Here is a 205,587-nt window from a genome sequence, read left to right on the forward strand (position 1 = left end):
CAACTTGACAAATTCTAGAAATTAAGGAACCACTTAATGAGAGTCACAAAATCCAAGGCACAGAAGAAAATTACAAAAAGTCAAGTCAAAACGTTAATAAATAGTTAAAGAAAACTTCACAATCTAAGTCAAGAATTAATTAACATTTTAAAAAGAGACAATACTCAATTTATTTCTCGTTATTGATAATTATTTTAAGCAATTTATTAAATATTCTTCAATCACCGATATGAATATTATGGTTCAGTGATTAAAGCATCTAATTGATTTTTTTTATGGTCGAGAATTCAAATCTCCACCTCCATATTTATTGTACTAAAAAAAATTCATCATCCTATTATCTAGATGGAGGAGAAAATGTTGTCAAAGGAATTGAGAAATCTTGTAATTTCTTCTTTTACGAGGCCAAGTGTGTAATTTCCTTCTTAGTTAGGAGAAATCTTATGTTCCATATTAAATCATTGGGTTCAACTTTTTGTTTCTTTATTAGTCTCTCTCTCCTTTCAAAAATAGATTCTCATCCCTTTTGTAGGAAAAAGGAAAAAATAAATGATTTATTTAGAGAGAATTGAGTTACTTAATTTATTAAATTAAAAACTCATTAACAGTAGTATAATTTTAAAATGCATTAAAAAATTTATTAGGATTATATAAACTTGCAACAATGGACAAAGAAATTACATTAAAAAGTCGTCAAAGTAAACATAGCTCAATAATTGGCATATATCTCAAACCAAGAGGTTGTGAGTTCGATACCCACGTAACTCCTTACTAAAAGAACAAAAAAACAAAAAAAATTACATTAAAAATCATATTATTTTCGAAGATATAAAAAAGGGTGCAGAAGATAATCAGTTATATTTCTTACCTAATCAAGAAAATAATGCAGACTAATATTTAACAATATATGAATGAGAACTACTTAGAAAATTAATACTACATATGCAAATGATAAAAAAAAAAAAATCGACATTCTACCTTTTAATATATTAACTATTTAATATTACTTTTTATTTTTTGTTAGCTGGCCACATTATCAATTTGATCAATATATTAGGGTTAGTGTTTCTTAAATATTTATGTATTTAATCTTATCATAGGCATACTAGGTTAGTATTCCATTAATGATATTGATCTTAAAATACTAATTAAATATAATTATAATGCATGTAATCGGAAGTTCTTTGTATAAAAACACTAGAAAAAAGCCAATAAAAGCATAGAAGTCGATTAGGGGCATTTTGCTCCTTCATTAGAGGTCCGATGTTCAATCTCTTATTACCACACATTTTTTTTGTACTTTAAAAAAGAAAAGAAAGAAAGAAAACACAAGGAAAAAAAAATCTCTCAACAAAATTTTTTTAATTAAAGAAAATCCGTATATATAGGGTTAATATGTAAAACATATTTTAAAAATAAATCTTATAAAAAACACACCCAAACAACTCTACAATATAAAAATATACAATATATGCTTCAAGTCTTGAATAACACTTTGAGTTGTTATATGACAAAATTTTTTTTTTTTTTGAGTGCTAAATTATTTTAAATTCACAGTATAAAACTATATTATTAAGTTAAAAAAATTGGATTATTATGACAAGTTGTGTGTTGAGGCATTTTTGTGCAACAATCTTCTAAATTGGCTGCATGCTTTGCCTTTTCCCCCTTCCTAAAAAAGCCATCTTTTCAAAAAGGCACTTGAAATTTTGTCTTATATTTAGGTTTATAAACATATTTTAATCCAAAAAGTTGACAAAAACCTAACAAAATCAATAATACTAAGATCATAATGTGCATGCTTATTGGTCTAATTCAATAGTTGAGATAATGATTACCTTCCACACATTCATGATTAAGCCAACGAAACTTTGCATATTTTATTCAAGAGATATATGCTTTCTGGGGGGAAATTTTTGGACTACTTGCCACGTTAGAATTGCATTGAAAATGATGTCGGATCACTAACATTAAGAAGATATTTAGAAAAGTAAAATTATAGTATTAATAAAGGAAGTATGGTACTTTCGTAGTACTGAAAATAATTTTCTTATATTTTTAGGTGTTTGAGTTTCTTTCTATACTTTTAAATTTGTCATTTTATCCTAAACTTTTAATTTGTTAAAGAATTCATTTAGGGGTTTATTAAAATGTCTAAAGATTGAGGTAAAATTAAAACTTTTAAAAAGTTAAAAAGCAAAAATAAAAACCTAATTAAAGAATTCATTTTGTGGTTGGTTTCAGTTTTTGCTTTTAACATTTTTAAATTTTCAGACCTACTCCCAACTAAACAAGAAGGTAGAAGAATTGATAATCATGTATGTATTTTCTAACCAAGAAGGGAAAAAAAATATTAAAAATATCCCATCAATATTTTAACATGAAAACCACCTTTTTTTTTTTTTTCCATTTTTCATTTAGAGTATAATGACTTTTTCACACCCAATCCTTATTTTATTTTATTATTGAGATTGTATTTAATTAAAAATTAGAAGGTAGACGCTTACAAACTAACATTCATATTCATTGAAACATTAATGAAAAATGGAGGGAAATATTGGAATTTAATGAATTAAGCGAAATTTTTTTGCCCATACAAATTGAATATAAAAAAGTAACTTTTTAATTGATATTGATTTTATTTATTTATTTTAAAAAATAAGCTTCCTGATAATTAAGATTTTAATTGTCGATGTTGATGCAAATGTTGAGATCTCAATTTTATTGAAATATCGATAAAATGTCAATTTAAGAGTTAAAAGAAATTAAAAAATCATGAAAAATATTTAAATGAACAAATACACATTTTTATATTTTTAAATACGTTTAAAAATGATTAATATTAATATTATGTATATATTATTGACATTTTGTTGATATTTTTCAAATTTTATCGATTTTTTTGTAATATAATCGAAATGTTGATTTACCCCATATGTTGATGTCGAATCCATGGATATATAGAAATGTCACATGAGCAAAAAAACAAAAAGCACCTAGAAAATTCATTTTATTCTTTATAATTTTGCAATATTGAAAATGCTCTATTATTCGATGGCGTTTCTTTTCTTTTTGAAAACGTTTTGAAAGTAAAAGTCGAATAAATTATCAAATAGGGTTGAATTTTTTTTATTAATAAACATCTTATAATATATATTTGTAAAATCAAAACCATCATCATTGTTTTGATTAGAAAAGTTTGTGTTATATGGCAAATTATTTTGGGTTGGTAAGAAATTAAGTTTGATATAATGGGGACAAAAAAGACCTAACTTTTTATGGTGAAAAGTAATTGCACGTATTTGTGTCCAAACACTGCCTTATCAAAACGCAGTATAGCCCACAAACACAACCCCCCATTTACTTTTGTGGATAATTCTTACGCATGCATGCACTAACATGGCCAAATTCTTTTTCCTCCCACAAAATCTAAAAAATAAATAAATAAATAAAAAGGCCTAAAAATACTATTTTGTTTCCGGTATTTTTAACTTTAGTTCATGTACTCTTGAAACGTCTATTTTAGTCGAACTGTGGTTTCAACTCTGGTTCATTTTAACTTATGCACTTTCAAAATGTTCATTTTTAAATTTGTACGCCACGTCGACCATCAAATACGACTTTCTCAAAGATTTGATGAAGTGATCAATTTGGTTCCTTTATTTTTATTTTTATCTTATTTCTTTCTATCATAATTTTAGCTGACACAAAATTTACTAATTTTCTTGAAGTGTAGCTATAAATTTGTATCAAAGAGTTTATATTGTGTATAAAATTTTACAAATAGGGAATGATTAATTGGTCCATCTTTAAAAGTACAAGACAAAAAAAGACGTTTTGAAAGTATGAAGAGCTAAAATAAACAAAATTTTGAAAATACGGGGACTAAAATAAATGTTTTGGAAGTACAGAGGACTAAAATGACTTAGAGTCAAAATTACAAGGACCAAAATAATATTTAAACCTAATAATAGAAAATGTTTAAACTTTTTTTTTAGTTAAACATTAGGGTGAGGGATCAAGCTCACAAACTCTTGGTGGGAGATTGTTTTGGTTCGTGGACTTTCTTATTTTTATTGTTTTGGTTTATAGAGTCTGGCTGTTGGTGTTTATGTTCTTTTGATTCTTGTTCCTTATTGTACTATTTGTTTTTAAGAAACAAAGTAATTATGTACTTGAAAACGGTTGCTTAAACAAAATAATTGTTTGAATTTCGAGATGTATGGCAAAGAAATAATTGTTTAAAATAAAATATTAAAAAATTACGTTATATTTATTTTTAAAATATTTATTATGCATTTTATAAGTAAAGAAATAAAAGTAAGACATTTATTTATATGTTTGAAAATTTGTATAGTGTTCCATGTTTCTTAAAAATGGGAAACAAGACCCAACATTTGTGTGTGTTAAAAATTAAAAATAAGAAATGAAAAAATGAGAAACCTTTCAACTTTTAAATATTTTATTTTAATTCTTAAACTTATTTTAATATTTCATTGATTATTTAACAAAATACCTTAGAAAGTGGGTTTCAAAGAGTTTTTCATATAGACATATATTTGATGACGCAGACAAAATATGTGCACATATTATATATCCGTTAAATATTTTTGAAAGTGTAAAAATTTCTTAAAAAAAAAAAGTCATTTTCCTTGCTTCTTTTAATTTTATTTTAAAAAATGCATATTTTAGGGTTAATTTATCACTTTGCTTCTCTCTTCTTCTTATTTACTTATTATTGCATTATGTTTGCTTATACGAGTCAGATCCCATTAAGTTCTTTTTGCTTCCCAAAAGACAAAAAAAAAAAAAAAAAATGTCATTGTCCTGACCGAACTTAATATAGAATCATCATGGAGAAGAATTTTACATTATAGAAAACAAGAATTGACCTATTTTTCTGTTCAATATTAGAGCAGAGGCACTTGCCAAAATTTCAATTGGTTTTTGATTGATTCTGTGGAAAAACGAAGACAAAAAGAAGTTAAAACAGAGGTTCAACCAAAGATGCTGTTTCCATCTTCTAACTTGTGAAAAGAGGGTTAAAAAATACCCATCAAAATTCAGATAAGTTTTAACCCATTTGAATGAGAGAGTGGCTCATGGAAAAAATGGTTATGACAGATGAGAAACGTTAATGATTAAAAAAAATAAAAACGATTCACTTAAAAAAGTTACGATGTTTACCTGAATTCTTTAAAGTTTGACAGAGAGAACTAGCAATACAACATTTAAAAGAAAAAAAAACTGAAGTTCGTTTTGTTGTTGCAATTTGCCTAGAGAGAATTTTTCACTTGAAATTCGAGTCTCTATCTATTTTTACCTCTTAAAAAGAGGGAGATCAAATACCTCTATGTAAAAATCAATACAAGTATGGTAAAGTTTTACCCTTGCAAATATTTATATATTGATTCTTAAAATATAGCTAGCTACCACTAGCAATTGACCTTTAGAAAGATCCCTTTCAAATTGCATCATATAGATTAGATCCCAATGAAATTGGGTCACCATACTTTAACATATATAACAAATTTTAATGGTCAAAAGAACGTCAAACCAAACCTTGCACGCAATGAACTAAAACTCGAAATACGCATGAAATATTGTTCGAAAGCTCGAGATTTAAAAACAAAATCCTTGTTTGTGGGTACAGCAACAGTGTGAAGCATTATATAGGAAAGAAAAACACACACACACACACACATATATATATATATATATTTTGGGTGAAAAAGATCTTCATTAGTAGCTTCTTAATTATCAAAAAAGAACAATGAATGATGAAGCTTTTTTTGATGGTAGACAATAGACCTTTCAATTCCTCATAGTTGGAGGAAACAAGCATAATACATGATTGTCCCCATTGGGATAAATATATTTCTTTTCAGTTAGGTCATTCCACAAATTATAAGCCTACTTTGGCAGCTATCTCTTGCTAGATATGTTTGGTACTCTTGGCCATGACTTTTGTTTTCCATATCTTTTCCCCATAATACATGCTTCACCATATATTTTTTGAGTAGCCCAATATCGAACCGACACCTATATTTTGAAAGTTTATTTAAAGTAGAAAATTTTTTATTTTTAACTACTCTATCTCAAAATCAACTGACAATTAGAGAGCTGATTCTTAACCAACTCCTGAAGAATATGGTATAGCTGTTCACCAATCTTGACCGCCAGATCTCATTTTTAGACTGGATGCTTGTTTGAGCGTGTTGGACTTTGATTCCATATCAAGATTCATATAGTTTCATCTCAAAACTAACTGATTATGAGAGCATGTATCTTATAAATCTAATCTAACCTCTCACAAAAGTCACAAGTAGTTCCCAATTAAATTATATAAAATTATCATTATCGGTATATTTAAATTTTATATTTTTGATAATTTTCGACATTTCACTGATGATGTTCTATGCTAAATTTCAAGAAGGAAATATATTATTAACCAGTCATATCATTATCAAATCTTTTATCGATGAAGAATTTACTCGATGATCATGACATAACATCGATGACCAATTACACGACGAATGCAATATAACACGATATTAATTCGGATACAAATTCCCAACCATAGGATTAAAAAACACATAGAAAAGGACAGTTGCTTTGTAGTATATATTAGGGTGAATATCATAAATTAAATGATGCAATATCAAAAGTAGTGGAAGGACCTACTTTTATTTATTCATTTTCTTTTTTCTTTTTATTCTCCAAATTGTCAACATTTGTTGAGGTAAGAGGATGAAGCTGTTCATTTCAAATGAGCTTTCTTTTCATTGAGTTAGGTCATCCCACAAAACATCATATTTAATTTCTTTCTAAAGTTTTTTAAATCACATGTGTGTGTGATGTGTGTCTGTCCTATATACTCCTAATAATGTAAATTCCATCATTAGTCTTTTCAAAGTCGTCACAAGAGCGCAAATCATATGATATAAAAGATGAACGCTTTGTGTGTGATTATCAATTTGAGTATGTATAATTAACCATAATACCGTATTACCATAATATTACTTCATATATATATGTGTATATATATATATATATATATTTCTTTTTATCGTTTAGATGTATTTTTAGTAGAGCATCTTTTTAGAACTATATTTTATAAAGACGTATTAAAAAAAAAGAAAAATCTTATATCATTTATAGGTTACTACATTTATTTATAATATTTATGACATTGTTTTTAAGTTGTTTGAATTTTAAGAGCTTCTAAAGATTGCGTTGAAAACTATTTGAGATTGAAAATAAATACGCAAGGTAGCTTTTTGAGGTTTAAATTTTTAGTTAATCTTATATTTCAAAAAATGACATTTAACTGTAAATGCTAAAGAGCTAAGAAAATATAAGTAATTAATTGGGATGATGTGAAATTAATAATAAAAAAATTTGTAGTTTCATATGATCATAGCTTACAACAAACTACCAAAACAAGCATAGTTCAACAACAATTGACATATATCTCAAACCAAGAGATGTATTGTGACACAACCCTATCCATCCTAAGACATGACGTGGTGACAATGAATTCCAACTAAACTCTGTAATTCATAGCCGGTGATATAAACTCATCTAGCATTTTGGAAAAAAAAAATCAAATCCGGTAATAAATTTTTCCTGATAAAAAATCAAAAAATTTTCGACAGAATTTCCTTTAAAAAAATGGTTAAAACACACCTAAGAAAGTAAGCATTTACACTCCAAAGATTTAATCAACAATGACAACAGGGTGTGCCTCACCACACACTATTAGAAACTATTTCATGCATTAAAACCACATAAAATTTTAAAATAAGTTACACCATTTGAAAGAATGCTAGCCATGCTAGTGCATAGACAAAACTATTTTGGTATGTAATATGTGATATGCAACCTATCGGGAAGGTGACAGATCTCGACCTAGTAGGCTTGTTGGAGACTCAAGTGCTATCTGGTAGAAGAATTAAGAAGAAATAGTGAGCTGACACGCTCGGTGAGAGACATAAATTGAAAAATAATGTTAAGGAAATTATTAACATACTCAACAAGAAACTATAACTTGTCATTTTCGAAAATATGTATATATATAATTTGTAAGACTGTGATGAAGTACACAAAGAAATAAATAACTTGAAATACGTAACGGTAAGAGTCCTTTCAAAATCATATTTAAATTAAAACATAGTCCTGGCTAAGAATCTATACTTAAAACTGGCCATGCTGGCGCACAATGATCTCAATAAGCACAGTAGTGTAAACTGGTCATATTATGCATAGACTATACTTCCACCTATATAGCAGAGCAACTGGTCATACTATGCATTGAGTAATTTCGAGATGCATAGTAGAGCAAAACTGGTCATATTATACATCGAATAATCTCTAGATGAATGACACAGCAGATATGATCATACTACGTATCGAGTAAGTTCAAAGATATGTAGACGATTAATCCTGATCTTGTTATGTATTGAGTAATCTAAATACACATAGCAGAACAATCATGGTCATACTACGTATTGAGTAACCTCAAGACACATAGCAGAGCAAACTAGTCGTACTACATATCGAATAAACACAAGATGTATAACAGAGTAAAGCTGATCATACGTACACTATGGAAACACACATTCACGTACTTGCTTTAGGAAATCACCATGGATATACGATCTAGTAGTTGGAAATTAATTTCTAGAATAGCTTGGATAGTGTTCAAACTACGATGAATCATAATCATTATAAATTGGCGTCTCATGATCTTTTAATCATAATTCCTAATTCGCCATCACAAGTATCCATAATTCGGATAAATTAGTTCTGAAACTCGTATACCAACTGAAACCATGGTTTGAGAATTATAACACATTTCCAATTTCTTAAATCACCATAGCTTGACTAGAATAACTTGGATGTCATCAAATAAATTGAGATCATTAAAAAAACCTTAAAATTTCATCGGTCATATCATTAGCTTAATTAGGAGGCTTAATCAAATATAACTCGCAAAACTTCACAAATTCTCAACTAATCCATTTCCATGAAACATAAATCATTCTCGAATTCCAATATTCAAGTTCAACCATTACTAAGTAGGTCAAAACAAACATAGTTCAGCAGTAATTGACATATATCTCCAACAAAGAGTTCAAGAGTTTTGAGGTTGTAGGTCATCCCAAACTATACGATTGACGTAGTTTAAATGATAATATAAGTAAATCCTTAATCACAAATTAAGAAACAATATTTATTTACGAGTAAAAATAGATATAGCCATTTAAAATAGATAATTTCAAAATGTGGCAAAAAAACTTTAGCTTTTCAATAATAACCCACTTAAAAGTAAGAACATGTGTACTAATGTTTTAGGGACGGAATTACTCTTTTCTAAAATGAGTTTGTTATTTTTACTTTTTCATATGAGAATCTACCTAACCATTAGGATAATTCAAATATTTTTAGAATCCTACCTATATTTTTCAAAAATTAAGTTTCCCAACCAATTTTAGAGAGAATTATACTAACAAATCTAAGAAAAGAATAATATTTAATAAACATTAATAAACAAAATGTAATTAGAAATATAAATACTCAAGCTAGAACAAATGGATGAAAAAAACAACAAATATGGTGAACAAAGAAACAAAAATACAACAAAAATACGATAAACAACAAATATGGTGAACATACAAACAAAAATACAACAAATACAGACAACAAATATGGTGAACAGACAAACAAAAGTATAACAAAAACGGTGAACACAAAAATACAAGAATAACAAATACAAATACGGTGAAGAAAAGAACAAATACGGTGAAGAGAGGTGTATTCTTGTGAACAAATAATACAAAAATAACTAAAAATAAGGAGAGAGTAACAAATACAATGAACAAGATCAACTAAAGAAATAAAAAAATAGTGTGAAGAAATAAGATATATTTTTGTGAATAATTAATACAAAAATACAAATTATGGAAACTCAACATATAGGCCTCCCTCTCTTTTACCCTCCACCCGCCGCCGCCGCCCCACTTGCAACTCATTTCTATCATTGCCCCACCGTTGTTCCCTACTCGATTCCATCAATTTGTTGCATCTTCTCCCTTTTGGCTTTGTCAACTATAGATTCCCTCTCTGATCTGGGATGTCTCCTTATAATTGACTAATTTTATCTCCATATATATCTAGGAGAGATAAAATATAGGAGTGATAATGGAAGTTAGGATATTTTGATTTTAAAACTAATAACTAAATAGAATGATAAAAGTGTCAAATATAAAACTTGCAAAACAGTTAGAATAATATAAATGTACATTTGATCATTCTGCAATTTTTCAATATTTCGACAAATAGAGACACCTACCGTAAATTCTTAGTAAAAAATCTCAACTCGTTCTTCTAAATCTCTCTGGTTAACACTAAGGGGATGTTTGGCCCGAGGGTTTGGCTTGGGATGAGTTTGACATCCTAAGCCAGCCCTATGTTTGGCCCATGAATTTGGAACCCATGGGCTTACATAAAAAACAAGTATTTTCTTTTTCTTAATATATTTTATTTTTTTATTTTTTTTCTTTTTAAATATCTTCCTTACCAATGTTTGAAATGTTGAAGATGAAATACCGACATCGACTGATATTTCAAGAAGAAACTTGTAAATTATGGAAATTAATATAAATTATTTAAGTTAGTAAATGAGAGTTTAATGGTATAATTAGGTTATAATTGACAATTTTTAACCATCATTTCTTAACATATCAGTAATATTTATAATGAAATATCGATGTCAATACAAAATTCCATAAATAATCATAGAGACGTGAAAATTGGTGAAAATTGGTGAAAATTGTCTTAATTGAGAGTTTAATCGTAATCTAATTATGTTATTAATTAAGTTATAATAAAACATATTTAAACAAGATTTAAAATGTTGATATCGAGGGAAATGTCGAACTTCTAATTTTAGAGAGTACATATTGATGTTGGAAATTTTGAGAACATTTGTGGAAATCACGAAAACTTGTAGAAATTATTTAGTTAAAAATGAGGTTCTAATTGTAGTTTAGTTAGACTAAAATTCAAACCTTTCAATCTCCAAATTTACAAATTTAAGTAATGTTGTTATTTTTTAAATTATTAAAAAAATGAAATAATTTTAGAAATATTTGAATATCTATTATAGTAATTAAAGAAAGAGAAATTAAAAAATTTGAAAGAATTTTTTTAAATTATTATTTTTTAAACAACAAATAATGTAAAAAGTAAAATCGAGAAATAAAAAAATAAAAAATAATGAGAATGTTGAGGGAGGGAGGATAGAGTCAATTGGGGATAATCCCACCTCGCCCACCTCGGCCCATAGGTATGAGAGTGCATAAATTCAAATTATAGTTGAAAAATATATAAATTAAGAAATGCAAATTTCAAAATAGATAGATTAATTGTCTTCTTAACAAATTGTCTAAAATTTTAATTACATTATATCTCATATTTAATCTTTTGCTAAAAAAACAAATAAAAAAAAATGAAAAACTTAGATTACCCAACCCTGCACCCCAAATTGAGGCTATTAAAACCCAGACTACACAACACTCTAACATCAAATCCTCAAACTTAACAAATCCAGGCTATTGATTCCGACTCCGTGGGCCAAACGCCTCCTAAGCCTCAAGGTACAAGCTCAAATCCATAGTTTATTTAAAGTCATTTACTCTCAAAGACTCCAACAAACTCAAAATAAATTTCATCCACAAACTCACAAATGATAAAAAAAAGAAAAAAGAAAACTGTTTTTAAAACCTAATGCAAAATACAATCCCTCTTACTCAAGTTTTTTTTCATCAAAATAAATATTTGTACTTTCTTTATTTTCTATTTCTTTATTCTTTTATCCTCCTTTTTTTTTCCCATGAATCCACCCATTTTTCCTTTCTCCTCCTTTCCACTTCTCTTCTTTAGGAAAATTACTTCACTTGTATCTATTTATTCTCTTCACTAACTCAAGACCTATAATTTCCTCCATATCTTTCTAATTTTTCTAATTCCTCTTTCAACCCGAACTTCAAAGCCAAAAGCTAACAACAAAAATGATCAAGAACAAAAATGGAGAAACCAATGGGTGTTCTATTCAACCCCAACCCCAAATGAGAGTATTCTAGAAACCCACAAAAATTCTTGAAAAATTTAAGGAAAAGAGACCCATGAGATAAATCTTCTATATTTCCTCTCATTTTCCTTAAAACAAGGCTGAACCTAACTGACCGAATCATAGCTTCAATCCACGTATTTGGTTGTAATCAACTTAAAAACAAGGCCTCTATTTTGATAAATATTTAAATATTAGAATTTTTAAAAATTTATGTAATTAGATGCCTAAAAATGGTCTAGTTGCATTGTTATCCCTCAAAATAACCTCAAACTCTTTTTTTTTTTTTGAAACTACATAAAATGCAATTAAAGTTAATAAAAATGTACTTTAGACAATTAATATGATATTATCTATATGTAACGACACCATATAAATTAAAAACAAAATTGAGCATTGGAATTATTAGCAACAATTAGACCATAAAGGTCCCACCAACTTATATATTATTTTCTTTTGTTAAAAAAAATTATCATATTTATATACAAAATTTGCAATCTCTCTTTTTCTCATTTTTTTAAAAAAAAATTGACATAGTCTATGATTTTTTGTTTTCTTTAAAAATAAAATTAATGTTAATTTTTCCTCTTACGGAAAAACTGAATAGAAAACATTATGTAACAATCACGAATTACGAAAAAAATCATGAATTATGGAAAAAAAATACTAAAATAAAAGCGTGGAGGTGCAGGTTCGAACAAAGGCACGGAGGGATAATGGGGAGTAGGAATTAAAAAAAAAAACGAATTACAAAAGAGAAAAAAAAAAAGAAAAAACAAAAGCACAAAACTAGGAGAGGTAAGTATAAATTTGATAATTGTTGATAGATATTTTATAAATCAATTATATAGTTTCAAAAATTTTAAGGTGAGCGGACAGCCCAAGGCACATTTGCCTTAAAATGGATGCATTTCTTTTTATTCATGGAGTGCTAATCTAATACTGCAGAAATTTTTGTCATTGTTAATGTAGAGACATGAAAATAAAAGCGGAGAGAAAAGTTCAACCTGTAAATGTTAGAGAAAAAAATAAAAAGAAAGGGAAGAAAAGTTATAGTAAAAGAAAATTGAAGAAAAACAAAATAGATAGAGAAAAGTTATATATTTTCTAGAGCACAAATAAATTAAAAAAAATTATAAAATGCGAAATTTGAGTGAGAAAAGTTTAGAAAAATATTATAATATTTTAGAGGAATAAAAATGATTATGATATTGTTAGAAAAATAAAGAAATGAATAATATATATAGAGATAAAAATTTTAGAACATAGATATAATAACCTAAAAATTTAGAGAGAGAGATTTTTATTTGAGACAGAAATTTCAGGAAGAAAAAATTTTGAATGAAAAAGAAATTAGTTGAATAGAATATGTCAAACAAGGAAAAAGTCGAGCCTTACCGGAAAATGAGATTTTGAAAAAAAACTATTTTTTTTTAAATTTACATAAAATTTTAAATTTTTTTTAAAAAAATTGAAAACAGAAAATTGAATTGATTATCAAACAAATTTTTTTAAAAAAATCAAAGAATGAAATGGTTATCAGATGTGCTCTAAATTTAATGTATTTCTATTTTTAATTAGTTATGTATTCTAATTTTGTTATATTTAATTACTTCCTTTGATGTGTTATTTTTTAATTATGTAAATAAAGTTGAAGAAGAAAGAAGAAGAAAACAACAAATTATATTTGATTTTTTTCCTTCTTTCTGAAAGAAAAATCTATTATAATTTGGGATGTTAGAACTTTTCTTGTTTGCCAATAATAAAATATTGTTTTTTTGTACTTTAATTAGTTGGCAATCCCTTGATGAAGAAAATTGGCCGTCTTTTAACTTTAATTTAATGCAAATTGGATGAGAGATTCAACCCCAACGCAATTATTTCCAAAAACAAAAAGATATATAAATATAAATATAATATATAAATTAGTTTACTAGAAAATGTCTATTGAAATTTTGATTATTGAATAGCAGCAAGGCATGAGAAGCAAAGCTGTGAGATAAATCAATGGAGTTCATATAATTGGTTGCTGCTGATTCTTGGAGTCTTTGTTTTTTGTTTGGGGTTTTGAAGATTAAATGGTTGGTATTATGCAGTCAAGTTGGAGAAAATGGGCCGAGCTTCCCTGGTGATCTCTTGATTGGCCACTTCTCGGTTCCACTTTGTCCTTCATCAAGTATTTCACTATCGGTCCACCTGAAAATTTCATTCGCACATTTCCATTCCACCAGGTCTCTCCCTTTATTAGATCTTTTCTCGAATTCATCATGGATATCATGTTTATATTCTATTTGATCATAATTTGATACTATATCTTCTCCCTTTTGAAAAGCCTTTAGAAAGGGCTTTGTTGATCCAGTGCGTTTAGTCTTGCTTAGTTATAAACGACATGATTAAACAACTAGAGAGAGTTGACTTAAAAGGTTGTCTAACAATGTAATTATTAAAAGTTTTAAAATTTTTTTTTCCTGAATTTATTAGTTAAAATCGAAGAAACGTATTTAAAAGATAAACTAAGCTTTCTTTTTGTTTAGAAAATTATGAGATCATAAACATATGATTATGGTTCAATTGCCAAGGTAGCTTAAACAATGTGATTATGGTTTAATTGTGATAGAAGTTAGCTACTTTGAGAAACTACCAAAAAAAAAGATCAATAGAGATTCAAATCATGGTTTTTTTAAAGACATATCCTAAAGCTTTAAAAGCGTCAGCCTAAAATTCAAAATGGCGTTGTGTTGGTATTTTATCGACTTTTCCAGCGCTTTTAATAAAGCATCGGAAAAAATTTTGTGTTTTTATTTTAATTTTTATTTTCGATGTTTTATCAAAATTGTTGGAAAAAATCGATCATACCTATAACTTTTGCATGCGTAAAAAAAAATCGGTATCCCCTGCCATATCTGCATCTACATATCCCTGCAGTTTAAAATCTGATCTTTTAAAGTGCAGAGCATAATCAGCGTCTTCCTCAAGTATCTGAATATCCACTTCACAACCTCCAAATGTTGCTTTCCTAGATTACTCATATACCTGCTGACAACTCCCACTTCATGTGCAATATTAGGTCTTGTACAAACCATGAAATACATCAAGCTTCCTATAGCCGAAGCATAAGGCACTTTAGCCATATAATCTCTTTCCTGCTCAGTAGTCGGTGAATGCTCATTAGATAATTTAAAATGTAGCTAAAGGAGTACTCACAAGTTTTGCATTTCTCATATTAAACTTTTTCAGTACTTTATTAACATACTCTTTCTGTGACAATATCAAAATACCATCTTTTCTCTCTATCCTCATCCCTAGGATTTGTTTGGCAACTCTCAAATCTTTCATGTCAAATTCTTTAGATAATCCAGCCTTTATCTTCAGAATTTCTTCTTTGTTTGGTCATGCTATCAACATGTCATCAACATATAGCAATAAAATGATGAATGAGTTACCCTAAGTTCTTATATAACAACAATGAGCTGTCTAACACCTCTGAAAATCCACTGCTGCACACAAAATTGTCAAACTTCTTATACCATTGTCTGGGCGCCTGTTTGAGACCATACAGGCTTCTCTGAAGTTTGCATACCATTTTCTCTTGTCCCTGTATTGTAAATCCCTATGACTGCACCATGTAAATTTCTTCTTCCAAATCACCATGAAAAAAGCTGTTTTTACATCCATTTGTTCTAGGAACAAATCTTCTTCTGCCACTATCGATAGAACAGTCCTAATGGTAGTTAGTTTAATTACAGGAGAGAAAATCTCATTAAAGTCAATACCTTCCTTTTGTTGAAAGCCTTTGATTACAAGCCTTGCCTTGTATCTTTTGCTACCGTCGGGCTCCTGTTTGATTCTATATACCCATTTATTCTGCAAAGCTTTCTTACCTCTTTGTAACTCAGCAAGTTGCCATGTTTGATTGATCATTAGACAACTCATTTCATCTTTCATTGCTAACTCCCACTTAATAGAGTCTTCCAGCTGACCGCCTTTTCATAACATTCAGGTTCACCTCTGTCAGTCAGTAAAATGTAATTCAATGTAGGGGAAATACCTCTGTGGTGGTATGATTGTTTTGCTAGATCTTCTAACTGTTGGTGGTGGTGTTCTCTGAACCTGATTAGTTTCCACAACTAGTTTATCAAATTCTACAACCTATTCATCAGATTCCACAACTGTTTCTTCAGGAGTAATTGTATTATGATCTTCAATCTCTGTTGTTTTAGTCTCAACCTCAGGAGGACTTATATACTGAGTCTTCTCTATGCTTCCATCTAACTCTGTCTTTCCTGAATCAACTTTATTTCTGTCTTTGTATAAGACTTTCTCATTGAAGATCACGTTCTTGCTTCTGATAATCTTCTTGGTTTATTCATCCCAAAATCTATAACCTATCTCAGCTCCACCATACCCAATAAAGAACATTTCTTGGATCTGGCATCCAATTTACTCATGTCTACAGCATCAATGTGAAGGTAAGATACTCAACCAAAAACCTTTAGATGAGAAAGTTTATATGTTTACCAGTCTAGACTTTTTTAGGCAATTTGAAGTCTAGTGATGTGGTCGGGCTCCTATTGATCAGATAGGTCGCACAATTGATTGCCTCTCCCAAAACATCTTAGCCATTTCTGCATGTATTCTCATGCTTCTAGCACGCTCATTCAACGTCATATTCATTCTCTCCGCCACACCGTTCTGCTGTGGTGTCACTGGAAGAGTGTTTACTATCACAATTACACTGTCTTCACAACATTTCTTGAATTCCCTACTAACATACTCACTACCATTATCTGACCTCAAGCTTTTGATTTTTAGGCTGTCTCATTCTCTACCATAGTCTTCCATGTTTTGAAAACAGAAAACACATCAGACTTATATTTAATAAAATAAGTCCATACTTCCTAGCTGCTTGAGTCGTCTATGAAAGTTACATAGTATCTGGAACCTCCAATGGAAGAAACTTCAAGGGCCCCACACATCGGTGTGAACCAACTTCAATTTTGTAGACTTTGGCATTAAACCTGTCTTTGAGAAACTGACACGACTCTGTTTTCCAAATATGCATCATTCGCATAACTTGTGTTCCATTGCCTTAAGTCTTTCTAGCTTCCCTGTAGAGTGAAGAAGTTTCATACATTTTTCACTCATATGTCCTAGCCTACTGTGCCATAATTGGGTCTGACTCGAATGTTCTACAACAACTATCATATCTTGTCGTTGTCGTTGACATACAAAGTTCCTAACTTTCTTCCTCGAGTGATCACCGTGGAACCCTTTGTAACTTTCCAGTTTCCTTGACTGAAGGATATTTCACATCCTTCATTATCTAGCTGCCCCATGGAAATCAGATTCTTCATCATATTCTGAACGTGACGTACCTTGCGAATCTTCCAGACTGAACCGTTCGCCATTTTTAAATTAACATCACCAATCCCAATGATGTCTAAAGGCTCTCCATCAGCAAGATACACCTTTCCCTGATTTCCTGCAACATAATTCTCAAGAATGTCATGTTGTCCTATTGTATGAAAAGACGCACCTGAATCGACCGCCCATATGTTATGAGCGCCCTCAACTGCAAGAACTAGAAACATCATGTATTATTCAACAACAATATTTGCACCAGCTTTTTTCCTCTCAGCTTTCTTTGAGGCTTTGCAGTTCCTCCTCAGATGTCCTGTCTTACCCAATTCCAACATTCTAGTCTGCTGTTTTTAGACTTGCTTCTGTTGTTTCTTGACTTTCCATGTTTTCCGTGGTCTTTGTTATTATTTCTTCCTCTATCCACATTCAATGCTATATCAGAAGCAAATGCAATACCATATCCTTTCTGCGAATATCCTCTCCAAGAGCTGCACCTCTGATATCTGCGAATTTCAATTTCTCTTTTCCATAAGAATTTGATATAGCTGCCTTCATAGGCTCCCAACTGTCAGGTAAGGATCTCAACAACAAGATAGCATTTAATCATCCGTAAATGTTAAATGCACAACAATCAGTTTGTTAATCAACGTATCAAATTCATTTATATGGGCAGCCATAGATGTATCTTCATCCATCTTCAAATTAAAAATTTAGTTGCGAGATACGCCTTATTATTTACCGAGGGCCTCTTATATATGTTGGACAATGCATTCATTAGCCTCATTGGTGGTAGTCTCCTTAGCTACACTGCTCTGCACATTTTTGTTAATGTTAGGCGAATCGTACCCACACCTTCATGTCCAACTTTTTCCATTTGAATTCTTCCATGTCGTTTGACTTGTCTAATGGCAATTACAATTCCTTGGAATGTAGATAATCTACTATCTGATCCTTCCAGTATGAAAAATCAGTTCCATAAAAAATAACCAATTTATCTTCTCCAGTCATCGTTCTTTAACCTTGGGCTCTGATACCAATTCTTGTGAAAAATGCAGCCTACACTTAAAAGGATTAGATAAAATAATCTAAAATTGCTAAGTAACAAGAACGATAAATAAAGATTAGGGAGAAGAAAATTAAACGCCAGATTTATACTGGTTCACTCAGTGTGGGCTACGTCCAGTTCTACTACCGTTGCAGGTGTTGGGTGTGTTGCCCTAAACTCATAGTTTGTATTTTGTGTAAAAACAAATGTATATTCAATGAAGTTTTATTCAATAAATTTGTTGTTGAATTCATAGCATTGAATTGTCCAAAATCCAATAAACTAAACATCCGAGGTTATTTTAGTGTAACCGGGACAATATATGTACTGAGTATATATTTGATATACTGGGTATATATTTGATATACTCCTAATATACGAGGTATATATATTTGATATACCCCTGATATACGAAGTATATATATTTGATATACCTTGATATACAAGTGGATAATGTCTCGTGAATAACCTAAAGGGTCTATAGTATATGGATAAGGCTGGGTACCTTATCCTGACAACACTATGGATATGGCCCACTCTGTAAAGGTTACAGACGACTCGATCCAGGTCGTTCGTGTGGAGACATGCGAGTGGAGGTATCCTATACAATGAGTTTGTATAAGACCGGACCACGAAATAGCCAATCTTTTGATGTAACACCGTTAACTAATAGATTGCTGTTTCTTAGGACGACCAGACAACTCATTCTCAATCTTGAGTGAGTTATGGACTCCTGCCCGTGAGGGCTCGTCCTTTGATCTGTATGAGTGAGAGTGGCCCAAGTTGCCGACTCAATATTCCTACCATTTTGGGGACGAGACCGAGTGGGGAGCTGGGAACGTAACTCCACAAGATGGAATTCACTCCTCTCCGACTTTAAGGGAGTATATGAGTGTTCCCTTAAATGCTGACTCCGGGACTTGAACAAGGGGCCCCATCCTCTCATTGGCCCGAGAGGGACTTCCGGTTATTGGTCGGACCATAACCGGGTTGTTCACTAGAGGAGCAGTGGTATTTAAGGAGTAAGATGTAACTCAGGGGTAAAACGATAATTTGACCCAACTTGAGTTACAAGCACTCGTGAAGGATTGACTCGTCATTAATGGTCGTATATCCATGGACACGAAAACATTCTGCAGTGAGAAGAGTGCAATTACGAGGCTTTAGTGGAATGACCCGTAGTTAACGAATGTTGATTAACTCAGTCAATGAGTTTGACCGATTAATCTCGTATCGTTGGAGCTTCGGATCTGTAGGTCCATTAGGTCCCCTTGCTAGCTCATAGCGGGTAAAACGAGGATCAAATTTTTGGAAGAATTTGAATTGTTCAAATTTCTTAAGGGATTATATGTATATTGATACATTATAATATATAGTTAATTCTAAATTAAAACTATATATTATGAGAGAAATTATTTGAATGAGATTCAAATAAAATTAATATGAATATGATTCATATTAAAACTATAAGTTAAAAATAATGTGCATAAGATGTACATTACAACTATATGTTATGCGAGAGAAATGTTTTAGAATATGATTCGAATTTATAATAAATAATTAAATTTATTTGATTTATATATATTTATTAATTAATTATTAATTGGATTAATAATTAACTCCCATTTGCAGGGGAGTGGGCCTTAATATCCACTTAGAACAATCTTCAAGGACTAAAGGTAGTTAACATTTTCTTGAAAGTAAGATGGCAAGATATCATATCAATATCCTTGAGTTCCATCTCAAAACCAATTAACAATGAAAGGAGTAACACATGTCTATTATAAACTATTGTAAAGTCTCTTTTCTTTTCAATGTGAGATTCTTAACACTTCTGTCATATATTGTATCATTACTATTTTGAGAGATTTATAATTTTGCGATACTAAACTAATATTATTATACTATATTTTAGCAGTCAAAGTAAGCTTCGGTGTTATTAACGTATCATATTAATATCGAGAAACCTACATAAATATATAGGCTCGAAAAAGATTGGTCGAAATACTTCAATCAATCATCAATAAAAAGAGATCGGTGAAGAAAAGCAAAGCGGAAAGTTGGGAGGCAAAAGATATGATGGATTTGCTGATAGATTTGAAAGATGAAGATGGTGATGAAGAGTTGGATGATGATGAACCATTGTAGATTTGATTTTTGGTAAGTTATTTGCAGGCCATGAAACTTCAGCTTACACTACAATGTGGGCAGTCTTGTTTCTAATGATCATCCACATATATTCAAGAAAGCGAAGGTCAGCTTTGTTTCCTAATTTGTTAAGAGATCCAATTTTTTTGTTATGTTTCTAGCTATTTCTTATTTCTTGTTTTATGTTTTATTGAGGGATTACATAACTACATTTGGGAACAGGGAACAGGAATAAGGAAGAAAAAAAAAGAAAAAGATAAAAAGAAACTTTATTTTGTTGCTTTCAAGATTTCTAAACAATTTTAAAAATGGTTAAACATGACAAAGGAGAAATAAGGAAAAGTTGCGCATCAAACAGACATTTCACAAAAAGCTAAAAATGAAAAAAAAAAGGGAACATTGTCAATTGACTATAAATAAGCCAAAGGGAACATTACCATGTCTTCGATGTTGATAGAATGTTCAAGTCTCAGTTTTGATAAAATGTTGACGTTGCAGGAATTAAATTGAAAAAAAAAATCATTAATATTATATTATGGCCATATAAGTGATATTTTGTTAATATTTATATATTTTGTCATATTTTTTTCTTGCAATAATATGGTGTCAATTCACCTCTCGTTAATAGATATCAAACTCATCCTTAAAAATGTTGACATGTGGATGAAAATTAAATACTCTATTTGGATTTTAGTTTTGTGTATGGGTCGATATTCAAATGTGTTCTTACAATAAAAAGGAAAAAAGTTGTTCAAATTATGTCAATCCTTTTCAAGAGGTTTGTGAAATTTAAGATATTACAACAAAATGGTTAAGTAGTTTTTATTATTTGAATGGTCATTTTTTTAAGATTCATTTGTTTTAGGAAGAACAAGAGGACATCATCAGACGAAGACCCTCAACGCAAAAGGGAATAAATCTCTCAGAGGTTAAACAAATGAAATTTCTTTCTCAGGTATGTATTTAAATTGCCATTTATATGTTCTAAATCAAAAGCTTTTACTTTAGTTTCATTTCTAGTTTAAAATCAAGCATTAAATGATATGAGTAAAAACATTAGCTTTGGAATTTTATGATTTTAAATAGGTTAAAAAATACATTTGATCCATGTATTTACATTAATGAATGATTCAGTTGCTTCATTTTGAAATTGGTAACAAGTCTACAATTTAGTTCCTCAAGTTTAGTATGTAATAGTTCCGTCCCTGTACCTTAAATTTTGTAACGATTTAATCCATACTTTTGAAAATTTTCATCAAAATTAAGTATCGATTTTTCTAATATAATGCTTTAGTCTTTGTAATTTATAAACACATTTGGTTCAAACTACATATATAAAAAACCTTATTAAATATCAACAAAAATTTTCAAAATAAAGACTAATTATCACACAAATTATTACAAACTTTAAACCACAAGGACTAAATTGTTATTTAATACTAAAAGACTAAATTGTTATTAATTTAAAAGTACAAGAACTAAATTGTTACACACTAAAGTTTAGGGACTAATTCGTTATTTTTTGTAGAAGTACAGCAATCAAAAGTGTTTTTTTAACCTTTTAAATATAATATAGTAATGATTTATAACCATTGGATCACAATTTTATTTTATTTTTATTTTTTGTCTTTAGATAGTAAAAGAAAGAGTTGGTGTTGATTAGAATTATTTTATTTTAAAATTTGGCTAATATTTCAAATTATTTTTACAATCGCTATTACAAAACCAAAAATACAAATTGTCAATAAATTCTGTTATTTAAAAAATAATAGTAAAGATAAAATTATTATCAAACGTAGGTTTAAATAAATAGCTATCGGTTGAAAAAGAGACATTATTGATGAGATTTAATATATTTGTATTATCCCAGGTGATAGATGAGACACTTCGTCTTAGTGGCATCACATTTGTCCTTTTTCGAGAGGCAATAGTCGATGTTGAAATTAATGGTCAGTAATTCATTTTCTTCCCTAAGAACTACTAAATTAGCGATGTATCTTCATCGTAAAACCTTCAAATTACTTCCATAAAATGTGAGAATCAAAATATATAACTTCTTATTGTTGAGCTCTTATTTAGGATTTGTGATATAACTTGTGTTTTCCTTTTATTTTGTTTAAGGTAAAATTATACCAAAAGGATGGAAAGTCATACCTTGGCTTAGGGAGCTTTACATGGATGCAAATTTACATCCTTCCCCACAAGAATTCAATCCTTCAAGATGGGATGTAAGTGATTATTCATATTTTTATATCACAACTATGAAGGGTCAATTAGGTGATTTACAATCATATTAAAATAAGAAGTCGATGACTATTTAAATATGTTATTGCAATATCATTCTCTCAACTAATCCATATATTAGCTAAATTTCGTGAATGAAAATTAATATAAGGGCCTTGGATATTATAATTTATCATGAATATCTTAAACTCATATGATATATATTTTTTTAATTCTATTTAAAATGTCATATTATTAGAGATATCGTCTTTGTTCTACCAATACATAATCTCTTTCACTTGTAAATCGATATAAGAAAGTTTAAACTTTTGAAATTCATAATGTCATGTATGTGTTGTTGAGATACTCATAAATGAATTAAAGCTATTGAGTTGAGTGGTGGTTTATTCATCTTTAGCTTGGGATCAATGCAGGAGGTCCTGTGTTTAAACCCTTGTATTGTTGCTTAAGCCTTTCGTTTTTTTTAATAGTATTCATGACATTCTTTTATTTGCTTTTTTTTTTATAGAATTTTATAGCCCAACCTGGAGCTTTTACTCCGTTCGGATTAGGAAATCGGCTGTGCCCTGGAAGAGATCTTGCGAAGCTCGAGATCTCAATTTTCCTTCACTATTTTCTCCTCCATTACAAGTGAGTTTGCTACAATTTTCATTTGATAAACTTTTAAGCAATTAAATTAGAGACCTCTCTCATAATATACCATCAATATTTGCATTTGTAATTCAGGGTGGAACGGCTTAATCCAAAATGCCAATTGACTTTCTTGCCACTCCCTCATCCCAAAGATAAATGCTTGGCAAGAGTTCTCAAAGTGGCATGACAATGTCTACAAATTATGCCTCTCAAAATCTTCCTTGGTTCGACAAGATAAACCTTGGATTATATTAATTAAGCATCTAATATTTGATATATACAGTGTGTATATATGTGTATGGATGGATGAATCAAATATTAATATAATAAATTCCTTATTATTGTCAAGAAAATTATTATTTTTATACTAACAATAAAAATATATTTAAGAAACAAAAAAAAATGCTGGAACGGAAATCAAATTCAAGTCACTCATGCTGTTTCATGTTTTCCCAGTGGATTTAGTTTGCATTCTGTAGAGCATCCCATTCCACCACAAATCCACTACACCACCAACCGCCGGCCAATAATGATAGATTAACTGTATTGTTAATTAGTTATGTATTATAATTTCATTATATTTACAATTAATTTTTTAGTTGTCATTTTTTAATTATGTAAATTATATGTTGAAGAAGAAAGAAGAAGAAAACGACACCTTATATTTGACTTTTTTTTTCCCTTCTTAAAGAAAGGTCTATTATAATTTAGGATGTAAGAACTTTTCTTGTTTGCCAATAATAAAATATTGTTTGTTCTGTACTTTAATTAGTTGGTAATCCCTTGATGAAGAAAATTGGCAGTCTCTTAACTTTAATTAATACAAATTGGATGAGAGATTCAACCCCAGGGCAATTATTTCCAAAACAAAAAGATATATAAATATAAATATAAAATATAGTTTGACTAGAAAATGTCAGAGCTGAGCATGGAGATTTTTTATTATTGATAAGCAAAGGGATGAGAAGCAAAGCTGTGAGATAAATCAATGGAGTTCATAAATTGGTTGCTGCTGATTCTTGGAGTCTTTGTTTTTGTTTTTGGGGTTTTGAAGAGATTAAATGGTTGGTATTATGCAGTCAAGTTGGGGAAGATATGGCCAAGCTTCCTCCCAGTGATCTTGATTGGCCGGTTCTACTTTGTCCTTCATCAAGTGCTTCACTATTGGTTCACCTGAAAATTTCATTCGCGCACTTTCTACCAGGTCTGTATCTTTGTATCCATCATCGTACTTTCTATACATTTTACACTGTCTTTATTAGATTTTTTCTCGAGTTCATGCATTGATCATAACTCGATACTACACTTTTTTTTCCTTCCAAAAAGCCTTTCGAAAAGGCTTTTTTGATCTAGAGCATAGCTATAAATGATATGGTTAAATGATTGGAGAGTTGACTTCGAAAAGTTTTCTTAAATGTAATTATTAAAGTTGACCGGAGCATAACTCGGAGGTTCATTTGAGTTCTTAGGGTCTGATACGATATTAATATCTATGAATTTCATCTTAAAATCAACTTGCAATGAGAAAAGTAACCCATATCAATTATGAACTTGGTTAAGTCCCTTATATTTTTAACGTGTATCCTTAACACTAAACTCTCATCCCACATGTACTAATTTTTTTTTTTTTTGATAGAAGCTAGCTACTTTGAGAAGCTACTGGAATAGACTAGAGATTCAAATCACTATAAATGCAAGAGAAAAATCTGTGGGCTGTAAATATATCCTTACAAGCCTATTTCATGATATATACCATAGCCATATAATCAAAAAAATAAAAAATAAAAAATAAAAAACACCATAGCCATATAATTTCACAACATAGTAAACTCAATCCATGTTAGACACAAAATTAAATATCTAGAGATCTATTAGGATTATTTATTATTATTATTCTTAATTCGTGAGTGTCTGGATCAGCATGCGCACCTCGACTAATCTCACGGGACAATCGTCTGACCCTACAACATTTGGTGTCAGAAAATACATAAGAATTACTAATTCGGAAGGTAGGTGGCCATCATGAATATATTAGGAAAATTTAACCACGAAAATAAGATAAATACAAAATAAATCTTCAAGGATTTACTAAAAATTGTTTCGTATAAAGACTAATTAACGGACACAACCTTGAAAATTCGAAAACCAAACTGATAATCTGACATTTGTTTCTTCGGATGGGAGGAGTAGATATGGAAAAGTTGACATGTATAAGACTCACATACTCGGGGGAGCAACAACCCTTGTCTGCACACCTGAAATTTGTCGTCAAGTGTTAACCGATGAACCAAATTCGCACCAAGTTATCCCATGAATATAGAAACCTTATTCGGGAGAAAGTCACTTCTCCGAGTCTCGAAGGCGGAGCACCGGCTGTTCGGCGGCTGACAACGGCACCGATCAGCGGCCATAGGGCACTGGAGATGTACATCAATCATATTGAAGAGACAGTGATTAGTGGGTTGGAAGAGTGGGCGAGCATGCAGCGGCCAATGGAGCTGTTGACTGAGATAAAGGAGCTGACATCCAAAATTATTTGGAACATTTTTACGGGTTCAACTTCTATGGACTCTTCCATGAAAGCAATGGAGGCTTTGTTTTATGATATCTCACTTGGCTTCTTCTCTTTGCCCATCAACCTTCCTGGCTTCTACTTTCATAAATCCCTCAAGGTAAGCACAAATCATTTCTGTAAATTAATGTGTATACGTTATTATAAAAACAAAGCTTAAGTATACTGTGCTATTTCCAAAATCTTCGTTGTGTTGTGTCTAATAGGTTTAAACATTCGACCCAATGTGTTGGTCTAAAGTATGCTCACATGTCGCAATTCTAATAGGTCTTTATCCTACCAAACATCTAAACCCTTGCTACCAAAAATTAACTTATCATATATTCTTTGAAAGATACCGTTAATTTGTCATGGAAGCATTAAACTGACGAGAGTTAGCAACAATAACTTATTAGACGAAAGATTAAGAGTTTAGAAAACATTCGTTCATTGTTCTAGATCTAGAACAAACAAGCTTCTTTCGTTAGTTTGAGATCTAAAATAAAACCCCTCCTCATCTTATCTGTTAGAGCGATGAGTGACGAAAAACAATGAATGGTTAGTGACGGATGTTGGACAACTATGACAATGTGTCTTTTGGAGAATAAGGGAAGAAAGAAAGAGGAGGAAAGAGAAGAAGAAAAAGGAATGATAGAGAAGGGAAGCAAATGGCTACGTTATTAGTCCGATCAATAAAAATAATATAAAACTAATATTTTTTGCCATTTAATTTGAAATTGTCGGTCATCACAGTCTAATCAACGCGTTTGGAAACCGTTTAGAACAATTTCTAGGGCTGAGTGTCTCTTTTGAAACCTTAAAGATTAAATAAACACCAAACTCAAATTTCAGAGACTAGTTTTTTAAATAATGCATGTTTTACCTCTCATTATAATTTAACATTACTTTTTTGAGCCATTTATAATTTTGCGACACTAGACTATTATTATGCTATATTTTAGCAATCAACTCTTCGTGTTATTGTATCATATTAATCTCGATAAACCTATAAATATATACGCTCGAGAAAGATTGGTCAAAAAAACTTCATTCAATCATCAATAGAAAGAGGTTGGTGAAGAAAAGCAAAGGAGAAAGTTGGGAGGCAAAAGATATGATGGATTTGCTGATGGATTTGAAAGATGAAAATGGTGAAGAAGAGTTTGGATGATGAAACTTGATATTTGGTAAGTTATTTGCAGATGATATATCTTCCATTTCTCTAAATTTAAGAGCTTTTTTATAGTCTCCTATAGTCTCCTCTTTTGTTGTATGTTTTTCGTATGCCTCAAAAAAAAATCTACACAATTTTATAAATGTTTTTAAAGTGAGAATTGAGAAACGAGAGACCAGGAAAGTTAACAAACACTTATATTTCTAAAAAAATCGAGGACATTACTAGATGGACCCTAAGAAATTAATTTCTCTGTCTCTAAACAAATGTATTTTTTTTTTCTGTTTCTGTTTCTTTTTCTTGTTGCTACGTATTAAACTTTGCCTTGGTTGTATATGTGATTTTAAATGTGTGTATGCGCCACCTCGGGTATGTTTATCACATGCCCTTAAAAAAAATCTACTTATTGAATAAAACTTTTATGAAATGTAAAAGCCAGAACGGCAAGAAATTACTTTCTTGGAAATGAATAATTGAATAAAACTTATATATTAATATAATTTACCTACCTACATTTAATAATGATTTTATCTATTTATTTATTTTATATTTTTAACAATTATTTTGTGTGTGTATGGTGAACAACATTAGAGAAATAATAAAGCATATGGATTCAATGTTTTAAATGTTAATGTCAAATTTCAAGATCTTATTTTTATGAAAAGTTAATATTGATCTTGGTGAATATTTCTAAAATATTATAAAAAGAAAAAAATCTATAACAAATAAACATTTAATTCTTTTCCAATAAATATTTAAAATTTATTAAGAATTATTTTATTTACTTTGATATTTTGGTAATATTTTTTATATTTTGTCAATTTTATGCGGTATATCATAGCCATGATTTACTTCTCATATCGATTTCGAACTCATAAACATACGAAAATATCGATGAAAATTAAATGCTCTGTTTGGATTTGATATTCAAATTATGCCCATCTATTTCATTTTTTATTATTTGGATGGTCAATTTTTTTTATATTCTTTTGTTTTAGGAAGAACAAGAGGATATCATTAGAGGAAGACCCTCAACACAGAAGGGAATAAATCTGTCAGAGGTTAAACAAATGAAATTTCTTTCTCAGGTATATATTAATTGCCATTTATATGTTCTAACTCAGAAGCTTTTATTATTTAGTTTCATTTCTAGTTTGAAACTAAGCATTAAATAATATGAGTAAAAAGATTAAATGTAGAATTTTATGATTTTAAATATAGTGATGATTTGCAACTAGCTAGTTGGATCACAATTTTATTTCTGGAGAGTAAAATAAAGAGTTGGTTGATTAACATTATTTTTATTTTAAATTTTGGCTAATATTTCAAAATATTTTTACAATCTCTATAACAAAACCAAACAATACTGCCAAAGCGAACATAACTAAGCGGTAATTGACATGAATCTCCAACCACAAGGTTGTGAGTTCCATCCCCCATCCTTACATGTTGTATTCAAAACTAAATAATAATAATAATAATAGTACAGATAAAATTATTGTCAAATTTAGGTTTAAATAACTAGTTATGAGTTGAAAAAACTATACCTTTTAAGACACTATTGATGATGAGATTTCATATATTTGTAATATCCAGATGATAGATGAGACACTTCGTCTTAGCGATATCCCATTTGTCATTTTTCGTGAAGCAATAGTCGATGTTAAAATTAACGGTTAGTCATTCATTTTCTTAGCATTCTATCTTCCTTGTAAAAGTTTCAAATTACTTCCATCAAATGAGAGAATCAAAATAATTTTCTTAACTTTGGGCTTATTGTGGGATTTGTAATAACTTGCGTTTTCCTTTCTTATTTTTCTAAAATAATATTATAGGTAAAATTATACCAAAAGGATGGAAAGTCGCACCTTGACTTGGGAGCTTTGCATGGATGCAAAATTACATCCTTCCCCACAAGAGTTCAATCCTTTAAGATGGGATGTAAGCAATTATTCATATTTGCATATAACAACTAAAGCCTTAAGAATCAAAATAAGAAGTCTATGACTATTTTTAAATATGTTCTTGCAATATAATTCCTCTCTCCCTCCTATATTGATTACATAAACTTTTCACATATTAATTAAATTTCGTAAATAAAAAATTAGTATCACAGCTCAAAATATATCCATCCTATATGTCAAAATGTTGTTGGCTCCATACTTTGGTCTTTTTGGCTCAAGAGAAACAAGCGAACGTTCATGGATTCTGCCTCTTCATCTACCATCCTTTGGAAAGATATTAAAGTTATTGCTTCCTCTTGGTCCATAAAATCTTCCATTTTTGTAATTGTGACATATATCTACCATCTGTCTCCGTTTTTTTATTTCTTTTATGTTTCTCACCTACCTTTAATGAAATGATCCACTTTTTTCAAAAGAAAAAAAAATGTTAGCATAGTGAACCATGATATAATTCACTATAAATCTTAAACTCACATGACTTTTTAAGAAATTCTATTTAAAATGTTATATTATGGGAGATATTGCCTTTGTTTTTGTAAAGATACCTTCAATATAAGAATTTTGGTAATTTTGGTTTTGCCCTCTAACAATATCTAAGATCCCATTTTTGGGTCGGATGATCGTTTGAATTTTTTTGACTCTATTCATGGGGTTTCATCTCAAAATCAATTGGTAATGTGAGGAGTAATGTAGATCTATTATAAACTATTGTTAGGTGTCTCTCTTTTCAATGTAGGTTCCTTAACAAACCATGATAAAAAGTTTAAGCTTTCTTAAATTCAGTCTTTTTTTTTTTCCCTTTTCCTTTCTAATGGTATTCATGATAAATTTTGCTTTGCTTTTTGAATAGAATTTTGTAGGCCAACCCGGAGCTTTTACTCCCTTTGGATTAGGAAACAGGTTGTGCCCCGGAAGAGAACTTGCCAAGCTTGAGATTTCAATTTTCCTTCATTATTTTCTCCTCCATTACAAGTGAGAGATTGCTTCAACTTTTTCCTTTGATGATCTTTTAAGCAACTAAATTATTGACTTCTCCCATAGTGTGTATATCATATAAGCATCAATATATGAATTTTGTAATGCAGGGTGGAACGACTTAATCCAAAATGCAAATTGACTTACTTACCAGCCCCTCATCCAAAAGACAAATGCTTGACAAAAGTGCTCAAAGTGGCATGAAAATGTCTACAAAACCTTGATCATATTATGGTTATTATAATATTTGATATATATTGTGTGTATATGTGCGGATGGATGAATCAAATCTTAATAATAAATTTTTGGATTTTAATGGGAAAAGAAAGTGGAATTTAAAGAAATTTATTCAAATGTAAAGTTGTGAATATTATTTTATGTTTATTAATCATTTATTTATTTCTTTAGTAGTTTTTTTCTTCTTTATTTTATTAAACTTGAAATTATTTCTTTAAATGAAAAGTTAGTTTCTTTATTTTGTTAAAGTTACCTATATAAAAAATTTATATGTGTTAAGGATACTTAATTTTTGTATAAGGTGAGTTGTTGTCTTAATTTTAAATTAAGATATACAAGCATTTCTCATTTAAGAACTTTTGAATGGAAATTTTAAAGAATCCATTTTATTTTTAAAAGATTTAGTTTATAAAACTCTTATTATTGTTATTTTTAACTTACAAAACTTTAATGCAAAATCTTTTATTTAGATGAAATTAACTTTTTGTTAATTTATTTAAAAATTATTTTATTTTACTTTTGAAAAAAAATTATCTACATTATTTTTCAAAACTTATTTTAAAAAGTTTATTTTCTTTAAAAGGAAAATTTTATTTTTTTGTTAAAAATAAACTTTTTTTTTTATTTATTAAAAGAAATGTAGGGGTATACTGTGCAAAGATTTTTACCACGGATGTCGTTCGTCGTGTTAGAGTGGGTCGCTGGACTCTTGGTCGTCGTCAGTCAATCACCGGAGGATGGTCTCAAGGCAGCAATGGAGGTCGTGAGGTGTGCACCAGAGTCTTGTTGTGTGTTGGTTCTATTGAACCGCCTTAAGAGACTAAAAGGGAAAAAATAAAAAAATTTCTTTACCCAAATCATTCTTCTGTGTGCTCTCCGTTTTTTTTCCCTTGTGTGTCCTTTAAATATACCAAAAAAATAACAGTAACATGCGTGAGTCAAGAAAAACCAGAGAAAAAGACGGAAGGGAAAACGTTCGGTTTTGACGAAGGAAAAACGGGAGGAAAAACAAAATGTTTATTTTTAACCAAAACAGAATTTAAATTTATTTAAAACAAAATTATATAAATCAAATCAAATCTTTTTATTTCTTTTATTTTAATATTAAATCAAATTCTTTAAAACAAAATTTATTTTTTTTAATGTAATTTAAACTTTAGCTTATAACCAATAATAAAGTAATCCTATAGTATTTAATAAAATAAAAATTAAATAATTAAAACTAAAACTAAAATAAAGCCGGACCAAATACGGTATCTACATAGACAACTTGGATATTTTTTAAAATATTAAAGAGACGACTTGGTCCAACGAGAATGACCTTGTGAGATGGCAGCCACCAGAATTCTTTTTTTTAAATACATAGTCACGACATATAGTATTTTTTTTTTCTAAGATGTTTTTATTTTTATTTTTATTGGGAGTTGACTTCCCCTCCAAAATAAGAAGAAATCACTGCAACGATGGAGACTTTTGATGTTGTTGGAGGAAGGGCCAAGCAAGGTGGACAACGAGTGGGAGAAATGGAGGTTTGGACTCGAGTCATTTATAAACAATGTAAGTTGATTAAATGATGTCGGTTTAATGTGTAAGCGCATGGGTCTTCAAAAACTTTTTTATAAAGTCCGTTCAAAGATAGAAAACTAATTTTAGGTTAGAACTCTCATCATAGTAAAAGGACACTACTGTTGATGAGCATTATTTTTATTTTAAAATTTGGATTTTCAAAAATATTTTTACAATCTCTATCACAAAACCAAAAATACAAATGGTCAATAAACTATGTTATTTAAAAAATAATAGTAAAGATAAAATTATTATCAAATGCAGGTTTAAACAACTAGCTACTGGTTGAAAAGGACATTACTGATGATGAGATTTCATATATTTGTAATATTTATGTGATAGATGAGACACTTCGTTCTAGTAGTATGACATTTGTCATTTTTCATGAAGCAGTAGTCGATGTTAAAATTAATGGTTAGTAATTAATTTTCTTTTTTCCTAAGAACTACTAAATTAGCACGGTATCTTCATCATAAAACTTTCAAATTACTTCCATCAAATGAGAGAATCAAAATATATAATTTCTTATTGTCGAACTCTTATTCAGGATTTGTGATGTAACTTCTTGTTAGGGATCAAGGAACCTCACACTCACAAAACCAATTTCAGGGAACAATTAACAGAGGAGAGAAATGGAGAAGGAGAAGAAGACACAATTTTATAGTGGTTCAGCCAATTTGGCTTACATCCACTATGAGGCAGCTTTCTTTCTCTATTATCTTGGAGGTGAAAAACATAGAAACAACTTCACCCCTTCTATCCTAGAGAAAGGTATTTATAGATGATCTCTCCTTTATCCTTTCTTTTTACAAAAATAGAATGTTTTGAGATTACCCAACTTATAGTTGGTTTTACTGCTATAAAGCATTTTACAATTCTCCACCTTAAAATAAACCGTAAGAGAAAGACCATCTACCCTAATTTGCAATGTAACCTTTTTCATATGGCTGCATGCTAGCCAATTTCAGGCAATATTCAAATTTGGCTTGATTTATTGTCTTTGTTAGCATATCAGCAGCATTATCAGAGGTACGCACTTTTACTACTTCAATCATGCCGTTGTCAATTTGTTCTCTGACAAAATGATACTTGATGTCTATATGCTTTGTCCGGCTGTGAAATTGTTGGTTTTTGGACAAGTGAATAGTACTTTGGTTATCAAAGTAGATTTTTACCTTTGACTGATCAAAACCAAAGTCCTTCAAAGTCCCTTCAGCCATAATGCTTCTTTTACTGCTTCTGAGAGTGCTATGAACTCTGCTTCTGTTGTTGAAAAAGCTACTACGGATTGTAATGTAGCCTTCCAACTGATCACATTTTCACCCACTAGAAATAAGTAGCTTGAAAGTGACATTCTTTTATCTAGGTCACAAGCATAATCTGAATCTACGTATCCATAAAGCTATAGTTTTTGTTCAGTAGCCCTTTTATAAGTAAGACCTAGGTTTTCAGTCCCTTTAAGGTATCTTAGGACATATTTTGCTGCTTCCCAGTGTCTTTTTCCAGGGTTCGACATGTATCTGCTTATTATACTAGATGAATAGGCCAAATCTGGTCTTGTGCATATCATTAGATACATTAGGCTCCCTACAACACTGGAATATGTGACAGAATTTATATACTTGATATGCTCAGTCATTTTCTGCAGGGCAGTTTTCTGATGACAGTTTGAAATGTTGTGCTATAGGGATTTTTACTGCTTTAACCTCATTCATGCCAAATTTCGATAGGATTCTTCTGATATAGGGACCCTGATTTATTTTAAGAAGGCCTCCTCTTTTCTTCCTTGTTATCTCCATTCCTAGGATTTTTCTTGCTTCCCCTAAATCCTTCATATCAAATTCGGTTTTTAGGCTTTCTTTAACATACTTCAAGTCTTCCTTTCTTTTACCAGCCAACAACATGTCGTCTACATATAGTAGAAGGAAGATTGATTCTTGTTTTGAGGTTGATTTAACATAAAAACAACTGTCATATGCACTTCGGTTGAAACCAATTTTTGTGACAAATTCATCAAACTTGTAGTACCAACACCTTGGTGATTGTTTTAATCCATAAAGAGCTTTGTTTAGTAAACATACCTGTTTTTCTTAGCCCTTTTCAAGGTATCCTTCAGGTTGCTTCATGAATATAGTCTCTGTCAAGTGCCCATGTAAGAATGCAGTCTTTACATCTAGTTGTTCAAGTTCTAACTCTTCTTGAGTCACCAATGATAAAAGCATTCTTATGATGTATGCTTAACCACAGGAGAAAAAACTTCCGTGTAATCAATGCCTTCTCTCTGTGTATATCCCTTTGCAATGAAAAAAAGTTTTTTTTTTTTTGACTTCACCAATGAGAAAAAGTTTAAACTTCTTGAAATTCATAATGTCATATATATATATATATATATTATAGCCCAACCCAGAGCTTTTACTCCCTTTGGATTAGGAAATCGACTGTGCCCGGGAAGAGATCTTGCCAAGCTCGAAATCTCAATTTTTCTTCACTACTTTCTCCTCAATTACAAGTGAGATTGCTACAAATTTCCTTTGATAAACTTTTAAGCAACTAAATTAGAGATTTCTCTCATAATAATATATATAACCATCAATATTGAATTTTGTAATGCAGGGTGGAACGACTTAATCCAAAATGCCAATTGACCTTCTTACCACTCCCTCATCCCAAAGATAAATGCTTGACAAGAGTTCTCAGGGTGTGTTTGAGAGTGATAGTAGTAGAAGTGATTTTGAAGAAAGAGGTTTAAGAATAATTTATTTTCCAAAATCACCACTCAAGTAATATCTTAAAAATCAATTTTAAGTGATTTTATATTTTCACAAAATCAATTTTTTAATTTTTCAGATATGATCAATGAAAATGGAAGTGATTTTGGCAATGACGAAAGTGATTTTGATAATGACAAAAGTGATTTTGCCATGCAAAAATCACTCTCAAACACACCTCAAAGTGGCATGATAATATCTATAAATGCCTCTCAATCTTTTCCTTGGCTCAACAAGATAAACCTTGGATTATATTAATATTGCGTCTCTACTTAATAGCTCGAGAGTAAGTGCAAGTGTACACTGTCACAAGTAATACTAGAAAATTTTCCAAGTTCGTCTCCATAGGGACTAGTTTTCTTTTGAAATTGATTTTGTAAATTGCTTAAAGGAGCAATCGGGTTTGGGATAAAAAGTAGTGAAATTGTTGGACACGATTTAAATACACAAACATTGAAAAGTCAACCCCCTACTAAGATTTAGTTCTAAAAGATGAATTACACCTATCAAATGTGTCCGTAATTATGCTCAATTTATGCAGGCTGGTTCAACTCCTATTTCATACAGCTTTTGGTTTGTTTAGAAGCTTAGGTTGACGTTTACATATGTCTATGAAACTCAAAAATCCTAAATAAATCAAATTCCAACTACATTTAATGGGTAAGATAGCCTATGTCTAGGATCTTGTTTTAGTTCTTATTTCTAAGTAACTTCTCGTTCTACCTTGATGAAATCTGTTTGACTCTAACATTTTCATAATTAAATTCAAACTAATGTGATTTAACAAGTGACTAACAAGAAAATCAACTAGATAAATTATATTAATCAAGATAAGCAAAAAGAGCGTGATACGCCGTGCTCACTGATAAATAGATGAACTAAACCATTCGTAAAAGGGTTGAGGAAATAATTTAGCTACTCATTGAAGTAAAAGAAATGAAATAACAAGTGAAGATAACAAAATAATGAATTTTCATTGAAGTTGGAAAGAAAGTACATAATTAGAACAAATGGAATTGTAATAAAATAAACAAAGAATAATTCAGAAAAATAGTTGAAGAACAAAACTTAAATGCTAGAAAAGAAACTCAAAAAACTAAGGTGGATAACAAAGTAGAAAGGAAGAACAAAATGTTGAGAATTTCATGGGAAGTTGGTAACCACTGGTTGTTGTAGAAATCTAATGAAATGAGACCAAATATTGGACCAATTACTTGGTCAAAAGTTATTAGTCCCATTTTGATAATCTAGTCATCGAATGTAGCTGAAGCATTGTAAAGCTCGATGTTTCAAGTAATGGTACGCTGGGAAATTTGGGAGTGTGATGCGTCTGACGCATTGTGATCACCAATCTTCACTTTTCCCTAAAAAACAAACATATTGACACCAATTAACCTTTATTTACCAATAATTGAATGCACAAATCCTTAATCATAAAACATGCACATTTTTGCTAAGATAGATGCATGATCATACACTTTTCATCTTAAATAACTCTCAACTAAGCATGTAAATCTATTCTTTTTATCCTTTAATCAAAGCTTATCAATTAATTAAGTTTCTAATATTTGATATATATTGTGTGTATATATGTATGGATGGATGAATCAAATCTTAATAATAAATATCAAGATTCATGAGATTTCATCTCAAAATTAATTGGCAATGAGACAAGTAACTCATATATCTTATAGATATTGTTATGTCTCTTTATATGGAAAATATTTGGCTCCTCACTAGTAATGAGGAACCTTGCCCCTACGATCCTTAAATATTTGACATCTAAGATAGAGAAATGGAAAAACAAAAAACTTTTTTGAAAAATAATGAGTTGTCAAATATTTAATTGGGGTAAGGACAAAGTTCCTCCTTACTATTTAGGAGCTATTTTCCCCTTGATATTTCAATGTGAAATCCTTAACATGCCCCTTCAAGATGATGGCTCATTTGGACGCTAGTACTATATTATCGTATCAAGATTCATTAGCTTAAGCTTTTTGGTTGAGTGGTGGTATATTCATCATTAACATGATATTATTACATACCTATTGTAAGTATATCAGACATTCATATAAGTGCTATTTTGCTAATTTTACTCAATATTTTTGCGATATTTGCAACTGCCCATAGAGTTTTTAGACAATTATAACAATTTAATATAAAAGAAATATGACTTAAAGAGGGAAAAAAAGATACCAATACAAGAATTTATAGAAAAAATATTACCCCTATATGTAACGATAACATAAACATAAAAAAGTGTCTTGAAATTGTCAGCAAGTAGACCATAAAGTCCCACCAACTTATATAAATTAATATTATCTCTTTAGAAAATAAATTGTCAACAATTAGACCATAAATATCCCACCAACTTATACATTATCTCTCTAAAAAAATAAATTGATATATTTGTATAGAAAATTTGCAATTTCTCATTTTTTTTAAAATTGACATAATCTATGATTTATTTTTCTTCTTTGAAAATAAAATTAACGAAAATTCTTTCCTTTAAAAAAACTAATGAAAAACCCGAATATGAAAAATTATGGAAAAATCATGAATTATGGAAAAATAAAAAATACAAATTACATAAAAAAGAAATAAAAGCGCGGAGGTTTAGGGTCAAACACACGAAAAAATAAATGAAAGCACAAGTTTGATGTTTAAGATATATTTGCTACAGAAAAGATAAATTATAAGGAGAAAAAGTTATAAAATGCGAAATTTGAAGGAGAACATTTAAGAAAATATTAATTTTTTTAGAGACAAAAATAAGAATGATATGTTAGAAAAAAATAAAGAAATAAAAATATATAGAGATAAAAATTTTAGAGACAGATAATAATAAAAATGAAAAATTTAGACAGAATTATTTTAGAGAGAAATTTCGAAAAAATTTAGAGGGAGAAAAAAATCAGTGTTAGAAAAAAAAAGAATGAGATTCGAAAAAACAAAAATCTATTTTTAAAAACCGTTTTTATTTAAATTTAGAGAGAATTTCAAAAACACTTTTAAAAATCAGAAAATGGATGAAACCTGTTTTTCAAAAATCAAAAACCAAAAATTAAAAATAAAAAGTGAAATTGTTATTAAATGGACTCTAAATCTACTGTATTTTCATTTTTAATTAGTTATGTATTCTAATTGTGTTATATTTATTTAGTTGTCATTTTTTTTAATTATATAAATTACGAAGAAGAAAACGACACCTTATATATATATATTTTTTTGGCCCTCTTCTTAAAGAAAAATATATTATAATTTGCGATGTTAGAACTTTTCTTATTTGCCAATAATAAAATATGGTTTGTTTAATTTTTTTTAGTTGTCGTTTTTTTAATTATATAAATTAGGAAGAAGAGAACGACACCTTATATTTCATTTTTTTTTCGCCTTCTTCTTAAAGAAAAATATATTATAATTTGGGATGTTAGAACTTTTCTTATTTGCCAATAATAAAATATGGTTTGTTTAATACTTTAATTAGTTGGCAATTCCTTGATTGAAGAAAATTGGCCGTATTTTAACTTTAATTTAATGCAAATTGGATGAGAGATTCAACCCCAACGCAATTATTTCCAAAACAAAAAGATATATAAATATAAATTAGTTTGACTAGAAAATGTCTATTGAAATTTTGATTATTGATAAGCAAAGGGATGAGAAGCAAAGCTGTGAGATAAATCAATGGAGTTCATAAATTGGTTGCTGCTGATTCTTGGAGTCTTTGTTTTTGTTTTTGGGGTTTTGAAGAGATTAAATGGTTGGTATTATGCAGTCAAGTTGGGGAAGACATGGGCCGAGCTTCCTCCTGGTGATCTTGATTGGCCACTTCTCGGTTCCACTTTGTCCTTCATCAAGTATTTCACTATCGGTCCACCTGAAAATTTCATTCGCACATTTCCACCAGGTCTCTCCCTTTATTAGATCTTTTCTCGAATTCATCATGGATCATGTTTATATTCTATTTGATCATAATTTGATACTATATCTTCTCCCTTTTGAAAAGCCTTTAGAAAGGGCTTTGTTGATCCAGTGCGTTTAGTCTTGCTTAGTTATAAACGACATGATTAAACAACTAGAGAGAGTTGACTTAAAAGGTTGTCTAACAATGTAATTATTAAAAGTTTTAAAATTTTTTTTTTCCTGAATTTATTAGTTAAAATCGAAGAAACGTATTTAAAAGATAAACTAAGCTTTCTTTTTGTTTAGAAAATTATGAGATCATAAACAATATGATTATGGTTCAATTGCCAAGGTAGCTTAAACAATGTGATTATGGTTTAATTGTGATAGAAGTTAGCTACTTTGAGAAACTACAAAAAAAAAGATCAATAGAGATTCAAATCATGGTTTTTTTAAGACATATCCTAAAGCTTTAAAAGCGTCAGCCTAAAATTCAAAATGGCGTTGTGTTGGTATTTTATCGACTTTTCCAGCGCTTTTAATAAAGCATCGGAAAAAATTTGTGTTTTTATTTTAATTTTTATTTTCGATGTTTTATCAAAATTGTTGGAAAAAATCGATCATACCTATAACTTTTGCATGCGTAAAAAAAAATCGGTATCCCCTGCCATATCTGCATCTACATATCCCTGCAGTTTAAAATCTGATCTTTTAAAGTGCAGAGCATAATCAGCGTCTTCCTCAAGTATCTGAATATCCACTTCACAACCTCCAAATGTTGCTTTCCTAGATTACTCATATACCTGACAACAACTCCCACTTCATGTGCAATATTAGGTCTTGTACAAACCATGAAATACATCAAGCTTCCTATAGCCGAAGCATAAGGCACTTTAGCCATATAATCTCTTTCCTGCTCAGTAGTCGGTGAATGCTCATTAGATAATTTAAAATGTAGCTAAAGGAGTACTCACAAGTTTTTGCATTTCTCATATTAAACTTTTTCAGTACTTTATTAACATACTCTTTCTGTGACAATATCAAAATACCATCTTTTCTCTCTATCCTCATCCCTAGGATTTTTTGGCAACTCTCAAATCTTCATGTCAAATTCTTTAGATAATCCAGCCTTTATCTTCAGAATTTCTTCTTTGTTTGGTCATGCTATCAACATGTCATCACATATAGCAATAAAATGATGAATGAGTTACCCTAAGTTCTTATATAACAACAATGAGCTGTCTAACACCTCTGAAAATCCACTGCTGCACACAAAATTGTCAAACTTCTTATACCATTGTCTGGGCGCCTGTTTGAGACCATACAGGCTTCTCTGAAGTTTGCATACCATTTTCTCTTGTCCCTGTATTGTAAATCCCTATGACTGCACCATGTAAATTTCTTCTTCCAAATCACCATGAAAAAAGCTGTTTTTACATCCATTTGTTCTAGGAACAAATCTTCTTCTGCCACTATCGATAGAACAGTCCTAATGGTAGTTAGTTTAATTACAGGAGAGAAAATCTCATTAAAGTCAATACCTTCCTTTTGTTGAAAGCCTTTGATTACAAGCCTTGCCTTGTATCTTTTGCTACCGTCGGGCTCCTGTTTGATTCTATATACCCATTTATTCTGCAAAGCTTTCTTACCTCTTTGTAACTCAGCAAGTTGCCATGTTTGATTGATCATTAGACAACTCATTTCATCTTTCATTGCTAACTCCCACTTAATAGAGTCTTCCAGCTGAACCGCCTTTTCATAACATTCAGGTTCACCTCTGTCAGTCAGTAAAATGTAATTCAATGTAGGGGAATACCTCTGTGGTGGTATGATTGTTTTGCTAGATCTTCTAACTGTTGGTGGTGGTGTTCTCTGAACCTGATTAGTTTCCACAACTAGTTTATCAAATTCTACAACCTATTCATCAGATTCCACAACTGTTTCTTCAGGAGTAATTGTATTATGATCTTCAATCTCTGTTGTTTTAGTCTCAACCTCAGGAGGACTTATATACTGAGTCTTCTCTATGCTTCCATCTAACTCTGTCTTTCCTGAATCAACTTTATTTCTGTCTTTGTATAAGACTTTCTCATTGAAGATCACGTTCTTGCTTCTGATAATCTTCTTGGTTTATTCATCCCAAAATCTATAACCTATCTCAGCTCCACCATACCCAATAAAGAAACATTTCTTGGATCTGGCATCCAATTTACTCATGTCTACAGCATCAATGTGAAGGTAAGATACTCAACCAAAAACCTTTAGATGAGAAAGGTTTATATGTTTACCAGTCTAGACTTTTTTAGGCAATTTGAAGTCTAGTGATGTGGTCGGGCTCCTATTGATCAGATAGGTCGCACAATTGATTGCCTCTCCCAAAACATCTTAGCCATTTCTGCATGTATTCTCATGCTTCTAGCAGCGCTCATTCAACGTCATATTCATTCTCTCCGCCACACACCTGCGTTCTGCTGTGGTGTCACTGGAAGAGTGTTTACTATCACAATTACACTGTCTTCACAACATTTCTTGAATTCCCTACTAACATACTCACTACCATTATCTGACCTCAAGCTTTTGATTTTTAGGCCTGTCTCATTCTCTACCATAGTCTTCCATGTTTTGAAAACAGAAAACACATCAGACTTATATTTAATAAAATAAGTCCATACCTTCCTAGCTGCTTGAGTCGTCTATGAAAGTTACATAGTATCTGGAACCTCCAATGGAAGAAACTTCATAAGGCCCCCACACATCGGTGTGAACCAACTTCAATTTTGTAGACTTTGGCATTAAACCTGTCTTTGAGAAACTGACACGACTCTGTTTCCCAAATATGCATCATTCGCATAACTTGTGTTCCATTGCCTTAAGTCTTTCTAGCTTCCCTGTAGAGTGAAGAAGTTTCATACATTTTTCACTCATATGTCCTAGCCTACTGTGCCATAATTGGGTCTGACTCGAATGTTCTACAACAACTATCATATCTTTGTCGTTGTCGTTGACATACAAAGTTCCTAACTTTCTTCCTCGAGTGATCACCGTGGAACCCTTTGTAACTTTCCAGTTTCCTTGACTGAAGGATATTTCACATCCTTCATTATCTAGCTGCCCCATGGAAATCAGATTCTTCATCATATTCTGAACGTGACGTACCTTGCGAATCTTCCAGACTGAACCGTTCGCCATTTTTAAATTAACATCACCAATCCCAATGATGTCTAAAGGCTCTCCATCAGCAAGATACACCTTTCCCTGATTTCCTGCAACATAATTCTCAAGAATGTCATGTTGTCCTATTGTATGAAAAGACGCACCTGAATCGACCGCCCATATGTTATGAGCGCCCTCAACTGCAAGAACTAGAACATCATGTATTTATTCAACAACAATATTTGCACCAGCTTTTTTCCTCTCAGCTTTCTTTGAGGCTTTGCAGTTCCTCCTCAGATGTCCTGTCTTACCACAATTCCAACATTCTAGTCTGCTGTTTTTAGACTTGCTTCTGTTGTTTCTTGACTTTCCATGTTTTCCGTGGTCTTTGTTATTATTTCTTCCTCTATCCACATTCAATGCTATATCAGAAGCAAATGCAATACCATAATCCTTTCTGCGAATATCCTCTCCAAGAGCTGCACCTCTGATATCTGCGAATTTCAATTTCTCTTTTCCATAAGAATTTGATATAGCTGCCTTCATAGGCTCCCAACTGTCAGGTAAGGATCTCAACAACAAGATAGCATTTAATTCATCCGTAAATGTTAAATGCACAACAATCAGTTTGTTAATCAACGTATCAAATTCATTTATATGGGCAGCCATAGATGTATCTTCATCCATCTTCAAATTAAAAAATTTAGTTGCGAGATACGCCTTATTATTTACCGAGGGCCTCTTATATATGTTGGACAATGCATTCATTAGCCTCATTGTGGTAGTCTCCTTAGCTACACTGCTCTGCACATTTTTTTGTTAATGTTAGGCGAATCGTACCCAACACCTTCATGTCCAACTTTTTCCATTTGAATTCTTTCATGTCGTTTGACTTGTCTAATGGCAATTACAATTCCTTGGAATGTAGATAATCTACTATCTGATCCTTCCAGTATGAAAAATCAGTTCCATAAAAAATAACCAATTTATCTTCTCCAGTCATCGTTCTTTAACCTTGGGCTCTGATACCAATTCTTGTGAAAAATGCAGCCTACACTTAAAAGGATTAGATAAAATAATCTAAAATTGCTAAGTAACAAGAACGATAAATAAAGATTAGGGAGAAGAAAATTAAACGCCAGATTTATACTGGTTCACTCAGTGTGGGCTACGTCCAGTTCTACTACCGTTGCAGGTGTTGGGTGTGTTGCCCTAAACTCATAGTTTGTATTTTGTGTAAAACAAATGTATATTCAATGAAGTTTTATTCAATAAATTTGTTGTTGAATTCATAGCATTGAATTGTCCAAAATCCAATAAACTAAACATCCGAGGTTATTTTAGTGTAACCGGGACAATATATGTACTGAGTATATTGATATACTGGGTATATATTTGATATACTCCTAAATACGAGTATATATATTTGATATACCCCTGATATACGAAGTATATATATTTGATATACCTTGATATACAAGTGGATAATGTCTCGTGAATAACCTAAAGGGTCTATAGTATATGGATAAGGCTGGGTACCTTATCCTGACAACACTATGGATATGGCCCACTCTGTAAAGGTTACAGACGACTCGATCCAGGTCGTTCGTGTGGAGACATGCGAGTGGAGGTATCCTATACAATTTTGTATAAGACCGGACCACGAAATAGCCAATCTTTTGATGTAACACACCGTTAACTAATAGATTGCTGTTTCTTAGGACGACCAGACAACTCATTCTCATCTTGAGTGAGTTATGGACTCCTGCCCGTGAGGGCTCGTCCTTTGATCTGTATGAGTGAGAGTGGCCCAAGTTGCCGACTCAATATTCCTACCATTTTGGGGACGAGACCGAGTGGGGAGCTGGGAACGTAACTCCACAAGATGGAATTCACTCCTCTCCGACTTTAAGGGAGTATATGAGTGTTCCCTTAAATGCTGACTCCGGGACTTGAACAAGGGGCCCCATCCTCTCATTGGCCCGAGAGGGACTTCCGGTTATTGGTCGGACCATAACCGGGTTGTTCACTAGAGAGCAGTGGTATTTAAGGAGTAAGATGTAACTCAGGGGTAAAACGATAATTTGACCCAACTTGAGTTACAAGCACTCGTGAAGGATTGACTCGTCATTAATGGTCGTATATCCATGGACACGAAAACATTCTGCAGTGAGAAGAGTGCAATTACGAGGCTTTAGTGGAATGACCCGTAGTTAACGAATGTTGATTAACTCAGTCAATGAGTTTGACCGATTAATCTCGTATCGTTGGAGCTTCGGATCTGTAGGTCCATTAGGTCCCCTTGCTAGCTCATAGCGGGTAAAACGAGGATCAAATTTTTGGAAGAATTTGAATTGTTCAAATTTCTTAAGGGATTATATGTATATTGATACATTATAATATATAGTTAATTCTAAATTAAAACTATATATTATGAGAGAAATTATTTGAATGAGATTCAAATAAAATTATATGAATATGATTCATATTAAAACTATAAGTTAAAAATAATGTGCATAAGATGTACATTACAACTATATGTTATGCGAGAGAAATGTTTTAGAATATGATTCGAATTTATAATAAATAATTAAATTTATTATTTATATATATTTATTAATTAATTATTAATTGGATTAATAATTAACTCCCATTTGCAGGGAGTGGGGCCTTAATATCCACTTAGAACAATCTTCAAGGACTAAAGGTAGTTAACATTTTCTTGAAAGTAAGATGGCAAGATATCATATCAATATCCTTGAGTTCCATCTCAAAACCAATTAACAATGAAAGGAGTAACACATGTCTATTATAAACTATTGTAAAGTCTCTTTTCTTTTCAATGTGAGATTCTTAACACTTCTGTCATATATTGTATCATTACTATTTTGAGAGATTTATAATTTTGCGATACTAAACTAATATTATTATATATATTTTAGCAGTCAAAGTAAGCTTCGGTGTTATTAACGTATCATATTAATATCGAGAAACCTACATAAATATATAGGCTCGAAAAAGATTGGTCGAAATACTTCAATCAATCATCAATAAAAAGAGATCGGTGAAGAAAAGCAAAGCGGAAAGTTGGGAGGCAAAAGATATGATGGATTTGCTGATAGATTTGAAAGATGAAGATGGTGATGAAGAGTTGGATGATGAAACCATTGTAGATTTGATTTTTGGTAAGTTATTTGCAGGCCATGAAACTTCAGCTTACACTACAATGTGGGCAGTCTTGTTTCTAATGGATCATCCACATATATTCAAGAAAGCGAAGGTCAGCTTTGTTTCCTAATTTGTTAAGAGATCCAATTTTTTGTTATGTTTCTAGCTATTTCTTATTTCTTGTTTTATGTTTTATTGAGGGATTACATAACTACATTTGGGAACAGGGAACAGGAATAAGGAAGAAAAAAAAAGAAAAAGATAAAAAGAAACTTTATTTTGTTGCTTTCAAGATTTCTAAACAATTTTAAAAATGGTTAAACATGACAAAGGAGAAATAAGGAAAAGTTGCGCATCAAACAGTTACATTTCACAAAAAGCTAAAAATGAAAAAAAAAAGGGAACATTGTCAAATTGACTATAAATAAGCCAAAGGGAACATTACCATGTCTTCGATGTTGATAGAAATGTTCAAGTCTCAGTTTTGATAAAATGTTGACGTTGCAGGAATTATAAATTGAAAAAAAAATCATTAATATTATATTATGGCCATATAAGTGATATTTTGTTAATATTTTATATATTTTGTCATATTTTTTTCTTGAAATAATATGGTGTCAATTCACCTCTCGTTAATAGATATCAAACTCATCCTTAAAAATGTTGACATGTGGATGAAAATTAAATACTCTGTTTGGATTTTAGTTTTGTGTATGGGTCGATATTCAAATGTGTTCTTACAACAAATATGGTGAACAAAGAAACAAAAATACAACAAAAATACGATAAACAACAAATATGGTGAACATACAAACAAAAATACAACAAATACAGACAACAAATATGGTGAACAGAGAAACAAAAGTATAACAAAAACGGTGAACACAAAAATACAAGAATAACAAATACAAATACGGTGAAGAAAAGAACAAATACAGTGAAGAGAGGTGTATTCTTGTGAACAAATAATACAAAAATATAAAAATAAGGAGAGAGTAACAAATACAATGAACAAGATCAACTAAAGAAATTAAAAAATAGTGTGAAGAAATAAGATATATTTTTGTGAATAATTAATACAAAAATACAAATTATGGAAACTCAACATATAGGCCTCCCTCTCTTTTACCCTCCACCCGCCGCCGCCGCCCCACTTGCAACTCATTTCTATCGTTGCCCCACCGTTGTTCCCTACTCGATTCCATCAATTTGTTGCATCTTCTCCCTTTGGCTTTGTCAACTATAGATTCCCTCTCTGATCTGGGATGTCTCCTTATAATTGACTAATTTTATCTCCATATATATCTAGGAGAGATAAAATATAGGAGTGATAATGGAAGTTAGGATATTTTGATTTTAAAACTAATAACTAAATAGAATGATAAAAGTGTCAAATATAAAACTTGCAAAACAGTTAGAATAATATAAATCTACATTTGATCATTCTGCAATTTTTCAATATTTCGACAAAGAGACACCTACCGTAAATTCTTAGTAAAAAATCTCAACTCGTCTTCTAAATCTCTCTGGTTAACACTAAGGGGATGTTTGGCCCGAGGGTTTGGCTTGGGATGAGTTTGACATCCTAAGCCAGCCCTATGTTTGGCCCATGAATTTGGAACCCAGGGCTTACATAAAAAAAAAGTATTTCTTTTTCTTAATATATTTTATTTTTTTATTTTTTTTTTTTTTTTAAATATCTTCCTTACAATGTTTGAAATGTTGAAGATGAAATACCGACATCGACTGATATTTCAAGAGAAAACTTGTAAATTATGGAAATTAATATAAATTATTTAAGTTAGTAAATGAGAGTTTAATGGTATAATTAGGTTATAATGACAATTTTTAACCATCATTTCTTAACATATCAGTAATATTTAATAATGAAATATCGATTGTCAATACAAAATTCCATAAATAATCATAGAGACGTGAAAATTGGTGAAAATTGGTGAAAATTGTCTTAATTGAGAGTTAATCGTAATCTAATTATGTTATTAATTAAGTTATAATAAAACATATTTAAACAAGATTTAAAATGTTGATATCGAGGGAAATGTCGAACTTCTAATTTTAGAGAGTACATATTGATGTTGGAATTTTGAGAACATTTGTGGAAATCACGAAAAATGTAGAAATTATTTAGTTAAAAATGAGGTTCTAATGGTAGTTTAGTTAGACTAAAATTCAAATCAATCTCCAAATTTACAAATTTAAGTAATGTTGTTATTTTTTAAATTATTAAAAAAATGAAATAATTTTAGAAATATTTGAATATCTATTATAGTAATAAAGAAGAGAAAAAGAAATTAAAAAATTTGAAAGAATTTTTTAAATTATTATTTTTTAAACAACAAAATAATGTAAAAAGTAAAATCGAGAAATAAAAAAAAAAAAAATAATGAGAATGTTGAGGGAGGGAGGATAGAGTCAATTGGGGATAATCCCACCTCGCCCACCTCGGCCCATAGGTATGAGAGTGCATAAATTCAAATTATAGTTGAAAAATAATAAATTAAGAAATGCAAATTTCAAAATAGATAGATTAATTGTCTTCTTGACAAATTGTCTAAAATTTTAATTACATTATATCTCATATTTAATCTTTTGCTAAAAAAACAAATAAAAAAAATTGAAAAACTTAGATTACCCAACCCTGCACCCCAAATTGAGGCTATTAAAACCCAGGGACACAACACTCTAACATCAAATCCTCAAACTTAACAAATCCAGGCTATTGATTCCGACTCCGTGGGCCAAACGCCTCCTAAGCCTCAAGGTACAAGCTCAAATCCATAGTTTATTTAAAGTCATTTACTCTCAAAGACTCCAACAAACTCAAAATAAATTTCATCCACAAACTCACAAATGATAAAAAAAAAAAAAAAGAAAACTGTTTTTAAAACCTAATGCAAAATACAATCCCTCTTACTCAAGTTTTTTTTCATCAAAATAAATATTTGTACTTTATTATTTTTCTATTCTTTATTCTTTTATCCTCCTTTTTTTTCCCATGAATCCACCCATTTTTCCTTTCTCCTCCTTTCCACTTCTCTTCTTTAGGAAAATTACTTCACTTGTATCTATTTATTCTCTTCACTAACTCAAGACCTATAATTTCCTCCATATCTTTCTAATTTTTCTAATTCCTCTTTCAACCCGAACTTCAAAGCCAAAAGCTAACAACAAAAATGATCAAGAACAAAAATGGAGAAACCAATGGGTGTTCTATTCAACCCCAACCCCAACCCCAAATGAGAGTATTCTAGAAACCCACAAAAATTCTTGAAAATTTAAGGAAAAGAGACCCATGGAAATAACTTCATATTTGAATAACTCCATAGCTCCATTTTCAACTTAAAACAAGGCTGAACCTAACTATGACCGAATCATAGCTTCAATCCACGTATTTGTTGTCATCAATTAAAAAAGGCCTCAATTTTGATAATATTTTTAAATATTAGAATTTTTAAAAATTATGTATTAGATGCCTAAAAATGGTCTAGTTGCATTGTTATCCCTCAAAATACCTCAAACTTTTTTTTTTTTTTTGAAACTACATAAAATGCAATTAAAGTTAATAAAAATGTACTTTAGACAATTAATATGATATATCTATATGTAACGACACCATATAAATAAAAACAAAATTGAGCATTGGAATATTAGCAACAATTAGACCATAAAGGTCCCACCAACTTATATATTATTTTCTTTTGTTAAAAAAAATTATCATATTTATATACAAAATTTGCAATCTCTCTTTTCTCATTTTTTTAAAAAAAATGACATAGTCTATGATTTTTTGTTTTCTTTAAAAATAAAATTAATGTAATTTTTCCTCTTACGGAAAAACTGAATAGAAAACATTATGTAACAATCACGAATTACGAAAAAAATCATGAATTATGGAAAAAAAATACTAAAATAAAAGCGTGGAGGTGCAGGTTCGAACAAAGGCACGGAGGGATAATGGGGAGTAGGAATTAAAAAAAAAAACGAATTACAAAAGAGAAAAAAAAAAAAAGAAAAAACAAAAGCACAAAACTAGGAGAGGTAAGTATAAATTTGATAATTGTTGATAGATATTTTATAAATCAATTATATAGTTTCAAAAATTTTAAGGTGAGCGGACAGCCCAAGGCACATTTGCCTTAAAATGGATGCATTTCTTTTTATTCATGGAGTGCTAATCTAATACTGCAGAAATTTTTGTCATTGTTAATGTAGAGACATGAAAATAAAAAGCGGAGAGAAAAGTTCAACCTGTAAATGTTAGAGAAAAAAATAAAAAGAAAGGGAAGAAAAGTTATAATAAAAGAAAATTGAAGAAAAACAAAATAGATAGAGAAAAGTTATATATTTTCTAGAGCACAAATAAATTAAAAAAAATTATAAAATGCGAAATTTGAGTGAGAAAAGTTTAGAAAAAATATTAAATTTTTAGAGGAAAAAAATGATTATGATATGTTAGAAAAATAAAGAAATTAAAATATATAGAGATAAAAATTTTAGAGACATAATAATAAACCTAAAAAATTTAGAGAGAGAATTTTTTAGAGACAGAAATTTCAGGAAGAAAAAATTTTGAATGAAAAAGAAATTAGTTGAATAGAATATGTCAAACAAAGAAAAAGTCGAGCCTTACCGGAAAATGAGATTTTGAAAAAAAACTATTTTTTTTTAAATTTACATAAAATTTTAAATTTTTTTTAAAAAAATTGAAAACAGAAAATTGAATTGATTATCAAACAAATTTTTTTAAAAAAATCAAAGAATGAAATGGTTATCAGATGTGCTCTAAATTTAATGTATTTCTATTTTTAATTAGTTATGTATTCTAATTTTGTTATATTTATAATTACTTCCTTTGAGTTGTTATTTTTTAATTATGTAAATTAAGTTGAAGAAGAAAGAAGAAGAAAACAACAAATTATATTTGATTTTTTTCCTTCTTTCTGAAAGAAAAATCTATTATAATTTGGGATGTTAGAACTTTTCTTGTTTGCCAATAATAAAATATTGTTTTTTTGTACTTTAATTAGTTGGCAATCCCTTGATGAAGAAAATTGGCCGTCTTTTAACTTTAATTTAATGCAAATTGGATGAGAGATTCAACCCCAACGCAATTATTTCCAAAAACAAAAAGATATATAAATATAAATATAAATATAAATTAGTTTGACTAGAAAATGTCTATTGAAATTTTGATTATTGATAAGCCAAGGGATGCATGAGAAGCAAAGCTGTGAGATAAATCAATGGAGTTCATAAATTGGTTGCTGCTGATTCTTGGAGTCTTTGTTTTTGTTTTTGGGGTTTTGAAGAGATTAAATGGTTGGTATTATGCAGTCAAGTTGGGGAAGATATGGGCCAAGCTTCCTCCTGGTGATCTTGATTGGCCACTTTTCGGTTCTACTTTGTCCTTCATCAAGTGTTTCACTATCGGTTCACCTGAAAATTTCATTCGCACATTTTCTACCAGGTCTGTCTCTTTTTTATCCATCGTCTTACTTGTAAATAATAATTTCAAATAGATTTTATTCTGCGCATGCCCTCCCAAAAAGCCTTTGGAAAGGGCTTTGTTGATCTAGTGCATTTAGTCTTGTATAGTTATAACGATATGATTAAACGATCGGAGAGAGTTGACTTTAAAGGATTATGGCCGTGAGCATTCGAATTGTTAATACACATATGTTTCATCTCAAAATCAATTGATAGTGAGAGGAGTAACTCATATCTATTATAAATCTTTTTTAAGTCTTTTATTTTTTCATCCTAACACGAATCTCTCGTCCCACGTATTGTACTAGAAAAAATAAATCGTCATAGAAGCTAGCTACTTTGAGAAACTATATAAGAGAATAGAGATTCAAATCACTGTAAATGCAAGAGAATTTGTGGGTGGTTGATTATATCCCCACGAGCTATATATTTAAAAAGATAAATTAGGATGTGTTTGAGAATGATGGTAGAAATTATTAATTTTGAAAAACGAGATTTAAGTATAATAATTTTTCCAAAATCGTCATCCAGGTGATACCATAAAAATCAATATAAAGTGATTTTAAATTTTCCTAAAATTAATTTCTTAATTTGTCAGACATGGCCAACGGAAAAAGAAGTAATTTTGACAATGACAAAAGTGGTTTTGATGTGTTAAAATCACTCCAAACAAATTCTTATATTCCTACGCTAGAATAACAGCCTAGTCCTACAATTTCACAACATGAAAAACCTCTATAAATTTGATCTATATAAGATACAAAATTAGATTTATTAGAAAATTTTTAAACTATTAGAACAAGATCATAGATACAAAATAAAAGTTCAAGGATCTACTAAAAACCATCATCTACAAAGACTTAGTACTTGAAAACTCGAAAACCAAACTTGTAATCTAATCTTTTCTATTTTATTATTATTATTTTTTCTGGATGAGAGGAGCAGATATGGAAAAGTTGACATGTACAAAACAAACATATTCGGTAGAGCAACAATACTTGTCTGCACACCTAAAAATTAGTCGTCAAGTATTAACCGATGAAACTAAATTCGTACCGAGTTTTCCCACGACAATGAAAACCTTATTTGGGAGAAAGTCATTAATGCGAGTCTCGAAGGCGGAGCACCGGCGGCTCCGGAGGCTGACGACAGCGCCGGTTAGCGGCCATAGGGCACTGGAGATGTACATCAATCATATTGAAGAGACAGTGATTGATGGGTTGGAGGAGTGGGCAAGCATGCAGCGGCCAATGGAGCTGTTGACTGAGATAAAGGAGCTGACATTCAAAGTTATTTGGAATATTTTTATGGGTTCAACTTCTATAGGCTCTTGCATGAGAGAAATGGAGGCTTTATTTTATGATATCTCACTTGGCTTCTTCTCTTTGCCCATCAACTTTCCTGGCTTCCACTTCCATAAATCCCTCAAGGTATGCACAAATCATTTGTAAATTAATGTGTGTATGTGTTTTTATATAGACAAGGTGCTAAGTATACTGTTTAAGTGGCAAATATTATCGGTTCGTGTCTAATAGGTCTGAATCTCCGACTTTTGTGGAGATAAGTAATGTGTTGATAAAAAACATGTGCATGTTGGTGATTCTAATAGATCATAGTTCTTAACGCTTTTGCTACCAAACATATGAAATCCTAGCTACCCATAATTAGCTTGTCATTGGAACCTTGAAAAAATAGAGTTAGCATGTCATGGGGAAGCATTAAACTGAAGAAATTAATGTTAGGAATATGACCCAAGTCATACATTAGTTAGATGAGACCAGAGAAGATCATGAGTATATAAGTAAGAGACAATATCTCAATTGGTATGAGGTATTTTGTAATAAAAGAATCAATGGACCAACAAGACAATTTTAGTAGAATTCTCTATCCTTCTGATCTTGATCCATGGTGATTATATACATTACGAAATACCGCTCGAAGGGGTTCTTCAATAAAGGAAAGAAAGTACAAATAGTGCAAGATTTTAGCTGGCCCTAATAGTCAGCAATCTCAACGGTAAGAATTGCATTTACATAATGATTTGGTGGGCTGATCACTTTCCATTGTTTAGAAACATTCCAATTTAGAGTTCTTGTATAAGGGAACTGTGAGCTGCTGTATAAGGCTAATATACCACCTGCTATGTATGGTAATTATAATTGCTTTGTTGCCTTGTTAATGTCAATTAGTGGGCTTCCGTGGGAATCATCTTTGTGTGTATATTCTCATCATGCTGGAGGTGATTGGTTTGCTGAGGTGGATTGTGCTGATATGTCATCATCATCTAAGTTTTCATTTTGGTGAAACCAAAAGTAAATCCATGAGAAGCTTATGCCCATAATAGATAATATCATACAATTGTGGAAATGTTGGGGATTCCTATTATTCCTTAACAAGTGGTATTAGAGACATGTCACTGACTTTAACCATGTCGGTAGAATTATTCAAGAAACATTCTATTAAGGTCAACTAAACTGTTAGGTGATCTCATAAACTATTTAAACCATTTGATATGAAACCCTAGAAAATTGCACATAACAACCCTTCTATTTAAGGAGGATCCCTAACTCTCAGTACCTAAAACCCTAAATCGAATATCATAGTCCCAAGAGAAATATTAAACGAAGGATTACCTTGATTATCAAAGACAAAGAGGTAAGGAGAACTGGTTCCCTGCTCCAGGTTGAACACTCCATAAGAAGGTTGATCAAAACCTAGCTTGAATGTGTTCCGAGCTTGTAACCTAGATCAAGAATTGCAAAATTGATAGATCCTTAGTCATCACGCTAAAACACTCAAATTTATTCCATAAAAATTGATTATTCATTTCACGAGATCAAATCATTGATCTCAAAAGAAAACTAAAAGACTATACTACTCCCAATTAAAGTGACATAGTTAAATTTAAAAATAAACACTTAAAATTAATAATTCAATGCCACGTCACTAACTGAAAATATAAAAGCCTAAAATAAGAGAAAAAATAATTTTAAAATAATAAGATTTATTAATAGAAAGTTTCTCCATCTTCTTCTTGTGTCTTCATTTGACACAATGAATGAAGTTTCTTTCCATCTTTACCCTCATGATGTCGATTAGTGGAACTCACTACTCTTTGGATATGATAATAATCCAACGTTAACTGTAACTGTTTGGTCCTTGAACGAGTGATTGGTCTTGGGAGTAAGACTAAAGCATCTTGGCTCATATCACCATTTCCCAACTCCAGGGACTCTTTTGAAACCTTATAGACTTATAGATAGACCAAACTCAAATTTCAAAGACTAAAAGTCATGTCCAGCAACTTTATAATTAATGGGCGTGTTTTTTCTTTCCTTGTCATATTTACCATTACTTTTTTGAGCTATGCCGTTTATAATTTTGCGACATTAGACTATTATTATTATGCTATATTTTAGCAATCAGTTATTGGTGTTATTGTATCACATATTAATCACAAGAAACCTACAAATATATAGGCTCGAAAAAGATTGCTCGAAATACTTCAATCTATTGTGAGCAAGAAGAGATTTGTGAAGAAAAACAATGGGAAAAATTGGGAAGCAAAAGATATGATGGATTTGATGATAGAAGTTAGAGATGAAGATGGTGAAGAGCTAGATGATGAGACCATTATAGATTTGATTTTTGGTAAGTTATTTGCAGGCCATGAGACTTCAGCTGACACTGCAATGTGGGCAGTTTTGTTTCTAACAGATCATCCACATATATTCCAAAAAGCCAAGGTCAGCTTTGTTTCCTAACTTGATAAATAATTGCATTTCTTCGTCTCTACCAAATATATTTTTTCCTTTTTTTTTTCTTTTCCTTTCTTGTTGCTACACATTAAATTTCATGTACAAAGGGTGTTTGATCTAGAGTTAATCCAAATCGAGTTTATAGTTATTAATATTCATGGGGTTCAATCTCAAAATCAATTGACAATGAGAGGAGTAGTCTAGTTATAGTATAAACCTTTATTAGGTTTTCGATAAGGGATCTAATATGCCCCCCTAAAGATCGTTGTTGAGATTTTTTGGGCTCTGATATCATATTAATATTCACGGGTTTCATCTCAAAACCAATTGACAATGAGAGGAATAACCCACTTATACTTTAAACCCTTGTTTAATAGGTCTCTTGACTTATTAGTCGTTTTTTACATTTATGAACTCATTTGGCACAAAATTACGTCCAAGAATTTAAAAAAATAAAGAATAGGTCAAGAACATATTAAACACAAAACTAAAACAACTTTAACCATGTTCTCTTGTTTTAAAAACAAGGAACTAAAAATGTTTTCAAATAACTATAGCTTTTTTTAATTAGAAATTTATATAGTATGTTTGAAATGTAAAAACCAAACTAATACATTATCAGCAAGCAATTACTATTTACTTGTCGAATAAAATTTATAAATTAAAATAATTTACCTATCCTCATTAATTAATGATTTTTTTTCCTATTTTCTGTTTTAAAAAATTATTTTGTGTGCAGGTTGAACAACATTAAACGTATAAATACGTATGGATTTTGAGTATTTTTTTTTTCCTTTTTTCTTCTCTCTCTCTTTGAGTTTAACATTGGTTACGTGTCAGAGACTCAACCATTACATTTGTGATAATATTAAGGTACCTTATCTATTCGAACGAATCCACTTTGAAATTTAAATCGTTATTGGAACCATATTAAAATATTTTATCCATTTGAATTATACTTAATGTCAATCCCTTTAAAGAATAAGGTATTACAACAAAATAAATGGTAAACTAGTTTTTATTATTTCAATGCTCAATCTTTTTATATTCATTTGTTTTAGGAAGAACAAGAGGAGATCATTAGACGAAGACCCTCAACACAGAAGGGAGTAAATCTGTCAGAGTTTAAAGAAATGAAATTTCTTTCTCAGGTATATATTTAAATTGCGATTTATATGTTCTAACTCAGAAGCTTTTGTTTTAGTTTCATTTCTAGTTTAAAACTAAGGATTAAATTAAATGATATTAGTAAAAATATTAACTTTAGAATTTAATGATGGTTGGAAAAATCAATTACCAAGAATATTTTACCTGTTCTTCGGTGAAAACCAAGTCAATCACACAATAATAGAAATATAGGGAAAGCGCAATATATAAACGACACAAGAGATTTATACTAGTTCACTCTAACTATGGGCTACGTCCAGTTTTCCGTGACAACGTGTTTTACTATGATTTTGAGATAGTACAATAGGTAAATACAATAATTTCTTAAATCTAAAAACCTCGAGAAAAGCCACCTGACTTCTAAGAACTATAACAATAGAATCTTACAAAACAAAAATGAAAAACCTCACTAAATACCCACGAAAATAGGTTGTCGACAATGCTCTACAACCCCAGGATCTCGCCACTTAAACTCTGCTAAATATTATAGTCGTTGCCCTTTGAAAATTCGTGCACCTACATATTCAGCCGTCACTTTGACGTGCAAGAACAAATAAACAAAATCTAAACAAAAGGTTCTAATATTTATAGGAAAAATAATCATTTTCTTCGTTGGAATTTCTTGTTATGGTTCCATTATCCCTACAATGATCTTAAATACAGTGATGATTTGCAGTTAGGTTAGATCACAATTTATTTTATTTTTTATTTTTAGAGAGTAATATAAAGAGTTGCTTGATTACTATTATTTTTATTTTAAAATTTGGTTAGTATTTCAAAAATATTTTTACAATCTCTATTATCACAAAACCAAACATACAAATTGATAAACTTTGTTACTATAGTAAAGATAAAATTATTATCAAATGCAGGTTTAAATAACTAGTTATAAGTTGACAAAATAGACTTTTAAGACCCTGTTGATTGATGTGATGATGAGATTTCATATATATATGTAATATTCAGGTGATAAATGAGACGCTTCGTCTTACTTGTATGACATTTGTTCTTTTTCGTGAAGCAATAGTCGATGTTGAAATTAACGGTTAGTTATTCATTTTCTTAACCTTGTATCTTCATCATAAAAAGTTTCAAATTACTTGCATCCCATGAGAGAACCAAAATAATTTTCTTAATGTTGGGCTTATTGAGGGATTTCTAATAACATGTGGTTTCCTTTGTTTTTTAGGTAAAATTATACCAAAAGGATGGAAAGTCCTACCTTGGCTTAGGGAGTTTTACATGGATGAAAAACTACATCCTTCCCCACAAGAGTTCAATCCTTCAAGATGGGATGTAAGCAATTATTCATATTTCTATATATAATTACAACTAAATTAGACTAAAGAATCAATGAGATGATTTAACATAATTTCAAAATCAAATGTCTATGATTATTTAAATATGTTCTTGCAATATCATTCCTCTCTCTCTTCTATATTGGTTATATAAACTTTTCCTATTTATTAAATTTCGTAAATAAAATTTAATATGCAGCTCAATATGTTAGAACAATGAACTTGGGATATTATTATTCACTATAAATCTTAAACTAACATGATTTTTAAAAAAATTCTATCAAACGTGCCATATTATTGGAGATATCATCTTTCTCGGTTTATGGATACCTTTGATATAGGAATTTTGGTTTTACCTTTCGAACAATGAGAAAAAATTTAAACAAAGTCCCACGTTGGCTAAACAAGGAATGATTCATGATATATAAATGATGACAATTATTTTCATTGATATGAGACCTTTTGGGTGATACCAAAAGTAAAGTCGTGAGAGTTATGTCCGAGCGAACAATATTATACTATCCTAGAGATACTTAGGGGTATTGGGTACGCACGTTGTCCTTTTAACATATATAGGTATATATATATTTGTCTTTATAATGGTATTCATGATATTTTTTTGCTTTGTTTTTGTAATAGAATTTTAAAGCCCAACCCGGAGCTTTCACTCCCTTTGGATTAGGAAACAGGTTGTGCCCAGGGAGAGATCTTGCCAAGCTCGAGATCTCAATTTTTCTTCACTATTTTCTCCTCCATTACAAGTGAGTTTGCTAAAACTTTTTAGAATTAAATGAGAGATTTCTTTCGTAATATAACCATAAATATATGAATTTTGTAATGCAGGGTGGAACGAATTAATCCAAAATGCAAATTGAATTACTTACCAATCCCTCATCCCAAAGACAAATGCTTGGCACAAGTGCTCAAAGTGGCATGAAATGTCTACAAATGCCTCTCACTCTTCCTAGCTTGCCTTAACAAGATAAACCTTGGATTATTAAATTAAGCTTCTAATATTTGATATATATTGCGCTATATCGTGTGTATATATGGATCGATGAATCAAATCTTAATAATAAATGGTTAGATTTTAATGTGGGAAAGAAAGTGAAATTTAAAGAAATTTATTCACGGGTACGTTGGGAATGTTATTTTATGTTTATCAATCTTTTATTTATTTCTTTAGTAGTTTCTTTTTTCTTTATGTTATTAAACTTGAAATTATGTCTTTAAATGAAATATTGTTTACGTATTTTGTTAAAGTTACGTATATAATTTTTTTTTTTACAACATGAGGAGGTAGGGAATCGAACTCACAACCTCTTTATTGAAATATATGTTAATTACTGTTGAGTTATACTAGCCTTGACACATATATAAAAAATTTACATATGTGTTAAAAGATACTTATTTTTTTGTGCGAGGGGAGTTGTTTTTTTCATTTGAGATACATCCAAATATCTCATTTGAGTTTCTCTTCCTCCCACAAGAATTCTGAGTAGTTTGAAGTTAGTGTTCTACTAGGAGTTTTGTCTCCTACTGAGATGACTCCTATTGTTTGTCAGCAATTTGTGCAGAGCAAATATTTGTCTTGAGGTCTGCCTCGACTCAATTTATTAAGTTTTGGTGTTCATCGAGTTGTCAAATTCTGTAATTGTTTAGAGCCAATTACGTTGCAATTTGTTTGTCAGTATTATATAGTTTATATATACAGTATATATTTACCCAACATAAATATGAAGATTCATGAGATTTATCAAAATCAATTGACAACTAGATGAGTATTTTATATATGGTATAAATCTTGTTAGGTTCTTTGATCTCTTTGACGTGGAATCCTTAACATGCTTTCTTAAGATGGTAGCTCTTTTCTATTCATTTATTTTAGTTGGATTTAATTTTTTGACCGAATGCTTGTTTGAGTTTGCTGGGCTCTAATACCATATCACTGTATCAAGATTTTTGAGTCCCCTCTTTTGATGCTTGGACAGTCAGTGTATTTGTGGTTATCTGAATGCTTGAATGTTTTTGTCGATTTGTTTTGGCAAGTATCTTGGTATGAAGTTATTCAGAGAGAAAATTATCTCGAGTTGACCACTTACCCTGTTGTGCCAAAAGGAACTATATATAATCGGAATCAGCTGCTAATCTACTAGCCATTTACTAGTATTTCCTCTACTGCTTCTATTTTTGGGTTTTTATGTGATGTGTACTTTCTGTCGTTGAAGAAATGGAGAAGGCTAGTTTAGAAGTCACATTAAAATCCTGATTTTCTTTTTTTTTTCTTTTTTAAATTGGGAATTGACTTCTCCTTCGAAATATTGGGAAGAAAAAGCGAAGAAGAAATAAGTATCTTCAAGAGATAATATGTGTTTCTAGGTAAAGAGGTCGTACCTATCAGGGAAAAAAATGCATTCTTTTTAAAATTAGTTTGGGAAGTGTTATATTTAAAAAAATAGTTTTATTTTTTAAAATATTTTTAAAAATCATAGAATATTGTTGACAAACTAAACTAGTCAATCTAAGCCAACTCAAACCGTGAATTATTTCTTGAGTAAATTCTCGTTAGTTTTACCACCCACCCAAAAGTTTCCCTCGATTCGGTGATATAAAGTTCAAGTTGGAGAAGGCTTGGACTGAGGTTTCTCTCAATGATATAAGCTCAAGCTATAGATCATGGTAAAATTAATTACTTATTCATATTTTCAACCCTCCATCTCACAATGGCTAACTTACTCAAAAAATTAATTGCTTATTCATATGTTAATTGTGATGTGCAATTAATATATATATATAATCAGTTGAAATATATATATATGTGTCAAACTTAGTATAGCTCGCGGTTAAGACACCTATTTCACTTTGACTAAATATATGATATTGTTGGTTTGGAGATATTTATGTTTTGGGACTTACTTGTAGTTATAATTCCAACGGAGAAATTTAAATTAGGATTTATTTTTTTGTGAGTTATAGAAGATCTCAGCTCCAATCCCCACAAAATCTGCCACGTAAATAAATATCTTGGCAGATTCCACACTAAATGCCTAAAATAAAGCAATCGTAACCAACTTCAAAGCAAGCAAAAATAGTGTTGATCAACTTGTCCATTGTTTAAGGTACTAGTTACTCTATTTTGGTTGGATGTTCCTTTTTATCAGATAAATGAGATTTGAGTGTACAAGTATTAAGTTTGGACATTTTTTTAGCTATTTGATTTTGTAGCTATGTCGAATTGAATGGATAATTTCTTTTTCTTCTAATTTTTCGAAATCGATGTCGTGTGGTTTATGAAGACTTAAAAGACCCTTGTTACTGTAACATTTAGAGAGACGTGGAATTTGATGGATAGTAAAAATATATTTAATAACTCACAGAACTATTGCATCAAGAAGTTCGATTTTTTAACCATTATTTTTGTGGTTGGTTTTTGTCATTTTTAAACCCTCAATCCCAAATTCTTGAACAAGAAGAACGAACCATATGAAAAGTTTGATAGGAGGCCAGAATAATGTAGCTGATATTATTTTTTTACACATTTCAATGTATGAGAGGGAAATTATAAAGTGTATTTCAAATATTAAACGTTATTCAAATTTCAAATATACATCAATATTTATAAGAGACAATATATCACATTGTGACGCTACTTCTGATTTGAGACCTAACACTTTAAAATTTTCTCTTTAAAAAAAATGCTCATGTTCTCACCTGTCTCTTCTGCTTTTTACCATTAAATTTTGGATAAATAAGATAGACAGATAAATAAAAAGGTAGAGATTTTTTTTTTAAATGAACCGTCAAATTTTAAAAGATGGTGAAAATATAAATAAATTCAATTTACTTTTTCATTTATTACCCAATCTTTTTTTAGAAAAATTCTGCGACTAACAGACAAAGAGGGAAGGGAAGGATGGCAACATAAAATATTACGAATTTCATCTCTCTTTGAGAAGGTCTTAAATGAATGATTTCAAAATAGCTTCCACAATTTTCATCCCTTCCACACCTCATTCCTAAATTCCTCTCTTCTTCCCCCAAGTATTTAATAGTCTTGATTTTGACCACAATGTTCCTCCACCATTGAACAACTTTCAAATAAAGCTTCCATTTTTGGTCAAAAGATGAGTGTGCCACCACAATATCAATAGAGACTTCTATTAGTTCTAGACCAAAGGGATCAAATCAAGCTGAAGAAATCAACAATGGAGTTCAAGAGTTGGTTGGTATTGATTCTTGGAGCCTTTGTTTTTGTTTTCGGAGTTTTGAATAGATTGAATGGTTGGTACTATGGGGCCAAGCTGGGGAAAATATGGGCCCAGCTTCCTCCCGGTGACATGAGCTGGCCTCTCTTCGGTTCTACTCTATCTCTCGTCAAGGATTCAGTAATGCTCGACCTCAAAATTTCATTCGTACCTTTTCCAACCGGTCTTTCTCATCCATATTCAATTGATTGAAAATAATAAAATACTTTCTAAAATATTCTTGACACTTGGTGATCGGAGTTTGTTTTTCTTTCCTTTTCTTGGTTCAACAACATGTCGCATCTAGATTCGAACCAGTTCCAAAACTTTTTAATCTAGGATTATATATCTTAATAAATTGAGCTAGGCTCTGATTATTAACAGAGTTGTAGTTCTTTGAGAACATTGTTCACAATTACAATATAAAAACATTAAATATATCATAACTCATCAATTTAAGTTTTTAGATTTTAGTGGTAGTCTCCGAGTACGAGATTCTGTGTTCAAACCCGTCATTTTCTTATTGATTAATATTTTTCATAGATATGGAAAAGCTGATATGTACAAGACTCGCATACTTGGAAGAGCAAGTGTAATCGTGTGCACGCCTGAACTCTACCGTCAAGTTTTAGGAGATGAAGAAAAATTCGTCCCTAGTTTACCCGTAAACATAAGATTGTTATCGGGTAGAAAGTCATTGATGCAAGTTTCGAAGGCAGAGCACCGACGGCTCCGGCGACTGATGACAGCACGGATCAGCGGCCACGCGGCGCTGGAGATGTACATCAGCCATATCGAAGAGACAGTGGTGGGTGGGTTGGAGGAGTGGGCCAGTATGCAGAGGCCAATAGAACTGTTGACAGAGATAAAAAAGCTAACTTTCAAAGTCATTTGGAACATTTTCATGGGTTCAACCACCATAGACTCTTCTATTGAAGAAATGGAGGCTCTGTTTTATGATGTTCCATTAGGGTTTATGTCTTTCCCCATCAACTTTCCTGGCTTCCCCTTCTATAAATCAGTCCAGGTAAGCCACTCACATTTAACGATCAATTATACCCTTTTCATCGGTGAATGTTAAAATGAGGCTAATAAAAGATTGATTGGACTTGATATCTTGTGAGAGCTGAAGAGAAATCTTTAGGAGAGGAATTAGAATTTTCCACTACATGCTAGAATATGATGTATTATAGGTGTGGGCGTCGTGTGCAGCCACATGTTATTGACTGCATGTTAGTAGTCATTATATATCATTAGGTCATGTTACTAGTCAAGGATCTAATGAACACAAAAAAGTTCAAAGACGTTATTACACAGTTTTTAAAGTTCAATAATCTATTAGACAGGATTTGAAAACTTCGTGGATTAATTAAACTTTCCCTTTTAACTTTATCTTTTATTTAGTAACTTGACCGATGACACTATGTATATTATATATAAATATAGGCTCGAAGACACTTGTCAAAAATACTACAATCAGTCATCAATGAAAAGAGATTGGTGAAGAAAATGAAAGGGGAAAATTGGGAGGCCAAAGATATGATGGATTTGCTTATAGATTTGAAAGATGCAGATGGTGAAGAGTTAGATGATGAGAGCATAATAGACTTGATTTTTGGTAAGTTATTTGCAGGCCATGAAACTTCAGCTTATACTGCAATGTGGGCAGTTTTGTTTCTCACAAATCATCCGCACGTATTTGATAAGGCCAAGGTTAAGTGTTATTTCCTCTCAACTCTTTGTTTCATTTCTTTTTTGTTCAATCATAATGTCTTATATTTGGCTGACTTTTTTGTACCATCATAGATTATTTGAGATATATAGGTAAAAACACATTTGGTCTTTGAACTTTCACTGAAGTAACGATTTAGTCTCCGAACTTTAGTTTGTAACGATTTAATCTCTGTATTTTCACTAAAATAACGATTTAGTCTCTAAATTTTAGTTTGTAACGATTTAGTTTAGTTTAAAATTTGTAACAGTTTAGTCAACCATCGTCAAAATTTTTTTAAAAACTTCACAATAAGGACTAAATCTTTACAAACTTTAAATTACATTGATGAAATTGAATTCGATGACTAAATTGTTACCAATTTGAAAGTACAGGGACTAAATTGATATAAAGTAAAGTTTAGGGACTAAATCGTTACTTGAGCAAAATTACAGGGACTAAAAGTCTTTTTTAACCTATCATATGCATACACACATATATATATGGTAGAATAGGAAGCTTGGGATGTACACTTTTGATTTTCTAAAATTTTTCTATGATCTTATAGAGGATGTTTAGCTGACAGATTAAACTTATATATATACAATTGGAGTTTAAGAGCTTAGGTAATTTATGTTTGATATGGGAATACTTAATCTCAAGTTAATTTTATTAACCTCAATTTATCTTTGTCTATTTTTTTGATTAATTAACTTGTGTTTTTCTAAATCAGGCATATATGAATGTTAAAAAATTTAAAATTGGACAAGAAAAAGTACTATAATATATATTTCTAATAAGATATTATTGTTTTAGGAAGAACAAGAGGACCTCATTAGAAGAAGACCCTCAACTCAAAAGGGTATAATGTTCTCAGAAGTTAAACAAATGAAATATCTTTCACAGGTATATGCAATTAAGTTATGCATAAATTAACATGAAATTTAGTGTTATAAAACTAGTATTTTTTATTTTTTTTTTATTATTAGTTGAGACATCTTTGGTGGCAAGTTGGCCCATTAGAAATAAATGTGGATAATAAGGGTATTATTGTCATATACAGGTCATAGATGAGACTCTTCGAATTTGTGGTATCACATTTATACTTTTTCGTGAAGCAATAGTTGATGTCAAAATTAATGGTTAGTGATTAATTTTCGTATATTTGTTTCTTTATTTCACTGTAGCAGCTACTCAATTGCATCTTTTTCATAAAACCTTCAAATTACATCAAACGAGATGAAAAATATTTAGGTATTTACCGATCAACATCTTCTTTTGCTAACTACTCTTAAATTTTTAAACAACTAAGCAAGAGAAATGTAATAAATTATATATATTTTTTCTATTCTTTAAAACGATTAAAAAATTATCAAATTTTTATTATGTATGTTGATCGATAAATATCCAAATATTGTTAAAATGAGAGAGTTGTTATTCTATTATCTTCCCATTTCCTCACACTTGTATTTTTTTTTTCCTTTGATTTGATTTAGGTAAAGTTATACCAAAAGGATGGAAAGTCATAGCTTGGTTTGGGGAAAATTACATGGATCCCAAACTATTTCCTTCACCACAAGAATTCAATCCTTCAAGATGGGATGTAAGTAAAATTGTCCATATAATTTGCAAAGCCTTTCTTTTCTATTCCAAGTTGTTCAATTTATCACTTTTTGCATGAGAAATCATTTTTCAAAAGTTATCCTATAAAGATCCGATATATATTTTTAGTCCCTAATATAATTTGAGCTTTTTTTTCCAATTTGGTCTCCTCTGTTTTAACATTTTTAAATTATATCACTATTCATGGTGGGTAGATGTTAAAATTGGCGGATGATAAACTTAGATGAAATAATACCCAGTGATTTCACTTAAATTCACTTAAATTTAGAGAATGAATTAGGTATGTTAAAACATAAGAGACCAAAGTGTCAAACTTTTTAATCAATACGGATCAAATGGAAAAAAACACAGTATGCTATGGACTAAAACATATATTTAACCTAACAACTCATCATTGATTTTACGTGATAACAGAGGAAATAATAAAAAATAAGCTCCACAAAAATATCATTTCCTCTCCGTTTCAAATTAATAAAACCTCAACATATTGAAATACTACCCACCTTATTTCATTATTGAAATGATATTGTCTATTTTGAGCCTATGTTTTATTTTATTATTTTTTTTATCTGAACCATCATTATCTCGTATTAATAATATAGATGTTCTCTTTAATTTATAAATCCATAGTCTTCTTCATCCATCAATTTGCAAAATTTGAAGGATAATCTTTAAGTTTTTCATATCTATAGCGCAGCGGTAATTGGCACATATCTCCAAACAAAAGGTTGTGAGTTCGATTCCCCGCTCCCACGTGTACTAAAAAAGAAAAGTTTTTCGATGAAGTTGATTTTACTTCTTTCTCACTTGTAATGGTATTAATGACATTTAGTTTGATTTTCTTGAAAAGAATTTTGTAGCCACACCAGGAGCTTTCATTCCCTTTGGATTAGGAAGCAGATTATGCCCTGGAATGGATCTTGCCAGGCTCGAAATCTCAATTTTCCTTCACTATTTTCTCCTCAATTACAAGTGAGTTTGCCTTTTAACTTTCCTTCCATCAAATTTATTATTAAATCCAATCAAACTTTTTTCACAACACACAATAATCAATATTTGTGTTTTGCAATGCAGGGTAGAACAACTTAATCCAAAATCTCAGTTGACTTGGTTGCCATTTCCTCACCCCAAAGATAAATGTTTGGCAAGAGTGCTCAAAGTTTCATGACACAACTATGCTCGGATTAGCAACCGCTCGCAAACTCTCGCTATATATGCAAATCTCCTTCTGTATTTTTTTTTCGATTTAGCATTTTTATCGCTATAGCGAAGGTATTGTAAATTCTCATCGACGTTCTATATGCTCATGGGTTGGATTGTAGTCGTAACGCAAGTATACCAAATATCAACAAAATATCACTAATAAGAACATGATATAAATAATAAGAATTTTTAACTTATTTAAAATGGTGAGTGCCTATTTATTAATTTAAATACTTGACCTTTTTTTTATTCTTTATAAATATTCATCGATATTTTCATGAAAGTAAAATCTAACGGTTATCATCAACCTTTAAAATCTTGAGGATACTATATATCAACTCCTTGTGATATTTGTCTTTAATTTACTGATCATCTTGTAAATTTTCTTTTTTTAATCCTTGCGTTCGTTTTGTTTAAAAGGCCAAGTATATCTGTAGCTGTACTGTATGATTCAAAGAATGAGTGACATTTTTGCTCAAAACTTCTTAGGCCTATTTTTATACATGGTTGAAACAGTATTTTGCATGTCTTCATCCATTTTTTTAATCATGCTTTTAAAATCTAATCCAAATTTTTAAAATAAAAAAAATTAAATTTTTAAAAATATAAAAATTAGTTAAGAATTCGAGTGTTTTTTTTCATATCTCGATTTATTCACCCTTTTTCATTTCTTAAAACAAATCAAATGAGTTTTGATTTTTATATTTGTTAGCTTTAGGGAATGATTGGCATGGCGTTTTAGAAAAGCCTTTTAAAAAAAAAATTAAAAAAACAAAAAAACTTTCAAGGTTCGAGGTGTCAAGGAATATCCTTGAAATCTTAAATTCAAGCGTTTGTACGAACATGGATATTTTTCTCAATCAACTACTTATGGTTGGCAGCAAGGGTTTGGGAGGTTTCGTCGCTAGTAGGAGGTAAATTAGGGGCTACGAACTTTTGATGCCCCGAGAGGAGGAGCGGGTGTTTATAATTTATGAGGTTATATTATATTATAGTCAGTCGGTTGGTCAATTTTATATAGGTTCATAGTGACCAAACGGCCAACAATCGATTTCATGGGTAGACGAAGTAGGTATTAATATAGACCAACCACCGTCAATTCGACTGATTTCAGTTGGTCGGGTCGATTTTTTGGCCATGGCTATACACCCCTATATCCTGAGCATATTTGAGAATACTTTTAAAATGTCCAAAATCATTTTTTTCACGTTGAAAATTACCTCTATTTAAAAATTGTGATGTCTAAAAATAGTGGATAAGTAATTTTTGAGAAAATATTTTTTATCAATCACTTGAGAAGTACTTTCCAAGTGATTTAGGGGAATTTATTTTTAAAATGAATATTATCTTAAATTTAAAAATATCCTCCGATCTACCTTTATTTTGTCTTAAGATTTTGGAAAATTTTCATTCTTTTCCATTCTGCAATTGTTGTCTCTCTTCTAACTATTTTTATCCCGAATTGTTTTCTCCCAGATTTTTATTATATCGCTTTATTTTTCTTTAAAATTTTTGTCCCTCTCACTTTTTTTCTCTCCCAAGATTTTTAGCTCATTCTAACATTTTGTAGGTATAAAAATTTTGTCTCTCCCTAAATTTTTTTCTCTCTCCTTCTCCTTTTTTTTTCCTACTTTCTGTGACTTTTTACGTACAAATTAATTTTGAAATATATCTGTAAGTTTGGGAGAAAATTTAGTGAGTCATGTTATATAGAATACATATCGGATCATCAATTTAAACAACATAGTATATATTGTGAATTATATATACAATCAGGTGCGTATCATATATTCTGGTTAAAAGATATATACAAAAATATATACCTAAGTTAATCATACATCATGACATGTATATATATCTATAACATATCAAGGTATAATTTCGAAAAGATAAGCTATAGTAAAAGTCTTGGATACATACACATCCTCTTTATGGCTATTGAATTAAAATGAAACATAGGACATAGGTATATATAAAGGTTGAAACAGAAGTGATACCATGAAACAAAATTTACAAATACATTGATTAATATTATTTAATGTTAATAATAAGGAAACATACACTTGATGTATGGAAAATAATAAAACTGTGTGATTATAAATTTTGGGGAAAAAAATATTGATAAGATAAGGAATCTAACCAGTGTTTATAATAGACATGAGTTACTCCTCTCTGCCAATTGGTTTTGAGATGGAACTCCATGAATATTAATATGGTATTAGAGCCCAAAACGCTCAAGCGAGCAATCGGTCCAAAAATGGGATCCGACCAAGATCGCTCCTCTCATGGCCAATTGGTTTTGAGATGGATCCCTAATTTTTATGCGTAGTAAGGAAGTTATAGCACAATTTGTGAGCTACATTTCATGAGATTTATATTGAAATTATTTGTTAGTTTTCGTTTCTTCATGACAAATTTAAGCACATAAGATATATTTTGCAGGAATAAAGTATCGAGAGGAAACGAGACTTATTTAGATCAAAATGAGAGAAAAATCGGAATCAAAGTGACCAAGATGGAATAACAACAAGATTTGAAGCAAAATACCCGAGAAGATAGCGCCATGGCGCTGGCCTAGATCGTCGCGGCGCTCCGAAGTTTAAATTTCCCGTTTTGTGAATAGTGTAGCGTCATGGCCTTGTGTGTAGCGCCATGGCGCTACTGTGACAACTTTTTATAGAAAAAAGGGTTGTGCAGCCGCGGATATGGGGGAGTTTTGGAGAGGTTTTTTGGCGGTTTGTCTTTTTGGCCAATTTGGAGGGCAAGGAGACCATTTGAGAGCTTAGAAAAGTGATTTTCAAGGCTCGGGATCGTGGACGTCGCTTCAGGGACGGACGATTGACATGCCGAACATAGTTTCTTCTCCTTTCCCTTGATTTTTCTAGTTTTGTTATGAACTTCTCATTGTGATTTTATTGTTTTACATTGAATATGAGAAGCTAAACCTCTTATCTTGGGGATTGATGTAGTCATTGAACTTTATGCCTTAATTGTTTAGTTTTCTTGATTGAATGTTTATGAATATTTTATTTATGTTTCTCTGCGTGCTTAATGCCTTGAATCTACTGGCCATAGAATGATTGATTTTAGACTTGAAATCTTACGCTCGGGAGAGGTGGTTTAGAATTAGAACTGGGATGCATAACTAAAGGGGTTTTAAGATCGGGAGATTTAGAAGTCTTTTAGAGGTTGTTAGAAAACTTGATCAATAAAGCCTTTACTTGTTATAGAAACTAGATAGGGATATTGGTTTCTTAATTCGTAAGGAGAATTAGTTTGCGCTCAGGAGAGGCAGTTGAGATTTGAGAGTTCTTGGCCTATAGAATTAATAATTCGTTCAATCTTGAATAATTAAGTAGTTGGTTCATAGATTCAATAGGTGAAATCAATTCCCTAGGACCTTTCTTCCCATTGTTTTTATGTTTATTATTGCATGTTTATTTTTTTTATTATATTCTCTCATTTGATTTTGATTCTCTAAATAAAATTGAGCAATGGTATCTGTGGTACTTGAGTGATCTAGAAACCTAATCCAGATGACGATATCGATATAATTGACTTACCACTTTATTAAAACTTGACCCATATACTTGTGGTAAGCAATTTCTGCTACAGGAAGCTACTGCCACCTATCTGATAACTTTGGCAGCTTTGTCCGTTGCTTTGTCTATTTAATTTTATGGTCATGTCCAATTATTTTTGTGGTTGGTTTTGAGCATTTTTCTCTATGGATAGTAAAAGTATTTCGAAAATAATCACTTACAAAATATTCAACAATGAATTCGATTTTTAAGGTCTTTATATGGCTTAATGCGAAAAAATAACTTGTCCATAAGATACGGTTAATTGTCACAACTTAAAACACAATATTTATTAGAAAATTTCTAAAATATTTATCCTATTAACAAATATATTTATAAATATGGCAACAACTTTTTTGAGTTAGTTTGCAAAAATGATTTTCGAATTTTTGTTATTTCAAATTTATCCTATTTATAATTCTTTTAAGCTAACCTTGATGTATTTTCTTGGAGGTTAAAAGTAAGAGCTTTTATTAGATAACCGTCTAATTAATTAAATGTACCAGCAATGGTAGATTACATCTCTTCATTCCAAATGATTAAAAAACAATGTCCAAAGAGTCATTATTTGAAAATTTTCATTTGGGTAAGGGAAAGAGTTTATATCATGTTACCTAAAACTTAAATTTGGAGTAAAATTGAACTTTTTTTTTTTTAGTAAAACATTATCAACATTCAAGTAAATCCTTGGTAGCATTCATATCAAGTATATCAGCATTAAAATCAAGTATATCAATAGTATATCAAATCATTGATATATCAAATCAGGTATATCAATGTATATAAAATCAATCAAATCAAGTATATCAATGATACATGAGCACACGTATAATAAGGTATATCAATGATATATCAGAAGCTCAATATTATATCAATGGTATATTAGGATACATATATATCAGTAATTAAATAAGGTATATCAGTAATAAATTAAAAACTAAATGGTCTGACTTTGAGGTATATCAATGATATATAAAAGACGACTAAATCATATGAATATAAGGTATATCAATGGTATATCAAAAATTAAATGGTATGACTACGAGGTATGTCAAAATGAGAGACACGTCAAAGCTTGTCCCTTAGGAGTTGGTCGTGAATGACCTTAAGAGCTCTTCCTATATGAGCTTATGAGCTCTTCTGTAAATGAGCTTAGGAGCTCTTCCGTAGATGAGCTTGGAGCTCGGACGTAGATGAGCTTGGAGCTCGGACGTAGATGAGCTTAAGAACTCTTCCTAGATGGGCTTATGATATTTTCCGTAAATGAGCTTAAGAGCTCTTCCTAGCTGACCTTAGGATATTTTCCATAGATGAGCTTAGGAGCTCTTTCGTAAATGAGCTTAAGAGCTCTTCTATAGATAAGCTAAAGATCTTTTCCTGGACGGACTTAGGATATCTTCAGTAGATGAGTTTAAAAGCTCTTCCTAGATGAGTTTAGGACATCTTCCGTAGATGAACTTAGGAACTCGGCCATAGATGAGCTGATGAGGTCGGTCGTAGATGATCTCGCTATGTGGTAGGTCATATTTTTGCCCCCAACAATATTAGTAATATATTAGGTTTTGTTTCTTAGTTATGATTTGGAATTATATAGTATCAATAAGCTATTAGGTTTGTATCTAAATGTCATCCATTTCAATGAAATTATATTTGTTATTTTCTCTATTTTTCTAGAATCAACCCGGGAAGAAGGATAAAGAAGTGAGAGAGATAAAAGGAGTGAAAGAGATAAAACGACTATGAGAAAAAGGAGACCAAAGTGGGGAGAGAAGAAAAAACGAGAGAGAGGGAAGAAGTGGGAGAAAAAAAGAGGGAGAAAGATGAGACCAAAGTGGGGGAGAGAAGAAAAACCGAAGAGAGAGAGGAAAAGTGGGAGAAAAAAAAGGATAATACTTTTAAATAGGCCATTTCAAAAAATGACTAGACAATTTCGAGTTTTGAGGAATGGCCAACTAAAAATATAGAAACATATTTTCTCACTTTTTAAGGACTAAATTACTCTTTCCTAACCTCATTTTAAAAGAAATCTGAGTATTATTCTTCTTTTTTATAGGAGAATCCAGCCATATTTTTCTCCACCCATATTTATCCGACAATCATAATACTTTGTTAACGTATTTTTAGTATATTTATACTTCAAAAAATATAAAGGAAAAAATTGAAAGAATATATAATATAAAATATAATTATAAATACAAATACGGTGTATTTTTGTGTTGATACATAATAAACAAATACAATATGTTTTTATATACACCTCTGGATTATCGATCAGAGGAAGAAATTCAAACGTATACCTCTCTAGTGCAACACCACAACAGTCAAGTGTTTGAAATTTCTTTTGAAAGAAAAATAGAAAATAGAAGACTAACTTTTTAATTCAAATTAATAATACATTTAAGAGAAAAGTGAAACAAATCTGTATTTAAAAGAAGATGAAATTTGTTTTTAGAGGAAACATCAAAGATGGAAGACTAACTTTTTAAATCAAATTAATAATACATTAGGGAAAAAAAAAGTAGGTCAATTAAACCAGTAAACGCATCACTCTTCCTCCTTCCTCCATGTCTCATGTCTCTGAATCTCTCTGTCGGCATCCCTCCATCGATTTCGCACGCTGCCCATTGACAATCCCTTTGTCGACATCGTCTCTCTCCCAGCCTCCACCACTGGCCACCATGTCTGCATGGCTAATTCGTGTCTCCCTCGATACGTCGTCCCCTCTGTGAGTTACGTTTATATATACACACATATATTTGTTATTAGAATTTAGGATAGAAAACGTAGCAATATCAGATATAGAGTAGCAATTTCTTTTTTTTTAATTTAGGAGAGAGAGTAATATTTTGATTTGAAAAATAATAACTAAATAGTAAGGGTAAAATGGTCAAAATAAAACATGTGAAATAATTTGAAAAATACAAATGAACAAAATTGTTTGGCAATCTTTCAAAAATTGGATAACGAATATAGACACGTATTATAAATTCTCTATTAAAAAGAAAAGAAAAAGGAAAGATTCATATGGATCATAAATGCATTAATGGACGTAGTTTATTGATTCTAGCCGATTTTAGTTGGATTAATTGATGGGTCACCTTAGATAATTTTTCCTTTTTTCCAAGCTTCACAATATTTTTCCCCCAATTTTTTTTTTTTTTTTAATCTCATGCGAGCTCTCTACCATCATTAATTAATCTTTGTGTCTATAATTAATTTCGTGACTTCTTTTCTAGAATTTCATCTCTCTTTCAAATTGATTCCACCACTCACCCCTTCCACACCTCATTCATCAATTCCTCTCTCTTCAAAATTATGCTTTAATTTGGTCAAAAGATCATGAGTGTGCCACCAGAATATCAATAGAGTTTTGCATTAATTTTAGACCAAAGGGATCAGATCAAGCTGAAGAAATCAACAATGGAGTTCAAGAATTGGTTGGTATTGATTCTTGCAGCCTTTGTTTTTGTTTTTGGAGTTTTGAAGAGATTGAATGGTTGGTATTATGGGGCCAGGCTGAGGAACATATGGGCTGAGCTTCCTCCCGGTGACATGAGCTGGCCTCTTCTCGGTTCTACTCTATCCTTCGTCAAAGATGTTAGTAATGGTCGACCTCAAAATTTCGTTCACACCTTTTTCAACAGGTCTATCTCATCAATACTCATTCTTGATTTATTGAAGATAATAAAATACTCATTCTTGGTCGAATTAACTAGTTGAGCTCTCACAATTACAGTGATATTAATAAAGTATTAAATTTATCATAACATATCAACTTGAGTTTTTGGGTTCAGTGGTAGTTTAACATAGTATAAAAGTATATGATTCTATATTCAGACGAGTCGTTTCTCATTGATTTATATTATTATAGATATGGGAAAGTTGATATGTTCAAAACTCACGTACTTGGGAGAGCAAGTATAATCGTGTGCACACCTGAACTCTGCCGTCAAGTTTTAGGAGATGAAGAAAAATTTGTGCCTAGTTTACCCGTAAACATAAAATTGTTATCGGGTAAAAAGTCACTGATCCAATTTTCGAAGGCAGAGCACCGGCGGCTCCGACGACTGATGACGGCGCCGATCAGCGGCCACACGGCGCTGGAGATGTACATCTGCCATATTGAAGAGACAGTGGTGGGTGGGTTGGAGGAGTGGGAGAGTATGCAGAGGCCAATAGAACTGTTGACAGAGATAAAAAAGCTAACTTTCAAAGTTATTTGGAATATTTTCATGGGCTCAACCACCACAGACTATTCCATTGGAGAAATGGAGGCTTTGTTTCATGATGTTTCATTAGGGTTCATGTCTTTGCCCATCAACTTTCCTGGCTTCTCCTTCTATAAATCGTTCAAGGTAAGCCACTTTAATCGTTTTTTAATTATACTCTTCTCGTCGGTGAATATTTAAGATGAACCAATAATAAATTTATATGGCTTAGTATTTAGTAAGAATTGAGGGAGAGATTTTTGAAAGGTGAATTAGGTTGCCTAAAAGAAGAAAAATCTAAAATTTTGTCGTCTCAGGTGACATGCAAAATGATTGGCTGATCTCTTATGGAAAAAAATTATTTGCTAAGTTTTATGCTATGTAAACTTAGCATGTACTTAATATAATATTCTACATTTTAAAACTATATTAAACTTTATTAGATTGGATCTATATCATTTTAAGCTAAATTCAAACCTTGGAAAACAAAGATTTAGCCCTTCAATATAACTTAATAAATTTCCAATTTTAAATATGTCATTGTCGTCTGTATATTTTATGCACTGCCTTCAAATAGAAACAAATAATAATGCAGAACTTCCAACTAAATAGTGTAATTAATATATTGTAAAATAGCAATTGGTTTTATATAATTCACGAGAGCTATCATTGCTTGTCTGGTTGATATTTCTGTTCGGCTCTATAATAATATAATTTTCATTAATTTCATTAAAGAAATAATAGGTTGTTCGGAAAATTACTTACCAAGAATATTTCCCCCTTACATAGTTCTTCACTGAAAACTGTAAAGGATCCAATATTAATAAAGAATGAACCTTATATAGGTTTATAATAGACATGAGCTACTCCTCTTATTGTCAATTGATTTTGAGATGGAACCTGATGAATATTAATATGATATCAGAAGCCAAAAGCTAAAACAAGATCCGGCCCAAAAATGAGATCCAACCAAAATTGATAAGTCAAAAGAGCCACGATTTTGAAAGGACATGTTAAGGATCTCACATTGATAAAAAAACAGGACCTTCATCAATACTAATAAAGACTAAGTCAATCACACAATAAGAGAAATATAGGAAAAGCGCAGTAGACGACACAAAAGATTTATACTGGTTCACTCCAAGTATGGGTTAGGTTCAGTCTTTCGCCACAACGGGTTCTATTATGGTTCTGGGATAATACAATGGGCAAGTACAATAATATCTCAAATCTAGAGGTCTCGACAAAAGTCATCTAGCTTCTATAAACTACAACAATAGAATCCTAGAAAACAGGAATGAAAAACCTCACCAAATACCCATGCGAATAGGTTGCCGACATGGTCTACAATCTCGGGATCTCGCCTATTAAACTCTGCCAAATACCACTGTCGCTACCATCTAAAATTTGTGTACCTACACATTCAACCGCCACTTTGATTTGCAACAACACATAAACAAATCCTAAACAAAATGGGTTATAAGAAAACAATATCTGCGTTGTCGCCCTGGAGCAATCATCCTTATGCAGGGTCCATTATATAGAATCGAAACCAAGGCCCCCGAGACTCATCCGTCATGAGGGCTTCACCAACGACACGTGCCTTTGGGGGCCGTGAGGCCCCTACTGCTGGTCGACAATCGAGCGATGGGCGCATGCGTCGCTTCTAGCCCGGATTCTGACTTAGAGGCGTTCGCGCGCGCCCCACGCACACCAGCGCACTGCTCGCGCGCGCACCACGCATAACTTAAGTCATTGGAGGTTATCCTTCGAAATCCAAGCCCACCAGCGCCCCCCTGCGTGCGCGCGCCCAACGACACGTGCCTTTGGGGGCCGTGAGGCCCCTACTGCTGGTCGGCAATCAAGCGATGGGCGCATGCGTCGCTTCTAGCCCGGGTGCTTGGTACGGTCATACGGCATGGGACGTGCACGATTGGGAGGAGGCCATGACTCCTCGATCAATTCCAGGCATATCCTCATGTGACCATCCGAATACATCAGCGCGAGGGGTGGCGGTGGTGGGCGTTGGCTGCGCGCGCGGGAGGGCGCTTGGGGGCGTGGGCGCGCGCGCACGAGGTGGCAGTGGTGCAACCCACAGAGGGGATCCCACCAGTCAGCTTCCTTGCGCCTTACGGGTGCTCTTCCAGCCGCTGGACCCTACCTCCGGCTGAGCCGTTTCCAAGGTGGGCAGGCTGTTAAACAGAAAAGATAACTCTGCGGAAGAATCATTGTCGATGCCTAAAACATCAAACGACCCGCGAACGCGTTTCACAAAACGTCCGTGCTCGTGTGGGGGGGCCTCGGTTTGGTGGGCTCTTGCCCCCATGCCGCCCTCCGGCGCGCACGGACCCAAACAAAACCTCCGAGCGGAAGAAGTTAAATGTTACCTTGGCCCGAAGGCCAAGGTGAGAGGCCAGTGCCGAGGTGGGGTCAGTGCCGTGATGGCCTTGGTGCCGGGTCGTCTTTTGGCATAATTTGTTGCATCTAATAAGACCTTACCCTCTCGGTTACCATATCCTTTTGGGGAGTCCTCAAGTATCTTAGGAGAATGAGGGACTACAAGCTCGTGTATCTTTATAGGATACACTGACTCTGACTTCCAAATAGACAAGGATACGGTCGGGTATAGGTCGCGCGCTTCAGCGCCATCCATTTTCGGGGCTAGTTGATTCGGCAGGTGAGTTGTTAAAATCATTTTCTTCAGGCTGAGTTCTAACTGCATCAACAGTAACTGATCAAAATCCACTCGATCAAAGTAGTCCTTGATGCTTTCTTCCTCGATTGAACCCAACGACCTTTGAAGGTATTAATATTAATGGGGTTCCATCTCAATACCAATTGGCTATGAGAGGAGTAGCTCATGTCTATTATAAATTATTGTTAGGTACCTTTTCTTTTCAATGTGGGATCCTTAACATGCTCCCTCAAGATCGTGGCTCTTTTGGCTCATCGATCTTGACCGGATCTCATTTTTTGGACCCGATGCTCGTTTGAGCGTTTTGGACTCTGATACCATATTAATATTTATGGGGTTCCATCTCAAAACCAATTGGCTATGAGAGGAGTAGTCCATGTCTATTATAGACCATTGTTAGGTCCCTTTTCTTGTCAATGTTGGATCCTTAACAGAGGGAAGATTTCCCCTATGATGACTTGGCACTCCCACCCAAGTTCGTTGTCACTCTAGAGACCTTACCCTCGACCTCAGCATCAACTACAGTCTTTCTCCTCAATGCACTTGTTCTTTCAAGTCGCTAATCCGTTTGACAACTACGGTATTATCTTGACAGTCTACTGAACACCTCACTGAGCTATTCACCTTTCCATTTCCTCTACTTCCCAACTGTTTACTTGCATTGATGGTAAATTCTTCTGATCTGTCTTGACTGTCAATGCTACTAGTTATTTTAAGTCTCCTCCTGAACTATATGCAGCCCTGTGCATAACTCGTCTCTCTCATTTTCTAGCAATGTCAAACCTCAACACGTACACTAAAGCTTCTCTATGGCCAACAACCACTACCTCGGATCCCTTCATGAGTTTCCACCTACTTTCTACAAACTCACGTCTGTAGCTTTCGTCATCCAACTTCCCCGCTGATATGAAATTCATGGGTACATACCTAATACCATGTAAAACTTACTCGGTCCCGCGTCAGTTCTCTGGCGCACTTCCCGAATTCCTCTGACCTTAGAGTGTCTCTCATTCCCTATCCTTACCATGTCATAACTGCTTGTAGTGAGGGATGTGAACCAACTCCTATCTGAAAATACATGCACCGATACTGCACCGTCCACTAACCACCCTGGATGACGGATCCACGAATGTTGTATCCCTCACAACACATGCTAACATGTCATCTGACAAAACATTTGTCTGTATTTCTTTGGCTTGATCATCTTTAAGCTTCTTGCAGTGTTTCTTGAAGTGGCTCTTCTCATGGCAGTAAAAACTTTCAATGACACTACCCCCACTTCTCTTGTTATGTCTCTACTGTTTCCCATAACTCATCTTCCCTTTCCCTTTGTTTTGAATTGCCAACGCTGACTTCATATGGTTCTCACCACCAGAAGTGGATGCGGAATTCTTCCCACTTCCTTTCCTTCGAATCTCCTCAGCAATTACAGCATCATAGATATCTGAAAATTTCAAACTATTATGCCTCAACGAATTCGACATCGCCGTCTTAATTGTTTCCCAACTCTCAAGCAAAGAAGGCATCGACTTTATAGCCTTCACCTCATCTGAAAAAGTAATCTTCATAGACTCCATCTAGTTCATTAGTTGAGTGATCTCATTGATGTGGGAGTTCACCAATGTGCCTTCCTCCATATGAAGTATAAAGTATCTCGTAATGAGATACACCTTGCTGTTGGCAGAGGGTTTTTCATATATGTCCATCAATGCCTTCATCAATCCCATTGTTGTTTTTTGACTCGCTACAAGACTTGTCACATTCATTGACAAGCACAACCTAATGGTTGCTACGACCTGTTATCCATCTCCATTCATTCCTTGTTTGTCATCCCAGTAGCCGGTCATTCTTTCTGGGTTTGTGTATCTTCTTGTATGTAAGAAGATCTGTGACTTGCATCTTTTAAAACCTGAAATTTTCCCCATCAAAACTCAAAACCCCCTCAAAGTAGTGATCTTATCCTACTTTGAAAAGAAAATGGACCTAACAAGGGTTTATAATAGACATGGATTACTTCTCTCATAGTCAATTGGTTTTGAAAATATGGTTTTGAAAAGATGGAACCCCATAAATATTAATATGGTATCAAAACCCAAAAGCTCAAACGAGAATCTGGTCTAAAAATGGGATCCGGTCAAGATCGATGAGCCAAAAGAGCCACGATCTTGAGGGGAATATTAAGGATCCCACATTGCAATTGGCTTTACGATAGAACCCCATGAATATTGATAGCAATGTGACTTTCCACTGGATCCCATGAAGCTGAAACTTACATCTCTGATACCACTTGTTGGGAAAATTACTTATCAATAATATTTTCCCCTTCCACAATTCTTCAATGAAAACTAAGTCAATCACACAATAAAAGAAATATAGGGAAAGCACAGTTAAACAACACAAGAGATTTATACCAGTTCACCCCAACTATGGGCTCCAATATTTCGCGACAATGGGTTCTACTATGATTCTAGGATAATACAATGGGCAAATACAATTAATCTCTCAAATCTAGAGGCCTAGACAAAAGCCACCTAAAGCCTCTATAAACTACAACAATCGAACCCTAGGAAACAGGAATGAAAAACCTCACCAAATACCCACGAGAATAAGTTGTCGACAATGTTCTCCAACTCCGGGATCTCACCTCTAAAACTCTACCAAATACCACTGTTGCTACTCTCTGAAATTTGTACACTTACACGTTCAGCCGCCACTTTGATGTGCAACAACACATAAACAAAACCTAAACAAGAGAGCTCTATGTTTAGCAGTCCAAATATCCTAATTCTTATAGAAAAACAATATCCTACTTCTCGTAGGAATTTGTAGTAGTATTAAAAACCTTTTTCTTCAATAGGACATGAGTTTCTTGTTTTAGCTTCATTATACGAACAATATCTGTGATTATTTTTTAAAAGCTTTGCCTGATCATGTATCATTATTTTTTAAAGCTTTCTTTTGTCATACTTACAATTATTTTAATCAAAAGTCTGAATATGATAGGTCATCGAACTTTAAAAAATTAATATCTAATATATCGGGAAAGGCAAATACGTCTGGAAACTTTCAATTTTGTATTTAATAGATCTATAAACTTTAAAAATGTATAAGAAATCCACGAACTTTCAGTTTTGTGTCCAATAGATCACTGACATTGGATATGAAAATCCTAACGAATTGGTGCTAGGAACCTTTCGGGTATGTGAATCCCTAATTCACAAACACTAAAACCCCTAAAATCAATTTAGCACAAGGTTGAACACTCCACTATAGAGGTTGATCAAACCCAACATAAATGTTCAAAGCTTGCAACCTAGATCAATAATTGCAAAGGTTTGAAGCGCTCTTGGCTGGCTTGAAAAGAAATGGTGGCTCACAGGCACAAAATTACATTCAAAAACTAATATGTCAAACAACTTAGGCAAGACTTTAGATAGCCTCCCAACTAAACCTTAAATGCCACACCTACCAAAAAAACGAAAACAACACTGCTTACATAAAGAAAACTCTTAAATAAAAATATATTATTATTTAAAGTCGTAGGTGGTTCATATCAGACCTCTTAGAATTTTATTTTTTTTTAATTTCATGAACATATTATACATAAGATTCAATTTTGTGTTTAATAGGTGTATGCATTTTTAAAAACATTGAATAGGTCAAGGATGTAAATGAAAGTTTGTGAACTTATTAGACAATTTTAAAGTTCAAAAAACTATTAGACACAAAATTGAAAATTCCAAGACTTATTAGACAAAGTTCAATGATCTATTAGACACAATTTGAAAACTCGTGGATTAAACTTATTATTTAACTTTCCCTTTTATTTAATAATCTGACCGATGACAATAAATATAAATACAGGCTCGAAGACACTTATCAAAAATACTACAATCAATCATCAATAAAAAGAGATCGGTGAAGAAAAGCAAAGGGGAAACTTGGGAGGCAAAAGATATGATGGATTTGCTTATGGAATTGAAAGATGAAGATGGCGATGAAGAGTTGGATGATGAGACCATTATAGATTTTATTTTTGGTAAGCTGTTTGCAGGCCATGAAACTTCAGCTTATACTGCAATGTGGGCAGTTTTGTTTCTCACAAATCATCCACACATATTTGAGAAGGCCAAGGTTAGTGTTATTTCCTCAACTCTTTTGTTGCATTTCTTTTGTGCACGTGTGTGCGTCCATGGTATATGTGTAGATGTTTATGTGTGCGTGTGCGTATGTGTATGTGTGAAACAAGAAACTTTGGAATGTACTATTTTAAAGAGTGTTTGACTACTAGGGTTGAACTTCTATAAAATAGAGTTTAACAACTTAATTTTATATTTGGATACGTAGATTTGCTTAATATCGAGTTACAAATTTATTAATCATCTCATCAAAATAAATTCAGATTATATGAACTCAAGACTATAGAGAGCCTAAATCTGATAATGCATAATTGACTAGCATAAATTATAATTAAACCTGTTAGAGCAATATCTGCAAAGAAATTAAGGAAACACAAAATTAATCAATCCGAACCCAATAGTAGCATTGTTTTCTTAAGACAATTTTGTTCCCTTTATGGTGCTCAAGGTTTCATAAACAATTGTCTCCTAAGATAGAATGGATTACCGATCTATGAATGTAGCATTTCAATCACAGGACTCAACGAACACCAGCAGTTAAATAATCGTACACAGAATGCAATTGTCCCCTCGGGATAGCTTGGAAGTATTAAGACTTAGAACTTCCCTTAGTAAAAACTATAGAGTTTACATATCTTATCAGTATTTAAAGAACTTTGATGGTAAAGAGTTATAAAAAGCATATATTAACCTTACTCATTTCTAGGTTAGCATAGGAATGATTAGGAATTTATAATTCCTTCTTAGTGTTCCTCTGAGTTGTATACATAAATTTGTTTTTCCTTTTAAACCTAGATCTTGGGATGTCTAGTCAGCTAGGTTGGGTTACTGTTATGTAAACTCTTATATTATAGGGTTCAAACTCATTCCAATTGAAGACAATTTCACTTGCTCTCTTGTCAAAGCTTTCTTAAGTGGATCCGCAATATTATTTTTTGATTTCACGTAATTAATTGATATAATTCCATTAGAGAGCAATTGTCTTATGGTATTATATCTCCGACATATATGTTGAGACTACCATTATAGCGGTTTGACTATCACAATGTATACATATTGGGGGTACAGGTTTCGTCCAATTAGGAATATCTTCCAAAAAGTTTCGTAATCATTCGGCTTCTTCCTCTGCTTTGTCCAAAGCTATGAATTCAGATTTCATAGTTGACCTTGCTATACAAGTTTGTTTGGAAGATTTCTAAGATATACCTCCACTTCCAAATGTAAATATATTTTCACTTGTAGACTTTGAATTTTTTATACGGGTTATCCAACTTGCATCACCTTCAAGTACAGTCGGATATCTAGTATAATGTAAACCATAATTATGGTCTTAAAAGAGCTTTCCAGTAATCTGGACTTGGATGATTTGTATATCGACTCAACATAATTACTTCATATGTTATATCAGGTATTGTACAATTCATAACATACATTAAACTTCCTATTATACAAGAGTACTCCAATTGAGACATATTATCACTCGTATTTGAAGAAAAATGATGACTAGCATCCAAAGGTGTCTTTACAACTTTTGCATCAAATTTCTTGAATTTTTCAAGAATTCTTTCTATATAATATGACTGAATTTTTAACCATCTGGTTGTTCCATATATATTTCTTCATCTAATTCACTATTTAAGAAAGTTGCTTTTACATCCATTTCATGTATTTCAAAGTTGTATATATTAATATTCATGTGGTTCGATCTGAAAACCAATTGGCAATGAGAAGAGTAGTCTATATCTATTATAAACCACTGTTAGGTCCCTTTTCTTTTCAATGTGGGGTCCTTAACATGCCTCCCGAATCTCATTTTTGGACCGGATGCTCGTTTAAGCTTTTAGGCTCTGATACCATATTAATATTCATGGGGTTCCATCTTAAAGTCAACCCCATGAATATTAATATGGTATCAGAGCCCAAAATACTCAAACGAGCATCCGGTCCAAAAATGGGATCCGGCTAAGATCGATGAGCCAAAAAGAGCCACGATCTTGAAGGGGCATGTTAAGGATTCCACATTGATAAGGTAAGAGACCTAACAAGTGTTTATAATAGACATGGATTACTCCTCTCATTACCAATTGGTTTTGAGATGGAACTCCATGAATATTAATATGGTATCAAAGTCCAAAACTCTTAAACGAGCAACCAGTCCAAAAATGGGATCCGACCAAGATCGATGAGCCAAAAGAACCACGATCTTGAGGGGGCATGTTAAGGATCCCACATTGAAAAGAAAAGGAACCTTGCATATATTTATAATAGACATGGGCTATTCCTCTCGTTGCCAATTGGTTTTGAAATGGAACTCATGAATATTAATAGTATAAAGCTGCTAAGACTATTAACATGCGAATAGATGTAATTCTAGTAACGTGTGAATATGTATCAAAATAATTCAACCCTTCTTTTTGTTTATAGCATTTTGCTACGAGACGAGCTTTATACTTATCAATTGTTCCATCTACTTTCATTTTCCTCTTAAAGATCCATTTACAACCGAGTGGTTTAGTACCACGAAGAAGATCAACCAATTCTCATGTATGGTTTTGCACAATGGAATCAATTTCACTTTTTATAGCCTTTTTCCAATACGGTGCTTTTAGAGAAGAAATTGCTTCAACAAATGTTTGAGGTTCATTTTCTAACAAATATGTTAGAAAATCTGGCCCAAAAAACTTTCCAACTTTTGTTCTCTTACTATCTCTTGGCTCTTGAATCTCATTCAAATTTTCTTGATTAGATGACCATGATTCGTGTGTCATTTTCTTTATATTTGATTCATTTTTCATATTATAAGGAAACATGTTTTCAAATAATGATACACTTTTTGATTCAATAATTGTATTTGCATGTATGTCAGGATTTTCTGACTTATGTACAAGAAATCGATATACACTACTGTTAATTGCATACCCAATTAAAAACACAGGCAACTATTTTTGGCCCTATTTTAACCATTTTAGGTTTAGGAAGAGCCACCTTTGTCAAACACCCCCACACTTTCATAAATTTATAAGTCGGTTTTCGATCCTTCCATAATTCATATGAAATTTCCTGTGTCTTTTTATATGGAATTCTATTCGGGATGTAATTTGCTGTAAGCAACGCTTCCCCCCCCCCCCCCCCCCCAAATTTTGTGGTAATCCCGAATTAATCAACATAGCATATTCATCATTTCTTTGAATGTTTGATAACTTCATTCTGTTATGTCATTTGATTGAGGAGAATAAGGAGTAGTAGTTTGATATACAATTCCATGTTTCAAACAAAAACCTTCAAAAGGAAATTCATATTCTCCTCCTCTATCAATTCGAAAGATATTAATATTTTTTTCCAGTTGATTTTCCACTTCAGCCTTGTAGTGTTTAAACACTTCAATCGCTTCATCTTTACTTTTTAACAAGTACTGTCATAAATAAATGTTATAAAATATTTTTTACCTCTCCTTGTAGGCAAAAATTTCAAATTACATATATCGCTGTGAATTAATTCAAGAGGTTAAGTTTCTTTTTCTACTAAATGAAATGGAGGTTTTGTCATCTTTGATTCAACACATATTTCACATTTTTTATTATGATCTAATGTGAAATTAGGTATTAGATCCATATTACCAACTTCTTTAAAGTTTTGTAATTAACATGGCCCAATCTCTCATGCCAAATATTAGAAGAACCAATCAAGTAAGCAGAATAAACATTCTTATTATTAATATTGGAGGTCTTGGGATCTTAGGGTACAGCAGTCATTACATTCATCTTGAACAGACCATCACTTAAGTAACCCATATTTACTAAGTACAAACTTGTCGGAAACAAAAACAAATTTGAACTCATTTTTGCTCAGCAGAGAACCAGAGACTAAGTTCTTGCTAATGTGAGGAACATGAATTACTTCATTAAGAGTCAGTTCTCTACCATAAGTAATTTTCAGCACCACTTTTCCTTGTCCCTCCACTTTGGAACTTGAAGAATTACCCATGTAAAGTTGTTCTCCATTTCTTGTTGGTGTGTAAATAGAGAACATCCACTTATTTGGAGAGATATGACGAGTGGCTCTAATGTCTATTCGTCATTTTTTGGTATTGCCTACCAAGTTACATTGAGACACTACAACAGATAAATCATGTTAGTAACTCCATCAGAAAGATTATCCATTTTTGTTATATGTGGTTGACCATTTGATTTCTTCTTTTGAAAAAACTTTGGCTTTCGGCAGTCCTTGGATCAATTGTCTAGGTTTTCCACAATTTTAACAATTTCCATTGAACTTCATGCCTTTGTTGTGTGACTGAATTGGACCAGCCCCATAAAACTTTCTCTTATTATTATTATCTTTGGAAGATCCTTCTACAAAATTGGCCTTTGAGGTCATAGGATCATTGCTTCCATTTTCCATCTCAGGTTATCGGTTATCTTCTTCGATTCTCAACCGAACAACTAGTTCTTCAAGTTTAATCTCTTTGCACTTATGCTTGAGATAATTTTTGAAGTCTCTCCGTCTCTCCATGATGGATGTAACTCCCCAATTATCTATGCAACCTAAAAAGATTCACTATCAGACATTGTTTTAGCAAAAAATTTGAATTAAAAAAACAAACAAATAGCTAGTAAACAAGTTTAATTTTTTTTTTAGTACAACATGTTGGGGAAGGGATTTGAACTCACAACCTCTTTGTTGGAGGTATATGCTAATTACCACTAAGTTATGTTCGTTTTGGCAGATAGTGTGATATATATACCTCTTCATTTATTGGTACATTTATAATGAATTTGGTATATAACATTGAAAATTCGATAACAAAAAGTATTATAATATTTCTATTAAGATCTGTAATATTTTAAAATACATTTGTAGGAAGAACAAGAGAAGATTATTAGACGAAGGCCATCGACTCGAAAGGGTATAGTTCCCTCCGAAGTTAAACAAATGAAATCTCTCTCCCACGTATGTATAGATTAAATTGGGTTCGATAATTATTTCTTATTTCTTGTTCATTCTTTTTTTTATTAAAAAATAAATGAAACATGTTTAGTAATCCTTTCTGGTTTTAATTTGCTTTCTAAAATTTTAGATTAAAAAAATAAAAATTTTATATAAAAACTAAATTTTCAAATCAAATATTCAAATTTTTTATGTAATATTTAGTTTTTTTCTCAAACATAAATAAAACATTATTTTACTATTTTTGCTTGTAAAAAGGGCTCTTATATGTTCAACTCAATTAATCTCTACTTCAAAACAAAGTAAGATTATTCTACCTTTAGTTTGGAAATTGTGATTTTAGATGTATGTAGCAATATTTTATAATAGGTACATTACAATCTAAATGTACGTTATGAATAAAATAATCAGCCTAGCAAGAAATCCATACTTTTTATTATTATTATTATTAGCCTTGGACATCTTTAATTACCTGATTAATGCCAAACCGAGCATAGCTCAAAGGTTAAGGCACCTAACTCTAACCAAAAGATCATGAGTTCGAATCCACATCCCCACACATGTTGTACTAAAAAAAATTACCTGATTAATAAATATATTTATTAATTAATTACTACAAGAATGTGAATAACAATGATATAATATGTCATATCCAGGTGATAGATGAGACATTTCGAGTTGGTGGTATCATATTTTTGCTTTTTCGTGAAGCTACAACTAATGTCAAAATTAACGGTTAGTCATTAGTTTCCATATATTTGTATCTTTCTTTCGTTGTAGGAACTATTTAATTATTGCATCTCTATCATAAAACCTTCAAATTACATCCACTATATGAGAGGAAAAATGTTTAGGTGTCTAATGGTTAGTGCTCATTGTTTGCCTACCACCTAAAAAATAGATATTTTTTCTATTTTTTATACAAAATATATATATTAGAAAAAACTGTCAAATTTTTATTGATGTACAGCCCAAAAAATATATAGGTGTTACGGATAAGCATCTTTAAGATTTTGAGATGTGAGAGTTCTTATTTAACCTTCTTCTTCCCCTCCTAATGCTCGAGGATTAATATGTAAAGAGTGAAATGAGAATAATATTTCTTATAATATTGGGCTTATTGAGAGTATGTAATAATAGGCAATATTTAATTATTCTAATACTTGTATTTTTTTTTTCTTCCATTTGATTTAGGTAAAGTTATACCAAAAGGATGGAAAGTCATAACTTGGTTTGGGGAAAATTACATGGATCCCAAACTGTTTCCTTCACCACAAGAGTTCAATCCTTCAAGATGGGATGTATGTAAAATTTTCCATTATTGCAACCCTTTCTTTTCTATTCTAAGTTGTTCAATTGATCACTTTTTACATGCAATATATGAGATATCATTTTGCCAAAGTTATCTTAACAACTTAGTTAAAACATATATTTTAGTCCATTTTCTATTTGGTTCCTTATGTTTTAACATTTTTCGACTATATTATTCAATGTTGATAGATGTTAAAATTGGCTGATGATAAACTTACATAACATGATATTTGGTAATCTCAGTGAAATTTAGAGAATGAATTAGGTCATCCAAATGAAGAAAATTTGAAATCTTATCAACTTCTAAGAAATTTGAAGGAGAAAAAGGTACCTTTCCTCTCTTATGTGACTTAATTTCTTCCAAAATTTTTTCTAACTCATTCAGTATTATGTCATGTAAGTTTATCATATCGATCAATTTTAACGTACACCAACGAAAATAGTATGATTGAAGGATGTTAAAATATAAGAGACCAAAATGTGAAACTTAGCTTTTTAAACGATAGGGTCAAATTGAAAAAACATCCTAGGGACTAAAACATATAACATATATTTAGCCTAACAACTCATCAACTTTTTTTTCCTGCAAAGGAACAAACTCATCATTGTTTTACATGATAACACATGAAGCAATGAATAATCAGCTCTAATAAATATCATTTCCTCCGCATTTCAAATTAGTAACACCTCAACATATTAGGTCTCAAGAATCAAAATTAATATTGAGACCATACATGAGTACCCACCTTATTTCAATGAAATATATATTGTCTACTTTGAATATATGTTTTAATTTTTTTTTTTTTACCTCAACTATGATGGTCTCATATCAATATATAGATGTTCTCTTTAATTTATAAATACATATTCTTCTTCATTGATCAATCTGCACAATTTGACAATGAATGATATAAATCTTTAAGTTTTTCATCCATCCATAGCTCAGCGGTAATTGACACATATCTCCAATTAAAAGGTTGTGAAGTTCGATTCTCCACTCCCACATGTATTAAAAAAGAAAAAATTTTCGATGAAGTGGCGATTTTACTTCTTTCTCACTTGTGTAATAGTATTAATGACATTTTGTTTGATTTTCTTGAAAAGAATTTTGTAGCCACACCAGGAGCTTTCATTCCCTTTGGATTAGGAAGCAGGTTATGCCCTGGAATGGATCTTGCCAGGCTCGAAATCTCAATTTTCCTTCACTATTTTCTCCTCAATTACAAGTGAGTTTTCTTTAACTTCCCTTCTATCAAATTTAACATTAAATTCAATCAAACTTTTTTGACAACACACAATAATCAATATATGTGTTTTGCAATGCAGGGTAGAACAGCTTAATCCAAAATGTCAGTTGACTTGGTTGCCATTTCCTCACCCCAAAGATAAATGCTTGGCAAGAGTACTCAAAGTTGCATGACACAGCTATGCTCGGATTAGCAACCGCTTGCAGTCGTTATATTGAAAATCTCCTTCTGTATTTTTCTTAAATTCCCATTGACATTCTATATGTTCATGGGTTGGATATAGATATATAAATATATCAAATATCAATAATATAAACATAATATAAATAATAAGAATTTTAACTTATTTAAAATTTGTGAAATGCTTATTTATTAATTTAAAAACTATGTTCACAAATTTTTTGATTTTTAGGACTTTTTAGAAATATTCATCAACGATTTCATAAAAATTGAAGTTGTGACACTTCTATTGTCATGGACGTTTAAAATTTTAATGATAGCATATTAACTCTGTGTGATATGCTTCTTGTCTCTCATTTAATAATCTTGTAAATGTTCACAAAAGGTCATATGTACATCTGTACGGTATGATTGAAAGAATAAGAGACCTTTTTGCACAAAACTTCTTAGGCCTATTTTTGTATATAAAGTTAGAAATAGTCATTTGGTAATGTTTCTATTTCTCGTTTCTCCTTTCCAACTTTCTAAAGAAATCTAAACATTTTGCAACTAACTTTATTTCTTGTTTCTCTTGGGAACATTCTCAATCGGAACAAGTTTCTTATTTCTTATTCTCATTTCCAGTTTGTTCCAAAACATAAATAAAAATATGATTTTATCATATTTGAATCTGTGGATATTGGAGTCGTACAATTCTTTATATTTCATTAAAAATGGAAAAAATAGAAACAAGAAACGGTAACGTTACCCAAAAAAAAGAAAAAAGGAGGAGAGAAGTTGGGAAGAGAGTACTAGAAAGAAAAAAAGAAAGATTCATGTGACATCACGTGAATGCATCAGTGGGCTTGGTTCATTGATTCTGGAAGATTATAGTTGTATTAACAAATTGATCACTCAACGGTTTGGTTTGATATTGGATGACTCATCCACCGACTAGCTGGTTGTTCAAAAGAAAAAACCAACACCACATGATTGATTCATCTTTTAAATTGACCTATCGATGTGATCGAGTATTTTAACTATACTTGATCACCTCTAACTATGGTCCATCACCTTGAATAATTTTTCCTTTTCTCCACTTTTTCTTGCAGGCTGCCCTATATTTTTGCCCCAATAAAAAGAAAAATCTCATGCCAGCTGTCTTCCATCATTAATTAATCTTTCTGTATTTAATTAAATTTTGGCCACTAAATGAAAAGAGGAAAGAAAAAAAATGCTAAAATATAGATATGACTCCTTTTCTAAAACCTCAAAGCTCTGTTTGACTGTTTCCAATAGATTCCACTATTCATCCCACTCCTCACTCATCAATCCTCTCTCTTCCAAATAATGCTTTCATTTGGTCAAAAGATGAGTGTGCCACCACAATATCAATAGAGTTTTGCATCAATTCTAGATCAAAGGGATCAGATCAAGCTGAAGAAATCAACAATGGAGTTCAAGAATTGGTTGGTATTGGTTCTTGCAGCAGCCTTTTTTTGTTTTTGGAGTTTTGAAGAGATTGAATGGTTGGTATTATGGGGCCAAGCTTGGGAAGATATGGGCCGAGCTTCCTCCCGGTGACATGAACGGGCCGCTTTTCGATTCTACTCTATCCTTCGTTAAGGATGTCAGTAATGGTCGACCTCAAAATTTCATTCGCACCTTTTTCAACAGGTCTCTCTCATCAATATTCATTTTTGATTTATTGAAAACAATAAATACTTCTAAACTATTATTGTGCACGATACGTTGATCGAAGATTTTTTTTTTCTCTTCAGCAACACGTGGAGTGTAGATTCAAACCTCCAACTTTTTGTTTGTCTTAACTATTTGAGTTATATTTGGATTAAGAAATATAGTAGTTACTTGGGACACTACTCACAATTACAATGATATTAATAAAATATTAAATTTATCGTTACGTATCAGTTTAAGTTTTTGGACCGTGGTAGGTTAACATAGTATAAAAGTCTATGTTTAGACTCGTCATTTCCTCATTGATTTGTATTATTATAGATATGGGAAAGTTGATATGTTCAAAACTGACATACTTGGGAGAGCAAGTATAATCGTATGCACGCCTGAACTCTGTCGTGAAGTTTTAGGAGATGAAGAAAAATTTGTGCCTAGTTTTATGAACATAAAATTGTTAACGGGTAGAAAGTCACTGGTGCAAGTTTCGAAGGCGGAGCACCGGCGGCTCCGGCGACTGACGACGGCGCCGATCAGTGGCCACGCCGCGCTGAAGATGTACATCAGCCATATTGAAGAGACAGTGGTGAGTGGGCTGGAGGAGTGGGCCAGTATGCAGAGGCCAATAGAGCTGTTGACAGAGATAAAAAAGCTAACTTTCAAAGTTATTTGGAACATTTTCATGGGTTCAACCACCGTAGACTCTTCCATTGAAGAAATGGAGGCTTTGTTTTATGATGTTGCATCAGGGTTCATGTCTTTGCCCATCAACTTTCCTGGCTTCTCCTTCTATAAATCGTTCAAGGTAAGTCGCTTTTATCGTTTTTTAATTATACTCTCCTCGTGGATGGACGATAAATGAGTCAATAATAAATTTATATGGCTGGATACTTAGGAAATAAGTAGTCTAAGAGAAGAAAAATAGGAAATTTTGTCAAAATTGTCTGAAGTGACATGCATGATTAGTTCTTATTCAAATTTTTAATTGTGTTGTTAAGTTTGATGCTACGTAAACTTAGCATTATAACATTTTGACAGAAAAATGATATAATTGGCTCAGATTTCATAATTTAGTTTGATTTTTTTTTCCTCCTTTTGTAACAAGAAGTTAAAGTTTTTTTTTTTTTTTGGGGGAAGATTATGAAAGAAAAATGTACTATATCTTATTGTTTTTCTCTAACCTTCTTGCCATCATTTACTACATTTTAAAACTAAATTAAACTTTATTAGATTGTGGATCTAATATATATTCTTTAAGCTAAATTCAAACCTTGGAAAACTTCAAAGATTTAGCCCTTCAATAATAACTTAATAAATTTCCAATTTTAAATATGTCATTGACATCTATATATATTTTGTGCACTGCCTCCAAATACAAACAAATAATAATAAATTAATAATGCAGAACTTCCACTAAAATAGTGTAATAATATATTGTAAAATATCAATTGTTTCTATATAATTAACAAAAAGCTAAAATTGCTTGTCTGGTTGATATTCTGTATTCGGCTCTATATAATATAATTTTCATTATAGATCAAATGATGGGCTGTCATGTCTGTGATTATTTTTATTTTAAGCTTTGCGTGTACTGACTTTTACCACTTGTGATATGTATCATTATTTTTTAAAGCTCGTTTCTTGTCATACGATTATTTTAATCAAGCTTGTGATAGTGTAATAATATCTCTGGAAAGTCTAATATGTTTTGAAACATTAAAGTTTGTGTTTAAACAAAAAAAAAATTCTAACAAATCCACTCACTTTCAATTTTGTGTTTCGTAGGTCCGTGCATTTTTAAAAACGTCAAATAGTTAGGTCGTCAAAGATCTAATTGAAAGTTTATAAACTTTTTTGACATTTTTAAAATTTAAGAAACAACCACGGGACACAAAATTGAATTGAATGTTCAATGACTTATTAATCACTTCTTTTTTCTTTTTTATTTAATAATCATAACGTTGACTATTGGTATAAATATAGGCCCGAAGACAGTTGTCAAAAATACTACAATTGATCATCAATAAAAAAAGATTGGTGAAGGAAAGCAAAGGGGAAAGTTGGGAGGGCAAAGATATGGTGGATTTGCTGATGGATTTGAAAGATGAAGATGGTGATGAAGAGTTGGATGATGAGACCATTATAGATTTGACTTTTGGTAAGCTGTTTGCAGGCCATGAAACTTCAGCTTACACTGCAATGTGGGCAGTTTTGTTTCTGACAAACCATCCACACATATTTAAGGAGGCCAAGGTTAGTGTTTATTTCCTCAGCACTGTTTCTGCAGTTTTATTTTGTGCGTGCCCGTGTGCGTGTCTGTGGGCATATGCGTGGACAGTGTGCGTGTACGTGGGCATACAAAAGTTTTATTTTGTATAGTCTCAACTATAGCACACTCCATAATCATAAACTATTCAATGTATCCGTTATACAAAAGTTTGTACAATTTAACTAGCAATAAGGGAAAGTAAAAAAAGAATGAAAGCAGACCAAATAATTAATCATAATTAGGTTGTTCTTTACGAAGAAAACATCTACTATATTTCCTAAAGACAGCAACGGTAATATTTACCAAAGAAGAGAAAGATAATTGACTGAGATGCAATCAATCACTAATGATTTTGTGATGGATTGTTCATTAGTGATTGATTGCAGGCTTTGTTCCCATTTATTTCTTAAACAAAATGAAGGAGGGATATTGCTGCTGTTTTAAGGAAAATTTTGGAGACTAGTTTGGAAAGCCTGTAGTCATATTTATCAAAAAGCTTTCTACTGTCATTAGGTTGATTGATCTTGATTTTCTGTCATCATTAAGTTGAATGAGAGTCTTGTTCTTTTACATCATTTCTCAAACTGCGGGTAGGAATTTCACGAACTCCAAGTTTGTTTGATAAGTCTTGAAAGGTTGCCTTGGTAAAGGGTTTGGTGAAGATATCTGTAAGTTTTTTATGGGATGACACATATCGAGTGACTAATGATCCAAGGGCTACCACCTTCTCCCGTACAAAGTGATAGTCAAGTTCAATATGTTTGGTACGAGCAAGGAAAACTGGGTTGTTGGACATTGAATGACACTTGTGTTATCACATAATAGTTTTGGAGGTTTATGTAGACGTATTCCCATGTCACGAAAGAGAAATGTGATCCACGTGAGTCAGCTGTTGCATTTGTCATTGTTCTATATTCTGCTTCAGAGCTTGATTGAGAGACAGCTGGTTGCTTCTTTGAGGACCAAGATATATTAAGTTGGAACCCAAAAAGATACAGTAGCCAGATGTACTTCTTCTAGTTATTGGACATCCCCCAATCTGCCTCACAAAAACCATATAAGCTCAGGGAACTATTTTTTAAAAAAGTAATGTCATGATACATGGTCTTTTTAAGATATCTAAGAATTCATTTCACTTCCCTAAGATGTGTCACTTGATGTTGTTGCATATTTTGACAGACTTTTATTCACAGCATGGACAATATCATGTCTACTTAGTGTGAGATATTGGAACAATTCCAATAAACTCCTATATAGTGTATGATCCCTTGGTTCTTCCTCCGTTGGAGAGCAATTTGAACTTAATGCCATAGGTGTAGAAATAGGTGAAGGCCCCATGATTTCTGACTTTGATATATTTGCTTTGGGGGATATATGATATCAATTTGAGGAGTTTTGCACTTCTATACTAAGGAAATAGTGGAGCTGGCCTAAGTCTTTTATTGCAAATTCTGTACCTAATTTTTGAATGAGCGATTGAACAAAGGTTGGTTCATTCCCTGTGATGATGATATCATCTACATAAACTAGCATTAGAATAAGAGTATAGTTATGTTTATAAAGAAAAAATGAAGGGCCTGAAGGGCTACAATTAAAACCTATGTGTAGTAAAAATTGAGAAAGACGGTCAAACCAAGCTCTAGAAACTTGTTTGAGTCCATAAATCGCCTTGTTTAACCTGCATACATAGTTAGGTAAGTCAGGGTTAGAAAAACCTTGAGGTTGAGTCATGTATACTTTTTCTTTGAGGTATCCATCGAGAAATGCATTCTTCACATCCAATTGTCTTAGCTTCCAATCATATGACGTTGCAAGAGCAAGGATAAGTCGTATGGTGGTGCTCTTGACTACTGGACTAAAGGTCTCTTTGTAATCTTGACCTTCCACTTGTGAATAATCTTGAGCTACCAACCTTGCTTTATGTCTTTCAATTGAACCATCTTCCTTAAGCTTTGTTTTGATTATCTATTTGCAACCTACGATTTTAGTATTTGGAGGTTTCCTCACCAGTTCCTAAGTCTTGTTATCATAAAGAGCTTGAGTTCTTCCTTCATAGCATCTTTCCATATTCGAATGTTTAGAGCCTCCTTGTAGTTCTTGGATTCACTAGCCTCTGTGGTGCTAAGAAAAAGTGTTGTGTTGTTGTTGATTTGATTTCCATCTAGTGATCATAGAAGGTGTATTTAGTTCTCCTTCTGATCAGGGTTCAATGTTGGTGTTCATCTGAAGTTGATTTTGATTATTTTGACCTTGAGTATCTACAGTAGAAAAAGAAAGATTAATATACGAGTCACTGAGTCACTAAGATCAGGAAAAAAATAAGATGAGGTTTTAGTGGTTGCAATGGATGGAGATTCTGCATTTACAAATCTTCAAGCTTCATATTCATTTTCCACCGGTAGTTGAAACTGAGATTAATCCACCAACTCATGCTCATTTTCTATATTTTGTTGTTCAATTTGAGATTTCTCCCATTTAAATTCTGAATTTGATAAGTGTTGGTTCTCAAATTGATTTTCTTCATATTCTTGAAATTGGAGGTGATCAATTTGGTTGTTCTTAGATGTATTAGTTTGATCATTTCTCTATTCTTCACTTGTAACGTCTCTTGCTTCTTAGATTGTGCTTTCTTCTATTTGTTCCAAGTCATCAAAGCACAGATTTTTGTTGTAGCTCTCAGCACCTTGAGTTCCTTAAGGTTGAGGTTCACCTGCTTCAATGGAAAAATTTCATTCTTCTGCATCTAAAAAACTTTGACATTTCTAAAGATTCACAATTCATAGGTTTATTCTCCGATTCATGATCAAATGGAAAGAAGTTTTCATCAAATATAGCATGCTTTGATATGTAAACTTTGTTAGTTTTGGGATCAAGAAATCTATAGCCTTTATGAGATATGCTATAGCCTAATTATAAGAACACACCAGATATGTTTTCTTTGCATATTTGTTTTTGGAGTGATACCTTAGATAGGGATAACATCTACAACCAAAAACTGTCAAATTAGTGTAATTAGGTTCTTTTTGAAATAGAGTTTCAAATGGTGTTTTCATTTTCAGAGAAGAAAATGACATTCTATTTATCAAAAAAGTGGCAGTTAAAAAACTATCGACCAAATACTTAATAGGTATTTTGGCTTGGAAGAGAAAGAGCTAAACTTGTCTCAATTATGTGTCTATGCTTCCTTTCGGCTACTCCATTTTGTTGTGGAGTATGAAGACAACTCATTTGATGATGGATTCTATTTTCCTCCGTGGGCGTTGTTTTAGTTTCAATGAAGTAAATTCTCCTCCATTGTCTGTTTGAAAGACTTTCATCTTCCTTTCAAATTGAGTCTCAACTAGTTTATAAAACTTTAAAAAGCATTCAAATAATTCAGATTTTCTTTTTAAAAGAAAGAGTCGTGTATATCTAGAGTTAGCATAGTATTTAAACTTTTGACATTAAAGAATGGGTGCAGGACCCCACAAATCACAATAAACTTTATCAAAAGGAAACATGCTTGATTCATTTCTCAAAGTAAATGGCAGTCTACAATTCTTACTAAATTAACATACTCGATTTTCTTTCTCCGATCCAGTTCGTTCTGTCTTCTTTCCGACGGATCAGCTGGTCTGAGGTCTGTGCTCTGTCCACAAAATATCTCATGAACATCAGTAGCTTTCTTCCAATAGATACTTGAATCATTTGTTTATTATTCAAATGTTTCACATAAACTTCATTCAAATGGCCTAAACGCTTATGCCATAAATCAAAAGACAATTTATTTGAATTTCCAACACCAAGATATGCAAAAGCAGTAGCTGGTTTTTATTCCTTCAATGCATAAAGATCTCCCTTTTATGTCCCCTTGCTAGCAAAGTAGGGACAACAACAAAATAATTCGATGTGAATATAATTGAACAATCATTATCGTTAGTAAGCTTACTTACTGAGATAAGATTCTTTTTAATTTCGGGAACTACCAATAATTGTCTAGTTTTAAGTTGGTATCATGTGAGTGTATTTGACCTATATGAGTAATATTAAGCTCGTGTCCATTTCCTACATATACTTTTTCCTTCTCTTTGTATATATGAGATGTAGATACCTTACCTAGATCATTGACAATGTGTGAAGTAGCCCCAGAATGAGCATATAGGGCAGGATCCATGGTACCTTCAAAAGGATAGTGCAACCAAAGCCTCCAGAATTTCTTCAGGTTGAAAGGAGTGGTCAAACTTGTTCCAACACTTTATAGCTATGTGATTAGTTTTGCCACAAATTTGACATGAAACATACTACTTTGATTTGCCTCTTTGGTATGAGGTTGACTTGAGACATCATTATTAAGAGATGAATATCCAGAGTGTGGATTTTGACTTGTGTTGGATCTAAAACCTCTTCCTCTTGAATGGGAGTGGTTTACTCTACTTTTCTCTCTTCCTCTTTGACTTAAAAAAAAAAAAAAAAAAAAAAAAAAAAAAAAAAAAACTTGATTTGCATGAGGACATCAATCTTTTCTTCAGCCTGAACTTCAAGTAAGTTCATCTGTTCATGAGCCTACAAAGCGATGATGAATTGGTTGAAAATTGGATAGGTAGCCTTTGATAGTATGGCTATTCTAAATTCTTTGTACTTGTTCCCCAATCCTCGAGCTAATGTAAAGACTTTGCTTAAGTCATCTAGGGGCTGTTTTATAGCAGTTAATTTGTCACATAGACCTTTAAACTTCTTAATGTATTCATAGAGAGTTAGATGTCCCTTTTCCAAATAATGTAGGGATTCACTCATATGTATTTCATTTTCTTTTGTAACGGCAAGAAGAGTTTCTTCTAAGGAAGTCCATACTTAGTGGGACGTTTCTAGACCTTCAATCATGACCAAGACTTCCTCTGAGATGATAGCGAAACAACTCATTGAATACTTTAAAATATTAAATGAGTTGTTTTGTATAAATTAACATTGAGACGTGTGAATTTGTATAGTTTATAAGCAAGTTATTTATATTCTTACATTTTATAATATTTTTCTATACCTTGATATGATAGAAATCAATAATATTTCATTTGGAGTATATATAGTTATGTACCTGAGTAGATAGGGTGGTATATACATCTTCATTTATTGGTATATTTATAATGAATTTAGTATATAACATCGAAAATTCGATAACAAAAAGTATTATAATATTTCCAATAAGATGCATAAAATTTTAAAATCCCTTTGTTTTAGGAAGAACAAGAGGAGATCATTAGACGTAGACCATCAACTCAGACGGGTATAATTCTCTCAGAAGTTAAACAAATAAGATATCTCTCTCATGTATGTGTAGATTGAATTGCGTTCATAATTATTTCTTGTTTCTTATTCTTTCTTTTTTTATTCAAAAAAATAAATGGGAATAACCCTTCTTGTTTTAATTTGTTCTCTAAAATTCTACATAAAAACAGTAAAAGTTTTATACGAAAATTAAATTTTCAAATCAAATATTAACATTTTTTTATGTTGTATTTAGTTTTTTGTATTTATTATGCATTTTAAAAGTAAAGAATAAGTAAAATAATGTTTAATTTATGTTTTAGAAAAATAAAATAATTCCCCTCTCTCCCATCCTCTTTTCAAGTCCCACTCTTTTCCCGGTTAACAACGGCAGGAAACAAATTTAAAAAAAAAAAACCAAAAAACTTGATTTTGTTGTTTTTAAAATTTCTAACGAATTTAGAAGCGTTTTTTAAAAAATGAGAAATAAGAAACATAAACAATTACATCAAACGCTTATATTTCTCAAAATTAGAAATAAAAACGAGAATATTACCAAACAAGTTTTTAGATGTTCAACTCAATTAATCTCTACTTTAAAATGAAGATGTTTAAATTAAACGCCATATCATTTTACTATTAGTTTGAAAATTATGATTTTAGATGTACCTAGAGATATTTTATCATAGGTAATTTATTATTATTATTATTATTATTAATCTAGACATCTTTAATTACCTAATTAATAAATATACTAAAAGAATGTGAATAACAATGGTATTATATGTCATATCCAGGTGATAGATGAGACATTTCGAGTTGGTGGTATCACATATATGCTTTTTCGTGAAGCAAGAGTTAGATGTCAAAATTAATGGTTAGTCATTAATTTTCATATATTTGTATCTTTCTTTTACTGCAGGAGCTACTTAATTGCATCTCTATAATAAAACCTTCAAATTACATCTTGTGAGGAAAAATATTTAGGTGTTTATTTAACACTCATCAACCACCATCAAATTTTTTTTAGTAAGAAAGAGAAATGTAGAAAATAAGTATTTTTCTATCTTTATAAAAAAAATATATTAGAAAATTGTTAAATTTTTGTCGGTAGTCAACATGAAGGTAGATTTTGACCGATAATTAATTTAATATTTTGAAATGTGAGGGTTCTTACATACCATCTTCCCCCTCCCTCCTAATGCTCAAGGATTAATATGGAAAGAGTGAAATGAGAATAATATTTCTTATAATATTGGGCTTATTGAGGATTGTAATAATAGGCAATATTTAATTAGTCTAATACTCTCTCTTCATTTGATTTAGGTAAAGTTATACCAAAAGGATGGAGAGTTATGGCTTGGCTTGGGGAAAATTACATGGATCCCAAACTATTTCCTTCACCACAAGAGTTCAACCCTTCAAGATGGGATGTATGTAAAATTGTCCATATAATTTGCATGCTTTTTTTTTCTATTTTAAGTCTTTCAATTAATCACTTTTTACATGCAATATATGAGATATCATTTTGCAAACTATCATATAAGCTTGATCCCGACACATCCCTAGCTTGTTCCGACGTTGTTTTGACTCCACCAATCCCAACAAAAATTTGTTGATGATAAACTTATATGACATGATACCTGAGAAAATGAATTAGCTAGGTCATCTAAACGAAGAAAATTTGAAATCTTTACCAACTTCTACAAAATTTGAAGGAGAAATTAAGTGGCTTAATTTAATTTCTCCCCTAAATTTATACCAACTCTCTTTGTATTATGTTTGGTCAGTTTATCATCACTCAATTGTAATGTAAATCCATGAAATGGCATAATTGAAAGATGTTAAAACATATAAGAAATCAAAGAGCGAAATTTTCTAAATAATAGAGATCAAACTGAAAAAACTTCCTGCATTAGAGACGAAAACATACATTGGCCTAACAACTTATCATTGGTTTTACATGATAACACAGGAAGTAATTAATAAGTATTAAGTTGGAACAAACATCATTTCCTCTCTATTTCGTATTAATAAAATGTCAATATATTAGGTCTCACAAATCAAAATTAATATTGAGCTTATACAATATGAGTGTTAATTAGGATAAACACTTTCTTCCTTATTTCATTATTGATATAATATTGTCTACTTTGAACCTGATCTTTTTTTTTGTTTTATCTCTACAATGATCGTCGCATATCAATATAGATGTTGTCTTTAATTTATAAATCTATAATCTTCTTCACCGATCCATCTGCATAATTATTGATATAATATTGTCTACTTTGAACCTGATCTTTTTTTTGTTTTATCTCTACAATGATCGTCACATATCAATATAGATGTTGTCTTTAATTTATAAATCTATAATCTTCTTCACTAATCCATCTGCGTACTTTTTGTTATACCTCCATACTTTGTATATGTAATGGTATTAATGACATTTAGTTTGATTTTCTTGAAAAGAATTTTGTAGCCACACCAGGAGCTTTCATTCCCTTTGGATTAGGAAGCAGATTATGCCCTGGAATGGATCTTGCCAGGCTCGAAATCTCAATTTTCCTTCACTATTTTCTCCTCAATTACAAGTGAGTTTGCCTTTTAACTTTCCTTCCATCAAATTTATTATTAAATCCAATCAAACTTTTTTCACAACACACAATAATCAATATTTGTATTTTGCAATGCAGGGTAGAACAACTTAATCCAAAATCTCAGTTGACTTGGTTGCCATTTCCTCACCCCAAAGATAAATGATTGGCAAGAGTGCTCGAAGTTGCATGACAATAGATAGGGTCGGGTGGAATCAATAATAGGTGTTTGTTGCTATTCCAGTCTTCCTTCTTCTTTTGGAATTGGCCTACCCGAAAGAGAATCCAATATTTCTTGGTCGTGAATATCTAAATAGAACGAGTCGTCGTGTGGTTTGCTTGGGAACAAAACAATAATTAGAATTATGCTCGGTCAATTGGAATGTATATTATTCATATAAGGGATCTTTTAATGAAGAATATCCGTCGACCTGAGACGAAGAGAAGGGTCGAGATATTTTTTTAGTTATTTGGTTAAACCAATTATTTGTTATTGTAACAGATAGCAACAACCATTTCATCTTCGCTCAGTGGGAAAAAAAAAACAACCATTTCGTGTGACATGTGTATTTTCTATTTTCCAATGTATTTACATCTTTCCTTAATGGAAATTGGTTGATGTAGTGAGTAATGAAATCTTTTTGCATTTCATCCAGGAAAAGTCATCTATTACTCAATTTTTCCTCCTCTTTTGATAGGGCTTTTTCATTTGATCTAATAGCGTTTTCTTATCTCGGAACAGATTATATCAATCTTGATAACTCTCCAAATGAGTATTAGAACGGGAAATTACATATGTAATCAACCCTTCTTTTATTTCAGCTTGATTTTGTAATTAGATGTAACTATTTTCATGATTTGATTTGAATATTTTGCAATTTAGATTTTGGTGTTTTGTCAATTATATTTCTTGTGCTTTTTTACTCTAAATTTTCATATGAGAAAATCAATACCCATATGAGAAAAACAGAGGAAGAGTGGGGAAACAAATTGAAGGGGGGAAAGCGTTGAAAAGGAAAACGCGTGCTTATGAGATTTCTAACGAATTCATGTCTCAATGCGTACGCTATGAAATTTTAGGGTGTGTTTGGGAGCAACGGTGGAATAAGTGATTTTGAAAAAAAAAATTAAGAACAATTAATTTGTCAAACATGATCAATAGAAATGGAAGCCAAAATCACTTCCAAACTCCCCCTTAATTTCACAGGCCAATAATCTATTTTTGTGATTAGGTTGGATATATATCTTAGTTTAAAAAAAAACATTTATTTATTTTATATATTTTTTATAATTAGTTTGAAAGCTACCCTATTTTTATAATTTTTTTAAATGACATTATTGATAAATTTGTAGTTTAAAAAAAAATCAATATATAGCCTAGAATTTGAAAATTTTATAAAAACTACATTACAAAGCAAAAAAAAAAAAAAATTGAAAGTAATGTGTGTAACCCTAATTTTTAAAAACATAAAACCAACAACGAAATATTTATGAAATATAACTCAAATGATTATCAAATGGTCAAATGGCCTGAACTATCCATAAATTAGGATATCCCATCCCACTTTTTTCGAAAGAAAAATCTAAATATATATTTTAATCTCTAATGTTTTGGTATCTTTTTAAATTTAGTCTTTATTATTTTAAAAGTTCTAATGTGGTCTTTTTAACATTTTTCAATTTATTCCCTGACGGTTGGTAAATATTAAAATTTGTGGATGATAGACTTCTATGACATAATATTTAGTGCTTTTGTGAAAATTTAGAGATAAAAAAGAGGAAATTTTCCAATTCCTCCAAATTTTAAAGACGTTAGTATAAATTTCGAGTTTTCTTTTCTTTGATGATTTCTTTTTCTCCTTCACCAATTCACTTAATATTGTTTCATACAAGTTTGTCGTTGGATAATTTTAATATACATAAAACAATGAGGAACTAATTAGAAAATGTTAAAACATAAGGTACTAAATTGAAACTTTGGAGATGCGGGTGTTCGACTAGAAATTCAAAGAAGAGAAATCTCAAATTTATAAACTTGTATTTGTATTGATCCTTAATTTTGGTGCCTTCTACTTATTGCTTATGATTGTAGACGACTTGAACGCTTTGAGGGCTCTGAATCTCTAATTATTCTCCATCCTTCATTATTTGAAAAATGACATGTGACCTACTCTATTTATAGAGTTTTGGTGGATCTTATATGGACTATGACCATGAGCTTAAATGAGCATGGGCTTGGACCCAATCTTCTTATGGATTGATCCAATTATTCGATCATCGGACGGCTGGAGACATGTGACATAATTTAATTTGTCGATTTTAAAATTAATTTAGAACACGTGTAAATTTGTGATTGATTCTAAATATAATTTTAAATTTGTCACGTGACATTTAATAATTAACCAAAATTTCTTCTTCAACGGTGGGATTGAACTTGATCTCTAAAAAGAGCAAAATGTCTTAACCACAAAATCCCACAGGATGAAGTATATATTTGGGCAAAAAAAGTAAAAATCAAATGTTTCATCTTGAAAATACAAATATTATATATTAGGGAGAGTGGAGTTTGTCTCATAGACATTTCAATCTACAATGTGTCTACGAATTTGACATTAAGAGATGTAAATCCACATTTTTGTAATATTATAAAAATTTTTGATAAAATAAAAAATATCAAAAAAATGTTATTAATATAAACATAATATTAACGTTAATAACTTATTTAGAAAATGTGAAAGGTTTACTCGTTAATTTAAATGTTTTTTATTTTAAAAAATATATATCGTAGACGTATAAAACTTATGGGTTTGCCCCAAAAATAAAATACAAAGATGAACACTTTTGTCCATCAGCTTCCATTTCCAAGGAATTGCAGATTCTGATGAGAGAAGACGGGAGCTCCCTGTCACTGCACGCAAATCACTGGAAGAAGACGTAGAGGACGATTCGATTCGAGAGCGCTTCGATCTCGGAACGACGGAATCTTTGTCTCTGCCATGGCGGAGATTGTCGAGGAGCACAATTTCAATCGGAACATTATCGGAGGAGGCAATTCGAGCTCCAGCAATGCCAACCCTCCCGAGAACACAGTCCAGATCATTGTTCGAACCATCGGCCCTGCACGTCCCTCTCGCCTCTTCGTCCCTTCGCCTGTCAAAGTACGAAACCCTTTCTTCAATTTTCCTTTTCTTCGGCCGTTGTGAATTTGAATCAGCCTGCTGCTATCTGTTGGTTTTGTTTCATCAGGTGCGTGACTTGCGGAAGTTGGTCGCCGAGAGTAATCAATTACCCATCGGGAATTTGAAGCTTATTTTGCGAGGAAAAATTTTGGATGACTATAAAAATGACGATGATGTATATGTGCGGCTCAATGATGGCGGTATAATTGCGGTATTCTGCTGATTGTTGTATCATTGTCATATGAAATACTATATGTTGTCTGAGTTTTTGTTCTCTCTATTGTGTTGGTTTTGGTAACAAAAAAATTCCGTCTTGATTGCTTTAAATTGCAATATTGGTTACAATTGTATCAAATGTTCTGGTTAATTCAATCATTACTTAAAGATTCAAAGAGAAAGAAACTCCTTTGGGGATGTCTAAAAGCAAGGCCCTTGGCTAGTTCACTTAGTTTTACGATTTTTGGTATGATCTGATAAAGAAACAAACCTATTTAAATGTTCCTGCTAATCTATGTTTCCTTGAAAAGGGCACTTTTTATGGTGATGGTGGGTTCTTTTGATGATTATACAGGCTTGAGGTTTGAAAATGTCATTGTGAATCAAGTTTCTCCATATTACCTATTCTTTGCTCTGAATCGTCCAGGCTTTTGGACTTCCATTTTTCAAATGCGTGCAATTGTATTTTTGTTATTCATCTATGTTGCTATTCTTGAGTATTGTTGGTTAGTCCTTGACTTTAAAATCATAGTTGAAGCACTTTATTTTCTGTATAATAATTCTGATTGTAAGATTCAATCTCTATAATATTTACTTTTGAACTGTCCGGTATCAGCTTAGGCTCGTTGGTATAAGTAAAATGCAAGCAAATGTCTCCACTGCTAAAAGATGCTTTAGATATGTTACCGAATGAAACTTTGGTTCTGGTATTCAGTATTAGTGCCAAAATCATAATTCCAGCTTATTGGCCATGTTTGTTCTCTTGTCAATCTGTCTTGTGTTTTTGGTGGTAACTTTTGGAGCTTGTTGCACAATATCTGTTTCTTTGTTATTTCATACATGTTTTTCTATGGTTTTCTAAATGTTTTGAGTTTCAATGAGCTTCTCATTTCACAACTCATTTTAAATTCAGTAATTGGACACCACCTTTTATTCTGTAGAATCATTGACTGTTGCTGTGAAACCTAAGCCCCCAGCAGAGCATCTTCGGGATGGATTTGATGATGATGAGGATGATCTGGTATGCCCATTAAGTATTCCAATCGTAGATCTTGGACAACCAGCTTAGCTTGAAGATTTTCTCAATTGTTTGTTTTACATGGGCATTTTTCAGAAGTTTCGGCTTCCAGAGTCTTCAAGTCGGTTGAAGAAGAAAATTTACAATTTCCTGCGTGAGAAGTTGAAGTTTCCCGGTAATGGTCATACTAAATTATTCCAATGAGTTCAATATATGAATCGGCTAATTGCATTTTGGTTCTTTGTCTGTGGATAGATATCCTTTTGATGGTGATTTTCTCTCTCAGCCTGAAAGCTTGGGCTGCCATACTTATCTGGTTTATCATGGCACCTGTTGCCCATAGCTGGGATCTTGGACCTTTATATGTAAGAGTAATATTGTTCTGTTGGTTACTAGATTTTGAATGTTGGTGCCATTATTTTTGGTAGTTGATATTTTGATGGCAACCTTAGGAGCTGCTTCATAAACTGTTTTGCAAATCAGTTTTTCAAAAATGTTTAATTTGTGTTTTAATAAAAGAATTGGCAAGTGCCTTCTAGAATATGCTTTACTGTGTATTTAATCATCGTTTACCAGTTGTGCTGTTGGAAGAAACAGTTTCAACTGTTTTTATAAATAAAACAACACATTTGCAAGAATAAAGCCAGAGAAAGGAACACAACTTTTAGAAAACAATTACTTGAAAATATTTTCATTAAGGTTTTGTTGTAAAAAATGAAAATATTCTTAAACTCAATTCTTAAAAAGCCGCTCTTTTTTTTTTTTTGGTAATTATTGATACTCCTGCAACTTTTAGTAGGGTCTTCTTTCAGCAAGTGGCAAAATCTCTGTTCTCCATTTACTTTTTTAAGTTGAAGTACCTTGGTCTAGTATATTGTGAAAATTATAAGCATATAATGGAAAACAAGTCCATTTTCCTTTCTGAATTCTCATGCCACAAGGTCAAAATATGTATTTATTTACATGAGTAGAAATTTTGGATTACCTATTTTAGAATATTTTCTATGTTTGAATTGTTTTTGCAGATACTTGGTACTGGTTTTTGCATCATTCTACTAAATCTTGGACATCGAAAATCAGGAGAAATGAGGTACTCGAACTTCTTGTAATATTTGAGAGAAACTCGTCCAATTCATGTTCAACATATTCGTAGCAGGACTTTTCTATGTTTTAGATAAATTAAGGCAAGGCATGATTGCGTGTTTATATATTTTCCAATTTCATGGTTTGTCCAGTTATTGTTTCTTCAATGTGATAGGTCCTGATCCAGTACACGTATGTGAGGAGAAGGGAAGGAAAATGATGGGGGTTAAAGGGTAAAGTTAAGAATGGCTGACGATATAAATTGATTAGAGGTGGGAGTTAGAAAGAATCTAGGAAGTTGGTGAGAACTATCAGCATGATGAAGTACTTATAGCTAGGGTGGAAAGAGAAGATGGTATCTAATGGGGTAGCGTATACTTAGGAGGGGCTGGGAACTTTCACTTTCTCCCTCTTGGCAATTGCAACTTTCAACTAGTTTTCAATTACACTTTCACTTTGACTCTACCAAAGTGGTACTAGAACAGTCGGTTCTAGGGGTTGGTGGTAGCAATAGGAAAGTAGAGAATCACTTGAAAGCTATTGAGAAGAAAATCTATAATGTTCCAATCGCATTTAGAGTGCATTGGGGTGGGGGTTGTGGCAAATGTACAAGGAGATGAGACATTCGATGGAAATCAATATGGAAAATATAGTGAATGCTGAGTATGGGGCTAATCTCATGCCAGATAAGGAAGATAAGGGGATGGTGCCGATCATACAAGCTGAGTATGGCATTAATTAGTGCCAGATTAAGGAAGATGAGATGAGGGGAAGGCATCAATAGGATTGTCATCCGGACTGGTGGCAATGGCGATTGAGGGGGAAGGGTGTCGTTGAGAACTTACAGGGATCCAAAGTGGAGGTTGAAAATGGCAAATTTTGGTGACCAATACCCTGGAGCTAGCTACCCTTAGCTGAGCTATATTTGAACATTAGTAAATTGATCGAGGAGAAGCTTGAGCAGCAATGCTCTATATGGAGGGAGAAGCATTAACATGGTTTTAGTGGGAGGAAGGATGCGAGACTTTCAAAAGTTGGATTGAGGAGTGAGGATGGTTGTTAGGGCTATTTTGGCTAATGCAATACGGACCACTCAAGAGATTTCAAGCTTTATAAACTGTAATAGAGACTATCATCAGGGAGTTTCAACGGCAATTCAAGTCAATGGTCAGCATTGTTGATAGGCATTCCATAATAATGGGTGTTGGATTGGAGGGCATTTTTCTCTATGGCCTCAAGGTGGTTGTTCGCATGAAGTATTTCACAGCAGGGCATCAGTGGAAGAAGCATTATCTGCAACTGATGCTTGTCCATGATTGGAACCCGATGTGGAGGAGGAATAATATAAGTGATGGAACTTGGAGGAAGAATATCTAGTAGAGGATATGGTGGTACAGATATCCCTATCGATGTTCGTCCTTATAGATACCCCTCTTTCAGAAGGACAAGATAGAAAAGCCAATTAGAGAGATGTTGATGGCTATGATGATTCAGTCAAGTGTTTTTGGTTTCTAGCTCCATTGTTGTTGATAAAGATTCAAGAAAAAGAATGGTAGTTGGCACTTTTGTTTAGACTCTTAGGCTTTAAATCTGATCATTGTTTTAGATAAATTTTCTATTCCAATTCTTGTGCAGGAGCAGTGTCTAATTACTTTTTTATTTATAACCAACTGCTCCCTCAATGACAATGATTCAGGGCTATTGTGTTGAATTTCTCATGAGGAACTGAGGAGTACTATGTGATCGCTTCTTATGAGGAACTCCTCACAATTGTGTTGGACGTTAAGAAATAGTGCTGCAATTGTGTTGGCTGTTAAGAGCTACTAATTGTTGGGATGAAAGTTTGCAGTATGAATTGATTAGAAGAGCTTTCCATTCTTGATGGATCCGGGGGTATTTGGAGTAGAGTACCAGCATCTGACATTATAATTAGCATGAGTTTGATATGACTTTTGAAATTGGGTGAAAGCTCCTCTTCTTGTGCAAATTGAAGAGGCCTGGTTAATTGTTTTTCCTCGTAGCATAAGAAGTGTTTTTTTAGTATTTTTAGAATTTTCAAAATGATATCAATAGAAATTTTGAAAATTAATTTTAATGGACTAAAAGCATTTTTTATGCTTTTAACCCTTACAAAAGTCATCTCAAATTTTATCTGAATGGGGTATGGTTTGGATATCCATCATAAACCAGGTTTGACATATGAGACTGTCGATGTCTTGTAAGGATTGAGGATTTTTTGTAGGGTCTTTGACAATAAGCGAGGGAATTAGAAGCTATTGATCAATATGTTGCCATATTTACCATCATTTTTTTTTGTTGATGACTATGTATGTCTACCTCAAGTTGCAGAGCATAAGCAAATTTCAAGCAGCTTGTGAGTTCCAGAAGTTGGCTCAACAACTTTTTAGGCCTCAAGTTTTTCGTGTTACAGAAAGGATTGGGGGAAGTGGCTTATAAACTTACTATTGACCACAGTCGCCTAGTTCTACCCATTGTGATGGTTGGCAATCCAAAAAGGACCGATTCAATGGAAAGGGATGTGTGCTAGTGATGCCACATGGGATCCATCTATCACATAACTATCCAGCTATGACCGCTCCCTTACCTTGAGGGCAAGGTTGCTTTGTTGAGGCGTGGGGTATTGGTAGGCCCCCGATTCAATCCATAACAACGCATGGAAATGGAAAAGGATTGGAAGCTGGTGGCGGGAATCTAGGGAGTTGGTTAGAATAATCAACATGAGCAATTACTTATGTACTGGATTCTAGAGTGATTGAGATCTCTCGAATTCTCCTTATTGTTGGGGTAACTTTCAACAAGTTTTTTCATTGACATTTCTCCTTGGGTCTATTAAAAATGTTGTCTGGATGTATTTCTCTTAACATGTATATGAACTCATTAATCATGGCTTTCATGTATTTGGTAGCACGAATCACGTATTCCATCTTGAAATTGTCCAGCATCACTAGTGTCATATCGAGTTACAACTGAAGTCTGAAGTTCATGCCATATTTTAAAGATCATTCCAACCACTGAATCTCCAATTTTTTGCAGTGCATATTCCATCTTCAATGAAGGTTTCAGAGAGCTCCCGGGGACCCTGAATGCCGATCGCCTAGACAGAGATGTTCGGTTGGGTCAGTTCTGATCGCCATACTATTTTCTTACTCAATATGGTCCTTGAACTAGACAAAAGGTTTCTAAAGAAAGCTACTTCTGTTTCCTTCCTGTGTGTAAAACTTTCATCTTCAGTAATCAATAGTACTAAAATAATGACTAATGAGATGACTCTCTCTCTGTCTCTTTTTGTTTCTCTCTCTAACATGATTGACTGGACGTAGTGTTGAGAGAGATGGGAGTTTGAGTTATCAAGAAATCATGGTGGAAGGCAAGTTGCATTTTGTAGTGTTGTGTTGGGTTTCTTGAAAGAGCAAGTTTTTTTTGGTTTCTTCTTCTGGCTGTCGTTTTCAGTTACATCTGTTGTTTGTGAAGCAAAGAGAAAAGAGAGGTTTAGAACTGGAAAATCTAATGATGGGTTTGGTTTTCTTTTCTTTTCTTTTCTTTTCTTTTGCTTTTGAAATATCCCAACAGAATGTGGATATTCATTTCATATCTAATGATGATGATTCATGACAAAGCTCTGCTACAGAATATTGGCAGAGGAGCAGAGTAGGGCCTTTTTTGGCAACAGGGTAACCCGTTTTCATGTTTTATGTTTTTGAAAAAAGTGCTTTTAATGTAAGCACTTTTGAACTCAGTTGAGTAGTGCAGGCTGGCAACATTAAAGTGGCTGGAGATTGGGTCGGTCTAGTTTCTGGGCAATAGGAACTTGGGCCTTGGGCCTTGGGCTTTGAGTGGAAATAAGAAGTACTTTTGGATGGCAAATCAAGTGTCACTCTCCAAAGTACTTTTTGAGTATTTACAACTTTCAAAATTACTTACTTAGATTTGTTTGGGAGTGATTTTGGCTTTTGTCATTGTCAAAGTTAATTTTCTTTCCATTAATCATGTTTGGTAAATTAAAAATTGATTTTTGAAAAGTTTAACATCACTTTAAATTGACTTGAATGGTGATTTTGGAAAATCAATTATTCTTAAATTTCTTTTTTAAAATTACTAATTCTACCATCATTCCCAAACGTACCTTGGAAGTGATTTTGGCAAATTTTGTCATTGTCAAAATTACTTTCCTTCCCATTGATCATAAAAGCTTAAAATCACTTTAAATTGCTTTTCAAGGTATCACTTGGTTGGTGATTTTGGAAAATCAATTATTACTTAAATTTATTTTTTCAAAATCACTCATTTTACCATCACTCTCAAACACACCCTTATTCGAACATAAAGGACTTCTATAGCCTCGAATAACATGATAAACACAACTTTAGGTCAGGGGCGCCGGAATGGTCAATGGCTGCATAGTCTAATTCGAGAGTCTAATCTCTTTCTATTGTTTTTTTTTCAAAGAAAAAAAGAAAGATAGAAGGGGGTTGATTTAGGCTCCTACCCCTTCCATTGCATGGCTATGCTAGCACATGCTACACGTCCTCTGCCCACACATCTAATTTGCTTGCGTGGTTCATTGGTTCCCTCGAAAACTTATGTTTGTTGAAGGAGAGCGTAGTGTGCTTTAGGCACCGAACAAGAAATGTCTCTTTCGTTTTGGTTTATTCACTAATCTAAAATTTAACAAAAGAACATTGATGCCTTGTTTTTTTTTTCTTTAAATTTTCAAGGGAAAAAATAAAATGGATATTAAAAATTGTTAAATAAAATATTCAAGATTTTTTTTGTCATTTAAATTCTTTTTAACAGGTTGGGTCTTTGAACTTTGAAAGGAACAAGTTCAAAAACTTTTAAAATGTCTAATAAATTCCAAATTGTGTGTAACATGTTCTAAGTGTCTAATAGGTCATTAAATTTTTTAGTTTGTATATAATATACGTTCCTAAACTTTAGAAAGTCTTATAAGTTAGAAATTTAATGGACACAAAATTGAAAGTTTAAAGACTCATTAGATACAAAATTGAAAGTTTATGAACCTATTAGACAATCTTTAGAAGACGAAACTAATAATTTAACATAATTTTTTTAGTTTTTGAAAGTTTATAAAAAAAAAAAAGTTTAAAATATTACTTTTAATAATGTTTTTGAAAAATGTAAACAAAAATAATTTTGATAGCTCAGTTTTAAAAATTGGTATACATTTTCAAGAGAAACATGAAACAAATAAAAAACACTTTCAAAACTTTAGAGAGGAATTTTTTTTAACTATCTTTTAGTTTTTAAAAGTGGATTATGAGAGAATAATTAGTTAATCGTCCATTCAACTCTGAGAAACGGAAAATAAAAGTAAAATCATTATCAAATTGAGTTTTCATTTTTTTTTTTTTTAATTCCTTTAAGATATGGTGAACTTTTTGATTCGTTCCAAAATTCTTGCTGTTAATCATAATTTTGTTATTTAATCTAAAAAGAGTATTTCAACTCCACTTTTTCAAAAAATTAATGATTGAAAAAGGTCTCGTGTGATGCATATGCCATTCCAAAATTTTGATAATAAGTCATTTAATTGGCAGTTCCACTCATCACTTTAATACGAAAAAGATTAAATTAGTCTGTTTCTTCCTAAGTACCTCCATATTCATATTCATGTTTTTATCTTAATTCGCTTATAAATTCCTAATAAATAGGAACCCTTAATTTTAACTATTTATGTGAATTAATAAATGATTTTTGTGTGTAAACTAAGTGTTCGCTTCTTAACGTTCTTATTTATTATTTCTTGTCTCTTCTTTTTTAATAAAGAAAAATAAAACTACATTTGATAACTGTTGTTTTTTTTTTAATGTTTGGCAACCCTATTTTTTATTCTCCAAAAGTTTAAATTAAAAAAAAAAGTATATTTTTTAAACTAAACCTTTAAAGTTTTTACTTTTTATTTATTTTTAAATATTTATTATACCTTTTATATGTCAATAATAATAAAATAATATTTTTATTTATGTTTTGAAAAACATTAGACAACAAGAAATGAGAAATTTGATTTTGTTGTTTCCAAAATTTCTAAAAACGTTTGTTAAAAATGAGAAACGAGAAATAGGAACTAATATCAAACTATGTTTCTAAGTACTGGAAATGAGAAACAATAAATAAAATAAGCGAATGTTATTAAACGAACCTAAAAATTCAATTTTCTAACCATAATGGCATAAGAAAAAAAAATCTCCAAAATTGATACCCACACAAACACAAAATTATCAAATTTAGATAGCATCACAAATCTAGGATTTTGAACCTAAAGTCAAATTAATAAAAATCTAAACCCTAATGATTAAGAAAAAGTGACAACCACTCTTTTTGCATAATGAAGTTGTAGTTGTCAATGGTTTTAGTATAAAATTAAGATTAGATATGAACATAAAAGAAAAAAATGAGATCAAGTGGGTTTTAATAAAAACCTTTTTAACTCTCTTTTTTTTTTTTCTCTCTTCTCTTTTCTCAATTTTATATTTAGATCTTCAATTTTAGTTCTTAAACTTCGTATAAGAAAATCTTGTTTTTGTTTCAGACATTTATGTTTTTTCAAGTCTACACAAATATCGAACCAAAACCAAACTCCCCTGAGACATTGGTGATGGAAGAAAAATAATATTTCTACGTTAAATTAGTAGCTATAATTTAAAATGTTTTCTAATAAGATTCCCTGAACTTTTAAGATTGTGTTTATCTAGATCGTCCATAATATTTTTAATAGATTCTTGAGCTATTATATGTTGAACTACTTCGATCCCTATAAAGACATATTAAATGCAAAATTTAAAGTTTATAACTTACTGAATTCTAAATATAAGAACTAATAGTGACATGTTATAACTTTCTCTAAAAATACAAAGTTCTTTTCTTTTTTTTAGTTTAACATATATATTTTAACTGAAAAATTCGACTAAAGCAATATGATCTCCAAGAATACTCGTAGATCGGTACTAGATCCTACAAAAGATGAGTTAGCACTCTGTAAGATTTGTCTTCGAATATGCAAAAATCTCAAGTATCAAAGTTTGCATACCTCCCTTATTCAATTTTAAGGTATTGATACGAAGAGTAGATACCATTGATACCATGGATTCAAATCCACAGTTAATTCCGCAATTCTAGACGACGTGAAATATGTGTTGAGGTTGAAATACTGTTGTACGATTATGTATTTAACCGTTAGAGTCAAATTCGGAGGCTTCCATTACATAACCGGCTTGGTTCGGTAACTCGATTCATTCGAACTCGCCCCTATAATAATATGTCTCTTGACAAAAATTTTACCTTCATCGATATATAAGATGGATAAATTTATCCACTAAATTATGTACGGATTGATTGAATAGATACAACCCTAAAAATTCACATATCCAACCAATAATTTAAAGGTAAATAAAGGAAGGAGAATTGGTTTTTGGCGAGAGTGTAGTGGAAAGTGCATTTAATATTAGTGGATTTAGTGGTGGTTGCACTCCTAATCCATGACAGCACGTAATTAATGTGGTACCAAAGTCAACCACTTTCTGTGTTTTTTTCCTTTTTCTTTTTAATAAATTCATTTCGTCTCGTATTTTTTCTAAAGTCACAATTTAATTTCTAAACATTATCGGTAACAATTTAGTCATTATACTCCAAAATTTGTAACAATTTAACCTTCAAAAATCTCATCAAAATTAAATATCAATTTTTATCCTATAATAATTCAGTCTTTGTAATTTATAAACATATTTAATCTTACATCGGTTTATTGATCAATATATATAAAAAAAATTAAAAAATGTTCATGATATAGACTAAATCATTACAAACTTTAAATTACATGGACTAATTTTTTTTTTCGAAAGACTACATAGAGTAAATTGTTCCTTCAATGAAAGTGCATGGCCAAAAATTTTTTTTAACCTTTTTTTTCAGTCTGATAAATATAGAGATAGGAGATTGAATCTCGAACCACTTTATAGAAGTGACAAACGTTTTTTTTAACCTATGTTTTTAAATTTCAAAACTAAGGATTTTATGTTTTTGAAATTTTAGTCAATTTGAGAAACAAGATTTTGGTTAGGATTTCAAAACTATATAAAGGATAAATAGTTCTAAAAATTGTTCTTCACTATCATAAAATAAAGATACAAAATATATATCAGAAATTTATCAATATCTAATATAATTTTAGCTTTGGTCTCTCTCTCTCTCTTTTTTTTTTTTTGGATAAAATTTTAGCTTTGGTCTATATAGCTTTCTTTTATTTTTCATTCCCTCGTACTCAGTTCGACAATTTTAACCTAAAAACTTTTAATTTCATTGAACTAAAGTTAATACCCTCTAATAGTTCTCCTACATTTTTGGAAAAATGTCGGTAGTTTTCTATAACTACCTTACAACTTCTTCCGATGTTTTTCCAACAAAAATTTTTTATCGGGACTATTACCTTTCAAACGTTTTTAATTATGTAACGTCGGAAAAAGTCTTAATTCTTGTAGTGATAGTATTATTGGTGAGACGATTATTTTGACTATATATGTTAGATGCATTTTAGTTCTATTTTGACATTTTAGCGTTGAGTTTAAACATTTTTTATTTACCTACTTTTATTTATTGCTAAATTGGGGATATTTTCATGATTCAACTTGGGCATTTCTTTAGTTTGATCTCAAATATTATTTTGTTGATTTTCCAATTAAAAGTTTTCACATGATATGCACGTGGTATTACTTCCTATAATTCACTCACAAAATTAATTTTAAGCTAAAGAAAATCCTTAATATTGATTAAATACGAAAGATTCTTAAAATTCAAATCATAATAAATGGTCAAATAGAAAATTATAATTTTTCAATCACAATAAAAAAGAAAAAAAAAGTTCCAATCAAGGGTTTGACTTCTAATATACTACAAAGGATAATGACTTTCCCTAATTTCACTTAGAAATTTTGTTAAATAAAAGCATCAATTTTTTGACAATACATTGGAGGGAAAAAAAACCTTTTGACTAGAAAAAAAATATGTTGAAATTTCAACAAAATAATTATTAAAATATGACAAGATTCAAATTCATACCATCTCAAAGTCTAGTGTAGTTGTTGAAGAAGACTTGAATTTTACTAGAAGATAAGTCAAATGCTTTGTTACTTAGGTTAATTGCTTTAATTTTAAACTAATTTTTTTAGAGAGATAGGCATTTTGATTAAACAGGAAGAAAAAAAAAACAATTTGGATCATTGGAGAGATTAAAAAAAAGTGTAAGCTAAGTATTCACCTTTTAATTTATCCAATTATGCATATTAATTAGTTATGAGATTTGATCATGAGTTTTATGATTATGTTAAGAGAGCTATCTATACATTAATCATTTTATATTCAGGTGGACAAATTTATTTGTTATTATTTTTTTTTTCTTAAAGAATATTATAATCCAAATAAATGGGTACAGATTTGAAACCTTACGAAAGTTATTAATAGGTTAACTAATAGAGCTATTATAGTTTTGTTTCGAATTTTATAATTTTGCATGTTAGGTGTGAGATGTGCATGTTATTAGTGTTTAAAATTTTCACTTTTGCATATTAATCGTGAAATTTAGAACTAAATAATTAACCCAACTAAACTGATGGTTTTGGTTTAATTTTGTTTCTTTCTTTGATCTGGTCAAAATATAAAAAAAAAAAAAAAAAAATCAATCAACTCTAAGATATTCATTTAAAAAAATATAAACTAAACCAAATCAAATAAGGAGACATGAATGTGAAATTAGTGAAAAAGAAAACAAAAGTATGAACTAAAAAGATACATAAAAGACAAAGAAATTGACTAATGTTTGAACCTAAACCAATTAGGTTACCCATGTGGGATTGAAGAAAACAACTCCACAATGGGTGAAAAGTTTTGTCATACTTTGGTTGATTTTGCTAAATTTTCAAATTAAATCACTAAAATTTTCTAGATTCATTCTTCGTAACGGTCTCGATGAGATCGACTAAATTATATCTTCGTCTCTAACATATCTATTTCACCATATTTTTTGAACTTTTCAATTTCATTCATGTACTTCAACTCTCAAAGTTTTAGTAATCTCGTAGATAATGAGTATTAATAAGTTTTACATCACTCCATATTTAGCATCATGAAAAAAAATTTCTTTTATATTAATTAACATTAATAGTTAACAGTCAAAGTGGGCACAGCTCAGCGGTAATTGATATATATCTCGTACAGATTGTGAGTTCGATCTCCCACCCCACATATTCTACTAAAAAAATATTACTTATTAATAAATAAAGATTATTGTGATTAATGAATTAACAAACTCCCAAAAGAGCACTAGAAACAAAATCAACACCAATAAGTTTTTAAAAATCTAGGGATCCACTAGTGTTGGTGTTATTTTCCGTCGAGCTCCTCAGATTGGTCACGTGCTAATCGGGACGAGCTGTTGAGGTGCGACCTCTCGTGACAGTGGGACATGCACAGAGAACAAACATTCTAAAGCCCAAGTTAGAGCGAGCTCGAGCTAAAGTAGATCGTTTCGAACATAATTGCTTACCTGATTCGTGGGGTGGAGTGTCCCTTTTATAGGCAGGCGGGGAGACAATGTCATTGGAGTCGTTCCGACCGACAGTTACAATTGTTGGGCCCCCAAGTCGATGGTCGGGCCTGAGGTCAAATTCCTCAGGTCGGCTAATATGGTTTCTTCATCTCAACTCGATAATGATCAGGTCGGCAGGTACGGAGATACGGATGATCCGTTTTATGCCTTCTAGTGACTCCAAATTGAATTGGTGGATACATGTGTCGATTATGATTTAGACCAACAACAACTCGGGTAAGGCACATTGCATCAAATTTCAGGAAATCAAAAAAAATCAAAAAACAAAAACAAAGTTGTTTTTATTTTTTTAAATTTAGCTAAGAATTCAAGCCCGAGAGGTGAAAATTTATTAACGAATTTGTACACAAGCAAACATAATTATTAAAGGCGAAATAGTTATCCCGTAACTAATACTAAAAGTTTAATTTAAGGAAAACATAAGTATGATGTTGAAAAGAAAAATAAAAATGGAAAAGCACATTACATGGAGTATTAAAATGTGGAAAATGTTACTAATATGATTAGATTAGATTAATTAAACCCAGTGGCATATATTTATCCTAATCCTATCTGGTAAGATGTTCTTTTTTTAGTACATGTATAAGGGTGGGGGATTGAACTCACAATCTCTTGGTTTGAGATATATGTCAATTATCGCTGAGCTATACTCGTTTAAGCAGAAATGTTGATATGTTCAGAATAACATTGAAACATTTGAAATATTATTTTCGTTACTATTAATTAGGCAAGGTATTAAATCTCACGTCGCTATTTCCCTTATTCAATTTCAAGTGTGATATTTAGTTGGAACTCGGTTGAAAATTTTAGATACCTTGGGAGTAAAATTGAAACATTTAAATTGTTAGACCTAGAATAAGAAAATTGACATTTATTGCAAAGAAAAAAATATTAAATATAGTTAATTGAGAATTCACTGATATCAAACAAATTAAGAATTAAAATCTAATAAGATTCGTTTGGGCTAACATGGGGAAAACATTAATTTGAAACATGACTATGACGAGTATGGGTATACGATCAAAGGCCCAATATACTTATACTAACAACGTCTTTATCATTTGATCCAATAGTGTTTTTCTAAGTAGAAACAAATTTGACGAATAGTAAAAATTCTCAGATGGACATACATTGCGAAAGTACGGAGATTCGGATAACCCGTTTTTCTAAATTTTACTCTTTTATCTCTACATAATCAACGTATTTCCCACCAAATTATTCAATATTCTAACCCGTCCTATAAAAAGTGCATTAAAAAAATGGTTTAATTTGATTAAAAATAAGTTTGGTCTAAACATAATTTCATTGAGGCGCAAATCAAGCAGAAAAAAAAAAAAAAACCTTGTCATCATTCAAAAACAAAATCTTATTCAAATAATTTGTTTGATTTGGTCAAATGTATCAATATTTTATCCATGACATGCCTTTTTCTTCGTGTGCATCTTGATTTTATTGAATAATTGAATCACTACAATAAAGTTTCATTTAATTATAATATATATGTATTGGTTCAAAAAAAAATTGTAATGTATATATTGATAGATAGATATATATCTTGCAAATGAGTGTATTATTCGTGTCCTCAAAAAGAAAAAATAAATAAAATAAATAAGTGTATTACTAACTACACTGTTTTTGTAAAATCATTTCATTAGTCAAATTAGTAATTATTGACCAAAAAAATAAATAAATAAAAGGCGTTGAATTTTAGAAAGAGCAGAAAAGAAAGTGAATTTTTTTCTTTTTTTTGAGTACAGGAAATAAAGTGAATTAATACCGAAGAATCTTAGATGACTTAATATCCACGGTTAAAGTGGCTTTCCATATATGAAATTTTTAACGTTACGAATAATTTTATATATGTAGACAAACATAACTTGAAACTTGAAATTTGACTCGATGAATCTATTTGCAATATGATAATTTATCGAAAAAAACAAATATTACTTTAGCCGTTTTTACAATATGTTAAATTCATTACCATATACTTCGTCAAAAGTATAAAGAGACAAATAAACACCGTGGAATTTAAGATTAGAGTGACAAATTACCATAAATATAGAAATGAAAATATATAGTGGTAGAAGATTTTTTTCCCTCTTAAGTACTAAATTTTTTCAACAAAATTTTGCGTTCTTTGTATTTTTATTTTTAACGTTGTAACTTATATAATATAAGAATTATATTTAGGTGTTTATCGTACTCTTATCAATAGGAAAAATATACCGGATAAGTCTATTCAACTTGAAATGAATGGTTGTTTTTAAATATTCATCTTGTACTATCCATCATTAAAGTTTTTAGAGAAAGAAAATAAGAATGTAGAAAAGAATACATTAGTAAATAAATAGCTGTAAATTTTTTTTAATGTTAAATAGTGTCAAATTTTTAGTGGCAACAAAACGATAGAGGTTGACCCATAAAAGTTTAATATTATTCATAATATAACAACAAATTTCAAAAAAAGTAAGTTGATGTGTTTAAGGAATTATGAACAATATTTACATGTCAAAGTAAACATAATTCAGCAATAATTGACATATATCTCCAAGCCCCTATATGTGGTACTAAAAAATAATATTTTCATATTTATTTTAATTTTTTATAAAAATTACTACTCTAATTTCTTTTAAGCCCTCATCAAAAATAAAATAAAATTTTCTTTTTTTTTTTGTCTACCCAAAACTAAATTCAATATTCTAAGAACAACTAAATTCAATGAAGTTTTTTTTTTTATCAATAGAAACCAATTTTGTCATCATCTTAAATTTTTTAACTCCCTTTTGTTGAAGGTCCTTCGAGCTTTTCCGATTACTTGTTTGAATTATATTCGTGTTAAAATTATAACTTTTTTTTAGAATCTTACAATTTACATTTGAAATTCATAGCCTTTAAAGATAAGGTTGTATTTCTAAACCTAAAAGAAAAAAAAGAAGTCATTGTCTCTCAGATTAGTTGAAGAAAGAGGTAATAAATACTTTTGGAAACTAAATTTAAATATGTTTAAAAACATTAATATTTTTAACTACTCATCGATCATTATGCATAAAAAAATCATAGATATTTTTCTTTTTTTAAAAAAAGTGAATAGTTGTCAAATTTTTAACAGTATAATCAGGAAAGTAAGTATTATTAATATATATATATATAATAAAAATTGAAAAATAAGACTTATGAGTTTTTTCTTTTTTTTTTAATTGCATAAAATGGAAATGGGCGAAAAAAGTTATATATATTATATGTAAATATATAACTGCCAAAAATTAATGGATAGAAAATTAGAATTCCGACAAGCTGACGTCAGCTGTATGGCCCACTTTGTAAAAGAGTGGATCCCACTTCGTGAGCTTTTGTCATCGGTCGTTGACCAACTGAGGTGTCATGGACCCCACAGCCCACCAAAGCATTTCAAGCGTTTAAGCGTTTTCCTTTATCTTTCTTTTTTCTTTCTCCTCTTAAGGAAAAAAAAGTACTTTAATTTAACTTTTAAATTTTAATTCAAATATTAAATAACGGTTTAACTCGTGAACTCTAGTTTGTAACGATTTAGTCTTTGTAATTTTAAATTGATAATAATTTAATCTCTGAATTTTAATATGTAATAATTTAGTTTTTGTAGTTTAAACTTTTTTCAAATTTGTCATTACCTTACAAAATCTCATCAAAATTAAGTCACAATTTTTATTAGGTAATGATTTAGTTTTTATAGTTTCTAAACACATTTGTTCTCATTATTTTTTGATCTACATGTATAAAAAACCTTATTAAATTTTAAAAAATTTTTATAATAAAGATTAAGTTATTACATATTAAAATTTATTATGGATTAAATTATTATAAATTTGAAAATACACAAATTAAAACTGTTATAAACTAAGATTTAGGAACTAAAATATACATATGAGAAGTGATTTTTAACCTTATTTTTACATTTTATAACAAATATACTATTTATTAGTCTTCAAATTTGTTTTTTTAATACAACATGTGGAGTGTGGATTCGAACTCATGATCTTTTAGTCAGAGATAGATGTCTTAACCATTTGAGCTATTCTCGATTTGACTATTAATCTTCATTTATAATACCCCCTAGAATCCACAAATAAAATAAATATATATTAGTTTGCATGCTCTCAAGGGGTCTTATAATATCAATTTTATTCAGATGTCGTGTGAATCTTTTATTACTATTTAACTAGATATTTGTCAAAGTGAGTACAGCGTAGTTGTAAATGGTATATAATTCCAACCAAAAGGGTGCGAGTTCAATACCCACCTGTTGTACTAAAAAAAACTAGATATTTAACTTGAAAACTTAAATTAATATAAAAATCAAAATATTTCTTCCCTCCAAATGTTTTATCAATAATTTTAATAAACAAATATATAGTTTCTAAGGTTTTATCATTATATAAAAATGTGAATAAATAAGTAATAATCAGCCATATGAGCATGGCTAAGCTCTTTCCTTTGAATTACAATGTAGTAACTTTTAAGGTTACGCTGTTTTAATCCTATTTTTTTTATGAATTTCCTAAACTTTCAATTATATATCAAATAGGTTCCTATCGGTTGCTATTATCAATTTTAATACTTACCTTATGCGACACATTAATTGTTGTATTATTAAAGAATTATGTAGTAGACTAATTTAATGCAAGTTAAAGTGTTTCATACCATTAGTATTAAACTAATATATATAATTAGAACAAAAGCTTGTTAAGCACAAAATTTAAAAGTTACAATAATTATTAGAACTTTTTAAGAAGCTTATTAAAAAAAAAACCCCTGAAAGTTCATGGACCATTAAAAAGTTGGTTAAAAAAATATTGTTAGTCCCTTAAATTTCACGAAAGTGACAATTTAGTTAGTGAACTTTTAGGTTTGTAATAATTTAGCAAATGTATTATCAAATTTATAAATATTCAATCCTTGAGCTTTAGCAGGTAAAAATGTAGTCCTTGTAATTCATAAAGAGAATTATTCATAATTGTTATTTAAATATGTATAAAAATCTGATTAAATTATAATAACATTTATCACACTAAATTATTACATACTAAAGTTCAAGAACTACATCGTTACAAAATTGAAAGTCTAAGAAGCAAATTGTTACAAATTAAAGTTCATGTCCAAAATTATTACTTCCATGAAAGTTTTAACATCTTTTTTAAAATGCCTGATTTGCAAAATTTATATGCAATGAAAATCAATTAATGTGAAGTGTTATGTTAAAATTATAGTGGCAAGAAATAAGATAAAAATGAAAAATAGAGTACCAACAAAAAATAGTAACATTTTAACGGTACATAATCAAAATAGACGTTTGAGATTCCATTAACTAAAATAAAATTGGAAATAGGGAGATTAAAATAATATTTAAAATTATTATTTATTATTGTTTTTTTTTTGACGATATACAATATTTAAATTTAAAAAGATTTGAAATGATAGAATTTATAATATTTTTGTATTTGGTGGGAGAATTCGGAATGGGGTAGCGGTTTCACCTTCACACGAGTCGCGTGAGTTTAAATGCCTATTTTGTCCTTTTGCTTTCTGGCCAAATCCCCCGCAACCAACCAACACTTTGACTTAGCAGAATTTCCCTTTCTTTTTCTTTTTTTTTTCTTTTCACCCCATTTTAAAAATAAATAAATAAACAAAAAAAAAAAAGCTTCCCGCCTTCACACGTGAAATTCCAACTCTGCCCCTCCCGTCCTTCCCATTAATAAATAAATAAATTAATTAATTAATTAAAGCGGATCTTTTTTCCATTTGTTGACTGCGTGGGCACAAAAGACTTTAAGTACGACCCCCCAAAATAAACCATATTTAATTCCTAATTAAAAATCAATTTAAATACTATTTCAACCCTCCTACCCTTAAAAAGTTGATTCACATTTGTAATTTCTTTTTTTTTTTGTTTGGACTTGATTTTTGTTTGATCTCGGTTGAATTTAAAAAATTCTAGGAACTTATTAAAAATTAAATTCAAACTTGAAAGATTAAACATGTCATTTTAGAAATTTTAACGATTAAATTGAAACTAAATTTAAATATCAAGAATAAAAAATGGTGATTTTTTAAACTCGTGGATCTAATAGAAACTTAATCAATACAAAATAAATTATTTAATACAAAATTTACGATTACATTTAAAAAAATTCATTATTGTGATGCCAAAATTATAATTGAAATAAATAGATGATAAAAAAAATGAAAATAAAGAGAAAAAAAATCACTTCCAGAAGTAAAGGCTAGAATAAATTAAAATCGAAATTATAAAGACCAACATAGCGGAGTTTTTTATTATTTATTTTTTTCGAGAAACGAAGAAGTGGGGAGAAATTGAAATTGGAGTGAGGGGTTTGACTAATCAGATACGGTATAGGGAGATAGAACGTGAGCCGTTGATCTCAATGGTGAAGAGAGTGATCGTGCGGTTGTTATTAGCCGACCAGGATCCGTGAGTGGCAGTGATGGGGATACGTGAATGCTTTTACTTTTGGGCCTGGGCTTACTCAAGTCAAACCCCCCTCTCTCTTTGGATCTTTTGGCCCATTTGACTCCTATTTTTTTTCTTTATATTATATTAAAAAAAGACAAATTTTTGGTATCTTCCCTAAATTACTATCTTGCCCATCACATGTTTCTTCTTGTTTTTCCCCATTGACTCAATAGAGACCCCTGTGTTCCTTTTTTCTTTTTTCTTTTTAGAATATAATATTCTATTGTGTGAGTGGTAACTCCCAATAAAAATCTAGAATTTAAAGAAAATATATAGAGTAGCAATTTAATATATGTAATTTAAAATTTTTAAGCGGTTTAGTTGCTATTGAGAAAAATATCATTGAACTTGGAGTGTTGATATTTAGTGTATAAAGATTTAGTTTCCATTTAGTTTAAAAACATATATTTGGTTTTGAAATAATATATCAACATACATAAATAAATAAATAAAATAATCCTTGTTTAAACCTTAATGAGATTCGAGGTAGAAAGTTCATAAAATAGTATTTTAGTCTGCTTGTTTTAATTCTTTTTAATTACTTATGGCTCATTTCATAACGTTACTATTTTTTTTTTCTATTTCCAATGTTTTAGAAATATAAGCATTTGGTAAGTGTTCTGGTTTATTACTTCTCATTTATAAGAAACGTCTCCAAAAATTGAGTAGAAATTTTAGAAACAATAACATCAAATTTCGGTTTCTTGTTCTCGTTTTTTAGTTTTTTTCAAAAAATAAATATAATATTTTATCAGCTTGACTTATAAAATGCATAAATAAATATTTAAAAATAAATACAAGATATATAATTTGAATATTTAATTAAAAAAGTTAATTTTGATATGAAAATTTTACGAAGATTAAACTCAAAAGTGGGGAGTTAGTTAAAATTGTAAGGGCAAACTGGACATTAAAAGAATAAAAAAAAATGAAGGCGGTTGAAATTTTAGAAATGGGCCTTGGGCTCGGAGAAAAAAAAAAAGAAAAAGTCCGACACACACAAACAACGAAAAAGACAAATGCAATTCCACAAAAGCCCCTCCTATGGCCTCGGTTTTCCTCATAGACCCCACCCCCCACCCCCCGCTTTTCAGGACATCCCCGTCATTTCCCGTTTCTCCCGCCCCATATTCGTCAAATCAAATTCCCACCGTGGACCCCACCCCTCGTTGAGCTGGCATCCCTCGTGGCATAAAAAACCCGTCGTATTCGTAAATATGCCAGGTGTGAAGACCCATAAAAACAAATCCCAAACCAAAACTCAAGACTTTTTTTTTTAACTTTTTTCTTTTTAATTTTTTAACTAATAAATATTTAGACAACAGAATCCAAACAATTTCTAGAGAGAGGGAGAAAGAGAAAATTTTGAGAGTGTTTGACTCATTCCCTTACTCTCTCTCTAGAAATTAAAAAAATTAAAAAAAAAAACAACAAGAAAACACAACTAATTGGTCTTCTCAACCAAATCATGTATATAAAAAAGAAAAAAATTTGAAAAAAAAAGAAACTACCAATCCCTCTCTCTCTCTCTCTCTTTCTCTTTCTGCGTCTCTGTTCACTTCATTTGTTTATTTTGTGTTTTGTTTTTTGCCGGAAAATTTCATTTCTTCTGCGATTTTGATTTCTGTTTTCTGTGCGGCCAACACAGAAGTCTGAATCAAATGTGATGGGAAGCGGAGTTTCCACCCTCTTCTCCTGCCTCAAACCGGATACCAGAACCACCGCCGCCGCCGCCGCCGCCGCCCATCATCATCCCGACAACCACGACCTCCTTTTCGCCGCCGCCGACCACTTGGACGAAACCCTAGGCCACTCCTTCTGCTACGTCCGCTCCTCCAATCGCTTCCTCTCTCCCACTCATTCCGATCGCTTTCTTTCTCCTTCTCAGTCGCTCCGTTTCTCGCCTCCCCACGACCCGGGGTTGTCCAGGACCCGACCCGGGCCGCCCGAGACCGGCTTCAGGGCCATCTCCGGAGCCTCCGTCAGTGCCAACAGTTCTATTCCCAGATCTGTCCTTCTGCTTGATAATATTTACGATGATGCCACTGAGGCTGCTGCTGGCGGAGTCCGGGGGAGTATTTTGAATGGCTTTGAGAGTACTTCTTCTTTCACTGCTCTGCCACTGCAGCCGGTGCCGAGGGGCGGTGCTACTGCTGACCCTTCTGGCCCCATGGAGCGCGGCGGCTTCTTTCTCTCCGGCCCAATTGAGCGCGGCGCGCTCTCCGGCCCACTTGATGCCAACGCTGCTGCGGACGGTGGTGGTGGTGGCGGGAGAGTTCATTTCTCGGCTCCGCTTGGGGGGCTTTACGTGAAGAAGAAGCGGAAGAAGGGCATTTCTGGGTTCCGGAAGGCGTTTACTACTCGAACTTCTCTGAGAAACGGCCGTGGGTGGTGCCGGTACTGAATTTCGTTGGCCGGAAGGAGAGCTCGACGGCTGGAGACGAGCCAGAGGCGAGGACTGAGAGTAATGTTCAATGGGCGCTGGGCAAGGCGGGTGAGGATCGGGTACATGTGGTCGTGTCGGAAGAGCAAGGGTGGTTGTTTGTTGGGATTTATGATGGGTTCAATGGGCCTGATGCTCCCGAATTCTTGATGGGAAATCTCTACCGGGCAGTGTTCAATGAGCTTCAGGGTTTGTTCTGGGAGATTGATGATAGTGAGGAGGCTGCTAATTCAAACCCTTCCAATGTTGTTTCAGAGAGTACGGTCAATGTGATGAAACGAATGCTGACCCATCTACGAGAGCCTCTGCTCAGCGGTTGAAACTAATGGTAATGTTCACTAGCGGGAAATGAAGCGGACCAACCAGCAGCTGATCGAGGATCGGCTAAGAGGGTTACATTTCAATCCGAGGATGGATCGGAGAATAGACGGCGGCGTCGGCTTTGGGAGTTTTTGGCAGAGGACGATAGCCAGGATGGACTTGATCTTTCAGGTTCGGATAGATTTGCATTTTCGGTTGATGATGCGCTTAGTGTAAATAGTGCAGGTTCAGTAGCTGGTAGAAGGTGGCTGTTATTGTCCAAGTTAAAACAAGGGTTGTCAAAGCATAAGGAGGGTCATGTTAAGACTTTGTTCCCGTGGAAGTATGGTTTGGAAGATAAAGAGAAGGTTGAGGCTGAGAACAGGGTAGAGGAGACCTCTTATAAAAGTGGTAAGAGGAGAAAGGAAGGTTTGATTGATCACGAGTTGGTTTTGGGGGCAGTATCACGGGCTCTTGAGATAACTGAATTAGCATATTTGGATATGACGGATAAGTTGCTCGATACGAATCCAGAGCTTGCTTTGATGGGTTCTTGCTTGCTGGTTGTGTTAATGAGGGATGAAGATGTGTATGTAATGAATGTGGGTGACAGCCGTGCCATTGTTGCGCAGTACGAGGAACAAGAAGTTGGCCCAAGTGAAGACTTGAAAGAGGAGAGTGACAAAAGGACGTGCATGGAGGGCATAATTGAGGAGTCTACAGCTCCGAGTGAAGGGAAAACAATTCAAGGGAACCAACCTTCGGCTCAGAAAACGAGATTAACTGCGTTGCAGCTGTCCACCGATCATAGCACGAGCATTGAAGAAGTAAGATTGATTATTTTCATTTTTGTCCATCATTCCTCAAATTCCTGCCTGATATTTAGTTTGATTTGTGTGTTCTGTTAATAACCTTCTGAATCCAAAACTGCAATATTAGCATTAAACAAATCTATTGACACTCTTTTGCATTTAGATATTTCATGTAACTTAATTTTTGGTGGCCACCTTTTTGCTTGTGCCTATGTTTTTGTTTGACATTTTTTTTTTGTAATGTTCCATTCTTCTTCATGGAAGTAGTTTTTCCATTTAAAAGAGGTATCATATGTTAGTAAAGGGGGAACTCGGAAAATCAGCATTAAAGCAGGACTACCACAACTCTTTTGCATTTAGATATATCATTTATTAGAAAAGTAGAGAATGGAAGTTGTTATAAATACTAATATTTTCCCAGTTCCCAAGACATTAGTTTATGTTGCCCCTCCCCTCTCCCCTCTCCTACCAGTGGATGATGTGCAAGAGGTCGGATCAGTTTAAAGATAAACAATTAACTGTTGTTTGACCAAAAAAGGAAATCTTAACCATCGTCTAGTAGCATTTGAAACTTGCCCATATTTCTTGCAACACTGATTAATATGAACTAACATTATCTGCCTTTTAAATAACTTCTGCTGATGGCTCTTAGCTGGAAATGGATCTTCTTTCCCAAATTTCATTTTTTGTCATCTGAAGTGCTTGATGGTCTTGGATGATCTAAGAAGATCTGTTTGTTGTCTTTCAAATTTGTTATGCTTGGTTGCATATGTACGTATGATCTTTTGCTGTCTGATTTATCTCATTATGGCTTTTGTTGTCAAAGGAAAAGAATACTGTGCCTTGCAGACATGATACATTTATGGTCATTTGATGTTCAGATATCAGATTTCAGTTTTATTATACTAACTTCTGTTTTCATGATTTGAAGATCAAGCATTTGCATGTTCTTTGCACCCGAATAACAATTTTGGTCCTGCCTTGTACAGGAAGTAAGAAGAATAAAGAATGAGCACCCTGATGACAAACAATGCATTGTCAATGATAGAGTGAAGGGCCGTCTAAAGGTCACGAGGGCATTTGGTGCAGGATTTTTGAAACAGGTTAGTAGTTGGTAAACTTGCTCATTTTTGCTTTCTAGAACTTCCTTTGCTGCTTGATTTAATTCTTTCAAATTGGATCAAATCTTTTGATTGCTATTTCTTTTCTTCTGCATGTTGACAAGTTTGAACTTCAAGAGCACATGACAAACATAACCGTTGTTTGCTCTTTTTATTTTTTTCCTTTTCTTTTTTAAAAAATTATTTACAAGAGAAATAGATGTCACGTTATCATGTATTCTGCTTTTAAAATATGAGCTACTTCGGTCACTTACAGATAAGAATGACCAAATTTAGAAAGTTCATTTTATTCATGGCTGTGGGAGCAATTATTTATATAGTTATGATTATTAATTAACGTTTGGAAGGCTTTTCTGTGTTAGTTTCTCTTTGGGAGGGGGTTTCCTCTACCCTGCCCTTATGTTGTCCTCTTTTGTGGCTTTAATATACTTCTTATCAGTTTCTTATAAAAAAAATAGTATTAGTATAGTTATTGATCTGTGAATAGAAAGTACCTATAAGAGTTTGGATGATTGGAAGTAATTTACATGGGGGCTCGGATCCCAAGTTACTGAGGATGAGGATACTTGTGTTATTGATAAATTTTCTCCATCTCATTATGCAAATGCATTTTTGGAATATAGAGGGACATGATGGGTCAACTATCTTTAGTGTCTTCTTGTTCTAGATGAAAGATGAAGTTGGGATAGAATGCTTTTGTCAAGTAGGAGTACCTATATTTCATATTGAACCTTTATTATCATTGCAAATGGACAAACTAAATGTTTTTCTTCTGATCTATTAAGTGAAAATGATACAACCTTGCGATCTCTTTCCTGTATAGCGCTGCCAGTTTATACTCATAGTCATAGTGATATTCTTGTACCTTTAGGTACTTTATAGTGTATATCCTCTCACTGAAAACTAAATAAACAATAATGACTGTTAATTTTCTGATTTCATGCACCATCAATATTATTGTTTACTTTGCTTCATGCATTTGTCCCTTTATATTTCATGAGTGTGGATTTCTGGATTGAAAACGGACAACTGACATGACTAGAATAGTCAACTTGTGTTTTTGCAGTTCTTCAAATTTATTTTATATTGGCGTGTGGTCATGTTGCATACTTCTATGCATGAGTGGTAGATTTTCTAAAAGCTCTGGCAAACTTGTCTGTCGTATTCTTATCTCGATGAGCTTCCTTGTTTTACAGAAATCATTTTTGTTTGAGTTATCTCATGGTAATATGTCTTTGGGTGGCAGTCCATGCATAATTTTACATGTTACATGATGGGATTGCTTCGACCAACTACACATTAAGATGGTTTTTTTCTTTTCTTTTCCGAGTTCGCTCAAGTATTATTAAATATCATATCCAATTGTTTTTTTACTTACAAGGGTGGTGTTGCTGTTTTCTTTTCTGCAGCCAAAGTTGAATGATGCATTACTGGAAATGTTTCGGAATGAGTATATTGGCACCGCACCATATTTATCATGCTCGCCTTCTCTTCGTCACCATAGACTCTGCACCACAGATCAATTCATAGTGCTCTCATCTGATGGTTTGTATCAATATCTAACCAATGAAGAAGTGGTTTCTTATGTTGAGAATTTTATGGAGAAGTTTCCGGATGGAGACCCTGCACAGCACTTGATTGAGGAGCTTCTTTGCCGTGCAGCCAGAAAAGCAGGTAACTGCTATATCTTGTGCTATTTCAAATTTTGGTTCTCTTTTTTCCATTAATAACTCGAGCATGTTACTATATATTTTTTTTCTTTTTACATTTGATCTGGATTTGGTGTTATAATAATTGTGCAAACAAGGATACAAGCCACAGCATAAAATATACTTTGTTTTCCCTTGGAGTTATTCACTGTTCTAATTACCTTCTTCCAAGAACCATTGCCTTAGGATATGTGTTCTAGTGTACCTGCTATGATCATTAGAGATTTATTCTTAATACTTTCAGTATATATAATGAATTCACGATTCTAGCGTCGATAGCTTGAACTAAATCTCCTAAAGCTGGATGTGAAATAATATCCTTTGCACCTAGTCTTCTAGTACTGGGTCTGGAATAGTTTACTTGGGCACTTGGTGTCTGTTTGGGACTGCTTTGTGACACTTTTTTAGTGAAAAATACTTTTCCAAATTACATATGAAAACAAAAACTAGATTAAATGCTTCATTCCCAAACAGTGGATTTGAAGTATTTTTTGAAACACACTTTTATGTATGTAGTTGAATTCCACGAAGAATTTGAAGGGAGGGTTGGTTAAAAGCCACATTTAGATATGAAAAGGGTATAAAACACAGTCTCCATATTGTAGGCTTCTGAGACATTCTTGACAATCTCATCCTTTTTCCGGGTAACCGGGTTGATTCAGTTGAAACTATTTTTATATCGTTATTTGAGCTGAAAGTTGTGTTGTGATATTGGTTTATTTCCATGTCGCCTTAGATTTCTTTTCCAAGGTTGATTTCCATTCAGGATCAGTCTCAATGTTTATGCTTTGCAGGAATGGATTTTCATGAATTGTTGGACATCCCACAGGGGGATCGCAGAAAGTATCATGATGATGTTACTGTTATGGTCATTTCACTTGAAGGAAGAATCTGGAAATCCTCAGGAAAATATCTTTGAACTCTCATAAATCTTTGATCAAATGAAACGACATTCGAGCATTCCACCCAAATGGCGCTCCTCGAGTGGTATGTCCTTGCATCCGAACCATATTTCATGGTTCGCCTTAGGTTTTTTCACATTTCAAGGAGCAAGCCAGCTTGAAGAAAGTGGGTGAACTCGGGCGATATCGACGAAAGGCTACTGTTGGATGGATGGATGGATGGATGGATGTTCCCAAAGGTGCAAATCTATGCCATAATTTGGTTGGGGGATGAACAGCAGGCAATTGGCAAATGGGGTTTTTGGTATATGCATTCTAGAAAAAGGAAAAAAAAAAAAGAAAATTTTTAACTTCTCTTTTATTTTCTATTTGTTTTCTGTTGTTTCCTTCCTCTTTAAGACACCTTCTCTAAGGAAAGAGGACAGAATTTTTGCATGGGGTACAGGCACTTGCCATTCATTTGTGCCTCTTTTCTCCATTTTAGGGCCCAAAAAAAGGAGAAAAAAAAAAAAGAAAGAAAAGAAAGAAATGTGCTTGTAAATTGGTGGGGGTATAATTTTACTTGCTGAAAAATTGAGCAGTCCCTTGTACGGTGGATTCCACCACTGCGGATTATAGAGTTGGAAATTTTATCCTTCTACAAGTTTTCTCTGTTTCTCTCTGAAATTATTACCTTTTCTTACCAGAAAAATTCAAGCAGAAGAAAGAACTCTGTTCTATTCTTTTGAAAAGTACAATATTTTTGCCTTAACTCCTACAATGTAGGGATAACAGGTGCCTAAAAGAACTAAATCCATGGCTGGTTAAGGTGTGGCAGCCACAGATGGTACTCTTGAATGCACCCATGAAACCAAATCCTCCCGTGTGGCAACGAACCAACCGGCTCGGTCTTCTCGTAGCCGAAATGGAGCAGCGAGTTTCTCTACATGAGAAGCAAATGAATTGGCCAGCCCTTGGGAAAACCTGTGAGTTCCTGCACCAGTTTGAGCTGATAACAACTGTGGTAATGCTTCCTCTCGTTGTACAATCTTTGAAAGAGTTGTCATCCATTCTTCGAGTGCAGTCTGAGCAGCGCCTACTGATAGAGATCGAACGTCCAGACACCATTCAGATTCGGTTTTGTTGTGGAGCCCTGGGTATAATCCATATAGACTTCCTAAATAGAGTAGTTCGTGAGCTCTCTCGCGGAGATTTTGGTTTCGACATATATCGATCAGGCAATTACAAAAAGGTCGTCGAGCTTCAGTGGCAGTCTCGCCGAGAATTTTTCTAAATTCTTCTTTGACAACTTCAAAGGTAATGACATTTTGTTGCAGAAGATTTATGAAGGCGACTAAGTTTGGGTTAGCTTGCTGCAAACAAGTGAATACCTTGTTGATATCTTCACTATTGTCACACAAGGACACAACAGATAGCAAGCAACCACAAAGTCTGTCATCTGGCTTGATTCCTTTCTGTACCGAAACATCGAAAACTCGAACTAGATCATCTATCCTCCGAGCTTTCCCCAAGCACTGAATCAAACAAGTGCAACCCATCACATTGATCTCAACACCTAACTCAAGCATTTCTTCAAACAACTCCATGGATCTCTTCACATTGCCTCCGCTGCCATGTATATTCAACATCGCGGTGTAGCTCCAACTATCCGGCCTAGAATTCTCCGACTTCTTCATCTCTTCAAAGAGTTTCTCAGCTTCCTCCTCCAAACCAAGATCCGCACACATATTCAACAGCGTATTGTACAAAATGAAGTCCATTGGCCACCCATTCGACCTCATCCGCTCCCACAAGTATAACGCATCCCGAGCCCACCTCGCTTTCCCATAAATCTTAACAAGAGCAGTCAACGTCTTCTCATTCGGCGTTATCCCCGACTCAATCATTTCGTCAAACAAGCTTCTCGCGAAACCAGGCTTCCCAGCCTTCCCCATCGCATCCAACAAAGTGTTGTACACCACAAGATTAGGCTGCACCTCAATCGACTTCATTTCTTGCAAAACATACATAATCCCATCATAATCCCCTGCCTCCCCAAACATCTTCCCCAACACAGAGAATGTAACAGGATCAGGCTTCCAACCACTGGCCCTCCCTCTCTCATACAAACTAAGAACCTCCTCAACCTTCCCCAAATTTGCATAAACATCTAAAATAGCAGAGTAAGTAACCTCATCAGGCATCAAACCAGTTTTATACATCCTCTCAAACCACTCCATTGCCTTATCAAATCTACTGCACTTCTTAGCACAAGTGATAATAGTAGAGTAAGTAATGTTATCAAGCTCAATCCCACTACTGATCATCTCATTAGCAAGATCCTCAATAACCTGAAATTGCCTCCCGTACCTCAAAGACTTCATAGCCACATTGTAGAAGATGGTCTCCATAGGAAACAGATTCTGGGACTTGATCCAGTTGAAGAACATTTGGGTTTTCTGCCATGGCTTCAGGCTATTGAGGATCAGAAGGGCGTTCTCTTTAGTGGGTGGATGGGGGATTTCCTCAAGAGCCGCCACGAAAGCACTTTCAGAGGAATCGCAGGCATTGAGCTTCTGGGCAAAGCTCTTGAGCTCGCGCATTTTGGGATTGTAGGAGTAAGAAGAACGTTTTTGCCTCTGGAGGGAGAGAACGGAGCGCTTGGGCTTGGTGGGGTTCACCCAGGTGGACTTGGGCTTCGATAAGAGATGGGACTCGTCGTCTTTGGGGGAGGTGGAGAGAGTGGTTGTGGAGAGGTTTTTGAGCTGGTCGGAGAGAGATGGGTTCTTGTGGTTTGATTGTGAAGAAGTTTGAGGAGATTTTCGAGGGGATTTGGAGGAGCTACAGAGGACCGTCAATCGCTTGGTAAAATTCTTCCGCCGGAGAGGGGAAGTGAAGAACATGGGCGAGGGTTTGTCGGAGGAATGGGCGATGAATTGGACATCGAGAGGTGTGGAGAAAGAAGAAGCCGCCATGGGAGAGCACTGAGTTTTTTGGAGGAAGAAATTTCTGAAAGCATAAATGCGCGCTGAAGAGCAGATGGCGCTGCCTTATCTCATTCCCAATGCAAATATCAAGGGGAGGAGGGGGAGGGAAAATTTCAGAGTATGGAAGCTAACCTTTTTTTTTCCCTCGAGCTACGTGGGAATTTGAACTTCTAACTTTTTATCAATATATACGAAGCTGCATTAAAGTTGGCGGTTGTTTATATATATATTTTTTTGTTAACTACGTCAGCATCAATTAAAAATGATATAGGAACAAGAGGAATTGATATTCGAGTAGTGCTTAAAATTATTTCGGAGGGGTGAGTATGAAAAAATTTCTAATACTATAGGAGTACTTCTCTTTAGCTATGATTTTTTTTTTCTTTCATGAATAATTTTTTAATATTGTTGGACTCTCTCGTATTTTTAAAATGATGTTGATGCGGTTTACCATCAATGAGAGTAGTATCAGATAGCCTTCATGGGTGAGAGCTTGGAGAAATTGTTCTAGTTAAGTTGTGAAATGTTGGTTTCAAAATATGTAGTTTGTAAATATAATTTGTGATTATTTCATTTTAAACTATCACAGATATTATAAAATACTTCATTGTATTTATAACTAAGTTACTTTCAAATTCATGAACATGGAGAGAATCTAATGGAGGAATTTGATTTTGAATGTTATTGTTTATAGAATAGGTGGTTTTGTGTCATTAAATTTGTGTGGAGATGATTTGATATGAGAATGATGATAAATTGATAGGAATAAAACTTGTATAAATTAGTTCAAAATAAGTTGTACGCATTTGTGAAGATAGGATTGTGAATTGAGAGTCTATGGAATGACAATTAAGAGTGAGTATAGTGCTTTGATTCAAAGCAAAAAAAAAAGAAAAAGTTACTTGTGATAAACATAAGTCGTTTTGTGTATGTATAGTCGAGATCGTTGGCTAGAGGTAGGGGTGTGTTGTCATGTTAGTGTGACGCTGATTAAGGTGAGACAGTGAGGCTATCCATGGTTGGATAGAGGTATGTTTTTGAATAACTCATTTGTTTGGTTTCGTACTTGATGATGAGGGTGTCTGAATCGAGCAAATGGGTGAGACTTTGTCTATATAATTTACTTCTTGTCGTTGTACGGCTCGATCAAACAAGAGCAATGTAAGAGTACTTCAAACATTTCTAAAGCTCATGACCAACGTTTTAAACCTTTTAAAATTTGTAAGCATGTTTAAAAATAGTCTTAAAGACGCCTTTTTAGGAGAAAAAACACACTCTTAACAAATTGATGAGATTCCTGTCAATAATATATCAATGATATCATTGGTTTTTCGAGACTATTTAAAATAAATTATATAGTATTTATTTTTGTAAACGATGAATCAACCTACTATATTCAATTAGTTCTTTGGTGAATAAAAGGGGAAATAAAGTTTTTTAAACGCAAAGTTTTACATTTATTTAATATTTAACAATATATTAATATGAGAAAAATTCCCAACAAAGGTCCATAGCTCAGTGGTAGAGCATTTGAGCTCATATCAAGAAGTCATTGGTTCAAATCCGGTTGGGCCCTCTATTCAATATATTTTCAAATTTTAATATGAATATGAATTTTTAATTATTTATCATTAATTATTTGAAAAATGTTAAAACAAATTTTATATACAATGGAAATTCTTTAATACAAATTTATAGCTATATTTTAAAAGATTTAATGAGTATATCATGTTAAAATTTTAATTTAAAATTAAATAAAAATAAATTTTAAAAAGTACAAAGATTAAAATAAATGTTTAGAAATTACATGAACTAAAATGAACAATTTTTTTTTCGACATGTGAGGATGAAGATCAAAATAAATGAAAGTGAGACTCAAATAGTATTTAAATATTTAAATATTTTTATAATTTCTTTTCACCTTTAAAAAAAGGAAAAAAGGAAAAAGGGTTTAATACTAAGATATTCTTTTATGTTTCATTGTTCAATGAGTTTGAAATTCAATAATGGTATTTTCACATCAGTTGGACTTTTTATTCAAAGTGTTAGATTTTCAAACTCATTAATTAATAGCATAATGGAAATTGGAAAAGAGATTGATATTCATGTGGTTATAGTTTAATCAAATATTTTCTTTTTTTAATTAATATTTATAGCTTCAATAAAATTAAGTGAAAAACATATTCTAGAGATTTTGTTGAATCAAGACTAAGGGAACTAGATTTATTTTATTTATTATTATTTCTATTTATTTATTTATTTTTGTTGAGGAGGTTTCTATTTCAAATGCATTAATATCTATCAGATTGAAATATGGAGTAATATATAAAAATATTAGAAAAAACTTTTTTATAAAATAACTTTTTGCTTTGATTCTTAAATGTTAACAACTATGAAAAAGTGACTTGTAATGATGAGGTTAACTTAAGCTTTTTGAGTTTTTTTTTTCTTTTTCCTATTAATTTTTGTCTCTATTTTAAAATATTCGTTTTATTTTTAGCCTTGAACTTTTGGTCTCCAAATTTTCATCGGGTCTATTTTAGAGTAAGTTTGGATTATTTTCCTCATCAACTTTGGAGGGCCAAAAGTATTTTTTTTTTTAATCTATAGTATTTAGTAACAAATAAAAATCACGATTTTGACATAGTTATTATAACTTTTACTCAATCTAAAATCACTCATTTTAAAATATAATGTTTGATAAGAATTCAAAATTGATTTTGGAAAAATCTAATTTTAGTTATTCAAATTAAGGGATTCTCTAAGTAATTTTTGACCAAAAAAAAAGGAAAAAAAATAAAAGTAGTTATTGTTTTAATTTTCAAAATTGTCTCACCATTTGAGATTTTTTCTCTTTTCTAAAAAACCTTTTCTCTTTTCTAAAAATTTTTACTCTCTAACTTTATTTACCTTTTATTTTGTTTATTAACTCTAATTTTTTTCTCTAAAACTTTTGTAATCTCTCTAAACTTTTAGTTCACATATCTTTATTTTTTTTGTCTAAAATTTTTACCTCTCACCCTCTAAAATTTCTCTTTCTAAGATTTTGTTTTCTTTCTAAAAATTTTGTCAAATTCTCTGACTTTTAATATTAATAATTTAAAATCGTTTTCAATCATATAAAAATCACTTGAAAAAGTACGTAATCAAACGTTAAAATGATTATGTAAAAATCACTTTCACAAAATCAGTTATCATTAAATTTCTTGTGCTCGAAATCACTAATTCTAAAATCATTCTCAAAGAGATTCTAGATTAGGGTATGTTTGGAAATGATTTTAGTATAGTAAAAATTACTTACTGTTAATGAAAACAATTTTATACGAAGAAGGTATATCAAACTTACTGTTAATTTATTTTAGTCTATAACTTATCAAAGGGTCCATAGCTTAGTGGTAGAGCATTTGACTGCAGACCTGACAAAAAGTTTGGTTTCTTTTTTTTTTTCACACCTCTAACTACGGCTCTACTGTCAACAGAGTCTCTACTGTCAACAGAGTCAGAAGCCATATAGCCCTATGAAAGACAAGTTTCAATGGAACTACCCTACTTCCTTGATATGTTTACAAACTACAATGATTTGCCTCATAGCTTATTAAAATTTGAGTATTATTTCTTTCGAAATAAAGAATCCAAAGAACAAGGGTAGAATATATGAATATGTTACCTATTCACACCACCATCCAATGAAGAACACCTTAGGCAGCTACTTGGTTGCCCCTCTTTCAATACAAGCTCGCAATTTGAGGGCTGCAAAAGACCTGCACTTCAGCAACAACAGCTCTGCCTTCATCTCCAAAAATGGACTCCTTCCCATCTTTTCTCTTGGCATACGACAGCCCGAGCCGGGACTTGGCTTGCCTCAAGTCCCCCACGCCCGAGTTCGTGTCGGGCCCAGCAAAGCCACCCATGACAGGAGCCAGAGGGGGCCAATCAGTAGCCCGTCTGCTCCGAACTGCGGCCCGCCCCTTGCGTAGTCGAACAGAGCTGCACCGCTGCCCCCAACCTTGGGCAAGATGATGGGGTCAGCTGCCTCATTGTCTAATTCCCAATAGAAGAGGAATGCATCAAATGTGTCATAGTAGTCATCTGTGCTTCTGTAGCCCTCAGGGTTGAATGCACCAAACTTGAAACTTTTGTCTGTGTACCCAATTATGACACATGGTCCTTTGAAATCGCAACACGTGTGGAAATCGGTCGCGCTGAATCCGTCTGATGTGGCCTTATAGCAGCATTTGAGTTCCCTACCTAGACAATATATTGAATAGATGACTTTCTTCCAAAATACAGTACTACAGCCAACAGCCAAGATTAATACAATGTAGTATTAACTTTGTTATTCAAACCAAAATGTGCATGACAATGCACCCACAGACCTAGAAAGGAGAATTTTATAAGATGAATTCTGTTCTCTTTTTGTGCAAAATTCAGATGTGGGGACAACTTTTTTATAGGCAAATAGGGGAACGTTTTTTACACTAATTTCAAGTGCAAAATATACTTTATTTCCTAATTAAAGCTCTCGAAAATAGTAAACCAAAACAAACTAATTATTTTTTAAAAAATTTTTCAGAATCAAATTTGTGTAGCCTACGCTAGTGATATATATAAGTGGGTGCTCGTTGCCTAGGCTGAGTAACACTGTGACCAACACACAGGGCTCGTAACTGAGACCTCAGGGTAGGTGGTACCAAGGCCTCAACTACTTGCGAAAACGAAATAATTAGTTTGTTTCTCTCAAACAAAACATATAAAATCAGGGCTAAAAAATGACTGTTACTTTGATTTCTTAGTTTCAGAAACTAAAACCTTGATGGGTTAGATCAATAAGGACATACTAACTACTACAAATACATTCTTCTACTACACATTTCCAAAAAAAAAATTATTCAGAAAGTAAGAAAAAGCAGCTTGAATCAATAATGGCTTGTTTGCAAGTGATTTTGTAACTTTTTCCCTTGCCAAAATCACTTCTATCAATGATGCAGAGGTGATTCTTGGTCAATTCACTCAAGAAATAACCACTATTTGGAGTAACTTTGAGTAATCTGAGTGTTCCAAAATCACCTTTTCAATCAACCATTAAACATTCAAAATCACTTTCGAAAGTCTAGAACCAAACAATGATTATCATTAAACATTTCTTTACAAAATGATTGAACTAGAATCACTCTCAAACATGCCCGGCCAGAACAAACACCATTTCTGAGCAGATTATGCAAAAGGGAAACAAAAACTCTAAGCACAGAATTCATTGAAAAACACCTAAAACACTGATTCCAAAAAGTGGAAAGAAAAGGGAAAAAAACCTTTCAAGAATGTTTTGTCGACGAGAGAAGGAGGGAATGGAAGATCGATTTGGTGGTACTTGATGTTGGGTTTGTCTTCCTTTTTGCTGCCATTGCCGAAGCTCCAATTCCAGCCAAATGAACTGGTGGGTATCGTCTTCAACCTGTAAAATAAACTGTTGAAGATACAGGAAGCCATTGATTCACATATTCATTTGCTTCAAAATCCGAAAATGGGGTTCACAAGAAACAGTACCTTATCCGGGAAATTTTTCTGAGAACCTAAACTTGTATTTAAATAATTAAAGCTCGCTTGAGATTTCAAAAATGGGTCCATAGCTCAGTGGTAGAGCATTTGACTGCAGATCAAGAGGTCACCGGTTCGAACCCGGTTGGGCCCTCTAATGTCTATTTTTTTTAACTTTTTTTTTTGGGTGCATCTTATAAATTATAATAATATTTATCAAGTTACTTTAATTAAAGATGTTTCATTTCTATTTTACTTTTTAGCTAGTAGTTTTAACAATAAAAAGTATCTCTTTATTTATTTTTCTCTCCCTTTTACAAGGATAAAAATATAAATTTTGTTGAAATATGGATGAGAGATATTGAATTAGAAATAAGCAAATAGGTGGTAGCAACTTTCTATAGACTTGTAATTAAATAAAGACTCTAAACTTCAAGCTCCCTCTTATCTTCTTTTTTAGAACCGTTGAAGTCCTTGAAAGGACTTCAACATAATATCTTCCTTGAGGATATTTCACGAGATTAGAACGGACAATGTTTGTGCTAGATGTAGCGGTTAAATAAGTATTGAATTAGAAATTTTGTTTGTAGCAGTTCCGAAAGTGTGAACTCATTCAAATAATTAAACTTTATTGAAAAACAAAATTTGTTATATCCACTTTAAATCTTGAGTTTTTGAAATAAATATCATCTCTAAAGTTCCACTGGCAATTTCTTAATTTCTTAATCTCTTGATTTCATTTGTAATGTTCCGAACCCAAGATTAGGGTTATTGGAATAAGGATTCAAAATTCAGGTTCAACAAGAGACATTGTCATACAGCATGGAAGCAATTGAAGAGTATTGAAAAAAGTTACCATGAAACTGATTCAGGCCATTTCTTTTTGTCAAAGCAAGAGATCTAGATTTGGAAATGTTGCCTTAGACAACTTTCAGTTTATTTATTTACACTGATAAACCATTATGATATACCAGAAGCATATTCATATTCAAGTACATGTATTCAAAAGCATCACCAAGCAGTGAAAATGCAGTGTCTTAAACACAGAAAAAAAGTTACAGTTTGGGACATAGTACACTCTTTTAAACTCATACTATTGATTACAAACTCGCACCGAAAACTCGGATTCGCTGTTCTATGGGAACCCGGCAGCACGGGCATGTTGCTTTACCCTTTTTGCCATAGTTATCACTGCAACTCGCACACAGAACTTGGTGAGCACAAGGCAGGAATACGATAGAGACCTCACCTCTCATGCATATCATGCATTCGTGGTCCTGGTTGATCTCTCTCTCTGAAGAATCCTCGTAACTATCTAATTCCCGAAGCATTTTTGCTATCGTTTCTCCCGGTTTTACACCTTCGGAGTTCCCTTTTGGAGTGTTATTAGATGGGTGGTGCAATTCGGTGGATTGTGCAGATGCTTTTAGACGTGAAAGATCTTGTTCGAGCCTTTGGAGATCGTCCTTGTGGCGCTGGAAATCTATCTCTATCTTAAGGCGCAGCGCCTCGAGCCTTCTTTTACTACTTGCTTCTGCTGCTTCCTTGCTACGTCTTTCGTCTTCCACTTGCGCCATGGCTGCCTCTTTAGCATTCACCTCCTGCCTCCACCTCACCTGTAATACATCATTTGCACGGTAAACGGCAATGAAGGCGAGCTACATGTTATTCCATACCCAAGAAAACAATCACTGATAAATAACAGGGTGGCATTTGTTAATTGCTAAAACATAATTGAAAAGGCATTGTTGCAAGATCAAGGTGTTTGATTGAACAAGAGAACCAGGACAAATTGACAGCTCGACCAACTTATACAAGCATAGCAATCACCAAGATAACTAACCTGAAAAACCACACGGTTGCAGTGAAAGGCAGGCATATCGGTGTCTAGAACATGATACAATTCAATTATCTTAATAATAACTTCCATAAATTCTAAGTCGGGCAATGATTTGATTGAACATTTAAAAGAAAGAAAATAGTAATCTGCAATCAAAATTACTATCTAATTTGTGCATACAATATAAGATCAAACGAAATGCAGATTTTGACACTTTTAAGCGAAAAGCAACATGGAAAACTTTGGCATGAAACCAAAGCGCAGGTACCATCACAGAAGCATAATCATTAATCACTATGTTTTCATGAGAGTCCAAAAATCGCTGCAATTGAAAAATTGTACTAAAAAGTTTCAAACTGCAGTTTCTACCTTTAATGAAACATTGTTACGTGTGAAAAAACAGGAAAAAGGAATAGCCTCATAACTATAATGATTTTGAATCATAGCCATCAATGTTCTATCATCAATCTCATACAACTCAAGCAGCAAAGCCACTAGAACGTCTTGGTTTATATGCTGATGCAAACCATGGGTTATGTTACTATTTTCTGGCAATATCAAACCTACAGTTCTCAATCCTGTTGGTGGGAGAGAAATATGAAAACGATGGTCAGCAAAAATGTAAATCATCAAAGGCTTAGAGTGGTACATTGGGCCGCCTAGTCATATACTAAATGAAGCTGACAGCTGAGTTACCCTTGCTGCTACCTGTGTTGCTTCATTGTATTAATAGTGTAAATTGAAAATTACCTCAGAAGTTGTGGGCAGATAAAACTGTTTAACTTAGCTTTCTTAATTGAATGTGCGGTTTAAATTGAGAATCAAACAATGGGTATGGCCTAGAAAGTAGGGATTGTATATAGAAAAAGTGGAAAGTTGATGACTTTTTTACCTCAGCTTCCTTTTGAGCTAACTTGATCCGCTCCAATTCATCTTGCAACTCTGATATTTTATCCTTCTCTTCTGCAATCAGCTCCTGTAAATTTAGTTTTTTGCTTTTCCCAGGCCAGTAGTCTCTTTAGGCATTTTTTTTCCCTCTTCGCAACCTCCAAACAAGTTGTGACAGACTCTGAGGCACTTAACTTCAAAGCTTCCATCTCTGCTCTAATTTCTGCATTTTCTGTCTCAAGTCGTCGCACTGCTGCATTTGCACGGTCCACTTGACCACTAGCTTTTCTCAAGGCATTCTCCATCTCGGATAATCGTTTCATTGTTGTGTCCTCTAAAGTTTGTTTGCCTTTTTTCAGGCGTTGGGTCTCTTCCCTTTCCATCCTCAACATTTTAAGCTCTGTGAGATCATGGCTTAGTTTCCTTGCAGCTTGCATTGCCTTTTGATGCGCCCACTCTTTCCGCTCCTTTACTTGTCTCTCAAGCTCTTTAATCTGATGCAGGAGATTTACAATAACTTCATCCTTTTGATCTTCTGCCACAAAATCCAAATTCTCATAAAGTTTCAAGTCACGAAATTTTACTCAACATTGAATTAACAGCATCTTGGTTCCTTGAAATCTGAGACTCCTCACTTTTCTCCATTGGAACTGCAGCTGCACCTTGTACGACAGGGGAACTTTCACTTGGTAATGCATTTGCACTAGCTTGATACTGAGCCTGAAGATGCTTCGAGTTTGCTCGAAAACCAGCAGCAAATGCAGTCACATTCCTCTTCAACAACGACTTCATTGAAGGAGAAAGATTAAACCTCTTTGGACACTCAATATCTCTATAGAAATGCATATCAGGAGGAAATGACAGAAACCCATTAAGAGAAAATTCTGGACTCCCACCATTCCCAAAACCTGAACCACCATGAAATTTACAAAGGGATGGTGCTAGAAATCCCACTGGTTGGCTATTACCATTCTCAACATTGGCACCAGATGCCGACCCAAACCCATTAACATTACTTGGTAGCGAAGGAAGCACCGGAATTTCCATGGCACTTGCCCGACCCACATGAAGATCACTCATAAGCAGACACCACATAGCATCTCCTTTAGTCAAATTAGGTCTAACTTGTTGCAACAAACACACCATACCGGCCAACGAGTACTCCTGCAATTGCCTCAAATCAGAGAACACAGGCTCAGGATCATCCGCACTCAAATTACCATCACCATCACCATCATCAGAAACGCCAGAAGCTCCAACAGCTTCTCTGTTGGCATTCTCACATGTACCGTTCAGAAACGACAGCGAATTATGCAGTACATTCGTTAGAACGTCCATGGTACCATAGCAATGGCCATTCTGCAAAATCGCTCTCATCGCAACATCCTCATCGTAACCCAACGCAAGAAGCTTAGACATAGCTTCAGTATAAACAAATTGTAAATTCTTCATCAAAATCTCCTCCAATTGCTCCTCCGTACAGTAACCCCATCCACTATCCTCCGAGTTGGAAGCGGGATTAGAGCTCGAGGTAACAGTGTTGGAATCGCCGAGCCCTATATGGTAATCCAACGGCTTGGAAATCGATTCGGGCACCGATTTGTGGAGTGAAGCTCGTTCTTGGTGACAACACGGATCGAATTCGGCTTTCACCGATCGAGGCCTACGATTCGTACGAACATGCTTCTCCCTTACGGTGCAACCCATTGGATTTCGAATGAAAATACAGATAAAAACAAACGGAAATCTCAAGAAAAGATTGAAAGTTCGTGGAGATTTACGGAAACCGACGGGATTCGAATCAAAACTTAAACGAAATTAACAAAATTATTGATCAATAACCAGAGAAACTCACTGGGTTTGGAGAAGATCGGCGATTGGTAATGGTGTGAGTTTGCTGAAATTGAAAAGAGAAACAGTGAGAGATTGAGAGAGGTATATATATGGAGATGATGAAGAGAGGAAGAGGAACAAGGACATGCAGAACAGCTTATTCCGAGTCGGCGTCCACTATTCCCGTGTCCAAACAAGGGGTGACCCAGACCAATTTCGGGTCCCACAAAATTAGTTTTAAGACAACTTTGAGAACTTTTTGAGGGTAAAAATAAAATGACAAATTTGGTCAAGCATAACTTTAATTTAATCATTCGCGAATTTAATTTTGGTTTAATGTCCAACTTTTAAAAGTTTTAATTCAATCTTTTATGATTAATTCAAACCTTTTTTTTTCTTAGATAAATGATTAAGTCAAATTTAAATCCAAGATTTTAAATGTAGATGTCGATAAGAAATGTCGAGATCTCAATTTCATTGAAATATCGATAAAATGTCGATGGATATTTCTGTAAAAATTATAGAAATTAAAAAATCGTAATAAATATTTAAATTAACGAATTAACATTTTCATATTTCTAAATAAGTTAAAAAATAATTAATATTGATATTATATATATATTAGTGACATTTTGTTGATATTCTTCATATTTTGTCGATTTTTCTTTACTACGATGGAAATGTCAATTTACCTCTCATGTCGATATCGAACTCATGAAAACATGAACATGTCGATGTTCGACATGTTAATGTATATTTACAAGCTGTGTTTAAACCCTAAGTTTATTAGGGCACATGACTGTGCAAAAAATAAGTCAATCATAAGATAAAATTGAAATTTTTTAAAATTTATATAGACTAAATCGAAACTAAGTTCAAACCATAACGAATGATGTTACTTGTTACTTAGTTGGGTGATAATTCGTAGTGGCAATTTAAGGCCGCAGTGGATGAAAATTTTTTCACGTTACAATTTTGAGGGTGGGGAGAGGAATTACCACCCTTGCCCATCTAAAACTATAATATATATTAATTTTTATTATACATATAAAAACTAACAAAAGTAATAATTTGTCTTATTAGTTCAAAGGTACAAGACGAATGAATTCAAAATTATGGCAAAATAACATACACAAAATTATGAATAATAGTCTCAATCAATAGTATTGCAAATAAAAATGGATAAATTACGAAAATATCACTTATATAGATATAATATTAATATTATTTATTTTAGACTTATTTCTCAATTTAAATGTCTTACGATTTTTTTTAATGACTTTTTCAAAAATATCCATCAACATCTATATTTCCATGAAATTTAGACATTGATATTTCTATAGACATCAACATTTAAAACATTGGTCATAAACCTTAATATTTTGAATAGTTATGTTTGATTTCAAGTGACTAAGTGTGATCTTGAAGATAATTGAAAGAATTAATATAAGTGCATAGTTGGATTAGTATATTGTGTCTATTTCTTTAACTTCCATCAATAAAAATAAAAACTAAATGGAATAGAATTGACTGAGGCGTAGAGTCATGAAAACATTAATTTCTTCCATATCTTGAACCTTAGCTTTATGGAACAATTTACTATTGTTTAAACATGAAACATTAAAAAATTGAAATCTTAGATAAAAATTTTTATATATGAATCATATGAACTACTTAAATAAGGATGTTTTTATTAATAAAAGATAGACAAAAAGAAGATCTTGGGTATATAAAGTTAGATAGGACATCTCCATAAATATGATGTTTTTCGGGCAATACCAAAGGCTTATGTCAAAAGTGGACAATATCATATTTTGTTATCTTAACCATTGGTAGATATTGCCAAAAGCGAGCATAGCTCAGCAGTGTTTGGCACATACTTCAGACCAAGAGATTGTGAGTTCGAACCCTCATTCCACGTATTATACTAAAAAAAATGGTAGGTATCAAAGTTTTGCCCTTCACCGAGCTATTCGATAAGTGGTATGCTCTAATGATTTGCCACATGTCTTTGAATCGTTGCTATTTGTTATAATATTGAATCAATACTTTAACTAAATACAAGAGTGATATTTCATTTACAATTTTTTTGCTCAATATTAAGTATATACCCATTTCTAAATTCTCACTAATTAGACAAAAGGTAAACCTTTCAAATTTGAAAGAGATAAAAGGTGTTTGTAACCATTTTGGTTTGAAATTAATTACCAAAAACACACATTTTCTATAGGAAAATTTGGCTAAATATACACCAAATAGTTCCAAATCTTCATGGAAATCAAATTTACCTCCCCTGAATAAAAAATTCTAAATTAGTGATTCCATACAAAATTGTTAACAAATAACTGATGTATCATTAAATTATTGTTTTATTAACATATTTGGACGTGTGAACATGATACTCACATGTTAATTTAATTGGTACATCAAACCTAATCCACACCATCAAACGTTCAAAATCCAACTTGCTAACACACTTATATTTGAATAAAAGATCATGGGTTCGAATCTCTGTTCAATTTTAAACAAACATTATGTATATATAATGGGGTAATACTGAAAATTTCTTGAAATAAAAGGGCGTATATGAAAAATTCTGTAAGCTAGAGGATCAAAAGAGGCCCAAATAAACGAGGCCGGCCCAAATAAGCCAGGCCTTAATCGTAAGCCCAACTGGCGAATGCATCGCTCAAAACGACATCGTATAAATCACCTTCGCGTAGCTCCGACTCCTTCTAGTCGTCGTCGTTACTTGGACGGGAATCACAGGTTTCTCAGACCAGAAAGCTCCATTTGCTTTGCTTCGTTGACTCTCTCTTTTTATCGAAAGTAAGCACAATTCTACTTTCATGCATCTTTTTTATGTTTCCATTTTATCAGTTCTTTGTTTTCGTAAAGGAATCTTGATCATGGTTACTGCTGAAAGTTGGGTTGAACTGAATTTCTAATTCATTGTGGGGTTTTCTCTTGTATAGCTATTTTTATGGGGTTGGAATTATGAATGATAGATACCAAGTTGTTTTCAGCTTGATGTTATTGGGTTTCTGAAATGAAGCATATTTTGCAAATTAGATGAGGAAAAATCCATTTAAATTTACGATATTTGTGTCCAATATGTTTTCGTCACTTACGACCGGTTTTGATAACGTTGTTGGATAGTAGGCGTAACTTCTAACCTTCTGATCTACTTTCGAAATTGCTTTAGTTGTTATAATCTGAATTTCAAAACTAAAAACAAGTAGTTTCTGTTTTTTACTTTTGAAATTTGGCCAAGATTTCATAAGTATCTTTAAAATGTGGTAAGTTAAGAAGATTGCATAGGTGAGGTATATGTAATTTTTGTAAGCTTAAGTTTACAAAATGGGAAAATGAAAATATAATTGTTGTCAAACGAGACCTTAGGTTTGTGATTTGTGATTTGTGATTTAAAGTCCCATCTATTCTCGTGTCTAGATTTTATCTGTCGAATCAACAAGTACTATGGAAAAAAGTAGAAATCATGTTTCTGACCAAAGTTCAAAGGGGATTGCTAAAAGCACCAAGGATCAGAAACTAAATGTGTATGTGTGGGACATGGATGAGACTATAATCCTGCTCAAGTCTTTGTTGAATGGGACGTATGCTGAGGCTCTTGGTGGTTCAAAGGATGTTAAAAAGGGTAAAGAACTTGGCAAAATGTGGGAGAAGCAGATCCTTGATCTGTGTGACCATCACTTCTTTCTATGAACAAGTAAGGTTGAGATTTCACTCCATAATCATGTTCGAACAATTCCATGATATAATGTCAGAATTTAATGTCATTGTCGCCTTTTTATGCAGATAGAAAACTATAATCAGCCCTTTCTTGATGCGGTGAGTGAATATGATGATGGCCGTGATCTTTCTAATTATGATTTTGACCAAGATGGTTTTGGTCCACCATATGATGATGGAAACAAACGGAAACTGGCATTTAGGCAACGTGCTATTGCCAATAAGTACAGAGAGGTATCAGGAAATTATTATGTTTATACTTTCAAGTTCCATGCGTGACTTTATTTGTAGTGCTGTGCCTCACTGCACCAAAAAGAATTCTTTTTCCATACTAGAAAGAGAATGATGTCTAGGATTTGTTCGTTTTTGCTTCCGTAGCTCTTGAGCTATTTCTATAACTTTTTTCTGTTTCTTATTGTTGGGAGCTTTTAGCCTTTTCTGTAGTCTCTGATGTACAAATTCATTTGGGATAGGAGCTGTAGATGTCTTCTGGATGTTCATTTTCATGTATCTGTATACTATGGGAGAAAATTCACTTCTTACTTCTGGGCTAAATGAGTGAATTTAGTCTTAAGCTTTCAACTTCTTGAACCCTAAATTTAAATAAGTGATGAAATTAATACCTCCAATGAGTTAAGTTTCTATCCATTTGAAGATTTGTGACTAGCTATAAGAATTCTTGTGGTGGGAGGGACAAAAGTTTTTTGCGTGAGTGTTCATTCTTCTGATTATATTGAATGTTTTTTAGCTAGATTTGAGCACTTTATTGGTAGGATTTGCCACTTTATTGCTTTGTCTAGACATTTATCCACTCGTTTTTTTTTGGGTATTTTTATGGTTTGGTTTGGATATTGATGTGGCTTGATTTAAAACAAGCACATCCTTTAATACACTACTGTATCATATGGTTATGCAAAACTGAGTGTTGAATTAATCAAGTTGTTGGAAAAAGAAGTATAGAGAGCTAAATCAAACTGATCTTCAACTTTTGGATATTCCATCTGTGAATGTACATCATCCTTTCATTCTTGTGAAAACTTTCTGATGTTCCAGGGCCTGCAGAATATCTTTGATCAACAGAAGATGAAGCTTTGGGAAGAATTATATGAAATGACTGACGTCTATACAGATAGATGGTTCTCCTCAGGTATTTTAATTATTATGATGCCGCTTTGAGCCATTTGTCGCTCTCTTTTGATGATTTGATGTGTGCTATACATCTGCAGAACGATTTTAGTATTTCATTTCCTTTCATGAAGGAGATAGATAATGTCAAGTAAAAGGATTATAATTTTAGTAGACTGCATAATCCTAAATTTTGGCATTCTGCATTGGAAGAAGAGGACTTGGGTTTTTCTCCCTTCTCGTTGGGAGAAGGGATGTCTGGTCCCTTTGTGCCCTAGGTTGTTGTGCCCGATTTGGGGTTTTTTTTAATGAAAGTGTTGCTTTGTTTCTGATAAGAAGAAAGTAATTTAACTCTGTCAATCACCGAGATCAGGAAGTTTTAGTCTGATAGTTGAGGCAATCTTACATAGTAGTTGACATTTGGGTGTAATTATGCCTACTAAACTATCTATCCTTGTAACCTCCATCTTACAGTCAACTAGACGATATGTATATTATGGTGTACTTAATCCTCTCGCTAAAATTTTTGTTGCTTCTCTAGACACTTGTTAATGATTATTCCATTTTATGTTAATCTAGCTCGAGCCTTCTTGGAGGATTGTTTGTTCTCAGATAAACAACCACTTGCCTCTGCTGATGGGACGTGTAACACTGCTTCTAGAAGTTCTCAGCATGTTCATGTCTTGGTGACTTCTGGATCATTGATACCCAGCCTTGTGAAATGCTTACTATTTCGGCTCAATGATCTAATAACACCTGAAAATGGTGAGTCACCACCTCTTCTCTTTTGGTTGTTTTCTTCAGCTATATTTTCAGGGCCAATTTCCAGTCAATTGCCTCTCTCTCTCTCTCCAATTGGTGAACTTGTGTAGAAATTTTCTTAATTTTTAAACTTTGAATCGGTTACTTTCCAGTCTATAGTTCATGGGAAGTGGGAAAACTGCAATGTTTCCAGTGGATCAAGGAGCGTTTCGACAGGCCAAATGTTCGTTTCTGTGTAATAGGCGATGGATCGGAAGAGTGCGAAGCTGCACAGTCCATGAAATGGCCATTTGTTAAGATTGATCTGCAGCCTGGAAGTCCTCACAGGTTTCCTGGTCTGTCTTTGAAAACACTAGGCTATTACTTCTCTGTTATTTATGGTAACTCTGATTCTACAAGCGATGAAGAATAGTTCATTTAATCAGCAACAGTTAAGCAGTAATTTTCCAGGCTTTAATTCAGTAATTTTACGAGTTACAACGGTTAAATATTATGGCTGTCATTTATACTCAAAGATTTGTATGTAATCAAAATTATTAGCTCGCCATAATTAGGCTGTGGTTTTTCTCCATACTGTACTGTACCTGTAATCAGAGAATCCAGTGAAACTCACTGGTTTTTATACTGATTGTATTTATCAACTTTCAGTGGCTGTAATCTCAATTCCGAGAATATGAAACTTGGTCATTTTAAGCTGCTTTTCTCATTTAGGATGAGCACGATTTAAGTTCACAAAGTTCCAAATTTTATTCCAAACATTGTGATCATGATGACTGCTTACATTTGATGGTTTCATTATGGGTCAGACTACTTGTGATTAATTGACTGTATTATCTGCAACTTTTAGAAGTCATTTTGTATAATTGTGGAGTTACACTTCTCTATGCTCTCTTTAAGATTAAAACATCTTAATATTAAGATTGATCGACCTAGTAGGCAATAAGTCACTGTCCTAACTCCTAACCACACTTCAACAAATATGTGGTGAGAAGTCGCAATACATCATCATGATACAACCACTCCAATCTGATATGAAAAACTTTCTTTTTTTTTTTTTTTGTGTGACAGGGATAGTGAAAAACCTTATATATGAAGGGAAAGAAAATGATATTATTGTGGTATTGGCACAAGCACTAATATTATCTTTTATTTTTATAACTCGGATGTCAAGGTCCCACTACTTGGATTATGCTCATAACCCACCTTCACTAATTCGTAAGACTTCATTTATCCAAGACCAACTCTAGCCATTAGCAGATAAGGATTTCTATCCAAGACCAACTATAGCCTTTAGCCGACAAGGATTTTGAGTTATTAAGTTTTCGACTTGGACCTGGTCGATGGAGCTTGAAGGGTAAGCATCCCAAGCCTTACCATTAGGGCACTTCTTGGATCACTGAAGCTGATATTTTCAATATAAATTCATGTAGCTAGATGATATTTAACCTTTAAAGTTGTAGATAAGATGTTTGATCCATATGAAAAATGGAATAAAAACAAGTGGACTCTCTTTATTAGGAGAGAAGGAGGTACATAATTATTATTTTTCTAATCTTCCTCCGCTTTCTCCTCCTACCATTGGCATATCTATCAGTGTCAACCTTTTTTGGAGGGAGGGAATTTCCTTTCCAAAGTGGTTCTGATGCCAAAGGATCAACTCCCGAACACCTATCATTTGTTGGAAGCTGCAAAGGTATGTTGTTTTCCTTTCAAACTTTAGCTCACATCAATTTTTTTTTTCTAAGCAGTTCTTCCATTTCCAGAGATGGTAGGAATGAAGACGAAGCACAGTGTCGTCTTTGCCTGAGAAACTGAGTTTTGAAGGAATCCCAGAGGAAAATAAGTTTCTCCAGCAAGTAGCAACACGTCACAGAAATGCCAATTCCTCCAGTAACTTGTATGACTACACTACCTTTCAAAACTTCTAATTTGAATTATTTTCATGTTTGTGGATCCGATAAACTGTAGGAAGAACCCAAAGCTTCTAATGGGAGATGGGTGTTTTTGTTTGTATACAAGCATCCAAAGGAGACAGAAGTCCCAACATGAATAATCAAATTTTTTGATTGAATTTGATATTCATGTACTTCGAATTGAATTCTGTTCTTCCAGAATAACAAAGCTAAGAAAAGAATTGATTTTATGTAATAATTTTAATCTTGCAAGAATTGAAACTTGTGTTGGGCAATAGGTTGTCAAAGCCGAATGGTGTGCTCTGGATGTAAAAATCTGTTGATCTATCCAGTTGGAGCAACCTCCATTTGCTGTACTCTTTGCCATTCGGTCTCCCCTGTGCCAACTCCTGGTTTGTTTCTTATTTCCTCTCACTTATCTTTTGATCTTTTTGAAATTATGGCTTTGCTTTTACTTCAAATCGGATTCTTTTCTCAAATTCTAGTGAATTAGAATAGTAAGAAAAGGGCTGTGATTTTGTTTATTCCAACTATAATTAAAATTATCATCCCCATCTTCACCCTTTATGTTCTAAAAGCATATTCTAAGAATATATTAAACAAAAACTTAATTTTCATAAACGAATCTAAAACTCGAATTGCTTTGAAGTTATGAGTTCAAACCAAGGTTTGAATTACTAGTGAAGTCGACTTCCATTAAAGTCGATGTCTGCTCCTTTTCTTAATCTTATTAGTTGTAGTCACTAGTTGTAGGTAAAGCAAAGACAGAAGTAACTGGTTTTTTGTTGCTAAATATTGTAGTCATATGGTTATCTTATAGGATTAAATTATTAATCACAACTATCAAGAAATAGCTGGTACACATGCTAAAAATTGCCTATAGTCAGTATCTAAGAAGCACGGACACGGACAACACGGCAACACACCAATTTTTTAAAATGTACAATACAAACATATTGGGGACAAATAATTATTAATTTTCTTATAGATAATATGTGTGTATATCGATTTAATAATACTTCTAAATTAATACACAATTTGTTATCCAACAAACGTTATTATACAAATTAAAAAAGAAAGAAAGAAAGAAAATCAGTCGAAGAAAAAACGAAAACTCTCGTCTTAAACAAAACTTTCTCGTCTTAAACAAAAACTTTCATACAAATTCGTCCTCATCTGGATCACATTTGTCAATTCCATTACTATTGTCAGTCTAAATTTGGTTCATCCAACGATAAAGGAACTATTTCCAGTATGCCAATGGGCTGGCCGGTTGAGCTTTTGTTTTTTATTTGGTTTCTTTTAGGTGGGCTTATATTTTTTTCTTTAAATTTCATGTAAGTTTCATCTGTTTTCAACACAAATTTGTTTAGGTTAGTATCAGTAGATAGTAATATGGTTGGTTTTAAACTTGAACCTTAAGCAGGGTTAGAGATGGCTCGGCTGGTGTGTAAAGGCTGTCACACTCTGCTCTTGTTCAGTCGCGGGGCGACAAGTGTACAATGTTCGTGTTGTCGAACGGTCAATTCAGCCTCCAAAGGTAAATTCTTAAAAATTCTATTATAGTATTTTCTTTTTTCTCATTGCAAGTTCTGTGAAGAGTATCAATATTCATGAGTTCAATCTCAAAACCAATTGGTAATGAGAGGAGTAGTTCATGTCTATTGTAAACCATTGTAAGGTCCCTCAACTTTTTTAATGTGGAATTCTTAACATGCTCTCTTAAGATCGTAGTTCTTTTGGCTCATCGATCTTGGCCGGATCCTATTTTGATATCATATCAATATTCATGGAATTCCATCTCAAAACCAATTAGTAATGAGATAAGTAATCCATGTCTATTATAAACCCTTGTCAGATCCCTTATCTTTTCAGCGTGAGATCCTTAACAAAGAGTACTCTGGAGTTTGTGTGCTAAAGTTACAACAAGAAGTCTAATTGCTTTTGTTTACCTTGTAAGAGTTTTTGATTTCTTTCCATCCAAATAAGGCTGTAATAGAGCTCTAGTAGCAAATCTCTTAGGCCCTGAGATTTGTCGAAAAACTGGCCTCGGAGGAGAATCAGCTTGAAGCTGATTCGAAAACTCGATTATGCTACGTGGCCATCCTTTATTCATAACGAAAGTGGTCATCCTTAGGAAAGTTCGTTTTCCATAGGATCATACAAGAACAACAAACAACAGGATGAGTCGACAATCGTTACGATTATACTTTTTTAGGTACCTTCTCGAACATTCTGCTTTAGGTTGAGGATTTTCAAGAGAAGATACTCAAAAGCCTCCCAAGTCATCAATTTTGTTCTTCAAGTGGATCCAATACTCTACCTATTTGTCAAACTAGTTCCTTCTAAGCCTTTAAGTCTCATTCTTCATTGCTAGGATATTCCAACTGATGAAGCTAGAGATGGTGCTAATTTTTTAAATTTTTTTTGTTGGGACTAAAAATGATTAAAATAATAATAATTTTTTTTAGGGCCAAAATAGAACCAAGCTTAAAAATTTGCTTATTATTATGTTGTTTTGGATGGTTGCCACAAACAGCAAATCAGACGGCTGAGATCAACTGTAGGAACTGTAGGATGCTGCTGATGTACCAATGTGGGGCCCACTCTGTGAGATGTACACTTTGTAATTTTGTGACCTTAGTTGGTTCATGACTTTGCCTTCTCTTTCAATCAATGGCATGAACCATAGAAATCCCTAAAGTTTCTGTTGATTTGTGTGAAAAAAGTGGAACTTTTACTTGGGATTAAGAATGTTATGTGGCCCTATTTGTGAAAAAGAAAAAATAAAAATTTCAACTTTTTATATAGGGCCACATTGGATAGAAATCCGATATTTTGGTTGAAAACGAAACTACGATGTTACAAAAATGAACTATCATCATAAAATTGGTTTGATAAGTTTTTATGGATTAATTAAACTTTAGAGAACCAAACCAATATTATAAAAGAGCATAGTTTAGTAAATTAGACATATTCATTTCTATAAATTTAAACTTTGGATGTATCAACCCAATCCATTGTTTATTGAACTAAAAAAACTAAACCAAACCAATCAATTGGATCCTATATTTGACAGTGACACTTTGGTAGTTTTCTTTCAATTTAATTTTAAAAAATAATATGTATTCATAGAAACACGAAGGTTTAGAGTTTGTTTGATAAATTCTATTTCTTCTTTTTTAAATTAGATTTGTTTTTCTTAACAGTGTTTTTGGATTCTGAGATCCAAATAGTAAAAATTCTAAAAGTAACATTTTTTTTTTAATTTGAAACTTTAAAATGTATAATTATATTAAAAAATAAAAATTTTGATAAATATAGATAATACTATATCGTATTATAAACTAATTTTATTATTATTTCTAAATCAGGTAAAACATAATATATTATAAATTATATAACATTATAAAGGGAAATTGAAGTGGGTAGTAAAATTTTTTTTCATATATTTCAAAATATGTAATTTATTTTTAAAATTTTTTAAATACTATATTTGAAAAAATTAAAAATGTTACTATTTTACTAATTTTACTAAATATTTTTAACATAGTTTTAACCGTCCTTATGTAATAATTTTAAAAAATTTGATAATATATATGCTGATAATATTTAAGATTAGATATATTACTAAACACGTCTAGATTCAATTTTCAAATCTCCATCCAAATATAAAATATAAGTTAATTTTTTCATATTTTCAGAAATCATAAACCAACGTCCTCTTAGAGGAGGGAAAAAAAAACAAATTTGTTATATTTGCTTTTGATAAATAATATATTGAATATATTAGTATATAGCTTATGAAATAACACGTGGAACGATACCAATGAGTGAGCATGCATGGTTGACAGATGGCAGCTGACGTGTCGTGGTTTCAAAATCTTTTAAAACTTATTCACAAAAATATGTGTTTGTGTTTCTGTGATTCTATGACTTAAATTGGGATCTGTTTTGGGGAAGAAGGTGATATCTAGAGAGAGAGAGAGAGAGAGAGAGAGAAATAAATATAATGCAGTCTGCAATGGAGAAGCTCAGCAATATGGGCAGTGTTGCTAAACAGAAACTTACAATTTGCAGAGCCAAACTCGACGAGAAGGTCAGTTTAGGATTTTAATTATGGTTTACATACTATTTATTTAAATATTGTATTTTCGATTTTAGTTCATTTTGGTCTATTTATTTTTGAGCTTTATCTGTTTTAATTTTTGTACTTAGTTCTTATGTTGTAAAATTTTAATACAAAATTTGAGCCTAATAAAAATCCCTTAGTATTACGAATTTATAGCTACCTTTCAATGTAAGGTGGAATATTGAAATAATGGTAAAAAAATGAGACAATGAAAGAACTAATATGGTCACTTTTTAAAGTGTAAGCACATAAAACTGAATGTTTCAAAAGTAGACTAAAATGAAAAATGTTAGAAGTATATGAATCGTAATCAGCAGCGGCCCAAGACGACATGAGCCCTTCTTAAGTAAAATTTTGATAGGAAGGTCTTAATATATTGAATTTATTTTGATAAATGTGGGAGGAGGATTCGATGTAGACTAAAATGAAAAAACATTAGAGGTACATGGAGGTTCATGAATCAAAATGGACGCGAATTTTAATTTTCCAACGATATAATTTATTTCTAGATCAAGAACTAAGATATATATATACCGACATAGGTGGTTGTCAAATATTTTCCATATCTCAGTTGTCAAATAGGTGAGATTTGATTAAGGGTAAAAGTGAGGTCAGGTTCCTTCAAAAACATCTCAATGAATTGTAAAAATCTGAAATGTATGCAGGTCAAGAAATCGACGGCAAAAACGGCGGAGGAGAAGAGGATTGTGAAGGAGAGGAGGAAGGCGAGGGAGGCGGAGGCGAAGCGGGAGCTGCACGAGGCGAAAGCCAGGCATGCAGCTCAAAAGCTAAGCAGTAGGAAGCATTCCCACGTACATGGTGGCCATGCACCACTGCCGGTGGAGGGCGGCGCCGCCACTCATCTAGCCGGAGCAAATGTTCCTGCTTATCCTTTACCCAGCCAGGGCTACCGTCCGGCGGGGCACAAATTTTAACCTACTTTTTTTAGTTTGTTTTTGGCTGGTTTCATATTTTCTTACTTCCAATAAAATAAAAATAAATGTTGATATTTTTTTTAATGAAAGGTTGGACATTACTATTAAAAATTAGTCTGTCTTTTATGTATTGTAGAAATATCACAAAATATTGCCCTTTTTTTTCTATTGATAAAAACAAAATATTACTGATCATCATAAAATAATTAGGCGTCACTATTTTTCACTATTTTTCAATGTTTGAGAGGAAACTTCCCATTTCTTTGGAAATAAGAAATAATAAAATCAAGTTTTTTTTTTCTCTTCTGTTTTTAGTTTTTTTTGTAGAATATAGATAAAATATTATTTTATTATTGTTAATTTATAAAATTTATAATAAATATTAAAAGGTAAAAATAATATAAAATGTTAATTATTTAATTTGAAAAATTAAGTTTTATATAAATTTTTTGTTTCTTTAACCTGAACTTTTAGACAAAAAGAATATATATATAGATAAAAATGAGAAATGGTAAATATAAAATAAGTAAAAAAAACGTTATCTTAATTAATTATTTTTAAAGAAAAAATGTAAAACAAGGTCCATAATTATTTTTAAAAGATATGAACCAAGAAATAAGAAACAATAGATAAAAAAAAGTAACAAAGTTGTTACCAAATAGTTCAGGTTATTTATATATTCACCTCTTTAATCAAGAGTTGAATAAGACTTAGATGATAGCAACACACAACTTTATTATTAGCCTAAAGATGTACTAATATATATATTATTAACCTAAAGGGTTACAATAAATTTAATTTAGCTTTCACAATATATTATTATATCTAAATTGTCATAACATAACAATAATATTATTTTTCCTCTCTTTTTATCTTTTTATCTTTTCCTTCTTCCATACGGGAAAGTTGGCTTTCACCAACGGTTTTCTAAAATCGTCAGAAAAAGTTTACTTTTCCCGACGTTTCTGAATAACATCGACGTTTTATTACAATTGTTGGGAAAAGTCGAAGTTTTTCCGACGTTTTATTAAAACCGTCTGGAAAAGTCAACTTTTTCTGACGTTTTTAGATATATTTGGAGAAGTGATTTTTTTCAACGTTTTTTTCTGCGTCGAGAAAAAAAGCTGAAAAAACCCAAGTTTCTTTGGAGTGAATTCTTGCCAAAAAAAAGATAAAAGAAAAAAGAAAGAAAACTACGTAATATTTCTATAGTATTGTTTGACGAGAACTTCAACAAGAGAAAACTCGAATTTATGAATTTGTATTTGTACTGAATATGTTACCATCTCTAATGTATGACCCTCTGATTAATTCTAGTTCTTCGAGTTGGAGATTGCTTCTGAATCTTTTCGAATGTCTCAAATGAGAGGTGACCCCCTCTATTTATAGAGTTTGGTGGGTCTGGTATGGGTCACGGGCTTTAATGAGTCGTGGGCTTGGGTCCAATCTCTTTATGAGTTTTGATCAAATTAGTTGATTTCATCAGACACGTGACATGATTAGATTCGTCGATTTTTAAGATTAATTTAGGACACGTGTAATTTTATCATTGGTCCTAAATATAATTTTAATTTTGTGACGTGGCATTTAGTAATTAGTCGAAATTACTAGTTCAAAAAGTATCTTTAATCTTCGTCGTTGTCAATATGAGTTTAGCTCAACAGTAATTGACACTTATCTTTGATTTGAAGGCCATGAGTTCAAATTCCTCCAATCTCCACCTTGTTGTACTCAAACCTCGTCTTTATTATATTAGTCGAAAGTTGTCTTTTCTAAATTCATTCTTAGAAATATAATAACAATTCTAACATTATTGTCTTGGTAACTTTTCTAAATTCATTCTTCGAAAACATAATAACACTTAACTTCTGGCTTATTTTTCGCTATGGAAAAAAAGTACAAAACCATGGAAAGTGTCATCCAATAACTTATAGAAACCAATCAACCAGGAAAGAAATTAAAATTTCTATCTACCAAAAATCCTTATTTTTTGTTCTATCGGACTTGTCTTTTAGTCATCAACTACTTCGATATATTTAAATATTTGCAAGAATAAGATTTCTCACAGAATCCGCCTTTATTTCAATACAGACTTCTTTCATGCAGTTTTCACTTTTCACATCAAACTATTAAATTTCAAATCCGAATTAGATGCCAAATTGATCACAACTTCAATGGAAGAATATATCCCATGTTGACATGTACATCGATTTCTTGTGTAGCATTTCCTTTCAAACCGAAGTTAATTATTGTAATTAATCTCTTTTCTTCTTGTTGAAGTGGGTTTGCTTATCTAACTTTATTTAATTAATCATCTTGGTTACTTTACTTAGGTGTCAATTATTCAACATATTATTGTGTAAATTACTCTTAATAGGCAATTTGCTTTATCATTGCTTCAATTAATTTTTCGAACAATTATAAATAAATTTTAAGATATGATCATTTTTATCTTGTATGTGTTAAATGAGACCATTTTTAAACTTTTGATTTCATTGTCAAATAATTGAAACCTAAATTTATATGAGTGGTGAGAGTAATACAATTTCAAAACTAAAATTTGAAATCACCCATAAACTAATTAAGAGATCGCATATAAAATTTAATTAAAGATGATAAAAATACCAAAACCTAAAATCATAAAATCAAATAGGTACAAAGAACATTCTTGTATAAAGAAAATCATTTATTAAAATTTAAGATTAAATTAAAATTTTAATTATTGAAATGGATTAAATGAAGTAAATATGTAAATTGAAAGTGAGTTTCCTCATCATTTTAAACATCAAACATCTCAATGATCATCTCATCATCAACTATATGTCACTCACAATTCCATCCAAATGTATAAATGCTTAAGCCTATCACTTTTTGACATTTGTCATTTTGATGCACCATTAATCTTAACAGAATCTTCTCCATTGAAGGTTCCAAGTAAGGCAGGATTGTAATCCTATTCTTATAATAGATAAAGACGTTATTAGTGAGCATCATGGTGCTACACTATATTTTAATAAAAGCCAAGGTTCGTAGTACCACGCTACCACATGGCAATGTCATGGCTCTATCAGGTAACAATATGACAGTATTATGTATCGGCATGATGCTACCTATTCGTACTGTGGGTACTCTCTCGCTTTTTGGAGCATTCAGCACTGTTCTCACGAGTACAAGATTTAATTGTTGGTTGTGTGTACTTCTCATAAATCACTTTTAACTTTGTTTTTTCTCTAGATATTAATCTAATTATGTTCCAATTCCACCCAATAATTAATTCCTACAAATTATGCCTCATGGGCCTCATTAATATATCATAAATAACATAAAGATTAACAAATAATAATTGAGGCTCACATAGTTATGCTATCAATATATGTCTTAACCAATTTGACCTATGCAAAGGTTATTGCAAACCAAGTCTTCTCCATTTACATGTTAAATATATGTCATATTAAAATATTGTAGAATAATGTAGTTTTGGCAACAAACTATAGTCCATTTGGTAATGCTTTTGTTTCTCGTTTCTCCGTCTTCTCTTTTTTCAAGGAAGAAAAATAGAACTATATTTGATAACAATATATTGATTTTTATTCTCTAAAATTTTAGATTAAAACAAGTAAAAATTTTCTATTAAATTTAAGCTTTCAAATTAAATATTTAACTTTTGATATTTATTATGCCTTTACAATAAAAATGATAATATCATGCTTTTATCTTGTGTTTTTCTTTTTGGAATTAACCACGGAAAATAGAAATTATAACAAAGAAACTTGATTTGATTGTTTCAAATTTTGGAAAGTCCACTTTTAAGAAACGAGAAATAAGAACAATCACCAATATTCATGTTTCTCACAAGTTAGAAATAAAAAACTAGAAACAAGAAATCAAGAAATGAAAATGTTAGGGCGCGTTTGGTATAAAGTTTCCATTTTTTATTTTTATTTCCTAATTTTTAATAAAGAAAAATAGAATTGCTTGGTCCTCAATAACAAGGATTCAAGAATGATAGAATGAGATTTCTATTTATATTGAAATAAATTGGAAACGAAAACAAGAAACAAAAAACTTGTTTTTGTTTTTTTCAAATCGTCTATACAATTTCGAGAATATGTTTCTAAAAAATAGAAACAAGAAATATAAATACTTGTCAAATGCTTCGATTCCTTAATAAAATTGAAAACAAGAAACAAGAACAGAAACACTATCAAACGAGTCTTTGTCAAATGAATCCTTGTGGGTTAAATCAATCATAACTCGACATATTATTCCACAATCGGCATATACTTCCAACTCATTCTCTATCTAAACAAGGTAAAACTTCCAATACCATGTCTTAAAGTCTACACCAATTCCTTGACAAAAATACAATTCTTAAAACATGTCTTTTCCTAAACAAGTATTGTAAAACGCTTCTCATACCTTGTCTTGTTTGTCTATTTTAGCCCATAGAAATTTTATTTCAATTTGTAAACAAAGACTTGATCACTTTTTACACATTTTTCATGTATACATCCATTTCTTGCACAAACATTTCTTTCAAACTAATTAATGTCATCGGGGTATTAAATTTCAATCCATATTTTCATAACGTATTGCAAAAAGAAAAAAAAATTATGTTTATATGTTGTTTTAAATATTTGTGACGACGTTTTTTTAGAAATATCAAACAACATGGATATTTTATAGATTGTTCATTAAAAATTACACTCGACATTTCCATAAAATTGAGACATTGACATTTTCATCGAGTTATCGACATTTAAAGCATTGTACAATTTCTTTTCTCGTTGAAGTGAGACTTGTTTATATTCTTAATTTAAATAATCTATCATGACTACTTTACTTTGGTGTCAATTATTCAACGTATTATTGTGTAAATCTCTTAATAGGGCATTTACTTTATGATCACCTAATTTTTCAACCATTATAAATAAATTTTAAGAAAAAAAATCCATTTTTATCTTGTATTTAGTTCAATGAATCCATTTAAAACTTTGAACTTTCGTATCTATAATCAAATTGAGACATTATTTTCAAAATTAAAATTTAAAGTAAACCACGTCACACAAAATATAACTAACAAAACGTTCAAAATAAATACCTCAAATGTCTAGATTCAATCACAAAAATATCAAAATCTAAAATCATAAAATCAAATAGGTAAAAAAAATACTAATTAAAAAAAAGCTTAATCCTAGTTAAAGAACTCGACATAATTAAAAGTACAGACACCAATAACCTTGGTTAGATTGAAATTTTAAATCTCCACCTCACGTCATTTTCTTTATCTTTTTTTTTGAAATAGAATAACTTTGTTACGGTACTAAAAGAAAACATTTAGTAAGATTCAATTCATGAAATTAAAATTTTAATTATTAAAATTGATTAAATGAACTAAATATGTGAATGGAAAGTGAGTTTTAAATGTCAAAGCATTCTCCCATGATGACCACATCATCGACTATGTCATCCAAATAAATATTCCAAACCCATTCACTTATTGACATTTGTCATTTATTGATTTGAAAATATTGGATACACCATTTTTCCCAACACAATCTTCTCCATTAATTGTCCTAAGTATGGTTGAATTAATTGTAATACAATCGAAGAGATGATATTAATTTTATCAACCTTTTAATTATTTTCGCCATTAAGCCTTGTTAATTATAATTCTTAAATTTTTATTTATTCTATTTTATCAATTTAATTTTTAAAATGTCTATTTTCCTTTTATTTTTGTTCAATTTCATATTTAGTTGCAATTAAAAAATATTTAGAGCTTGTTTGACATATTTTAAAATGTTTATTGAAGACCAAAGCGAAATTTTAAAGAATGTGGTGAAAAATATTTTTAACTATATAAGAAATTTTGAAAGTGAGAAGCATTTAATTAGTTTTTTTGTGATGTACTTTTCTTCCGCTTTATTTATTCACTTACTTTTGCTCTTTTCATAGATCCTTAATATAAAGAAACATCTATAAAGAAACATCTAGAAAGGGAAACTTTTGAATTTCATGTATCTAATTGAGTAAAAAAAAATTAACCTTAAATATTGATCAAATCACCCATGAAATGCCTTAATCATAGCTTAACTTTGATGTTTATTCAATTTTAGTTAATATCTATTTTTACGTCAGACCCCAAATTTTCAAAAGGTTTACTTTATGGTTTTTGAACTTAAAACATCCATGCCGTTATGGTTATTATTTTGGTGGATAATATCTACTCACTCAATATTCACTTTAACTAACCTAACGTGGTTTCAATAATCTCATGTTAGCAAGTAATTAATATACACATTAAAGTCATGTAATCTATAATTAGTTAAAAATAAAAACCAAACTAATCTATTTGATGATAGGAAATTGATTTATTATAGACAATTGTTAAAAGACAACGGTACCCCAAATACTCTTTATATTGTCCGTTTTAGGCATAAACTCTCATAGTTTTGCTTTTGATTTCACAAAAAACATCTATATACCATGTATCATTTTCTTTCTCAACCAATACGTGACTTTGTTTGTATATCTTAAAACTCCAACGACAACTTGAAAGTTTGGAGAAATGAAATTTAAACGGTGATGATAATATTGATTTATCATAGAGGGAAAAAAATTGACTCAGAAGAGATAAAAAACACGGGAGGGTACTGAAAATTCCACATCATATTGAGGGACAACATTATCTCCACGTGGCGAAATTTCATTTGCCCGCGGGATATCCCTCCGACATCCTCACCCCAGGACTCGCCATAAAAATCCTGTGCTTTCTCAAAAATCACTTTCTCGGGTGGCCCCCACATCTCAATCTCGCCGCCGTCCGATTTGCCACCGCGTTAATCGGACGGCTAGAAAGTAATCCCCGCAATTGTTCTCTCTCGTTAAACCCCCTTTCTGTATTCGTCCAGTCAACAGAATTCAGATTCTCTCCGCTTATGGCTTCAATGGAGAAGACGAGGTCTTCCTTGTTTCGGACTCGCGAAAAGCCCGAAATCCCACTTTAAAAACCCGATTCGCGACCCGTTTTACAGAAGAAGAACCAAAGAAATCAATGGAGCTTCCGTTTTATTTCTCTATCTTCAAACACTTCAGCGATGTCGTTTGCTGCTAGACTCGGATTCTGCTCCAAGATTTCCCATTTTCCGGCGAGGAAGCGGGCCCCCACCTTCGCCGGCGGGAGGTTCCCGGCGCCGTCCGGCGTTAGGGCTTCGGTGGAGCGGAGGAGTGAGAGGCTGGAGGAGGGGCAGCCACGTGGGGGGTTCACGGGGCCGGCCATGGAGGTGACCACACTGGATAGGAGTTTCGGAGAAACAGAGTTCCCTGTTTGGGAAAAGATTGGTGCTGTTGTGAGGCTCAGCTATGGTGTTGGTAATTCAGAAACAGCCAAACAGGCTCCTTTTGGGATTTAACTTTCTGGGTTGTTTCCTTTTTTCCTTTCTTTTTAATGGGTAATTAAAGTTGTTTGAGTTTTTTTTCTTCTTCTTTCTTGTAGGAATCTATGGAGCAATGGCTCTGGCTGGGAGATTTATATGCTCAATATCTGGGATTGATTGGATGGGAGGGTTTCAGCCATCTTTGGATGCTATTTTGGAAGGACTTGGATATGCTGTCCCTCCAATTATGGCCCTCCTCTTCATTCTTGATGTAAGCAAAAAATTAGAACTACATATATACCCTTTAGCTTAATTGGATTTTGAAGATGATGTTCATAAGTGATTTTGAGGAAAAACACCTAATCTTTGTAGAATTTTGAGTCTTTTTTTGATTAATGACAAGGGTTTTCATTTTTCCCTAAAGTTATTCTGGATTAGCTTTGATTTTGAGATGAAAAGGAAAGGAACGATGTAGGGCATGTTTGGCAATGATTCTGTTTTTTATTTTTAGGACATGTTTGTACGCAAGCAGTTTTTTTTGCCTTGTATTCTAATTTGGATAAGATTTGAAAAGTATTTTCCAAGAACTGACAAGAAGCTCTGGATTTTTGTGTTCTGATGCACCATTTCAAATGGTTAAGCCTCTAATTTTCAATAGTTCCCTGATGATATGTGGAACTTGGGGATTGTCGCAGGACGAAGTTGTGAAGTTGTCACCCCATGCTCGAGCGATCCGAGATGTCGAAGACGAGGAGCTTCGGAGCTTCTTTTACGGAATGTCTCCATGGCAGGTTGATTGTTGAATCTCTCCCACTTGTTAGCCTTTTTTAATGAACTCCTAGTTATCTGATGAATATCTGATAAAAAGAAGCGGTTAGTTTGGAGTTTGCACATTCTGTTTCTGCACAAGAAGTGAGGAGAAAGCCTTTAGCTTACTTTGTGTTCCAAATTTTGCAGTTCATTCTTATCGTTGCCGCAAGCTCAGTCGGGGAGGAGCTCTTTTACCGTGCAGCCGTTCAGGTTTGTTCTATTGATATGTAGATATTTTGTCATCTTGGTTTGAACCTGACAAAACATTGAGAAATTACTGTGGTTAGAAATGCTGCAGAAAGTTTTTGTTTGTTCTTCATATTAACGAGAATTCTTTTCGCTCTCTCTCAAACTTTGTAGGGAGCACTGGCTGATATATTCTTAAGGAGTACTGATATCGCCGCAGATGTTCAAGGAATGGCATCTCTGGTGTGCAATTTTTTTTTCCCTCTTATCGATGAACATATCGCTTTACTTGTATGACTAACTTTGATACCGTTCTCTAGACCGGCGTGCTGCCTCCATTTGTGCCATTTGCACAGGCATTTGCAGCGGTTATCACAGCTGCTCTCACGGGTTCCCTCTACTATGTTGCTGCATCGCCGAAAGGTTGATATTCTATTAAATCGCTTAAACGATGTTCGGTTTTCGGTTTGGTTGACTGTTTTCATCTTAATGAATGCCTTGTCTTTCCTTCCTCTAGATCCCACTTATGTAGTTGCTCCGGTTTTGCAATCTCGGTCTGGTCGTGAAGATCTCAAAAAGCTTTTCGCAGGTTCGATTCTAGGCCTCATTTTTACTGTATTTGCGTCCTCATAAAGCAATGTTGAAATTCATATCTGAATATGAATAGATGTAGTTCTCTGTCTAATGTATAGATCTGTTTGTTGGATCCTTTATATGACAGAAATTTCTCTAGTGTTTACATCTATTTTCATTTCTGATGTTGAGTCGAAACTATGAAGTTCTTACAGTTCTTAGTAGTCTAATCGGAGTTTATGGAACTATTAAATCAAATGGATTCAGTCTTATACATATACGAGGAAGGTAATAAAGAAATGGAAAGAAGATGAGTTCTTTTTTATCACTTAGCTTAGGAGCCGTGCGAGATTAAAATCTCAAGCTCATGGTTTTGAATGAGAGAGAAGTGAGAAATACTCTCGTTGACTCTAACTTTTGTCGTTGCTTTTCTTTCTGTTACTTAGTCATGTGAAATTTCGATATTCCCTTTTATTGCTCATCAAACGAATAACATGTTGGGAAATCCTAGCTATTCGAGCAGCTAGGCACCTTCAGTACTCTTTTCCTCATCTCTTTTATTTGTAAACAAACATTTGCAGCGTGGTACGAGAGAAGACAAATGAAGAAGATATACTCTCCCCTCCTCGAAGGACTCCTTGCTCTCTACCTCGGTTTCGAGTGGATCCAGGTAAGACGTGCAACTGAAATAATATTTAGGTGCTTATTGATCAACTTTCACTTTTTACTGACTACCATTAAATTTTTGACATTAACAGTTCCGTCTTTTTTTCTTGTCATGACGGTTTTCAGACTGATAACATTCTCGCACCGATCATCACGCATGGTATATACTCGGCCGTGATACTGGGGCACGGACTTTGGAAGATCCACGACCACCGGAGACGATTGCGCCACAGAATCCAGCAGCTTAAGATGGAAGGAAAAAGCTCAGATAGTTTGTGAAAAAAAAAAAAAAAAGTTGATATAGAGACCAACCAAAATTTGTAAATTATATCTTGGCAGAGCCAATTTTCAACTGTCCATACAAGAATTGAAGTATATATATATAGATCAAGAAACTTATAGATGTGAATATGAAGAAAACAATTATAGTGTCATATTTTAGATGCTGGGGAAGATTTTGGATGTCTGATTCTTGAACCTCTTTGATCTGGACAATTTTCCCGGAAAAATAAAATTGAGGAGATTTTCCCAGGAAAGTGAAGGAAAAAAAGAAAAGAGGATTGAATTATAAACCATCTTGAAACGTAAGAATTTGAAGTTAATCTATAGAAATCAAAGATTAAGGACTTGCTTGCCAACGGTTCGTCTAATAATGTTTTCGTTTTTTATTTTTAGTTTCAAATTTTATTAAGAAATATAAACTTTTTACAAAGTATTTATGTTTCTTATTTTTCAGTTTTTAAAAACCATCTCAAAATTGAATAGAGATTTTAGAGACCATAAAAATGAGTTTTTTTTTTTAAACTTGTTCTAACATAAATTAAAATTTTGTATTAAAAGAGAAAATAGAAACCAAAAAGGTGAATGTTACCGGCTTATCAAATGAATCCTAACATTTTTGTTTCTCGTTATCTCTTCATTAATAAATAAAAATATAACTATTTATTTTTTAATAAATAAATTAACTATCTAGATTTCTTAATAAAATTAGAAACCACTACAGAGTCTTAAAATATTAATGTCGCCACTTGTCGTTATTCAAGCCTAAATTTTATGAAATGTCAAGAAAAAATAGTTATGTCGAGATATATATATATATAGAAAATAATAACAATAAAACGGAGAGTATAAAAATTAAAAAATATATGTATTTCAATTTTTTTAACAAAAAATTTTTCAATGGGTAAAAAGTGTGTTTTACGTTTTTTTAAATAAATTATTCATCTTATTAGTGATTTTCTTCCATATATTATCTATATTTATATAGAATATTTTATAATCTCTAGTGGAATGCACTTTAATTTATACAAATATCTATTGAAATATTGACTTGATGAATATTTTATTTTATTTTATTTATGTAAATAAAACCTGATAAGCATGCATCATAGTTCAAAAACAAAAACCACATGCATTGTCATGTTTTATAAAGAAAATCCAACTTTACAAAGATTAATTAAATTATTTGATACAGAAGAATCTAACATTTCTTAGTGGAGTTGTTACTCTTTGGAAAAAAAAAAAACCCCATAAAAATTGTTTATTATACTCATTGCAATAAAGTCACCCCATATCTTAGTGGAAGATTGGACGTAGCCCTTAGTAGTGAACCAGTATAATTTGCTCTGTCGTTATTCTTGTGCTTTTACAGTTTTCTTCTTATTTTCATATATTTTGGTTGTGTTTGGATATTTATGTGGAAGGGGAAATTATTCAGGGTCTTCAATTTCCCAACAAGTAGTATCAGAGCTGTAGGTTTGCACCATCATGGGAGAAAAATATCACGCCCACCATTACTATGAAGAGGTTCTGAAGTTCACTGAAGAGAATTTCAGTTTTTGGAAGATGCAGGAAAATGATATTCTTACGTGCAAGAAGATACACAAAACTTTAGGGGAGAGACCAACAAGGATGCCGGACAAGGATTGGAATGAGATGGATGAGTAGGTCGTTGCGAACATCAGAATGTCGTTGTCGATGAATGTTTGTAGTCTGATGGCGAAAGAGACTACAGCGAAAGATTTGTTGAAGGCCTTGCAAGACAGGTATGAAAAATCTTCTGCCAATACAAAGATACTTTTATGGACGAAGTATTTTAATATCCACATGGAGGAGGGAACCTCGGTCAATTCCCACATTAATAAACTCACCGATATCTTGAACAAGTTAGAAGGGATGGGTGTCAAGATTGACGAGGAGGTGAAAGCTATGAGGCTGTTGACGTCTTTGCCTGACAGTTGGGAGACGATGAAGATCGCGGTGTCGAATTCGCTAGGGGAAAATAGCTATTTGTGATGCCGCCATATCTAAGTAGGCTCGGAGAAAATTAGGGAAAATGTCTGTATCTACTTCAAGGGCAGAAAACAAGGTTGAATTAGCTTTGGTAGCTTAAAACAAAGGGAAGGTAAAGATGAGTTACAATGGGAAGCAGCAGCAGAGATATAGCAGGGGTAGTGGGAGTTCTAGTGGGGGAGTGGAGTGTTTTTACCGCCACAAGAAGGGACACATTAAACGCTTTTGCAGGAAGTTTAAAGAAGATCTTGAGAAAGGGAACACTACTGCAAATGTTGTAACAAAAAGAAGAACCAATTGAAGAGTTTCTGGCTTGTGTTCAGAGGAACATATCTGTAGACCAGTGGGTGGTTGACACTGCAGTATCAGCGCACGTTGCTTCAGACAAACGTTGGTTCTCATCTCTTACTGTAGGTGATTATGGCTCAATGAAGATGGGGAATGAGAGTATCTCCAAGGTGAAAGGAATTGGAGATGTTTGTTTGAAGACAGGCGAAAGAGCCGAGTTGGTGCTACAAGGTGTCAGGTATATTCCTAGCTTCAGATTTAATTTGTTATCCGCAGGGAAGCTAGATGACGATGGCTATAGCAGTGAGTTCACTGGGGGTTGCTGGAAGCTCAATAGGGAATCTAGGGTGGTGGCAACAGGCCATAAGAGATCTTCTGTTCATGTCTTAGAATTTGGGGTTGCCAAGGGTTCACTGAGATAGACGATGCACAGAGTAGCTACAGATGGTTCAGGGCGAGACTTTAGAGGACCAACAACAATGATGGCCAGAACAGATCAGAAGAATCTGCCATTAGCTCAAGTTAAACAGTTGAGAAGTACAGAAAAGGGAAACGAGAATTCGATAGGCCATCGAGTTCATACCTCAGCTGTTAGACGTTCAAGCGAGTTGGTGAAGTCGCATAGGCGAATTAGTGCATTGGAGGGTACAGGTTCTGTTTCTAGTGTGGCGACAGACTTGGATGGGAGCACCAAGTCATTAGGGGAATCTTCCTTCAGAGGTTGTTGGGTTCGTTCGAGAAAGGAAGCGATGGGGACCACTTAGATGAAGTGGGAGTACGTGGCTATGTCTCTAAGTCTGGGGGACAAGACCACGTAGAGCTGCCCAGTCTCGGGGCAGAGTCAGACGATGTTTGGGTAGGGCCAAACAGTGTTGATCAGTTCGTTGATAGAGGAGTCAGAACTGTGTCTTGACAGAGGGTGTCAAGAAGTTGATGGGGCACTGTTGATGCAGTGGGAGGCAGAGAATTGTCGTTTTGTTTCCAATTGGGAGATTGTTGGGATTATGAAGCCAAAACAGAAAACCCATATCCTATGAAGAAAAGGATTTTTCAACACTATTACCAATTTCTACCGGGAGTAGGATATTGTTGTCTTATAAGGATTACAATATTGTTTTCCTATAAGAATTAGGATATTTGGCCTCTTATAAATAGAGTCTTTATGTTAAGGTTTCATTTGTAGAGAATCCAAATAAAAGAGACTTGAGTGGTTGTGGGCAGTGTTGAAAAGAATTCTGTATCTGGTGGGTTTAGTGAGTGGTTTTTCATTCTTGTACCTAAATATAGTGTGTTATAATACTTAGAAGCTAAAGGGCTTTTGTTGGGACCTCTGAGTGGAAGACTAGACGTAGCCCTTAGTGGTGAACCAGTATAATTTGTTGTGTCGTTATTCTTGTGCTTTTACAGTTTTCTTCCTATTTTCATATATTTTTATTGTGTTTGGATATTTCTATGGAAGGGAAAATTATTCAGAGTCTTCAATTTCCCAACATATACATACATACATATATAAAACAGTGTTCTCATTTCAATTTCATCCTTGGTATTTTAAAATATTGTAAACAAATTCTATTCAATACGTACTTAAAATTAAATTAAATAACTATGCACGTAACATTCAAAACAAATTTTTATTCCATCAACGTTTAATATGTCCATGAATTTGACATCGACACATAAAGAGTAAATTGATATTTTCATTGTATCGTAAAAAAATCGACGAAGTATTAGAAAATATCAACAAAACATCATTGATATACACATATTATTAAGAACAAAGAATTTCAAAAGGGTAAAATATTGATCTATTAAACTAAATAATTTTTTAAAAACATTTATCAATATTTCTATCGAACTTTTTATAAAATTCGACCTCAAGATCCCATCTATATTTAAAACCTTTACCAGAGTAAGGTAAAACCATTTTGAGGAGGGTAAATTTCAGAAGATGATATGATTTATTGAATTGTTTTAAAATAATTGTGTGGATGGAGAGAAGATAAAAATATTGCATGAAATGAAGATGAGGATGATGAAGGAATATAAAAACAAAAAGAAAATGATTAATGATTTGGACACTTGGAAGTTGAGGCCCATGCATTGATTTTGACCTAACCCCCTCCCACTAGTGCTTTTTTTTTTCTTTCAAAATTATTCTTTATACTATATGTATATTCCTTTTAACTTTGTTTGTAATCTTTTAAATTTTTATATCTTTAATAGTGTTCAAATTGAATAACAAAATGATGAATGTAACATTCAAATGGAGCATGTGTTTTTTCATGAGTTGAGGGTTTTGAATGTTCAAATATTAGGGGGTTTATTAAAAAAAAAGGAAAAAAAAACTATTGGATCATTTTGAGCCTGTTTGGTAATGTTACTGTTTCTTGTTTTTGTTTTATCATTTTTAATAAAGAAAAATGAATTGCATAGCTTCACCATCTATAAATTCAAGTATGATAAAATAATCTTTTTATTTATGTTTTGAAATAAAGTACAAAATCTCAGTTATAGAGATCTACTAGGCGTAAGCACACGACATCAATTCTCGAGAAATAAAAAAAATGTTTAAATACTATTTTAGTCCCTCTAATTTTTGACTTTGGTTCATTTTTGTCCATATATTTTCAACTTGTGTTACTTTTAGATTTTGTACTTTTAAAATGTTTATTTTAGTCGTTGTAATTTCAAAAAGTGACCAATTTGATTCCTATTCGTACACAATTGGAAATCATTTAACACAATCTACATTTTAAGAAATTTAGTGAATGTGAAATGTCATGTTAAAATTATGATAGAAAGTAATAAGATAAAAACAAATATGAACAGATGAAAATAGACGTTTTGAAGGTACATGAATTAAAATAGACAAAAATTGAGAATATATGAACTAAAATAAATGTTTTAAAGATCCAGAAGTGAAAATAAACCAAAAAAAAAAATAGTGAGATACTAAAACAGTATTTAAACGAACAATTCTATCACTTTTAGGTTTTCAACCATGCAATCCTTTTCCTTTCTCTATTCAAGTAACATGTCTTTCACCATCCTTAGAACTAGCCCATTTGTTTTCGTAACTCTTTCTTTATTGGTGATGATGTCCTAAAATTTGACAACATTCATAGAGGAACATCAAAGCTTGCAATTTGTATGACTGCGAAACCATTTCTGGTCGAGACATGTTAATGAAATCCATCCCGCAAAACAAAGTCTCGTTCATATTGTTGTCAATATTAGCATAATTTAATGGTAAATGACATGAACTTCTTTTTTCGAGGTCGGATGTTCAATCCCTCCTACACCCAAATTGTTGTAATAATAAAAAAAAAACCTTTATTATTATTTTTTTTATGTGATAATTTAGAAAAAAGAAATAGAGCTTTTTAAAGTGTTAGGTATCAAATACTAAATTATAAATTTACAAAATAAATAATAGTATTCGAAAGTTTAAATCTCCACTCCTATATTTGTTGTAATTTTAAATAAAATAAGGAATATAGTATGTTTTTATGTATTATAGGAAATAATTCCTTTTTTATAGAGGTACATTTTATTAAATGTAGGTGAAAACATGAAAAAGAAAAAGGTTTTATATTGAAAAGGGAACTTTAAAATTCTTTCAAGTATTTAAAAAACTTTTAAAAGCACTATTGTCCAAACATCATGGAAAAAAAAAATAATAAACAAGTGCTTTAATTTGGTTAGACCAAAATCATACCGTACGATTTCTTTTGGATGTATTCTTTTTTTTTTTTAATTGAAAATGAATTGTTTTAAACTTTTTTATTGTTTTTGGTGCAACTTTTTCCTTTTTACCCTTATATTTTGATTTACTTTTGAGAAAATACCCTTTTATTCATTGAGCTTAAGTTTAGGTTTATTTGATACGTACCTTTTAAAATTACATTTTTGTCCTGAAAATTAATAATATATATTTTTAATCCTGGATGTAATTGAATCGTTAATAATCCTAATAGAACTCAGATATAGATGTGGAAAAAAGATCGATCTCTCTTCTCTTTCCCACTAATCATCCACACCTATCCTCGTACAAATATTATAAAAATAAATAATTTTATCGCATCGACATTTTGGTCACCATTTTGTTAGATTATTAACGGTTCTGTAATCTTATAGACGAGAAAGGAGGTATATAATTCTAAAATTTAGAGATCAAATTAACAAAACTCAAAATTCAGGAATCAAAAAGATTTTTTCTTTAATTTCCGTATATATTAATTTAAAAATAGAACATATGCATCCAAATAAAATTATACTTACAAAAGATAAATGGATATATAATTCATAAATGTATACTGAAAAAAATCAGAGCCAGAAACAAGAAAACACAGTGTATATTTCTTGTTGTTTATAGTTTTGAAAACTATTTTTAAAAATCAAAGATACCAAACAAAACTTTGAATTTTGAAACACTAGTTTCCAAACAAACATTATGAACTATCTTGAAATAAAAATAAATTCAGTGTTTTATATATATGGGGAAGAACTTCCCCAAAGTCACATCATTATCTCATTAGAAAAAGGGTTTTTCAAATTGTTTTGTTTTAACTTTCTTCTATTATTTAAAAAACTGTTTGCTTTTTACTCTTGTGTTTTCATTTATTCTTGAGAAAATACCCTTCTACAGTTCTAAAATCATGTACTTTTTCTCCAAAAATTCTAGTAATACTTCTTTTTAATCCCTGGTATAATAGAATCGTCAATAGCCTTAACCGATAGGACGTTATGTGGCAAAATAATTTTATCTATATAGTTTAAATTTTGTAACAATCTAGTCCATATCGTAAATTTTTTAACTAAAATTAAGTATAAAATTTTATCACGTAACAATTTAATCTTTCTAATTTATAAACATATTTGGTCACTCTTTAGTTTATTAATCCATACATACAAGAAACTTAACAAAAAAATTTTACGATAAGAACTAGATCATTACCAACTTTAAAATTACAATGGCTAAATTGTTACCAATTTGAAAGTACAGAGATTAAATCGTTACCAACTAAAGTTCAGGGACTAAATTGTTACTTTAACAGAAGTGTTTTTAACCTCATTTTTATAATATTTTATGAATAAATATTTTTACCACACATCAGCATCCTAGTCAACATTTCATTATAATTGCTAAGTTATACTTCAAGGACCAAAATGAAGTACTGTAGGAACTTTAGGAGCAAAAGTATATATAATTAATTTTAAAATCCAGGGACGAAATGAAAACTATATTCCATATATTAATTTAAAAGCAGAACACATCATAGTTAAAAAGGATAAATGACAATAATTCATAAATAGATACTGAAAAAAAAAATCAGAGCCACAAAATACAGTATCTATTTCTTGCTGTCTTTAGTTTTGAAAGCCATTTCTAAAAATCATGATGCCAAACAAAACTTTGAAATTTGAAGTAACACTAGTTCCAATTCCAAACAAACATTTTAAACCATATCTTGAAATTAAAAAAAAATTAAAAAAAAATTGAGTGTTTTTGTATGGGAATTTAGGGTTTTATTGGGAGAGAATATAAGCAGAGAAGGATTCATGGTTATTAGGATTCTCAAAGTCACATCATCTGATCAGAAGATTAAACAGATGGGCCATAGGGGACCAATAACTCTCTCTTTTGTCAATTCAGAGACTATAATTTCCTGTGATTGTGTGTAGAATACCAAATGAAAAATTATCATTTTTCTTATATAAATTTTAGTTCAAGGTGAAGATTCCAACTTTTAATTTTAAAAGAAGTTAAATTGTATTGACTAGTTGAGTTATGTTCGAGTTCATAGTAGATAAAAAGGATCTACGGTTTATTTTGTTGATGTTTAATTTTATTCAGGTGATGTTTTTTTCTTTTGAAAAAAATATTAAAAGTGATTGAAAGACGTATTTATCCCAACTAAAAATACTTTAGATTTGGTATACTAGTTGTAATTTTAAGAGTGATATAAAATTTTGAGAAAATATTAATTGTAGTTGAGATCCCGGAGAGAATTGCATGTGATTCTAACATTTTTGACAAATGGACCGTAATTTTTTCTTTCTTTAGAATTCTCTAGGTAAATTCCTTTCAATTCCTACATGGGAGTGGGAGGTCTTTTTTCCGAATTATAAAAATTTTAATTTAGATTTGTGTTTCTATTTATCTTTTTTATCGATCATTTATTTTCTCAATTTTTTTTGTCTGTGCTTTTCCCCTCCTTTTTCTTCCTTATCCGTTCTCTCTTTTCTTTTGTTTTATTCATTTTTTACCACATATATGTGCGATCTCTTATTTTGTTACTTTTCTATTTATTTTACCGTTTGGAGTTCTTTTTAATTTTTTTTACTATCCCCTTGAAAGAATCTAAATAAATGAAAAAGTGACAGGAAAAAAAAAAGAAAAAAAAACAAAGAAAAGACAGTGCCCATGGCACACTAGTAGGGTCGGGGAACTAGACTATATACTATGAGAATATTAAAGTACAAATAGATCAATTATCCACTTACATTATTTAAAAAAAAAAGTAAAAATCACTTACATTAGTATCCTATAAAAGTTTAATAATATATATATATATATATATTGGAGCTATACAAATATAGATAATTAACTAGTGTTAAATTTATTACTCAATAACCCCTTATTTATATAGGTCAAATCTCTATATCTCTTCATTAATTAAATCCTCAATAATTTGTTGTCCAAGTCTTTTGTTTTATTTTTATTTATTTTTGTTATGGTTTGATCTTCATTCTTTTGAATATATATACATATACAAGCTAGAGTATCAATTTATCTTAAATATATCAAGGAAAGCTTATAGTAAAATTAGGAGTTAGAAAAGTATAAATACATGGCAAGGAGGGATTTTAAATCAAGTAATTTTAATTACAAAGATTGATTTATTTTTGTTGTTATTATTATTTTTTAGTACAATTTGTGGTGAGAAAATTTAAACCTTCAATCTCAAGGTATGATCTTGAGTTCAACAATTGCTGAGAACAGATATGGTCGGTGTTTTTATCTACTTAAACTATGTTCGGATTGGCATCTTAGTACTTGGCAACTTAGATTAAATAAAAAAAAATGCAATAAAATATTTTGGTTAGATAATAAGGGTAATTAAATTAAATCAGTCAAAGTCTCTTAAAGTTCAAATCAATCAAGCTAGCTTGACCAATTTCCAAAAACAAATGTGAAGCAAATAAATGGGAAGATTTCCATGATAATAATAAACCTAAGGCAATCATCAATCAATCAAATTAACAATTTAATGCAGATATTTTCATAAATAAATAAAAACTTCAATTTTCAACAAGATAAAAATTTCGCCATTTAATAATTTTTTTCAAGTTTAACAATGAAACTTTAACCTTTAAAAGGTAACATGTGCCTATTTATACACTCGTACTGTGTTAGTTAGATATTTACTGGGTAACTTTACCCTTATGATAAATTTATAATCGATAATTTTTTGGGTGGCTGATCTAAATGGTCTAGGGTGAATTGAGAAGAAATTGGTTAAAATCTCATTATGATCACCTATTAGGAATTAATTTCTACGTGTTTTCGGATACTAAATGTGGTAGTGTCGTCAGACGACTGTCCCGTTGGGCTGTCAGAACACCCACGGATATTAAAAAAGAAAAAGGATTGTAATCCCAACTTCATATATAGGTTTAATTATTTGGTTAAGATATTTTTACCACCTTTAAAGAGTTTACCTCTGCTCTGATGCAACATTCTAAAAAAAAAAAAAAAAAGCTGAACTCATGTGAACCTGAACCAACCAAAATACTTAAGTGATTTACGTTGGATTGGTCGGATTTTCTGTCCCCAATTTGTACTTTTTGGCAAAATTAAGGAGAAAGAAAAGAAAAATCTTTACCGTAGGGAAAAAAAGAACATATTTTTTGTAATTTGTTTGTCAAAAAGAACAAACCCCCACGGAGATGAATGCTCAGAGACAAAAGGCTTTCATTAATTACTCAGAAATGTATGCAAAAGAAAACGACATTACACTGCTTTGCTATCGTTTTGCTTTGTCCTTAGCTTCCCTTAAAACCCTAATTACACACTTTTCCTTATAGCTTTCTCTCTCATCTCTCTTTCTTACCATTAATTTGTTGTTCTTGATCATAAGAATACTTTCTGGGGGCAAAGTTTTTATTACGTGTCTTCTTCTTCATGAACAATAATCTGAAATCTCTCTCTTTCTTCTTGTTGTACTGTTTTTCAAGATGGAGATGGCCTGTGCCCAAGTCGCAGCTCTAGATCAAGCTTCGGATCATCTCCATCATCAATTGATATTAAGGATTCATGATCTCCTTTGCTAGAGATATGACTGCAGTGGGATGAGGACGCGCTCGATGTTCCTCGGAGCTCCTCCGGTGACTTTGCGGATGGCAAGGAAGAGCTGTTGGACGGATATGGTGAGCGGAGACATGCACCTGAAGTGATCGGGTTGAGGAAACCGCCATTGTCGTTCGGTAATTGGTAGAAGAAACAAAAGCCCCCACCGCCACCGCCGTAGATGTCTTCAGCAGTGGGGACAGCGAAAGAAGACGATGAAGGAGATGAGATGGGTTGGATTGAATTGGGTTGAGTTTGGTGGTGGAAACGTGCACGGTCGCGACGGTGAACATTCATGTGACCGCCTAGAGCTTGAGCAGACCTGAATTCGCGTCTGCAAAACGTACAGGTATAAAACCTAGGGGGCCAGGTCGTGCCCATAATGTTTCCCGTATCTTCTGCAAAAGCCCTAATCTCCCACGAATCGTCATCGTCGTCTTGGTGGGGTTGGTTAGGGTTCCACATCGTCGATCGAGTTACGGTTGTCGATCGAGGATCTGATTGAAGGGTTGGAGAGGAAGCAGCTGGGCAGCCATGGGAACAGTTTGAGAGATTTAAGATAGGAGGTGGAGTTTGAAAGGGATAGGAAATGGAGGAAAAGGTTAAAATGAAAGGGAATGGGCTATTGGCATAATGGAGGAGTGAAGACAAAATGCCAACCCCAAAAACATCTGATCTCTAGTATTCACAATTTTGATTCTCAGCAAAGGGTTTTAAAAGATGTTTTCACATTAGATGGTAATTACTTAATCTCTTTGGATTTGATTAACTTCATATACTTTGTTTTTAATTTAATGCCTTCTTTCAGATATAACAAATGAAGAATCATTAAATTACAATATGAAGAGAGAGGATTGGAAGAAGATGTGATTTAGGGGACAAAAAGTGCAAACAAAGGTTCAAAATAAAGAAGAGAAAAAAAAAAGAAGAAAAAAAAAAGAAAGAAAGAATCTCTAGAGTCTATTTGGCTTTGGAAGTTTTTCGAGCTATGTACTATCAATATTGAAAAGATAAGGAACCTAAAAGGTTTATAACATTAGTTAATCTTTCTATTGTCAAGGTAAAACCATATGAATATTAATATGATATCAGAGTCTAAAAGCTCAAACGAACATCTAATTCGAAAATGGAATTGACAGTCCAAGATTGGTGAACCCAAAAGAAACACCAAACTTATGAAATTAATTAATAGCAGTAGGAATGAGATTACGTAAAATAAAATTTATGATTTAGCTGGCTACGTTTGAGATTAAGATTTATTTGAAATTTGGTTCATTCATAAATTCAATTTTTTTTTTATAGCAAAACATGATTTTTACTAAAATTATGATGTATTTAATAAAATAATATTTCATTTATATCAATCTATTAACGTCAGCAATTTGAAAAAATTATTAATTATAAATTAATTATGGGATTATAGAGAGAGATTAGAGGGTCATGATCTTTCTCTTGGAATTTCCCACTAGAAATTAAAACAAAATTTGGAGATTTAACTCTGTGTTCTTACCATGTATACAATGAGTGATGAATTTTCTCTGTCAGTAGTCTCTGCCATCCACTTTACTATGACATGTTCTCTTCCCACAATTTTCAGCCATTCAGCCATAAATTCTAGATGGTACCATATTTTGTTTTATTTCAACGTGAGATCTTTTTAGTGTGAGATCCTTAACATGTCCTTTCAAGATCATGACTCTTTTGGTTCATCGATCTTGGTCGGATCCCATTTTTTGACCATTTGAACGTTTTGGGCTCTAATACCATATTAACATTCATGGGGTTCCATCTCAAAACCAATTGGCAATGAGAGGAGTAACTCATGTCTATTATAAATCATTGTAAGGTCCCTTTTATTTTCAACGTGAGATTCTTAGCAATGCGCACCTCGACTAATTTCACGGGGCAGCTATCTGACCCCATGATATTTAGTTTCGAAAAATACATTGACATTAATTCCTAAGATAGGTGACCATCATGAAGTTTGAACCCATTCTATCTATTGGAGATTTTTTCCAAATGATCTTCATTGTGGTGTTATATTGTTTACTTTAGGCTTAGACTTGATCGCACGTAGTAACCTTCCTCTACCTTAAAGGCTAATTAATATAGAGATATTTTCTTTACTTATTTTTCCATAAATTTTAGCATTAATATATTTATAAATATTAACGTGAGCTTATATGTATGTTCAAGAGAGTTCATTCATGTACTAAGTGCGTAGCTAAGTAGTTACATAGGAATTTTGATTTCATATAAACAATACTATCAATATAACCTAGAAAAGATGGAAATTAAATTAAATAAGACATTATATATGCAAGAAAAACTTGAGTTCAACTCAAACTTATTTACAATGATAAAGCGTTACATTTTTTACTCAATTCATATAGATAGCTGTCCAACTAAATTCTAACAAATTTAAAATTTAACATTTAAAATAATTAAATTACTTTGATTTAATTATTTGAACATGTAACATGTCTAACAACTTAGAAATGGTAAATAATTCTAGTACCAACATGAGCATAATTAAATTGGTCAAATAATATTTACCATCTTAAAGGTTAGAGAAGTAAAATAACTAAGGAAAAAGAAAGTTATTGTTGCTGATGGGCTGGGCTCTTCTCTCATACAAATAGTGATGGGCTGGATCTTGACTTGGTTTTGGTAGGGCTTCAAGCCCAATGTTGAGGCCCATGTTATGACTAGGTAGCAAATTTATATGCCTGCGAACTCAATGGTGTTGCATCAATAAAATATAGACTTCAGTTTTCGATGCATATTAAATTTTCATTGACATGTCCATATTTATATTGATATGAGTTCAATATGAATATAAGGAGTAGAATCGACATTTTCATAGTATTGCAAAAAATTTACCAAAAAAAAAGTATATATATATATATATATATATATCTCACTAATGCAGGCATAATATTAATAATAATAATGTTGAAATCATTTAAATAGGTCGAAAAACTTACTTACAAATTTAAATATTTTTTGATTTTTTTTACAAAATTATACACCGACATCGACATTTCCATAAAATTGAGAAGTTGACATTTTCATGGATATCGACATTTAAAATCTTACTTCAATCAACATTTTATATTTTTTTCCCCTAAAAAGGGAATTATTTATAGAAGTTTAGGGCTTGTTTTTTTGTTGCCAAAACTGTATTTGAGAACTACTATATGTTGTTTACAAACTCATGATTTTGGAAGGAATAATACGAAATTATTACCCTTAATATCTCTACAATGATATGATATTGTTTGATTGAGACATAACTCTCACGACTTTTTATTAGTTTAATCTAAAATGGCTCATATCAATTGAGATAATTATCCTCATCTATGCATAGGATCACCTCATTTCTTGTCTAAAGTGGGACTTTACGTTCCTAAGGAGAAAAATGCAGTTGTAGGTTTAAATAGAAAACTACTTAGAAAACAATTCTCAGACAAAACTTTTATTAGGGAGGCTATTTAGAATGATTGAAGTATTTTAGTGATTTCAAATAAACTCAATCTTTTGCATATTTATAAGTAACAAAAATGATTTTTGATAAAGAGTAAGACGATTACAATAGAATCAACATTGCAAAATTCACTTTTATATTTTACGTATCTAAATCATCTTATCAAATAGATTGCTTGAATCCTCAATATTCCATACAAAAAGAATATGATAGAAGAAAAAAATCTCACCCGTTACATTTAACATAAAAAATTCACTAGAAATGGACAACCCCATTCGAGATTTCTTACCGATTAAGAAATTAAACATGAAAAATGAAAGGGTAATTAAGATGGTCATCATTGGCCCCAAATGGCTCCCTTAAGAAAGGAATAATAATGTAGCCTTTATCTAACCCTAGAAGAGTTTTCACTTTAGTTTATTGAATGGAAATGTTGGGAAAATCAAAAGAGAGAGAGAGAGAGAGAGAAGATAAAATAAAAGAAATGTGAATGTGGAAGGCATGAGAGGGAAGAGCAGCCATGTGATGCCCAAAAAAGAAGTTGATATTTTCATTCTTCTCATAAGCTTTTAATTTGGTGTGTGTCTTTTAATTGGAAGGCCTTTTTTCTTCTTTACAACTATGCATTGTCGGGTTAGGAAGACACCACAATCGGCTTCTATCCCATGATTCATTGCTTCCCCCATCATCTTCAATACCACAACTTCTAGTTTTAACTTATTGAGTGCAAAATTTCCAACTTTTTATTCATGTCGTTTTGTCCAACACATTTTAAGACCTCGACAAAAATTTTGATTTGGAATGTTTGATTTGTACTGTTTTACTGTGTGTTCTGGCAAATTGTTTCTTTTTTTATTATTATTTTTTTAATGTAATTCTAGTTTTGAACAAGGAGTTGAGAGCTCTTTACGCAGGACTCATATGAAATATTCGAAATTTTAGAGATCGAACAAAAGGTAGATTTTGTGTGGCATGCTCCCCTTGTTTAATTAACTCATTCATTTAGTTATTAAAAAATAAAGTTTTGAAATTTTTTTACTTTTATTTTAAAGTCATTAAAAATAAAAGATATTAGTAATTTTTTTTGGAAGGGAATGGGGCAAAAACCCAAACAAACTAAGGGAAAAAAATAATACAAGGATCGGGAGATCCCATAACATATACAATTAGCAGGAAAAAAAAATCATTAGGAAGCTCTTCGCAAAGATGAAATCTTAAAAGAAGATAAATTGTTTGAGTAACAAGTCAATCTCCACAAGAATTAAATTCAACGCAAATATGCTAGATATTAACACTCTAATCTCAAGATAAAAGCTCCTCAATATTTGAAGAAGGACAGAATAATCGAAGTACTTAGCAAAGATATTACAAGCTAACGGCTCGAGAATCAGATTCTACTATAATGAAAGCCAAGAAGCTCCCAAGCTATCTCCCAATCTGAGTTTTTGTTAATTAAAAGATATTTGGTAGAGGGACTCTTTTTAATATACTAGTTAATCTCACCTGCATGGTTATAAACATTTTAATATAATATTTCTAACAATTTAACGTATATAATAACTCAACAGAACTTTTAAATGCATTAATATTTTGTTTCAAATAAAATATATTTAATATAATATTTCTACCCAATTTAACATTAGAATAATTAACAACTCAACGGAATTTTTAAGTGGTACTAATATTTTGTTTCAAATAAAATATGTTATTCGTTGTCAATTTTTCTTTCTTAAGAAAACAACAATAATCTTTTTGTGTGTTTTCTTAAATTATTTACTCGTTCTTTTATCTTTTGTATATTATGTAATAAGGAAGAATGAACCAAAATTAAAGAATTGAAATTTGAGAGAGAAACTGAATACTATGTAACAATCAAAAAGTCATATTAAGATAAATAAGAAAACTAAGACTAAAATATAACATCAATCTATTTTAAAACGTGAAAAGAACCTTAATTAAATATTAAATCAAACTTGAAAATAACATTAACTAAATATTAAAACACGAAGGTATCATGAATATATAACTTAAAAGTAATACACATAAAAATATTAAAATAATCTAAAAGAAATAAAATTTGGAGATAATACGAATACATGATTTTGTTACTCTACCTCTTAATCGATTAAATATGTTTCTGGAATCTCAAATATTCTTTTGACATGGTTCAGTTTTCACTCATGAAGATAAGAAAAATATTCATTAATATTGTAGAAATGAGTTTTAGGTCATAAAAGAAAAATACATAATCTTTCATTTTATAGATTATTTGCTATGACACCTATACGTGGATAGATGCATTACTTCATCAAATAGTTGTAATTTTCGTTGGATTAACTTCTCTCAACACACATTTTCACTCGAACAGTTATAACTCTTTTGGATTAAACTCCTTGTTTCATCGAATGGTCACAACTTTTTGGATTTGTTATCTCAATAGACACTTTAACTCGAACAGTCGTGTCTCTCGTAGAAATTTTGAAGGGCAAGATAGGTATATATTCTGAAGTTGGGGACAAAATGGGGAGGCAAAGATTCTCCTCCATAGACCAATTTAGATATAGTATAGATATATATATTTTTTCTTTTTTATTAAAATTAAAGAACTCACCTTTTATTTTTCATATTGACCTAATAAAAAAATCATGACATATAGCTGACAAGAAATTTATGCGGAAAAGTACCCTTTTAGAATTGAGTGTTCAAAATTTAGGGAAAGATTTTTATGGTCAATTTTAACCTTCAAAATTTACTTCGTCCATTATAAACGAAACATTGAAGACTCCAATTAAGAAACCTTTTTTCTTTATTAAAAAATAATAATAAAATAAAATAAAAAACCTTTTTCTCTAACTTTTATCCTTCACTTCACACTTTGGGACTCATTATTGGTAGAGAGTTCGAGTGAGACTTTCACATTTTCTAACTTAAAATGGCCAATGAATTAGCGAAGAAAATATTACTTTTTTAGAGCATCCGAAGACCAGATTTAGAAGAAAATATATTAAGACATGTCGTTTGAAGGATTAAGACATATTAAGATTCGTGTCTTCGATTTTTAGTGTGTTAGCGGATCTTTTGAGATCTTTGATTTTGAGCTTGTTGAGAATTTTTGAAGTTTTTGACTTATAGCTTGATGTTTTCGACCGATAGCTTGTTCTTCGACTCTTGCAGTTTGATAAAGCCTTCGACTCGTAGCTTGATTAAGAGTATTTGAAATCTTTCACTTTGAGCTTGTTGAAGACTTATCTAGAACTTGATCTAGAACTTGAATTCTATTTATAAATTTTTTGTTTAAATTTATTATTTTTTGTTCATTGAGATAATTCCAAGGATTATCGAACTTGATGTAGATAAATCTGCAGATTTAGAAATTCATTTCGGACAATTGAACCTTCTCAAACTGTTTCTTTTTAAGAACCAAAAATATTTGTGCCAAAATAACATATGCAAAAAAGAACAAAAGGCCCCCTTTTTTTCTGGATCCATCTCACATCAATAACTCGACCCCTACTCTTGTTTCCTTTTTATGAACACGGAATGATCAGCATTCCTTCTCTGGAAACCCATCGACCTTCGGAGGTCGTAGAGCCGGTAACCTTCGTTCGCCTAAGATCGAAAATGTACCGGAACTGATAACATTCGAGATTATGCAGGATTATACGCAAGAGATCCTTTTTTGGCTCTCTCTTTAGCCCTATGTCTCTTATCCTTAGGCCGGGTCATTTGACGGAAATGGAAGGCTTTTCCCTATTAGAAAATTTTCGGCTTGTTGATGATGAAGAGAATATTCAATTCTTAAAGTCTTTCGAGTCTTCAAGTCTCTTCACAGAGTCTTCTTATGAGTGTTCTAAATTATCCCTATTATGAATGCTGGTAGAAGATTCTAAATTCTCTTAGCTCTGAATCCGACCTCTTGGATGCCTTAAATGAGAGAGGTGACCTCTTCTAATTATAGAGTCTTTGTGGGTCTTGTATGAGTCTCTTTCTCATGGGCTTAATAGGTTTGAGCTCAAGTTTCTTATGAGCCGATCTAATTAGTAGATATCATCGGACGAACATAAGAAAAATATGTGGGATAATTTCATTAGAAATAATAACGTGACATTTAATAATTGACCAAAATTTATCATTCAACTCCCCTCACTTTTCCCCTCCCTATGCACCAAATAATAAATATTCATAGGAATGTTGAAGGAAACATTGATGAAATATTGATGAAATATTGATATCAATGGATACTTCTAAAAGTTGTAAAATTAAAAAATTTTATAAGTACCTCAATCTTTTTAGATAAATTAATATTAAATTTTATCCATATAAATAATATTTTGTGATATTTTTTATACTTTATCAACTTTTATCCACGAGACTATAAAAACACCAACCAACCATGAAAATATCAACACATCAATGAAAATATTTCTTTATATTTTAATAACCTTGCATTGAAGAATATTGAACACAAAATTTACAAAGGTAGGAGTGAAAAAAGTAGTAGGGTTTATTAAAAAAAAAGGTTTAATTTAATTTCCTCGAGACCACCAACAATAGATAGAAAGGAAATTATAAATTAATTTATTTGAGGGACACATCGTCTTCTGTTCTGATGAAGAAAGAAGGCATTAATGGAGGGAGATTACATTACAGGCTGTTTCCACATGGATAAAAAACGACAACTCGATCTTTATCAGCCACGTGGGTTGCTTTTTTTTTTTTTTTTTAATTGCACTTTGAAGAAATCCACCACCACCAATTTCATGAATTTCCTCTTTTTTTTTTTTTTGTTTAAAATAATAATTAATTTCTGATTAATTAAGATTTTAATCACCATAGGAATCTAATGCCCCACCCTTGGCCTTGATGATGGGTTTTAATTGTTTTGTCGTCTTCTTGAACCCCACGGGCTTTGAACCAAACCACCTTCTTCTTTTTTTTAGTGTTGTGTTTCTTCACGATTGACTGTTACTCTCGTCAATGATCCCACAATAAGATAAATGATATAATAAGGGTTTATAATTGACATGAGCTACTCCTCTCATTGCCAATTAGTTTTAAAATAGAACTTATGAATATTAGAACTCAAAATTTCAAACGAGCATTCGATCCAAAAATGAGATTGTATTTTTATGGTTGTGATGAGCATTCGATCCATCTGTATTTTTCGATGTGCATGGTGGAGATTGAATGAGTAATAGAAATTAAGTTAAAAAATACTTTGGGTCCTTATGCTTTCATTGAAATAATGATTTAGTCTAATTGTAAATGATTTTGTTCTTGTACTCTCAAATTCGTGACAAATTTAACCATCACGTGTGTTGATCCATTGGTCCAAAAAAACCAAAGTAAATTTTAAATAATTTAGAAAGAATGAATTCAAACTATGGTGACCACCTACTTAGATTTAATATCCTATAAATTTATTTGGCAACCAAATGTTGTAGAATCCATAGCTGTAACAATATTATGGACTAAATCATTATAAGTTCAAAACTTGTTACATGTTAAAATTCATTGAGTAAATTGTTATAAATTTAAAAGTATAGAGACTAAATCGTTACAAACTAGAGTTGAATGAGCAAGAACCATTACTTTAATGAGAGTATAAAAGTAATTTTTATCTTAGAAATTAAATTATTTGTATTTTATGTAAAAATATTCAAATTTATGTTTAAATTAAAATTAAAGAGCTAGTTTGACCATGTTTATCCATAAAATTGAATATTTTTACCAAATTTGTTCATATGACTTGGCCTACAACTTACCTAACCTAAAATAGAGAGATTGTTGCTATATTTTATTATTATTATTTTCAGAACTAAAAATTGTTGCTATTGTTAGTCAAAAAAAGAAAAATGTTGCTATTGAAAGTAGACTCGCTAAGAATGTTATTATGTTGACAATTATAGCCACCTCAATAACAAAATATGAATTCTTTTTTCCAACATTAACTATGTTTTAACATTTATTTATTAATTAAGTGATACAATTAAATCTTTAAAAAATCAGGAGCGAAATTAAAAATTGACAAATATTTTAAGCACAAAATTGAAATATCTAGCCTATGTAATATATTATTATTATATACTAATTAAGAGAAAAAACCAAATTTAGGTTCACATTGTGTCATTTAATTAGAAAATCATATTATTTTAGAGAACGTAGACTATAAGAATCAAAGCTTTTAGCGACAAAAAAAAACGTCGTTGAAAATTTAGGCGACGAAAGTCATTTCATCATGTGCCGTATTGCTGAAATGTGGTCGTTAAAACTCTTCAGTGATGAAAAGGCATAACATCGCTTGTTTTGCGATGAAACCGATTATCATTGTGTAGAGAGAGAAACGTGAAATTTCTATCTTTCGTTTTTCTAAATTTCGTTGATTAATATCAAATTTGTAGTACAAATTTTCTGACGACACAAAAACACGATAGAAAAAACATGAGAGAAATACATGTAGCTACATCGAATCAAGTCGTTCTTCCCATTCATCTGATTTCCTAATATGAACATGCCCAAAGGGGAAAGAAAAAAAAAAGTCTTGATGATGGGTTTTCAAAAGGGTGTTTTAGTTGTAACTTTTTTGTCAATATTGGGGAGCTGTTGTGATTGCAAGTTGTAGAAGAAATTATGTAGCCAAGTTGATAAGGCAGCCAACTAGTATAAGTTACCTATTGCTTCAAGAGATTACCTTAATTTTTATTTGTCCATTGATGAATTTAATCAAAATGATGGCTAAAAAGCCATCAGTTTTGTCACCAATTGCTTCAAGAAATTACCTTTATAACTTGGCACTTATCTTTTCAAAAGAAAATTCCATTTTTTAAATGTGTACTTTAGTTGAATTAAAGTCAAATTTGACATTAAAGTTTTAACTTCATCATTTCTTAATTTGAATTTGAAGAATGGGTGAATCAATGTCTTATATTAAGGTCTCGTTTGATAATCCTTTCGTTTTTTATTTTTAATATTAAGATTAGAAATACTACCTTTATCTATGCATTTATTTTGTTTTGCTATATAGTTTTTATAAATATTTCAAAATTTAAGTCAAATTTTGAATAAACAAAAAGTATTTTAAAAAATAATTTTATTTTTAAAATTGGGTTAAAATTGAAAAGTATTTTTTTAAAGAGATGAACAACTTACTAATGAAATTGTAAAAAAAAAAAAAACATAATCTTTAAAAACTAAAAACTAAAAACGAAATGGTTATAAAATGAACAAAATTTTTTTTTTCTAATTTTGATGGTTATGGACCATTTTTTTTATTTCTATTTCATTTTAGGGTTATTTTAAAATTGGATTTATAGGTTTAACCAGTTAGGGTTTAGATAACTCTATTGGCTAAAAAATTTACTTTTTTCTTTTTAATAGTGTTTGGGTCCTATAAGTCATTTAATTTTAAATAGGGAATTGATTATTATTTAATTTGGCGAGATTAAAATTTTAAGATTAAAAGCTCAATCCATTTTTCTTCCCAAATTAATGGTAGAATAAGAAATCAAATTATATATGGAAGTTTCTAAGAAGTGCATATTTTCTTATGTGTTGAAAATGGAAGCCTGTGTGAGAGAAAATAATTAAGTGAAAAGATTGGTATTGTTGAAATTAAAAAAGGTTTTGAACTTTCAAAATAGGGCAGCTTTGGCTGCTCATGAAGTATACTTAGGTACATAAATTTTTTTTCCAAATAATTTAATATGAGTCAACCAATATTATAAGCTTTTATCTTCTTTTTTTATAACAATCAATACAAACTTGATAAGTTCAATTTACCATTAAAAAACTTTTTGCTAATAATGTATATCTAACTAACTAATATATTAATCAAATATCTACAAATTTTATAACATAACAGTTAGTTTTTTATTTTTTGTTTTTTACTATAAAACTATTTAACATGTGCATAAGCTGGTTTGACATAGGGGCAAAGCAAAAAGAGAGAAAAAAAAAGCTCTTTTATTTTGTAGTAATTCAAAAAGTGTATATAAAATATTTAAGATTTTGCTGTTTTTCTTTAGTTTGCCCTCCTAAAATTTTAGAATTCAAAACTTGTATATATAAAAAAGTTGTAATAATATAAAATTTTACCTTTTCCCTAGAAAATTTTCTGGCTATTTTGGAAATATAGAACATTTAGAATATAAAATGGTTTAGAATGCTTTATAAAAAAATATTTTAAAAACTACTCTTCATTTTGTATTATTCTCGTGGGTTCTATTTATTTTTTATTTCTTTAATTAAAAATATTTTATATCACAACCAATTTATGTTTTTAAAAAATAGTCACGACTATATTATATGACTAATAAGTTTAATAGAAAACAATAATGAGAACATCTCCAAAGTTAAAAATCATCAAATATTATAATGTACCGTTATTATCAATGGCTATGAGTGATGTAATTTTCAAGTATTTATTTATTAATGTGTACCTTTTTTACATTTAAATTATAGTCTATCATATGTTAATTTAAGTGAATATTAATTAAAAAGAATATCTAAGGCCAACCTTAGTATTTTACAATATCTATGAAGGTTTACTGGGATCTACAACTTTTATTGAAAAAGAAAAAAAATAGTATAATCACTTCTTCATCTAATGATTTTTATATGGTATAAATTATATAAATATTTTTGACCCTATATTAAATACGTTATAATAATCTACTTAATCCACTCTTGTCAATCATTTATATAAAGTTAAGATATATACCATTTTCTAGTTCATTGTTATATATTATTAATTATTAATAAAAAGGAAAGGGAGATTACATGTTACTTTGATAATTAAACTATGAAATAGTTTGCTGCCCTTTTCTTTATTTAATAATTTATTTAAATATATAAAAGACATTGATATATTTAATTGTAAATTAAAAAATTAAAAAAGGAAGTCATAAAAGTGATATCCTCATATTAATGATTTTTATCAGAAAGGGAATTGTCCTATGTTAATTATTTAAAGTATAATAATAATATTTTTATTCTCAAAATGTGGAATATATAGACATTACTTCACTAAGTTAAATAAGAAACATAAATTAATTAAGCCTTTTTCTGTTCATACAATTTCCAAAAAATAAAATAAAAATTAACAAAAGTAAGATAGTCTAATTGTTTGTTAATGACAATGATTTCATTACTACTTTTAAAAATTAAATTTATTTATTTACCATTTCCTTCTTTTCATTTTCTATCTTTAAATAACATATTTTATAAATAAGGAAAGTTAGAAAAGAAAAAAAAAGACATACATATATATTTTGTTTGGCTCAAGAAAAAAAAAAAAAAAAAGACATACATATTTTTTAAACTAAAACTATGGGCTATTTAAAAGCTATTTTTGAAAGTAGTTCTATAGAACAAATATTTTTGTAAAATATGCTTGGCTAGACTAGACATTATTTGATTAATTACTTTATTTTCAGCATTTAAATTTTAAAAATAAATTTGCTTGTTAACAATTTCTTTATAATTTCTCCCGTCATTCAACATTAACAAAAATGCTGACGTGACAAAAATTGGAAGTACGTTTTTTTTATAATCGTGAGTGTCCTGATTAGTTTATGCGCACCTTGATTAATCTCACGGGACAACTACAGTAGGTAGCCACTATAGTTTGAACCTATCTTCTCTAAACTCTTCTGAATTTAACCCTTTACTCCTTTAATTTGGACTGCTAGACCAACGTAGTTAATTGGAAGTAAATTGTTCAACCCAACTTGCTTTAATTAAAAAATTTAGGTTTAAATTTTGGATTTCTATTAAAATAATTAATTAGAAAGAAAACGAGCTTTGAACACCTACATATTCAAATAATTTTTATGCAAAGAGAACATTTAAAAATTTTCAAATTTTCAACTAAATCATATTAAATTACACCAAATAAAAATTAAGTAATGAGTTTAAAAAATATTTTGGTCCGTGTACTTTTGACTTTATTTCATTTGGATTTTTATACTTTCAACTTTTTGTTATTTAGTCAATGTACTTTTAAAAGATTCGTTTTGGTCTCTATACTTTTAAAAAGGGATCATTTTTTTTCCTTATTGCTAAAATTTAGCACAAATTTATACTCAATAGAAATCATTTAATAAAAATTTATCCTACATTTCAAAAATTTTGTGAGAGAAATGTCATGATAAATTTTTGAAGGAAAGAAATGAGTTAAAAATGAAAAAGAGGGTACCAAAATAGTTACCTTTTTAAAAGTATAAGATCAAAACTAATATTATGAAAGTACAAAAGTTAAAATGAACAAAAGTTGATAAGTACATAGATTAAAATAGATGTTTGTTTTAGTTGACTAAAATAGACGTTTTGAAAGTACATGAACCAAATAATATTTAAACTCTGAATAATTTTAATCCTTCGCCATCAAAACTAAATTCATAAATTTAAAATTTGATTTCATTCATGATAATCAATGACTTAAAATAGTAGGATCCACGTCAATCTATAACTCAATGAGTTAAAACATCTATGTCCGACTAATGGATCGTGAGTTCAAATTCTGTCAACCCAGATGCATTAGGGAAAAAAAATTTTGTGGGGTTCACACATTTGATGTTGTCATGGAAAAAAAAATGTTGTCATGGAAAATGCCAAATTGTTGTTCTTATTTTTTTTAATTAATTTGAATATGACAAATTAGCCGCTCGTAATTGGCTTTTCCAAAGGGATTCATTGAAAGAATCAAACAAGAGCTCTCGTGGCCTCTCAATTATTTGAGCTAAGTCAAATTGCACAAATATAACTACAAATTCTTCTTCTTCTTTTTTTTTTTTTAACAACTTGCAATTAAATATTATCAATTTTCCAAAACGGACAAAAGCTTTTCAGATGCTTTGTTTAGTGCTAAATTATTTCCAACAAACATGACTTTGAAATTTATTAAATAATATAGCCTAAAGAATTAAATCATGCTTAACTTTGAATTTGATTGTTTCATTTGATACATTTTACTCAATTGAAAATAAAATTTGACTTAAGTGGTAAGTTCTCTACTCGACACGCTACGATATCTTGAACCACCAAGTTAGCATAGGTTGATGATTTAAATTATTAGAATTTTAGAAATCAAATCTAAGGTTCTAATAGTTCTACTTGGTTTTTTTCTTCCCATATTAAACCTACGCGACTTTGGTTTCTATGGTAGAATTAGTGTAGTTATATTCTTCCCATGTTAAACCTATGCGACTTTGGTTTCTATGATAGAATTGGTCTGTTACATACATATATATATGAGGTTCTCATTTTCTGTTGATTGAATTAGAAAGTGACAATTAATTTGAACATAACTCAATTGGTTAAGATACGTACACCTTTCTATTCGAAAGATCGTAAGTTTGAATCCTGTTGTAGTAAAAAATTAAAATAGAAAAAAAGTCAGAAAGTGGTGCTTTTGATAAATTTTCATTTCTCACTCAAAATTATTTGGATTAGTTTGACTTATCGTTCCCCTACTAGACTTTCACCATCAACAAATGTCTCTTATCAAATTTTGTAGGATATTATAATAATTGAGAAAAGTTATCGATTTTACAACATTTCGTTTTGTCTTAATTTTTAGGTCAAAACCAAATAATAATAGGGTTTATATAAACGAATAACAATTTGTAGTATATATCGAAGAGTTGAAATTATGCTAACTAATGATATATTATTATATTATGATCACCATGTAGTATATTATATTTATCCAAACATATCACTAAAGGAACCATGACTTTTTAAGTATTATTATATGTTACGTGTCAATCTGAACAAGATAACTCAACTGGTTTAGACATATATATATATATATTTTCGAGCAAAAGATCGGAAGTTCAAATCTCTCACAAATGTAACTTATAAACTTTACAATTTACCAACTGCTGATTAATTTTTTAGCAAAATAATAATAATAATAATAATATAATAAACTGTGAATAGAAACACCATTTACTATTATTTTTTATCTTTTTTGAAAGAGATATTATAGTACGTGAGAACATACAAAAGTAGGCCAAATGGAAACACTCCAATTAAAGTAAAATGATAGAGTACAAAATATGTCATAATTACAAAAGAGATAGATTTTGATGACCAAAACGAAGCTGAAATTCTGATGTGATCTCGTAAGTGACTGCACAGTTTAGATATATCCGAGACAATTTATAAAAATAGAAAACTAAAAATAAATTTGTTATCAAACTAGACCAAAGTAATTTTCCATAATATTACAACTTGTGTTATGATGTTATATTGGATAGTTCTTCCAGTGACAAATTCATGGCGGTTAGAAAATCAAATTTGCAGTCTATTCAAGACACCAAATATTCTATTAACTGGTTATTAATATTTTAATAGCTATATGACAATGAACTGCCATATATACTATATAGTAGTTTTTATTTTACAAATCATATTATTATAATTTTCGTATAGTCATCTCTAGATCAAATTTAATTTGCTTGTGATTATACGATGGTGATGTCATTGGGATTTAAAATATATTTATCTCCACAACAAATGTATTGTAATTGTCTAGTCCAAAAAAAAAAAAAGTATTGCAAAGTACATGCCATAAAGATTTCAATGTCATTTCTATCTGACTCTCATAATTTTGTGTCTAAATATTTTGTTCTCGATGTATTAATTTTTGTCTAGGACAACCTTAAGATTATCAAGAAGAGACAAGAAAGTGACCGTTGTGTTTTGAGAAAACAACCCTTCATGCATATCCAAGAGTTGTTCCCCTATGTCCTCCAAGTTGTAAAATTCACATATTAAAATATATACACTAATGTAATTTTAGCATTCGTTGACGAGTGTCTTTTTTCTTTGGTTGATGCTGGTTGAATAAAACGTTGATAAAAATTTAATTTTCATCCTAAAATAAATTATTTTTAAAAATACATATATTAACAACTATGAGATGTCAATGTATATCTATATTAAAGTTAATTAATGGGATAAAGCGTATGTCAACTTTAGTTGTCTCTGTCCTTTTTACTTTGTTGAGGTTTATTGCCCGTCAATATTTTCTTTTTATACGTAAAATAATATTTTAATTACTTGAGTTAGGTTCAAATTGATAAAAAATAATCTAAACTAGGATGGCATAAAATTTTCTATAATTTCTAGTTGTTGCCTCCACTTTTTCACTATGTTGATGGTTAATATTGTCTGTTAATATTTTTTTTTATACGTAAATGTTGTCTTAATTAGTTGAGTTTATTGTAGAAGAAAAATTAGTTGAGGTAGGTTCAAATTAGCAAAAATTATTAATCTTAAATTATATGGATTGTTAGAATTGCATAAAAGTTTCAATATGAGAAATTACAGAAATGCAGTGGTAGATCTATGATTCTATGTTTAGGGCACAAATGTTTATAAATATAATAGAAAAATATCAATTTTATACTAGAACTTGGACATGTGTAACAATTTGCACGTTGCAATTAGATGTAGTAATTTTCACCTTGAACTTCAAAATGTGTTACAAAATTTATCAATATTCGATTGATTTCATTTCAAAATTTGTTGAGAAAAAACAATCTCCATGCGTCAAATGAATTAGAAAAACATATATCTTGATATGAAAATAACTGATAGAATTTAAACAAAATTTTGACATTATAACTGTTCTAAATTTGTAATTTTTGGTAGAGTCATTTAACCCTTATTTTGTGCATTAATCAAACTTAATTTGAAAAACTTGATTTTTATCAAATTAGTAATTTCTTTTGTAGATTTTAAAAATTAATGTGTGAACTTATAATCTTTTGATTGGAAATAGGTGCCTAAACCTATCGAGTCATATTTAAGTTGGCTTATGAAAATACCGTTTTACTCCTCATATTGACGTCGAATTCATAGACACGTGAAAATATCAATGAATCAAATGTAGACATATCCACCTAATATCTAAAGCAAATTACCACCACCCTTCAAAAGTGAAATATAAATGATTGTTGTACTGTATAGATATAAGTTTTTAGGTAGAGAGAGAGAGATGAGATGTGATGTAGACATGAAGGATATGGTTGGGGTGAGAGTTGGTGAAGTTACAATGACAGATTGGGCCACACTCTCTCCAAATTCACCAACTCACACAATATTTTCTCCCTCGTGGCCTTGTCTTTTTATGTCATCAAACTATATAATTAATTTCTCTCTCAGTATGGGTACCATAAAATTCAGGACACACCTCCCGACAGTGAGATATATATCGGATTTTACAAATTTTGTTCAGACTCTGAGACCAACCCCTCCAACCAAAACCAAAACTTTCACCTAATCCAGTTGAGAATGAGCGTTGACTGTCCAATCCAAAGCTCAGAGCGATTCAAAGAAATGGGGGAAAATGGGAAATATGGCGTTTCTCTCTGCTGCAGCTGCTGCCATTACCACTTGTGTAAGAAAACTGGTGGCCTAAGCCTCTCATTAAAGAACCCCCCGGGATTCAAGGCCAACACACACTTCCCAATGAAGCTCTGTGCCTTGTGCCCGACACCACACCTCTCTCTCATATGTTGTCCGCACGTGACTCCAGATGCATGCATTTTGGTGTATGTATGTGTATATTTATGGCCATATGGGGGTTGTTTCTTTGACTCATCTTCATCCACCTTGGAGTCGACTCACCATATGGGGTTGTTTCTTTGACTATCTTCATCCACCTTGGAGTCGACTTGAGTTGACGTGGAGGTTGAGATTTGAGGATCTATTGAGATATATTCATGTTGGCGTGAGATCTTTGTTAGTATGTAATAGTTAATAATGTTGATATCGGTTGAGATAGGATCGTTATGGTTGTTTATGTTGAGATATCTATATGTGGATTAAACTTATCAAATCTATCAATTTGAGCTTTTGAGTTCATTGGTAATTTAATCATGTTTAACATGATATTAGAGAATAAGATTCTCTATTCGAACACCTATGTTGTTGTTTCAAAGTCCACAAGTGAGAGGTATGGATGTTCATTTTCTCCACAGGGATAGAGCCTTGTGGGACTTGCCTAAATGGATTAGGGAATCTCTGTTTAAATTTTTCGTGGGACAGGAATGAGGAAAGTTTTTTCCCCGTCACCTGAACGGAGACGGGATATATATATATATATATATATATATTATTCTCTCTTAATATATATTATTCTCTATATATACATATGAAAAAAAACAAAAACCTATATTCTTCTCCCTAATATATAGAAGATTGGACCAGGTAGATAAAACTTTACCATTGAAAATTAAGCAATTAATGAAAATTTCCTTAGAAAAAATATTCAATTGAGAAATAATTCTAAAAATAAAAGAATAAACGGGGAAAAATATCCATAGGAAACCGGACCCCACAAATTTTTTTGGAGAGTTTCGCTGGGATGGGGAATGAAATAAGGGGTGGGGACAGAGACGGGGAAGCTTTCTTCCTCGTCTTTGCTCCGCCCCATGAACATCCCCTGTGAGAGAGTGTTGACATATTCATATATGAATTAAATTTATTCAATCTATCCATCTAAGTTTTTCGATTCATTGTTGGTTTAATCATTTTTAAGAGTTTATTTTGGACTAAAGATTTCATGGCTCTACTTTTGGTTTTACTCAAAAAGTCTTGTATCAATGAAAGTTGTTATTCTTATTTATATACTTATTATTTTTTTATTGTCCAGCTGTTGTGAGACTTTGGTCCAATATGTATAAAAGATTAGTTATGAAATAATTTATTAAGTTTTTGGGTTTCTTCTAGTATCAAAGTAATTGGTTTATGAATTTAATTTGAATGATTGTAATGTCATGCTTCATATGTGTAAAATATTAAATTTACAATCCAACGTGAACATCACTCAATTATTTAAAACGTTACCATCTTTTGCGATATAGATTCAAGTCCTCCCTCCTCCATCTAAACGAGCGAACGGATCAAAAGGAAGAGCTTCAAAATGATTTTGGAAACATATGTTGATGGAACTAATAGGTGACTTGAAATAATAAAAAAATAAAAGAAGAAGAAAAAAATCCTTAAGCTTTTTAGTTTATGGTAAGTAAATTTAATAGTAATAATCATGTCATGAGGGGTCTAAAAGTTATTCAAGCATTGGTTCATTTTATTATAAAAGTTAGTAAAAAATGGGTTAGGTTAAGCGTTTCTTAAGGGTTGTTTCCTTAATTTATTCTCATAAATGACTTTTTTTTTTCAAAAATGGTTAAGTTATTATATTTCTCTAAAAAAAAGAAAAAAAAACGTAAGTTGGCCAGTAGTTGCAAAATAACATTAACATTTCAAGTCATCCAAGTACTATGCTCAGACAATTTGTAATTATTTTTTATGGTTTAAGCGACCAAATAATCTGTTTTATTTGATTTTTAAATTTTATGATTCGTAAAAATTTGTATAATTTGATAAACAATTTTTGTAATTTATGAGATCAATTAACTTAAATTTAGGAATTTGTCTATAAAAAACTAATATTTATGAATATATATATATATATTTAACTTCAACAAAGAGTCTTCTTACCCAAATTCAAATTCAATATCTAAGTTAAAGCCAAATTAAATATAGCTAAGTACTAAACAATACTTACTACCTTCTTTGAAGTTAAAATTTCAATCTTTTATCGTATATCATTGTAAAAATAAATAATAAATAAAGAATAAAGGAATTACTATTTGACCAAAAGTTTTAGTGGGAGGAAGTAGAATTTTATTAGTTATAAAAAAAATAATTGTATTAGTTTATAATATCCTGGCTTTTTAAGTAAATTTTGTTAGTTTATAATATCCTTACTCTAAAAGGCCTTACTTTTTCCTTAGTTAATTTGGTCAAATTTTTAATTATTACATGGATAATATCGATGAACTTTGAAATGAAACTAAAACTATTTTAATAAATTAATTTAAATAGCTTGTAATGATTGGATGGGAAGAGACTTTATATATATGATCAAATGACAAAATATTATTTATTTATACATAGCTCTCTTCAAGGTGAATTATATATTTTTTTATGCCTATCATATCACCTAGGATAAAATTTGTTATCTTCATGGTCATGTAATTATATTAATTAATACATAAAAAGTATAAGTACATTTTAAAATGATATTTGAAACTTAAGCCCTTAACTCTGACCCTTCTAAAAAATTCATTAACAATTACTAATATGATAAATGAAGATGAAATATTATAACATGTGTGTAAAATATCTCATCATCACTCGCTTAAGTGAACAAAAACATGTTTTATTAGGTTTTTGTTAAAAGATATTTACTATGAAAAGTAAGAATCAAAAATAATTCTTTTTATACAAAGTTATGAACTAAAATATAGCAGCATTTTTTAAATTTACAAATCAAAACAGAATTAATAGGAAAATGCTGAGATACAATCCAAACCATCATCATTGGCTCCCAAGGTATTTCTTTTTTCAAGCATTATAATAAGAATAAAAAAGGTAAATATATTATTATAGTTTTTTTTTAAAAAAGGAAGTTTTATATTCTTATTTTAAGTAATATTCGAATATAAAATTAGATGTAATAAATTAATATGAGTACGGACATATACTTTATGGTACAAAATTTGTGTTATTTAACTCTGCGTTTATGTTAAGTAGATCTAAGTAGTGTTTCTTTTTTCTTTTTTTCTTTTTTCTCAACTAGATTTGCCAATGGATGATTCTTCTCTTTAAAATAATCTTTCTATTTAATTATTGGGACCTTCAATTATATAAAGGTAGAAAATTAAAAAGGGCCACTCACCAACTCAGGAAATTAATTTCAATTGGAATGAGTATTTTTCAATTAAGTAAATATTTATTTATACTTCTTTTTAAATTAATAATAAAAAGAAGCTATATAATTTATAAGATGGGGTTTTCTACAACCTTTTGTTTCATATATTTATTCATTGAATAATCACTTACATATTTCGTGATGTAAAAGTTTTTATTATATAGTATTTATGCTATAGACATGTTTATTTATGTTATAGACATGTTTTCTATGTTTCAATAAAATTATAAAGATTTGAAAACGTGCAATGAAATTCTACAGTTTTTTTCTAGTGTTAGTCATCACAAGAAATCTTAAATAATTTTATAGGTTTTTCACTCAGTTTTATATTAAAAATTAAGAGCTCGTTTATAATGTTAACGTCTACTTGTTTCTAGTTTTTATATATTTCTTACTTCTTGTTTCATATTTTCTAATAAATAAAAATATAGTTGCGTTTGTTAATTGTTTATTGTTTATTGTTCCTTATTGAAAAAAGAAATTAAAAAATATTTTGGTAACTATTTCTTATTGATAGTTTTCTAAAATTTTAAAATAAAAAGTAATTTTTATATGAAAATTAATGTCTTAAATAAAACATATAAGGCTTTTATTAACCTTTTGAGAAAAACTAGAAACGGGAATAAGGAATAAGAACCTTACAAAAAAGAGTTATCATACACTTATTATGTTTCTCTATAGGTAAAAATGAGAAACAAAACATTACCAAATTTATTTATAGATAATCATCACCTTAGTTTTTTTGTAGTATAACAAAGATGCGATGAGAGATTAAACCTCTCATTTCTGGGAAAGTACCAAGATACCTCAACCTCAACCACTAAGTTATGCTCATAATAAAGACTTGATTGGAATTTTTTTATAATATCAAAAATAAAATTTAATTTTTGAAAGATGAAAAACAATAATATTATTATTTTTTTTTTTTTTGAGTTCAACAACATATGGAGGTGAGGATTGGAAGTTTGAACTTTTTAGTTGAAAATATATATGTGTGAATCAGTTGACTTAGATTCAAGTTCTGGTTATTTTTCTTTTTCCTCTCAAAGAAATGTAAGTGGTATTCTCATGCCCAAACTTTTATTCTATTACCAAAAACAAAAATTTGAACAACTTTCTTGCAAATTGGCATAACCCACAAATTATACCTAACAAAAACTTTAGCTTTTGCTATCATCACATCAATTCTCCCCTCTCAAGTCAAATTCTAAATCTCAAAGTCATAATTATATGATTATAATGTCACTTCTTATAAACATAAGAAATTAAAGCACTCAATCGAATGACTCACCAAACCCAATGTCTTGTTGAAATTCAAAACAAACTAGCTAGACAACCTCCAAAAGAGGGCATTCATTGTGAATTGATTTACAAAATTGTGACTAAACTTGTTTAATTCAAAATTTTAATCATCTTGATAATGTAAGCATAATGACTTTTTATTTGATGCTTGTTGGTTATATAAAAATATATAGTAAATTACCCATTCAAGACTTTCACACTAGTGTTGTTAGTATAAGATTTGGATCTTAGAAAACCCATAGGCCTTAGGTAATAGGATGTGGTGGAAACCAATGAGAATTTGTTTGGATACCTAAACTTAAAAATATTTTGCTTTAATCTTTAAATTATGTTTAATAAATATGTATATGAACATGCATGGACCAAAATGTGCGGTTTCGAAATGAATTAAATTTTTTTGTTAACATGATCAACTGAAAAAAATGAGTCACTTCAAACTGAGCTTAGATAAACTGTTTTAACATGATCAAAAATTAGTTTGGATCCCACCTACACGTACTAAAAAAAACTAGCAACAAGGACTGACATAATATCTTATAAAAATTTTAAAATAAAGTAGAAAATATAAAAGTTAAAGGGATTAAAACAAAATGAGACCAAAAAGTTCCCTTCATACCAAGTTTAAATAGTAATAATTTTTGTTGTCTAATTACCTATTTTAAAAACTGTTTTTAAAATTCTCGCCAAAATTTATAAAGTAAACAAAATTGTTTACCATTTTTTTAAAAATTTGGCGTGTCGTGTTTAAAAAGCTTTTTAAAGATTAGATGACAAATTTGAAATTTTTTCTATTTATGTGGTGATATAAGCAAAATTAGTAGTTTAAGAAAAACAATAATTCAAGTACCAATCTTTAGGATACCCTCAAATTATACCAATCAAAATAGCAAGGGAAACACCCTATTAAAACTATAGACTTTAACTATACTTATCACACCTTGAAATGTTTGGGTAAGGAAAATTCTCCTTATTTACTCACTATTTTCAATTCCATATACTACACAAGATTCCCTTCACATGACCAAGTCTTAGAGATTATTAGACAAAGGATTCTTATAAAGCTATGATTTCTCTTCACTAAATTTTATCGAGATGAGACTCTAATTAATTTGGCTATTAACAACAAACAAAATCATTAAGAAACAAATTAATTAAATTAGTTATATGATTAAATTAAGATGTATTTTAATGTGTTGCAACTTGGAACTTGGGAATTAGAGAGCTTCCATTGTTGAGGTTTGGGAAAAGACAAGCAGCAAAATAAGGACAATGGCCAAAGGAACCATTGGATGGCCATTGGATGAAACAAGACAAAAAAGAGGTCCATAGTCATCCACCTCCCACTTGCTTTGATTATTATTATTATCCCTTTGTTTGGTTCCCTTGTTTTGTTTTGTTTTTTTAATGTTCTAATGTTTTTTTTTCTTTTTTGTTACCACTTTGTCATGTTTCAATAATAAAATCAAAGGGTTATGGTCAAACTTGTTCCCCTGAACCATGGGTCTAGGCTTTTAACTCAATCAAAGTTTTTCAAACCCAACAAGAAGAATAACATCTTGATTATCATCTCTCATATGGCATCCCCCCCCCACCCCAACAAAAATATTAAATGAAAAAGGATAATAACCGAGTGATTTCTTGCTTCTGCCTCATGATTTGGTTATATGGTCTCATTTGTTTAATCTGTTTGTTGTTTATTACTGAGGGAGAAATCTGAGCAGGTAGCGTGTCAAGTTTTAGAGGGCGATAGCTGAATAGGGGACCATAGACGGTTAAGAACGTATGCACGAAAGAGTGCGACGAACGTTGCACCCCGCTGTGCGGTACAGGAGATGTGTCGTAGCCGGCAGGAGGGATAGTTTGGCAGGTGGCAGTACCTCCACATGGCAAGAATGTCCTCACCTGCCCATCAGAATCCCATACGACAAGGTGCATCACTACGTCCTAGACGATCGTCCTTCCTGATCGGTTATGAGCGCCTATAAGGAAAGAATCGCTGCCACCACGCCAAGTAAGTTAAAAAATATGTCACTAATTTCTAAGGTGTTCTCTACTATTTTTACTCCGATTACTAACTTTGAGCGTCATAATCTTTTAGGCGAGATATCGTACCGACATCAAGAATTGTTGTTGTAGGCTCATTTATTCGACAAAACTCCACTTTGAAGGCCACGTGGACCTCTCCAAAACTGGACATCAACATATTAAAGATGACGAAAATCTTGTTTCCATTAAAGAAAATTATGCATAGTATAGATAACTTTTTGGAAGCTCTAAGTTTGATTACGAATTAAAGAATGATGGGTGGCCAACCCGAACATAGCTCAATTGATTTAGATACTTATTTTCGATCGAGAGGTTTGGAATTTGAATCATCACCCTTGCATGTTGTACTAAAAAATATGTGAGATAAACTTAAAAGATCATTCACAAGTGTGGCCATGAGAGATTTATAATGGTTTTTATTTTTAGAATATAGGATTAGGAATTTAAAAATTTTGACCTATCAATAAAAGTTACTAATGATTTAACCATAAATTTATACCCATATTAACAGTAAATTAGATACCATTATTGAATATTTGGTTAGTATTACATAATAAGTTAGCAAGTGGCAAATTGAAAAGTCAAAAGAGAAAGAATACAGAATTTTTTTTTAGGAAAGATAACTAATTAATCCATCCATTTTCATCGTGGACTTTCAAGGGTGCACCTCTTGTTTTTTAATTATCACTAAACCCAACAAAAAAAAAAAGCTCAATATCTTGTCTTTATGGTTTAGTTACACTCCAATTAGTCTCTATATAATTTGTTTTTTTCTTTTTAAATTTAGTCCCTACATAATTTGGTCTTAATTTTTAATTTGATTCCTACAATTTGAATATAGTCAATTTAGTCCACACAGTTTCAAAAGTTTCAATTGGATTCCTATGATTTAGTTAAAGTTTACAAATCATCCCTACCATTACCATATTGATATGTTTTTTTACGAAGCAATTTTCTTTTGGGGTAACTTGTGATAGTTTAGTGTATTTAAGGTTTAGGGTTGAGCAAAAAATTAAAAAAAAAGGTGGATTTTTCAAGTGGGTACTTGTAAAACATAATTTAGGGATGAGTGGTGAGATTTTAATCAAACCATAGGGACAAAATTGGAACCAAGTGTAAATTATAGAGACCAAATTGAAACATTTAAAACCATAGGGATCAAATGGAAGCTAATCCTAAAGCAAGATAACTAAATTGAAATTTTTAAAACCCAGGGATCAAATTAATACTTTGCTCAAATCATACCAACTAAATTTAACCTCTATCTCTCTCCATCCCTCCTTCCTAGTAAATAAATTAGTAGTTAATTAAGATCAACATCTTTATTTTCTCTAAAGAGTAGAAGGTTTGGATCTTCAACCAGGTATATGATGTAATATTCTAATAATAACAACAACACAGTTGTCGTGAGTGTAAAATTACGTCCGAAGTGAGATCACAAAACAGGAATGCTCGACCCGAATCAGGGTGAAACCACCCAACCACTCAAGGGTTATTGGATTACCCAAGCAACACCAAATCGGAGCATGGTCAAACCACCCCATTTAAACCAAGTAAACTCAAATCGAGCAAGCATAGTATATTGGCTTTTCTTAACCATTTTGATCATCCTGCGCTAACACTATTTCGATAGCATTATTGCCGATTGAATTCAATCGAATCGATTCATTCGAACCAATCCAAAGATATTACTCTCTTTATAAATAAGAGGATAGGTGACGGGTATTTAAGAGAGCACTTCCCAAACACTACTTTACTTTGAAGCATATACAAATCGCGTTTGTTCCACGCTCAACCACTGAGAGTCGTGTTAGAACGTGAACACCAATAAGAAATTAGAGACTTTAAAAAAGTAATAATAACAACAAGAAGTTGAAAACATAAAAAAGGAAAAAATTGGACCAATTAATGATTTTTTCATATAAATATTCATAAGACTTTTGGGAGTGAGAGAAATGACTGCGTTTTGATCTCTCTCCATCCCCTCTTTCTTCCTCTCTTCTTCTTCCCTTTCTTTGCACTCCAAATTCTTCTTCTTATATAAACAAAAACCTCAAAATTTTCTCCTTCAATTTCATTTTCATTCTGATTTCTGTTTCCCTCTCTGAATTTTAAATTTTATTTCTGTTCTTTTTTTTATATTTTTTCTTTACTTTTCTCTAGATTTTTTTTATGTGCCTATGGCTGGGTTGGATTTAGGAAGTAGATATCTAGCTCACCTCCAAACGCCTGGAGATGATCCAGCAAATCATGGAGCTCATTTCTCCTCGGGCGGTGGCGGCGATCACGACGACGATGATCCCCATCAACCCTTCTCCGGGTCGGGGGATATCGTTGGCCGCCGCCCCCGGGGCCGGCCACCCGGTTCTAAGAACAAGCCGAAGCCGCCGGTGATCATCACGCGCGAGAGCGCCAACACACTACGCGTCCATATTCTAGAGGTCGGCAGCGGCTGCGACATCTTTGATTGCGTCGCTGCTTACGCTCGCCGCCGGCAGCGAGGGATCTGTATTCTGAGTGGCAGCGGCAACGTCACAAATGTCAGCCTCCGGCAGCCGGCGGCGGCCGGGGCAGTGCTGACCCTTCATGGGAGGTTTGAGATTTTATCACTCTCTGGATCTTTTCTTCCGCCGCCGGCTCCGCCGGGCGCCACCAGTTTGACTATATTTTTGGCCGGAGGGCAAGGGCAGGTGGTGGGGGGAACGGTGGCCGGAGAATTAACGGCGGCCGGACCGGTAATTTTGATTGCTGCTTCGTTTACTAATGTGGCGTACGAGAGATTGCCACTGGATGAGGAGGATCAGCAGCAGCAGCTACAAGTACAACAACCATCGTCCGGTGGCGGCGGTGGCAGCGGTGGCGGAGTGAGCAGCAACAACAACAACCCATTTCAAGACCCATCAAATTCCGGCCTTCCGTTCTTGAATTTGCCTCTTCATATGCAAAATGTTCAACTTCCACCCTTCTGACACACAATTTTTACCCCATTTGAGGGTTTGAAGAGGAAAAAAGAAATCAAGAACACCCCCATCCATCAAATCTCTGTCAATGTTTAGATTTGGAAAAAAAAAAAGAACAAAAAAAAAAGAGTAGCGCGGATCGGGAATCGACTAACCGGTTTGAATAGAGAAGGTTTCGGATGCCTTAACGGTTGAGCCGAGTTGGCATTTGAAGGTCAGCCATTGAACCTTATGAACCCTTCTTTTTATTATTATTGTTAATTACATCTTCTTCTTCTTCCTTATGTGTGGATGTTGTATACTTTTAATTAGCTTCTTTCCCTTCTCTTCTCTTTTCAATTTAAGATATTTCTTTCTTCTTCCTTCTCTTTCTTTTGGGATCTAATTAACTCATGGATGCTTGTAATTGGGGAAACAAACAAATTAATCCTATTTGTGTAAAAAAAAGATTTGGGTTTTTTCCTTTTACTTTTTGGAGCAAAGTCTTGTCTATGAGATTTGATGATTTTTGAGTTGGAGATTGAAAATTTTGAGCTTTCTTGGTTGGCAATCAGCTATTTTTGAGTGGGGTATTTGTTTTTTGAACTAAAAACAATGGAATATTATTATTACATATGGGATTGTGTGTTCCCTTTTCCCTCACTTCTAGGTTTTGTCTGCATGAAAAATGAACACCAAACAAAAAACTATAAAACTGTAAATATATATGTTTGGTTTTTTTGACAGAATTTTGGGTGTTTTGATGTTGATGATAGCTACAAAGTAAAGAGGAAAATTAGTTGTTAGTAGATAATAGGGGCTGTTAGCCTTAGACTTTATTTTGGATTCCTTAGCTTCAATTAATATGATTTTTTCTTTGTTAAATTTAGAGGTTAATTGTGCCCTTTCAGGGATTAATATGTTTCTTTATGAAAGGAAAGACAAAGGGTAGAAATTAGGTAGCCCATTATTATAGGATTTGAGGATATTTGAATGAAAAATAGAGAGACCAAGAAATAAATGAAGAAGAAAAAACATTGAAAGTGCCCATATTTATATATATATATATATATATATATATATATATATGTTTTGGTTTTTTTGTGACTTTATTTGATCTCTCTTCCTCTATGGTTTTTTTTTTTTAATAATTGTCTTTTCATTAAATATGTTGGGTTTTCTGTTTCAAAGATTAGGTTAAGATATAAAGCAGGTCATTTTTTAAAAATTATTTTCGTATCCTAACTATTCAGCTAAATCTTGTTTATGAACACAATTTTTGTTTTGTTTTGTAATAATCTATGTTTTAAAACTATTTTTAGAAACAAAAATGATATGTTTGAGAAGGGTTGTAAAAGATTATTCTTAAACTTTCAAATTAAAGTTTTATTTATGTAAAACTTGTTTTGGAAGTGAAATTTTCCAAATATTTTGATTTTTTTATTTTATTGAGTTGGTATCATAAAATAGCTTACTTTAATAAACAAAAGTGAGGGTGGGGTATTTGAACTCACACCCCTAGTAAAAGATATATGTCTTAATCAGTTGAATTATTTTCAGATTGGCTGTATAAAAAGAAATAGCTATTAGCTTGAGAGATGAAGTGTTAGATGTTTTTTATTTTATTTTTTTTTGAGAAAAAACTTTTAGATGTTCTTAAGAGTAAGCAAGGAACATTTGTCATAAACAATAGAAATATATATTAGTGCTCGATACAATCTCATATATATGTATAAATTCCTTTTTAAATAAGTTGATAAAATAGTTTCATAAAACTATTTTGAAAAAACACACTCAAACAAATTTCAGTTCTAAAAAACTTAGTTTTTGAAATTTAACTAGAAGTTTAATTTAGAAGTATTATTGAAGTAAAAAAATAATAATAATAAATTATCATTTAAGAAAAAATCAATACTTAGCCATGTGTATCAATTTCCACCCATAAAATTTCAATTTCATCAAATTAGATCCTACAATTAGATGATTGTTGCATTCTCTTTCATCTCTTCTAATTAACCCACTAATTCTAATAAAAAGTAATGTAAAAATCTAAAAAACTCACTAGCTAGTTTCAATGCAACTTAAGTTTGTTCAATACTCAAAATTGATCCACTTGCAAATTTTAACCCGAAAACTTTTACGAATTTAAGGTAATGATTGTAACACACTCAAAGTTTAAGATGCAATTTGATGAAATAAAAAGTTCATAGTGGAAGTTGATATAGATTGCCAAATTTAA

At 31.6% G+C, this 205,587-nt stretch overlaps 14 protein-coding genes, 1 long non-coding RNA gene, 1 other non-coding gene and 3 pseudogenes across 20 annotated transcripts; 15 read left to right on the forward strand and 4 right to left on the reverse strand.

Moving 5' to 3' along the window:
* The first annotated feature begins 20,297 nt into the window (after positions 1–20,297).
* On the forward strand, positions 20,298–23,794 carry LOC111022631 (beta-amyrin 11-oxidase-like). The gene is given in 9 exon segments (XM_088119181.1): positions 20,298–20,306; positions 20,523–20,675; positions 20,678–20,759; positions 20,762–20,793; positions 21,553–21,642; positions 22,558–22,636; positions 22,809–22,915; positions 23,440–23,561; positions 23,658–23,794. Coding segments are annotated over 9 exon segments (768 nt in total). The 3' UTR covers positions 23,752–23,794.
* Positions 23,795–25,347: 1,553 nt separating this feature from the next.
* Positions 25,348–27,006, forward strand: LOC148208775 (beta-amyrin 11-oxidase pseudogene; annotated as a pseudogene).
* Positions 27,007–28,890: 1,884 nt separating this feature from the next.
* Positions 28,891–30,501, forward strand: LOC111022630 (uncharacterized). Its single transcript, XR_015788450.1, has 4 exons — positions 28,891–28,964; positions 29,125–29,230; positions 30,104–30,225; positions 30,339–30,501. It is a non-coding gene; the product is annotated as an uncharacterized LOC111022630 (long non-coding RNA).
* Positions 30,502–50,223: 19,722 nt separating this feature from the next.
* On the forward strand, positions 50,224–57,896 carry LOC111014855 (beta-amyrin 11-oxidase). The gene is given in 9 exon segments (XM_022289705.2): positions 50,224–50,514; positions 51,480–51,546; positions 51,548–51,964; positions 54,014–54,280; positions 55,354–55,443; positions 56,426–56,504; positions 56,649–56,755; positions 57,397–57,518; positions 57,601–57,896. Coding segments are annotated over 9 exon segments (1,467 nt in total). The 5' UTR covers positions 50,224–50,290; the 3' UTR covers positions 57,695–57,896.
* A 2,964-nt stretch (positions 57,897–60,860) lies between these two features.
* On the forward strand, positions 60,861–65,503 carry LOC111014860 (beta-amyrin 11-oxidase-like; annotated as a pseudogene). Its single transcript, XR_015788470.1, has 8 exons — positions 60,861–61,185; positions 61,545–62,028; positions 62,448–62,714; positions 63,529–63,618; positions 63,776–63,854; positions 64,209–64,315; positions 65,186–65,307; positions 65,410–65,503. The product of XR_015788470.1 is annotated as a beta-amyrin 11-oxidase-like (transcript).
* Positions 65,504–72,482: 6,979 nt separating this feature from the next.
* LOC111014773 (beta-amyrin 11-oxidase-like) lies at positions 72,483–87,839 on the forward strand. The gene is made up of 8 exons (XM_022289593.2): positions 72,483–72,763; positions 72,991–73,474; positions 79,887–80,156; positions 85,022–85,111; positions 85,765–85,843; positions 86,303–86,409; positions 87,524–87,645; positions 87,746–87,839. Exons 1-8 carry the CDS (start codon positions 72,540–72,542, stop codon positions 87,837–87,839), a joined length of 1,470 nt encoding a protein of 489 aa, XP_022145285.1. The 5' UTR covers positions 72,483–72,539.
* A 1,241-nt stretch (positions 87,840–89,080) lies between these two features.
* On the forward strand, positions 89,081–100,289 carry LOC111014766 (beta-amyrin 11-oxidase-like; annotated as a pseudogene). Its single transcript, XR_015787072.1, has 8 exons — positions 89,081–89,502; positions 89,845–90,325; positions 91,504–91,773; positions 97,004–97,093; positions 97,828–97,907; positions 98,357–98,463; positions 99,500–99,621; positions 99,724–100,289. The product of XR_015787072.1 is annotated as a beta-amyrin 11-oxidase-like (transcript).
* Positions 100,290–102,432: 2,143 nt separating this feature from the next.
* Positions 102,433–108,568, forward strand: LOC111014834 (ubiquitin family protein). Its single transcript, XM_022289674.2, has 7 exons — positions 102,433–102,782; positions 102,871–103,003; positions 103,961–104,040; positions 104,134–104,212; positions 104,293–104,402; positions 105,063–105,127; positions 108,175–108,568. Exons 1-7 carry the CDS (start codon positions 102,621–102,623, stop codon positions 108,266–108,268), a joined length of 723 nt encoding a protein of 240 aa, XP_022145366.1. The 5' UTR covers positions 102,433–102,620; the 3' UTR covers positions 108,269–108,568.
* Positions 108,569–123,767: 15,199 nt separating this feature from the next.
* Positions 123,768–130,212, forward strand: PLL1 (poltergeist like 1). Its single transcript, XM_022289635.2, is given in 8 exon segments — positions 123,768–124,629; positions 124,632–124,983; positions 124,986–125,024; positions 125,027–125,044; positions 125,047–125,840; positions 126,815–126,928; positions 128,356–128,620; positions 129,450–130,212. Coding segments are annotated over 8 exon segments (2,400 nt in total). The 5' UTR covers positions 123,768–123,936; the 3' UTR covers positions 129,575–130,212.
* A 36-nt stretch (positions 130,213–130,248) lies between these two features.
* LOC111014808 (pentatricopeptide (PPR) repeat-containing protein) lies at positions 130,249–132,627 on the reverse strand. The gene has a single exon (XM_022289634.2). It carries the CDS (start codon positions 132,509–132,511, stop codon positions 130,361–130,363), a length of 2,151 nt encoding a protein of 716 aa, XP_022145326.1. The 5' UTR covers positions 132,512–132,627; the 3' UTR covers positions 130,249–130,360.
* Positions 132,628–136,053: 3,426 nt separating this feature from the next.
* On the reverse strand, positions 136,054–138,056 carry LOC111014765 (TLDc domain protein). Its single transcript, XM_022289583.2, is given in 3 exon segments — positions 136,054–136,454; positions 136,457–136,771; positions 137,833–138,056. Coding segments are annotated over 3 exon segments (699 nt in total). The 5' UTR covers positions 138,011–138,056; the 3' UTR covers positions 136,054–136,248.
* An 84-nt stretch (positions 138,057–138,140) lies between these two features.
* On the forward strand, positions 138,141–138,212 carry TRNAC-GCA (transfer RNA cysteine (anticodon GCA)). Its single transcript has one exon. It is a non-coding gene; the product is annotated as a tRNA-Cys (tRNA).
* Positions 138,213–138,959: 747 nt separating this feature from the next.
* Positions 138,960–142,705, reverse strand: LOC111014815 (RING/U-box superfamily protein). Its single transcript, XM_022289643.2, is given in 4 exon segments — positions 138,960–139,674; positions 140,791–140,880; positions 140,882–141,361; positions 141,363–142,705. Coding segments are annotated over 4 exon segments (2,217 nt in total). The 5' UTR covers positions 142,494–142,705; the 3' UTR covers positions 138,960–139,158.
* A 2,627-nt stretch (positions 142,706–145,332) lies between these two features.
* On the forward strand, positions 145,333–148,965 carry EYA (eyes absent-like protein). The gene is made up of 6 exons (XM_022289759.2): positions 145,333–145,448; positions 146,073–146,349; positions 146,439–146,606; positions 147,426–147,519; positions 148,077–148,262; positions 148,412–148,965. Exons 2-6 carry the CDS (start codon positions 146,230–146,232, stop codon positions 148,669–148,671), a joined length of 828 nt encoding a protein of 275 aa, XP_022145451.2. The 5' UTR covers positions 145,333–145,448; positions 146,073–146,229; the 3' UTR covers positions 148,672–148,965.
* A 747-nt stretch (positions 148,966–149,712) lies between these two features.
* On the forward strand, positions 149,713–152,978 carry LOC111014817 (protein LSD1). Its single transcript, XM_022289645.2, has 5 exons — positions 149,713–149,952; positions 150,023–150,156; positions 150,451–150,564; positions 151,599–151,712; positions 152,712–152,978. The coding sequence occupies exons 2-5, from the start codon at positions 150,135–150,137 to the stop codon at positions 152,825–152,827; spliced, it is 366 nt and encodes a 121-aa protein (XP_022145337.1). The 5' UTR covers positions 149,713–149,952; positions 150,023–150,134; the 3' UTR covers positions 152,828–152,978.
* A 767-nt stretch (positions 152,979–153,745) lies between these two features.
* Positions 153,746–155,370, forward strand: LEA18 (Late embryogenesis abundant protein, group 1 protein). The gene is made up of 2 exons (XM_022289646.2): positions 153,746–154,271; positions 154,970–155,370. Exons 1-2 carry the CDS (start codon positions 154,185–154,187, stop codon positions 155,237–155,239), a joined length of 357 nt encoding a protein of 118 aa, XP_022145338.1. The 5' UTR covers positions 153,746–154,184; the 3' UTR covers positions 155,240–155,370.
* Positions 155,371–162,140: 6,770 nt separating this feature from the next.
* Positions 162,141–165,287, forward strand: LOC111014816 (CAAX protease self-immunity protein). Of its 3 annotated transcripts, none has more exons than XM_088117951.1 (9): positions 162,141–162,613; positions 162,738–162,889; positions 163,314–163,409; positions 163,576–163,638; positions 163,789–163,857; positions 163,935–164,037; positions 164,132–164,203; positions 164,769–164,886; positions 164,980–165,287. In XM_088117951.1, the coding sequence occupies exons 1-9, from the start codon at positions 162,340–162,342 to the stop codon at positions 165,029–165,031; spliced, it is 999 nt and encodes a 332-aa protein (XP_087974077.1). In that variant the 5' UTR covers positions 162,141–162,339; the 3' UTR covers positions 165,032–165,287. The 3 variants fall into 3 exon arrangements, with proteins under 3 accessions (XP_087974077.1, XP_087974078.1, XP_022145336.2); XM_088117952.1 differs by having other exon boundaries at positions 164,769–164,857; positions 164,946–165,115; XM_022289644.2 differs by having other exon boundaries at positions 162,142–162,613; positions 164,769–164,857.
* Positions 165,288–175,385: 10,098 nt separating this feature from the next.
* Positions 175,386–176,536, reverse strand: LOC111014851 (uncharacterized). The gene has a single exon (XM_022289703.2). The coding sequence runs from the start codon at positions 176,249–176,251 to the stop codon at positions 175,670–175,672; it is 582 nt and encodes a 193-aa protein (XP_022145395.1). The 5' UTR covers positions 176,252–176,536; the 3' UTR covers positions 175,386–175,669.
* A 25,836-nt stretch (positions 176,537–202,372) lies between these two features.
* Positions 202,373–203,837, forward strand: GIK (Putative AT-hook DNA-binding family protein). The gene has a single exon (XM_022289704.2). The coding sequence runs from the start codon at positions 202,590–202,592 to the stop codon at positions 203,376–203,378; it is 789 nt and encodes a 262-aa protein (XP_022145396.1). The 5' UTR covers positions 202,373–202,589; the 3' UTR covers positions 203,379–203,837.
* Positions 203,838–205,587: the final 1,750 nt, after the last annotated feature.

The sequence above is a fragment of the Momordica charantia genome, assembly GCF_013281855.1.
Source record: "Momordica charantia cultivar OHB3-1 chromosome 10 unlocalized genomic scaffold, Mcharantia_2.0 BLBB01000010.1, whole genome shotgun sequence".
Taxonomy (NCBI): Eukaryota; Viridiplantae; Streptophyta; class Magnoliopsida; order Cucurbitales; family Cucurbitaceae; genus Momordica; species Momordica charantia.

Excerpts from the sequence above, each read along its gene's own strand:
- LOC111014773 (XM_022289593.2), top strand. The coding sequence starts at position 72,540 with ATGGAGTTCAAGAATTGGTTGGTATTGATTCTTGCAGCCTTTGTTTTT. Across the intron at positions 85,112-85,764 it reads AAATGAAATCTCTCTCCCAC|GTGATAGATGAGACATTTCG; the intron begins GTATGTATAGAT and ends TGTCATATCCAG. Across the intron at positions 87,646-87,745 it reads TATTTTCTCCTCAATTACAA|GGTAGAACAGCTTAATCCAA; the intron begins GTGAGTTTTCTT and ends TTTGCAATGCAG.
- LOC111014834 (XM_022289674.2), top strand. The coding sequence starts at position 102,621 with ATGGCGGAGATTGTCGAGGAGCACAATTTCAATCGGAACATTATCGGA. Across the intron at positions 104,213-104,292 it reads TGAGAAGTTGAAGTTTCCCG|ATATCCTTTTGATGGTGATT; the intron begins GTAATGGTCATA and ends GTCTGTGGATAG. Across the intron at positions 105,128-108,174 it reads CGAAAATCAGGAGAAATGAG|TGCATATTCCATCTTCAATG; the intron begins GTACTCGAACTT and ends AATTTTTTGCAG.
- LOC111014808 (XM_022289634.2), bottom strand. The coding sequence starts at position 132,511 with ATGGCGGCTTCTTCTTTCTCCACACCTCTCGATGTCCAATTCATCGCC.
- EYA (XM_022289759.2), top strand. The coding sequence starts at position 146,230 with ATGGGACGTATGCTGAGGCTCTTGGTGGTTCAAAGGATGTTAAAAAGG. Across the intron at positions 146,607-147,425 it reads TTGCCAATAAGTACAGAGAG|GGCCTGCAGAATATCTTTGA; the intron begins GTATCAGGAAAT and ends CTGATGTTCCAG. Across the intron at positions 147,520-148,076 it reads AGATAGATGGTTCTCCTCAG|CTCGAGCCTTCTTGGAGGAT; the intron begins GTATTTTAATTA and ends ATGTTAATCTAG.
- LOC111014817 (XM_022289645.2), top strand. The coding sequence starts at position 150,135 with ATGCCAATTCCTCCAGTAACTT. Across the intron at positions 150,157-150,450 it reads GCCAATTCCTCCAGTAACTT|GTTGTCAAAGCCGAATGGTG; the intron begins GTATGACTACAC and ends GTTGGGCAATAG. Across the intron at positions 150,565-151,598 it reads CTCCCCTGTGCCAACTCCTG|GGTTAGAGATGGCTCGGCTG; the intron begins GTTTGTTTCTTA and ends AACCTTAAGCAG.
- LEA18 (XM_022289646.2), top strand. The coding sequence starts at position 154,185 with ATGCAGTCTGCAATGGAGAAGCTCAGCAATATGGGCAGTGTTGCTAAA. Across the intron at positions 154,272-154,969 it reads GAGCCAAACTCGACGAGAAG|GTCAAGAAATCGACGGCAAA; the intron begins GTCAGTTTAGGA and ends AAATGTATGCAG.
- LOC111014816 (XM_022289644.2), top strand. The coding sequence starts at position 162,340 with ATGTCGTTTGCTGCTAGACTCGGATTCTGCTCCAAGATTTCCCATTTT. Across the intron at positions 162,890-163,313 it reads CCCTCCTCTTCATTCTTGAT|GACGAAGTTGTGAAGTTGTC; the intron begins GTAAGCAAAAAA and ends GGATTGTCGCAG. Across the intron at positions 163,410-163,575 it reads ACGGAATGTCTCCATGGCAG|TTCATTCTTATCGTTGCCGC; the intron begins GTTGATTGTTGA and ends CAAATTTTGCAG.
- LOC111014851 (XM_022289703.2), bottom strand. The coding sequence starts at position 176,251 with ATGTGGAACCCTAACCAACCCCACCAAGACGACGATGACGATTCGTGG.
- GIK (XM_022289704.2), top strand. The coding sequence starts at position 202,590 with ATGGCTGGGTTGGATTTAGGAAGTAGATATCTAGCTCACCTCCAAACG.